At 40.0% G+C, this 288358-nt stretch overlaps 2 protein-coding genes across 4 annotated transcripts; both read left to right on the top strand.

Annotated features, from left to right (window-relative positions):
• The first annotated feature begins 40171 nt into the window (after positions 1 to 40171).
• On the top strand, positions 40172 to 103352 carry trim44 (tripartite motif containing 44). Of its 3 annotated transcripts, none has more exons than XM_072435481.1 (6): positions 40172 to 40403; positions 41900 to 42486; positions 43253 to 43330; positions 53305 to 53601; positions 61042 to 61064; positions 103224 to 103352. In XM_072435481.1, exons 2-6 carry the CDS (start codon positions 41917 to 41919, stop codon positions 103306 to 103308), a joined length of 1053 nt encoding a protein of 350 aa, XP_072291582.1. In that variant the 5' UTR covers positions 40172 to 40403; positions 41900 to 41916; the 3' UTR covers positions 103309 to 103352. The 3 variants fall into 3 exon arrangements, with proteins under 3 accessions (XP_072291582.1, XP_072291583.1, XP_072291584.1); XM_072435482.1 differs by having other exon boundaries at positions 53305 to 53611; positions 61055 to 61064; positions 103224 to 103347; XM_072435483.1 differs by lacking the exon at positions 61042 to 61064 and having other exon boundaries at positions 53305 to 53621; positions 103224 to 103347.
• A 48405-nt stretch (positions 103353 to 151757) lies between these two features.
• ldlrad3 (low density lipoprotein receptor class A domain containing 3) lies at positions 151758 to 267762 on the top strand. The gene is made up of 6 exons (XM_072435485.1): positions 151758 to 151850; positions 192304 to 192450; positions 206726 to 206851; positions 208562 to 208696; positions 264554 to 264920; positions 265938 to 267762. The coding sequence occupies exons 1-6, from the start codon at positions 151802 to 151804 to the stop codon at positions 266137 to 266139; spliced, it is 1026 nt and encodes a 341-aa protein (XP_072291586.1). The 5' UTR covers positions 151758 to 151801; the 3' UTR covers positions 266140 to 267762.
• Positions 267763 to 288358: the final 20596 nt, after the last annotated feature.

Raw genomic sequence — 288358 nt, 5'->3', positions numbered from 1 at the left:
ACCTACAGTCGGTTCAGTTCGACCTCGTTTAGCATTACAGAAAGCCACTCATAACAGAGCTGTACTTGATAATTAAAAAAATAATAATCTTCACGCAAGATGGTTTTGAGGGCTGTAAAACTGTTAAATTGTGACAGGTGAGTTTATATACAAAAGCCAATAAAAAAGTACTGATTAACCATCTTAAAGTGCACTTTGTAGATGAACAAAAGGTGGAGTGTTGCTAAATAATGTGATTGGATATAATGGAGGACAAAAAACAGGTAATTGCCTTATTAGAGAGCATCAATATGTACTAGGAGCTGTCTGGAGCGTTCTGATTTCATTGTCTCTGAGAATTACTGTGGCTCAGAGTCCCCCCTAGAGCTGTTCTGTCAGCCACAGGCAAACTCCAACAAGGCTTCCTAACAATCCCACTCAAATGATGAAGTTAAGGAGACACGCCGGATCATTTGTGTAAAAAGAGCTCTCACCGTTTGCTAACTACTATATCTAAGCTCCAGGAGACGGATGGAAACAAGGAGCTACAAAAACAAACCTATGGCCCAAACTGTTATTGGTTCAACGTGTCCGCGAAACCGCAATTAATGAACACTTTGGTCTCAGAAAAGGGAAGTTCACGTGTGGAGCGTGTAATAATATACCACAGTAGTGTGTAAGGTACATGTACAAGTAACAGCCGCTCGCTAGCGTCATTATTTTGACGAATATACCTTCACTTCAAAGCCTTTTAGACATACTTTTCTTATTAGTTCCACCGGGTGCCTCACTCCATCGCCGGGCAGATTTACAAGCACATCTGATGGACGTCAATGATAAAACACATTTTTTACAGGCATTTACCTCTTTCTTCATTCCAAACCGGACAATTTACAACTTCCAAGTCCAGACTAAGTTCTGTCTAGATCCAAATGTCAAGCACATTGTGTCCATAGTTCTATTAGTTTGCTCTTTCATTAAAACTGTTGTAGAAGTTAGACTTTTTTTCACAAATTTGCTAAGAAACCGACGAAACATTGGCAACAAAGATGGATAAAGAACATTCAGCAAGATGCAAAGATGTCCCATTGTAATAATTTTGGTTCCACACTATTTTCAATCACTCCTTAGGTAGATCAAGCCTCTCGAGTTCAACAGAGTGATTTTATTCTTGTAATAACTCTACAACCACTTCCCTTTTGATAGTGGTTGACAGCCATTGGTTATAAACAAACAACTCATAAAACTTTAAACTTCTACTTCAACATTTTCCAAAACCCACTGTATGTCTTTTAAATAACATGCACATTTTTTCAATAACAGACTTGACAAATATAACAGGAAACATTTATTATAAGTTTAGAAGTTTAGAGTCCCAGTAAATAATCTTGGTAAATAGTTTATTCTAGTCTCTGTATGTTTGCTCTTGTTTACTGTGCTAACATCACACATCTCTGCCATGCATTCTCGTTGAATTTAAAGGCTTTACCCAGCTAAGCGCCGACTGCAGCTGTAAAAGGGGCTTAGAGGATCAATATGCACATTGACATGTTATAGGGGGCGAGTGGGTATGCTAATGTGCTGGTTGGCGTGTGTGTTTTACCATGCTGGAGGGCAGTGCTGCAGCTGGCCACGGCGCTCCAGGCACGTCCCCGCACTGCAAAGGAGAGATTTACGACAGCAGGGATTAGACACAAAGCCAAAGTGTGGTCTGCATGTCTAAACCAGACTCTTCCTCCTCCGCTTCCAGGCCACGCACCATTTACTCACCCCCTATGTCTGCAGTTCACCCGCATGTGCAGCCTCAGACCCGGTCGGCCTACATTTGGCGGCAACTTCATTAAAGCAAGGTGAAAATGACATGAAAAAGCCATTTGAAGATCATAGATTGAAGATCCATGCTATAAAAATGACATATTCTTTTTCAGATTGTAAGAAGCTATCCGGCCACTCCCATATAGAAGAAGCAGATGGGAGCAACATCCTTTGTTGTTGTTGGCTGCTAATGGGGCCACAGGCATTTAACAACCAACAAGGCATCTCAAGCTTTAGGAACTGCTACCAGAGGGAGTTTGCACTCTATTTTTATGAAACGAACAGTAAAAATACTTTACCACAGCAAATACAAACAGTTCATTTGCTAAGGAAATCTGCTGATAAAAGATGAAATATATTCAGTTTGAACCTTGTTGTTTTTGGGGAAAGAGTGCACTTGTCCAGTGGTGGAAAGAGAATTGAAAATATGTACTCAAGTAAAAGCAGTTAATTGGCAACTCTAAATTGGCCCAATGGACAGGTGTTGAAAATTTGCATATTCTGCTACAACACTTAAAACATTGCATCTGGTTCGTCCATCTGGTTATACATGTCCTTATTTATTTAAGGACTTATAAATGCTATGTCCTTAAATAAATAAATAAATAAAATAAACATGGCTAATATACTAATCACTAGTTACGTTTTCAAGCAATTTTAGAAGCAATGTTCATCTCATTAAAACAAAACTTGATTAATTAAGCTGTTCAAAACACTGAATCAAGTTGTTTTAAATGGGTATTCCCCGGTACCTATGTTCCCCTTTTCTTTGAATCGGGGAACTACGGTACCTTGTTTAAAAAAAGGTCCCTGTATTCCCCGGTTCATCCATTCCGTGCATGTTGTTGAGTGTAGGTCCATTGTCTTTAATCTCCACACATTATAGAATAGGCTTCTGGTTCAACCACATACACAGTTCCACACCCCCAATAGTTGTGAGTAAATGAATGTTTTTTACAGCATAACGTGTAGCAGCATATCCAACCACGGTGCAGGTCCCGGGGAACAGGGTTGAACTAGTTTTGAATCAACAATCTGCTTATTCTCTGATCTAGGTGATCAGAGCAGGTGATGATTTGAGGGTTTGTCTGGAGCAGGAAAAAAATGAGCAGATAAGATAAGCCTTTATTTGTCACACAATGGGGAAATTCCATTGTTGCAACACAAGGTAGATACAGAAGTAAACAACAAAGAACAGATAACTTATAAAAAACTTTTAAAATCCCTCTTAAAAGAAAAGCTCTCATAAAAACTCTTATCATCAGTGAGATCACCATGAGTAGGGACGATTCGGTACTCAAAACTCATATGCTTTTTTTAAATGTAAGTTAAATTCAAATCAATAACTTTTTTTTTTTGTTACGCAGTTGCCTCGAGGGGCAACAGTGAAACATAGATTAACAATGTTTATAGGGACTTGGTAATGTCCCAGTATCCCGTGTCCTTAGACAAAATGTCCCAAGCTCCCCTGTCCTTAGATCCTCCTTCTCAGCCAGGAAAAACTCCAAAACCTCTTTGGGAAAAAGGAGTTCCTTAGTGAAGGAGAGATACGACTCCCTCAGACGGACAGGCGGACATGAGATAAGACAGTGGAGCTGGAGCCACTCAGGAGGAGAAACAGTTCTTTGAGGCAGATGAAGAACTGTCCATATGGAGTAGAGACCGTTTCTCCTGGGAGTTGAGGAGCATCAGGGTCCACAAGTCATCGATGTGCCTGTCCCACTCGGAAAAGGAGAAGAAAAGGCAATGAACAGATTGCAAGTGAAATTAAATATTAAATATTGTTTGATAGAAAAGTAGTCAGAAGCAGAGGATAGTGCTCATGCTGCCATACTTCTCCCAGCATAGTTGCTCCTAGGGCAGTCTAACTGAGAAACTGTAGGTTTTTATTTCTGGCCTGACCATAAGTTATTGCAGTTAGCCAGAATTAAAGTCAATTACCAGTACAAGCACTGGTTTGGTTACTTTTCACCCTGTCACAGTATCAGGCTGGAAGCATCAATCTCACCACAACTAAAGGGCGTCATTATTAGAATAAGTGTATGTGAACAAAAATATGGATTTGCAATAATTTCCTATAAAACAAAACAGTAACAGATGTTGGATTTTGGGAGATCAGACGCATAAACCCCCATCCATTATGTCTATATAAATCCTCTGAAATCAATTTTTCCAACATCATACAGCTCCTCCACAATTTCGCCCCCGCGTTCTTCGACGTGAACAAACACGACATGTACTACATCTGTGGCCTGTGAGCAGCTGAACATCCGTCTTCTGCCCACCTCCTGCGGTGCCATTTGTTAATTAAATCCAAAATTAAACACTCATTCGGCTAATTAGTTGTTTTTGTGGAAACCCAAACATTTTAGCAGGAAGCGGTAATCACTCTAATGGAGGATATCAAAGGTTGAATCACTCTTTTAACCATTCACATGTGTTTCTTCTTCCTGCCTCACCCCCACCCGCTCGTTTCGCACCCACCGGCTACAAAAATCTCCAACACTTCTGACACGCTCTAATGATTGCGACTTGTACAATCCCCAGGCGCCGGTGTCACATTATTTTGTAATTCTCTTCTCACATAGAAATACCGGTGTTCCTTTCCCAAATGCAGTTGCTGTTTTCTTGTCCGATTCGTTTCCCAGCCGGAGGGGGCCGGAGCGGGTTCGAGCGCACACCCCAGGTACCCCGTGCTCGCTCCGTTCACGCGGGATTGCAAACATTCCGCAGGCAAAAGGGAGGCTCATCTCCATGGACACCAACTGCACTTTCCGAGTTGAGGAATCTCACAAGCGGACGAGACGCCAGCTGTGTACATAAAACCGCTGTCAGAGGGTTGAACTTGAGGCCCTGTTATAATTAAGGACATGTCCGGGCAGAAGACAAAGAATGAGATTTTGTCAAGAGAAGTTTCATTAGACGGATGGCTCGGAGGAACAGTGTTGAGTTTTTGAATGCGATATTTATTTACTTGCGCTAAACAACAATTATAGCAAAAGTGATCTGTTTGAGTTTGTGTGTTAGCGTCCATAATTTATTTCAATAGTTTTTTATTCTACTATTATTATTCATATTGCCAAAGCAAATGGGAAGCAGTTGTCTAACCCAACCGTGTCTCAGCTAACTTTTAGTAAAATGTAAAATAACATAAATAACCAATACGGTAAAGACTGTAAAGACATATAATTATTTTTATGGGAAGATGATTAAATAAAATAAAAAGCCTGCCTGCCTTATGTTATTATAATTTATATATTTTATTGCTATTATTACTCATTGTTTTATGTTGCATCATATTTCTGAAGCAAGTTCTAGTTTGTGAATTCTGACAAACACATGTTTTTCTGATTCTGAATTAGACAGGAAGTACTGAGGATAACTCTGAGCTAGCCAGGTGCTATTTCACCCTGGAGAGACACAGACACAGAAAACGGGAAAGATTGTTTGGCAAACTTTATTGTGAAGGTTATTTGGCGCTCAGACCCCGGAAGGTAGAAAGGATGATTAGGATGAGGGGAATGCAGAGGAGGAGGAGCGGGGGAGGTGGTGGGTCGCAGTACAGTTTGAAGCGGCCGAGCCATCTGCCTGAGGGCTTAAATGCGACCGCCTGGGCGCTGATTGGGAGCGGGGAGGAGGATGCGGACGTGCCCTGTCCTTACACCCTCCATCTTGGCCAGGAAAAACTACAAAAATCTCCATGGGAAAATTCAGAAACCTGGAGGAGTCCATTGTGAAGGAGGGATCTGACTCTCACAGACGGACAGGCCGACGCCCGCTTGAGTGCGATGATGGAGCTGGGGAGAGGGGTCCTGGCGTGATGGCCGACGCAGATTAAGTTAGGTCTTCCAGGTGAACTTGCGCAGGCTTCATTTGTTCACTGACAATGGCATGACAACTTTTACTGGTTCTGATGGATGAATTGGATGTTTCAGGTGGAAAAAGGACACTGTATCTCTTCCTGTTCAAGCATATCATTTTGCCACTGACCCACTGAAAAAAGCTGCTGAAGGCTTTACTTATGTTTTATGTTGTGGAAAAGTCGCAACATTACATTTTCTTAATGTATTCTATATGGAGAGAGGAAAGTAGAAGGCCATTACGCTTTTTAAATAATTATGCATGTTTTTTGGATGGTGGGAGAATACTTTACCAAGTATCCACTGAAGTAGTTGCACTGTTTCTAATCAAAATGTCAGTGACCTAATTAACATCATGGTTCAAACTTTGGCAAAACTCCCGTCCGTCTCACATGAACAAATTACTCCACTCTCCATTTGACAGCACTTGTTTGGATGATTGAAAGCAGATCTAGTCATTGTTTAGTCATTTGTATATTTGACCAGACAAGCTCGATGAGGCTCATGAATCAAACGTGTAAACAGGTTACGTGCTTGCGCTGCACTTTCACTTGAAGATAATGGCAAAACAGTCATGCAATGTTTACAGCAGACGCATGTTAGACCAAACCAGATCTGTGTGGAGTTCAGGGGCCGCCTCATAAGATCAGTTTCACAACCCTGAGCAGATTAGCTCCCACCGGGATCCTTGTAAGTCAACAGGTTTTATCCACGCAATGATGCAAAAGAAAAATGACAGAGAAAGTTGAAACAAACACTTTTAGAGTGCACTGACTCTGAAAATGTCTCTTCTGTTGATAACGTAGCGTTTTTTCTGTTTTAGCCCATCTTTATTAATAATAACATCTAACTGCATGCACGGTGTCAAATAATAACTCTTAGCGCAAAGATGAGGCGGCTAACCAGGGCGGTAAAATAAGAATTAAGAGAGGCTGTGTCAAAAAGGCAGATTATTTGTTGTTGTGATTAAAAGCTATAGCCTAAAATATACTGATCCTATGGAAGCATGTTTAATTCTCTTGAGATGTGATTTTATTTAATTCTTTCCTTCAGAGGCTTCTATTTTTCATTGTTTGTTTTCATTTGTTGTGCTATTTTCTTTTTTTTTTATAAGAACACAAAACCCCTATAACTGATGAAAATAGAGTGTTTTTTTTACCATTATTATTTGTAATATCTTGTCTTACGCTAGCTGTTTTTAATTTTATTTTTATCATTATTTATTTTTCCCCTCCATCCCATGTTGGGAAATGAGAGGTTTTGTCTATAGGAGTTTTTGTTTATAAGAGTTTTTGTTTATAAGAGTTGTTGATAAGAGTTCTTCTATTAAGAGTGTTTTTTAAACTTCCTATAAGTTATCTGTCCTTTTCCTCTGTATCTACCTGCGTTGCAAGAATGACATTTCCCCATGTGTGGACAACAAAGGATTATCTTATCTTATCTTAAAACAACAGAAACAGGAAGAACATGAGGTAAGTATAGAGAATAAAAGTCACACATAAGGGATTATAAGACTGAAGGAGTGGCATTAAAAAAATAAAATAAAACAGGAAAAATGTGAAAATATTGATTTTAGAATAATTGTCCCATTTTGTCCATTGCTTTTTAAATGGGTCTATTTTCAAGTGGAGTCCTGAGGTTATGTTTTCCATTGCATATGTCTGTTATGATATTAGTCCAGTCTTATTTTTATGGAAGTTTCTGTTTATATAATAAAAAAAAGATGATTAGATGTCAGAAAAGCCATTATCTAAAAGTGCATGCAACTGATAATAATAACTTTAAAACGACTATAGCAAAGTGCGCAATTCTATCGTTGCAACAATAAATCTTCCCCTCCTGTCAACAGGTCTCACGAGTTCGGTTCTGCAGACACCAGCTGACGCGCCCGAGTGCTTCTCTCCCGGCGAGCACTTCCACGTGGAAACGGTCAGACATAACTGACATTCTTGCGCTCTTTCAAAGTGCTGGGGAACTTCCTGCGCATGAACGAAAGATTTCATTATGAAACACGGCACATACTATGGCCAGAGTCATTTAGCCGCAGTTGAGTGGACACGGGCCACAGAGGACGCTTTACATCGGAGGGGCCGTGGCCATGCGCAGGCAGGACGTCCCGGCTTATGGTGCACCCACACAGAGCGCCCACAATGACTGCCTTTGTCCCCAAACGCAATGGTGGGGCAGGCAGGTCAGGGCCTTTGGGTGTCAATTTTCCTCCTTCCTGTAGATAAGTAGAAGGTAATGAGTTACAGAGACAAAAGGGACAAGACAGTGCATTCCACAGCTAATAAGAGGGGGAAGCAGTGACAGCTGGAGTTGGATTTGCAGGTCTCATGTAACCATCAGATGTTGAGAAAAAGGAGCGATGAAATGATTTTGCACCTTCTTACACATCTTTTAACGAGACACTTTACTGATAAAGTGGCCGGAATTTGTCAAATATCTCAGGACACTTTGAAGAAGCGTATGATTTATTACCAACAATACAGCCTGATAAGATCTGCAAACCATTTGATTTTGATTAAAGTGCAGGGAGCAGGGGCAAAGCAGCTGACTGTGATCATGTCTACCACGAGATCCAACCAAAAGACACTCTACTTAACCTCATTATTTTATAGCCTGAAATAGCCTGCTTCCAACTCTAACTTCGTTTTAGTGAAAATAATTAATACTGAGAAGTGCTATTTTTGTGATTGTTTGGAAATTGTGTCTAGCATTTCCAAAGAAACAAGACTTTGTAAAAGGTCAAAGCGGTAAATCACGTAGATAGTAACTGTACCCAGCTTTCTTTCAACAAATAAGTAAAACGGTTGTAACAAATGTTTCATCTAAGCTCCAAAGTAAGCGCCTCCATCTGATTATTGCAAATCCCTTACTAATGCGATTGACTCATGGTGACATTGTGGCGGCTCAGAATTGCATTACTTTATTATTCAAACAATATATTTCAAATGTCGTTTTTATGGTATGCACATTCAAATCAGCCGTAAATACTGCTTCTATTTCTTCTTCTTTACACCCTGTCATTGCTCCTGTCTGCTTCTCCAAACTAAGACGGGACCTCATTTTAATACCTGGGAGTTCACAAATAAATCCAGTACAGCAGTGGCCTTTGGAGCAAGAGATTTCCCTGGACGGGCGGCTGGTGTGTTTAAGCCTGCGATACGGACAGTGCAATTGGTAAATCATACACTCTCACAAACTGTAATAAGAACGTCACTGCTGTCCATTCTGTAAGCCTACGCGCACATTATTTCTGTTTTATATTTGCCACTTTATATACACAACCCCAGACAAATCAAATCTCCTAATATACAGTAGCATTGTCCCACTACGCAGTTACGCTTTTTCACATTTGGAGATTTGCACATCGAATCTAAATTTAATCCATTAAGCCATTTTTTTGTAACAAGAAGTGTTTAGCTTCAATTTAGATTGCTTGTATTTTTCCAACTAATATGATTTGCGTCATGGCAGTCAACGTGCATGAAAATAAATCCTGATTAACTTCAACACTTAATGCCATCCTATTTGTTATGCTTCATCCCTCAAGCCCTGTCTGCAAAATGTCAACGCAAAAGAAGGCAATCCATTATTTACACACTTACCTACTGTATAAAGTGTATTTTGGCTCATAGCTAAATATTATACGTACAAAAAGGCTGCAGACTTATGGTGTAATATGAAAAACAATTAAAAGTGCTCTGGGCTAAATGTCCCATGATGCCACTCTCAAAATGTGTATCGGCAAATTCTGTTTGCTTGACATCATCAGAGACTACTTATGCTCTAATAGTCGCCTACCTTGTTGCTGTGTCATGCGTTTCCTCCTGACATTACAAGCCTTGGTCCGTTGGGTAGCGTCCATGCAAAAATACTTATTGGATGTTGTATAGCACAATGTACATAGTAATTTGTAGAGCTAGGAACCTGCTAGCATATTAGCGGTTTTATCTTTGTAGTGAGGGAATTACATCTGTGATAATGGACATCTGTAACCTCACAGGCAATATGGGTCAAGACATGAGAATGAAATACTACTACTACAACAACTACTGCAAGTATATTGGCAAAAAATAATATTATTCTTGTGATTATTGACACATTTACTTGTAAACTCACATACAATGGAATTAGGTTAGTGAAAATCTATGCTCCAAAGACTCCATAGACTTTTTGTGACAGTACTGTCCACTTTGGTAGACCTTGCTGAATATCAAATCATTTTAGCAAGAAATTTAAATCCAATATGAGGTCATTTTTTAGACAGAACTGGAATCACAGAGAGCAAAAACCAATAATTATCTGCAGAAATGTAAAATAAAAGTGGCACATTAATTGGATCTGACAGACGTCTGGTAATCTATCCATGATGAATCCCACTGCAAATGATTTTGTTTTAGTTTTTTCTCTGGAAAACAATTTAAAGAGTATTTAAAACTATCAGTAACGCAAGTATGATCCTTTCCCATTGTCGGATCATACAGCTGTGCTCTGCTCCCATGTGCTTCCAGCTGGTAAACCAAGAGCAGCACGTTGGCGCTTTAAATGGAGTTGGAGATGTTAATCGCTAACTGAGGTTCAGGAGCGGGACCACGCCTCAACCTCCACTCCACTAGTAAACACGCCCCACTCTCTAACCACGCCTCTAATTACCCAGAAGCCCTTTTTATAAGGCATATTCACAGCATATCTTGTCGTCTCTGCTCTCCTGACCCCGCCCTCCCACCCTATGTCTCTATCATCTTCACCTTAACATATCACCATCTACGAAGGGGGGGTTCTGAATCGGCTGGGCTGATTACCCGAGACAGAGCCCCCATCCTGAGTCTCTACCCAGCCAACTCTCGTGTTCGATCGTCGCTACATCATCGATCTCCATCGCCGAGCTCCATCGTCGATCTCCATCGCCGAGCTCCATCGTCGTTCTTATCAATAAATATTCTTTCATACTCCATTGTGGTGTGGTCCCTGCTAGTGAATACAACTTTACTATCAAATGAAGTTATACAAGAACTTAGGGATGAGCTTAAATGGTTTATTATAGATACATATCAACCAGTGCTATGGGATGCAATAAAAGAATGCACAAGAAACACAGAAAAACGTAAAAATAGATATAGCTTCATTAGAGAACGATATGACTCAAGCATCACTTGTTCATGCACGCAGGTCGACTTCAAGCTCATATCTTGAGTCAACTTCCAAGTGTCAATAGAGAGGACAAAGCGAGAACAAAGCCAAACAATATTCTGAATGGCTCAAATGATTTAATCGCACATTACACTTTCACAAGACAATGAGAGTTACTGACTGTTGTAGATGTTGACTCAGAATCTAGCCTAGCATCGTCCTCTCATTTAGCATGTATAATTGAATTACCAGCCCACGACTGCTGTTTCAGAGGTGCTTTGTCCTCTCCTTTCTTGCCTGAAGTGCAGAGGAATCGATACGCAGAAGGGCAAGAGGACATGCGATACTTGATGACAAAATACCCCCATCTTGCTGAAGCAGCACATTCCGGCAGCCGCTGACCAGCGTTCAGTGCCCGTTAGTGTTGGCTGGAGGCTGGAGGCAGGAGCCTGCAGCAGAAACCAGCGCACGGTTAGTCGCTGCATAGCCCCTTTGAATTATAGCATCCATCCACAGTGCCAGCGAACTGTAATTTGGCCATTTCTATGTAAATTGCCCTTTGTGCCACCATAGTAGGCCATTGTATCTCACAAATGTTCTGACTTGCTTCCATCTATAATGGTACACTCTTACATGACGATGATTAAAGCCAATAGTGGGCGTCAGAGGAGTCCATCAGTCAGGTTCTCAGGTCAGATGAACAACAGACAAAGCATGAGCACCTGTCATTGTCTGATTTGGGACTTAATTTTCTAATATGTTCAGTCCACTATAGTGTAGTAGTGCTCAGTTTACATGTAGTTATATCTAAGTTAGACTTTTTCACATTATTCTTAGAAAGAGAAGCAAAAATAATAGTTTTTCCTCATTATCATCCAAGACAGCCATTTTGCATCTGGCTTCAGTCAAATCTACTTCATTTTCTCACCTTTATTGAACTTATAGGTAACATTTAACAGAATTTATGCATTTTCTTTTCAGTAAAATTCCAAAAGCATTCCAAAAGAATGGTTACTATAGCAACTTCAGCAAGTACCTTGTGCAGTTTGAAAAACTGTGCCAAATCGGGCCGGGTTCCAAATCAGGCAATCACAGCACCATCCCAAGAACGTTTCAGGGAAGGAAAAGAAAGAAAGATGGTATCGAGTAATATAAATGATGAGGTGCTGCTGGTATGAAGTCCTCTAGTGTCGGATTTTCAGAATTTATGGCAAGAACATCCAGTAGGACAGAAAGGCAAAGGGGAGCACATTTACATTGCCCATTTGTTTTTATCACTGAAAATACGTGCCCTGCTTTTTCTCTGTCTGTTATCTGCCAGATTATCACTATAGTTTAGTTGAATTTGTAGAAGTGCACAAGCAGCTGTAGTTTTTGGGGTATAGACTGTATTTGAAAGGATAGGATAGAGCTTGCTAAGCATAAATAGACTGTCCTTATTACATTTGATTCCTGAAGCAGAGGTGAAGTTGTCCTTGATTGGTGGTTCCAGTTGTTGTGCCTGAACTTCATCTGACCATAAAAAGACTGACCTGCTATTTATAATTATTTCTACATTAGATTGCTCATTTCATTTTCAGTCCGTTAAACAAATCAATCCATCAATTTGCAAAAGTTACATTAGCTTTTCATCTTGACATTCAATGGATAATTTAAGCAGAATGTTTAACTATTTAGAATGATGTAATATTTGAAGTGTTTTACTATTTTGGTATTTTGGTCCTTTGAGATGTGCTGTGTTGATGACTTAAGGCAGGCATGTCCAAGCAAAGGCCCGGGGGCCAAAAGCGGCCCTTTGCCCAATTTTTTTGGCCCTCTGGCTTCCTGCTAAGTTTGTCCAAACAGCAAAAAGTCGTACTTTTTACTGAAAAATTAAAGCATTTTGATGTTATACCAACCTAATATTAATGTTCTATGTAAAATTAAAGGTGTGGCGGCTCATGGAAACTATGTCTAATGTATTCAACAAATTCAACGTTGTTTTTTTCTGGCAATCAGCCCCCGTATAAGTTTATAAGTTTTGGTTGAAAATAAAATCACAAAAAATGACATGTAAAGTAAAAAAAAAAGACACATCCAAGCTGAAGGATGTTTGACTTATTTATCCATGGACAAATCCTAAAACCACTCACATGTCATATGGCACACGCACCAAGATAAACGTTGGCATGCATTCCAGATGTGACTCTCCGCAGGTTCAAAGTGAGATAGCTGAGGGGATACGCTCGTGTTGGGTTTCATGCAGGTGCTGGCCTCTTTAACGCGCCGCATAAGAAAGACAGAGGAGATCACTGGAGGCAAACAGTGGGAGCTTACCGGCTGACGCGGCAGTATCAGAGCCATTCCAACAGGATTTGACATGCTTTAGTGAAGGTAAAATAGAACTACGCCGAGCAGAACAGACGGGTGATTCAACACATAAAAATAACCTCAAAGACCTAATAAGTTTTGGAGAGGCAGAGAAAATAGCTTTGAATTTGGTAAAGAGTATTTTTTTTTGGGTCAGATGATATCAGAGCCACTGTTATACAAGTTTGGTCATCCATGCTAATAACCTATTTCTCTGGCTGCCCCTGGATCGATCTGAATTTGATTTCGACGAGCCAGATCAAATGAGCGCGGACAACTCGGGATTGGAATTGGATAGACATTTTTCACAGGTGGCATTATCAACAGATTAAGGACCTACATACTAGACCTGCAGTAAGTGAAGGTTTAAAAGGGTTTTTGCTCACGTTGTGCAGGTTGTGGTTTAACTAAGAAATACTGGTGTATTTTTGTTTGTAAAAAAAATTGTGATATATTGCAGATTATCATAAGCAATTCACCAATTATTGCATGTATCATCATATCATATTTCGATTTGATTTGGTCTTTCCAAAAAAAATGGCTTTTAGTCATGATTTAATGAACATAAACTATGCAGACTTTTATTCTGTGCCATAACATAAATAATATTCAAATATCAAATTGTTAGGGAGCATTCTAATTACACATACCTATTTTTGATACACATTAGATACTCATAAAAAGGCCAGAATAATGTGAGGCCATAATATTCTTGACCTTCAAACAGGCATGATGTTCAAAAATATGAAAAACAAATAAAAAACACAGAACAAGTTAATTTTAAACTGTTACTTTGCTGAAATCCAAAGATTATTCCTCACTTTCCCAATGCATTCCTGGCATAGTTATTCACCGCAATGAGTTAGTGCCTCACACAACTTTCCGAGACCAGCACCAGCTTTTCCTGGTTCACACAGGTCAACAATGCTTTATAATAAGATGCCGACAGCACACAACAGTCTAATTTTGACCATAAGAGCTGCTTTTAAAATACATATGTACTGAGACAAACTGATTTGTCTCAACTGCATAGACAAACTTTTCAGACTTTAAGCCACTTTAAGATTAGGTTTCACACATCTTTAACAACTGCAGCTGGGAACTACAGGTCTGTTTGTCAAAGTTACTGTACAATTACTTCAATGGCTCCATAACAAGATTATCTAATAACACGGCTTCATCCTAAAAAAAATATCATTTTTATTCTCTTCTCTTTGTTGTTTTATGGACAAAACTGTTGAAGGACAAACAGCACAATCAGAACAATATTTTAAAAGAATTGCTGCATTTCTATAAGTCTGGTAATATGATAAACCTGTTGCAAATCAAAAGGGGGATCTGAATGGACAAACCAGCACAAATGACTGAGGGCAATACAGATCAGTTTATCTGGATATAATGCCAGTGTTATGTCACACTGCCTCCATCCTGGACCCATTGTTCCAGTTTCCTTGTTTGTTATCTTCATTTCCCACCTTTACTGCCGCCTCCTCTCTCTGTACAAACCAAGAAGTCTCACATTACGCACCTAAAGCTAGACTAGAACAGCATGTCAATGCCTGGGACACAGTGTACACTTCAATTCAGAGGTCATGATGAGCCAAACAATGTCAAGTGATGGATTATTAAAACTAAATTATTATTATTATTATTATTATTATTATTATTATTATTATTATTATTATTATTATTATTATTATTATTATTATTATTTTTATTATTATTATTAGTAGTAGTAGTAGTAGTAGTAGTAGTAGTAGCAGTAGCAGTAGTAGTGGTAATACAAACAAACAAAATATTAAAACTTACTTTTGATTGGTCAAAAGAATCAACTTCTCAAGCTTCTTTGAGATGTGTTGCTCTCATCAGATGAGTTCTAACAATTAATAAAGGTTTATGCAGTGATAATGATTCCCATTCCACAGAAAGTAGAAACTGTATGTCACAACGGATGTTATTAGCGTACAATAGATTGGGTGAATGAGCCTATTATAGCAAATTTAGTGAAAACGATCGTCTCACACGAGGTGAGGACTTTAAAGCTCCTACACAGTCCCCTGATGTAATGTTTAAGATGCAAGGTTGATTAATCAGTCTAGTTTGGGGAATTTAGCTGCCGAGGCTTGGGGCAATGATCCATTTCTCTGGAGTCCAGTCCTTAATGGACTAAGTGAGGCGTTGATGGATGCTCAAGGATAAATCTACTGACTTTAGCCCTTATTTACACAGCCATTGAGTTTAGGCAACCATATTCGCAAAATCTGTGAGCAGAGAAACTCCTTGAGTTGCCAGTTGCCTTCATTAATATGGAGAGTGGTGGAAGTACTTATCAAAATCAAGTGGGCCATTAAAAAAGATCGATTCTGAAAATGAACAATATGTCTGGATGGATTTTTAACAGTCTTTGAATTAGTTGCTACAAGTTAGAATGAAGTTTTGAAAGGAAATTGAGAAACCCTGGGGGTACATGCAGCTTTATAAGTACCATACTTGCAAATGAAAATAGATCACCCTCTGGATAAAATGGACACTTGGGCAGAATAAAGGTGTATGATTTCTATACTTACAAAAACTAATTGCGTACGCCGTTGCCTTTTTTCCTATTGGCTTGTGATAAGTGATTTTTCCTCAATCTTGCTTACCTCCTGCTGTGTCTTCAATTGTAACAAAATCTCCTTCCATGTACCACTTCATTCCGGCTCACTGTCGGATAGTCATCCTCGTCCAGATTTAGTTTGATCCCTTTGTTGTACATTCTTGCTTCAGGTGAGCAAGATTTACTTTTATCCAACAAAACTCATATCCCAGTTTTTGAGCACAAGAGAGAGCAAAACAAAAAGTATTATTCTGCCCAAGTACAAATGGCAAGACAAAATTTACTGCCATACTGAAATCGTGAGTGGGGGAAATGGGAGTTCTTCAATGCTTCGGCTGTTAAAAACAACTGTCAGCTTTATGAGTGCCAGTGAAAACCATCAGGAAGTTCAGCCGTGTGCAGATCCTTTTTGTTGGTAGGTATTTTTGCGGCACATTAAAAACGGTGTGTAGTAATTGTTGGCCTCACACACACATTTTATGTAATTTTAGGTAAATTAGGTAGAGATTTACTTCGAATCATCGCTTTGATGATATAGATAGGGAGTTAATGTACTAAAGGTGAATTCTTTGGTCAATAGTGGCTCTTTGGATGTAGTGGTCAGCAAGGAAATTTGGCTTTTGGGCAGTGCATTAAAATACCATTCATCTACACTTGCAGGGCCGTTATAGTCAGGCCAGTTTACATTGGCAAGAGTGGCGACAGTGGCACTGCAAAAGTCCTCATCAGACAAATATAATAATACAATATCATTATAGTCCTTTGTTCCTGCCAACAATGCCTTTGTTGCACGTAGCAGTGGGACGTACGATCTGAAGGGAGGTGGGTGACGTAGGTGTGCCCGAAGTTGGATCAGCGGGCCAAACTTGGCTCGTCAACGGGTCTGATGGAGCCCACAGTGAAGAGCTGAGATTTATAAGTTTTATAAGTCATTTTTATCAAATTATGCACTGAATAGACTGTCAAATGTTGGAAGAGATATATCAATTTAATCATACATTTCCGCAGATTGACTTTCTGCTATTGCGTGCCAATTTTGGGCCAGCAAAAGACAAGAATTTGAGCAGCACACAGTTAGGGTAGATGTATTGGGGCATAGACATGGAAGGGACATAGTAGGGGCAATAGTAGTTGAGAAGAAGGGGAGGTGGAGAGGCTGATGGTTCTTGCTGCTGCGGTGGAGAACAGTTGCAAGACAAGGCTAGAACTCCAGAAAGACAGAGGATGTGAAAGATTTGAGCAGCAACAACAGTGATTGGATGTGGTGATGATGAAATAAATACTTTGATCCTGCTTGAGTATGTTTTTATTAGTACAGCACATATACATACTTCTGCAACTTTTTTTTTTCTTGTACTAATTCTTTTCCACAGTTCAAATTGCCGTGAAACTTAAACAAAGAGGGAAAGTAGGTGCCGTATTTTCCGCACTGGAGTATAAGTCGCACCAGCCAAAAAATGTACAGCCATATATGCGTTGCACTGGAGTATGAAATAAGGTTGCAAGTGTGAAAATAACAAATTATATCACATATAAGTCGCACCCCGGCCAAAACTATGAAAAAAGGTGCAACTTATAGTCCGGACAATACGGTATTCTCTTTCTTGCAACGGCTCACATCATAGTTTAGCTGTTATGGTCAAGTCAAGGCCACATGCAATAGCACAATGTTGCTTCAGTACTTTTATTCCACAACAGTATACACAAGAATATCCAAAATGTTGATGGAAAATGACCAAAATTGCCATATCCATTTTCAATCTTCTCATAAACCATTATAAAAACTATTAGCAAGCAGTGATCAGCGCCTTTCAAGCTGTAATCAAAAGCATCTCAGTTGATACTCACGCTTCGAAATAGCAAACTACATCACCATATACGTACGTTTAAATGCTGAAATATAATTGCGTTTTCCCCCTGTACAGTCAAAAGATATCGCCTGCTCCAAAGACATTCTTTTTCTTTCAAACCTGTAACCTGAGTTATATGAAATAACAAGTTAGAGACAGCCAAGCCTCCCACGCCAGCAGCTACAAGCAATTATCTTCTCACACAACTTCAGGGTGTGGCTTGATGTCTCACACTCCACAGCACCCTTCTATTACCTCCTGTCTACTTAGGAGACAAAGCAGGGTGTAGTGGATCACTTCCTCCCATCCTAAGAGCCTTTTTGGAGCTGTGCGTTACGCCTGCTTGTGTCATTTCTGACATAATTGAAAGGAAATAAGAAATACGGAAACACTTGACTTATGTTTTCTAATAGAACTCTGTGGTATAAAGTAATGTGTTTAGAGATATGAGTCAGGTGTTGTCAAGAGCACAGTGTGTTCAAAATATAAGTGGGTGGTGCATATAATATAATGCGCTGCTTGACTACTGACAAACGTAAAAGAAGAAAAACTGAAATAAAAATGAGCAAATATTTGTAAAAGATAAAGAAAGCAATACAATATCAATGTAATGTCTGTATTGTCTTATTTGTTTGTTATATGCATCTTTTTTGGGGACAATTAGTTCAACCGTAATACATCAAAGGCATAATCAGAGTAACTTGATTTATTTCTTCATTGATTTCATTCCTATACACCATAACATATGTACCATTCTGAGGAAAAAGGGGCTTAAGTTGCTCTACAACCACTACAGAGCGCAATATCACTTTGAGGATCACACAAAACAAAAACTTTAATATAAAATTGTTTTGCTGCTTCTCAAGGTTCTCCATTTATCTGTCTCAACCTTTGTATTAAATCGCATCCACTCGCTTTCTCTTTGCCACTATTTGTTCAGTGCGAATGCTTCCAAGGTGAAAACCAATAAGAATTTGCTGATTGCGTGTGGGACCAATCAGTTGCATAGAAATATGTATCTTTCATAAAATCAATGCCACTGAAAGAGAAACTTCTTTGGGAATTCAACAACACTTCTTAAAACAGAACTGAATTGAAGAGAATAGCAAATATGTTTTTCTCTTTTTGAGCTCTTTTTTCCCTCTAACCACTTTTTCAAACACTTTAACGTCTTTTTAGTGGACAGTTGACAATGAGAATAGATCACTGGGATGAGCTACTGACAGTTCCATGGCAAAAATAAAAAGCCTGTAAGATGGCAGCTAATGAGACAAGCTTTTAGACGCACTTTTTCAGTCATTAAGAGTGTCAAGGCATCATTTTCATCTGGTTTAATGGCCAACTTATTGTCATGATGTCATTTGGATGGTTTGGTCTGATTCACTGCACCACAAACAAGGTCACGCATACAGCCGGTTAACGGATTAATACATTGTTATTATTTTTTAGGGCTTTTAGTCGAGGCGGCGTGGTGGTGGACTTTGCATGTTTTCCCCCTGAGGCCTGGACTAACCTGAAAAAGTGGTACTTTCTTGGTTAAATAATGGTGAAAAATCAGTTGATGGCATTTTTTTGGGACCAAAATTTGTATTGATGTAAGCACTATCCATGTGAAACAACAGCAAACGTTTACTGATTTCTTTTGCAGATAAATGCACTGCTTCTTAGTGTTTTTCTGTATGAATACTGCGGTGGTAGACTTGTGAGTGCAGTCTGGGTCAGATAATGCTGACCATTATCATTGAAATGTTGAAACCTTTTGAGAGCTTTTGAGAGCTTTTTCATGCAGATTTCATGTGTCCCGTTCAGTAAATTAGCCCCAATGATTTATTATTTATTTATTAATTGTGTATTTACTGCAGAAAGTTCTTCAAAATAATGATCACCCCGGCCATAGGTACACCTGTATATTGCGTAACCATACTTTTTTAATGTGCTTTTTCTCAGTGTTCTCCCAGGTAAACTGAAGGTCAAAGAAGTATTTTATTTTAAATATACACACTGTTTAATTAAAGAACATATAGCTGCATATTTGAAGCTGTATCATTTGTAACATTGTGCAAGATTACAGGAAGACAACCAACCAGTGAAAATATGTTTGTAACACTAAACTTTTAATAGCCTTAACATGAACAAATAGTTAATGATGAGAAATAGTTTATTCAATTCAATTAATACACTAACCATAACCTTTTCAATACATAGTTAGTATCTGAAGTCTGAATAAAGAGAGTGTTCATTAGCGATGTATAAATCTAACACTGATAGACAGACCAAACATTCGTTATAAATACATCTTACAAAGCCTGTCCAGAAAAAATACAGCTGGTTCTGGATAATCGCTGCATAGGTGATGATCTTTCAGCTGCAACACTGTATTTAAACCCAACTGATGCAGTGTGCGGCTTCTCATTTCTGAAACAACCATGCGGAAAGACAAATCCTGTGGTCATGGAAAAGATAAGGGTCAAATCATAGACATCGAGCAGAGAAAACATCTGAAGAGAAGCAGAAACAAATCTACTACAGATCTGAACCCCAGTGAGAGTGTTTGGGACGAGCTGGAGAAGGCTTTGTGCAGTGGTCACTCTCTCCGAACATCAATAAGATAAGATAATCCTTTATTGTCCACACAAGGGGAAATTTCATTGTTGCAACGCAGGTAGACACAGAGGAAAAGGACAGATAACTTATAGAACTCTTATAAACAAAACTCTTATAAACAAAAACTCCGATAGACAGAACCTCTAATTTCTTAATAAGGAATGAAGGGGAAAAATAAAGATGAAGATAAAATAAAATAAAAACAGCTAGCGCAAGACAAAATAATACTAACAATAATGGTCAAATTATAAATATATAAAAATTATAAATATATAAAATAAAAAAATAATGGTAAAAATGGCAAAATACAAGATTAGTTGGTGAAAAATAATGCAACACTGAATGTAAATAAATCTTTTAATATTGCAGAAGCTTGTTGAAACTATGCCACAGCCAATGTCTGCTGTAATCAAAGCTAAATGCGGTTCTACAAAATGTTATTGAGTGCGTGGCTCTTTTTTTCTGTGGCGACTTGTTTTTGTATTAAAGCTTAATTTTAGTGGCAACCTGTTGGATTGTGCTGAACTGTTGTAACACAAACTGCTGGAGAGCCCAGTGGGGACTGGACTCGCCGACACAGGAGAGCAGCTGGGTGCCTTTCTTCATTGGGACTTCAAGAATGTGCGCTGGCTGTGCAAGAACAACAGGCCAGGTCAGGGCGCGACCCCGGCCATGTTCTGTTTTCGTAACCATCCGTCTGTAAAAAACAAGCCCTCCACCCACAACCGTATCCCCCGTCATTCGATTCCGTCTTTTGAAGCTATGGGCCGACAAAACCTGGACTGCACGGTCACGTTACCAGCTGGTTTAACAATAGCAGCGTGCGTGCGTCTATGCGGCCATCAAGGTTCCTATTTTATGCCTATTTGCTATTTCAAAGGCATATTACGCAAGACAGTTGACCAGAACAAATCCATCAGTGGTATTGGCTGTCAACATGCTGCCCTTCATACAGTAGGTAGAAGGCTAACCCCCTCCCACTCCCAGGTGCTCCCATAATTCACCGGGCCTCAAACTCCACGCTTGGATTCCTTTAAGTTCAGAGGCACGGCAGCAGATGAGAGGCTGATTTATGGTGTGCTGATGGGCAGTGGAGGGGGGCAGAGCTGAGGGTGGGAGGTGTGGGGTCCACTTCAAAGCGCGTTTGTTGTTGTTCCTGGTTACTCCCTGGTCCACGCACACACACATACAGAGGCTTTTCACAAACTCTAACAGCCGGGGAGTTCACAAAATGTCTTTGTAATTCACACGACAAGCTGATCATTTTAATAAGTCATGAGGCTATTTGGTGCAATTGAAAGATTGATTCCTTGCCATAGATTTACTGCCTTGCACAGGAAATAAAGCACTTAATTTAAGGCTTTAAAGTCATACATAAAGTGGATTAGGATTGCCTTCAAGCTTAGTTTTTTTTTTTTTTTTATGCTGGGCCTGGCATCTGAAGGCTTGGACAGTTTATTTATTTTCTGCCAGTTGGAGAGTACAGGGCATCAGCAGTTTAATATATTGCTGCTTTTGGCTTTAAATGTAATGTACAACCATTTAAGATTGCTCTGCCAATTTATATTTTTAGATATGAATTCAGTTGCTTAGGTGTTGTATCACATTTTTATTGTCTTGTGGAAAAATGGGGCTATGGTAGTTCTATTTAAAAAGTTTGCAGCGGTCCAGATGTATTCCTCACTTTCTTCACGCAGTCCTAGAAAAACTTTTGCGATCACCATAATGCTAATAACAGCTAACATGCTAACACTGCACCAATATTACTTCATGGTGAAGAATAAAGCTTTGATTAGATAAATACAGCACACAACTGTCTCATTTAACCCTAAGCATATTTTTATTATTTATTTGTAGTGGGGAAAAAAATACTTTTACTTTACTTTACATTACCATTATGTAAAATCCAGTGTTCGCCATATCATCTAAAACATTTAAAAACAGCTTGCATTATGAAGAAGAAAACATAACACAGCAACTATAACTATATCTTAGCTTGCTATGGGGGCTATTTTTCAAACAAACATGGAAGTAAAATTGTAACTTGACATATAAAGGACATTTATTTTAATAATCACATAAAAGATTGATGATTCACTTCTCTGTATAAAATATTTCTCTTTCAACTAAAGAAATGTGGCTTACTGCTTTGTATACTTGTATGACCTTGTGTATTTAATGTTGTATTGAAAATATCTACATGTCAAGAGTTTGATGGATGTGTGGAGTATTGTTGATTCTCAGAGACGGATGTGTAATGAGCCCTGCTTTGCCTCTGTAAAGTAGATTATAAAAAAGACCATTAAACACATTGGGAGAGTCACCTGAAAATTATAGTATGTATTACAGCTTCATGGGTAGCTTTATTGATCTTTTTCATGACTTTGTTTTTATCCAAAAGCAAAGAGTTACCATAGAAATCCAAGTACAGCCGGCTGCAGTGTCGTGAGCTCAAACCCCGACTGTGACGATTTACTGCATGTCCTCCCTTCTCTTCATTCCCTCTTTCACCCTTTCCTCTCCTGTCTAATAAAGCCTACGGGCCATAAAATCTTTAAAAGAAAGAAATGTAATATGGTACTAGAAGTGAAAATCACAGGGGAAACATAAAAGCTGATGTTTGTCTGAATTGTAGATCATAAACTGCACTATTTTATCTTTCTGTAATTCACAAACTCCAAAAAAATCATACTTTTTAATCAAATTAGTCCAATTTTATGCAGTAAATATACTTTATTAAAAAAGTAACAATTTATTTCTGCCTTTGTAAATTCAATCCAATCCAACTTTATTTGTAGAGCACATTTTACCAAGACAAAGTCTCCAAAGTGCTGCACTGAGTACAAAACAAGCACAAGCAAAATAAAACTAAGAACTAAAAACTAATTAAAACAAATAGAAAATATTTAAAATAATGAAAGACAGTCAGAGGACCACACCATTCTCATGCCAGGTTAAATATCAGTGAATAAAGTGCTTAAAAGTATCAACTGAAGGTGCAGTCTTTTTGTGGGAGGAAGAGCGTTCCAAAGTTTGAGGTCGACTACAGAAAAGGCCCGGTCGCCCCGTTTTTTGGGACACAAAGTTGGAACTGGCCCTCAGACCTCAGCGAGCGCGTAGGAGTGTAGGGAACAATGAGGAAATGTACGGCGGGCCAGTCGGTGAAGCGCTTTAAAAAACTGACAATAACATTTTAAAATTAACTCTAAAATGAATGAAGAGCCAGTGCAAAGAGGATAAAAAAGGTGTAATATGTTCTCTACGACGTGTGCCAGTTAAAAGATGTGCTGCGTAATTTTGAACTAACTGTAAGTGTGACAGGTTAGCTTGGCTGATCCCAGTGTACAGTGCATTACATTACATTACATTACATTAGAAGTCAAAACGTGTAGAGATAAAAGCTGGGATGGCCTGCTCAGGGCTAAAAGATAAAACCCATTTGAGTCTAGATAAAAGCCCGAAAAGATTTAACCACTGCATTTATTTGCTTATCAAACTTCAAATCTACATCAATGATGACGCTAAGGTTGGTGGCTGTAGACTTGATGTAGGGTTGGAGAGACAACAGCTTTGTTAGGCTTAAAAACAACAATTTCCGTTGTTAAAGCATGAACAAGTGCCCAAATAGTTTCTTTGCTAATTCATGCTAATTAGCCATTGCTAATGAACAGAATTTACAATCATAGGAACTTGCTTTGGTGATTCGGTGCAACATAAAACAATGAACAAGGATAAAACAACCAATATAAAATCAAATCAAAAAGAAAACAATATAAATCTGCTCTAGGATAAAGAATAAAAAAGGCTTATTATATTCACAAAATGTAATCACTTAATTAATACTCCAACCCTAGTTCCTAGCTCTAACCATAACCCTAACCTGAAACATACTTAATAAACTATATGTTAAGTCTTTGTTAATGCTTTGTAAAGGCAAATTAAAGTGTAATTATTATAAAGTGGTACCAAAAAATTCAATGGCCTTGGACTGAAGAAGCATAGTCCACATCATTTTAATAAATCTTGGTGCCATTTAAAGTTTGACTGCTTTGCACTGGAAATAAAACACTTCATTTTAAGTTTTTGAGTGCAGTAGGACAACGTGTCTCAGCATTTTTCTTATCACCAAGCCTACAAAACCATGCATTTCCACATAAAAGTGATTTGAACTTTTACCATCTCATTTCCTTTGCCTTTTTGTGTGCTTTTTTACTCACCCTTTCCCCCTTTAAGTCCTCCTCCTCCTCTTTTCATTTGAAAGGTGCAAAGCTGATGTAACGTATGCTTGTTTTGCCTTGTATCCAGGGAGATGGGAGGGCCCCAGTCCTCCCGCTGGTGCTTAATCAGACCTCTGCCTGTTCCTTTCCCTTTTCCCATGGCATGCCCTGCCAACAACAGCCACATTAGAGCAAGATTAGTAGAAGTGCAATGCTCTTTTTAGCTAATATTATGCATTAGCTATTCATATAATTGTATACGGATGTATGAATAATATGTTCATTAAAAAAATGCAAACAAATACAAATGCATTATTTATAAGGACTCACTCTCAAAGGGCATTGTGTACATACAACAGGCAAAACAAAGCCAGTTAACTTCATGTTTAACTTGGAACAAATAGTTATGAAGGTCAGGTCTATGTGTTGCAATCACTTGTGCATGTTTAGCTAATTTAGGTTTATTTGATAGAGAAAAGTATGTTTAATGAGCTTATTCTCTAATTCTCAATGTCCGTCCCTAGACCCAATCCATTCCAAAAACCTGAAGGCCAAAATACAATAATCCAAAGTTTAAGAAACCTAATGACCATTTGTGCAATTACCAATTCCATTAATAAAGTATAATGTAAAGTAATTAAATATTTCTTCATGTTTGAATGAACTTAATTAAACTGCTGAAGGGGACGAATTAGGTCCATCATGCAGGTACAATGTCCAATACGCTCAAATACTCTCAAATATTCTCAAATACACTATCACCACCACACTAACACTACCACACACACACACACACACACACGCACGCACGCACGCACGCACACACACACACACACACACACACACACACACACGCACGCACGCACGCACGCACGCACGCACGCACGCACACACACACACACACACACACACACACACACACACACACAAAATGAAAAAAAACAAGTCCAGATGACTACACTACTACTAACCAACAGTGTTTTGTATGAGTGAATTCATATTTGTGACTTTCAAACACAGATAACCCTTCCGTTGTTTTTTTACAATATTGCAATTATATTAAATGTTAAAATAATATAATGGTATCAACCCAAAACATGCACGTCAGGTTAAATCCTCCAGCTACAGTCCTGGCCAAGCCGAGCTCAAGATCTGTAGATGTGCCCCTGACAGTTTGCCCCCTGCAGCCTTTAAATATGGCAGAGAACTAATTGATAAATAGCTAATCTTGACATTAAGTAATATGCAGACAATGAACATAATAAATGGATCACAACGGATAAACATGATTGGCCTTAAATGTGGGTAAAGTGGGACATGGCACTATATTTGTACTCCACAGATGAACCAATTACATGTATTAAAGACGTGCTACATCCAGAGAACAGAGGACGTGTAATGCTGTTGGATGTACCCTCATCCACTGTTGTTGCGCTGATGTAGGAGTCAGAGCGTTTGCGAGCTGTAGACACTGAAGACAGTGGCTCTGGGTATAAATAGAGCAGACCCACACATCAGCATGCCAGACAGAATGTGGCATCTGCTGCTCTGGGAGTGCAAAGTGTTGGAGAGCCTAATTTCTTCTGCTCAGTTCACCAATGCCGTCAGAGCCATTTACAGTAATGTGTCAAACTGAGCATCTTTGCAATTATACCAAAAGGAGATATCCATGTTGCAAGGAATACATTGCCCAGTGTCAGAATTTATATGTAAAGTCTAATTTTAAAAATAAAATAAATTCAATGTTTATTTATTTTATTTATTTTATTTATTTTATTTATTTTATTTATTTTATTTATTTTATTTATTTTATTTATTTTATCTATTTATTTTGTTTAAATAAAATAAATGAAAAATAAATGAAATAAAAATAAAATAAAGATAAATAAATTGAATTAAATACATACAAACTAATTAACTAAAGAAAAAATAAAGAAAAAAAACTTGCTTGAGGTTCAAAGTTACTGTAACTATGAGATGGAATATGTGGAGGAAATAATTTATAGAATCAAAAGACCAAATAGTTTATCAACATATTACAATTTTAGCAGTGTATAAGGGGGATAGGAGTGGTGTAGTGGGTCGAGGATTTGTCAATAACGGCAGGGTCACGGGGTACATAGTGTGGTTATGTCCTCGGGTAAAACACTTCACTTTCATTACCAACTCCAGTCATTGTAATGAGAGCGGTATCGACACGAAGAGCATGCTAAAAAGTGTTTGCCAAATGAAAATGTGACAAATTCACTGTGGCAATCCCTGAGGAAAAAGGGGGGCAGCTGAATAGGAAATAATAAAATAACTACCCATCATGCTGGCTCAAGAACTAGCCTTTCGCCTCACGGCTCGTCCTCACTTCCTTTACCTTGTCATCTGCTTCTCCATCTGCCACTATGTCCTTTCGGATCTCACTTTTCCAGCGGCCTGCCCCCCGCTCCTTACCCACTGCCACACATCTGCTGCCATGTGCTGAGAGGAGCGAAAGGAGTCCCAGTTTCAATTTAGGCTATAAGATCCTATTTCTAAACACTCAGAGGAAAGCGGATTGGGGAGATGGGGAGTTCTAAAGTAAAAAGGACGACGAGAGGCAGTTGGTTTACCTCGAGGCGGTTAATATCAAAGTCTGAATTTTACATTATTTTGCATTAAAAGAATCCCAATGCAGAGCCAGATTTGATGTTTAGAGGAGAAGAATAGATCTAAGCAGCTCCCACAGTCTCAAAATGAATAAAATAAATAATAGTAAAATTGTACAACCTGCAGTAGCGTTTGAGACTGTTTGAATATATGTAAATAGAACCGCAGTATATAAAACATTGTATTGGAATATTGCACAGTACAAAACAATTAATCTGCCAAAGATTCACTATGAGATACAACATTCAAGCAATCACATGCACCCAAACAAAAGTACAATATGACAATAACAAAAAAGGCATTTATTTAAAATTCCACCAATTTCTGATACGGTTTGGCTTTTGAAAAAGGGCTGCGAGATTCCTCTAATTTTATAGAGATTGAGATTCAGTCATTTCTAATTATAAATTATACGCTTGGGTCTTTTTTAATTGAGGTCATAAATTAATCTGAGCCGTCTTTGGAGGAAGAACGTGACTATTTTAGCAGTGTATGGCACATAAAGCTCTGCATGTTCAGAAAACTATTCCAAATTTTTAATAACACAAAATAAAAAGGAATTGAAAGAAGAGATTGATCAATATGAGGAAAATAAAATTAATATATTTGCTGTCCAGCCAGCACTACTATTGAATTTAACATGATAAAATTCAACGGTAAAAGAAAAAGGAGAAGTAAACAAAGCAGCACAACATATATATTTCACAAAAAACTACCAAGTACCAAAGTACTATCTGTTTACAGTATCGCTCTCCAACATAGACCGTGTTATAATTCACAGTCACAAAAGCGCAAAGGGCTGTGAATGTGGGGAAACTCGACAGCGTTCTTATGTGCAATGAAAAACAATTTAATCCCATGGAATTACATCCTGTTCTGCCAAAGCATTGTGAACGAGGACTTGGCGAGCTCCAGATAAAAGCAGAGTCATTGTCATTCTGAGCAGGTCTCTCCCCACCCAGAGCCGATTATCAGACTTACTGATTTAGAGATTCATTTACATGCGCTCTGGTCGCCACCATAGTAACCCTCAGCCTTGTGTCACATACAGTAATACAATACCGCCTCAAAAAAATAATAAAAACAATATCCTGCTTTGAATATGTCCAGATTTAAAGGTTTCATTAAAGATGACTTAATCTTGAGTTATTTTAGAGCCATCTGGTGGTTAAAGTGTGGCTGTCGACTGAAAGCTTTATTTATTTTATTTGTTTGTTTTAGTTGTAGCCCTTTGAGGGACGTGCCTTTGAACGTGGGTGTCATTTTTCAGTGTGTTTCCATTCTTTAGTTAAATATCATACAATACAATTTTATTTTGCTACCATTTAAATAAAATAATGAATCGACATTTAAATCTACCTCCTTGTAACATGTGTGGCTGTGTATTTGATATTCCACCTTATTTCATTCCCTTTCCTGCAGCCTAATCTCATAATCTGCTTTTGCTGTGACTATGTTCTATTCTCTCCGAGTCAAACCTCGCTCAGACATCGGACGAATTATTAAGCAGCTTAGCAGTCGTTAGCTTCCTCTCCCCTTTCTCCCATGCTCGGTGACAGGCAGCCATGTCTATTTGCTTGCTGACTCAGAGCAACGTGTCCACCCCTCTGGCAGGGTAATAATTGTTTTCAGGAGTTGATATTGGACCCTGGCAGGGGGAAGTCTTGTCATGATAAGGTTGTTTTTTTTTTGTTTTTTGCTGTCACAGTAGACGAGCAGCTGTCCAAGCGTCAGTCAAGGACCAAGCAGCGGGTCATCGTTTCATCCTTTTTTTCTTTCTTGTTGCTCCGTGGCAGTGCTCTCTCATCTGTGAAGACGAAATTCAATCTGTGTCCTTTCACTCGATGTTTTTTTTTTCACATTACGCAGCCCTCTTGCCCCTACTATTCTCTCCTATTCTCCCTATTTCGCACCCGTCTTCACTGCTCCGTCAGTCACACACACACAAAAAGATCCTTCCATTTCTAACTGGCCTGCGGCGTAATTGTTAGAGCAAACGTCGCGCGAGTTTTTCTCACCTTGAAATGGGTAATCACCTCACAGAGATTGTAGTGAATGCAGGCTCATTTCTTAGACTTTTTCTTCCTAGTCTCATTGAGGCCAGGGGAAAAGTATAACACGGTTTATGTTTCCACTTTATGACTGGCAGGTGCGCCGTTTCTGCCTTGATCTGAGCAAAGAAAATATATGATTCAGAGGGTCAGCTTACAGGGAAAATCTAATAAGGCGATGTGGTGAGATGGGTTTTGGATTAGAGTCTGTTTTTTCGAGGTTTCCTAATGGGTTTCTTATCCATTTTCCAAAACGACAAGTGTGTGGAAAGCTTTGAATCATCGTTGGGCCATTCCTACCCCTTTTGGCAAGAACAGCTGTACCTTACTTAGCCCATCAGTCTATCACGCCGCCTGCAACATTTAAGAAACTAAAATATGTACACACAAGACAAAGACAGCAATAATGTATTAAGTGCTTTCGATTAACAAAGCAAGAGATGTGGCACAACTTGAAATGTTGCTATTAAAGTGTCACTGCTTATCAGAGAAGAAGATATGCTTTACTAACAGTTTGTGATTATGCAATTCTCTGTGAGGTCAACGAAAAAAGGGTTTAGTTTGAATATTCATAACTCAAATCAAAGCTTTTTATGTTTAAGAAACTTTAAAATGACAGTTATGATTGCAGCATGCCCATGTGTATGGTTTAGTTGTGCTTTTGTATCCCCATGTACCTCCCTTTTGACAATTCGCATTAGGATTTGTTGTATCAAACTTAACTTCTGCCCAACAGCCTATTCCAGGGGTGTCAAACTCATTTAGAGCCGCGGGTCAAATTTCGACGCTCAGGCAGGGACGCCGGCCCGAACTAACGTAAAAAATAAAACAATAAAAACTATATGAAGCTTTATATAGCCTAGTAAAAGTTATATGTGGACACTGTTGCACAAATCTGCAGCAGGTGAAAGACTGAGTCCATATTCATGCAGCAGCAGCACTTGACTTGGGTTTTGACAATTCTCTTTTAAAAGCTGGAGGTAAATTCACTAAAGCATAAAGCAAAAATGTCCAGGCAAAATCCATATAAATGTCCTATTAAATTGTCATTTTATTTCAGGGTGATTTTTTACTTGTGGGTTTGGAGTACAAACTGACACTGATGCTGCCCAGAATTATTGATTTGACTGGAAATAAGAGGGTCACAGCTTTATCATTATGCACAACATTTTAAGCAGCTTGAGAGTTCCCTTTTATGAAATAGTGGACAGGAATAGATAAAGAAAAAGTTCAACGTCCCACGCATGCAACCCCTAAGCGTTATGTTCTGAGGGATAGATTAACACGTCTGGGGGCCCGGATGCATGTTTGACACCCCTGTCCTATTCTATCACAGATGGGGTGCATTCACACTCTGCGTTATTTGGTCCTAAACTGAGAGCATTTTTGTCCTGATGTGTCAGGTTGATAGGGCTTATTCCAGGTTTAGGTCCACATTTGAGGTGGTTAACTTACAATGTACCCTTAATGTCCCCTTCACATCTACAAATTTATCTTTTATACAGTGTTTACACTCAAAATGGAGGTGCTGTGCCCACATCTAATTGTATATGTAATTAATTAATTTAATTTTCTACCACTGCCTATCAACCTAAGGCGCCTAAGGTCAGTGGACAGGGGTCGGATCATTGCCCGTTTAACACAGAGACAGAGACACACAGACAGCCATTCATTCTCACATTCACCCTATTCACCATGGTCAATTTACTGTTGCCAATTTTACCTAAAACACGTATGTCTTTGGAGGAAACCGTAATACCCAAAGAGGACCCACGGTAACACAGGAAAGACATGCAGACTCATGTGATGTCTTTACCAGGTTGAAGCTTAAGTGATAAACTGATGTTAAGTCCCACTGAGATGTAGCATCTCCATTTCAGGGGAGGAGCCTATTGTACATTATCTTTAGTGGTGGAGAGAACATGCAAACTTTAGGCAGAATTGCAACGAGCCCATTCATTTCTTCTACCTTTATTCCAACAAATAAAAGTGTGGTCCTTTGAAAAAAATAACTTTACCAACTGTAGAGCACTGCTGAAACCAAAGGGGACTGATCTGTGCTGTAATGCTCCATTGAAAACAGGGCCCAATTCACCTCAGCGTTCAGCACCTTTCAGTATTTTCCGTTCAGACAGCCAAGGAACGAGTCCCAGAAGATGCCAGCCAGGCTTTGGGAGGGTTGAAGGCTTTTGGCACAGGTAGGCTATTCCTCTACACAACTTCACTACATTAGTGCCAGCTCGGGGGCAACACGTCATGGTGCACAAAAACACATTGTGACCCTGCGTGCCCACATTTCGGGAACTTCTCGTATGGTCCACCCAGAAAAACACAGAATGTCATTGTTATTAAGTTCCAATTGGCTGCTTGATTGGCAAAGCACAGCCACAATATGATGTCATGGCAGTTAGCGGTCCAGCTGTGGCCAAGCACGCATGACTGTTGGGAACCGTTTTAGTAGCAACACTGCAATACATTGGACTGTGCATGTTAATTCTTTACTTCTGCCATCCACCTCTTATAGATTTAGAGCATGGATGGCGTTGTTTTAAAAGTGTCATGCCTTGGACAGCTTGACATATTGCTAAGAGATTACGGCCAAAGCAGAAAACGTAAAAATTGTATGCTCAGACTTTCAGCCATTCATGACACAAGTGGGCTATTGTATCGACAACGGACAAAGAGTGTCACTCAGTTCATATCCTCAACAAGATGGACAGCTTCCAGCATGTCCAGAAGCAATAAAAAGCTTGGCTAATTGTTAAGCTGCAGTGGCATGTGAAGATTTTTGCCCTTTAGGTTGGGATTTTTGTTTGCAACCGATTCTGCTTGAGAATGAAACCCAAATCCAGCCACAGACTTCCAGAAAAAACAAAGAGAGAGTTGTATCATTACCATTGCAAAGAAACTTCTACATCTGCTAGTTTTAGCCATTTAAGTGACTCCAAGGAAGATTTATGGGAGTAAAGCAAGTTTTAGAAAGCATTTTTTGTCACTGTCCAGTAGGTCTACGTATAATGAACTGCTTGGTTGTGTCTTTATTAGCACACGCTGCATTGTGAAATATTGCTAGAGTTGCAGTTTAGTTCAAACCAATTATGTCCCCAAAGACCTCACCTTCTCTGTATATATTTGGCTTCCTGAAAGTTTATTTTATTTCAGAGTTGTATATTCACATTTGGTGTTACTTGAGAGGAACTCTTTTCCATTACACGCCAAATTCTCTGTCTTCTCAGGCCATTAATGAAATCCTTCTGGTTGGACAGAAGCCATCAGCAAATCCAAGGACGACTACATTTAGAGATAAAAGCTACTGTTCATAGTGAAGTACAGTGAACACAAAATTGAGGGAGAATAAATGTCTACCGGCCACAATTTTGCGAGTACAGCAAAACTACAAAGCACAGGATGCATTATGTTAAAACTAGGATAAATAGACAACACAAAACTACAAAAACACATCCTGCGATGTGTATTTTGAAAGTGGAAAAACTGAGATATGGTGAACCACATATCCCTTTAGCACAAAAACAAAAGTGCATGGCATCATAATAATATACAGTACATAGAATAACATTTGCACCAATTTAGAAATATGTGACTTTTTACAGACTCATTATGCTAAATATAAGATATAACCAAACAGTCTCTAAATTGTCAAAAATAAACCTGTAGAAAAAGTACAGACAAAATATTATGTATTAGCAGTGTTCTAGTTTAAAAGCCTATGTAGCCTTTGTAGTGAAAGTGGTTTTGCTCCAGGCTTTGAGCTCTTATCATATCTGAACAGGAATATTTTGTATTTTCAGTTATTTCACTTTGCTTTAGATGTGCTTTTTGTTGGACCCTTTGAAGTTTAAAAGTTTAAACGAATCAACTAATGGGCTCTCTAATGTTGCCGTGTTTGTGAGCAGTACCGGTACATCAATTGTGTAAACTAAACTTTATCCATTATTAAAAAAGAGGAACAATGGATGTTTACCACAGAAGTGCCCTCAGCACGAGAATAAATTGCTCGATTTGCAGTTTCCAAAAACATTAGAGATTATGATTAACTCTTTTAAATTGCTTGAATCTATGTCCGTCCACTTTCATTTGCCTGGGTATTTTTGTGCTCTGTTGTTGAAGATCAATTTTCCCAAAACATAAAGTAATGCACCTCTGCTACTTAAAATTCTCTCCCAAGTGTAACCACAAAAAAAATGGTTGTGACAATTTGCTCCGGGAATACAAGCCTATACTTAATTGCTTTTACATTCAGTGGATGTAGCGGAGGCTCAGAGTCATCATATTAGCTGTACAAGATGAACAAGACTATTACTGCTGCCCCTGACACTTCATTTTGCAGCGTTGAACAAAAGTGGACAATGGGACCCAAAGGAAACTAGCTGTTACACATGAGTTCCTTCCAAACACAGTGAGAATAGAGGCGTGAGATGGTGATTGACAGAGCGAAGGGGTGACAATAAACTGCCACCTGCCAAGCTGCAACCAGCAAACCCAATCATACCATGAATGCCGTAAATTGGGTCTAATTCTAACTAAATAATGCAGTAGTTTTATAGTTTACTACATTTGAATAGGCTTACGGTAGATAACGGTACACAACAATGCACTGCAGGAAATTAACATAAAAGGAATGCAACCATAAGGAATAGTATTTCTTTCTTAACAAAATACATTTTAAAGAAATCCCATTTATGACAATTGAAAGCCTATTGGTCTAATAAGTCTATTGGTGCATAAAAATGACTTATATTCTTGTTGAGTGAATTTTCCCTTTTCACTGACCTAAAAACCTAGTTGTGACCTTAAGTGTGGAACTAATTCTGAGCTGGATTTAAGTGTAAAAAGATTATTTCCACCATTACAGTTTTTTTTCCCTTCAAGAAGATATAATCCAAGAGGGTGCATGACCAGAATAGAGGAACATTAGAAATGGAAGTAAGTAATTTCAGAGTGTTTTGATCAAAAAAATGAAATGTAATACAACTGAAATGTATGAATATTACTTTATTTAGTTGAGGATGTTTGTTTCATCCATCCACACTGACAATGTCTTTGCTCTCCTAAGACAAATTCAGGGTTTAAAACATTCTATAATGAAAGGACCACATATTACTGGCTAACTACAAGTAAAAGGAATAATTCATGCTTTCTTTAGTCTGAGTTAGTATATATTGAAGTACTTATTCATAATTTTTTTATTGATATATGGTCATATTTGACAAATAATCAGCCATTGACACTTTTCATTAGTATTCTTAGCAAGAGATAACGTTGTCTGTACACTATAGAGCTGAAAAAACATTAACTAGCATACTAATTACCACTTAGTAAGCAATTTATGTGCCGTCTCTAAACCAAAATTAGACTACCACAAATATTAAACCAAATTACCTTAGTTTATTCCTGAGTCAATGCTTTTTTGTTGTGTTTTTTTGTTAAAACATTACCCAGCCCGATGCAAATGTCTCTTTGCAATAATAATTCTTACTTTATATTTATGCATCACATACCATATCTTACAAATTGATCCATTATAATTAGCTCAGCAGATGCGAGGTCATATGCTTTCTAGCCCTAGAGCGAAAAGATGATGAGATTGACTTATTACTCACTCGGTACATGTTGCTGTTATTAGTCCTTCAATTAAAGAGTATAGAAGGAAAAGACCTTCGGGTAAAGTCGTAACTATTTTATTTGAATAGTCATATGAAAAATCTTAGACTACTGGGTTATGGAAATGTAAAGGCCACCCATGCACTGAACAGCTGTTGATTAATAGTTTGCTCTTTGTGTGTGTGGTGACCCGGGGTGCACGAATGAGACATGACGATTCCACACAAACAGAAGTCAGTAGCTGGAGGACGGAGGCCATAAACTACCCTGGTGCATTCACATTTTAAATTACTCTATTCAGTGTCGGACCCCATCATTGGCAGCCTGAGGATAAAAGAGCCTTTCCCAGCTGCTTGGACAGACACAATACAATAATGGCCAGTCCAGAACAGTAAACCATTCAAACATTTCTGGACAAGGCCAAAAACTCAGGGTAGGTAGTTTCACACAGTTTCACCGAGATTTGAAGCATTGTGAGGAACGCTTTATATTCAAATTTGTACTACATTGGAAAAAATCTTAGAATATTTCTATACATATTTAATGCTAACCCCGGGTAAGAAGCAAGCTCTCAACTTGGTGCTCAGTAATAAACATAAAGGGCCATATTTTGCCCCAGATCTTGAAAGTAACTGGGCGGCTCCCGGTCGCTTCTGCTACATTCACGTTGTTAACGCTGGCGTAAAGAGGCTGGACTTGACCGCTGGAGGCTGGAGTGCGATGGTGCAAGTGCATAATGGTGATAGTGTTTGATCCGATGACTGATAACTGTGGTATTCAAATGTACCACCTGTGTGAGTGATGTTTGTCAGGGCCTCATATCCAGACAAAGTGAGCGGTTCAAAGCGGAGGATAACAACAAGTGAAACAGGGACAGAGAACATTAATCTGTGAATGATTCTTCAATAGATTTGTTTTTTCAAAATAAAAAACAAAAAAAAATAAAATGAAAAATTACGATAAAATGATGAAGATCGTACCTCTTGTTCAGAGTTCCACGCCCTACATTCTCAGCAGCTGTGCCGACACAAGAAGCTCCCATTACCGCTAAGCTTGGGGACAAAATATGGCCCTAAGTTTGATAGTAATATTTTTTGGCTTTTAAGTGATAAAATGGCAAACCAACTATAATCTGACTTTTAAAAAAAACTAAATATGTTTATTTTTCCATTGCATTGTGGCCTGAAGAATATGCTCATGGTCTATTTATTTCCACTGACCTGTTTTACTGGGCAATGCACTGCTGTCCTTTTCCCGCTCTAAAGAGACACCCGGGGAAACAGGACAAACACATTGATTAAGTGCTGTCCTTTGGACACGGCTCACTGTAATACCCAGTATTTTGATGTAGTTCTGAGACATGAAGTCAAAGAGATGCAGGGAGGGGGCAGACACTAAAGAAAGTCATAATAAAATACAGAGGCATGTGTTTACTCACTCAAATAAACTTGTACCATCGGTCTGAAGGGCGCTCCATCCACAACAGCTGACCTCATCCCAATAAAACAACACGATGAGTAATTTTGTCTCTGTCTCTGATTCGCAGACGTGGTTGTGTTCCAGCACGCTGCAGTGATGCTGATGGCTGGAAGCGAAATGTTTCATAGTCAGAGATACAAATGCATAAAAGAGCTTTCATTTTGGCAGCTGTTTGACTACTTAATCTAGCTTTGGCTACAGATGAAGAACATAAGAATTACAACCCGCAACAACATATGCACAGAACTATTTGGCCTGGACATAATTTGAGACATCAGTCACACAATTATAAACCAAGATATGCAAACACTGGTGGTGGTGAGGCAGTTAAAGGTGCCCTATGTAACTTTGCAGGAATGTTCCACATTATAGCATTAAACATAGCCATCTTGTAGTTTGTTATAGCTCAGACAGACTCAGATTGCTTCTCCATAAACCTAACCTGTGGAGTCACTTGCTTGTCTTAATGTATAGAATCAGAATCAGATATATAATGATATATAATTCATAGGAACATTTTAGGCCAAGCAAAGAGATCTCCATAGAGACAAGCATGACCCTCCATAAGAAAGGTTACACATTGTACCTTTAAAGAATAGTATGCTAGTATGTCAGGTATTGAAAATTAATATTAAATTATTAGAATAATTCAAAAGATACATAAAATAACATTGTGTTGGAAACGTGGTGTCTAAGTGGGAGTATATCCGTGTCATGCAGGGCAGGGGATTCATATGTGTTCAGCTAATCAAATAAACCACAATTGTAACAGTCAGAATGGTTTCTTGAGCTCAGTTTTCAGTTGTCGTGTTATGTGTCTGAGGCAAAAGCAAAAACAATTACAGATTCAATTAGGAACAACAAATTGTATTTGTATTGAGTGCTTTTTTCACAAATTGCAACTCAATGATGCTCCTAATTGTTTTCAGTTGTGGTTATTGTGCAAGATGATACGCTGTCCTACTGTTTATTTGAATAAATCATTTGCTGTAAAAAGAATCGTAAGTATTCACTCGCATTATGTACACAAGAAATTATGTTCACCCGAGTATTGTTTTATCACACATACGTTGCAGAAAAAAGAACTCTGCAAGATAAGTTTTTGATTTGCTGAATCAGGCTTGCATTTATCAGTCTGTTTATAGCTTGTAAAAAAATCTCCACCGGTGCCAGTGCTCTTTTATAGCAACCCACTTCATACTGGTGAAAACTTTGGCAAATAAAGCACCATCATCTGAATGCGCCTGATGCTTATTTATAGTTTGTCACTCAAATCAGAGCAACAGTGGTCAGCAGCCTGCCAAATAGGGATTGTGTATATTCCAGCTCAATAGCTTCTTTAGATCTGTGAGTGCAGAACAGCTTGTTTATGCTCATCCCTCTGCTGCTCTTCAGACCTCTGATCTGAATCTTCATTGTGCCTGGAAAAAGAAGTGAACAGAAGGGAAAAGCAGAAGTTATAATTAGCAACACCATTTGGAAGGGACTACTCTATTACATTTTTTAGTCTGTAAGCAAAATCTTTATTTGCTTACTAAACTGAGACTCGCCTAGGGCACAACACAGAAAAATAAGAGAAAGATTAATAGTTCGAACCGTCCAAACTTGGCTTATAGTGCATCCTTACAAGCCTGGTCTTTCATCATAGAGAGCCTATATTTTATTAAGTGGAATATTACAGAAAATAGTTTTGTACCAATGAACAAGGGAATATAATGTGGTTTACTCCTATAGGAAACTGCCAATGGCTAATGAAACAAACATACTCAAGTTGCACAGAACCTTTAAAAGTGTGTAAACAAATACATTATAAATTGTGGAGGCAAAGGTTAAGTTGAACATAATAGGAACATTATAAACATAAGGAAATCACATAAAGAAATATAGAATTAAGGAATATAAAAATTTTGGATCACTTGCAAATGAAAACCCCTCAGATACATACATGTTCTCATAGCATGGTTTAAAGAAATGTAAATTGTATTTTAAGTTATTTGTTAATTTAATAGGAGATTATGATTATGACATGGTGTTTTTGATGAAGGTAAAATCCAAGGTTAGGTTTTACTGGACAAATACAACAAAGTTAACTCCACAATAAGCCGTTTTCAGGTAATTCTGGTTGCTGTAAACGTCCATTCATTCTCTATGTGGAATGTGTATGGGGCATGGTATGGAGCATGGTATGGGGCATGGTATGGAGCATGGTATGGGGCATGGTATGGAGCATGGTATGGGGCATGGTATGGGGGCATGGTATGGGGCATGGTATGGGGGCATGGTATGGGGCATGGTATGGGGACATGGTATGGGGGCATGGTATGGGGCATGGTATGGGGGCATGGTATGGGGGCATGGTATGGGGCATGGTATGGGGGCATGGTATGGAGCATGGTATGGAGCATGATATGGAGCATGGTATGGAGCATGGTATGGGGCATGGTATGGGGCATGGTATGGGGCATGGTATGGAGCATGGTGTGGGGCATGGTATGGGGCATGGTATGGGGCATGGTATGGGGCATGGTATGGAGCATGGTATGGGGGTATGGTATGGGGGTATGGTATGGGGCATGGTATGGGGGCATGGTATGGGGCATTGTATGGGGCATGGTATGGGGGCATGGTATGGGGCATTGTATGGGGAATGGTATGGGGGCATGGTATGGGGGCATGGTATGGGGCATGGTATGGGGCATTGTATGGGGCGTGGTATGGGGGCATGGTATGGGGGAATGGTATGGGGCATTGTATGGGGCATGGTATGGGGGCATGGTATGGGGCATGGTATGGGGCATGGTATGGGGGCATGGTATGGGGGCATGGTATGGGGCATTGTATGGGGCATGGTATGGGGGCATGGTATGGGGGCATGGTATGGGGCGTCTAGCTAAGATAAATTAATACTTAATGAACACAAAGCAGAGAGCAAGTTACAGATCACAAGCAGTATGTTGAGATCTTTACATACCATGTAAATACCTCACCTGGAATTATGTTAATAAACGTTTTGTCTCCAAGCTAAAACTAACCTAGTTTAAATGTAATCAAAAATGTTAAAATAACACCACAAACTGAATTAACACTTGACTTTGCATTCTATTTACTTTTATCAAGTGTGTCAGTTTCATATCGAAGTTCAAGTCCATGGGCCTTTAGCTTTGAGACAAAAACACTTACTTTTATTAACAAGTAGAGTAGGTTTCTTCTGGTGACATATTTGCATAGTGGGTAATCTTTATATGCTGCCAGGGATTATCCATCTATAACTCGCTCTTTTGTGAAATATGTTTTTTATTTTGATTTATTTGAGCAAGACTCAACTAATTATTACCACAGAGAATGAATGGAAGTGAAGATCTGCCCTTTTAGAGCTACTGGAACTAGTCGGGGCATATCTGAATAGGGCCAATAGTTTTTAATTGTACCTGCTAATATATTATATATTCTCCTTTACTACAACATATTCTTTTGTGAAGCACAAAGTAAAATTTTGAGGCAACAAAATATATGAAGAATATTTCTTTACCCAGAAAATTCTAATTGTTTCTTGTTTTTTGTTATAAAATCATGAAAATCATTAGCATTTAAATTGGACATCAGTCATCTACTTTTTAACTTCTGCCTCCAGTCACCTCTTTTTGAAACGTCTGATGAAAACATAGCACATTTTAAGATGTATTTATTTCTGTTTTGTCTACATCCATCTTACCTATTGTTTGCCTAAATTATTACTAACAATTATTTGATTTAGTTTAAACTGTACATTCACCATCAGCTTCAGTAATTACCCCATATGTAGAAAACCAACTGTTTGCAGGAAGAAAGTTACCACCGTCCAACTCGTTCACACTTGCATCATGTCATTATTAGCATTATATCCTGGCTCTGTTTTCCCCTCCCCGGCCTCTGCGTGTCTCTGCACCGCCCATACGCACGCGCCGTCCCTCGAAGCCGGAAGTATCCATGTACGTACTGCGCAGCCGACCAAAACACGGAAGTAAACGCTGCTGTCCCTCCGAGTCCGTAGTTGCAAATTACCTTGCTTTTACCTTTAAAGTCAATCATGACAGCAGTCTGAGGCACAATATTTCGACAAACGACAGTGCAAGCAGGGATTTGACAAAAAGCTAACGTATGCTACACTGTGGGATAGCATTAGCATACAAAGCGTGCTAGAAAAACCAAAACAAACAAGGAAAACGCAGGTGAGTGAGTGCATTTGGCTGAGTAGCTCGGACTCTATTGGGTCTGTATTTTGTGTGAGACTAGAACGTAGCTGTGGAATAGAAAAGGTCACGTTTTTGTCAGCAATACAGCATTTTTTTTTCTACCCGGGGTAATGTATGTGTCAGCAGGGAGCGAAAAAAGTACACAAGTAGCCCAGGAGAGAAGAATAGCAGAGGGAGGAAGGCTTCAAGGAGAGAGAAAAAGTGCGTGTTTAGGATGTGTACACAAGGGAACCAGGAGGACCCTCTCTCCTCATCTTTCATGTTCACTCCTGCAGTGAGAGAACTGTAGAGGGCAAGGGGAGTGAAGACAGGGATATGAGCCAAACAAGAAAAGGTCAAGGCCTGGTGAAATATGGGGAGAGGAGGGAGCAGAGAAAGAAAGGTGGTTGGGCATGTGAAGGGTACGAGCATACAAACTCAGCATTTTGTATTTGGAAGTCAATTAACAATGCCGTGTAGCGTCCTTTCAAAACACTGTACTGATAGTAGGTATTCCAAGTACCGTAGGCTGGATGACAATATATTACTTTACAGGTGACAGGCTTAAACACCTTGCAGTGTTTCCCAAATGTTTAGGCACAAGCAATCCATACTTGAATTATTTTTGTTCATTACAATTCATAGACTATAGATGTTACTTATTACAGATTAAATATTCTCACCTCTATATGTTTATGACAATACTACAAGCATACACATATTGTTTTTTTTCAGCTTGCTTTTAGACTCTCTCTTCTATTAATAGCAAACACTTGTATATCTGAGTTGTCGAGAATGTACTAAACTTCTCCGGTCCATTTTGCTGGTAAGGCCAACTTAACGTCCACTGAGACATTTTAATGTTAAGCGTTTAGTTAAATACCTATGATGAAGATCCCCTGGTATTTTTTTTCATATCGTCAGTGTAAACCCTTATTCATCCAGGATTGGTTCATTGTAGAAAATGTTTCGAAAGTAGTAAACTGGACACTGTTTTTTGACTACCCACCAGAAGTAATTTTCAATCTGAAGGCTCTAGTCTGAGAAGCTAGAATTCAAACTGCTCTGAGCTAGAATAGCCCTGCTTTCAAGGAGAAGTTCTGGCCTAAAACCATGCTGTCTTTGTTCCCAAATTGCCCAGTTTCACGTTGTGTCCAGATAACTACCTTTGAAAAAAACATTTTTTATTTATAAAATAGTATCATTATTACATCATTTTTAAAGGGAATAGGTGGTAGTACATGTATCTACACTGTACAGTACTCTCTGGGCCCTTTGTCTCAGTGGATGTTAAGTTGTCAAAGTAGTATTCCGTCCTATTAGGATGCAGCTGTACCCCATTAAACCTCATCTGTTGCTGTAACATTAGCAGGGATTAGTCCTTAGCATCTTGGACTTTCCACAGTGAAAATATGAGAACCGTTTGCCGAAGGTCAATGCTATTAATAAACTTTACTCTTGTCTGTCTCCCTTCCTCTTCTCTGATCCTCCAGATTTGTTTTGTGGCACCATGGACAACCAAGGGGAACCCCAGCCAGGTGCCAATGGGCTTCCAACAGAAGAACTGCCACAGATGGACGGCTCATGTGACGCATGTGAGCCGGACGAGCCCCAGCCGGCCACACAAGTCTGCCGCACATGTAGCTTTGCCTTTTGCCCACTCCACGCCGACAAACACGCCAGTAGCACAAATCACCCTCTAATGCCCTATTGCCAGGCGGAGGCACTGGCTCATGGACTCGGCATGGGCAGAAGCTTTGCAAATGACGCGGTCGAAGAGCGAGCTGTCAATGAGGGCATGGCGGCAGTCGGGGCGGTAAATGGGGCAGACGTGGGGGGGGCGGCGGTGTGCGAAGTGCCACTGGCCGACGGAGCAGAAGGTGGTGGGGAAGAAGCAGCTGCAGATCCAGGGAAAAGGGACACTGTGACGGTGGAGAGGCTGCGATGTAAGGAGCACGGCCAGGAGGGGTCGCTGTACTGTAAAACCGACGAGCAGATCGTGTGCGTGGTGTGTGCCGTGCAGGGCGAGCACAAAGGGCACGAGATCATCACTCTGTATGAGGCCTACGTTTGGCAAAAGGTGAGACAGTCTCAGCTCATGGACTTTTAGTGATGAATGAACCTCTGGAGAAAAAAAGAAGCTTGTGGGATACAGAGCGGTGTTGTAGCTCTACAGAGATCAATTCAACTATGGTACATTAGCTATTTAAACATAACAATAACTAGAAAACAATACATCAGTAAATTCAAATGTGTGGATCTTGAATTGGCCTACTTATGCTATTTTTGTATTAAAAATGTCAGTCAATAATACTACATATACCGGTGTGTGTATGTATATATTTTTTTAAGAAGTATTCATTGTAAACAGACTGGTTGAACCTCTCCACCCAGCATTCAGAAGCTTTCTAAAGTAAAATGTTTGCTGCTATAGCCACAAAACATCAAGTGAAATGTATCCACAACAAATAGATTTTGTATAGAATAACTCTTAATGCAACATTTACTTTGTTTTATTAACACCTAATCGGCAGAAATATGGGGAATATTCTATAGGAGTACATTTCAGTGGTTTGGCTTACTCTGTCGCCGGTAGCCTTCATGTGTATTGACAAACTGCAGAGGTCACCGACACATATAGCCCACTGCCTGCGGTGACACTATTTGCTCAGATTAGTTGGTTTCCATTCTACTGTGTGCCAGGAGATGTCAATGCTGTGACAGAAAGTGGGGCATATGATGAATTGGATAAGATGTGATTAAATTTGCTCGTTGAATCAAAGTGAAATTGCATTGTGGTAAACGGCTAAACGCTGTACTAATACTTTTCTTTTTCCACCTTTTAGAGCAGACAAGGGTATGACCTTCTGGCTTACACGAAGCAGATGGGCGAGAAGATTCAGGAGAAGTGGACAAACCCAGAGGTACCTGTGCTGTTATTTACAAAGCAGAGGTCAAAGGGTGAACAACCAGGGACGGTTTCACAGACAGTTTATCAAAGATTGGTAGTTGAACGAACACCAAATGAATTACAAGAAAGGTTACGGTACACTAAAAGACCTGCAATTCCCGTGCCGATATATTGAGCTTGTTCAACTGACAAACCAACCACAGCTATGGTCTCTTTTCTTTATTTTCGCTCAGTGTAATGTGTTAATGGATAGTATTTGTTGCAAAATGGTATATAGTTGAAAGCTTAACTTGCTCAATTGTACTTGTCACTGAGCCCAATCATCATTTAAATTTGGTGAGGAAAGGATAATGGGTAAATTGGGCTTTTTGTTGTCCTAATACCAAAAGACAATACACCTTCTCAACATTTTAATTGATAACAAGTTGTATGGAGTTAAAAATAGCTTTATTCTCTCTTCTTTGTTTTAGTATCAAGCAATAAAGACCCTTTGTCCAAGAGCTGCAGAGGGATAAAAAAAGGTTTATTTTACTACCATAGATTTTATTTGCAACATTAAGACTTTGATTATGTTTAGTGAAAAAATTAAATCAAAATGAGGATTAGCGTTATTTCAATTGCACCATTTCTCATTTGACTGCAGTGTTGGGAAACGACAGTCTTGAATGAGATAAAGATGGATTAGAGAGTTTAAGTCATAAAGGCAGTGGGTAGTAAACATGAGGGCCAATTATTCCAATCAATACATTTATCATTCTGCTCCATTCACACATCACAGACTATTGAGTTTCTGTAGCATTTTGTAGCTGCAAGTGTGGAGATAATGACTGCTGAGAGTTGCTATTTTAGGGTTTCACTTTTCTGTCTCATTTAGAACAAATGTTGATGTGACTCTTATCATTGAGAAAGAAAATATACTACTTGTGCCAAGAGGTGAATGTTGTTGTGAAGATATACATTATAAAAAATTTGAAAAAAGGTATGTTACAAATGTTCAAATAAGGGCATAAGATGATATTTCTGCACTTTTGCGATTCATTTAACAGACGTTTCACAGTTGTCCTCAAATTATTTAAATTAATAAAACAAATGCTTCAATACCAACCAGTAAAAAGTATCTGAAATAAATATTGCTCAATAAATATTTTTCATGATTATTACGTTAAAAAAAGTTTTTAAAAATCTATGGTTTGGTATAATAAGAATAATAAGAATATTATTATGTATATAAACTTCTGATTTGATCACTAATAGGCATTGGGAAAAAAATTGGGTTTCTACTTCACTCCATCACACCTTTATTTTTTGTAATTTTTTAATGTAAATTCTGTATTTATTAAGTGATGATAAATCAATAAAAATACATTTAAAGACGACATGCTTTAACACATTTCCGCTGATTTAAATACTATTGTCTTGACTATTAGTATATTGGCTTACTCCAAAAAACATATTTTTTTAGATATTAATTTTGGTCAATATTGCCCAACGCTAACTCTGTTACAACCTGGTATAATGCATCTATCCTCTTATGTTAATGTATTGTACACTGTCCCTGTGTCATAAACAGCAACATTATTTTGATGGAATAATCAGTCAAATATTGAAGTAGTCAGTCAGTAGTGCGCATAATGTCGGGCTGATCTCAATATATCGATATTGTGATGAACTTCTCAATACCTGCATCAATATAGAGATACTTTTAAACACAAAGTCATTAGAAAGAGTTCTATACTTCTGAACCTACAGACTGCTGCATCAAGCTGAGGAGCTCAACATGTGACTTCATCATGGGACAGTTGTCGAGGACAGTGAACATGACATTCTAATGCTTTTTGTTACTCTACTTCATCAGAAACTTTTAGTAAACTTTTAGCATAATGCTCCTGAACCTACAACAAACCAACTGCAGCTCCAAACTTTTACCAATTTGGCAATCTGAAGTGCAGTCCGTCATCGTGTCCTTGAGCAAGAGACTCGCCTGGAGTGTCACGTTATGTTGATGTGTGTTTGTCAGTGGCAGACGGCTTCTATTATTTTCTTTCACACATTGTTCAAGGTTGATTGAATGTTAGAGTTTTGTCAGTGAATAAAATGCCAAAAAAAAACAGGTGTTTGGCTTTTTAGATGGCGGCTCACTGAAGGTTAAACCAAAAATTAAACCATATTTTGTCACTTGAACAGCCGCCTTTCTCGCCTTAAGAGAACAACACAGCAGTGCAGGAAGGCGATAGTGCCAAGATGTGTCTCTGGGATGAATAGTAATGGCTGATTGTCATGCATTGTTAAATAATACACTCCAGCCCACGTTTATTGGTAATGGGTATAAAATGAATGTCAAGTAGGGCTAATAATATTAAATAGGTTTTATACATTTAGGCCGTTCATGCACATACACACATGCGCCCCACTGTGCTCGGAGCATTACATGGGAGAGAATAGTGATTGTGACAAAACTGAATATTCAGATAACAATAGTCAAACCGATATTATGTCAATCCATCAGAAATGTGTTAAAACATGTCTTAAAATGTATTAGTTGGGATTTGATTATCAGACAAATGTGAAATGTTTGTTAAATGAATCACAAAAGTCAGAAATATCATTGTATACCCTTATTTTACAACATAACCTTTTGTATATTACAACATCACATTTTTGTGTATTTGTAATCAGCTCTTTCTGTTGCACGTTTCTCTCTAAACCATATACTCAATATATTTTTAGAAACAACATTCACAATATTATCTGCAGTTTGATATATTGGCCACACCTACTAGATCAGTGGTTTTCAGTCGCAACCACCACAATAACAAACTTTGGCCTTGGCGACCCCCGACATGAAGAGCAGGTTACCCCCAAAGAAGCCGCTTTTCTAATGATTTTATTTTGAAGATTTAAACCTAGATAAATGACAAGACATTTCGACTTTCGTCCAAAAGTCATCAATCTCAATCTGCAGCTCTAGAGTAGGATAAATATCTGAGGACATTTGAAACTAAAACCCCCAAAAAACAGTGTCCAGATGACTAAAACTGAATCTTTTTTTCCACAGCCTTTTAACATATAATTTTATTTGATATACTTTTTTTCGTGACCTGGTACAACTCTCTCATGCCTTTTCTGTGCAGCGTATCACAGACCGAAGAGTGAGTCACATCACGACAATGTTATTTCTCCTCAAACTCCAACTTTAATACAACATACCCGATAAAAAAGTTGAATATTAAAAATGATTTGGTGATGAGTAAGTTCTGTAGCAGTGAGATGCAGCAGCTTTGCTCGATAACTGCCGAGCTGTGACCTGACCTTGGGGCCTTAATGCAGGAGGTTAATTTGAGTTGCCTGTGAGCGCAAGCACTTTTAACTGCCCACCTTACTCCCCTGCAGAGTTATTGCCCATTATCATACTGAAATATCACAACTGCCGTAAAGATTTCACAGACTTTTACTGCTATTTCACCTTAAAGTAAGTCTGAAAGTGACTCGAGTGCCGTCACCAGCACAAAGGGACTGTTTTCTAATAATGTGTGTGTCCTTTTTTCGCACATCCAAATGTCATTGTTCTTATAATGTTTGACAGGATTCTATCAAATACGAGTTGATTGTACCAAGCTGTGGTGAAGTACAGTATGTGGGAGGAAAAAAGGTGGTGAGGGCTGCAGGGAAAGATTTAACCCTTTGCTGGTGATTTTATTAAACTGGGTGCTTAATTATGCATTTAGCCTCAGGCGTGTGGATTTAATCACTCCGCTCATATCTGCTCTCTCCAAATATAATGCAAAAACTGAGAGGAGCACACTGTTTGTCTGAAAAGGAAAAAGTGAAATACTGGTAGTTGTTGCAGTAAAATAATCCATTTGTAGAAATACAGAGATTTGTCCATCACTACTGGATGATGTGCAGTGGTTTGGTTGTTTTTTGCTTAATAATGCATACTATTTATATAGCACTTTTATGGACACTCAAAGACACTCTACACTTTGCGGTAGTAACGCCGCGGTTATTTTATTACTTGGTTTACGGATCCGCCGCACTTAGATGATTGATTTCTACAATATAAATAAAATAAATTATTATATATATATTTTTTATAAAGTACTGCCGACAACGCAAAATAGCATTAAAGGAAATATAAAAAGCGGTGTTAAGTCAAAAGATAAGAGCGCGTGAAGCAATTTTTCCTGCGGGAGTCTGTGACGGAGCCGCTCCCGTTTCCCTGTCTGCTGCGCTCCTTTATATCGCAAATATACATTTTAAACCTGTTCACCACATTTTCTCCAGCGCGTTTTGCCGTGACTAAGGGTGCACACTTAGAAGCGTCAGTTTACCAATACAAAACACACTAAATCTACTGTTACACTCACCGGCGTGTCGCGTCCCCCCCCCTCTTCTCCCGTGGTGCGTTTTTGGTAAACCCGGAAGAAAAAAACTTTTGAAATAATATTCATATTTCCTCCGCCTGCTCAACATATTTAATTTAACAATCCGTAAACCAAGTAATACAATAACTGCGGCTTAAGCTATATTCGTAACCACAGATGCCCTGGGGCGGAATATGTGGCATCATAATTGTTTTTAAATCTTCCAAACTCCATTTTCCCTTAAAACAGCATTACATTGTGTACCTTAATGCACCAGGGAGTCTTGCTCATACTAGATTATACAGAATTTATCCACAGGGTAATGTTGAAATAGCAGTTTACTGGACACTGACCACTGTGTCACAGTGTGTAACGGGCCCACACCACCATGAATACTACAATAATATGTGAAAACGGATGCAGCTTAACAACATTTTGGTTTCTATAAGAACTTTTGAGATGCACTTTTCTTTCTTCGAACTTGTTGAAAGATATATTCTTAGCAGCACTCCAGCCCCCTCTTGTCAGCAGCACATCCTGTCCTCGCATACTTCTCTCCACTATACCAGGTATAATCATCATATTTACCCATTTGCCGCCACAGTCCAAGGCACAAGCACAAGCTGTCTGTGAAGTGTCTTATTGCTGCACCAAAAGCGCGGCTCACAACATAATCTTACTGGGCTTTGTGACTGTACCCTGCACTAGCTCCATCCGTTCTCCCTGCCTCATAAAATCTACAAGAACAGGCAACACATTAGGCTGTCTTAGGCTGAGCAGAAAGCAGGCATGAAAAGGACTCTACTGGCGTGGATCCGTTTATTTGTCTTTTTTTTTTTTTCATATCGTCCTCCTCCTTCTGCTCCTCAGCTCCACATTGCTCTTGAAGTCTGTCGTTCCCGTTCTATATCTGCTCACAGCATTTTAATTGAATTACTCCCTATCAGTCTCGCAGAAAGTTACTTGGCTAACTTTGCTTTGGTTCAAAACCAATAAAAAGGTGGTAGATTTTGAAAGTCGTTACCAAAAAGCTGCCGTCGGTGCATTTTACTTGAACTTTGAGATTTTTTTGCAGGATTTGGAAATATGTTTTGTTTTATTTTGGAGGGTTTTCAGATTCAGAGTTTTATGAAAGGCAGTGTGAGGATGTTGACTTGGATCGAAGCCGAAGTGCCAAGGACCAGAACAGGTCAAATCCATTTAATCCCAATCTTTTATTAATGCCTTTTTGGGCGTTTTTCAGAAAAGCTACAGCCAGGGAATGCACCAAGTTTAACATTAGACTGAACATTTTTGTCAAAAAAGGCATTAGCTTGAAATGCATTTTATATTTGATGATGATGTATTAGGCCTAGGTTCAGCAAGTATTTCTTGTTCTCTGTCAATCACTCAAACAGTATAATTCTAGTGGCTGCAGTTACATCCACACTCAAAATCAGATTATTATCAGATTTTAAGAGTTAAAAGATGATTAAAATGATATGTGAACTGCAGGAGTCTTCATCTGATTTCTTACTCCGATTTTGCAGTTTTCATGTCATTTAAATACAAAAATCTTTTTTTGCATTTTCTTTCTTTTGCTCTGGCTATTACTACACTTAAACTATGTAGTTTAAAAAAAATGCCATTTCTTAATATTACATGTTTTGCAATAGAACTCATTTGATATGGACTAACTTCTCACACAGTGATGCTGTTTACAAAAAGGCTTTGCAAAACGCAGTGGCCTCTTTGATACTCGTTCATAGCCGTGTTCTATTTGCGTCCACAGTTGTTATTTGGGTTTGGATGTTTAATGTGATTTTACTGATGTTGTCTCATTCCCAGGAGTCTTCATCTGCTTTTTTTTCATCAGCGTTAATGAGGTGCACGGCCCTCTTTGTATCCGGTCACAAAGTTTTCTATGATGTGACGATAATTCTGTTTGAATGTCCTGCCACTCTGTAATCAAGTGGAGTGTTTGGACAGATGCTATTTTTTTTGTTTTACCTCAAACAAACATCCAACTTTGACTATTTAGAATGCATTCAGCGGGACGCTGCCATTTAATTTGTGTATGCCATGAAAAGTGTAGCTTTAGTAGAACAATGACTTAAGTGCAAGTGTCCTCTGCCCTTTTGTATTTTTACTCCTTGCATTACCTTAAATCTTCAGCTGCACAAAAGAAAATAAAAACTCCACAGAACAAAGCAAAGCAGATTGCACACTGTGTCACAAAGAAAAGATGCTCTGTGGGGTCAGCAGATATGGAAAGCAAAACATTTTCTATTTCTATTTACTTTCTATTTATAAAGCTTTTATTCCATAGGACCAAAAGAGTAATTATAATATATGGGTCAAAAAGGGCCGTCCACCCATGATTACAACGCTGCTCTCTTTTTTAAGATTCTCTAATGCAAGGTCATGCAAGGTCATTGTGGTCGTTGTGTTGTACATCCGTATAATTGATTGCTTTATATTTAGAAGATGAGACTTCTCCGCAGCATTTCATAAATGTGTTCGAAATGTAGATGAACATATTATATAAATCATATACTTTTGAACACTTGTGATGGTTTGTGGTCATTTTGTGTCGCATAATCATACATCCTTTGAACTGAATTTGATTTGAATGTGTTTGCTTTGAGAGTGCTGTATGTTTCCAGTGTAATATGTCACCATTACTAATTCTGATTCTAATTTCTATGATTCCAATCGTATATTTCTTTTAAATGCCCTGGAAAACCTGACCTGACTTGAGACATTTACATCTCCTGTTTAGACAAGTAGCATTTAGATCCTGTGTAAGATACAAATACCTCCTCATACTGTCCTGTGGAGTCAGTGCCCTTGTAGCTGTGCAGGGCTGTCTCTCCTGAGGCCTCATTCAGATGCCCCAGCTCTCAGCAATGCAAATGAAGATTAGCACGCATCACTGCTCTCTCCTTGCAGCCAGAGAAGTCCTGTCAAAGTCCTGTCCAGGGCCAGGGGGCTCCTATACACCATGAACACACACACACTAAATAATCTATAGGATCATGGCTGACAACTTCTGCAAAGTGAGAGGAGGTATATTGAGGGCAAGGGACAGAAAAGTCTTGTATTTCTGTTAGAATGTATATACTATCGATATGTTTTTTGTGTAGTGCAACTTGACTTCAGTCTGTTGATCAGAGCAGTGCTTCTCAGCGGGGTACTTGTAACATTATAAAGTAGCCGTAGATCTAATGTTTATTTTTCTTTCAGGTCTGCCCTAGATAAATTACTTTTGTTGGCCAACACAAAATATACATTTACCACTGCATTTGAAGGGTCCTAAGCTTTGACTAAGATTATTAAAGTCCATATGTCATCTGATGACCACCTAAAAGGATTTTGTGTCCAAGGTTGCAAAGTGGATTATAGAACAGAATAACATTATTAAACTTTATTAAATCGATGTGCAATTTCTCACAAAACCTGCATTAAATTTGTCATCTTTATTCAACTGATTTGTGGACTAATTTGTCATTGAAAACTATTGTAGAACATTTCACACAAACGGCTTTTGAATAAAATGATGACATTGAGTTATCTTGATTTATACTATCAACGTCCTTCATACAGCTAAACCAGAAGGTTTAGCTGTATGAAGGCATTTAGATGTGTTTGTTTGTTTGTCTGTTTTTCTGTTTGTCAGTTAGTTAATTAGTTAGTTAGTTAGCTTCTAACTCCTAGTGAGAGCTAGGACAAACCCTTTGATACACTGTTAATATCCACAAGTGCAGGTTCAGCTTTAGAACAGCTTTTTCAGGCAGAAGTGAAACCTGTGCTGACCGCCCCAAACACAGCCAATCAGAGCGCTGCTTTCAGCTCTTCCTTCCAGGTTGATGAGTGCTGCTTTTACAATATACGCTTTGATTTATAAAAAAAAATCCCCCAAAAAATCATATCAATAATTTGATAAATTGGGAGCAGCTGTCTTATTTCTTTAATTTGGATGGAATACAGAACTTTATTAATCCAACAAATATTGTGTTGTATTCTATTCTATTTTATTTTATTTAAAGATGTGCATTCAGTTTAACTCCACCAATAGAACACAGACATAGTCAATGTTCTCTTTGTTCCAAATTTGTTCAGTTCTCGATGGATTCCTAAACTTAAATTTTATTTTCAGTGTTCTTTTTTAGCGTACAAACAGACGTTATAACACACTCAGTCTGTTAAACACTTTACAACTCGGCACAAAAGAGAAGATGCCATGTGCAGTCCAGACAATTGCAGACTTTACATGTATTGTTTTCTTCAGCAGGTGCAGTCTTCTCTTCTCTGTTCATCACAAACACATTCAGACAATTTAATTTACTTAAACAACAAGAGAAACGCCTCCACATTCCAACTGCATGTTAAATAACCATTCCTGTCTTATTTGAATTGAATGACGTTCATGCTGTCTGCACTCATACAAAGAAAGTGAATTAAAAAGTATGTCACTTCCTGGCTCTGTTTGATGGGCAATTTGAAGAATCTGATTGCACGAAAAGAAATGGGAAACGCACAATAGAACTGGAGGGGCCCCGGGGTAGAGATGCATGATTCTCTGCTTCACCGGATGAAAGCAGGCAGCGTAACAAGAGCAAATTGATGGTGAGTAAAGGGAAGGAATCCAGTGCTTTTTGTGATATGTTGTCAAAAAGATAAGATATTCCTTTATTGTCCCACATGGGGAAATTTCATTGGTGCAACGCAGGTAGATACAAAGGTAGATACAGAAGAACAAGAAGATGTAATGTTTCGTAACTCTTGGGGTGTTTTTTAATCTGAACATTTTACGACATGGAAAAAAGTAAGACTTACATCGACGGCAGTATGAAAATCAGTTTCTTAATTTGCATTTTTCCGGGTTGAAACTGGCACCATCTCTGGATATGGCACCGAACGTGTTATCTATTTACTGTATGTATTTTAGCAGAGTGCAGTGGGGAAGAGGGAATGGATTATAAGGTACATAGCGTACATGTCTGTAGATGGGATGGATGCTGCCCGATGCCGTTAGTCAGCTCTTGCCTGAATCTATTAAGTTTGTTCAGCATGATGTGAACACTAAACAAAAGTAGCGTCTGTAGTAATGCTATTTCAATGCTTTACTTCTGCATGTAAACAACTCGAGAAGTTCTTTCAGATTAATTGAGAATGACGTATCTTTCATTCCAAAAATATATATCTTTTTTTCTACTTCAAAAAATGCCCAAAACACTATTGCACACATTCACATCCATAAAAAACACACTGTAACTTAGCCCTGTGTCATTGCCTGCTTGTCTCCATGGCAATTAATATCTTTTATGCCATAGTAACAGACAAAGCAATAACATGTCCATGGATACATGTAGGTGGCAGACCCCCATACAAAAAAGTTTCATAGATTTAATTGAACAAATGAATAAATAAGTACAAGCCCAGGTACTGATACTGAAGGAACACTGATTAATATGCATTTATTTAAATTATTTCAAACATTTTAGGATTTTTACAGTGCCTAGTGACAGTGAACAATGTAATTTGCATACCATGTTAAAACATACACACAAAATAAAACAAAAAATACATGGATGACAATGGCGCAGATACAAGTGTACATTAATTTGTCTGTCTTCTTTAGATGACCACAGAGCAGCTGGAGGACTTTGTGAACGGTAAGTTTGACGAGCTGCGGCGTTTGGTGCGTCTGGAGGAGCGGCGGACCCTGCATCTGGTGGACCTGAAAGAGGCCTTTCTCACTGCCACGGCGGCGGAGAAGATCGCAGAGATCCACGTCCAGACAGAGCGGCTGCAGGAAGAGATGGATAGTATCACCCAGCAGCTGTTTCTCCTGGACCAGGCCGACAAGGACTCCCTCGCCCCTGCTTTGATGAGACAGGCCGCCCTGGCAGATGCCCGGGCGGTGCACCGAGTCCAGGTAAGAGCAGGTGTCGCTATGTGTTGAATAACGACTCTGAAAAGATTAATTTGAGACACGCTGTAACTTGACCAGCGAGATAAATTCACCAGTCTTTGAGAATCCATCTTGCCCCCTGTATTAATCGGGCCAATCACAGCGGCCATTGTGGTTTGAGCGGAAACTAGAGGTGAAGCCTTAAACCAGGGGTGTCCAAACAACTTGACAATGTTGAATTTGTTGAATGACAAAGTGAATAATTTTGAAATTTTGCATTTGATGTAATTGCGATGAGCCTCCACCTTTAATTATACCTAGAACATTAATAATAGGTTGATATAACATCAATATGCCTGAATTTTCCCAATTTCACAGTAAAAAGTACTACTTTTTGGTGTTTGGGCCAACATAGCAGGAAACCAGAGGGCCAACAAAAATTGGTCTTAGGTCCGCATTTGGCCCCGGGCCCTAGATTGGACATGCCTGCCTTAAACGAACCCAAATGAACCAAAACAAACGGCAGACTTCCTTCAGACGATATTTGCCAAATACAGAATATTTCGTTTTAAATAAAGCAAGCAGAGGGGAGCACTTTGCATTTGTGTTTTTGGGAATGATGTCTGTGTTTTTCTCTCACCTGGATTCAGGGTTAAGATTTCTCTTCTTGTTCTTGTGATGTTTAGGCTCGAGTTTTCAGAAAGTTCCTGTTTTCACACATGTAGAGTTAAAAAATGTCTCCCAATGTGGAGCCTTGGCATGGAAACACAACATCTGTCTAGGAGACCAAAGCCAGTCAAAAAGTTGCTTTTGAAGATGCACGGCCTCATCGTTTTAGATCAATAGTGCAGTTAACGATAAACAACATGTAAAACGTTTAACCTAGATATTTTATAGTTTGGTTATAAATTTCATTAAAAAACACAATATATCTTTAAGTGTTTTAGATTATGGAATTCAATATCATCTCAAATGCTGCTGATATTTTAATGCTTTCATAATCCTTTGCATTGTTGAACACCTGAATCATGATTTGAAGATTAAGTGGCCCACACATATCTGACTCATGCTGTTTCATGAAACAATAAATCAAATCAAATCAATTTATTTTTGTAAGGCCCAAAATCACAACAACAGTTGCCTCTGAGGGCCACAGGGAGAAATAAATCAACAATGTCTGTGGTGGCGATGAAGTCAGACAATGTCTGTGGTGGCAATAATAAAAGCCAGTGTACCAGCCTTAAACAGCATGTTGCAATGGCATTTGAATAACATTTTGATGTTTTCTTTCTTCAAAGTCGTTTTCTTTTAATGTGAAAAAGCTACAAAAACAACCCTGAGACCAAATAATCTTCAGATTTGTGTTTTTAAATGTTTTCCAATTTCCACATTATTTGAAATATGAAAAAAATGGGGAAAAACAAATCTTAATTGAAAATCCAAGCTTTTACTTCAGCATTTATCTCGCACCAAACATGGAAAATTTGCCTTTTATGCGCGATTGTCACCAGCACTAGAATATCAACACATTCAGGTCTCAAAATAAAGCACAATTAAATATAAACTGCAATTAGATGTTTTATTTTTTCATGCAGGCTGTGCACGTTTTGGCAAAATGACAATTGTGCAGTGATAGTCTTGGGTAAAGATTTCGCATTCAACATACAATGCACAAACTAAATTACAGTACACAGAAAGACTAAACTGACAGACTTCACATTCAAGTAAGAAAAATATGAGCTGTTTAATCTAGAAGACAATACCAATGTTTTCATTTCAGACGCTCATCCTTTATCTAATCTTTCCTGCACTATTTAATATAAAAGTCATCCGTAAAAGCCCAACTCTGCACAAGGCTGACACACTAAATTATACCGCCACATAACATTGTTAGCTTTGTTAACAGCTCTACAAAGAAAAAAACAAACTTCACTATCAGGGTCAATTGCTAATTAATCCAAACATTAAGCTAAGAGCCAGGGTCTGCATTGAAAAAAGCAAGGGCTATTGCTTTTCATCAATAAACAATTAAATGGTACAATTGGCCGGCTGGAACAGGGCTAATCGCTGTGTGCAATGTTGTGCCAGCCTGTTATAGTTACTTTGATAACCTCTGCGTTGTCTGAGAGCGCTATAAACTGGCTGTTTGCGGACTTCAGTGGAAAAAGAACGTTTAAACACGTGGACCCCCTCTTCAGGATTTCTCCTCGCGTACGACAGTAACGGTTGTATGAAAATAATAATAATAATTCAACTGCATTTCACCTGAATTATGGAAATGACTGCTACAGACCTCCAGCTTTGCTTTGAGAGGAGAACCACAGTTGAAACATTTGCTTTTTTTATCCTGAAAAATCATGTAACTTTGATGCTTTTAGTCTCACTTACTTCTCGGTACAAAAGTTCAGCAGAAAGTCTCTCCAAAGGCCCCTATGCGCAGATGTATTTTATAACTGACAAATAAATCCACTGTGACCCAGGTTCCATTAAAGTCGATGGAGACTCCGCTCTTTTTTTCTTCCCACGTTTTACTTATTGGCGGTGTAACCAACACTGTAGCTGACAGGATTATTTGTCGAAATGCTGTTAGGGTTGAAATCCGTCCTAGCTGTAAAGAACCGACTTGTCGAGCAATACGCCTTTCCATTAACCACTGCAGTGAATCCCAGGGGCACTCACAACACCTCACTGTCTATCTTAACTCAACATTTCTGGGATTTTTTTTGTCCAAGAGCCCCCAGCACCTCTTGGCTCTTAAGAATGAGTGACTTGGGATTAATTCTTCCCCTGTGTGCTTGCTTTCTTTCTGCAGATAGCACATTGAGCTGCACTCACTGTCTCACCACTTTGCTGTTGAACTGTAAAGTGCTCATTCTTGATGAATAGCTTTGTTTTAAATGTCAGAATGACTAATATCTCTTATAAACGTCAAATATGGTATGTTTGATTCAAGCAGAAAGGACAGTAAGTCCTCTAAAGTACTTGGGCTTGTTAAAAGTTCTACATATGAAAAGTGAACCATGATGAATACAGAGTGGATACAATAGTTACAATATTCCTATTATTGTTTTGGGAAAGGTATACTTTTTATACAGTGGCACAGTAAGGTCGCAATCAAGTGTTTCTTAGAACGCAATCATTCCAGTTCCTTGTATTGAATGGCAATTAATTGTACCTTTTTTATAAATTAAATAAAAACATTTTGAAGATCTAAACTATGTACAGTAATGTGGCTTATGGTGGTTACTTTTTTTGTGTCAGTTAAGACACTGTGACTCAGTCTTGTTCGCAGCTCTCACAAACCCTTACGCAGAGAGAAATCCAACCTTTTTTTGTACAAGACCAAACGAGGTCAAGCATTTTTTCCTTGTAAATCCTCATAAACATCCACCCATCCCATTCATGCCATTTACACACACTCATACAATATAGTAGATAACAAAACTAACAAAACAAGAAAAATGACAGAGTTCAAGACTCCATAACTTGCCATTCCCCGTCGCAATTATTCTCTCCAAAATATACTGATAATGAATTGAGATATTAAAACGTTGCAGCTATAAATGTTATCTTGTCTTACCTCTAAAAATATATTTTTAAAAAAGGTATAACATTTCCCTCAAACGCAATATATTTCTATGAATAATATAAAAATAAATACTATTGACTCTAACTAAGACTCTTCACAAACCCAAAACATAAGCCACAAAAATGCAACAGGTCTTCTTCCTCTTCACAGAATCTGCAGTGAGGATAATTGCAGTCAAGGTGTTTTTTGTTGCATTTTAAGAGTCATAAGAGTCTATTTTTTAAAATAAATAGTTACAGAGTAATGTCTCCATGGAATTGGAACATTCATTTCATCCTCTCAAAACAGGTAGATTCTATGTGGGACACACACGTTTCTAAATGATTTTAATTGTGTTGGTTTCATTTAGCCAAACTAATTGCTGATCTTTCTCTCCTGTTTGCAATTTGTGTTTCCAAATTCTAGGAAATGCTGAAAGCAACTGACAGACTGTCAACCCACAGCAGTGCTTTGGTTCCGATAACAATATTTGAATGCATCCAAAGCACCTGCGTCAGGATTCCTTGAGTCATGTCTGGGGGTTGAATTATTTTCTCTAAATGTGTTTTCTTTTACCGTAATTAAAAAAAGGAAATACATTATTTGAGAAGAAGGAAAATGTTGAGTACAAATGTTGGCTGGAAAAAGCCATCGTTCATTTTGATACAACTTAACAACCCATTAAAAGTAATGAAATGGACAGAAATAGACTGTAGAACTGTACAATCAGTGAGCAGGTATTCCACTCAAGGAAACATTTATGTACTCATTGAACGCATTTACAAGTTAATGTCATGAACATCATCATTGCACTATTTGTATAATCAATGACATCAGTAATCTTAATTGTAAATGATTACAATTATGTATTGCCCTGCCTTTAACATGATGGGCTGTAAAAAGATTTTGTGAAAGCACAACATGATCAGACTTCCCAGCACTCTGCTCTAGAGCTCCTGGACCTTGTCAAGGACATATGCTTCAATCACCGGGGAAACCGGGACTGGGCTCACAACGGGGCAAGTGCTGCACGGTTACGCACAAGAAGCTGCACACACATCTCTGCCTGTAAACTCTCCACGCTGGGTGACGACCATCACCGAGGGCTCAGAGGCCTGGCACTGGGACTAATGCAGGTCATCGCAGCAATCTGGGGTGTGCTCTTAGGCATCATCCTCTCCTGTGGCTCTGCTGCTGTCTGCCCTCGTTTATGGATCACAAGTCTAGTTTATAAGTAAAGATGTGTGCGCGGATGTGCTATATTCTGTGCTCAGCGCCTCCAGGTTCTAGACCTGGTTTAGTCTTGGTTTAGTTTTGGTTTGGTCTTGGTTTGGTCTTGGTTTGGTCTTGGTTTAGTCTTGGTTTAGTCTTGGTTTAGTCTTGGTTTAGTCTTGGTTTGGTCTTGGTTTGGTCTTGGTTTGGTCTTGGTTTGGTCTTGGTTTAGTCTTGGTTTAGTCTTGGTTTGGTCTTGGTTTAGTCTTGGTTTAGTCTTGGTTTAGTCTTGGTTTAGTCTTGGTTTAGTCTTGGTTTGGTCTTGGTTTGGTCTTGGTTTAGTCTTGGTTTAGTCTTGGTTTGGTCTTGGTTTGGTCTTGGTTTAGTCTTGGTTTAGTCTTGGTTTAGTCTTGGTTTGGTCTTGGTTTGGTCTTGGTTTGGTCCGGGCAGACCGGGGATTAAGGCAAACTTTGCGCGTTGCACAAAAACAAACAAAGGTGAATTAAATAAATACACTTATTTATTTTCATGTTTTTCAATTTTTGGAACAAATTGAAAAACGGAAAATCAAACAATGTTATTGCAAAATAAGGCCTATTATGTCTGATACTGGTATTTGTACTTTGCAGTCACCGTTTCAGCATTGAATCAGTGCAACTCCAGCTGAACTGCCCTGTGGCACTCCAGTCCTCTGATCCTTGTCCTGCTGTCGGCTGGTAGCATAGAATTGATCCACAGTTTGCATTGTGTCACCAAAAATTGAATTTCCACACCAAGCATGACATAGATCGCCTTAAGAGGCCTGTGAGATGTATTTGATGCATTTTCTGCTGCTGTCTTTTTCAAATGATTTTTTTCTCACAGAAGATCTTTATTGTTTATCGACTGGATCCAGCTCAACCTGGTCTAATGTAAATTGGTTCTTGTGCACTTGTGGTATTAAGTTACTTCTGGTCAATATTTGTTCCATGTGCACCAGCCATAGCCTATCTGCTGCAAATTATACAGACTCAATGGTCTTTTGGAGAAATACAGTAGTCGAAAACACAATTTTGTGTTGTTTGTTTAAAGTTTATTTTAATGTAAATGTTCTTTCAAAAGCTGAAATTTGTCTCTCAATACATCAGTTTTTTTCCTCCAGCTTCAATTAGAATTGGTATTTCAAGGTGAAAACTCTGTGTATACAGCAACTGATTCATCTATATATAGTTTCACTTTATACACTTTTAAACTGTACTGAAAGACAGTAATATCCGCATTGGATCATTAATATAGTTCTCACCCCTCAGGATTGGGTTTTATTCCTGCAGTGCGCTTGTGGTGATTGCAATTAGAGCATTATATATTCTGCAGTTCAGCACCTTTATCTATATAAGCTGTTTATGTTAGATTCGAGGCTGGGGCAGCTGTAAAAGTCTATTCCTGTAATTCAATTAAATCGCAGTGCAATAAAAATGTTTTACAATGAACTGGACACTCTTATACAGCAAAAAAGAAAAAAAGATGGCTAAATAGTTTTCAAATATCTAAATAGCCAATTTTATTATGTTGCAATCATAGCTCAATGGTAATGACACAAGTATGGAGCGTGCATTTACAAGAACAGTAAAAACAGACTCAATCAAGTAAAATCTCCCCTGTTTTCAATTTTTTCCAAATGAGCATTTGTCATGATGTGCAGCTAATTAAATTCTGAGACAAATCCACAACGTTGGTACTTATGCTCTTTGCTTTGTGCTGTCTTCAGTGTGCTTCTACTTTCAATGTGAAAATCCCTTGCTAAACTGCTACAGGCAAAGTCCACCGCCTCAGCACAATCAGTGGAGAAAGAATGCTTTATACACAGTGTACACACAGCTATATTTTACTTCAACTAAAAAGAGGAACTTTTATATATATCATCACAACATTTACATATTCTCGATCAGTATCAGTGTTAAAACGAAATAAAAACTGAATAAAAATCATAATAACAAAAACTGTGACCATTTTTTAAAATCAACTAAAACTCTGTTAATGATATTTTTGAACTCGAACATACATTTTTAATTTAATCCCAGAGCCTCAAACCAGAGCATAAAGTGACTCGACATGTCTTTAAATGTCTCATGAAGCAATGACATTCAGGTTAAAACTAATCAATTATTGTGTATGCCAAGGCTCCAAGTGCAGCCGGCCACAATGTCGTGACTCCGATCATTTACTGCATGTCCTCCCTTCTCTCCCATCCCCCATTTCACGCTTACCTTTCCTTTTAAAGAATTTAGTTGACCAAATGCTTTTTAACAAACTCTTTATTTGCGAAAAAACCCAAAAAAAAACAAAACAAAAAACGTGGGGCTGTTTTATACACATTACAGCTGTGGTCCCAAAAATAAAGTCCATTTTTTTGCTCATAAAACTAATTTACATCCCGGTCCCTTCGTATTAAAGTGCGCTACTCCCACATGTGACTAATGTTTGCAGCCCTCTGCTCTGGCCCCAAATGCTCCTTTTAAAAGCTCATGAATAAACATGAGCACAACTGCTGGATGAAAGTGAGAATTAATTGGTCTGATTTGGAGCCACACCAGCTGTGGACTGGGGCTGATATAAATTATGTTGTTTACCTTTTATTTGTCATCCTCAGCACCTGTTTGCCCATTCTAAATATGCTTTTTCTCTCTTTCTCTGGTTGTTTTCAGCTCGACGCAGAAGCCAGGCCAAGGTAAGAAAAATTCTCCTTTTTGGGGGGGGTAATGAATGTATTATTGTGTTGTGTTGTGAAAGTTGTCTGAATATGCTGCGGCTGAGGATCAATTATGGATGTTTAAGCAAGAATTTAGCATGGTGATTATTGTAATATTACACATTTATAAATTTTTAAAAATGACATGCTGCCTAATAGAAAACCGTTTCTATGTTACATGACCATTAAGAATACTTTTTCTTGCTGCTTTGTCACCGTGACATAAAGACCTTTTGATATATAGGTTTAATATTCTTGGATTAGGCTATATTTGTGAAAATACTGAAGTTAAAGTATTTTTTCTGCTGGTTTCCGAAGAAATGTTATTGGAATATTGTATTCTTGCACTTATCCAACTGCAGATGTTTGTATCGCTAAAACATAACACAAAACATTCATCCCTCTCCTTAATCTGACCTGTAAATGAACCCTTTTCGCTCCATGAAGAAACGTTTAAAGTGAGAGGTGGTATTCCTTTCCCACAATAAACGTCTGTATCTCTCTGACAGACAAATCATTACTCTTTTGAAAGTACAAATTAAGACAAATTAAGTTAACGTTAAACAAGTCCACATTCTAAGTCCAGATACAGTGTACCAAACGGATTTACACGCAAGGCCTGCGCTAAAGATTGTGCCTCATCTTAAAGGAGCCATGTTTTTATTACCAAATTGTCAATGCCCGATTGGATGGGAGACCACTGTAATACCAGGTGCCACAGGGGGGTGGTTTGCACACTGTTGTTGCGTCCTTGGGCAAGACACTTCACCCACCTTGCCTCTCGTGTCCATGTCAGCTGGTGTATGAATGAGCATGTTGTGAGAGTGAACGCAGGACAATGACACTACACTGCTTTGTACTTCAGATTATTATACTGCTGCAGTTTGTTGTAATGTCAGCGGATTTGTCATTTTAAGATCAATATTGCAATGTAAAATGTCCAATATATTAAAGATGTCATAGATTATAACTATGTATCAGAGAAAAGCATAATTACTGCCTCGAGTCTGCAGACATGACCCTCATCCTCTCCCTGAGTTCCACTTTTAGCGAGTTCTACATCTCAACAGTGCGAGAGTCACCTGCCTCCGGTGCCTCTAAACTAACACAATCCCATTCAAGTCACGTCTGTGCCAAAGCCAGGCAATTAGTAGCGCTCATCTGTGCGCCCTCTAGAATCAAAGGAGGTGAGTGTGCGGGCTAATGTAAGGAAGCCCACAGATGTATGTTCCATGAGCCAGTTTATCATAACAGGTTTGTCTACTTTGTATATTCACTGGCATCTCATATCTCTAAAAACTGTAAAATATGATAAATTATATGACATACTGCTATTATTTTTCATCTGCTATTCGTGCAGTTTCAGTTGACATTTAGTTTGATCACAGATGTACCGCAGCAGAAGTGATTTTAGACGTTTTAGCATTTTATTATGTCAAAAGATGCTGCTGACATGAAACGGCCTTATTAATCCACACTTGCAAAGACATCAAGTCTTTGTTCAATTAGGGCTGCACAATATTGAAAATTATTGCATTAGTTGTCATGTCTTTTAAGTATTGCAATATTTATGTTATTGCCGTATCTTTATACACCATCAATTCAGTTACAATAAAGCACATGTTCATGCCTTGATGTATTAGTCAAGTAAAAAACAAAACCAAGTCTAATTTAGACTGAAAAGGGAAAATCATCCAAAAATAACTATTTTTAGGCCCGAGCCCCAGCAGGGCGGAGGGCCTATTGCTCCCGCAACGCTGCCGAAGGCAGCGTTGCAACTGTCTGACCAAACATGCGGGCGCAGTATCTGCTCAAATCAATGGAAGTCTATGGGGAGTGGGCGGGGCATCCCGACGGAATGGGGAGTGACGAGCGCGTAAGCGCTCGTAATGATGATTCCACCCCATGGCGGCATGGGGAAGGCTTAGAGCTTTCAAACGATGTATAATTTGTTAGTGGAAACGGCTATATTGTTTTTGCTAAAAATATTATTATTTTTATTTTTATTATTTTTATTGTTCTTCTGCTTTTTGAGCTCTAATTTGACCCCCTGAACATGCTCAAAAACTCACCAAACTTTGCCCAAAATTCAGAATCGGCGAAAATTTTTGTTTTTTCTGGGCCATTTTTTTTTTTCGTTAAAAAATGGCGCGACAGCGCCACAGACAAAAGTCAAAATACATTGCGCCTATGGGAGACGCCCCGAGGTCAACTTTGGCGTAAAGCTACAAAATTCGGGACACGCATTCCTCTCGTGAGGACAAAAATAAATAAATATTGTGGCCACGCCCCCAGACTTACCCTATGCCCGCCATCTTCCTTTGAAAATGAAAACACGCTGTGTTAGCCATTTTGTTCACGTCAAACTTTGACGAACTCCTCCTAGGGCGTTTTGCCCACCGACTTCAAAATCGGCGGACGTCCTCTGGACAAGTGGGGCATCTAAAGTTATCAAATTTTTTGAGATACCTTTTACGGTCTGTGTGCAGCGCAGCCGCAAAGTTGGACAACTTATTTTGGGATATTGCAGATCTAAAAATTGTTCCCATTTGATCAAAACAAGTCCGATTAGGACCAAATTTGAATCAGTTGTTCAACTTTCTAGTTTGGACCAGTTTATGATGACAAAATTGAAATGGGTGCGATAGCGCCCCCTACAGAGTGACCTTTAAATTAACATTGAAGGTCAAAAATTAGTTTTACCAAAATTTTCTAAACTTTACCCAAAATTCTATTTTGGCGTCGCGATCAAAAAAGCCAATCAGACAAATGCCTTAATTTTTACGGCGTAGTCGTAGCGATGACATAAACCTCCCATGTTATCCCTATGGGAAAACCGCTAAATCTCTCCAATATCCACATTTTTCTGTTTTACACTTTAACGAAGTCCTCCTAGTGCGTTTTGCCCACCGACCTCAAAATCGGTGTACGTCCTCTAGACAAGTGGGGCATCTAAAGTTATCCAAATTTTAAGGATAGCTTTTATGGTCTCTGTGCGACGGAGCCGCAAACGTTTCCCAGAATTCTGACTATTTGGCCTTCAGAGTGGCCTATAAACAATAGAGTTTTTCCAAATGACATGATATTTTGAACAAAATTCTAATTTGCCATCCTGATCACAAAAGTATGAGAGCCAAAGTCATATTTTGTACGGCGTAACCGTAGCGATGACAGAAACATCCCATGTTATCGTTATGGGAAAATCATAGAATTGCTCAAATCACCACATTTTTACGCTTCACACTTTAACGAACTCCTCCTAGGGCGATTGTCCGATCAAGTTCATATTTGGAGAATATCATCTACACAAGCGGGGCATCAAAACTTATCCATATTTTGATTCTAAGTGCTACGGTCTCTGTGTGGCGGACCCGCAAAAATATGTCAGAAATGGGAAAACAGCGAAATCTCTGAAATGTTCACATTTACGCTTCACACTTTAATGAACTCCTCTGTGGGCAATAGCTCGATCAAGCTCATATTTGGGGAAAATCATCTACACAAGCGGGGCATCAAAAGTTATCCATATTTTTATTCCAAGTGCTACGGTCTCTGTGCGGCGGCGCAGCAAATTTGACTGACACTTGTGTTCATTTGCACTGGATTGGCCATGTCCAATGTGTCGCCGTCTGTCAAGTTCTTTTTTTATTCAACACACAATAAGGGCGCCATCTTTATCAAGTCGAAAGCGCAGAGTCGGAAGGCCGGCGGCCCGCGAGGGCCGTTGGATGCCGCTTGCGGCTTTAATTTTTCATGTTTTCATTCAGTAAATTTCTCTCAGATTAAAGGACTCTTGTATTATTGTGGTATTTAGTTTGTTGCGATACCGAATAGTGTGCCATTGTTGCAATATTGATACTTTGCGATATTCTGCAGCCCTTTATGATGAAATATGAGATCATGTACAACACACATAATTGATAGAAAAAGAAAGATAGTGGAGGAACAGTATACATTTGTGGCTGTGTGTTTGTGAACAGCGCCACGCCGTTATGTTCCCTGCACCAAACTTTGGGGATTATAGGGATGATGTTAATGGGGTAATGTGCAGTACTCTGACCTCCCAACAAGTTTAATTCTGGCCTCATTTGATCATACAATTTTCTTCCATTTAAAAAAATCTTCCACTTTCATATTCAATATCCGCAATTTAGTCCCGTGTTTGCTAGGAATGTGGATATATCGTGATGCTAAAGTTGGTGATACAATATCGATATTGTGTGCTGCTGTATCGATATATCGCCATGAGTATTCTTTGGTGCATTCTATGACAGGACTACAATTCTGTTTAGAGAAAAGGAAACTTGTTTATGAAATACATTGGGCATTTTAACCATTGTGATGACTAAAATATTTTATTTCATTATTTTTATGCATAAATACTGTTATTAAAATGATTTTGGTTGTTACAAGCTATTGCTATATCGCATAGTATCGAAGAGAACCAATGGAGACAAGATACATTTTTTACCAGCCATTATATTCCCTATATTCTTACCAAGTGAAGCATTATTCTTTTATTCTTACATATATGACACACGATAACAATGTTGTTCTACGATGCACCCGTTCATCATAACGGGGGTCGAGCCTTCTTTGACAGCACCGTGGTAAATTCACTGCTATCTGATATTGAATGTGGTATGAGAAACTAGATAAGACGCTAGTATTATTTTTCATCTGCCATTCCTGTTGTTTTCGTAACCTCTCCTCCCTTTATCACGCTCGCAGACGATCTGGAATAAATAGTCCTTTTCCAGCCCCACACTTATTGATCTGTTGACATATGAATGCCTCCTTCACCTGGAGCTAACACACTCATCGAACCGCCCGCTGTCTTCCCCCGCCTGTAACTGTCTCTCCGGGCTTTTCATCTCTCAAGTGCCGCCCTCACCTCTACACTCCTCTGAGAAAACATTTTGGGTTTTCTCTAACTCAAAATTAAGTCTTAGTACGAAAATAGCCCGGGTCGCCTCCGCATACACAGTTTCATAGACGACTAAATTGTTTCGCTATTACCAAAAAGTCCCCTTCAAGTCCTGCGTATTGACTTTTAGGCTTTGACGTGTGCTTGTTGAAAAAGAAACACATTTCTTTTGGAATACAAAAACCGATAAACTAAGTCATGACCAAGGCGAGCTGAGATGTAATATGATATTGATCTGTTGGCTTGTATTTTGACCTCATCTGCCTGCGGAACCGATGGCAACATGCTGGGATCCAAGGTGATGCTGAGCTAAGACTTTGCCCTTTCGTCAAGGTTAACGCTACAAACGTATAATACTCTTCAGGTTTAGTGCGCTGTCTTAAAAAACGAGATGTATTATAACAGATGAGAGATGTCATTGTTTAACGAGTATTGTTTAAATGCCGTTGGATATTGCATCAATCTCAAAATCATTTATTTTTGTATCCCGCCATTATCATTTGAGGTTGGCTCAGTGAACAAGCATACTTTACAATGTTCGTCCTTCCTTTAGTAACTAGAAACAGTCTAAACAAGAAAAGTCAGAGTTCCAACTGCTTGTAAATTCCCCGTCACTCCTAACCTCTGACTCTTTCGAACATATTTGTAAAAACATTTAACAAGTTCCTTTCCCTTTCCTGTTGGGTCCCCTGTGAAGGATAACTGGGTCACAAGGCCTGAATATTACTGCATTTGTAAGGAAAGGGAACTGGATATAGCAAGTACATAGCTACAATATCACTATAACCCCAGCTTACTCTATATTTATGAAATGGCTTTTCCAACATTGGAGAATGCTTTATTTTGATGGTGGCACAACAGTGAAAAGACTGATAAGGTGAAGAAAGCCTAAGCCCTCGGAACACGATTTCCCCTGATCAAGCCACAGTACAAGTGGATGCAGTGGGATCCAGACAGCAAATTGATTGTGAAGCAGAAGCACTAATCCGCTGTCTAAACCGTGATGCGCAGGCGTAGACAGAGCGCTCCCTCGGGAACCCTCATCCCGCACTTGCATCTTTTTCGGTCCTTCTCATCAATGCCGCTCCCTGCCTCTTCCCGGGATTCTCAACATACTTTGCTCCATGACTGCCAAGAACGGTCTGTCCTTCTCTGACAACAAATCTCCTTTTACTTAGTCCCAGCAGCACTCGATTTCCACTAATGTGATGCATAGCAAATTTTACTTTAGATCTCTGGATTTTGAACCCCACGCTTTGTACTCCTGCTTGTTGACGTGCATCTGTTTTTGCAGTTGGAGTGCTCACTTTTTATTTTTAGTTAAATGTATGTAATTTGTGGTTATGCTTTTCCTTTTTTTTGGGGCGGGGGATAACGTAATTTGTAAGTCTGTATACTGCCCTTGCATTCACCACTGTACCTCTGATGTCTGTTCGCTAATCAATTACAACCTTAACCATAACCAATGACAATGTAATGAGGAAGTAGTTATTGGTCTACATTACACTAAAGTTTTGATACCCTTTTCAGATATTTTCTTTCATCAGTTTAACATCCCATCTGGAGCAATTGGAAAAATGTGTTTGCTAATTTTCAAATTGACAGCAAGCAGTTTTGTGCATCAGTTTTAAATCAGCGGAGTATAAATGTTCTCTTTGCCATTCAGATGGGTACAATAACCTTAAATAATGCTGCTGGAACGTCCTTTTATCCAAAATGAGTCTTGGCTCCGAGCACAAATTTAGTCATAACCGCTTCATCATCACTTTGTCATTTCTGAAGAAAAACCTTCTAAATCAAAGAAAGGCTTTTGTGGCAAGTTTGTTTAAGATGAGCGATGGAGCGCTTTTAAGGGATAAATCATGCATCGTGTTGTCACCAAAAACAAAAATAGTGCCGCGGATCACTTGCACCCATCACTCACACCTCCTGCTGTGACTCTCCTCCTCTGCCTTCTTCATGTACGCACGGCCGAAAACTCACAGAGAATTGGAAAATGAATGGAAAAGATACTTATTACACTGTTTATGTGCTGTAAGATGTCTGCATTCGGCTAAATGAGACCAGTAGACTAAGATTTGTGCACCGATAGCAGCAGAAAACGTTTATGCCACCATGTTTTAGTTTGTATATCTGGATTAAATTCACTTTGTTCGAATCCTGACTCCGACAATGTGCTGCATGCCCCCCCTTCTCTCTCATCCCCCATTTCACGCTTTGTTTTCTTATCTAATAAAGCTTTCAAGCCAAAAAAATATTAGAAAAGGAAAGGAAAGGTGCGTTTGATTAAGGTCTGATGCCGTCGGAACAAAAACTCTGGCTCTGACGGCATCAGCCTGAAGAAGCGTTGGATTCGCTCGGTCTTGAAGGAGATCACAGATTAAGGCTGAGTAAAACGTTGGCCGCAAAGACACCTCGCTTGAGTTTAAGTGTTGCATTTTTTATTTATTTTTTTCAAGTTAAATCATGTCCAAAGACGGGTACAGATTTATGGAAGGGATAGACTTCTTCTTTGGTTGTCTCACAAGTTCTTTATTTCAACAGATGGGATAAGGTCAGTGGGCAATGCCCTTTGTGTATATATGTCTTTCAGTGTCTCTCGCTCCTCTCTTTTCCTTTGCGGTTTGGACGAAACTGGAAACTCCCACTGCTTCTGATGCGCTCTGACTGGTTTGGGGGTTGACTTGTCTTGTGTTTTAAGCCAGCGCCTGGAGTTTGGCGCCAGTGTCCAACCAATCAGGAAAACATGCAAGTGTGAGGAGTCAGGAGGACTGAGGAGGACTGAGTGATTCATTGTCCATTTTAGGCAATTACCACATTGCACAGACAAATAGGCATTCACAAGACATTGAAATTACAATGCAGGTAATATCACAATTTACAATTCAAAATTAATCCCATGGAGTTTTTAATTAGTTGAGATTGTTCAATCAACAGTACAGTCTCCAACTGTATATTGGCCTTCATCCCGGGGGAATGTCCACTTCTGAAAACAGCACTATCTCTGTCTGTTTAGGAGACAATTAGAGCATGGAAGACATAAAGTTCAGAAAAACCTTTTGGACTGTGGAACTCACCTCTATGGGCGGCAGTAGCTCCGTGGTAGAGTGCTCGTCTTCTGATCCAAAGGTTCGACTCCCCGCTCGGACAGAGCGGTCAGATCCACTGGCCCGCAGGTTGTCTGTTGCCAACAGCTGCCTCATGTGAATACTGCCGTTGTGTCCTTGGGCAAGACACCAACTCGCCCCCCAGTGTCTGCGTACATCTGGGGTGTGAATGTGTGAGTGAATGGGTGACTGGTTCCTTGATGTAAAGCACTTTGAGTACCTTGATGGTAGAAAAGCGCTATATAAATGTGACCATTTACCTCCTGCTGACATAAAACTGCAGAACATCTAGCAAATGTCTGAAACTGTCAGAAACTGAATTGCACACATGTTAATTAATTTTGTTATTATACTTTTTATTATACTATTGTATACTTACTGTACCTTTGCTAATTTATAATTAACAATAATAATAATTTTATTGAATTGTTATAAAAGCGCCCTATGGAGAGGTGTAGAAAATTAGCATTTTTGCTCACACTTGAAACATGCATCTAGTTCATCCAATGCTATGTCCATATCAAATAAATAAATCAAATATCCAAATCGGTTGAACCTCACCGCTTTAGTTAAATTTCTGAGGTCAGATGCAGGTCGCCTACAGTAGAGATGCCTCGGACCCTTCTTGTAGACACCATGTTCTTTCCCCAGTCCAGTTATTGTTCGAATACTCCCTCACATACTTGTACTCCTCCACCACGTTCACACTAACCCCCTGAAACACCAAGTGGTTGATTCTACTGCCCAAAAGTTGAACGTTCATTAGGTTGAGCAAGCTTGAAAATAGAAAATCAGTTTGGAGTCTGTGTGAGTTGGGAGCTTCACTAAACAGAGCTGTAACTACTTTTATTTTAGCCTTGTAATCAATTTTGTGGAACACCAAGAAGCATCCGGGGAAAAAAAGGCAAGTAGTGATTGAATTTCTGTCTCTCATTCTGTTTATGCCTCATAGCTTTCTTTGTAACCCAAATATGCCTAAACAAGACTTTTCCTTTCCACTTTCTTAAACTCTCTATCCGTTCTTGCAACCAGCAATTCATTACTCACTACCTGACCCAACATATCATTTAAATTGTATAATAACTTCCTGTGGGCATTTTACAGACCAATAACTAAATTAAAAGTCTGCTCTTAGAGGGATGTCCTTCACTGGGAGAGGGAGATGACCTGACTGAAGTGAGTAGAGGTGTGGGGGGGGACGTGGCCAGAGGGCACGACAGGCCAGACCACAGAAGTGAATTTCCTCTAATACAAAATTTACACTGCCTCCCGCCACCTGAAGACTGCAGGCCCATGCTCCTCTGCGTGCACTCACATGTGTATTCCAACCTGGCCTCGCTAAATAATTCAAAATATTTCCACCTATTTTCTTCATCAGTTTCCCTGTGTGTATTTGTACAAAGTCGCTGACTCTTTGGTCTTTGGTCCGTCTTCTGTGACTCCTCGGCCGCCACCGTCCCAGAGCCAGAATTGAGTTCCCAAATGATTACGCCGCACACTAACACACCCCACTGACAAATAGAGAGACATGCATTTAGATGATAAGAGACTGGGAGCATGCATAATTCATTCCACATGAACAATGTTCCTTCAATTTTTAAGATGACATTCGTTTGTGTGTGCGCACTTTCCTACGCCCGTCCTTTGACTAATGGCAGTTATTTGTTTTTATTGTGCGTTCTCCAGCATCCAAATGAGGTGATTTGTTCATCAAAAAAAGGCTGACCTTTATTTAGCATTAATTATATTTTCAAATTACTCCGAAAGGTGAAAGTAGGAAATGAAAGCTGCATGTCCGATCATTGCTCACTTTAGATTAAGTTATATTGAATTGCTTTCTTTTTAAATGTTACATCTATAAAATGATTGCGAGGGTTTGTATAGTACCAACAATATTTAAAACAAATGTTTTGGTGAGTGTTTTTCCCCACATAATATACTGTACACATACCTTTTACTTAAGCAAATTATGTTCAGAAAGTCTTTGGACAGTTGATGGATACGATGGAAAGGAACAACATTTAATTTACTACCGTGTAAAAAAAAAAGAGAAATCCATTATTTTGTATAGCGTTTGGTACTTTTTGAAATTGAGAATTGAAAGCAACACACTCTCCTTGTGGCCCTCAGAGGCAACTGTTGTTGTGATTTTGGGCCTTACAAAAATAAATTGATTTGATTTGATTTGATAAATCAGGAAATGCGTACATGTACTGCTTGGCGCACAGCGACTTAGACGGGCAGAAGTGTATTTTGAGCTTAGACGAGATATGTATGAATGTATTTTTCAAGCAATTTCTTTTTCTGATATTGGATTTGACTGCTCCCAGGGATTGGATTTTTGTATGAAATGAATGAGGGATTCAATGAATGGTGTACTCTCCTACAGGCTTGCATAACCGTCTTTACGGCTTTGACTGTTTATTTTAATATTGATTTAGATCGATTAAAGACAAGAGTGCAGTGTGTAGACGTCGGCAAGAGGAAAGAGTCGGGTGTTAAGTGTCTGCAATGTATCCGGCTCTATATAAGCATCGGGTTACTGCTGTTGTGTTGATGCCCTGAGCCCTGAGCAGTGCATGAATAATGGATTGTTAATCCATGTGTGTAAAATACATTTCTCCACTGTACAGGGTAGACCTCTCCAAGCATTTCCCCTGCTGCTTTTCTTCTGAGTGTGCCAAGGTGTTTGTGTGTGCTCGGCTGGCATGTTCATTGTACTGCTGGCCTATGCTAAAGCGCCTTTTTCTACTAGAGATCAGTGTCAGAAGGGACGTTCTTTCCAAGAATGACTGTCCCTCAATGCAGCTGATGTTGGAAAGCTGGTAAGAAAGAGAGATTTAACAATTCAACAAGGAGCACCATGGGGCCTGGTTAAAGATTCATATTTGTTAAACTTTGCTTTTAAGATTGAAGAAGGCAGTTGAAACAGCAATTTCAGAAATTTAAGCATATACTTGAGGGGTGTTGGAATCCATATCAATCTTTTACACATGACCCAGATCTAATTTACACCTTCCAAGCTTTTTTAGTTCAGCCGACGGCACTTCCAGTAAACATCACAAACTCCAGTAAACTAGAGAGCTTATGGCTCTAATTTTCCAGTGGCTTGGGGGCGGCAGTAGCTCAGTGGTAGAGTGCTCGTCTTCTGATCCAAAGGTCAGCGGTTCGACTCCCCGCTCAGTCAGAGCGGTCAGATCCACTGGCCTGCAGGTTGGCGGTGCGATCGCAGCTGCCTCATGTGAATACTGCCGTTGTGTCCTTGGGCAAGACACTTAACCCAACTCGCCCCCCAGTGTCTGCGTACATCTGGGGTGTGAATGTGTGTGTGAATGGGTGACTGGTTCCTTGATGTAAAGCGCTTTGAGTACCTTGACGGTAGAAAAGCGCTATATAAATGTGACCATTTAATACCTTATTACCTCTGTCCTAATTTCTGCTAATATCTTGTATTGTCTCACCTTGATGCCACTTCCTCCTGTTTTGACGACTTCACACCTTCACATCCTGTGCCGCTGCACAGGAAAATGTGAGATGTTCAAATGACAAAACTATTTAGGGACAAAAAGCCTTAAGGCATGTGAACCCAATACAAACATTGCTGGGATGTTGGAGTGTAATAAAAGTGAAGCCATTCAAGGTAGATTTCTACAGAAGTAAAAGTCACCAGTGGTATTAACAGAACAGAGAACAGCGTGAAAAATGGGAGAAAATGCAGCAAATCATAATTCAAAAAAACATCCGCATACACAATACCCAGAGATGTATTGCAGCTGTACAAATAACCTTCTAGATAACCTTGTGCTATCTTAGACATACAGCATTACACCTTGTATTCTGTCATTCAGGAAACCGCCCTCACCATAGCATCCTTTTATTGTGCCAGTAAATTGAGGTAGAACATGTCAGATTTATGGGGCTTCGTAAAATGCGTTGATGTGTTATGATCAAGTTTACTGTGAATACCAAACAGGATCCCATTTACAGTCTTTTACCCCTCAGTTGTCTTGTTAATTTCTTCCCTGCAAATTATTTCTACATTTCTAGCAGCCATATCATGTAATCACCTCGGCAGTGATATCTCTGCGGAATGGGCGAAGAAATAAGAATAACATGGATTCAGATGTGTTAATTACAAGCTTCCATCAGGGCAAAAAAAAGTATATTCACAGTGTCAGCGCGGGATTTGTAGCGTGTGAGCGTGTGATTATTCCAGGAGGGAAACGGTACATCAAAGTAAATGCTAGTAAAAGAAACCAGTGGAGTATGCAAGTAATGTTTCATGTGAGATGTATTTCCTAGAGTTATTTTATGAACGCATTACTTTTCAGTCCATTGAAGTTGGATTTTGGGGATGGATTACCGTTACTATTCTCTCAACAGCAATCTCTTTGTGTGGACTTCCTATTGTTGCTTGGATGCTTTTATTCCCCAATGTTAAGATGGAAAATAGAAGTAAGATTAAAAAAATCAGTTTGCAGTTTGGTCACGAACTTAAGAGATCACTATAACTTATATAAAACAGCGTAGACATTTGTAGCACAGTGTTTCTTTGGAAGACTTCACAAATGTTCAGGATAACACATCACATGTCCAGTCAAGGTAATGTTTTGTTATTTAAATTTTTTTTATTCATTGTTCCGTAAAACTAAACATTAAGGCTGCAAGGTTAATCATTTCCTCCACATAATAACTGCTAACCCTGTAGTGTTTAGATCCGTACAAACACGTTCTTAAATACTAGCGCTTTGTTTATTAATGTGCCAGTCCACAGGCCTATTTCAGTTTTCTGTCGATTCTCCTGGATGCGTTTAAAATGTGAACTTCGAACGGAAGCATTTTAGATTTTGTGAACAGAAATCGCAAATCTAATCACAATTGCAATACTGGTCAGAAAGAGGTTTCCCAAACCGTGCTAAACATACCTTCAAAACATACCCTCAACATTAAAATTCACATCACAGTTGCAGATTCGTGACTTTCTTATCTCTGTGGATTTATTTCCGCTTGATTTGAAGCGGAAATAACATGACATTCGAACGCAATAATTACAAGCTTCCACTTTCTTGGTTTGGAATCCTGAAGGTGTGCATGCGATTATTCCAGAAGGGTAACAGGACATTAAAGTGAGAGCTAACGGGAAAGACGGGAACCGGATTATCGCATGGTAGGTGCAAGTGTGCTGTCATTGCCATAGAATATCAAAGCACATCTGTCGGGATACAGCTCTGCTGCTGCAGCGCTGATGAAATGACCTTCCACATCCGGTTGGGATATAAATCACACTGGAATATTTTATGGCGCCTCACTCATAGCTGTAAAGTACCCTCCATGTATAGTGGCATATTCAGGACATATTGGATGTAAAAGGCTCCAATGCAATATCAATATTAATAAATGAAATGGTAATAGTAAAAGTGTTAGTGGGGCATGAAAGGTGTGGATGTTTTTCATTCAAGCTGGGTGATTTAACCGTTTCCACTGCCAAGATGTATGATATTATTATACTTTTCTTCCTTCCAAAAGTTTAATCCTGTACATTGTTGCACTTACGAATATTAAAAAATGCCTTAGAATTCAGCACAGTTCTCGTACTCCAAGACAAAATGTGGTGTTTGGGTGTGTTTTAAATGCCAGTGATTTACATCGAGCTCGTATCTGGGTTTTGCAGAAATGTCAGGGAGTTTGTGAGAGATTGGGTTGGGTGCACAGTGTTTGTTGTCAGTTTGATTAAGATGTTTGGAAAATTTGTTTGCCACTTTCGGTCTGCGCTGCTCTTCGTGACTCAATGGAAACATTAACAATGACAATGTAATTATGTGAAAATGTCAAGGCAGCTAACGCATGCTGTGTGAATCTGAACAGTCATGTAGCCTGTGTTGACATGTTGTAGGCAGAATGGGTTCATTGTTTGCCTATCTTCTATGGACGGAGTGAATAATGTCTGGACAAGGCAATTACAGCTCTGACTACTTGTGTCATGTTTTCTGTCTGAAACATCAAGCTATTTATAATATTTCTTATTTATATTCACAGAGAAAAGCGTGTTTATTTTCACACTAAAGTTGGGAGTTTGAGCGAGGAACTGTCTCACACAAACTTGAAGCACAGCCACACCATACACTTGCCGATTTTGGAAAATAGTTGTCATAAGTGGACAGGGCAAGTGTCAGAGCATTGTAGCGACCTGCAGATGACCTCTAGATGTTGCCATGGTGACAAGAATGTGGGCTAAGGTGGTACCAGGTACAACCCCCACATGGAGATTCATGGTCAATGCAGGAGCAGAGACACTTTGAATGTTGGAAAGAACTTTTTCTGTCGAATGACTGCTTTTGGATTAAAATTAAAAGTAATTTTCTCTCTCTCAAAACAAAAGCTAAAACTCTAAAAAGACTATGCGGTTTTAGTAAACAATCATCTGATTGCAGACAATAGCTGCATTACTCCAAATCTTCTTCTTTGATCATGCTCTGACTCAGCGTGGGTGCTGATTGGTTGAACAAAACCCAACCCCAACAGAGGTAAGTCGAAGAGAGAAAGAACTAAGACATTCCAGAGACTCGCCCGCGGAAGCTAACTTTTCTCTCCCATAAATAAGAATTCTGTGCCCATTTTTAGACGTGATTAAGACTGCATCATGCAAAATTAAGCAAAGAACCTTTTTGCAACTTTTCAAGTCCAGGACCGTCTTTTCAGACCAGCTTCACCGGTGAATCAGTGAATCTGAGGAACGCCTCAGAGCCAAGGAGAACGCAGAGCACTGAACCTGATTCAGTGCTTCTTTGGCCTGACACCATCAGAGCCTTGAGCTCCAGAGCAGCCGTGCTCTCCCCAGCGTGTGGACCAAGCTGCAGCGTGACCCCTGAGTGACCCCTGAAGGAGACACGGACACACAGGCTCTCGGACTACACACTTTACAGCTTCTGGTTCCGTTCATATAACGCACTTCACAGACTGGCTGATAATATCATCTTAGAATTAACTCTTATCACACAACTAGATAGATCTAGAACAATCATCTCTAGCGTCTCCATCTGTTATCGACTCATTTGCAAATTCCAAATGCATAGATTCATCACAGATTCATTCATCTGTTTAATGATTTGGTCAATAAATCTTCATAAACCACATTTGAAGTGTGGTTTATCAAGTGTTCATTAATTTCCAGGAAAGGGTCAATGTCACGGTTACATTCTCACAAACCAATTCGGATCAACGAGCAAATTCATTTTCAATAAATTAATTAATTTAGATATTTGATTATAGAGTTGTTAAATTCCTAATCTATGGTTGGTGCCCCAAAATACTCTTAAAATATAATAACAAACATACCCACACTTATGCAGTGTGTCACGTTTGAAATCTTCAACAATCGATATCAACCTTGAATGTCACCTTCTTACGTAAGTGGGAGGACATGAATAACCTTACAGTACTTGTACAAGTAAGAATCTCCTACAGAATACATAATAGTATACTACATAGTCTTCATCTCCAATCCACTGTGCGGATTGTTTCTCCTCCTTCTCTTACCTAAATGTTGGAGTACCATAGTGTCTGACAAAGCATTCAAATAATTTTATAGAACCCAACTAGACTCTTATTAGCCCCTAGACAAAAGGGCATTTTATTCACATCACTGCTTTCTCCCCTTTGTGTCCCCGTTAGCGTAGCATGCTCACTTTTATGTGCACATCCTGGTGTGTTAGCCGCGAGGTGGAATTACAGGTTTGATTTCAGCTCATGGGAGATGCAGGAGAGCGATTGTGGCAACTTGATCCAAGGGGCAATGAATCAGTGCCTTATCAAACCTACGGCCCGAGGTATGAAATGTCAACATACAAACACCACACACCAGAGGAATATGCTATGGCAGGGGACGTGCATAGCCAGGCACGGGAGCATTAAGTCACAACATGGAGGTAGAGAGCAAGAAAACTATTCACTGAACTAAGCCTTTTCCAACTGTAGTCTGAGTACAGACATGCTTTTGCTCAAATGCCATAGTCATAGAGTATACCAGGTTTATTGTGATTGTAGCCTTTAAGAAGAGGGCCCTTTAGGATTGATAGCCCAGTTTTAATCCTGATATTCTTCTTGTGTTTGGGGAAGTGTGGTTTAGGCTGTGCTGCTCGCAAACAATTCTTTGTCATGGCACTGCTCATGTTTGTGGTGTCACTGAACAACTGAAGCTCCACAACCTATAATTGTAAGTATCCAACATATTTGATATACTGTTGGCAATAGCCAATCAAAGCAGCCAGACTGCAGTATGTCAGGCTTGCCAACGGCAACGACCACCAACACGGAAGTATGTGCCACGTTTTCATTAATCATTATCACAAGAACCTCCTGTGACCTCCTTACAACCAGGATTTCATCCCCATAGATTTATTTATTTGACTGTATTTACCTTTTGGCTGTAAAGGCTCATGCAAAGCCAGTCAGTTGGCCTATTTTTTTTATTGTGAAGATTTTATAATCCTCTAGTGTTTTGCTGGTTTACGCATTACTTGTCTCCCAGACAAACAATTACTTTTGTGCCTCTCATATGAGTACACAACCTTTTGCAAAGAGCTGGACTGATCAAAAGCCAGGAGTAAAAAAAAAAAACGTCTATTTAGTCATTTTTAATTGTGCTCCATTTCTTGTTCTCCTCAGTTTCTTCAGGCTGGACTAAACCAAAAGTGGCTGGAGTTTAAATACTTTGCCCAAGCCTAACCAAAAATTCAAACCAGTGATGTTAGACGACACGTTCACTGCATGTTGACCAGAGAAATATCTTATTTTTTTATGTCCCACGTGTATAAAGTCGAATCAAGAAATTCAGTTTGATGGATTAATCACTCTTTACCGCACTGTCCAACTAATCTCTGCATCCTCGGAGTTCTCCCTGGGACAGGTTTTACAGCCCTAATCGTCATTCCCCTGATGAAAGCAGAAAAGGTTGGCATGGTTTTTTTTTTTCAGCATTACCACTACACATCCTGTCACAGCCGAGATTTATATATTGGCCAGTGACGAACGAATAGGTGCTGCTCGGGAATTAACTATCGCCGGGATGCTAATGGAAGATTTAGTATGCACTTTACCAAATCACCTTAATCCAGCACAGGGAGCAATGGGAACAAAAACCCTATTACTTCTCTGACAGCAGGGCATATCTGTTTTTTTGGGAGATTTTTTGAATCACATTTCCCCAAAAGCATTGTCATATTTAAATTCCTGTTCATCCCTGAATCTTAGCTTGAATAAATAATATAAAGAAGATGGGATGAAGAAAGATCCCATACAGGCACATGTCACCTTCAGGTAATGGCAGCGTTTATGACGGATGCTTTACTGGATGCATTAGTAAGCATAAAAGTTTATTAGCCAGGAAGTGCTATGGGAACCACACAGGGCCGTATTTCTTTGTTTGGCAGAGACAAAGCTAGCCATGGTTACGATTATCCACTTCAGGCTATATCTTAACAAGATTTTTTTTTCCAAGCATCAAATACTTGTCAAAGTCTTGTCGACTTTATAATTGTTTTTATGGATTTGCTAAAATGTGCATGAATAGTTTGCTGTTTTTTTCCCTTTTACATGAAATTCATAATGTAAATGTCAATAGGGCAGCCCCCTTAAGATTAGACTGTATGTTCAAAGAAAGACAGTGGTCGGAAAAGAATGGACAATGTGCTGTCATATAGTGGAGGCAGTAATTTTTCAAGATTTTGAATTTTTGGAACATTTACCATAATCATAATGCTCCGTGGTTATTTTTTGCAGTGGATTTGAATATACCTGTCGGGTTCTAATGTGATGTTGTCTTACTGCCAAATTTTCTATTTTACAAAAAAACTCCACATGATTATTCTTGTTCCAGAAGGATTGTTCATTCATTGTGCTCCTCATTCCTGTTGTATTATTTTACATAGGGTGCCGATCTCACAGCAAAAATGATCTACACAGAATACAAAGCAATTCTCAAGCTGCCCAGCGAAACTGCATTATTGACTTGGCAACACTTTTCCCTTATTCTCCACTTAAGTGAACGGAATATCTGCTCAACCGAAAATGCCAAATCAACAGAAGTGAAAGTGGAGGTTGAATAAGGTGAATAGACTTTTAGCAGTGGTTCCCATCCTTTTCACTATAGAAATACACTACAAAGCATATATTTTCAAATACTATTCCATGCCACCTTTCTGATCCGATCTGAAGTTATTCCAAGTACCCCCTTATCCTCATACCCCTGGTTGAGAAGCACTGAACTATAAAATGATGTCACCATGTTCTCACATTGTACCTCTTGTGACAAAAAGAACTGCTTAATATGAATGAAAAAAATAGTTTCCAGCAGGAGATAAGTTGTAGGCTTTCTTAATATTGAACATCCCTAATAGAGGCTTGTGAAATTGGATTATGTATGTTATGTGGTTCAGTATTCTGTTCCTGCTTCCAGCTCTCCCAGGCTGTCAGCGCCGCAGGTTTACTTGGGGAAGACGTTGGCAGATATTTTTGTGTGTTTGCTGCAGAGGGAGATGTTTGCGCACAGCCCTGAGGGGAGCCCTTTATTCCTGTGTGTTTAACATTCTGCTGAGTGAGAAGGCGGGCGATGGCGGAGGCGTGGGAGACTTTTATCTGCCCCAATGAGCGCTGGGACAGTCTGGAGCCCAGCTTTTGTGGCCTGTCCGGGTGTCCTTCAACTCACGACTTGGATGACAGGGATTGGATATTGGGATGGGGGAGTCCTCATATGTTAGAAGCCTTTGCCCAATGGCCCTTCTTTTCCCAGACGGGGTCAATTTTAGTCTTCTGCCTTTTCATATTTCCCCTGTTTCAGGCTTTGTCCTCTTGTTCATCCTTGACTATACAAGTTATTCAGTCCTTACTGATAAATAATAACCTGGCTCACGTCAGATTGATATGTGTCTCCAGATTGATTCATGTAAAGAAGTCAATTCAGAGTGAAAGTCTCTTGCCGAAAGCCGTTGGGATGTTAAAAAAAAAACGTCAAAGTGTCACAGCAGCGGAAGAAGCAGAATTGTCAAGTCCAGTGTTCAGAAAAACTCAGTCCTCGTTCTCAAGTGCTATTGTGTGCACATTTTTGAAACTCAAAATGGTCCATATTTTTCCTAAAATAGGCTGAAGTACAGCCACCAGCGCTACTATGTTTGAGTTTTTTGGACTTTTGCCCACACCACAATGCTACTCTGTGATTGGTTGTAGTCTGGGCTGCAGGCCTTAAATGCCCTTTGATTGGCCCATTAAATCGCCATTGCAGACTACAAACAAATCGGTGGGAACAAGATGGATTTTCAAGAGTTTGTGAACTCACAAAAATATGTTTGGCTCTCCATCCATCCATCCATTTTCGACCGTTTTACCCGGGGCCGGGTCGCAGGGGCAGCAGTCTAATCAGCGACTCCCAGACTTCCTTCTCCCCAGACACTTCATCTAACTCCTCCGGGGGGATCCCGAGGCGTTCCCGGGCCAGCCGAGAGACATAGTCTCTCTAGCGTGTCCTGGGTCTTCCCCGGGGCCTCTTCCCGGATGTTTTGCTCTCGTCTTTTTTCATTTAAGGTTGACCTCAATCCTCAGCAGTCAATGTGTGACAATCAGGTTTCAAATACCCATGGCCCTTTTAATATACCAGTAAGGATCACCAAGAGATCAGGACGCCAACCTGTCCATAAAGCTATTGCCCTGTATAAAATTTTGATATTTTGCAATAGCTTTTTGGACAGGTTGGCGTCCAATGGGACAGGAATCAGCTGATCAAGCCTCACAATTGTGTAGTGAATAATAAATGGCACCAGCAAAATTTACCTACTAAAAGCCCGTCCGTGGCAACTACTAGTACTCAATCAGATAATGTTCACAACATTGATTTAAATATATCAACGTTTGAATAAAAACGGTCTTCGAGTTATTCACACGAATGTGCAAAATATTCAATAAAAAATATATCTTATCAGTGTGGGCAAAACGAGCAAATATATTAGTATTTTCTGAAGGAAGTGTGTACAGAGCTTCGGCACGCGGCCGAAACTGCCATGTTATTTTGTGCCGCGGCTTCTGAAACTATTTGACCGCGCCGTTTTAGACCGCGCCGAGTTAAGGTTAGGGTTAAGGTTGAGGTTGAGGTTGAGGTTGAGGTTAGGGTTAGGGTTAGGGTTAGGGTTAGGGTTAGCCATGAGGCTATATGGCAGTGCCGCAGTTCCTGAAACTGCTGGGCCATTTGACCGCGCCGCGGCTCTGCAGCCACGGCCTTTTCTAAAATACTATTGGACATTATCTTGAGCAAGCCACAGAACTACCAATTTAACAGTGTCTTTCCCCTTGATTTTCGTAGACATCTGCCCTATTGAATGTGTATGGAACACAAAATGTATTAAATCCAAATCAAGTATAACTGTTAAAAGATCCTATAAGCATTTTAATGAGTGAGCATTTCTGTCTGATCTGTACTTTAGTGACATTGGTTTTACCACTAGTATTCCAGAACCCAACACAGCACTGGACTTTTTCATTAAAACATTTAATGATATGACGTCAAGGGTCGTCGGGGTCAAACATTTTAATAATCCTTGGTTCTGTCCAGACATCGCAGCATTATCTCAAGAGCGTGACAAAGCCAGGGCAGAAGCCAAGACAACCGAATCAGCTGCAGATTGGCAGCAGTTTTGTGATAACAAATCTGTAAAGCCAAAGCTTCTTACTACGTCAATACTTTCACTAAATCACAGGGCAATTCTTCTCAATTTTGGCAGACAGTTATATCCTTATCGCAAAATTCTGTTCCCTTTTTAACAAATTAATTAATTAAAGATCAAATTAGTTTACCAATGAAAACATATATTTGTGATGCATTTAACCAGTACTTTGCTGACTCTGGACATATCTTGATGATGATACTCCATCTTTGGTTGTTACATGAGACTAGGGCTCATGTAATCAGGTGTTTCCCTTAAGACCTTTACACAGTATGCGGTTTTAAATGTTGATTTTTATAGATTTTTTTTTTTTTTTTTAAAGTCCACTGCAGCTGAAACCCTCAAACCAAGGGTGCAGTTGTTATCTGCTCCACTAATATTAACTTGATTAACTGATATTTTTAATCTCACAGTTCAAACTTAAAGTATCCTCTTACTATAAAAACTGCTTTTGTTCTCCCATAATGAAGGGCAGAAAAATAATTTCAATAATTTACGTCCCAATCTCAAAACTATCCTGTAGAGCAAAACTCCTGCAGAAGTTCATAAGTAACCAGGTGTGTGCTTTCTTGAACACATATTGACTTTTAAATAGCTGCCAATCCATTTTTAGACCAGGGTATAGCACTATCACAGCTGCTACCAAAGTTATAAATTATATTACTATTGCATGTAATGTGCACCTGTAGATCCTTGTACTCTTTTGGCTCGTCTGGATGTCAGGTTTGATACAAATTCCAAAAAGTTGTTTGCAGATTACCTCACAAATAGAGCTCAAGCTGTTTCTGCAGATGGCTTTCAATCTGAATGATCTCGTCTTAACAAAGGTGTTCCTCAAGGATCTATCCTTGGATCATTTCTATTTACAATTTGCATAAAAAAGTCAATTGGTCATAATTAAAACATTGTAGTGTTCACTTGCATGCAGATGGTGCGATTATATGCCAGGGAGCCTTTTGTGGCACAGGTGATTCAAAGTATTCAAATGGTATTCAAAACTCTGTTAATTTAAAACTGTTATTGAATTCCATCAGCTGTGCATCAGTTGTTTAAATACTGTGTTGCTGCTAAATTATCTTTTCTAATGCATCAACCTCATACCTACTGTATTTTCTTAGTTGAATCCAAGTGGCAACTTTTTATTGGACAGGCAGTGTACAATATACTTGTCATTTTAGTGATATTATGAAATCATTTACTCCCAGAGATGGTAAACCAATCTTTATGCTGTGTTATTTTGATTGTGTTTTTATTGTTGAATGGGTGATCAATAAGCGCAAAATTCCATCTATCCTTCTAAAGCCAACTGCACAGAGGATTTTGAAGTTTTCAGTGATTAGAAGATGCGAGTGCGCAGACCACAATCATGAGGATATTTTGCAATGATTGTTTGTCTCTCACTCGCATAAAAGGCCACAACACCACACACTTTAATTTGCTAAAAGCGGAGGAGTATGAAAGTATCAAACAAATACATGAGGATATGAGGAGACATCAGCTTCTTTTCCATGTACTCTTATTTACAGTGAAAATGAAATGAAAATAAGAAATTTGTGTGGATGAAATACTGCTTGTAGAAGCCTAGAGGAGAGCGGCAAATTCACTGGAGGCCTGTTTCAGTCATTTTAGTTGTGATGAAAAATGAAAAAGTTTGTGCAATCTCTGGGTTGCCGTCCTCCGTAATTTCTACCATTCAGGAGCCGACACAAGTCAGTGGGTGCCTGGTGCAGTCTGGCTGTTCTGACTCTAAAGTTCATTACAAGCGACAATTGTAACATGTTGTAACCTTAGAATTTCAGGTACTGCACTGACCCCACTGACAAGAGGAGTGCTACATCAAATAATCACGATGAGCGCTTCTTGGGTCAGGCCTCCCCGAACTCCCCGAGAGGAAAATCAAGCTTAAAATCTGGCTCACAATTATTTAACTGAACTACAAAAAATGAAAATGGTATCGAAATGTGAGTATTATTACCTACAAAGTGTCACAAAAATTGTAATTACCGGTAGCATGTCTACTCTTACCAAAGAAGCTGAGATTCTTGCTGTGCGTGTTGAGATGGACACCTGGCTGGTTGACTGATTATGGTGGCGCCAGTGTTCTGCTGCTACAGAGGGGCAGTTTGAATGAGGCAGCGGGGGGTCGGCTGCCTGCCTGCCAAGTGTGTGGGCATAGCTCTGATCAGTCAGACTGCAGAATGCTGTTCTGTTCGTGGGCGTGAGGCAGTCAGCAGGTTGTATGACTGCACATCAAACTCCAAGGTCTCCCTCCAGTAAGCTTGGATCGATGAGGCTCATGGGGACGACAAAGGGAATGAGAGGCAGAGGGGGGAGAGAATTCTACATACAGTGCCATCAAAAAGTCAGACTGGGGCAGCAACGCCAGCATTCTTTTCTAATAATTTTACTGTTAAGCCCATTATTGTTGTAGGATCGCATAAATAACTTTCTAAATAGCTTTCAAAGGCAAGCTTAATCTTGAACTTCATGTCCTCTACCTCCTCTTAACACACGTAGTCTATTTACGTGTGTTCTCTATAAGCTCTTCTTTGCTAATGTGGTGTTGGTGTTTTGAAAATTGTGAGATTTTGCTGTATAAAGTTGCAATAGAATGTGCCCCATGCTAAAAATAGAGAATCATCTTGGGGATTGCAGGGAAATGGCTGAAAGGACAGTTGAGGTCAACGAGAAAGAGGAGCCGGTATTAGACTGACAGGGTAAAACAGCCCGAGTCCCAAAAGTTGTGCTTCCAAATGGAAGCCGAAGTGAAATGAGGACAGCAGAGGTCCTCACTATTCACCACCTGTTTAAGCTACGCTGTGTGCTTTCCAAAGGACAGATAATAAACTTTATCTCTCTGGACTGTTTTTCCTCACACACTGGTGGGACTTAAGATTCAAACTTCAAAGCGGTGTCATATATTAAAACTTCAATTCAACTAGAAGGAGTTTTGCTTTGGTTCTAAATTTGAATTAATTTTGACCAATAATGTTCTATATGTTGCAAGTCCAGTATGCAATGCAAACAATTCCATGATCTGTGTAGGAAAAAACTCCTATTAGGGACTCAACAATCAAAACGTACGCTGCATCTTCTACATAACAACGCTATCGTATTCATAAATGTTGTATTAACCCGTTAGGGGTGACTGGAGCCTACCTCAGTGACTTTGGGCCTTGGGGAGGTTATACCCTGGGCATTTTGTCGCAGGGTTAATTGTTGTGTATTGTTCTACTCAAGTCACATTGATGTTGCTTATCTAAAATTAGTGAAATAAAAGGTGTGTATGAAATTATATTGTCAGGAACATGACTACAAACATTAAGACATGAATCCGCTTGAGAATAAAAATAAGGAAAAATAAGTAAATATACAAAATACCATGCACATAGCTTTGGTACAAAAGGAACAAATGGTACAAGTTTGTAGCTAAGCCTTTTATTTCCACACCAAGAAACATATTTGTTACATGAATAAAACATAACTTTGCTATTCTTGGGGCCGCACCACTCCAGGGCGAATATGTAAAAGTTGGTGGGAGAAAATGAGGAAAGAACAGAATTCTGGAGAGGTTAAACCCTGAAAATGTGTCTTTGTTATACAGAAGGGACCATTTCAAAGTGATTTCCAGCTTACACCCAATGCCTCTGCGGGACTTTCCCAACACCACTCATTGCCATTGAGGAGGAGTTTAATGGCTACATATAAAAACTTTTAAGGCACACTCCTCTCCTAATCACAGCTCTGCGGCTTTTTATGAAAACAAGATTTATTTGGCCCATATAACACTACACACATGCACTCTGTACTTCCCAGCCACCTTCATGTGCAGGTCAGTGTCAGATTTATAACGCGATAAATGAGATTTTTATGTTGCATGTTTTTTTTTTTTGGGGGAGTGCTCCAGTTCTCCGCAATTAATTCCTCAATTGCCTCTGCAGTCGGAGAAATCGCTAAATGAACCAAGTCGTATCTCAGCATTCATTACTGCGTATGATAAATGACAGGATCCTTTGTGGGGATGAAGGTAAAAATTTGTTCACACGGAGAAAGTTCTATCGGATTCCACCTGATGCAGGGCCAAGCGACCCGTGTGATTGTTCGGATTGGCTGAGCATCAACAAGCCGTTTTATGCCTGCTTCAGTGGCCTTTTCGCATCACTGTCCACGGATCGTATCTGGTGGGAGAAGGTCTCGGGATGATACATGCATCAAATGGTGGGTTGAATGCGTGTATTGTTGGCTGGAGAAACTGGCTTTTTTCTTATTTGAATTAACGTACAATACACAACGGATTAGAATGATGTAAATGTGTCTTTCAGGACAGATATTACTCAATAAATTAGTACTATGCCAAATCTAGAGTTTTGGTTTGGTCTGGGTAAAGCATGCATGTACATTGTAGTTGTCCATTAGATAGCTACAAGAAAATAGTTTGAAAATGAGTGGGTAGAAGATCAACCGTATGAAGACCCGCCCTCTTTCAGTACAGTGTTTACATCGGTAATGATGATTGGTACTTGATAATAAGCAGCAATTACAACTCAGAAATGCAAATACGTTCACCTTTCAATGAACTATACAATACTATTATTCAACACCACGTTATTCCAATGGTTTATTTATATTTTAAAACCCTCCTCAGCCCTGTACCTTGCAAGAACATCATTTTTTATAAATTGCGTGAACTGTTGTACAGTGCTTAAGATTCTCTTTCAGATTATTCCACAATCTCACCTTGCTGACAGAAAAATCTTAGGACATTAGTCGGTACAATATTTGTTTTAATTTTGAACATTAGTATCAGAATATTGTATGAATCAAATAATCAAAGTAAAGGTTGCCTGCTTTTATTCAAGTCATTGAAATTATCATGCTGTGGGAAATAAGATACATTTCACAAGGGCTGTAGTCCTTTAAGACCAAATACTCGCCTTAACGACTAATTGACCATGATTTATTCATTTATTGGTATTATATTTTTCATGAATACCCTTAAGCTTGTGGATACTTTAAAGTTTTAAGAGCTTTTCCAGTGCCACAGCGCTTTTAATCGACTAATCAATGCACTGCGTATGTTTTTAGTTGACCAAGAAGTTCTTTAGCATTACTAAGTTCACTCAACATTTCTTGAGGAAGGTCTGAAGGTTCCGCTAAATGCCATTATAGTCCATGGACACAAGTCGGATCTGTGGAAAGAGGACCACACTTACAGTAAGAATAGATGGTAAAACATAATCTATATTTGCCACGTCATGGTCCATCCTCACAACAACATTTCCAAAACAACAAAAGTGAATGTTTTTGATCGTGGGAGGAATTCAAAGTGAAGAGTGAGCCCTTTGTAACATGGAAATGCCTTGCAAACTCTTAACATTAAATATGCATCAGATATCCACTGAATACGTGTATTGTTGACGGGGGTACACAAGGACTTGCTGTTGAAAATAACGGCATACATGAACATGAGTTTGAATGTGGTCTTCTGGGGGCGATTCATCTGGCACTTGATAAGATGTAGCTTCTTCCCCGTCTCGCTCTGATGAATAAGCGCCCACACAGGGTCATAACACACACACCCCTTCCCAGCCCTCTCACTGTCCCCGTACCATGATGCATTGCCTGTAGTAGCGCCCCGTCTCTTCACTTCCCTCACCGACTGATTAAGTCGGCGGAGCAGCATGGAGCCACCACAGGGTGTTGTATTGTTTTTCAGTCCCAGTGAGCATTATGAATAGAGCAGTGACTCTGAAAGATCCAGACTGTCTCTCTTTGGTGCAATTATTCCATCATTTTTGAACATGTTTTGTAGTCCAAGCCTTTGTTTTGCTTTTCCATTTCTTGAGTTCAGCGTTTGTGTTCGTTTCATAAAGTAGGACTTTTTTTTTTTTTTTATATCTTGGACCATTGTATTCGCACAAAGCAAAATAATTCCGATTTAATGGACAAAATGTTCAAAACTAATGATTATGTTTTCCTGAAAGGGTTATCGTTTGCTGTATTCAAACGTAGATAAAGTATTTGAAGGTACAATATTTGAAGTACAATATTTCTCAAGAGTGTTTTCAAAAGTTACTTCTAAAATGTACTGGTACACAACACAGCCATTTACAATATTGACCAAGCATGTAATATCATGAATATGCTTTGTGTGTGGAATTGAACTAACTCTGTTTAATTGTAACCTCATTACAGTGTTTTTAATTCTATGTATCTTTAGTTATACGCATGTTATCAAAAGACGGTATAATTTATATACATACATTAACTTACTTACTTTCATAAGACAAAACGACATAACAACACTGATTTAACCCTGATAAACTCCCTGAAGAACTCCATTAGGTTTTATTTAAAGCAACACCATTTACATATTATAATTGTCATCACACTGAAAAATATAACTCTTTACACCTTTGAAACGCCAACCAAAGAATTACTTGAGCTTTCAGTTAATTATTAGTTGTAAAAATCCACTAAACACTTTTGAATAACAGATTAAATGTTTTAAATGGGCATATTTATAACTATTGCTTCAAATCACTCATTGAAAATCAGCATTTCCTTCCACGATTGTAACAAAACAAGACGCACCGGTGCCAGCCTCAAATCCTTCTTGACACCCCAAAGTAACAAATAGCTCAAAGTCGGAGAGGCTGTTATTTTTCAGTGCATAGTTTGCCCCGGTCACTTTCTATCAGTAACTCGGACAGCTGTATATCAACAGAATGAATCATAGAAAGAGCAAATGTGCGGCGGCGGCGGCGGCAGCTCAGCAGGTATTGCAGCACAGTTCCAGGCAGAATAGAAATGGACTGGATATTTCACCACACTGCCCAGGGAACGTCAACATTATTCTCATCTCATAGTGTTCTTTTCATATCCTATAGGTTCTCAATGTCCACACACACACACCGACATATCTCGTTTTTACATGACGTGTTTGTTTGTAGCTTGTATATCCTCTCTGTTCAAATCGAAAGGATCTAACGGCCTGAAGACTTAATGAATTCTGAGCGGTGAGTCATCCTCTTCGTCCTCCTCATCCTCCACATCCTCCACCACCTGTCCAGCAGCACCTGTGCCCACACACCGGCCTGCCACACAGGAATTCTAATGCCGTCCTCCGTCCTCACACTCTGATGCGCCTGCTGTTCGGAATGGAAGGACACAGTGGCCCGACAAAACAAGTCAACTTCAAATACTGTTACTGCGTGTAGTGAAATTGACAATTGCAAGCTTAAACTGGAACCAAATGTGGTGTTTGGTGCTTTATTGCTCTGGAATCTTTTATCAGGTGCATGAATAAAACTTCGGTCGACACAAATGATTGCTAAAAGAGTAAGTTGGGAGAACTCACAGAAATGCTGCTGCTTTAGAATATATTACACTCATAATGCAATATGTAGCGGTGTAAATTCCTCAAACAAACTGATTTTAGAAGATACTATAAATAACCACTTTGATTGTAGACAAACAGATAAAAGATGAGGCATATGATTATACAAAGAGGCAGCTCACTGACCCTTTCTGTGTAACCCAGTTGTCATTATTCCTTGCTCTTAGAACTGAAAATCTTTTATGCAGACGCAATGATATAAAAGGCACAGTAATCAAAAGCTGTAGGAGGAGTGAGTCATAGCAAGTGACTTTGAAAGTAAATGTTAAATAAAATATGCAAGCCTCAAAATAATAAGACATTGGTGAAGTGGTATAGAACAGAAGGTCAAAGTACTTAAGTCTGAGGACCAGAAGATTTGTGCTGATATGTTTAGAATGTGTGGTTTTTAGTTACATAATGTTGTTAGAGTGTTAGAGTGAAGGTAAGAGCTGAGTAGAGCTAGAGCTGGGTTTCGATTCAAATTCAAGAATCGATTCCGATTTTTACGTTTCAAAATCGTTTTTTTCCGATTTCTCAGATTCCATCCGATTCGCTCCGATTTCGATCTGATTTCCGATTCGATTTCGATTCGATCCGGGGGTTAATGTTATTAAAAATGAAAAATGTATTTGAACCGTTTCCTTTACTTCATGACTGTGTAGAGTAGCAACATATTAAAACTAGTATTATATCAATATTAAACAGCAAATCTTACAAGTATTGGTAGTTACTGATGGCTGGAAGACTGATGAAAAGGTTAAGGGTCAATCTACCTTCAAGAAAGATAATCCAGGAGTCCTGAATTATCTTTCTTGAAGGTAGATTGAAGTTCACTGAGGGAAATGTAGAAATAATTTTAATTAAAAAAAAAAGAAAAAATAAATCGATCTTTGGACGTACGAATCGATAAACGGGCATTAATATGCGAATCGATTAAAAATCGGAAAAAAATTGATTATTTCAACCCAGCTCTAGAGCTGAGGTCCGTCTTGTTTGGTGTGCTAAGATTCTGAACATTCAAATTCCAAAAGAGCTAAATGTATTTGATGATGAGACATAATTAACAAGCGCTTTACTTCACATGAATTATACAAAAAACACGCTTCCCCGGTGTTGGGGCACTAGATGAGAACCATCACATGACAGAGGTTATTGTGGAGAGCTACTAAATATTTGTTGTTTTGCGATGATTGCGTATCCTTACATTCTCAGTGCTAATGAAGTTTCTTGATTAAATCATACCCCTATATCTCTGCAGGTAGCAAATGTGTAACCTAAGTGGCCTTACTCTTACTTTATTGTATTAATGTTTTAAGAAATTTCTATTTTTAATAATTACATGTATTTAAGACTACATTAGCACTTCTATAAGGCTTATTTTATTAGTCTTTATTCATATTTAAATATAGAGGCTGGACAAAAAAAAAGGACAAAAACACTTTTTTGGCATATGGAAAGCATCAATACAAGTACATAGCTGTCTGTTACTTCACTGTTGCGGCCATGTCCTAAATTATTTATGGCCTCGTCTGGAGACCTTAGCCATTATTGTCACTCTTATTCTCTTGTTTTCACCTCTGTGCCCTATGATTCCCCCTTTTCCCTCATTAAAAGACACACATATCTCACATTGTCAGTGGCAGGATCTTGGCTTTGCAGAGGCCATCCAGTGTGTGTAATGACATGTGATTGCAGGTGCTATTCCAGGCACACTCGTCCCTGGACATGTCATCAGATGAGAAGGGAGGTCATAAATCTGTGCAGCCAGAGGAGAGTGCACGCTGGCAGACAGGAAAGACCATGTACAGCCCTCAGGAACAATGGCCCATTAGAACAAGGAAGGGGCTATAGGCCCAATAATGGACTTACCTTTTTTGACCAATTAGGGGGGATAGTTTATTTGTGATAGTAGTATTTATGACATTTGCTACAAGATTTTTCCTTCATAATATATTGCATCAAGAGAGAAAATGTATCGTATTTTCCGGACTATAAGTCGCACCTTTTTTTCATAGTTTGGCCGGGGTGCGACTTGTACTTATATTTATACTCCGGAGCGACTTATATGTGATATTATTTGTTATTTTCACACTTGCAACTGCATTTCATACTCCGGTGCAACTTGTGTATGTTTTTTCCCCCTTCTCTTTTATGCATTTTTGGGCCGGTGCGACTTATACTCCGGTGCGACTTATTGTCCAGAAAATACGATAGTTGTTTGATCCATCGTTGTTACAATACTAAAATGTCAAACTCAAAAGGCTAAAATTTTCTCAACAATTTTGATACCAGGGTGATGATTAAAAAAACAGTAGAGAACAGTAGTTGTCAACTCAAAATAATAGTGGTTTATTTTATATTATTTTGTGATTTTATGCTAGTTCTGCTTTAGATCAATACCATTCTAAACTATTCAGGAAAGATCAAATGTTGTCTTACTTATGTATTATTATTGCCTTTTTTTTGTATAGTTTAAAAGAAAGTTGTTGAATGTCCCTATGGTCCCTAAAGTATGATGGAATTAAGTATTCGCATAGTCTCTTGATGCACGAGTGTCATGAAGCTGACAGAATGGTCTTTTTTGCAATAGTAGCAGTAAAATGTCCGAATTAACCCGACAGTCCTGAGATGACCGCTATGGTCTGACCCCACTTATGTCAATAATACACCGTATTTGAACATCTCTCCTCACTGTTCCGTCAAATGAAACTTTACTTAGGCTTTCAGTTTTGACATAAAGGGGATATCTTTTTGTCTTCAGGCCTCTGCCAATTCCCTCACGACAACCAAACTTTTAATAACCTCTCAATAGTTTATGGAAATGCTCTCATTTGCATTTTCAATTATACTTCTGAACTTGCTTTACACTTATGGAAACCCAAGTGTAGCCTCCTCTCTCCCCACACCATTATACCCTTCCCCCCCACTGTCTTTCCACAGCTTTTCGTCAATCTGATTTTCCATATCGCAGTCATCTCCCGTCACAAGCTGTTTGTAGTGTTAAATCATCCCGCGGAATCGACAAGTTTTACTTCATTAAGTAGTGCCGAGACGAGCGCCACGGCACCACTGGAGACTTAGGGCTAAGAGTCTGTCCTCGTGGGCTCTATCAATAACCATTAAGAATCCTCTCTCATTAGACCAAATCTGCCGGGCCCCCCAGGCTTGAGAAATGGCCCGTGCCGTCTTATGTGATGGAGTGCGTTTAGATGGCATCACCGCTGTTTGGAAATGCAAATGGCAATATTTATTTCCTCCTGTCTGCGATTTGCAGCCGGGCCAGTGTACACACAGCCTTATTCTCATTTGTGCTCTTTGCTTAATCAAGAAGAACCTGAACGTCCTATCAGCAGCCTCCAGGTCGCTCCCTGCTCCTCTCTTTCACAGTGCTCAATATTTCCTCACACAAGCACAAACCTTAAACCCGTCCAGAGAAGACCCGAGCCACTGCAGTATATGATTATCTGTGTAATATTTATGCTTTAACGGACTACGGCTGTTAAGTTATTGGAATTAATTGAAGTCATCTAACTCGTTGGATTAATTGTATGTTGCAATAATTAATGATGAATTGACTAACTTGTATCTGGACGTTATAATATAATGATATATAGAGTGTACCGTGTTTTATAAGTCGCACCAGCCGAAAAATGCATTATAGAGAAGACAAAAACATATATAAGTTTCACTGGAGTATGAAATGCGGTTGCAAGTGTGAAAATAACAACATCACATACAAGTCGCTCCAGAGTATAAGTATATAAGTATAAATATTAAACTTATATTTATACTTATATACTTATACTCTGGAGCGACTTGTATGTGATGTTGTTATTTTCACACTGTTATTTTCACACCCCGGCCAAAACTATGAAAAAAATACGGTATAAATGTGAAATATGGTTCTGAAATTAATCAAAAAAGGGCAGAAGAAGAATAGTCATTTTGTGATTTCTGGTTTAAAAGACCATCTCTATTTGTAAATATTTTCTATCCCAGCATATTTTGAATTGCCTGGAAAGTCCAGTATGATATCTCTGCGTTGTTTGTACAGATCGATCTGGTCTGGTCACTGTTTCGTCTGAGCGCGTTCAGACGGGCGCGATTGATTAGCACGTCAGGGACACGCATCAAACCAAACATGGAAATGCAATGAGCGACGCATAAAACTGTTAATGCGTGGCAAGAAAAGTTTGATTATTTTTGTTCTAAATGATGAAGACCACTGATCTCGTTTGTTTCATTCATCATTGAAATAACAACTCTGATTGCACGATTCTGTCTGAGTTTGGCTTGAGGCTCAAAAGAGGGAGTGGTGACGACGCCCATCTTTGTAAGGCATTGCAGAAGTGTGTAGTTTGGATCACAGGCAATATTTTTCACTTAAATCTGGTAAATAATTGTTACTAGTTGAATCATTAGTTGCAACTTGCTGCACTAACGAAGTCCAAAGCCCGGGAAATGTTTTGTTTGGAAGGGCAACTAAAATGATAACTTAACTTCATCCTTAGCCTTAGCCAAGTTCAAGCTTACAACGATAATAAATCCCACTGCAATGATTCAACTCATTATTGTGGTCCATTTTTCCTCAATTCTTTTGTTTTTTGACATGAAGACTATGCAGCTGTGTGAGCTCCGCAGGATTTCAAAGTAAATCAGAGCAAAGATCTGTGTGTCCCATGGAGAGAGGCTAAAACGGGAACAGTCTGACAGAGACAGAAGTCAGGGAGCATCTAACATCACGCTCGGCCCCTCGGCTCTCCTCCTTCGGGGCATTCAGCACTTTTTGGTCAAGACAGATGGCACTGTTGCAGGACAACTTTTTCTGTTCCAGGACAGAGGGGACATTAGTAAGATGAGCCCTGTCCTTTTCAATCAGTCTTATCGGAGCGCTTATCTCAACTTCTTTTAAAGTACGCTCGCCCCACCTTTCCACTGTGTTGCTGTTGTCCATCCATCAGCCGGGACAGAGACAAGCAGAGGTACTAGTGCAGGCCTTCTGGGAAACTGACCCGTTTAGGTCAATTCAGTCATCTTCTTTTTTCTCTTTTTTTTTTTTTTTTTGCGATATTTTTTTTTTTAATGGACACATATTGCAGCTTGAGGTTTTAATCATGTTAGAACATTTGTTCCTCGTCATAAACATACCTGGAGCTACATTTAGCTTCATTTATGCTTCTTTAAGGAATCCTGTTTGGAAACTTCTCTCCCCTCTGAGCATCAAAAACACTCAAGTCTGAATTTCCTTGAGCTGTGATCTTCTGAGCTGATTTTAAGTATAAATCATCACCAGACTGAGCATTTATGCCATCAAATTGGGTTTATTACAGCGCCCTGTCTGCGTTAGCATTTTGAGGTAAAGCTAGCTTTGTTTAAATCCTGTGTAATTCCCTCTTCAGCCAGTAGATGAAGCTCTAATTTAATTCCTGACATGAGAAATGCCTAGAAGCCGACATTACTTCATATTAATCACATGATTTTAAGTTCTGAAGTATCATATGCCAAGGTAAAGCGTGTTTAAATGACAATAACAAAACAAATACTAATGCATAATAATCGTTATTTAGTCATTCTGCAGAAACCCTAACCCTTTCTAGTTTTAGACAACATGTTATATAACCTTTGAAAGTCATGAATAATATCAAATCAAAAACTAAGACAAGATTAGCCATACACTTAGTTTAAATGCCTCTTTTTCTAGCATGGACTCCCCCTGCGGGTGCTCTGAAGGGTGAGGCAGTGGCAAATGTGCTTACAAATAAAAACATCAGTGCTGTTAGCTGTGCCATTTGAGCAATAACTCCACATTAGAACAAAAGCGATACAGAAGAAGAATGTATCACCGGGTGTGTCCGGTAGCATTGAAAAATAATTTGGAAAGAATTCTAAACTGGACTTAAAGCTTCAAGATAAATGAAGTTGAGGCTTGGCTGTGGAGTTTTTCTGAAAGGACAGAAGACCATGTCGCATGTCAGTGTATAATGATGATGCAGGGATGGACTTCAGGTTCTGAATGCAGGTGGTTAAGCACTTCCAAAGGCATATTATGTTGTTAGACTTGAGTGTTTCCAAACCTATTTTACTTCCCTATCTGTTCTTGTATTTGAGCAATGTTGTTGAATTAGTGCGATTCACTTCAGCACTATTTTTCTCTGCACTGTGATTCTGTCCACACTGTATATTTGTTGTATCTATATTCAGTCGATGTTATTGACACTTTATTTTATGCATGCCTTTTATTTTATCATTGTTTATACTCTTCTATTATTATTCATAGTTTTATGTCGCACCATATCTCCGAAGCACATTCCTGACACTGAAGAAAGTAGCGTTGTAAACCCAGTGCCATTGTCTTATCAAGTCAAACACGCAGCATCATTTTAATCAAACTGAACATTATTAAACCCTTTTGCACTCTCTCCACCCACAACCGCACACTCAATCGCAGACATACCGTATTTTCCGGACTATAAGTCGCACCAGCCAAAAAATGCATAAAAGAAGAAAGAAGGAAAAAAAACATAAGTTGCACTGGAGTATAAATGCAGTTGCAAGTGTGAAACTAACAAATAACATCACATATAAGTCACTCCGGAGTATAAGTATAAGTCGCACCCGGCCAAAACTATGAAAAAAGGTGCGACTTATAGTCCACAAAATACAGTATGTGTCCAGACAAAGAAGGTGAAGTGTATCTGACGCAGGAATTGAATTGGCAACCGCTAACATCATTTAAAAATAGTTTGAACGATAGTTACGTAACCTGACATGCTTGTACGTTTGTTTTTATTTGCTCAGGACAACTTTTTGCATGTTCTCCCCGTGTTACCGTGGGTTCTCTCCGGGTTCTCCGGCTTCCTCCCACCGTCCAAAGACATGCATGTGTTAGGCAAAATTGGTGACTCTAAATTGGCCCTAGTGAATGAATGTGAGAGTGAACTGTCTGTAATGTCTATGTCTCTGTGTTGGCCCTGCGACAAGTTGGCCACTGTCCAGGGTGTACCCCGCCTAAGGCCCGAAGTTACTGGGATAGGCTCCAGTCACCCGCGACCCCGAAAGGGAACAAGCGGTAGAAAGGATGGATGGAACTTTTTGCATTTCGTATTTTGCATCTAGCACAATTGAATTTCACGTTCCATAACCAACTGTCGAGCACCTGATCTTTTATAAGTGCCAGTTGTGGCATCAATCATAGTGGACAGTCCCAGAGCCGAACATGTCTCTCTCCACAGGGCCCAGCAGTGCGTCCACAGAAAGGGGCGGGAGCAATGATCGTCCATCATCAATAATACATCCACTGCATTAAAACCTATGAATAAGTAATGTGCGGGAAAGAAAAAAAAGCCTCCAAGAATGAGACCGCTGTTCACGCGCAGACATGACGCTGTGATCTTTTACTCCAGCTAAGAGCGACTGAAAGGATGGAAAATAAAGAACTTCTCCGGACTCTGATCTACTGTCTGTACGGCGCTTTCATCCCATTTTATTCTGAAGTAATGGTTTTTCCATCGGGCAGAATAAATAAGTTATTACTGCCATGCGTCCAAAGCCTTTGGAAAGAGTCTGAATATAAATAGTTAATTTGCCTCCCATGGTGGAAGCTTCACTTTGTGTCATGTCAATATGTTTGTAATTACATTTTTATACATATAAGCTGGAAGAATAGACGGAGGGATTGTTCCGGTTGAGTGCGTAGTGAAATTGGCTTTGCCCCCGATTGTAAATGTGTCAGGATGTAAGGGAAAGTGTGAATTCGGGAATTTGTAGTTTCGAGACAACAATGAGATTCGAACCGTGGCTGTGATTGATGGCTGAGCGTGTCAAAGATGGCGGACAGCGGAACGGGCTCTCGCTTCACAGCAAAGAGGTCTGTGGGGAGTTTGCATGTTCTCCCCGTGTCTGCGTGGGTTTGATCGGGGTGCTCCTGTTTCAGTTTGCAATTGCACAATAGGCTGAAAAAGAGGTGGGACTGTTAAAATACTTTTGACATATTGAAAAAATATATTGCAGAACATTTTGCCAACTGTTCAACTCTTAAACTCGATTTTGATATCAAGAAAAAGACTTGATACTGGGTCGATACTTAGAAAAATGTATCTTAATATTTTTTGGAGTAAGATGATATTACAGTATTTCAATCAGAAATGTGTCAAAACTTGTCAAATAACCGACAAATGTGAAATGTCTCTCAAATGACCGTATTTTCCGGACTATATGTTGCACCGGAGTATAAGTCGCACCACCCAAAAAATGCATAATAGAGAATACAAAAAGTATATATAAGTCGCACTGGAGTATAAAATGCGGTTGCAAGTGTGAAAATAACAAATAATATCACTTATAAGTTGCTCCAGAGTATAAGTATAAGAATATAAGTATAAGTCGCACCCCGGCCAAAACTATGAAAAAAGGTGCAACTTATAGTCCAGAAAAGACGGGAATCACAACACTGCAAAAATATAATTGTATTCGCTTATTTGAAAGTTTACAAAATGATTATTATTATCATTTATTTATCCATTTTTAACCCTAACCCTAACCCCATTTTTTTTTACTTGTCTATATTTTGGTGCATTGCAAACCTCTACTCGATACTTGATCAGTACCGATTGCGATAACCCTGTGAATACAAAAACACATTCATTCACACAATAGAATGTATGTTTAACACGTAATAATAGTAGTTCCTCTAATATTTCCATGTGGTGGAGATATATCGGTTGGCAGCAGACTCGTGTCCAGCTGGGCAGTTGTCAATGGTCAGGTGAAGGATGAGCTCGAATACCAGTCTGCTCGCTACAGCGCTTTAGAGGAAATCCATTTCCCTGCCCAGCAACAGAGAAGCAGGTAAATGTAGTGTTGAGTAAGCTACATGTGAGTCCAAACCAGTGGAGTGGAAAGAAACTTTATCAATTATGCAAAGGCGCTGTGCAAGTAGAAGACTGGCCAAGATTGCCAAGTTCGGGTTTAATGTAAAAATGGCTTAGAAAAAATGCCCTTGAACTAATTTGAAGGTCAGTACTTCAGATGGAAAACTGCTGCTGCTGAAAAAGAGCTGGAAAGAAGCGTGTGTCAAAACTGATAATGTTATATTCAAGTTTTGGACCTGCTATTTGCACTGTGTTAGCTTTACTTTAACTTTCTCATATCTGTGCGACGTTTGTGCTACTATTTGGCCATTCTGTCAAAAGTAATAAGAGTTGGATTAACCACAATGTCTGTTACTTTTAACTTTTGCCTTCCTGTACATGTCATATCTTTTATTGAATAATATCATAAACAAATTAAATGTGTTATTATTACCATTGTCAATTCACAAACATAGGAACTTTCGGTGCAACATAAAACAATGAACAATGATAAAACAACCTATATAAGTGAAAAAGAAAAACAATTAAAATCTGCTATAGGATAAAAAATAAAGATAGGCTTACTATGTACACAAAATGCACTTTACGCTTTACTTTTTTGTTTGTTGAATAAAACTAAAAATAATAAATGCTTCTGACAAGGTTGCGATTCAAGATTATTCAATTATTATCGGTAATTGGATTATTTAGGTCACACAATATAATCGTAATTCATAATTGTGACATTTTAGAAACAACATTTTGTGGTTTAATTCAATTTATAGTAAAAAAAAAATAAAACAAATGCATCTATACAACGATAAAGTCCTTTTTCCATCTGACCGTTTTTGTCACATTCACTTTATTTTGTAATTCACACAGTTCAGTTTCGTAAAGCTGGTCACACACTCGAGAAGAGACTAGATTTCACAGTAATAATCGCTGGGTGTTGGTGTGTGGGGTGGGTGTGGGTGTGTGGGGTGGGTGTGTGGGTGGGTGTGGGTGGGTAAAGCAGGGGGCTCTGACTGATTGCATTAGGGAGGAAGGAGAGTGGGAACAGGTGGAGCTGATTTCTAAAATGAGAAGCGCAGGCCGAGGGGAGGAGACCGGGACGACAGGTAATGTTTAGAACCAAAATAGATTACAGGGACGGATCAGTGCAGCGCTGCTTAGTGGATGTAAAATACATAAAGCACCTTTGCCGGGATGTTTAGTCGTGAATTATTAATATCTGGGTCGGTGTAACTCTATTGCACTGTAAGTAAACTCTGTGCAATATCATCTTCTCTTTTGGAGCCGGGTGCTTGAGCGTGTGGATGAGTGCATTTTTTAAGACTGAATTAATTTAAAAATCAACGGTAAAAGACGTAGGTCAGTCATTTATAACGAAGCTTTTCTCATTTCGTTATTGTAGACGGGTGGTTTCTGTGCCAAGACCTCACAGAAGTGAAAAGAGTTGACTGATAACCGTAACGTCCGACAACATTATGTAAAAGAGGAATGAGCCGCCACTAGATTCTTGTAGCACTTCTATAATAAGGTGTGTTTTGTCATTTTTTTTGACATTGTGGATCATTTTTCAGGCTTGTTTTGCGCGGACACTTGAAGCACACCGGCATTTCTAACCAGATTCACTTTCACATTTAATTTCGACTGCAATCTTGCGTCACTAAATTGTGTTTGCATTTGCATAATGGCCAATTATGACTGATTAGTTTTCTGAATACACCAATTACCTCGTCATTTCGTCTGGAGTGGATCTTAAACCTCCGCTCTCATGTATGTAATAAATAACTACGGTGATTATCCGGGGCTCCCTTTGACATTGGATTCTGACGTAGAAGAACCATAAGACTGAAAACTGCTTGAACTAAAGCCTCTCTAAATTGCCGTTAATATTAATATGCATCCTCCCACTAGTTTGGTCGATGCGTAGAGCACAAAAAAAAGAGTCCAAAGTGCTTTCCGCGCTCATTATATAAACAACATTCAGGAATCCCGGCGTCCATTTAGGTCCAGGGCTCGGTGCCACTTTACCAGTGCGTCGACGCCGCAGAGCCAGGAACTGGGAGTGAATGAACGCGGCTTCCTCTGAGAGATGGTTGTAAACGCCAGACTATAAATCACCGCCGTCTCACTTCAAGGTCAAAGGAAATGGAAGCTTTGATGGAAACGTTTAAGTTCCCAAATTAAATGCCATAACTGTAAAGAGCCGGGGTTCTGATTAAATTTAACTGCAGCCCAAGTCGACCCCTCATAGTCTAACATGCTGGCATTGCACTTTTAGATGGATAAATCTTAACGTCCACTCTATTAAGATGAATTGGCCGTATGTGATTTATTGCTTTCCGTTATTTATTTATTTTTTTATCTTCCCGTAAATATATTTTATTCACTTTTCCTTTACTTTTTGGAGTTAGATCTCTACGCTTTGAAGGATCCAGCTGCACATTTTTATCTCGCTGCTTATGTGAAAATATCATTCGTTTTTCATTTGTAATAAGTGTGATTTCATAAAGCTAGAAAGAAAGCAAATGAAGGATTGCACTTGTGAATAATACACTAAAATAATTGTAACACTAACAAATGTATATTGTGACATCCTTAATACCTAAGAAGTACTTGTCCATATATTTTTAATTCATCCCCCTCTGTTAATTGTTAAAAGTGGTTTTGAGGATGGTTAATTGAACATTCACCGTGTTCTACTCTCCCAGCAGAGGTCACCTAGAGTTCTCTATAATGTCAAAGAACTTTTTTTCATGCATACACGTCCATTTAAAGCTGGAGCTCTGGATTTTCACGCCACAAAACCAGAAATAGATATTTAAATCAGTCCAACTCGTCCCTGGCTCTAAAAAAACCCTTTGGCACATCGGAAAATATGCACAAGCATGAATTTTCGGGCACGTGCACTGCTTTTAGAACAGCTTTTTTCAGAGTAAAAAACCGTGTGGACCACCAAAGCCCAGCCAATCGGAGCGCTGCTTTCTGCTGATGTCGGCGGCTAATAACCCCGTTATTATACTTCATTATAAATCATTATGTCACAAAGTGCTGCTTTTACACTGTACCCTTTGAGGTGAAAACGCAGTGATTTACCTCAGATTTATGTTATGAAATGTGACTCATAATGCGAGTGCACAAACTCCTTACAAAAGCACTTGCAACACGAGGTCATTGAAAGTTACAGTGAGTGAAGTTGTGTGGGGGAGTAGCAGCCCCCCCCATCACCCTGGTGACTAAGTCCAATTAGACTGTATGATGAGTGTGGTCCGTCTACTTGTGAAATTGAATCCATGAGGCGCACTTCTGATTGCTACAGGTCCCTGCAATTTAGCTTCCACTCTGTCTTTGTCATCGCGGCGCGCGCTAATACGTGCGCGACAGAATGGATGATTTCTGCTTAAGGCCGCCTTTTGATTGATGCTGATTACGTCTTAGCTTTATTATACTCCCATATAACGAGTATGCATGTGTGGGCCGCGAGGTGCTTTCAGAGCTTTTCTGTGGGGAAGAAAATCTATCATTCAGAAATACTTGGCGGTGCTTTATCGCCAACATTCTTGCCGTAAATCCGTCTTCCACTTTCGGCACGGCACCAGCAACGTAGCGGAGCGTTTTGGAGGGTAAATTCGGGTCTTGTAGCGTTTCATTTGATTGTGGTCAGCGGGCGATTAGAAGTGAAGGCTCGACTCGTGTGGCATCAGACCGCACGCAGCAGATTGCCAGATGATGTCATTAAAGGAGCACCAATCAAACGCCGGCTGGAGTCCGGGGTGACGCACGGCCGCGCCCTGAGTGCTCGTTAAACATCCTGAACAATTTACGAGATGTACGTCCCATAATGTCCCACAATGCTTTAGGGCCAATCACGTCATGTGGTTTTTGCCTGTAGTTTGGCGTAGCGTTTCTTAGACAACGCTTCATTCAGGTTCTCAACTGTTTGTTTCTATTTTTATTTAGATGATCAGTGAGGTGAAGCTGTTTGTATCATTTTTGCTTCAGAAATGAGTTGAATATGGTTGTGTTTACTTATTTATTCTATACTAACACACATATGTCTTGATTTTTCTATATTTTCAGTAATGCATGTGTGTATTTAAATCCTGTGTGTTATATCTCTGTCATCTGAAATTGTGTTTGTATCAGTGATGTTACTAAAGACAGTAAAAATAATGTAACTACAACTACTTAATTTGTTTAAATTAAAAAGCATGAACAAAGACTTGGTTCATTGTGATCAATTAGTTTATTCAGAATAATTTAGGCTTTGTAATTACTTAAAGGGTTAGAATATTACTAAGCCTTAATCATTCTTGATGAAATATTTGTTCATCAAGTATTTGCTTTATCAAGGCTAATAAAAGTGTAGTTATAAAGTGTTAACTATTAAAGTCTATATGACACGTTCCTGTTTTGCTTATTATGACTTGGTTTGCTAGGATTGCACATGCGGTAAATATTTATCATAGTTTTATTTCTGTTAAGTTTGTGAAGACATTTTGAAAAATGAGTTAACCCTCTGTGATGTCATCAAAAGGCGACGTGCCATTGAAAACACAGTGAGAATTTACACTTTTCTGACAGTTGAAACAATCGTTTAACAAAATATTATTATACGTGTATATATATATATATATATATATATATATATGGTATTATTGTTTGTCAAACCAATGCTATAGTGTAATTTATATGGATTTTGGCCCTTGTTTACATTATGGTTGCTAGGTAATAGTTGTGAAATGACCTCTACTTATGTTATATTTGCTGCCCATGTCCAACCAGGTACAAGTACAATCATAAACTTTTGCAAAAATGGTCAAACTGGAGAAATTGGCAAAATGTTTCGTCAAATTTGAAATATGATGGTTTTAGTTTTACGTTTTAGTGAAATATGTAGTCAAACCTGTCATATAGACTGTAATGTCACTGGATGTGTGAATGGATCTTTGTGAAAAGTATTCCAGGTCATAAAATGGATGTGTAACTGAAAAGGTATTTGCCTATTGTTAACATCGCTCTTTCCTCAACATTATCAAGTGGAAAAGAAAGAGTCTGAAAAGTGTTGCAGGCTCAGGGTATCGATTCAAACTCCTGTGAAACTCCTCCTTTGATAAGACGGACACGCTCCCCTTTTGAACGTCTGCTCTGTTTGTTTCAGGCTGCCCGAGCCGAGAGCCAACCCAGCGGACCCTCGCAATCTGGACGACAACGATTCCGGAAGGTCCATGGATCATGCCCCTTGATTTCAACCCTCACGCACAACCCCCGCCCCCTTTCTCTTTCCCTAATCCCGTGTCCTTCAACTTCTTGCTTGTTTCGACATGACCTCTATTTCGACATGGCCTCTGCATCTTCACAAACACAACTTCTCTGGCAATGTGCTTTCACTTCCTTTCCCTGGCTCCACTCCCACAGCCGGAGCGCTGGTTTGTCGGGTTGGAGTCGGTTCACTTACAAACAAGAATTGGGAGATGGCGACGGAGCGGAGCAGCTTGTGAATCCAACCAACGTCAAAATATGATGGAAAATTCGGTGCACCTCTCTCTTCATCTGTTCGCAATATTTGTCTGGCTCGGAGCGATGCTGGATACACTGTTGGAATGAGATATTTTAAATGCCTTAAGAATTTATCGTAAACGCGTACAAGATTCTGTTTGTTTTGTTTTTTTGTTGGAAAATATGCATATTCCATATCTGTTTGACAGTTGTAGTATTTTGGGGGTGTTCTGCTTCCATTTGCAGTGTGGCACATTACTGGGACTGCAGTGTCTCCAATGCAGTTGAAATGATTTGCCCAGAGACTCAACATATGCAATTGTGAGAGTTTATTCAGTCAGTGGGCGAACCATATTTTATTCCAAATACTTTCGATATTATTTTGTCCTGTAATGACTTGTAGCAACTTTTATATCGTTATGTTTGTGCCGCAGATCAGATGTTAGGACGCCTTTGTGAAAGAAATGCTCCGATCTATTTTTATGCTTGATTTTACACAAAAATGACGTATAAAAATGACAATAATTCCATCATAAATGCATCGCTTTACACTTCGCACAGCGCTGTAACCCTTTTTGAAATGGGGTTTTGGATGTAAACGCTAAATACTATGCTGTAAATAAGCTATATTTGTGATTTATCCGTCACGTTTCAGGCTTTAAATCCCGCTGTTTTCTAACCCGCCTCGTTTTTATGCCCGTCGATTTGTGTGCACTTCCTCTTTTGACGCCGCCGCTGTCAGATCCATTATCAGGAGCGGGGGACGTTTTGACACGTATCGATCAGGAGAATGTTGCGGAGTCTTTGTTAGCTGAAAATCGAAGTGCAATTTGACTGTGCAAAACAGAGCCCGCGCCGTATCAACTGAATGTAATGCAAAGGCTCATTACTCTCGTGTCCGAGGCCCCTGGACGTATGACGGATTACCACGCGGGACCACGACGCGCTCCTTCTACCTTGACCCACTCGGCCGGTCAGGATGTCCCGCGCACGTCTGTATCAGCAGTTGTTTTAATGTGATTGATTCTGTTGCCTTAAATTGTATGCTGTCGGACTCATAAAACGTAGTGTGACAACTTGGCTGCACTGTACTATGTAAGCGCAGCGCTTTATGGTGTAGCACAAGGGAATGTAATCAAAGTTTTTAAAAGAAAATCATCAGATATCTATGTTTTTATATATGTTTTATGATGGGGGGTGTGACTTCCTGGTTTGTTCTATTTTTCAATGTCTTATCTCTTAATAAACCAATAAATTAAATTCATCTTGACGCGTTCTTTAAGATTGTGGTATGTGTATATTTTCTGTACATTCACATTTAGCTCTTCTTTTAGTAGTTGCATAGTTAAAACTACTGTGGCAACGGTGTGTTCCTACCTAAGACATGGTTTAATCCTAATTTAGACCTTTGTTATAGTCCCGATTTAAAACTGGAGGCACTCTCAAGGCCAATCATTTTCTTTTAGTTCTTAGTTGCTGCTAAGTTCTAACGGCAGCTGCCGTTAGAACTCATTTCCACATCCAAGTGTAATGAGTTTGCATTATTCTTTAATGACAAAGTTCAGGGCATTAAAAATGCTATAAATCCCACAATGCAAAAAATTACCCTAAAACCACCAAGACACTTAGAGCTAACTCACTTTGCACCAGTAACTGACAAAACTGTCCATGAGATCATCACCTGTCTGGGTTCATCTACATGCTGCCTTGATGTGTTACCCACCAGATTTCTAAAGTCTGTGCTGAACAGTTTGTTAGCACCATTCACTCACATAGTTAACATGTCGCTTCAATCTGGAACATTCCCAATGTCTTTGAAAACTGCGGTCATAAAGCCTCTCCTAAAGAAGAGCAGTCTTGATGCCGCAGTACTGAGTCATTACCGGCCCATCTCTAATCTGCCATTTTGGGGCAAAGTCCTTGAAAAGGTTGTTTACCAACAGCTCACAGATTTCCTCTTAATAAACAACTCATTTGATGTTTTTCAGTCAGGTTTTAGACCTCATCACAGCACTGAGACTGCTCTTGTCAAGGTGACAAATGTCATCCTCCTGAACACTGACACGGGCAAAGCCTTAGTCTTAATTCTGTTAGATCTGAGTGCTGCTTTTGACACTGTCGATCATGGGATCCTCTTACAGAGACTAGAGGGCTGGGTGGGCATCACTGGCACTGCCCTAAACTGGTTAAGGTCCTATCTGGAAGACAGGAAGTACTTTGTTGAAATTGGTAGCTGTGTCTCAGACCACATGACCCTGACCTGTGGAGTGCCCCAAGGGTCAGTCCTGGGTCCCCTTCTGTTCAACCGCTACATGCTGCCGTTAGGTCAGTTGATACGCAGTGAAAATGTGTCCTATCACAATTATGCAGACGACACTCAGATCTATGTTTCACTGTCGGCAGGTGACTATGGACCAGTAGATTCACTCTGTCACTGCATCCAACAGATCAGTGTGTGGATGCAAAACAACTTTCTCCAGCTGAACTCAGACAAGACTGAAATAATCGTTTTTGGCCCACAGAAACAAAGAGAAAGTGTTAGCGGCCACCTCCAGAGTCTCACTCTAAAACCTACAAACCAAGTTAGAAATCTGGGGGTAATAATGGACTCAGACTTGAACTTTAATAGCCACGTCAAATCAATAACATCAGCAGCTTTTTACCATCTAAAAAACATTGCCAAAATCAAAAATACAGTGTCAAAACCAGATTTAGAGAGACTTATCCATGCGTTTGTCTCCAGTAGATTAGACTCCTGTAAAGGCCTGCTCACTGGCCTCTCCAAACAAGCTGTAAAACAGCTGCAGTACATCCAGAACGCTGCTGCTCGGGTCCTGACTAGAACCAGGAAGTACCATCACATTAGTCCTGTTCTCAGGTCTCTGCACTGGCTCCTGTGGCTCAGAGAATAGACTTTAAAGCAGGTCTGCTTGTGTACAAGTCTCTCCATGGCCTAGCACCAAAGTATATCTTGGATATGTTAGTGCCATATGAACCATCTCGGACTCTGAGGACCTCAGGGACCGGCCTCCTGCTGGTGCCTGAGTCAGGACTAAACATGGGGAATCTGCGTTTCAGTTTTATGCAGCTAAAACCTGGAACAGTCTTCCTGAAGATGTGAGACAGGCTTCTACTCTAACAATGTTCAAATCTAAGCTAAAAACAGTTTTGTTTAGCTGCGCATATGACTGAAAGGATTTTTTCTTTGCACTCTTCTCTTTTGTTTGTGATTTTATTAGTTTAGACAATCAGTTGGATTGATAATTTTTTTAATTTTATTGTATTTCTGTTTCTGTAATTTCTGTGTGATTTGAATGCATTTTTCCTGCTGTGTGAAGCACTTTGAATTGCCTTGTGTATGAAATGTGCTCTACAAATAAACTTGCCTTGCCTTGCCTGAGTTTCTTTTAGTTTGAAAACCCAGTACCGTATTTTCCGGAGTATAAGTTGCACCAAAAAAACATATACAAGTTGCACTGCAGTATGAAATGCAGTTGTAAGTGTGAAAATAACAAATAATATCATATATAAGTCGCTCCGGAGTATAAGTATACATATGTCGTGACTCCAAAACTATGAAAAAAGGTGCGACTTATAGTCCGGAAAATACGGTACTGTTTTTAAATCTTTGTGTCTTGTGCCATAACAATGTGCATGAACAGGAGACAATTAAGCAGAGATTTTTTTTCCACATTTCTGTTTTTTCGTCAAACTTCCTGGATCAGTTCTAGAAGTCACACCGCTGATTGATATTGTTATGCGTAGCTTTAATGTTACGACAGGAACAATTGTTATCTTGATTTCACGCATCCACAAGCTACGTTTGAGTATTCTTTTCCACATTCATGGCTCACACCCAGCACTCACCCAGATTCAAGAACAAACTGATTCTCAAATAACGCCCCTTCTGGCTGGTTTCACAATATTAGACAAATCGCACAAATTTCACCCAAATGCATCTCTTCAATCTTATTTCAAAGCAGCCGCCGGTGACGTAGCCGCGCGGGATTGGTTAACCAGGACACTGACTGATCCTGACAGTCCCGCTCTTCTACAGGTGTTTCTTAAAACTAAAAAACGTGACCGGAGTCTACTCCACGCAGCGTCTCCACAAGAGTGAGAATCATTTTGAGCATTAAGATATTGATCTGAGACATTCACTTGGCCCACTCATTGCTGTGTGGCTAATAACGCAATGGCTTTTCCTAGTTCCACGCTGAAAATCCGCTTTGGCAGAAATAATGAGCCTAATAATTTGCTGCATGGGGCATTGATTTTGGGAATTTGCCAACTGAAACTCCAGCGGGTTGTTTTCAGGTGTGCAGCTGTGCGTAAAGCAAAGCCACATCGAAACTTCTGAGGTCGTGCTTGTTTGTTTCTTAAGTGAATTTTGAAAAAAGACGGGGAAAAAAGAGCTGTTTTTCTCGTATATACTTGAAATTCACAAATGTTTTGCTGTGCGGATAAACATCACCTGAAAAAACATCCTGACATGTAAAGCCAGTGTTTGTTTTCACCCGGCAGCACACCTGCGTTTGTTGCTATTGGCAACTGCAATATTTGACACTTGGAGATTCATAAATACGCCAATAATATAATTGATATCATTTTCTCATTTCTCTTGCTATAAAAGACCTTTCAAGCAATTTTAGCATGGCCACGTAGAAAATATTTTTAAATAACACATGTGTAAGGACAAGGGCAGTTTTTAACAAATTAAATATTTAAGCAGCTTTTAGAGTTTGGGGTCAAAAAATCTGAATCAGACAGACTTTTATTTATCCTCAAAGTCAACATATTTTGCTTATAGACTTGCAACTGACCAGAGGCAGAAGAAAGTTATAAAAAATAGGATTAAACTATCCAACGAACTAAGTAAAACTATCATAAGAGAAATAATAGTAGTAATAATCATAATAGAAATAGAAATAGTACAATACATCTGTTCCTTATCAACTGAACTCTCAATATTAACTAAATGAAATGCACTATTTAACTAAACTTAATATACCCTGACAACATTAAATATTTATATTATACTATTTTACAAGTGATCGGACCATGACACAATAACTAGAGGATTTTACAGCAGAGTTCAAAATGATTCCTCTGTCTCCGTGTGGCAGTAACAGTCTGTGGCTCATAACAGTCTGTGGCAGTAACAGTCTGTGGCTCATAACAGTCTGTGGCTCATAACAGTCTGTGGCAGTAACAGTCTGTGGCTCATAACAGTCTGTGGCTCATAACAGTCTGTGGCTCATAACAGTCTGTGGCTCATAACAGTCTGTGGCTCATAACAGTCTGTGGCTCATAACAGTCTGTGGCTCATAACAGTCTGTGGCTCATAACAGTCTGTGGCAGTAACAGTCTGTGGCAGTAACAGTCTGTGGCTCATAACAGTCTGTGGCTCATAACAGTCTGTGGCTCATAACAGTCTGTGGCTCATAACAGTCTGTGGCTCATAACAGTCTGTGGCTCATAACAGTCTGTGGCAGTAACAGTCTGTGGCAGTAACAGTCTGTGGCTCATAACAGTCTGTGGCTCATAACAGTCTGTGGCTCATAACAGTCTGTGGCTCATAACAGTCTGTGGCAGTAACAGTCTGTGGCAGTAACAGTCTGTGGCTCATAACAGTCTGTGGCTCATAACAGTCTGTGGCTCATAACAGTCTGTGGCTCATAACAGTCTGTGGCTCATAACAGTCTGTGGCAGTAACAGTCTGTGGCTCATAACAGTCTGTGGCTCATAACAGTCTGTGGCTCATAACAGTCTGTGGCTCATAACAGTCTGTGGCAGTAACAGTCTGTGGCTCATAACAGTCTGTGGCAGTAACAGTCTGTGGCTCATAACAGTCTGTGGCTCATAACAGTCTGTGGCTCATAACAGTCTGTGGCTCATAACAGTCTGTGGCAGTAACAGTCTGTGGCAGTAACAGTCTGTGGCTCATAACAGTCTGTGGCTCATAACAGTCTGTGGCTCATAACAGTCTGTGGCTCATAACAGTCTGTGGCTCATAACAGTCTGTGGCAGTAACAGTCTGTGGCAGTAACAGTCTGTGGCTCATAACAGTCTGTGGCTCATAACAGTCTGTGGCTCATAACAGTCTGTGGCTCATAACAGTCTGTGGCAGTAACAGTCTGTGGCTCATAACAGTCTGTGGCTCATAACAGTCTGTGGCTCATAACAGTCTGTGGCTCATAACAGTCTGTGGCAGTAACAGTCTGTGGCTCATAACAGTCTGTGGCTCATAACAGTCTGTGGCTCATAACAGTCTGTGGCTCATAACAGTCTGTGGCTCATAACAGTCTGTGGCTCATAACAGTCTGTGGCAGTAACAGTCTGTGGCAGTAACAGTCTGTGGCTCATAACAGTCTGTGGCAGTAACAGTCTGTGGCAGTAACAGTCTGTGGCTCATAACAGTCTGTGGCTCATAACAGTCTGTGGCAGTAACAGTCTGTGGCAGTAACAGTCTGTGGCTCATAACAGTCTGTGGCTCATAACAGTCTGTGGCAGTAACAGTCTGTGGCTCATAACAGTCTGTGGCTCATAACAGTCTGTGGCAGTAACAGTCTGTGGCTCATAACAGTCTGTGGCTCATAACAGTCTGTGGCTCATAACAGTCTGTGGCTCATAACAGTCTGTGGCTCATAACAGTCTGTGGCTCATAACAGTCTGTGGCAGTAACAGTCTGTGGCTCATAACAGTCTGTGGCAGTAACAGTCTGTGGCTCATAACAGTCTGTGGCTCATAACAGTCTGTGGCTCATAACAGTCTGTGGCTCATAACAGTCTGTGGCTCATAACAGTCTGTGGCAGTAACAGTCTGTGGCTCATAACAGTCTGTGGCTCATAACAGTCTGTGGCTCATAACAGTCTGTGGCAGTAACAGTCTGTGGCTCATAACAGTCTGTGGCAGTAACAGTCTGTGGCTCATAACAGTCTGTGGCTCATAACAGTCTGTGGCTCATAACAGTCTGTGGCTCATAACAGTCTGTGGCAGTAACAGTCTGTGGCTCATAACAGTCTGTGGCTCATAACAGTCTGTGGCTCATAACAGTCTGTGGCTCATAACAGTCTGTGGCTCATAACAGTCTGTGGCAGTAACAGTCTGTGGCTCATAACAGTCTGTGGCTCATAACAGTCTGTGGCAGTAACAGTCTGTGGCTCATAACAGTCTGTGGCTCATAACAGTCTGTGGCTCATAACAGTCTGTGGCTCATAACAGTCTGTGGCTCATAACAGTCTGTGGCTCATTGTGGAGCAGGTGAAGGAAAGTCCAGAACGGTCTTGATTTTGAACAACTACGACAGCCATTTCTCAAAATTCACTGGGAAAGAGCAAGAAACACAAAAAGGTTTCACTCCATTCGACTTTTAAAACGATAATCAAACACAAATGTTGTCGTTGCCACGCCCAGCTCTGTCAATGCAGTTTAAAAACGCTGATTTGATTGTAATTTCCACGGGCCTGTTGTCTGTCGGAGGAAATGGAGAGTGTCTGCTCTCATTTGGCCCGGCTGCTCGTGGGTTCCCGTCTCTCTCCACACCCAATTACACCTGCTCTTCCACGATCATCGGCGCCGTGACACAACGCAACGCACAATAAACACAAAGCTGTCACCACAAGACCCAAGGCTTCCTATCAGTCCACGGAGGGCATTTGTGTGTCTGTACTGACGGGAATTAATTGCTTCATGGCTTGTGAGATTAAATTAGCTACGTGACATGCTTGCTAGCGGTGATGCGCCTTTGATTGCTCCGTCTTTTATTAGAGGCAATTTCTTTTGCCGTCGTTTAGGGAAGAAACCCAGGGAAGAGTGCGTTTGTGTCTAAAGAGGAAGCCGCCCACCAGCTCCCCACGACATGCCTTTAATGATCCTGCCTGTTAGCATAAGAGCGCTGCCATCCAAGCACAGGATGTCTTTAAGTATCGTGAGATAGAACCTGTTATACTTTGTCAACTGTGTTTTTTGTTTGTTTGTTTGTTTGTTTACCTGGGTTACTTTGTTAACTGTGTTTTACTTTACTATGTAACTTTTTTTGTTTGCGTCAGTTTCACTGTGTGGCATTAAGCTGATCTACAGTATCTTCATGGAGACAAGCAGGTGACTCCACACGCGAAGTTACAAGTCAGATCCATGGAGAGGTGACCCTGCACACAATAAGAATGCATGTTTTATTAGCAATAAAAACAGCTGTAATCAAATAAATGCAACATAAGTTAAATCATACATAGTTCACCTTTAGGTATTAAAGTGTAGGCTTCAGTTTTATTTCTAGAATCAATTCTTTCACTTGAGTATTTTGTTTTATAGTTTGAATTCACAGCATGGTTTTATTCCCAGACGGAAAAGAGGATTCACAAATCAAACAGTTACTTTAGATACAGGACGTAGGACAAGAAGAAAAGAGAAGACAAATCTTCCTTGGCTCATAGAAATTAGTCGATAATATCCAGGAAATAGTTATTATTCCAACCAGATGTCTCGATATCCTGATTTGTTTCCCTAAAAGGAAAGGTAAATACTGTGCACAACGTGTGTCTCCTGTCCACGCTCTGTGCAGTTTGTCACTAAACTGACAGAATGACAGTGTCTGGCTCGTGGAGAAGCTGCAGCTTTACCTTCTGAGGAGGCAGCGCTGTGACAGTTCAAAGAGTTGGTAATGGGGAATTAATGACAGATCATTAGCACATTTCCACTTTGTTATCTCACTGCAAAACACACATGCCCAAGGGAGCATTATTCCTGATTTCTTTGCATTAGATCTTCTGTTTAGTGGACCATAATAGACTAACAGCCATTAGAATTACACTATGAAAGCTTATCGTGGCTAAAAGACTTGTTTTTGTGTGCCTTGTTATAAATGTCAAAAGCATTTATACAATTGCATCACCTGAAATTAGTGGCTTTGGCTAAGTGTCCTCTTGGGTGACATTTCACGGTTGCTATGTTACATGGACACCAAAATCTGATGATGATCTATTTTTTAAAATGATTTACAAGAAATGCACACTGCAAAATCAAACGAGCCATGATCGGAAAGAAATCTGATGTTTTTGTTATTTACATGTCAAACAAGTAAAGTTTACAGGAACTTAATTGGCAAATCATGTCCTTTTTTTCCCATCAGTCCTCAATACTAAAACAACAAAAGAATTACGATACCAAGATAAATACTGTAAATTATACAACAGATACTCTTTCAAAAAAGTTCAAAAGGATTAAACTGGATTAAAAAAAATGATAATATTATTAAAAGCATATTTCATTATGTGGATAAAAACAGGGAAAGTGTTAGAATATGCTGTGCCACTGCTCTTGGCCACTACATTTTGAAAGTTTTATTGTTTTTGGTCCGACTGCCACGCCCCACATTCAACACAAACGCCTCAATGGGAGTTTCATCTTCCTCCTGATTGAATCTTGCGGTCTTCCTCATTCTGGATCTGTGTGATGCAGATTATGGCTGGGCCCGCTCTGACTGGCAGGGGGCATCTGTCAGCGGTGGCAGGTACAGACAGCTGTCAGGGGCCGAGCCTTTTGAACAATGACTTTGTGGAGAAGACAGAGCCGGGGAATCCATCTCTGCTCCGGACAGCCGCCATTATTCATAGCTGCAGTCCGCTAATGCACTGAACACACACCTATGAGCTCCTGTTCTAATGCCTCTGCTCTAGAACTGGAACTTTAAATATTGTATGTATGAGAACAACAAGAACAAGCATTTTAATTGTGGCTAAAATGTTATCTTGAGTTGAAGTTGCTAGCTACGGATTTAATGAGTCTGGAGATGAAGAAAGACCAAGAACTTTTGTTACTGTATGAAATCATGAGGTGGAAATGTTTTGAACTTTTAGCAGTGTCACTTTATGTGCATATGACAGGTCAGAATACACATTTTACTAAAAATTAATAAACATGATTATATAAGATTTTATTATATTTTAATTTTTATTTATTTTTATTATTTATTTATTTATTTTACATAAATAAGAATATTTTTTTTCCTAGTTTGACAATCCTGGTGACATTTGTAATTGTACTTCCTGGTTGGACATGACAGCAACAAGTTGTTGTGGGTCCTGTTGCTGTGGCAATTGTGCTATTTTTTTCTGTTAAAAAAAACGCAGGAGTAGATTCAATCATTCAATATCCAACTTGTGGACAGACACAAACAGGGAAGCAGAGATCTTAAAGCTGTGAGCGCTTTGTGGGTAAATACTGCAGCTACTCAATATTAACAAGACTATTGATCACGAAAGTCCTTACAAAATGGCAAAAAGAAAGAGAAAGAACTAGGAAAGAGCAAATGCAAGGCTGTGATACCAAACATCCCAACAGCATTTCAAGGCTCCTAAAGAGGTTCATTGACCTGAAATGGGATTTATCCCCGGGAAAGTGGGAACTTTGGTCAAGATCGTCTCATGTCCTTTTCTTATTTATGTCGCAGGCATGTATCTTGTATGTATCATGTAGCATATTTATCATATTGGACCCTATAACTGGTCACTGTGTACTTTCTCATTATCTGTATACTCACCGTCTGAATGTCTGATGATGGTGCATCGCGTCCAGTAACGGATCAGCTCAGAATTGTGTGTGAGAATAAAGACACTGCGCTGAGAAACGAGAGAGGAGGAATTTCCTGTTTATCTCTGACAGACCCACTACAATTGTGACTGGATCAACAAAAAGATGTCTTCTCCAAAGTGAATAACAATATCCAAAGACCTGGATCCTGCACATGATGAAGAGAGCGAGCAGACTGAGGCACCAGGTCGAGGTCACAGCTATGGAGCCCCCCACCTCTGGCCAACAGAGAATCGCAGTGCGCCTCCTCTGAAACGGAACATAATATGCACATGTGACAAAGGAGCTGAAGAAAGTCATGACAGAAGCTGAAACGGGAAAAGAAAAAACCTGATTCCTACACTTGTACTGCAGCCGTTCCTCCCCCGCAGTATACGCATCCACGGATTCATCTAAGACAGCCGACACATGCAGACACTTTGACTATGATCTTGTAAGAGCCCACTCCAGAACATAGACATTGATTTAAAGTAACAGACACAGATGAAGAACGGAGACTACAGCTACAACAACCACTGGGATAACGAGAATGAGAAGTGGCTGCTTATCTACACTGCAAAAGAAGCAAGAAAACGAGGAAACATGAACAAACCTTGACAAATATGTAGAGTCCATACAGACGGACCTCATCCAAAACAGCAAGACACACTTGTTTCAACACTGCTAAAGTTGGAATGTAGGAAATGACAAATAATGATTCCTCCCCAGGACAGGACCACAAAGCATGAGTCCATGTGACATTTCACAGGTGCTATGTTACATGGACACCAAAATCTGATTATCATCTATTTTTTAAGATGATTTACAAGAAATGCACATTGCAAAATCAGACGAACCATGATCGGAAAGAAATCTCATGTTTTTGTTGTTTACATGTCAAACAAGTAAAGTTTACAGGAACTTAATATGAAAATCATGTCCTTTTTTTCCCATCAGTCCTCAATACTAAAACAACAAAAGAATTACGATACCAAGATAAATACTGTAAATTATACAACAGATACTCTTTCAAAAAAATTCAAAAGGATTAAACTGGATTAAAAAAATGATAATATTATTAAAAGCATATTTCATTATGTGGATAAAAACAGGGAAAGTGTTAGAATATGCTGTGCCACTGCTCTTGGCCACTACATTTTGAAAGTTTTATTGTTTTTGGTCCGACTGCCACGCCCCACATTCAACACAAACGCCTCAATGGGAGTTTCATCTTCCTCCTGATTGAATCTTGCGGTCTTCCTCATTCTGGATCTGTGTGATGCAGATTATGGCTGGGCCAGTTCCTGATGATCAAGTCTGTAATCAGGCGCCTCCAGCAATCCAGCGACCAACACCAGAGCCTGAGCAAACGTCAGTGTGAAAAACAAGAAAATACTTTGGTTTTGAGATGCCGGTTGATAAGCCTGAATTTAAAATCACTTTTGGAGAAGGTGACAGGTCGCTTTTCGAGACTTTTTGAACATTTATCAAGACACTGAAGCACATTGCTACCAAGTCAAAAGGTCGTTTGTGCTTGGAGATCCCATGTGAAGAACAAGCATTTGTAATCTGCTTTTGATGTCGATAGATCCCTCTTCAAGCCTTTAGTTCAATAGATTGTTTTTGTTTTGAGATGCCGTGTAACAAACCAGAATTTAAAATATGTTTTGGCGAGGTGGAGAACACTCGTCAAGCTTTCTTTGAACAACTCTTCAGGGGGGAAATCTATTAGTGGTACAAGCCTTACTAAAGATGCTGCTGAGGCTACATTTCCCCAAAAATCACATATTTCCTCTTCAGCCGTCTCCAGGAACCCAGGCACCAACATATCCATAAAACTCCCAAAAAGAAGAGACGTACGAGGAGGAAAAGACCAGATGTAAAAGAGCAAGCGCCATGTATCCAACCGTAGTCACAGAGCAACGAAACAAATGTGGTCAAAAATGATGCAACTCTGGAGGAGGCAGCAGTCATCACACGACCAACCGCTCATTCTGGGAGTTCAAATTGTCCTCGAGTAACTCCAACATCCAACCGTGAGTCAAGTGTCCCTCCATAACTGGATTGAAACAAAATGAACCACACAGCAACAAAAGCTGGAGATCGCTTTTACGTTCGAGGCGCCAACTCACCTAGCATGTGACAGGACGCTGGAGGCCCCACCCCCTAAAGGATAAAAGGTCAACAACACCCGCCTCTCACAATGGCTTTGTTGTTTTCACATGCAACATTAAAAAATAAGTACACAGTGCACTGTTAATCTATAACACGTTTTACACATCAGACGTTTTAGATGTTTTCAGCTCAGATAAACGTTGCTTTTCTTCATCAGACAATGAAACCATCAGCAAAATACTGAACCAGTAATTAGGCAGTAGTTGACCTCACATTGTTGCACCGGACCTGAACCACAGTAAAGCAGTTTTGGACTGACTGGCATATGTAAATGAGGCTGCAGTCTCTTCGACCGCCTCCAATCACTCACACAAATATTCACGCATCGTCAGAAAGTTGAAAAAAGTAGGCTTTATTAGACAGGAAAGAACAGTGTGAAATGGGGTTGAGAGAGAAGGGAGGACATACAGTAAACTTAATTTTTTTTTCAAACGGTTGCCTCTTAGGGCCACAGTGAAAAACAAATTAAGCAATGTCTATGGTGGCGGAAGACGATGTTCCAGAGAGAAGGAGGTTCTGTCCTTAGAACCTCCTGCTCGGCCAGGAAAAACTACAAAAAACCTCCTTGGGAAAAAGTAGAAACCTGGAGGAGTTCCACAGTGAAGGAGAGATCTAACTCTCACAGACGAACAGACGGACGTGAGGGAGACTGTGGAGCTGGAGCCACTCAGGAGGAGAACCAGTTCATCAGGAGGAGAACCAGTTCATCAGGAGGAGAACCAGTTCATCAGGAGGAGAGCCAGTTCATCAGGAGGAGAGCCAGATCTTCCAGGCAGATGAAGGACCATCCATACAGGGTAGAGACCGCTTCACCAGGAGAGGAGCATCTGGGTCCACAGGTCCTCGGAGTGAGAAAAAGAAAAAGAAACAAAAACAGTTTGCAAGTGGAATTAAATATTAAATATCGTTTGATAGAATAAGTAGTCAGAAGAAGAGGATAGTGCTAAACCTGTCAAAGTGGGGATTCGAACACATGACACTGTGGCCCTGGACCCTGTGTCTTAACCACTTGACCACAAGGCAGCAATGATCCTTATTTTCATGCAGTAAAATCACATCCAACTAAAATAAGTAAATAGACTTCATCAGCATACGGGGGATAGCACAGTATTGTTTTTCACCCAAACACATAGTTCACTCTTCAACAGCACAGGAACAACATCAACATCAAACATCTGATTTATGCAGACAAAGTTAATATTGTTCTAACTTAACTAAGCAGCTTTTGAGAAAACAGCCTGAATCCCTGGTCCTCTGTGTAAGTGCTCTTGGTTTCTCACATCCCCCGCTGCAGATAACGCCCTGAACATCCGTGGCTATGGCAGATATCACCTCTAGTCTCCGATGCTTCTGGGAGCTGTAACACATTGCTCTCCTCCTGTCACTGCTGCGATGAATCATCCCCCAACAAGGATGAATGTGCAACTAGCGGAGTGAGAGTCCAAATATCCTAACGCTTTCTGAATCCTCGGCCCAGAAGGAGGAAAATGGAGCCAAACAATGCACCCCAAACAAAAGGAAATAATATTTGACAAGACGACATTTAATTTTGCATGTTATGTCTGGTGTCCGCCCACGCTAGCAAGTCACCCAAACCTCATTTTGTTTTCCTCTGTCATTGTGGTGATATTCATACATATTTGCCACTGATAACTAAGTAGTGTGTGTTGCAGTCATGGGTAGAAGAGCCAAAATGTTTTGTCAAAGGGATTGCATTTTTTTGGGGGGGAGGACAAGGTTGCTATGCTGCTGCTAGCTTGTTAATTATGTATGCTTCTTGTTGTTGGTTGCTTGCAGAGGTAGAAAGTAACTCACACTTAAAAACATAACAGCACTGCATCGCCTGCTCTGATTGGACAATTGGACGGAGCTCAGATCATTTTATGCGAATGACGGTTTAAAACTATTTAATTTCTCACATTTTGCATAAAACATTGATCCAAAATGCTACCAAAATTGCATAAAACCGTTTTTTTTTATGTGCACGTTTTACTTTTCCTTGATTTTGGCAGCAGTGCTAGTGCTTTGATTTGCAGTAGTTAAGTTGGTTTATTGTATGTATATTGTGCACAGAGACAGTGCACAATATACATGCGTTCGCACATCCGGGAACTTGTGCAGTGGCAACCGAGTCCGCCATTTTGAAAGGGGCACAACAGCACGTCTACTACAGACGAAATCCAGGAAATATGAGGCCAAAATGCCAAAAACCTGCGTTCTGTCAGGACATCGCTCTGTTGACTGACATTATAGCTTTGTCGTGTACCTTAGTTTGCCGTTATCGTCTAAAGAATCAAAGTATTCATAGCTCATAATGCTGTAGAAAAGGATGCAGTCGTGTTGGTTTTTATATATCGCGTGCCCCTTTTAAAATGGCCGCTATGGAGGAGAAATGCCTTAGCTTAAGTGCTAATTTCCTGCTAACACTGGAGGAAACCTACACGGGAGAGAACATGCAAACTCCACACACACAGAAAGACCCCACCCGGAATCAAACCCAGGACCTTCTTGCAGTGGAGCGAGTACTCTTTGGTACTACAGTAATAGTTGGATGGCATGAATGGCATTACAAGTTTATTTAAGGACAACCTCTTCCATCACACATCAAACTGACTGAAATACTAATGTGACCTTTGGATGCCACGACAGTTTATTTGACACTTTTCAAATGAACACGACGAGATCAAATGCCAGCGTTTAACATAATTGGAAATATGGTGACAGTCTTAAGCACACGCTGCTGTACAAAGAGACACTGCTCTGTTGGTAGATTTGAGTCTGCACAAACAGCACCATCAGGCTTTAAAGTACAAAATTAAGTACCGTATTTTCCGGACTATAAGTTGCACCGGAGTATAAGTCGCACCGGTCAAAAAATGCATAATAGAGAAGAAAAAAACATATATAGGTCGCACTGGAGTATGAAATGCGGTTGCAAGTGTGAAAATAACAAATAATATCACATATAAGTCGCTCCGGAGTATAAGTATATAAGTATAAAGATAAGTCGCACCCCAGCCAAAACTATGAAAAAAGGTGCGACTTATAGTCCAGAAAATACGGTATGTGGGAAGGTTATCTAGCTGACTCATCTACAACGTTATAACCCATGTATATACTACATTCCCCCTGCAAATTTTAACTTTACGGTGATAAAATACTGCTATATTGAATGAATCCTGTGGGAAATATTTGTCCCGTTACGCTCAGGAGCAGTGGCTGATCGCAGAACATCTCAGCAGTTTGAGCTACAAGGTGCGGAGGGGCTCGCGGGAGGATCATAAGCTCTGACTGTATTAGATTCTGATATGAATACGTCTTGTTGTGCGATGTGCAGGCGGTGTGTTCTTTTAACAGCTGGCTACAGTCAGAAGAGCAGCTTGAACATTTGCATACCCTCACTCAGAAGCTCTCCAGCAGCCACCCAGAGAGCTCCAAGTACTGTACCAAACACACCAGAGACTAGTCTTTGTAAATTGTAATTTCAAGTGTATATTAAAGTTGAATGTATTATCGCGTTAACTGTTGAGGTGTTTTCTTTTTGGCAGATGCGAGATGCTACGTTCATGTCACGATCTGGAATGTCTAAACGTTCCATCATCTTAATGGCAGGAGTGTTAAAGTCTAGATGAGAAGTTCTTCTGTTTTTCTAATCATGACTTCGTTTGGTGGGATAGCACCCGCAGTATGTATTTATCATAGTTTTTAAGTTGAAATTTGTCATGAAAATTTTAAAAATAAAAGGTTAAATAAAATTACAGGAAGTAGAACTGGAATCCTTCTGTGATGTCATCAATATGCGACGTGCCATTAAAAACAGACAGTTTACACTTAATTGACACATTTTTCTGACAGTTAAAACAATCATTTAACAAAATAAATGTGTTATATTGTATTATTGTTTGTCAAATCATAATTGATATGAATTTTGGCCCTTGTTTGCATTATGGTTGCTAGGTAACTGTGGTGGAATTACCTCTACTTATGTCATGTTTGCTGCCCATGTCCAACCAAGAAGTACAATTATAAACTGGTCAAATGGTCAAACTGGAGACAAATAGGCAAAATGTTTAAGTAATATCTGAAATATAATTGAGTTCACTATGTTTTAGTGAAATGTGTAGTCAAACCTGTCATATAGACTGAGAAAGACACGACGGACAGTGTTCCTTGACGGTGTAGTGGTTGTTGTTATTTACCACATGGGTGTCTGACATGGACCGGTTAGCTCGCCGAATGTCTCTACCTTCTTTCCAACCATTTAATGTTTTTTTTTTTCAGTTATTTGATTGTTCGTGCATTTTGTGTCATCCATGTTTCCGTTATAGCCCTCTTTCCTATTGCCAAAAGTATTCTCCAAAGGTATCCATTTATTGTGTCCATGTCAGGAGTATTGAGGCCAACATACCAGTAGTTCTGAAGTCATATGGAATGCAGTACTTTGTTAATCTCAGCCCAATATTTATGAGCAATAAGTCCAAATCTAATGAAAATGCTGAGCCAGTCGCAGTCAGAAAACCTCTCCAAAACAACGAAAAAAGATGTGACAATCTACGTAAAATACATGTAAAAAAAGCTATCTTTCTGTCACTCATTCGTCAATATTTTTTGTTTCCAAGACAATACGATTTCTAGTTATTTTGGGTGTTACTGGTTTAAAAACGGTATATACTGTATTTCATTATGAATCTACTTGACTACTGTTTCAAGAAAAAGAAAAAAAAACATAAAAGGTTTTGTCAGCCCTGCACAGAAGACTCCCAGATGCGAGCCTGGATAAGGTGCCAGCCCCAGTCACACTCATAGCCTAATATGATGCTGATCAAGACGTTACTTACACATGCTTTTCCTTCAGGTTTCCCCTCAAAAACGTATCTCCCTGGCACCGCTTCACGTCTCGCATTAGCAGCTCTCCCATCAGCAGTGTAAAAGCAGAAAATAAACAGCTCTATTCTTTTTTTCACTCCAAGGTCTTTTTTATGCTGACATCTCGTCTATCACTTTCTCCAGTGCATTTTTCAGAAGGAGGAAGACGTGATAAAGATGTCCTTTCTGTACAAACAGCATAAGATACACTTTAGAAATGCTGTACATTCCCGGACTGATTTGGCACTGCAGATAAATGTATTTGAATATACATTTGTAACACGTAAACAAGAAAGTGGTGAGACGTGACAGAATTATGAACTTTTTGTTTGGAAGTAATTAATTTGTACAGAAATAGACGCAGCGATTCGTTTTGGGGTGACATTCCTTCCAAAAACATGTGTCATGCCATATGAGTCATATAAAATGATAAGCAGCGATTTACATTTCATTGTAATGTGCTCAACTCAGAAATACATGAATAAAATGTGTGTTTTTTTACAACAAATGTGGAGGAAAATTGTTATCTGACAAAAAAATCTAGATCAACATGCTCAAAAACAAAAATATTCACAACATTTGAATATATTATGTCCTTTTTTCTCCAGGTTAAGTGTTGTTTTTGTGCCAATAGAGACTCCAGCAACTTGTGAGAATTATTTATACTTTTCTTAGCAGAGCTGGTTTTTGTGCTTGATGTTTAGCATGGAGGACAAGACGTGCCCATGAGAGAATGCATAAGTTCCTCTGAAATTGATTGCTGAACAATAGGAAGTAAGGCCTTCAAGGCTGAGGAGGAGAATCTGCAGCAGAATTTAAATGACCTTAATGCTCTCAAAAGCACAAAAGGATTGAACAGGTTTGCTTTTTCTCTCCTCCATGCGTATCCACCCACATCAATGGGAGTCTACATATTCTGTCCATCTTTCATTGTTTTGTTTCTCACCAAAACAGGCTAGCATCCATTAGCAGTGGCAGGCTGGGGATTGAGATGAATGGGTTCCAATTTTAGCCAGTCCTTCCGAGTGGCCTGAGGTCCCTGAGTGTTCTGGACAGATGTGAAGTGGAGCAGGAGATGTCCCATGATACAACGGACCAAAGCAGCATTGTGACTTTGGAATGCTGAACAGAACTGGAATTGTGGCATTTTCAAAAAACGTTTTTTTTTTAATAAAAGATTTAGACTAAAATCTTTATTGATGTATTAGTGACTATTTCATTTTTTATGTTAAAGGTGCACTATGTAACTTTTCTGGTGGACCTGTAACCTGGCGACATTCTAGGCAATTATTTTCCTCCGAGGGCCATATTTAAATCCGGGCAAGTAGCGGAGGGCCGGAACGCAATCATTGACGTGAATAAAAAGAAATAAAAATTAAATATCAAATAAAATATAACTTTTCGGTCAAATATTGGCTATTGAATCTATTATTTAATTCATTTCATGTCATCTTTATTAAGGACAAGTGCAGACAATTGTTACAGACGGTTTAAAAATATAAACTAAAATCTTTCTAGGGGCCGGATTAAAACATGCCGAGGGCCACATCTTGCCCCTGGGGCCACAAATGCCCAGGTCTGTTCTAGACAAAGCTCATGGGACAAACAGGTGATGGACCCTCAACCGGAAAAGTGACATAGTACATCTTTAAACCATGCTGGATATACATTCCCCCATTGCAGCGGCTCTTTTCTCATCACCACCAGACTCCACTTTTCCCATGCCCCTGACCATTAGGGTAATGATAATAAAATGTCAGCTGATTAAAGGTGCACCCATTCATGTTAATTGCTCAATGAGAAAAGGTCACTCTCAGCATGTTCTCCAGCCCAGCACTGGCACAAACCCACTTTAATGTGATTCTCGCAATAAAACTATCCAGGGGGGAACAAAGACAGTGGACGGCTGACATTTAGAAGACATGCTTGGGTTGTATCCCTGGGCCAGTTTTGTAACAGAACACACTTTGTAAACCAGTGAAATGTGATGAGAAGGCCTGTTCTTCACGCTGAATATAAACACCAAGCACATAAATTATGCCTTTAAGTATGAGCAGTAAAACTACTGAATGTTTTACAACTTTTCTAATAAGATTCATAATAGGGCAGTTATCATCAGGTAACATTTTCCAATATTTGGCCCCGCTGAAACATGTATAAAAGTGGCTTATTTCATCTTTATTTCCCCCTCCATTCCTTATTAGGAAATGAGAGGTTTTGTCTATAGTTTTTGTTTATAAGAGTTTTGTTTCTAAGAGTTCTTCTATTAAGAGTGTTTTTTTTAATTTCCTATAAGTTATCTGTCCTTTTCCCCTGTATCTTTATTGTCCACCATGTGTGGACAATAAAGGATTATCTTATCTTATCTTTTAATTAAAGTGAAGAACCGCGAACAATTTTAGACCAGCAGGTTAAAGGTGATCACCAATTGAGATACTTTTACTATTGTAGTTAGTAACATCTTTTAGCATACATCTAACAACCAAATACAAAATATCATATGCATTCTCTGGTGCTGAATTGTGTACATTTCTTCTCTTGACTTCTCTCTTCTGCCCTCTGCTGCTCTTCTGCTGCACAGAGACTAGTTTCTGGAGTCTAGCCGTAATCTCAGTCTTGGTCTGTGATTTTGCCACCGCCAGCCCCCCCTGTGCATTAAATCTGATCAAAGCCACACAGCAGCAGGCGGGAAAGCCCCTGGGCTCCTGTCTGGGTGAGCAGCGGAGTGAGCTTCAGGCATGTTGGAGAGGACAGAGCACAGCACAGCCAAAAACTGCTAACAAACTTTGTGAGAGCGCATCATTTCATTCCCCATGGTACTTTTGTGTGTTTGTGACCAATGCTTATATGGAATATTGCTTACTCTCACTGAACGGATATAAACACTTGTTGTGGCTCCTAACTGTGTCATCTCCACTTCAAAAGATGTCCCTTCTCTGAACTTTTTGTTGTTATTGTGATGGTGGGTGATTTTAGGGCGGATTACACTAAACATAGTCATTTCTCTCATGGTTATTAAAAATTAAACGTAAATATTTATGTTGCTATTATTGGCCCACAGGTCATATTAGACTCAGCAAACTGCTTTAGAAGTTACCCTTGTAGTATTACAGTGTATCTATCGAATGACAAATGCACCGGCAAGGAAGCAAACAGGAAGAATATACAAGTTTAATGAATTTACCTTCAGCTTTTGAAAGAGAATCGTCAAAACCCAAGTCATAAGGGCAATTAAGGCCATATTCATGTACTGTAAATGTAAATAAGAATGTTTTGTTTACTTACCATTAGTATTAGTATTATTTAGTCTTATGCTAGCTATTTTTATTTTATTTTTATCTTTCACTTTAATTTAATTTAGGCTAGGCTATGTAAAGCTATTTATTTCTTACAGTTTTTTTTGTTTTTATTTGTTACATTATGTTCGGCCCGAGACTCTGAACGTGAATTACAGCCCGCGGCCCAACATGAGTTTGACAGCCCTGCTCTAGACCACGCTCAACCCTTGTTACATGACTTCATGACTTGCACATAAGTGACATCCGCGGGTGGCAGAATGATGGAGTGCACAGCTACAACAATGTCCGCTCGGCTGCTGCTTGTCTGCCCCGTCTGCCCCTGTGAAGTGTGACTGTTGATAGAAGAGAACAAACATACGGCTCATTGTTGCCTATTTTTCATTGGTTAAACAGCGTCATGTGATCACTTGCCGACCAAAACGGTGGATTGTGGCGCTAGGCTAGCTGTGATGCTAACTCACCCGAGAATCTCTAAAATAGACCTTAAAAGTGGCGACAGAGCTGAAGTTGGACACACTTTCCATGAATTTATCAGAGTAAAACCTGTGTTATTATTATTTTATTATTAGGAGCTGTGTCCAAATGTGCAAAAGCAGTTTGTGTATGCATTTTTCACATCCTACATTTGGTGTTGAGGCAGAAATACCCACTATGTACCTCACTGTTGCAATTGTTTGTGCATTTCTTTCTTCTAAATGGATGAAAATAGAACATTTTGGCCCATTTTCAGTACCCGCTGCAGTCCGTGTTTGCTTCAGTAAACAGTCTGCTTACCGGAGCACACCAAAATCATCTTTATTACATGTTCAAATTCCTTTTACTGGGCTCATGTGTTTCCGCGGTGCACACTTTGAAATTCAGATGCAAGTCCAGTCTACAGCTCCACACTATGACAACAAGAGATGAAAATCATGAAAAATAGGGCGTCCTCAGCTCTAAAAAAAAAACAAAAAACAGCTGTTTAATTGATAGCTTTTTGCCACCCAGAAGCAAAAGAATGTGATGTCGCTGAGAATGATCTATGAGAACAAGAAAGAAAGAAAAAAACAAAACGCTTTCACTTACTCCCTCTATTTGCTCAGTGGTCGTATGCCAGTGTATAACAGTTAAACAGTTGGTTGCTCTAATGAGATTTTCCCCAAGGCAGGGCATCTGAACAAAGCGATTGTTTTTGTCTGCCAATGCTAAGATACAGTATTTGTTTCAACTTGTGCCAGTGTAGGCTTGTAAATCTGGCTCGGAACATTCGCTGTGTTTGTGTGGGGCAGGGGGTTTAGCAGACATGGCGGCAGCGTGTCATTTGTTCACCCCAAAGTACGCTCCCTTACGCCGTTTTGTGCCACTCCCACTGCACAATCACAGCCCTGAGCACAAACCCTGGCGTGAGTTATGGCAAGAGGGCAAAGGTGTTTATTGGCTGGGACATCTTGTTTCTCCCACCCGGCTCGTAACCCCTGACTGTGCGCCCTTTTTTGGCCTAAGTTGAAACGTTGCTTTTCTCGCTTGCCAAAAACTCCTTTGAGTCATGCCCTTGACAAAATAGCACTCAATGTCCATAATTCTCATTTTGTCTGGTTATTTTCCATGCTCCATTTTGTGCATTGCTATACATTAAGATAAGATAAGATATTCCTTTATTGTCCACACATGGGGAAATTTCATTGTTGCAACGCAAGTAGATACAGAGGAAAAGGACAGATGGGAAGTTTAAAAAACACTCTCAATAGAAGAACTCTTATAAACAAAACTCTTATAAACAAAACTCTTATAAACAAAAACTCCAATAGACAAAACCTCCCATTTCCCAACAAGGGATGGAGGGGAAAAATAAATAAAGATAAAAAATAAATTATAAAATAAATTAAATCAAATTGAATTGAATTAAAAATAAATAAATAAATAAATTAAATTAATAATATATAAAATTAAATAAAAAAAACAGCTAGCGTAAGACAAGATAATACTAAAAATGGAAAAAATAAACACTATTATGCTCTTGTGTCAATTGTTTTTAATTCTAAAGAGCCTACTGCCCACCTATTAGGATTTATATTCTTCAGTGGCTTCAGTTGAAGATTAATTAGTCTTGTATTTTGTTGTTGTGTCCTTGGGCAAGACACTTTATCCCCTCTTAACGAATGTGTTCCTGTGGTTCATGGAAAAGGTGTCACTGTTTTTGAAATCCGACATTGATTTCTAAAACGGTGTCCAGATGATTATCCTTGGAACCTTTTCAACCGTGGACCACGTCTGGATGAAGGAGGGATGACACCGACTGTAGGTTGCCATAGTGACTAGTCCATCAGTCTGTCCCAAAGTATCTGGAGACTTCTGTCACTTGCCATCACCAAAGGTTTCCGTAGAGACTATAAATAATACACCAAACTACAAAACATACAAAGCAATACACACCACTATACATATATAACTACAATATCCTCATAGAAATAACACTTAACAAGGTAATTACAATTGTTTATTTTTGAGTTTCAGTGTAAAAGACTTATGTATACTGCTTTAATTTGTCCTCACATTTTAGGATATTGGGTATTTCATCAACCTTGTAACTTTCCCAGGTCCGTCCCTGTTGAATAAACCTGTACCATCAATGCCACACACCTTCAAGCATCCTGCATGTTGCTAACACACCAGTATTATATTCTCAATGTTACTTTTACTGTACCACCCACAACTCTCAAATACAGCCTGCAGATATAAGCATGAGAGTGAGAAGGGGCCGGGTTGTGGTCAGAGGCAAAAAAAGCCACATTTTGTCCCATAAAGACACCTGTGACAGTCGGTGGTCCACTAAATGAAGACAGCCTGTTGGCATAAGCAATCTGGAGCAGAAATAAAGGCCATTACGAAGGGGAAGCTTGCTGAGAACACTGCCTCGCCCTTTTTTTCATCCTGTTCCACCACGTGACCCTCTGGCCTTGGTGCACTGTGTGTCCTTCTCCTCCTCTGTTTTGCTTGTGTTGCCTTGACTTCTCATTCCACTCCAGACTTTGAAATTGTATTAGATTGTATCCGGTTGTGAACAATGGAAAGTGCAAGAAAATGACATTAGTGCAGCTGTTAAGTGTCCTGTTGCTATGATGAGTGAAATAACATCATCAACTCTACGCTGTCAGACTTTATTTTCAATGTCCGGTGGATGGATGCCAAACTGCTTTATTTTCTTTTTTTATGTCTGTATTTCTTTATTTATGCAATTGAGAGAATCGTGTCGTCTCACAATCTAGTTTGTTTACTGCTAATGCGAGAGTTTGGTATGAATTTGAGCTCGCTGGCTTCTTCTAAATGTTTCTTGGCCACTGCTGCTCTTCCTCAGTGGGAAATCATGTACATTTGGTCTGTGGCACGATATCATCCACTGTTGCTGTTGCTAATTGGAAGTTTAGTTGACAGAAGAAACTCTATCTATATGACTTTCTTCCACTTTGACACATGACCAGCGCCTTGGACCATGCCCATTTGTGTTGCTAGGATACATGTACTAATTGCTTCATGTCTGAACAGATGAATAATCTGATATCTTGACACCTGTAGGTTAACCATGCCCGCTATGTCTCTTCTGAGCCTTTTGAATCTTAATTTACAGCCACTACATCGTCGCGAGTTGCCTGTGTATATATTTCTGCTTTGGGTATTGACAAAGTTCCCCGGTGACATAAAAAGATGTGGTAAAGAGGACCTAAGCGTAAACTCCATTTTGTGCCGCGCCCCACCTTTTCTTCATCTCCCCTTCAGCCTCTCATCCTCATGTGGTCCCCTCTTTCCTCCTCTGCATCATCCTCTAGTGTCCAGGCCCCAGGGGAAAGACTCTCCTCATCTGCTAATGCCCTATGAGTCTGAGTGCTAAAGATACTACCGTATTTTCCGGACTGTAAGTCGCACTGGAGTATAAGTCGCACCAGCCAAAAAAGGCATAATAGAGAAGAAAAAAACATATTGCTCTGGAGTATGAAATGCGATTGCAAGCGTGAAAATAATATCACATACAAGTCGCTCCCGAGTATAAGTATATAAGATAAGATAAAATAAGATAATCCTTTATTGTCCACACATGGGGAAATTTCATTGTTGCAACGCAGGTAGATACAGAGGAAAAGGACAGATAACTTATAGGAAGTTTAAAAAACACTCTTAATAGAAGAACTCTTATAAACAAAACTCTTATAAACAAAAACTCAGACAGAACCTCTCATTTCTTAATAAGGAATAAAGGGGTGGAAAAATAATGATAAAATAAAATAAAATAAAAACAGCTAGCATAAGATAATACTAATAATAATGGTGAAATAAACACTCTATTTTCATCAGTTATATGCACATGAACGTGACATTATTGCGTGTATATAAGTATAAGATAAGATAAGATATTCCTTTATTGTCCCACATGGGGAAATTTCATTGGTGCAACGCAGGTAGATACAGAGGTAGATACAGAAGAACAGATCACTTATAGGAAGTCTGAAAAACACTTTCAGTAGAAGATCTCCTATAAATAAATAAAAACTCCCATAGACAAATAAATAAATAAATACATAAATACCATTGCATGTGATCACGACAGTAATTGCACATGAATATGTGTCACGACAGCACATAGATTGCACATGAATTTCACATGAATTGCACATGAATTCCAACAGCAATTGCACATATGACAGAGTAAATATAAGTATAAGTCGCACCCCGGCCAAAACTCTGAAAAAAACTGCGGCTTATAATCCGAAAGATACGGTATACTGTTTATTAGAGCTCTTTTTATAATGTTAGATATATTTCTGTTTACTTCTTTCCAGGGTGAAATGTACTTGTAATTGTGGGAACATAAAAGCAAGACGACGTGGTCATTTTCTAACCGTCCTATCACACACAGCCAAGCCATCGCATTCTACAGATTAGTCTCCTCATTCCCCTTTCCTCTTGTCTTTTATTACCCACACGATTTCATCAAATGAGAACACTCAAAGGTGAATGGAAGTGCTAAGATGGAATGGCACTCTTGGCTGGCTTCTCCTTTATTCCGCTCCAAACATTGAAGAGCGAAGTCTGAAGAGCGACGAACAATACCTCGTGCACTTGGATGCCAACTGCCATAAAAAACAACAACGACAACAGTTTGGATATTACGGCAACATAGAGGAACGCCTCGGTCCGTATGACGGGGAAGAAGAAGAGGAAGCGTGACCTGGTCGGTGACGATATGAACAGCGGGGAGGACTCCCCTGGAGCCACTGATCCTGTGCAGCGTAGGGCGTCTTCTTGCTCGTCTATGGAGGGCTCTCTCAGTGAGGAGCAGGGCGGGGGGGTTGCAGATGTCGGGGATGTGAGTTCAGAGTGTAAGGTGTTCATAAAGCTCGCGCAGGATAATGCGTCCTTTAAGGGGTGGGATCCGATGGCGTTGACAAGGAGCCTGACTGTAGCTGTGGGAGTGGTCAAGCATGCGAGTGTCCTTAGGGATGGCTCACTGCTGGTCGTGTGCAAGGACGTGGCTCAGCAAAGGAAGGCGATTGAAGCCAAGTGTCTGGGGGGGAAGGACATTCTTGTGTCTGATGCTGTAAGAGGCACGGTCAGGGGAGTTATAGTAGGCGTCCCTACGACGACATCTGTGGATGACATAAAGGAGAATTTGACTGGAGCTAAGGTGGTGGATGCTAGGCGGTTGAAGATGACCCGGGATGGGGTAAGGTGTGACAGCCTGTCGATAATGATTAGATTTGAAGGTGGGATCCTGCCTCGTGTGGTGTGCGTTGGGTACATGCGCTATGGCGTACGCCCATATGTTCTGCCGCCCCTGCGTTGCTTCAAGTGCCAGCGCTTTGGGCATATTGCAGCGGTCTGTAGAGGGAAGCAGAAGTGTGGTAAATGTGCAGGAGACCACGAGTATGGGAAGTGTGACGACGGAGCAAAACTCAAGTGCTGTAACTGTGGGGGAGAGCATAGCTCTGCCTACGGGGGATGCGTGTTCAGCAAGAGGGCTGCTGAGGTGCAAAAAGTTAGAGCCTCTCAAGGCATATCCTACGCGGATGCGGTCAAGAAGGTGTCTGGTAGTCAGGTGACGATGGATGCAGTGGGGGCTGCCAGTGCTGCTGGTGTCCTAGGCGACAGGGGAGGGGGCAGCGTTGCCCGCGGCCAGGGGGAGGTCCCCACTGGGATGCCTGTGAGTGTGGCTTCCACGGGCAGAGGCCCTGTGGGTGCGGAGGATGTACTGGTTGTGAAGAGGAAAGATTTCTTCCTCTTTATAGTGGAAGTGATTAACTGTACTGGGCAAACCAAGAAGAGATCCGAAAAGACTAAGATCATCGCTAAGGCTGCAGGGAAGTACTTTGGAGCTGGGGGCCCCGAGTGGACGGAGATAGAGGATGCATTCTGGCAGTGGGAGTGGGGGGGCTCCCGATGCGCCGTCAGGTTCCGGGGGCTCATAATGGCGGTGGTTGTCTTGCAATGGAATGCGCGTAGTCTTCGTGCTAATGGCCAGGAATTTAAGCATTTTGTCTCTACCTTGTTGAACAAGCCTCACGTTATGTGCGTGCAGGAGACTTGGTTACGACCTAGATGGGGTTTTGGGATACAAGGGTATGTGTGTGTTAGGAATGATAGGGAGCAGGGTAGAGGCGGAGGTGTGGCTGTGTTTGTCCGAGATGACCTAAATTACGTTGTTGTCAGTGTGAGTAAAGCGCCGGAGGCCCTGGCGGTGAGGGTCTGGCTGGGTGGTGAAGCTGTTACTGTGGTTAACCTTTATAATCCGTGTGGTGAGTTAACGTTAGAGTCCTTACATAGTATCGGTAAGGATGTTCGGGGAAAGGCCGTGTGGTGTGGGGATTTTAATGCGCATAGCGCTTTGTGGGGCGGTAGTGGTACCGATAGGTATGGGCAGGTGGTAGAGGGTTTTATCAATCAAAGGGAGTTGGTTTGTCTGAATGATGGGGGTGGGACCCGTTATGATATGGGGACCGGTGCGGAAAGTGCAATAGATCTTACACTTGTGTCCAAGGAGTTAGCTGGTGTTTGTAGTTGGGAGGTTCTTGGTAATCTTTCTTTTGGTAGCGATCACTATCTAGTCCGCACCGTGATTGGCTTTGGGAGCTGTGTGGTCAGGGGGACGAGGATCCAGAGGTGGCAGTTGGCAAGGGCGAACTGGGGGGCTTTCCTGAGGAAAGCTGATGATGGTTCTAGGGTTCTGCAGGAAGGAGGATTGACTCAGGTGGATGATCTCAATAGTGCAATTGTCTCGCTCATCACGCAGTCAGCGGTAGGCACGATTCCTAAGAGTGGTGGTAGTGGACATAGGAAGCGGGTGCCGTGGTGGACTGAAGCATGTGGTCATGCTGTTAGGGCGAGAAATGCGGCGTTTCGCCGGCTAAGGGTTGCCCACACTGAGGGTGCCCTCATTGACTACAAGAGGGCCCGCGCTGTTGTGCGGAAAACTGTGAGAACGGCCAAGAGTGCCTATTGGAGGCGGTATTGTTCCAAAATTGGGAGAGAAACGCGTCTCGGGGATGTTTGGGGGATGATTAAGCGGATGCATGGGGTTGAGCGCCGTCATGGGACCCCGGTCCTAATACTGAATGGTGTTGAAGCAGTCAGCGACGTTGACAAAGCTGAACTGTTGGCCAGCGCCTTTGTGTCGGTGCACAGCTCTGACAATCTCTCACCTGCGGAAAGGCACTACAGGGAGAGTACTTTGGCCCAGAATTCTGAGCTGATTGGGCACCAGCCTTCGACTCAAGATGACCTTGACCTTCCGTTTAGTTTGTTTGAGCTAAGGAGAGCACTTTCTAAGGCGAAACAGACAGCCCCGGGTAAAGATGAGGTGTGCTATGACATGCTCTCTCATTTGACTGATGACACGCTTGGGCTAGTCCTGGGTCTTTTCAACCGTGTTTGGGATTCAGGTTGTGTTCCATCTGCGTGGAAACAGTCTACGGTGGTGCCGGTTCTGAAGCCGGGTAGGCCAGCGTCTGACCCTTCAAGTTATAGGCCGATTGCCTTGACGTCGCAGCTCGGGAAAACGATGGAGCGCATGGTTACTGAGCGGTTGGATTACTTCTTGGAGAGTCAGGGTTTGCTTCCCGCGCACCAGAGTGGTTTCCGTAGGGGCAGGAACACCATGGATTCCGTGTTGTGTTTGGAATCTGATATCCAGCTGGCCAGGGCTCAGAAAGAAAAGGTTATTGCGGTGCTCTTTGATGTGGAGAAGGCGTACGATATGGTTTGGAAGGATGGGCTCCTCATTAAGCTGCGGAAGTGTGGTGTGAAGGGTAAACTGTTTAACTGGGTCCGGAGCTTTCTGTCTGGCCGGCGTATCCAAACCAGAGTGGGCGCTGCTTACTCTGGGGTCTATGGGGTGGAGAATGGGATCCCGCAGGGGAGTGTGTGTAGCCCTATCTTGTTCAATGTTATGATTAAGGACATCTTTGACGACGTGGATGGGTCTGTTGGGAGGAGCCTTTATGCTGACGATGGCGCTCTATGGGTGAGAGGGAGGAATCTCCGGTTTTACGAGGCGAAACTGCAAAGGGCAGTTTCGCCGGACAGGATTTTCCGGTGACGTCATTTCCGGTGAGTGTGTCGCGTTTTCAGAGCTGTTCGTTCTTAGAGCCTTTTACCGATTAATCCACGAATTATACACACTATTTACGCATCATATACACGAAAGTGAACGTTTGATTTCTCCGCAAACAATCCGGAGCCTCAAGCCGCTCGCTTTTCAGTATTTCGTGGATTAAAAAGCCCTCCTCACTCTCTAGCTCCAGCCTGAACTAGCCTAGCGTAGCCTAGCCGCTAGCGTCATGGCTGGATCTACCTTTACCTGTTTGAGCTGTCATATGTCGAGTCAGAACCCTGGCTCCTTCTCTGATGATAGGTGCGTGAAGTGCAGTGTAGTGGTAGTTTTGGAGGCCAGGGTTACGGAGTTAGAAGCGCGGATCCGCTGTTTAGAGGAGCTTAAGTCCAGTTATAGTTCGGTTTTAGCGCGAGGGCTACCGGACCGCGCTGCAGGGCGTAGCATTAGCATTAGCAGTAGCAGTAAGGCCGAGCTCAGCCCCTCAGCGTCTCCCGTGCAGCCGGGACTAGACCAGGAACAGAATAGGGACCATTTTGTGACAGTTCGGAGGGGACAAGGCGCTAAACGCCGAACCTCAGAGCGCCGTGAGCTTCACGTCTATAATAGGTTTTCTCCCCTCAGCGATCACACGCCCGCTGAACACACGAGAGAAACTCTTGTAATCGGGAGTTCTATTGTTAGAGACGTGAAGCTGCCAGCTGCTAGCGTTAGGTGTTACCAGGGGGCCAGAATGGGTGACATCGAAGGAAACCTTAGGATCTTAAAGCAGAGTAGGACCCGTTTCCGGCGAGTCGTGGTTCACGCAGGCGGTAACGACGCCCGGCGGAGACAATCAGAGGTGCTCAAAGTTCAAGTAGCCGCGGTGTGTGACCTAGCGAAGTCGATGTCGGACACTGTAATATTTTCTGGTCCCCTGCCCAATCGGATCAATGCTGAATTGTACAGCCGTCTCTCAGCATTCAACAACTGGTTATCCAGATGGTGCCCTCAAAACAACGTTGTCTTTATTGATAACTGGAGTGCGTTTTGGGGAAAGCCCGGGCTCATACGCAGGGATGGCATCCATCCGACTTCGGAGGGTACATCCCTATTAGTTCGGAATTTGACCGATAGTCTTAGTCGTGTTAAGTGACCATCTAGGGATGAGCCCCAGGTGCAGAGCAGCAGTTCAAGACGCTCCTCTGTCGCTGAACTCTCGCCCGTTCTGTTACATGTGAAGTGTTCAGATTCAAGACAGATAGAGACTGTGTGTGTCCCTTGTGTCCCTCGTGTCCCTCGTACAAATAATGCCAAAAAGTCACATCTCAGAAAAAATATTTCAGGCGTCAGACCAAATAACTTAAGGAAAATAACAATCACAAATGACACAAATACACAAATGAATAAACACGTAAAATGTGGACTGCTAAACATTAGAGCAATTTCCTCCAAATCGCTCTTAGTTAATGAATTAATTAGTGACTATAACATAGATCTTCTAGCTCTAACTGAAACGTGGCTTCAACAAGACGACTACGTCAGACTAAATGAGTCCACCCCACCCAGCCATGTTAACTTTCAGACCGCCAGGAGCACAGGCCGAGGTGGTGGTGTGGCAGTGATCTCCCACTCAAGCCTACTCATGAGCCCTAAAACTAACAATGCATTTCACTCATTTGAAAGCCTTATGCTGTCAATCACATGTCCAAATATGAAAAACCAAAAAGGAGTTTTGTTCATAGTTATCTACCGACCTCCTGGTCCCTACTCAGAGTTTTTAACAGAGTTTTCTGACTTTATATCAAACTTAGTGTTAGCCTGGGATAAAATAGTTATAGTTGGAGACTTTAATATCCACGTGAACATGAGTGATGACGCTCTCAGTAATGCCTTCAGCGCCTTGTTAGACAGCATTGGTTTCACTCAGAATGTAAATAAACCGACTCACACTCACAAGAACACTCTGGATCTTGTCCTAACGTATGGAACAGAGATTAGTGACCTCATTGTCCTCCCTCAAAACCCTATATTGTCAGATCATTTCCTAATTACCTTTCAGTTTATTCTTAAAGATCATCCAGTCCCACAAAATAAAGTTATAATGAAAAGGACAATATCTGAAAAATCTATCTCAAAATTCAAAGAAATAATAGAGCCAATATTCAGTGACATGTCATGTGATCCTGCTGAGAACAGTTTTAGTCCCAGTTTAAGTGATCAATGTGTCGACTTGACCATGAATTCTCTGAAGTCTGCTCTTGACGTTGTCGCGCCGTTAAAACAGAAGGTCATTAGGCCAAAGCGCGCCTCCCCATGGTACAACCAAGAACTGCGTTCACATAAACAAAAAGTTAGAAAGTTAGAGGGATTATTTTGTCGCTCTCACACCGAAGAATCCCTAAAAGCATGGAAAAGTTGCCTGCTGTCCTATAAGCAGGCTCTGCGTAAGGCCCAAACCAGATATTATTCAAATCTAATAGAAGTCAACAAAAGTAACACTAAATTCCTTTTCAGCACTGTAGCTAGGCTAACAAACTGTCACAGTGCAGTAGAGCCCTCAATCCCAGCTACACTTAGCTCTGATGATTTCCTCCTATTTTTAATAATAAAATAAAAACAATCAGAGATAAATTAGATGAAATTACCCCCGCTATTAGCCCTGAACTAGCCCAAGCTGTAAATCTAACGTCCCATATAAATCCACCTGTAAACCTAGAAAGGTTCACAGCTGTTGATCAAGCAGAGATAACTTCAGCCATTATGTCCTCTAAAAGCTCAACTTGTGTCCTAGACCCCATTCCAAGCAGACTCCTCAAAGACATTCTTCCCCTAATTATAGACCCTATTCTTAATATAATAAATACTTCACTCGAAAGTGGCTATGTTCCACAGTCCTTCAAACATGCAGTCATTAAACCTCTTCTGAAAAAGCCTAATCTAGATCCCGACCTATTGGTAAACTACAGACCTATTTCAAATCTTCCCTTCGTCTCTAAAATCCTTGAAAAAGTTGTAGTAAAACAGCTTTGTCGCCACCTGCAGGACAATAACTTATTTGAAGTTTTCCAGTCAGGGTTCAGAGCCCACCACAGCACTGAAACTGCACTAGTTAAAGTCACAAATGATTTGTTATTAGCCACTGACGATGGACTGGTCTCAATCCTGGTTCTGTTGGACCTCAGCGCAGCGTTTGACACCATCGACCACAACATTCTACTGCAGAGGTTAGAATGTGATGTAGGTGTTGGAGGAACAGCCCTCAGCTGGTTTAAATCCTATCTATCTGATAGGTTCCAATTTGTTAATGTAAACCAGAGCTCCTCACCAAGCTCTAAAGTAATTTACGGTGTGCCACAGGGTTCGGTACTCGGTCCAATTCTGTTTACTCTTTATATGCTACCATTAGGCAACATTATCAGAAAGCATGGCATTAACTTCCACTGCTATGCAGACGACACTCAGCTGTATTTATCAATGAAACCTGATCAGAGCGATCAAGTAGACAGACTTAGTACTTGTGTGAAGGAGATAAAAACCTGGATGACACTAAACTACCTGCTTCTTAACCCTGAAAAAACCGAGGTCATTGTGCTTGGCCCTAAGCATCTACGAGACGCTCTATCTGAGCAGATAGTCACACTGGACAATGTCAGTGTAGCCTCCAGTTCTACTGTAAGAAACCTTGGAGTCTTATTTGACCAGGAGCTCTCATTTAAAGCTCATATAAATCAAGCTTGTAAAACAGCCTATTTCCATTTGCGCAACATCGCCAAAATCAGAAGAATCCTGCCTAAAAGTGATGCCGAAAAACTTATCCATGCATTTGTAACGACTAGATTAGACTACTGTAACTCCCTGCTTGCAGCGTGTCCTAAAAGCTCCATAAAAAGCTTTCAACTGGTTCAAAATGCAGCAGCAAGATTACTAACAGGAACAAAAAGAAGAGAGCACATTACGCCAGTGCTGAAGTCTCTTCACTGGCTCCCCGTCGAGTCTAGAATCAAATTCAAAATTCTACTCTTGACCTACAAAGCCATAAATGACATGGCCCCATCCTACCTCAAAAATGCTACAGAACCATATCATCCAAACAGAGCTCTTCGCTCTCAGAATGCTGGCCTTCTGGTGGTGCCAAGAGTCTCTAAAAGTACTGTAGGAGGTAGAGCGTTTAGCTACCAAGCTCCTGTGTTATGGAATCAGCTCCCGACCCATGTTAAATATGCTGACACAGTCTCTTCATTTAAGTCCAGGCTTAAAACGTTCCTCTTCGAAATCGCTTATGGTCAGAGTAGTTAGGAACAGAAAGATAAACCCACAGCTTCAGCTACGCTGCCCTAGGAGTAACTATGCTGGGGGAAGTATGCCAGCTTGAGCACTATCCTCTTCTTCTTCTGACTACTTATGCTATCAAACAATATTTATTTTTTGATTCCACTTGCAAACTGTTCACCGCCTTCTTTTCTTTCTCTCACTCCTGAGGACCTGTGGACCCAGATGCCCCTCCCCTGGTGAAGTGGTCCCTGCCCTGTGTGGACGATCCCTCATCTGCCTGAAGAGTGGCTCCAGTTCGCCTCAGTCGGTCCCTCATCTGCCTGAAGAGTGGGTCCAGCTCGCCTCCGACGGTCCCTCATCTGCCTGAAGAGTGGGTCCAGCTCGCCTCCGACGGTCCCTCTTCTGCCTGAAGAGTGGGTCCAGCTCGACTCAGACGGTCCCTCTTCTGCCTGAAGAGTGGGTCCAGCTCGACTCAGACGGTCCCTCTTCTGCCTGAAGAGTGGGTCCAGCTCGACTCAGACGGTCCCTCATCTGCCTGAAGAGTGGGTCCAGCTCGACTCAGACGGTCCCTCTTCTGCCTGAAGAGTGGGTCCAGCTCCAGTCTCCTTGTGTCCGTCTGTCCGTCTGTGAGAGTCGGATCTCTCCTTCACTGGAACTCCTCCAGGTTTCTACGCTTTTTTCCCAAAGAGGTTTTTTTTGTAGTTTTTCCTGGCCGAGAAGGAGAGTCTAAGGACAGAGGACCCTGGGACATCGTCCCTCGCCACCACAGACATTGTCTGACTTCATCGCCACCACAGACATTGTTGATTCATTTCTCCCTGTGGCCCTCAGAGGCAACTGTTGTTGTGATTTTGGGCCTTACAAAAATAAATTGATTTGATTTGATTTGATTTGACAGCAGGTGGAGCAGTGGACCCTGAAGTGGGAGTTTAAACTGTCCGTACGGAAGTCTCAAGTGATCTGTTTCTTCAATGGGCATAGGGACGTCTCCCTTCGACTGCATGGGCAGGTACTCGAACAGGTCAGGGAGGTGAGGTTCTTGGGGGTCACCTTTGACGAGAGGCTTAGTTGGCGTCGGCACATTGATGAGGTCAGTGGTAAATGCAAAAGGGTGAATAACTTGCTTCGTTGTCTATCCGGCCAGGACTGGGGGGCCAGCAGAAGGTCGCTCCTGGGTATTTATCGGGCCGTCATGAGGGCGGCTATTGATTATGGCTGTATAGCCTACATGTCTGCGGCTGAGACTAACTTAAAGAAGCTTGATGTGGAGAAAGCCCAGGCCTTGCGCATCTGCTGTAGGGCTTTTAGGACCTCCTCTGTCTCGGCGCTGCAGGTTGAGTTGGGGGAATTGCCGTTACGGCTCCGGAGGCTAGAACTTCTGTTGGCTTACTGGGTGAATGTGCAAGGTCATACGAACTCTCACCCGGTGAGGGACTTTCTCAGGGTTGATGGGGGGCAGACTGAGGCTGGCGGTATGGTTTTCAGCCAGGTAGGAAATGCGAAGGCGCGGCTTGCGGGGGTTGGTGATCTGCGTGTGAGCCCGTCGGTGGCTTTGTCTGCTATAGCTCCGTGGAAGTTTGTCCCGGCTCCTGTTGATGTTAGCTTGCATGGCAAGCTTAGAGGAGTCGCTGGGAGGGCACCGCAGTTTGCCGTTCAAGCGCTCATCGATAAGCACTCAGGTGATGTGTTTATTTATACCGACGGGTCTAGGGATCCTGAGAGTGGGCGTACTGGCGCCGCTTATTTTGTGCCTGACCTGGGGCTAGCGGTCAAGAAGAGGTTGACAGATCGCCTTTCTGTTTTCACGTCGGAACTCATAGCGATACGGTTGGCATTGGAATGGGCGGAATCTGCTTTGCAGTGTTGCGGCATTGTGGTGGCCTCTGACAGCCTTTCTGCATTGCAAAGCATTAAATCTGGGAAATCGGATTGCAGACAGGATGTGTTGAATGGCATCTTCTGTCTGATGCTCTCCCTGTCCAGGAAGGATGTGAGGGTTTCCTTCATTTGGGTCCCTGCGCATGTGGGGGTGGATGGTAACGAAATGGCTGATGCACTGGCTAAACGTTCCCTTCGGCGGCCATCAATTGATGTGGCGGTTGAGTTGGGCAAGTCTGAAATCAAGCCCGTTATCAAGAGTCATGTGGTCGGCCTTTGGCAGGAATTTTGGAGCCACTGTGTTACTGGACGGCATCTCTATCACATACAGGGTAGTGTGGGTACTTGCGGATCTATGGGCAGGAACGCGTGGGAGGAAAGGGCCTTCGCCCGCATGAGGATTGGCCATACTGGACTCAATTGGTCACTGAGTAGGATAGGCAAACATCCGACCGGTCTGTGTGGTCACTGTCGGGTGCCAGAGACTGTCGAGCATGTGCTGATTTGCTGTGAGGCTTATGATAGGGAAAGGGCCGGGTTGGCCTTGTGGTTTCGGAATAATGGGCGGGAGTTCAATCTGCGGAACGTTCTGGCGATCCAGTCACAGGGTTTGTGTCAGGCTGTGGTTGCTTACTTATGTAGCACAGGGCTGGGTAAACGTGTATAGAGGTGGGGGGTGTTGGAGACTGAGCCGAGGATGAGGAGCAAGAGGATGTTCTAACGCGCTTGGACTTCATGGGCCTAGAAACGCCAAAGTGATGGAAGAAGGACTTCTAAAGGATAAAACGACAAAGATGTCCCATGACCTCATGGGCTTTGTAAAACAACAAAGACGTCCCATGATCTCATGGGCTTTGTACTTCCAAAGCACCGAACGTCAAAGAGGGCGAGGAAGGTGAAGAAGAGTCTCCCTGGAATAAAGCCGGTTGGTCTCTGACACAACAACTATTCTAGCCACAAAAACACATCATGACCTCATGGGCTTTGTAACGCCAAAGCAATGGGAGGAGTACTTTTACGGACTACGACAGAGTCTGAGGACTACGAAACGTCTGAGGAACAAAGTCTGGCGGTAATGCAACACTCGGATGCCAACCGCCATAAAACAACAACAACAACAACAACTATTCTAGTCACAAAGACATATCATGACCTCATGGGCTTTGTAACACCAAAGCAATGGAAGGAGTACTTTTACGGACTACGACAGTCTGAGGACTACGAAAAGTCTGAGGAATAAAGTCTGGCGGTAATGCAACAATTGGATGCCAACCGCCATAAAACAACAACAACAACAACAACATTGATATTACAACTTTTGAATAATCCCCTTGTAGAATTTTGAATGCATGCAGTGTCCCAAGGCTGTCTGTGTCTATCTTTTCCCTTTCCCGTTCAGCTAAAACATAATTTTCTAGTGTCTCCAAAATATCCCTCCAGTTAGAGGAAGGATTGGCACGGTGCCGTTTTGGTGGTCTTATCAATCCATCAGTTCAATTCAATTTGACGGTGACTCAAAGTGGTCGTGACAATCATATGGCTATTGCAAAATTGTGTGGATGTGCCATGTGACCCATATTGACCCAAGCTATTCTTATTTGGCGCCTGTCATCATCTTGAAATGTTGACCTGGCGTTGTTTTTATTTTGTAATACTAAAACGTCCCTGTACATCATGCCAAAAAAAAACTCTTATCAACAATACTCCTCTCATATCTTAATAGGGAATGGAGGAAAAAAATACAAAAATAAAAAATAAAAATACAAAATAAAATAATAATATTACTTAATTAATTAAAGGCGGTATGGACGATTTTTCGGCGATTTGAGAACGCAGGCAGAAGTGTGCATGCGCACTCCCCCGTGCGGACTGATACAACACACACGTGCGTTTGTTTATTAGCGCAACGGAGCGCATCGCATCTCTCGTCTCCCGTAGATTTCTGTCCACTTCTGCGTCAGCTCGAACTGTTTTTCTCCGTCTTCATTTTGCCCCTTACACTGAGGGAACTATATTATGATAGATTCATGCGCTTAGGCATGCGGAAACGTGGGGAAGAGCCAGACGCGGCTGCAGGTGAGCGATAGGTGCGTTTTATGATCGATACGTGGCAGGACTAATGATTTATCCACGCCACGAGGAAATATGATAAAAAATTTGCTGAAAAAAATCGTCCATTCCACCTTTAATAATGGATTCATAATTATCTTGCCAATAATGTTCCCCAGTATGTCATTAAGTTACAGGATAAATGAATAAAAAACATCAAATATACATTGCTTGTTTGTTTTTTTGCAAATAAATCCCAAATAATTGAGATATTTTCTAGAAATTAGGATTCATAAATTGAAAATATTCCTGCCATACTTGAACATTGTGAATCTTATTACGGGACATATTACGAGTAAGAAGGTGTGCGGGAATATTCTCTATTTCTAAACTTTGTGTTTCTCCTTCTCCTCCAACACAATAAATGAATGTTCAACGTTCTCTTTCACCTGAAAATTACGATTTGATTATTTATTTGGAATACAAATATGTTCTAAATTCTAAAAAGTTAAATACCAATGTATGTAAGATGGCTAAAATGATAAAAAAAAAAAAAAGGCTAGAATAATGTATAAGGTCTCCTTTAATTCTGCCAGAGTTCAAACTTGATTGTGGATTTTTTGATCTAAATTCCACAAATCTCCCAGAAGCCTTGGCTGCACTAATCTGAGTTTAAAGGCATAAGTGGAGGGTCACAGTGGGCAGTCTCTTTGAGCAGAGTCCTCCCCTGGTGTGCTCCTCTCTCATCATCTGCCATCCAAACTCAATTGACAATAATTTCATCATTTACCCGGCGCCTCCATCAGCAGTGCACATCTATTTAGGTTCTCCTCCCCTGGAGAAAGACAAAAATCTGAGGGTTAAAATGCTTGATGAGAATCCCCGTAGCAGTAAATCTACTAATTATGTCTAAGTGAAAGACGATTGCAGTTTAGTTGGAGAGACTTGACCCTGCTTAAACAGCTATTTGGGAATGCTAGAAGCACTGTTGTTTGGAGAGAAGAAGTGATAAATGAATGCTGCGGCGGCTCGCGTTGTTTTTTTCAACTTGAAGATTTTGGAGCAGAATATCATTAAAAGGTTTGAATGTTTTTAGATATTTGTTTTGTGCTGAAAGAATTTGCATCTTCCATCAAAGCTCCCAATGACATTTTTGTTTACCATGCCATAAGAATTATTTTCAATTCCAAAATTCCTGGTATTTTTCATGCCTGATACAACACTCAAAGCAATAAGTGCATTCAAAGTCAATTTACAAACACTTTATTCCTTGACTCTGCAGTCGGAGCAGGTAACGGAAATGGTTGTCATTCCCTGTTAACCACCACTATCAAGCACACAGACACATTTAAATTAAAGGTCCCATAACATGCAAAATCGACTTTTCAGAGCTTTTAACCTTCTTACATTGCTATTTGTGCTTCATATATGTACCCAGAGTGTTTTTCTGATTGATTCCCGCAGTGTTTAGCTCTATTACAGACTACCTCCTTTCCTCGAATCTCCAAACTGACGGGGGTGTTCACAGGACCGCGTCATAATCACAGGCACGCGTCATCATCCCCCCTCCCCCCTCTCCACCCCCCTCCCATCTGTTTTGGGCATATTGCAGCGGTCTGTAGAGGGAGGCAAAGATGTGGTAAATGTGCAGGAGATCACGAGTATGGGAAGTGTGACGTGGGAGCAAAACTGAAGTGCTGTAACTGTGGGGAAGAACATAGCTCTGCCTATGGGGGATGCAGGTTTAGCAAAAGAGCTGCTGAGGTGCAGGAAATAAAGGTCTCTCAAGGTATATCTTATGCAGATGCAGTCATGAAAGTTTCAAGTAACGAGTTTAGAGTAAATACAGAGAGAGGAGCCAGCGCTGCTCCCAGCCAGGGCGAAATGAGAAAGGCCAGCGTGGCTCCCAAGAAGTGTGAAGGTTTCAAGAGTGGAGGTCCCAAGTGTGCAGGTTCCAGAATGAATGAGAATACCCTGGTTGTGGATAGAGAGGATTTTGTACTCTTTATGGTGGATGTTGTAAACTGTGCTGCTCAGACTCAAAGCAGAACTGAAAGGATCAGGATCATTGCTAAAGCTGCAGGGAGATTCCTTGGAACAAAGGAGCTTGATTGGTCAGATATAGAAAACAGGCTAAAGGCGCTAAATGGGAGTCGGAGTGATGGGGGTCTGCTTTTGGGGAGTCAGAGTGATCAGAGTGACGAGATGGGGGTGGGGGTGGTCTCCTGTCCTCGTCCAGTCTCGTAGACGCACGGCTACCAAGCAGCGACGTCAGTGGAAATATTAAAGCCTATAGAATGAAGCCTAAAGAATAAAGCTGTACGGTGGAAGCACCGAACGTCAAAGAAGGAGAGGAAGATGAAGAAGAATCTCCCTGGAATAAAGCAGGTTGTTGTTGTTGTTGTTGTTGTTGTTGTTTGGTCTCTGAAACAACAACAACTATTCTAGTCACAAAGACATATCATGACCTCATGGGCTTTGTAACACCAAAGCAATGGAAGGAGTTCTTTTACGGACTACGACAGTCTGAGGACTACGAAAAGTCTGAGGAATAAAGTCTGGCGGTAATGCAACAATTGGATGCCAACCGCCATAAAACAACAACAACAACAACAACAACAACAACAACAACAACAACAACAACAACAACAACATCTGCTTTACGACGAAACACGGTTCAAAGAGGCCCAAAACTTCATATCACACTCTTTACTGTTATCACAATGGTGAAGGTTGATGTGGCAGCTGATGCAGCAACCGGGACAATAAACGGAGAGAAGTTCTATCCGATACCGAAAAACCCGGAAATAAGAGCGCGATGGACATAAGACTTTTATATATATTTATAGATCTATAGATATATCTGTTCTGCGCACGCTGTAGAATAAACACCAGATTTATTTAGGCTCAAAGTAGTGTTGATCTGAAGTTCTATCGTTTCTCACTCAGTCGCGCGGAGCGGCACATCGCGGAGCAGACAGCTGTGGGGGACACACTACGTCACGGGTGGGCGGGGCACACACGTGCTCTGAGACTACGTCACCCGTTGGGCGGGGGAGCCAGATCGCTCTTCGCAAGGGTGGGGGCGAATGTCAAACCAAGCCGTTTGCATTTCCGGGTTGGTGAGGGGGTCCAAGGTCTGGGTGATATTTCTTAACTATTATGTTAAGGGTGTTGCACAACCCTTATTATTATCAATTATACACTTAGGATAGACTACGAAACGTGAAAAAAAGCATGTTATGGCACCTTTAAGTGATGATAGCCTGGCCAGCAAAAGGTGTGGTCTTTTTTTTTCATCAACTCATTTGTTTGTGTGACTGAAATAAACGTGTTACTCTGATTGAGTTTGGCCTCATGTGACATGCAGGATGAAATGGTGACCACAGAATGTATAGCTCCAGAGTCCAGTCTGGCTTAGTCAGGCCAAAGTCTTGTGAAATAGGCTTCTGTTTATGACTCTCTACATAAACTTGCTGTTGCTGTTTCACTGTTTTTGGACTATAATTCAACTCGCTGAATATGAACATTGTAATTTGCCCATAGACTCCCTCAAGTTCTGTGAAAGTCGTAATTGTTTAATCAATATATTAAAGCGATCAGTGCCTTGACATTAGTTTGTAAAAGCAGTGTTTTGCCTGAGGTGTGCCGGGACGTGGGAAAGCATTAACAGAGTGATTCACAGTGAAATGAAAGTGTGTGTGTGTGTGTGTGTGTGTGTGTGTGTGTGTGTGTGTGTGTGCGTGCGTGTGTGTGTGTGTGTGTGTGTGTTTGTGTGCACCGGGGTAAGGTTGTCAATTAGACCCAGACAGAGCAGGCTGAGATATCGATTGGGGATTTTAGATAGTGGCCAATAACCACTTAAGTGAGAGATGCCTTGAGCATAAACAATTACACCCTTAATTAATCCAGTTGGAAAGTGGTGCAAGTCATGTTTAATTTAAAAATAATAAATGACAACAAATAACAAATGTGAGCCCACAATCAAACTTTAAATTTTAGTATTATCACTGTTCATTGGGTTAATATATAGTCTTTGTCAAAAATAAATACAAATAAATAAAAGACTCGATTTAAGAACGTTTTGGCAATGAGACAGTATAGAAATGCTGTATTAATGTAGGAGCTGCAAAAGAACATTACATTGAAAACACTGTTACAGGACGTTCCCACAGATTGTGTGTGATTTACACTCAATTCGAGGAGGGTTGAGCGTGTGTTTTGACTATTTTACTTGCAGTCACACCAACTACAGCGTATCTGACCAACGCACTGCAGGTTTACATGGCAGAGAATGACCTGAAAACCACTCCCCTCTGCGTGTCGGACAGGTAACACATGTCAAGCTCTCAAGAAACTATTAAGCAAACCCCATATTGAATCACAGTATTCACAGTATGAGACATCATTTGAGATAGACATTTATTCACATTAGCAAAATACACTTCCTGTGATTTCTCTGACTATTTTCTGATAATCCCTGCCTGTACCTTTCCAGACTAAATGTAGCTGTGCATAAAAGATTTCATGCATATTATTTTAGGCTGCCAGTCACAGCCAAACAAACAAGAACACATTGTCTGGTTTTGATTTACTGTACAAAATATCTTCTTGGACTGTAGGAAATGTGGGTGAAACAGTCTGAAAACAGGACAAGTTACTGACTGTGGCTTTAATAGTGAGTCTTCAAACTGATAATCCTTCTTCAGCCTCATCAACGCTGTGTCCCACAGAACCACCGGGACTGTATTCATTAACACATTTGTCCCTGGAGTTTCTGCTCTTTCTATTTTGGACTGACATGCTCAAAGGCTAGTGGACGTGTCCTTCACATTCAGGCTTATTAAATGTACGCTGGACGCCAAGAAACTCACACATGAGAGACAAACTACCATCAGCAGTCCTCTGGGCCTTGGCATTTCAGACGTACCTCAACAGCAGTCTAACGTGACAAGGACATGTCATCCCCGAGCTGTTGGTGTGGATTACACCGCTCCCCCATTACATGCCTCTCTGAGTGGGGTCAGGATGATTGTATACTTAGGTCCATCATTTGAATTATAGGTCTCTAGAAAGTCTTCACCCTAAAATACTCTACACCTTACCAAAGATACAAAGATGTATTCATTTTTAACGAACTAAAGTGACTTACTTCTGAATTGGGAAATTTACAAGGGATGTGACAAAATATTGAAGATTAATGTTTTGGTAACATTAATATTTATTTTCTTGTAGGTAGACTCAGTATTGTTTAGTGAATTTTGATACTGTATTTTGTTTTACAATATGTCAATATCACAAACTGCTTAAACTATATTATTATTATTTTATTTTATTTTATATTATTATAGTATATCATATTGTCATCTTTAAAAATGGACCTAAATCATTTTGCTGTTCCTTTTGTGATAGTGTTGTAAAGCCTTCATGACTGCAAGATTAATTAATCACCAACTATGAAAAACCCAACGTAACCATCACATGCCGTTTGAAACAGACTTTGGACTTAATGGTCAATGTGTTTTCGGGACAATATTTGCCTTGATTTTAAGTTAAAGTGGTTGGCTCATTGAACTAAAACGCAGTTAAGATAACTATATTTATATATACTGATTTTTGCTAAAAAGTATAAAAAATGTTATCACAGAATATATATATATATATATATATATATATATATATATATATATATATATATATATATATATATGTATATATACACGTGCACACACACACACACACATACACACACACACACACACACACACACACACACACACACACACACACACACACATACATACATACATACATACATACATACATACATACACACATACACACATACATACATACATACATACATACATACACACACACATAGATACATACATACATACATACATACATACATACACACACACATAGATACATACATACATACATACATACATACATACATGCACTTTTCAATGTAAAGTAGATATCTGAAGTTCTCACTGTCCAACACCAGAATAGCCCGTGGCAAAGTCACCCCAGGTTTGCCTTGGCCCTCCCTTTCCCTCCTCCAATCAAATATCAGCTCTGCCTTTCTACCTCTGAGTCATTTTCCAAAATGGGCCACTAATTGGGTTTCTCCTGTGATTAAGTCAATAACAACCTTCATATTAGAGTTTAATGTCCTCTAATGAGTCCATTTGTGGGCCAATGGCTAATTACGTCAATGCTTGTTTAAAGATAGCTTAGTTTAATTGATGGGCATTACCATACCACTTTCTTAAATCATGAGGAACAGGTACTTTTAGGCTTTTTCAGACAAGCTAAAACAGACCCAGCAGAATCATGCATCTTGCTGTGAAATTTGTAAAAATGTTAACGATAGCTCTGCAGAGGCAGAGAAACCCATTTAACACTGACTGACAAATGTGCTTACTCCTCAGCAGGCGCGTTCTGTTTTATTACTGTTGATTGTATTCAGGCTTTATAGGGCGATGTCTGTCATTTCAAAGGCTATTAAGCACTCCAAGAACAAAACGCACCATTTAACATCACGAGTCATATTGTCTGACAGAAAGAATACAAAAAGTAGAAAATAAGAAATAGAGGGGGGATTTGAGTACAAGTCTTCAAGTCTACAAACACCATGACCTTTGCCCCCAGAGGATGTGTGCGTGGGACTTTTGGGTTCAATAAGGCGATGTACACAAAGTCATCTGGAAGAGAATGGCGGCACAGGCGCCTTCAGGTTCGTGGTGCTATCTGAACGAAAGGTTGTTTAAAGCGAGTTTGTCTGTTTGTGCACAGCTGCAGCCCCGTGATAAAGTAAAGAGCGGCTTGACAGGTGAGACCCTGTGTCAGTCCACATGCTGCTTTGCTTTCGGCTTAAATGTGGAAAAAACAAACAAGTGTGAAAATATAGTTCCCTTTTCCCCCCAACTAAATATGGACACCGCTATTATTGTTGAAAGAAAAGTCCTTCTGAATACGGATATTACACTTTTTCTATCGTCTGCATCATGTCGTACTCCTCCTGATGCTAGTAATGTGTAGATATAGGCTACATTTGTACAAGTGAAAAGTCATATAACAATGTTCTCTCTTTGTGGGCATTAGAATGAACAATAACATTCTTTGAGTATTCCAATCATTAGCAAAATGGGTGCCAAACCAGGCAAAATGGTGAGCAAATTCAAACAGTATTCAGTAAGTCTAAACAAGATGGATTCCACTGTCTGTGCCTGCATTTCACTTTTAATGGAATTTCTACTAATTACATCTTCAACTCTCATCAAAGTAAACCATCTGCTAAGAGATAACTCTAAATCTTTCCCCCATGTGCCATCTGCTCTCCCAGCATAGGTTCTTGTGTTATGCGTTTCTCTCCCAAAACACACAAGAGGATGGCAGACATCTTTTCCCTGCACAACAAATGCACAATTGTATTAATATTGATGACAGAAGTTTTTCACTGCTAAAGTCAAATGGATTGTGTTCTTTTCACGCACCATCTGCGTGAACGGCAGGAGGTCCCATACCTAACAATGTGCTGCTACTGCTAATTACCCTGCTAATGGTAAACACACTGATAGCATCTAATAGATAGATTACCATAACAAAGCAGAGCAAAAGAAAAGAACAAAATATAGTTAATGCAGATAAAAGGTTTCAGTTAGGTATTAGGTTAAACGCCTGATTGATTCCAACCATTTCAACCAAAAACACATTATCATATCTCTAATAAATAAATAATAAAGTATAATTACAGATTAATTCTGATTAATTCTTCTGACTGACTGGATCACGAGACTTTAAGTAGGTTGTGCTGGAGCTAGACATCTCTATGACTACCACTTAGGGGCGCGTAATATTGACAAAAATATCCCCATAATGGTATCCAGACAATATTATGTCAATCCATCAGAAATGTATTCAAATGTGTCTAAAACATTCACACAAACATGGTCAGTGCAATATGAACCATCTCAGACTCTGAGGACCTCAGGGACCGGCCTCCTGCTGGTGCCCAGAGTCAGGACAAAACATGGACCGGCCTCCTGCTGGTGCCAGAGTCAGGACTAAACATGGACCGGCCTCCTGCTGGTGCCAGAGTCAGGACTAAACATGGACCGGCCTCCTGCTGGTGCCAGAGTCAGGACTAAACATGGACCGGCCTCCTGCTGGTGCCGGAGTCAGGACTAAACATGGACCGGCCTCCTGCTGGTGCCAGAGTCAGGACTAAACATGGACCGGCCTCCTGCTGGTGCCAGAGTCAGGACTAAACATGGACAGGCCTCCTGCTGGTGCCAGAGTCAGGACTAAACATGGACCGGCCTCCTGCTGGTGCCAGAGTCAGGACTAAACATAGAACGGCCTCCTGCTGGTGCCAGAGTCAGGACTAAACATGGACTGGCCTCCTGCTGGTGCCAGAGTCAGGACTAAACATGGACCGGCCTCCTGCTGGTGCCAGAGTCAGGACTAAACATGGACCGGCCTCCTGCTGGTGCCAGAGTCAGGACTAAACATAGAACGGCCTCCTGCTGGTGCCAGAGTCAGGACTAAACATGGACCGGCCTCCTGCTGGTGCCAGAGTCAGGACTAAACATGGACCGGCCTCCTGCTGGTGCCAGAGTCAGGACTAAACATGGACCGGCCTCCTGCTGGTGCCAGAGTCAGGACTAAACATGGACCGGCCTCCTGCTGGTGCCAGAGTCAGGACTAAACATGGACCGGCCTCCTGCTGGTGCCAGAGTCAGGACTAAACATGGACCGGCCTCCTGCTGGTGCCAGAGTCAGGACTAAACATGGACAGGCCTCCTGCTGGTGCCAGAGTCAGGACTAAACATGGACCGGCCTCCTGCTGGTGCCAGAGTCAGGACTAAACATAGAACGGCCTCCTGCTGGTGCCAGAGTCAGGACTAAACATGGACCGGCCTCCTGCTGGTGCCAGAGTCAGGACTAAACATGGACCGGCCTCCTGCTGGTGCCAGAGTCAGGACTAAACATGGACCGGCCTCCTGCTGGTGCCAGAGTCAGGACTAAACATAGAACGGCCTCCTGCTGGTGCCAGAGTCAGGACTAAACATGGACCGGCCTCCTGCTGGTGCCAGAGTCAGGACTAAACATGGACCGGCCTCCTGCTGGTGCCAGAGTCAGGACTAAACATGGACCGGCCTCCTGCTGGTGCCAGAGTCAGGACTAAACATGGACCGGCCTCCTGCTGGTGCCAGAGTCAGGACTAAACATGGACCGGCCTCCTGCTGGTGCCAGAGTCAGGACTAAACATGGACCGGCCTCCTGCTGGTGCCAGAGTCAGGACTAAACATGGACCGGCCTCCTGCTGGTGCCAGAGTCAGGACTAAACATGGACCGGCCTCCTGCTGGTGCCAGAGTCAGGACTAAACATGGACCGGCCTCCTGCTGGTGCCAGAGTCAGGACTAAACATGGACCGGCCTCCTGCTGGTGCCAGAGTCAGGACTAAACATGGGGAATTCAGTTTCATGCTGCTGAAGTCTTCCTGAAGATGTGAGACAGGCTTCTACTCTGACAATGTTCAAATCTAGACTAAAGACCGTTCTTTTTGGCTGTGCATTTGACTAAATATATTTGCACTGTTCACATCATCAGTATTTTTTATAATGATTGTTTATATTTTTATCTGTTTTGTGATTTGAATGCGTCTTTTCCTCTAATGTAAAGCACTTTGAATTACTTTATGTACAAATAGTGCGCTACAAATAAACTTGACAACATGGACACATTATCATAAATGAATCACAAGTGCATAAACATCACTTTAAAATGTATGTATGCTTTCCCCAAATAGAGTTTGAATCAGCTTTTTGTAGATTTTCCTTTTTACTATGTAACACTGTATATATATTTTGCATATCTTTAAAATAACCTTCACAATATACTGTACTATATCTGCGAGCACTTTTGTGTATTTGGGTTCCATTAAGAGACCGGGGGGGAAGACAAAGACACATTTGTTGTCCCCCCCAAAAAAGACAAATGAAAAAAACCTGGAGATCAAGCTTGTTCTACATTGACCAGTCGTCTTTTTTTTTTTTTTTTAACAATTTTTTAACAATTTCACCAACTCTAAACTACATTAATCCCCCATGTGCGGTGCGTAGTCCATCCAGTAAAAACATAAGACCGCGACCACGGCTCTGTAGCGGTTCCCCTGCCGCGGGAGCGCTTCTTGTCCCGGGACAGTCCGACCTCTCCCGCTCCCCGACTCCGCCTCTCCCGGAGCTCCAGAGCGCAGCAGCCGCAGCAGCAGCAGCAGCAGCCGCAGCCTGCCCCCGCCCGAAGCCCCTTGCGCTCCTACCCCTGTCCCGCGCCGGAACCGGACCGCAAACTGGACTTTACGAATGCCTGCCTCGTTCCCCCTGACCTCGCGGGGATCTGCTACTCGGACACCAACTTCTAAAGCGCGTAACAAGATCGGATAAGTTTCTTTTGACTTGTACGTAGTTTTTTTGTGTGTGTGTGTGTGTTTTTTTTGTGTTGCCCCGCGGCGGGTGCGCAGACGGGGCAGGCCGGCCGGGGAGGAACGAGACACGGGACGTATGATGTGGATTTGGTATCTTCTGCTTGGTTCGAGCTCGAGAAGCGCGGGTAAGTTTTGCGTTAACGGCCACGCACACAATGTAATGGTGTTGTCACGGCGCGGACACGCTCGAGTGGTGCGTTCCAGATGGGCTCCAGGAGGGAGGGGGCCCCACGGAACGCGTTTGAAGTGTCTGTAAAGGCAACTTTTGTGTGTTTTTTTTTTATTTTTTTTGAGTTTGCGCAATGCTATTCGGCTGTAATGTCACGGGAAAGACGCCTGTTGTCCAGCCTGGGTCAGTGAACGTGGGTTTGATCTATTGCAGGCGTCATTATCTTTGGAACAGAAGCGCAAACACAGTCTCTGCGCTTTATCCATCCCGCGTGTGAGCGTTTTAGGGCCAGTCGAGATCGGGTTATGGTCTCCTCCAGGCTGAGCTATTACCAAGGGCTTGTTGACAGGCCAATGTTGACAAGTCAATCTTTTTCTTTTTCTTTTTTGCGCCCGTCTCTCTCTCTCTGGTTGTGGCCCCGCTGTGGCAGCTGCTACTCGGGGCCCCTTGGAGGAGGATAGTGTTTGCACAGGGCAGGGAATTGGTAGGACTTTTTTGTTTGAGTAAGCTATGATTTGTTGTAGTCTAATGTTATTTGCTAGTTACTTAAGGCTAAGTTAAGCATTAGGACGTTATGTTTATTTGCCTACAAGAGCAATCCCAGGAAGACATTTTTGAGAATTTGAATAATAGAAAAGAGTGTTGTTTTCGTGATCCAAGGTGATTTTGGCAAGAATATTGAATGGTAATGTGATGGTAAGGAAAGAACTGTTTATATGCACATATTAAGTGATTCAATTAAATATATCATTATGTATTTAAAGTGGCATAATTAGATTTGTAGACTTTTATAGACAGTTTATTGACTGTGCTTGTAAATAAATATTACTTGAGTTGGCACATAGTTGTCCTAGTTCAAGGTCTGACGGGGTCAACACAAAACAGCCACGTTTGTGAACCAGCTCACATCCAAAGACCGCCAACGATGGAGGATAAAAGCACCAAACGTCAACGTCATCTGTCCACGGACTCATGGTCAGGTCATAAGAGTGAAAAATCAATACGCTTTCAGTATTAGGTAACAATTGTTCACATTTTCATCTTAAATTGTACATAAATATTTTGAACAAACATGGATATTACTCGAGCATTTTGGTTCAGTGACTATATGATGTTTTATCTTAAAGTATTAATCTTATTTAGTCTCTGCCTGGAACCTTCTTGTGTAGAATAGCTTATTTCATGAAAGATGCACTTATATCATCCTGTTTTCAAATGTCCTTCAAACCTGTAATTTACTGTTGCAGTCCGGAGATAAAACATGCTTAATTGTTTGTTGCCGCCTCTAACTTTACACAACAGAGCCTCCTTTTGGTCTCTATGGTGTTCTTTAGCATGCACCATCTGCTGCTGTCAGTGCTCTGTAAATACAGTATGTGAAGCGATTGAGACATTACATACTTATAGTGTTTCTCTCATGTAACTTCTACTGCTAACGAGCCTCGTGTATAGACTCTGCAGCATCTGTAGGATTAGTATTCCTGTGCACATACATAAAGGACACGACTAACACCTGGTCTGGTTTGGATTTCAATTTGACATTTTAGTACTTAAATTAATAAATGCCTCATGCATTTATCGACTTAAACCCCCAGCTATTATATGATTATCTCAATGTTGACATTTGAAGAATGTCAGAGACCATATTCGGTACAATGTGACATGGGTGAGACGAGATACATGGTTTACATATTATAAGGCCCACAGCATATCGAAATGTGTTTTCTACATCTAACTCATGCTTCAAAGCCACTGGGGCAATCTGAGCTGAGGTCCATTGTGGAGAATCTTGAGATATTTTCAATAAACTTGCAGAGATATTGACATCACCCACACCACAGGCTAGAATGATTATTAGTCAATTTTTGTACATTCAAAACACCAAACTACATCCCATCCATAAATATGAATGATAAAGCTCAATAAATTATGCTCCCAATTTATGGACCACTATAATAACATAACATATTTAATTCGTTTTACACATTTGAAATGTTTTGTGCAGTATGTTATTGTGTGCACTTGTGAGTCTAATATTGTGCATGAGATTTTAAATATGAATAAAGAAGAGAGTGCAACACCTCAAGGACCAGGAAAACATATTTTGTCATGTCCGTGCTTCCTATGGCTGTGTGGGATTGCCCACAAGGACAAACATTGTAAAAGTGACATATGAAATCAATTGAAAACCACTTGTATGTAGAATACAGACTATTTAATCAAACAGGTCGGCCTTGCAGCCCTGGAGCGCTGTGTTCGCCCACAATGCTACATAAGAGATTGTTGTGTAATGTGAGATTTACCCACACTATCTGCTGACAATGGATCGTTGCGGTACGGCCATTACATTCTTCTCTGCTGCCTGAAGATATATATTGTTGCTGTTTAGCCAGTCTACTCAGCTAGCAGCCTCTGGGAATTTATTGATATTAATAAATTGAAGAAAAATGTCAGAAAGATGAATTGACTATGGATTGGTTGCTTCTCCCTTTTGCTGGGGAGGATGATTGCTTGTTAAGAACGAAAACAATGATAAATGCCAACTCTATTTGACTATATTGGGACCAAATGAATGTATGTCTATTGGAATAACTGGAAGAGTCTCTTTCCGGCTAAAATAATAAGCTGTTTCCAGGCAAGCTTTTGAAATTGTGTGAAAAGGAAAATGCAAAGTAGGGATTTCAACCACAACAAGAAAAACATGACACAAAATATACATTTTAACGTTTTATATGGAAGTAGCTTCTTTTTTTTATTTTTATTGCAGAGTTGAGAAAAATACTCTTGTGCGATAGTGAGATCAAAATGCTGCCTGACTCACAATCTCAGGATTTGGGTCTCGCTGCACCCTGAGTTGTGGTATTTATAAGCATTATTTCATTATTATATATATTGTTTATCACTTTCTTTTTGCAAAACTAAATCAGTAATAATTAAATCTGAATAAACACAGTGAGAAATCCCCATTCTTTCCATCCTATGGCCATGTTTAATCATTCGCCCTCTGCTTCTGTCAGAGTGCAATGTAAATATCATTACAGTATAAAGTGGATGGATCATTCCTCCTGTATATACATCTCTCCCATGCAATAGAACCTTATGCAATGCTCACACGCTAAATGTGGCCGTTAGTATGTTGAGTGGTGGTGAAGCTGGCCATAGTTGAAAATGCATATAACATTGTGAGTAGTGGGTAGTCTTGAACAATATATTCAAATTTATTGTGATGTATTTTAATTTAAAAAAAACAATCTCCAGGCTTTCCATCCATCCATTTTCTTCCGCTTATCCGGGGCCTGGTCGCGGGGGCAGCAGTCTAAGCAGGGACTCCCAGACTTCCCTCTCCCTAGACACGTCCTCCAACTCCTCTGGGTAGATCCCAGGCCAGCCGAGAGACACTAACCCTACAGCGTGTCCTGGGTCTTTCCCCAAACACCTCCCCAGGGAGGCGCCCAGGAGCCATCCGGAACAGATGCCCGAGCCACCTCAGCTGGCTCAACATGGAGGAGCAGCGGCTCTACACCGAGCTCCTCCCGTGTGACTAAGCTCCTCACCCTATCTCTCAGGGAGCACCCAGTCCCCCCTGCGGAGGAAACTCATTTTGAGCGCTTGTATCCGCGATCCTGTCCTTTCGGTCGTTACCCAAAGCTCATGACCATAGGTGAGGGCAGGAACGTAGATTGACCGGTAAATCGAGCTTTGTCTTTCGACTCATCCTCTTCTTCTTCACCGCAACAGATCCGCCTGTTAATCTCTCCATCCTTCCCTCACTCGTGAAGGAATCTTTGAATCTTCTATTTCATAATGGAATTCCGTTTTTGATTGGCTAGTTTATATTAATGCATTTTACTTCTGACAAATCCATTTTTCTGTGTGATATTGGTTTGTTGGATTGTTATAGTGAGTTACTGACTACTACGTTGCAAGACTTTATGGTTAAATGGAAAGATATTTTACCAATATAAAACTGGTGTGAGGCTATCTGTCATGATAGCAAATGTTGTGCGATAAACAATTATGCTGAATTAATTTTATTTCATAGACACAATGACTCTTAGTTATACATTTATTCCTTGTCAATGCTTTTATAATTGTACAATTTTGTTGAAAACCTGAGCTGTTAGAAACATCTGAGGTAATTATTATTTGTAAAGAGCCATCTAAGTTACTTATTCAACCCTCTAAAGGGACACACAATGAGTATTGAGCTAAAAATGTTGTTTCATCTTTCATTTTATTGAACAATAAATCAATATAGTAATTACAATAACCGGCCCATGGGCTACTAATGCAAAATACAGAAAAATGCCACTATCCAGACAATTTGGATGCATTTATTATTTCTAAACGTTGTGTTTTTCTTGACTTTAAAGACCCAAGTTAAAACCAGAAGAATGAAGCTGTATTGTGATATTACATGACTTCATTGACCAAAACGGACACACTAAAACCCAGCGTTTTTGTTGCTAGAGGCCATAGACCACACATGTTGCCAGACAATGGGATTGGTCAGTTATTTTGGGCATTCTTTCCAGTAACAATGACAATGGCTGCTATTTTGCAATGTATTTGTCGGTTGTCTATTCTCTGGCTCAGTGTAGCTCAGTGCGGTCTGTGTTTATCACATCTACAATGAAAGTGTGATCACGAAAGAGGGATAGGCATGATCCTTTGGTTTGGGCGACATAGTTGACATGCTTCTAGGACTGAGCTGTACTTAGAGAGAGGCGTGGGGATGGAGGGGCCAAAGTTGAGTTCCCAGAGTTGTTAAACAAAGCCACATGACTGGAGTCACGTTTCAGGCCGGCAATGCTGCAGCTTGAACTACTCTATCCCAGCACAAGGCAAGGTTTCAGTTTCAGCCATTCATCATTGAAGCAAAACACTACCCCAAGCACAAATCAACAACTTAACCGTATTCGTATAGTTCCATAAGCTAAACAGAATACACAATAGGGGAGAAGTACTCATCTGGATTTGGTTAAGTGAAAAACATGCAGTGCATCACTTTTATAACAGTGTGAGACCACCTGATGGTGTATTGTAAAATGGTTAATGATTTTAAACAACAGGAAGGGGCCCCGAGGAAACCCAGGACACGCTGGAGGGACTATGTCTCTCGGCTGGCCTGGGAACGCCTCGAGAACCCCCTGGTAGAGCTGGAAGAAGTGTCTGGGATGTGGTAAAGCGATCCGAAGAAGATGGATGGATTTTAAAGCAAATATTCATCACTTTTTTTTTTGCCTGGATAAACTTTTGTCCGTTTGTTGTTTACCTCAGTTGCATTGGTTCATGTTGTATACAATGTTGGGAAAAAGCATATTTCATTTTTTTATTTTGTGGTATAAAAAGGTACTACTAGACCAGTGGTTCTCCAAAAAGCTTTTCTGGTGACCCACTTTTTCGAATTGGTACATCTCACGACCCAAGAGCTCATGCTGCAGAGGTGTCTCAGAAGTTATATAAGTATGTATTGTTTTACTTCATTCACTCTACCACAAACTTTGCTGTGAATGACCCACAGCCCCAAAAACACGCTGCACTGATGCCATATTTAACAATTCTGTATGGAAATGAAGCAATGTCAATGCATTACTCTATATTAGGATAATCCCATAATGCTTTTTTTTTCAGCAGAGGGGAAATTTCACTGGAGAGGCAAGTTTCCCCTCATCTGCACAGCTCTCTCCCTTCGAAAGTGCAGGGAACAGTGGCTCATCTCATCACTAAAAAAATCATTTCTGCATCAGAATAAGTAGATGTTTCACTGGACTTCACTGGACTTCGGCAGCAGGATATATATATATATATGATTGGGTTTTCAGTCCATCTACAAAAGCCAGCCCGCAACAATAGACTGTTGCGCTCTGAGGAAGATTGTGTGCAACCCCTAAATATTTTCAATCATTTTTTCTTTGTGTGTCGGTGGAAGCCCTGCTACGTCTGCTTTTGTTGGTTGTAGTCTTTCAGTTACTTTTCACTGAACCTGTGTGATCTTTTACTCATGAAGCTGAATGATTCACGAAGCCCAGGCTACATCGACAGCGAGAAAGACAAATTGGGAGGATTATGCTGCACTGAAAAAGTTCGAAGATTGCTCATTCGTATTGATTTTAACTTGATCATGCTAATTTCCCATGTAGCGTTGCAGAGGATTTGTTAATCCCTGCTGGTTGCTTTCTATTGATTTAGCATGTCCTTGGCTGCTAGGATCAGACTTTAGCCTTGCATGATTCATTTTATCCACAGAGGAGGGTGGTATTGTGAGTAACAGTTTACTTGCAAATGTGGTTGTGCAATTAATCAAAACAACAATTGCGATTTTCAATTATTACTCTATTTAATCATAAACATTTTGTCAAGATCAAAAAAACAATGAATTACCTTCTGTTCACAATGACATACGGGATTGTTCTGTCCCTGAAAACCTGGAGCACTTTTTAAACAAAGTGTTACAAAACATTACTACATTATTATATATATATTTTTACAGGTTATATTGGACAGCATATTTGCTAGATTATGAGATCATTATTATTATATTAGACTATAATTTCTGCCGTTATCAAACAACCTTACTTACAAAGATACTAAGTTTGTGTTGCAAATATCTCTTTTTGCATTGGTTGTCAATACTAAAGCTAAATAAATGCTTGTTTAGGCCACACAGCAGTCAAAGGTCAACTCAAGCAAAATTCAGTCGGAGAAGCAAACTGAATTATTACTTGATGCAGAGAAACATTTCAGATTTTGACCATAAATACTCTTTAAAACCTTCTACATTCTCAGTTGGCTGATATGAGGAATATTACACATTTTATTTTATTTAGTTCTGATATAAAGTCAACTTTCTTTCAAAGTTTGAAGTTGCAGTGGACCATTTTCTTTTGGTTATTTGGTATATTCAGGATACACAATTTCAGCCTGCACTTCCACACCCCAGCAGCAGTCTCTTTGGGACCCACAAACAGCTGTCCCCTGTGCTCTCCTCCTGCAGCGCTCACTTTTGACAGCTGTAGAATTAGAGACCAAAAAGTAATAAAAGTGCGCCTAGAAATGACCAGAATAGATTTCTTGTTAACCTTACATTTCTAACTGTGCTCTTGCCACAAAAAGCATAAAACACAATCTTTATTAAGGACAAAAAAACAACAAACATGTGAAAAAGTGGGTGGATTTCTCTGTGGTTTGTTCCTTCTTATCCACTGTTAGCAGATACTGTTTCTTCGCAGATGTCTATCGTTGGTAATTGGCACAATAACAGAGTCACGCAGTAACTTGCATGACTGATTCCATTAATTGATTTAAATAATCAGCCCTAAACACTCCACGTCATGCCACCGCCTCGAGTTTTCTTCCCAGTGGTGTTCGACGGGCCATAAGGATACTAATGCATATAATAATAGCATGCCAGTCAAATAAAAAAGGCAAATGGACACCTTGAATGTTAATTGCGTAGTTGTTGTTGACTGTATAGGAGCCTCAGGTTGCTGCAGAGAAAGAAGGATTAATAGAAAATGTTATCAATCAATTTGTCAGGCAATAGCGGTCCAAGTCTTCATCGTTTAAGATGTTTGAACTCTGAGATGGACTTGCAATCATAGAGACAACACAGTAATATACAGGATAGATGCACATTTGTCGTTCTTAGGTTGTACTTTCTACGTATCGTGTGCGATTCACAGCTCGGTTTGATGTTGTTTTAGCATTTCCACTTTTGCGCAAAAGGGAAATCACAAGCCAGTACAAAAGGTGCTTGTTAGTGACTTTCTGGTAATCCCCATGAGCAAAAGTAACAGGCACAACGTGTACATGCATGCAGGGAAAACAGAATGACCGACTTACAATTCCGATTTGAACTGAAATAAGCACAAAAACACTCGACTCCAATTCTGCGATTCGTCTTCAGAATTTCTCTGACTTTTACAGCTGCAGGCATTCAGCGTACAACACCAGCAAATGTATGAAACTGCACTGGAGATGAAAGCTTGGAAAATCTCACAAAATGAAATGTTTATGTTACGATTATTATAAGAAGAAACGTCTCAATTTTCCGATTATTCACGATTGCACACAGCTTTGAAATCCTTTATTCGCTTTCTTACACAAATCTAATGCATTACAAACTTTCTGTATCAAAAATCAATGCTATTGTTATATAAACATGTGTCAGATTACATGTAGTTTGACTTTTCTGGACTATGGATTGAACTGAAATCAAATTCTCACGATATTGTGCAATTGTCTTGACATGCCTAATGCGTACTCGCTCATTTTAGACCAGGTATTACACAAATTATGGGCGGGACGCTATCATCCTAATTTGTACCGACTGCATTTCTGTTCCAGCTGAAGTGAACTGTAATGTTGCCTCAAATTTCCCTCTGCCTGAGCATGTATTCTCACAGGTGCTCCCTCACTAAGAGAAGCAATTAGACGCTACTATTTATAGATTTTAGAGCCTCTGTAAACCCCCCAAAAACAGACCGTTGATCCGTGAAGGGCGTACTGTTATAGATTACCGAACAAAGCACTTTCTTTTTCTTGTGTCCAGTCACCTTGGGCCTGCAGGCCTGTCCACGCTGCCTCCTCTTGAGAGTGCACTGATCCCCCGTGAGGCGGTCTGCTGTCAGGAGTGGAAACGGGCTCTGGCACACTGACAGTTGGCTGCGCGACATTCGCCCGTTAGCCCTAGTCGTTTGCTGTACGGTGACTTCCAGCCACTGTCCCGGCCCGTGTGGACAGCGACAGACATTCCCTCTGCTACCTGCTGTCAAAACTTCGATATCTCCAATTTGACATGTAATCCAGTTCCAAGTCTCTCGTATCTTGGATTGGGGTTAAATGTTTTCAGAGGGCATGGAAAAGGCAAAGAAAGTAGTGGTTTAATTGTAGTGGGGCTTTTGAATTAATCTAGATTCAGTTCTAATTGTCAATCATCAGCGTGTGTCTTTTCAATTTGTTCACAGCTAATTTGTTATTAAGCATGTGCTGACTTTAGGGGAAATAAATACAGAATGTCAGGGGTGTCCACACTTTTTTCACAGAGGGCCGCATTTTGAAACTTACACAGAGCAGGGGGCCACCAAACAACCCAACTTTGTCAAATTTGTTGAAGGACAAAGTGAATCAATGGAAATTTTGCATTTGACATAGTTTCAATGCGCCTCCACAACTTTTAATAAGACTCGGAACATGAATATTAGGTTGGTATAACATCAAAATGCAAACATCAAGAATTTTTTCCCCAATTTTACAGTAAAAAGTACTGTTTGGACCAACTTAGCAGGAAGCCGGAGGGCCAATAAAAATGTCTGAGGGCCGCATTTGGCCCCCGGGCCGTAGTTTGGACATGCATGCAGTATGTCAATATAATAATAATAATAATAACTTTTATTTATATAGCGCTTTTCAGTGACCCAAAGATGCTGAACATAATAAAAAAGGGGGGGGTATTTACAGACAGGGGGGGACAACAAGTACAATACACATTAATATACAGATAAAATGAACAAGACAGAAGAAGTAGAGAGAAAAAGATGGGGATGTAACAGGGGGTAGAAGAGTAGGCAATGAGGTAGAGGAGGCTAGGGGTAGGGGAGGTCATAGGCTTGGGTGAAGAGGTATGTTTTTAGGCGGGATTTGAATGTTGTGAGTGAGGGAGAGTGGCGGACAGGTTGGGGGAGGGAGTTCCAGAGTCGGGGTGCTGTTCGGGAGAACGCTCTGTCGCCAAAAGTTTTGAGTCGGGATGTTGGTGCAGTCAGGGTGAGAGAGGAGGAGGATCGGAGAGCTCGGGAGGAGCGGTGGGGGATGAGGAGGTCAGACAGGTAGGGGGGGGCAAGGTGGTGAAGAGCTTTGAAGGTGAGGAGGAGTATTTTAAAGTTTATGCGCTGCTTGATGGGGAGCCAATGGAGAGAGCGGAGAACGGGAGTGATGTGATCACGGGACCGGGTGTGGGTGAGGAGGCGGGCAGCGGAGTTTTGGACCATTTGGAGTCTGTGGAGGGAATGGGAGGAGATGCCAGTGAGGAGGGAGTTGCAGTAGTCAAGGCGGGAGGAGATGAAGGCATGGATGAGGGATTCAGCAGCGGGGAGGGTGAGGCAGTGTCGGATTTTGGCGATGCGGCGGAGGTGGAAGTATGAGGTCTTGACGATGTGGCTGACATGGGGAGTGAAGGAGAGGGTGGGGTCCATGATGACACCGAGATTGCGTACCAGGGTAGAGGGGGTGATGGTCGAGGTGTCGATGCTGAGTGTGTAATATTGTGTGTAAAACAGGGGATGATTAAAATGTTGTCTTTATGTTTAAAATAAGATCAAATACAACATTCAATTTGTATGAGGCGGAACAATGGTGATAAAAAATACAATTAAAACAGTTTTCAGAGGGATTAGCAGGTATGGGTGTTGTGTCGTGGGTTCGATTGGCAATTTCCGATTTGAATTTCTCTCCCCCCTCTCTCCCCAATTCGTATGACAAGATAACTTAAATATAGATAAATTAAAGCATAAGACAGTGTAGTTGGCACTTTAATGGACACCTTTGTCTGCCATCATGAATAAACAGTGTTACTTTGACCCATGACTGCTCAGGATGTGTCGCTGGTACAACAGGAGGGCATCCAAAATAACCTTTCAAATGATGAAAAATGCTGGGGGAATCTAGATAAATTATCAGTTACCCAAGTATTCTGCCCATGATGCCATAGCAGCTGGTCTGTCTCCCTTTTTTCTAATCATTGGTAATTGTACAGAACCAGCAGTTCTCCTTCCATTGAATCGACTGTATTGTTCCTCTGGCTATGGCAGTTATAATTTGAAGTGTTTTTCCAAACATCTAATCATAACTGTAATGGCGGCTTTGAATAGATGTGGTTTTGATTGCAATCACTCCCACAGTTATTGTGCTTTTATTTGAGCTGGGATTAGATTCACTTTATGGAAATGATGAATATGGAAGTCGTTCTTATATCATTTGAAGCAGAACTTGTTTTCCATTGTCCCTTATTATATTTATCCTGGGATTAAAATGAAGACAATTAATGGACAACTAAACAACAATTTAGCTTTACTAATTTGGATCGACATAAACATTACGGATAACTAAATTATTCCAGTCAATAATCTATGACATTGGTCTATCATGGTCCACATTTAGAAGTTATATTTTACTGTTCTCTAGAATTATAGCAAAAGTTATGATCTGTTATTTTACCAGCCTTTTGTGACTAGTTAGAATAGCATCAGGTATTTGTCACAATATAGAAGGGAAAAATAGAACAGTCTCCAAGATAGATTAAGTATTATGCTACACACATTATATCGAAGTATGTACAGTGGCAGAGCGGTCCAAGAAGGAGATTGTGGGTTCGATTCCCCGGCCAGACCAATGTCACGCACAAAGTTCTCTCTTGTGTTAGGCAAATTTGGCAAAATTCTGAATGAATGTGAGAGTGAATGTTTGTCTGTGAGGTTCTGTCTCTGTTAACCCTGCGGCGAGCTGGCCACTGTCCAGGGAGTGCCCTGCCTAAGGCCCAAAGTCACTGGGTTAGGCACTCTATGTAGACTCTGCTGTATAGACTTCTGCTATTGTCCAACTGGCACTGAGCCCACAATACCAGTCACCTGTCATAACCTGTCATAACCTGTCATCACCTGTCATAACCTGTCATAACCTGCTATATATATATATATATATATATATATATATATATATTAAGGTAAAACATGAAAAATAAACGGTATGTACACATATATTTACACAAAAATGTACAGATGGTCAGAAATATTGCAGAAAGTGAACAGTGCGTAATTGTATGGGTTGGATGATTGTTAAAGTGGCAGGTGTGGCAAGTGTTCATGAGTCGAACGGCAGAGGGAAAGAAATGGTTCTTGTGTCGGGAGGTTCTGGTTCTGAGGGGAGTGGCTCAAAAAGTCTGTGTCCAAGATGAGAAGCGTTAGCTGTGATTGTCACCTTCTCAGCAGAGCGCACAATGTGCTGTAGTCTCTGTTTGTCCCTGGCTGTGGCTCAAGCGTACCACACGGTGATGGAGGAGGTCAGGATGGACTCGATGATGGCCGTGTAGAACTGCACCATCATCTGCTCTGTCAGATTGGCTTTCCTCAGCTGCCACAGGAAGTACATCCTCTGCTGGGCCTTCTTGATGGCGGAGCTGATGGTGGACTCCCACTTGAGGTCCTGGTGATGGTGGTGCCGAGGTAGCGGAACGATTCCACGATGGTGATGGGGGAGTCAAGGTGTGATAATTGATTGGTGGCTGGAGGTGAAGCTGTTTGTGTGCAAGGAGAAGAGCAGAGGAGAAAGTACTTGTGCTGATAGTCTGTGTGTCTGAAACATTCTTCCCCAGCCGCAGGCACTGCGGCTGATCCGTCAGGAAGTCAGTGATCCACCTGCAGGTGGAGTCAGACACATCGAGCTGGGAGAGCTTGTCCTGGAGCAGAGCAGGGAGGATGCGGAGCTGAAGTCCACAAACAGGATTTTGACGTTGGTTCCCGGGGAATCCAGATGCTGCAAGATGAAGTGGAGTGCCAGGTTGATTGCGTCGTTTACAGACCTTTTTGCTCTGCAGGGGGTCCATCAGGGAGGAGGTGAAGGACTGAGGTGGGGCAAGATCAGGTGCTCAAATCACTTCATGACTACAGACGTCAGTGCCACATGCCTGTAGTCATTAAGTCCATTTGATTTATAAACCTCTCTTGAAATTTCTATCAGAGAAATTGTTTGCAATTATACACTCAATGCTTCTCCCTCACACAAATAGAACCAGTCTATGTTTGGTCGATATGAAATAATTGCCTATTTGTCACAATTAATCTAAAAGCATTGACTTCCGATCTATTTATAGCGAGTCCCCCATTATGACACCTGAAATGCACCTCATTAAAGTCAGGTAAATCTAAAGGATTAGCTTGTGTTCAGCAGCTGTTAAAAGGGTCAAGATGGTGGCCGTGAATATCTCAGGCTGTTTTAAGGGAAATGGAGGCTATGGGACCCTAGTTGCAACGTAATTTGCCAAGCCATTGGATGCTGGGGCATTCATGCTCTAGGTGTAATATTCAACACCATTTTCATGCCATCATGTACACTTAGAAAATAGGATAGGGCCTTGTTTTTTGTTGTTGTCACTCATTTAAATCATTACCAATGTCAAACTTTAGCTTTTTTTTTCACTCTGGGACTGGCCACTGTTATACGGAATATTTTGATGTATTTATGACACATTTTGGCTACACGTATTGCACCATGGCCTATGAGAAATAGAAAGCTACACACCATTGCCACTTCATATGCAGGTAAATACAACAACGTCCTTTAGACAAATCTGTTCAATTCTCCACCGCAAAAGAAGTTCAAGTGAGTGCGCAGGGCTTTACTCTTCACAATCGGTAGAATACGTCCCGACTCAAACTCCCTATTGCGCCATTATTTCCATGCATGTTAGTATGCCATGTGTTTGTGCGCCGTATACTCTCCATTTTTAATCCTCTCTTGGCAAGGTGCTCGTCTTCACAGGAACTAATCGCCTGCTGCTTCCTGCTGTTTCAAAAGGCAGTTCAAACCAACCCAAATCAAGCGTATAAAAGCCCTGTTAATTACATTACTGCTGCTTTTTCGGCTAAACTCGCTTCAACCTCAACCAAGTCACACCAGAAAGTGATCTTTACAATGAAAAAAAGCAATATATGAAGCATAGATTTTAAGCCTCTCATTGTTGTAACACCAGAGTGCAAATGGCAGTGTAAATCAGCCCATTGGGGAGAGTGTGAAAGGGCAGGAAATTCAGATCTCGCCCGGGTCATTATAGGCCAGAACCATTAGTCTCGCTTGGGCCTAGAGTGTCAGAGATGGTAATTGAGTCCGTCTCTGTGTGGCCCACTCTAATGAGAAGCTGCAGGGCCAGATTTTAGTATTTTCTTCTATGCCTTGAGCGATATGTCAGCGTGGCCGTTGTGGACCCTTAATAACTCCAAATACTTAATAAAGGATTGCTGGGATTTCCTATGAATGCCCCTCAAAAGGCTGTGCACTCCAGAGAGCCGTATAATGACAGAGGCTTTTTGATGTCCCGACAGAGCGTTACTGTGCTTCTGATCAAAGAGCGTTTCATATTTATTTGATGGCAGTTGAATATATGCTATTGACTCGGAAAATGTTTCAGAGTGGTGATACTTTTAGCCGTTTTGGTTGGTAATTGGCGAACTCATGCTTTTCAGTGGCCTTCTTAGCATTTTTCCAAGTCTCTGAATACTACGAGAAACATGTTCACCTTTTCAAAAACTCCTTAGAGTCATGTATTGATGATACACACTCTTCAAACTGACCTACAGTACTCTGAAGATTGTCATGTGCAAATCTCTCAAACCAAAAATAGTCCATTGCGTTGTAGCCTGGACCAGATCTTAGTTAAGTCTCTGCAGATTTGATATTTTGGAGGCAGGATCAATACGAAATTTGCAGAAATAAGTAACTCCCCCTGCAGCTGCCTTGTGGAAATACATTGTCAGAAAATAGACACTTATACATATATTTTATTTATTTAAAAAAAGAAAAGAGCCAGGGTTTCTCAGCCGAGTTGTCTTCGGGTCAATGTCAGGCTGGTTTTCCGCCCAGAAACAGCAGGGGGTGACAACGGACACTTCAAACACCCCAAAAAGACATATTCAACCATCACAAGGACTTACAAAGACATTTAATAAGATGTAAATGTCATTTAGTTCTGCTTTAAAGTAACCAAGTATGGAAGGACAGTAATTACTCTGCTAATGCGCTTCATTTTCTTTTAATTGTTTGTGGCTAAGAACTACATTACAGGATGTGTTCTGTTCTCAAGCGTCATCACAAGCTACATAAACTCCAAATGCACTATCAATATTTGTAGGTTATTCTTACATTACATGCGTAGCTGAACAAATGCCTTCACTTCTATCAAAAAGAGTTGCTTGAGCATTAGTCAGATGGATTTTTTCTGATCTTGTTTTTTTTAGACATTTTAATCAAAAGTTTCCCTTGAATAACTTTTTCCTTAGTTGCTGATCCATCTCCCTCCAGCGATAGAGTTAAAAGGTATGAGAGAGAAGTCATTGAAGCTAGTAAACATCACATTTTACCCTGCTCTGATTCTCATCTCCAGTGTTCGCTATGGGTCAGGAGCTCATCTGTCCTGAAGGAACAGCGGCGCTCGTGATTATGATGAATTATAATGGTTTCCTCCTTGACCGACCTCCTCTTTAAACATTAATTCATTCTTCACTGCAGTTAGACACCTTGATGGAGGAATTCAGCACAATGCAAGCGCGTGTAAACAAACTCATAAATGTTGGCAAAATGATGACTACACCTGTTCAGGTAGAAAGGAAATGACATGGAGCGATACAAGACATATGTGCCAGGGTATACACCACCTGGCACGCAGTCATTCAGAGGATATTTATTGCAAATTGCCAGAAGAAGCAGAGTTGTAGGATATTTAAGATTCTAAGGGAATGCTGGGATAGTTTTTTACACTTTGCATACGTAGGGCTTGGTTTAAAGTAGAAAAAAAAAAAAAGTGAAACTTAATAATCCAGAAAAATATTCACATTGTTTACAATTATAATGCCCATCATCTGTTCTCAAATGTTGAAAACAATCAAATTGTGACCTCATTCCTGTGACGATCTGCTATTTTGCATGAATCTCCATATCATGATTCTCTATTTCTCTGTTTCGTGCTGCTCTGTGCTCAAACATTTCTAACTTATGGCACTGTACATGAATAAAAAAGAAAAATTGTGACCTGACTGCAAGAAAATCAGAATATACATTGTTTTGTCTATCTCAAAGTATTGTAATACAGTAGTTGCATCTCATCAGCAACTACTATATCAGTATCTAGACAGTTCTATGTGGTCATGCGGCCGTCTAACATGTCTGTCTGCTTCATTTTTATTTTGAAAAACACTTTTAGGTCTGAATATTTAGTATATTCAGTCATGGGAATACTTGTTATGTTGTTATGGTCAGTTAATTTCACCCACCATCGCTAATAAATCAAGTCATGTCAGATCGCTTCACTATAATCTTATTTAAAGTATTGTTTTTCCGAGTTAATGAACTTGCTTGCATTCTCCACAGGGAACATTGTGGAGTTGTGTGGCGTCGACTCTTTCATAGGTCAGCCCTTATCAGTAGCTCTAAGCATCCTGAACCAAACCCAATTAAGTCGCCACAACCTCACATGAAAGCAAATATAAAGCTGCTGTGAGAAGGAAAGAAAACTTGGAAAAAGCAGGGCAAAGTGGGCGCTCCGTCACTGCGGGCCATTTGTTCTCATTTGGGTTGGTGTCTTTACTGGTGCCGCGCGTTGCACTCGGAGCACTGTGTCTCTGTCAGACGAGCCGCCCCCTGCCTCCACCCACCATCGCCCTGTCTACTGTTACAACCTATATTACTCCTGCTTCAGAAGTGAGGAGAAATGAGCTAGATGGTGCTAATCATCGGTGCAGAATGAGAATGTTCAGTCATCCAACCACCAAAGAGCAAAAGAATATAGCATTTATATTCACTAGGAGGCTTACAATATGGCTTTTCTCACCCATCGCCATGACAATGTGGTTTAAGGCTTTTTAAAGAGGCCTGTAAGTGAACCAGAATCGCCATTAAAGAGCATCTTGAAAGATTATTAGCATGAAAGCAGTGACCCATCACTGCTACAATCTTTAGAGTAGACTCCAGGCTTATGGAGTCTGTGTGTGTTTGCTTGTAAGTCACCGACAAATTGTAAAATTATAACTAAAATCTGAACGCATATGGTGTCTGATTTAGGGCTTTCACAATAGGAATTTTTTGTTATATAATAATTATTCACATAACAATTCAAATGTGAAACCCTTTATTTTATTTCATTCTAACGCCTTACTGTTCCAATTGTATGTGACCAGTTTTATGAAATCAAACTTTCTGAATGCACATAAAACGCCACATAAAAAGCACGGTACGATTAGATGTACTTTTTTGGAGTGAGGATTTAATTGGTTGTGTGTGCTGGTCTCACTGAGCAGTTTTCGCTGTGCTTTTAATTTAGTTTTAATTTGTTTCTTAAATGTCCAAATGTTTTTATGATTTGTAAGCTGCTATTTTTTCCCCTTAGGTCATCCTTGAAAAAGAGGTTCTCAATGGGCTTTACCTGGTTAATTAAAGATTATACTATAAAAATAATTAATATTATCAGTCTAATATATTAAATGTTGTTCTTAATCTTATCAAATTGGGTCAATAATGATAAATTAGCGTTTAATTTGGGGATAAACCATTTGCATAGCTCCGTCCTAGCGTCAACAAATGCATCCATCACTCCCATCACTCTTTAATTCATTACCTTGTAGATTGTCCTGTCTTTTAGTGATCACTTGTCCAAATAAACTCTTCTCCTCATCTCGTGCCCTTTCTCATCATCACTTGCCTCCTCCTGTCACGTCTCGGCTGGCCTTTCCGACACTGCGCTGTCTGGAATCTTATTGGGATGACCTTTACTTACAACACCGGTCACCACTTTGACAACTCTTCACACTTCGGTTGCCTATTTAGAAAAAAAAGCAAGACCCATAGGTGCTCATTTCCTTGCACTTGTGTAGATAGATATTATATTCTACAACGAGACGTAAAAGCATAAAGGCCATTGGCAGTCTTTTGCTCATTTGTAGTCTATCAGTATAAAAAAGCACGTCATAAGTGCATAATAGAGAAGGAAAAACAAAATATGAGTCGCATTTTTTGGAGGAAATGTATTTGATATAATCTAAGACCAAGAACAGACATTTAATCTTGAAATGCACTTTAAAATAATAACAGATTAGAGAACATGGTGAATAGGTGTACGTATGCTAACGCTAACACCTTAAGCTACATGACGCACAGACAACGAACTGTGGTAAGTGTCTGGTATGTTAACGTAACATATGAACAGTTATTCAGATAACTATAGCATAAAGAACATGCTAACAAGTTTACCAAAGCATCAGTTTTACCCCAAATCACTAAATCCATTGAATTCTTCTTCCTCGGTGTCACTTCTAAACAACTCTGCAAACTCCAGAGGAAGAGGAAGTGTCACTCAGAGCCTAGAGCGCCCTCTTGTGGTTGCCAGGGTGAAAATAACAAATAATATCACACCCCGGCCAAAACTATGAAAACTATGCCTCTTATAGTCCTGAAAAAACAGCTTTTGTAATTATTTTTTGGCTCACTTTGCTCTTGTGTTATTCTACCGCTTTTCAACCTCAATGATCTCAGTTCTGCAATTAAGAGCTCGTTACTTGCTGATTCACAGACTTGAAGGCCTACCAAGTCTCCTTTTTGTGGTACGTTTCCATCACCAGTCATTTATCCCTGGCTCTTGCTCCCTGTGGGCACTTTTTAAGGGTGCCGTTTCTCTCCGCTTCCTCATCTGTCTCCCACAATCTTTTCTTCCCAGCTGCATAATGAGGCTGCTGAGCTTAGAATAATTAATAATCCATTTCCACCTTTCAAGTATTGTTTTCATTCCCCGTATTGTTAGTCGTTTTAACAACATCGTCCAGCCATTTATGTTTTCCGTGTCCGGTTAAATCTAGAAACTCACTTTACCATAAACTTAAAAGACTTTTGCCGTGCTTTTTCACGCATGTTGCCGCTCAAAATGGTCTGACTTCCGAGGCAGGCGGAACGTAAGGTCAACCTTTGCATATCCTTCCTCCAGCAGTATTTCTCCCAATCTGGATGCTTCGGTGGAAATGCCAATTTACACAGCGAAGGTTCTGGCTGAGTTGCGCTTGCGGGTGAGGGGCGGGTGCTGTTTACCGGCGTGTTGTGCGACAGCCAGTGATGAAAGAGGCGCCGGGGAGTGTTGACATTTCGTTTGGTGCCGTGATGGGCCAACGTGCGGACTGGGGCATTAATGAGATATCTGTTTGCCTGACAGCAGAGGCGTCTATGCAAGATGATTCGGCAGGGATCAGTGCTTACACCTACGTACCTATCCATCCCACTGTCTATTTATTTGTCTCCCCCGGATTTATTGGCTCTCTCATTTCATCCAAGGTCTCATTTGAGTTACCGGTAAGTTTTGTAATGCTTGGTAAGCATTGGGTGTTCGAACTTGTATATCCACGTGCATAAGGAAGCTCTGCCACTCGTTTGCATTTTCTGTCTCACACAACTTACGCTTTAGTTTCAATAAACGACTATAATCACACTGGACTTGACTTGTCCCCGTCTACATCCATTTCTACTGTCTTTGAGCCAGACACTAAATTAATTCTTATCTTCTTTGCATGTGGTACTCATTAATGATTTCATCCAACTGTGAGCATGAATGTGAAATGAAATGGAAATGAGAAACCCGGATAGTTCTTTATGGAATAAGGGTTTCGGTGTTAAAACTCTGAGCATTGGTCTCTCCTCTGCTCTGCATGTGCACAGCGCGCCACAGCAGAAGGAGCAGAGCTGCTGTGCTTTTGGTCAATGTGCAGGGCAGAGGATGAAGCAGAGACACGGCTTGATTCCAGACACACAGAGTTACTTCGTCTCAATCTGTTCAGAGATTGTTTGAATACAGGATTGAAGCTGCAACGCGTTTCTGTCGTTAAATACAGAGGATTAATTTGCCGTGAGTCTAATTAGCGATCGATTACGCCAGCGTGCAGACTTTACAGACTTGTTGATATATGACTATATCAGGCCTATATTTATATCAGAACTTTAGTGTTGGTTATTAGAATGAGGAGGAAAATTGGACAGAACAGCAGCAGAAGAAAAGGAAGACATGCTTTAGATTGTGATCAATGAAATGAATACATTTTGCTTTCAAAAGTTATGAAAGAAACATTCAGCTGTAATTGACTGGAGCATCAGCAGTACCTATTATATTTTATCATGGAAGGTTCTTATTTTAAAGGTGCCTCCTCAGAGCTGATCCTGGAATGTTCTGTATGGCATATGATATCTCCATGGAGACAAGCAGCTAGTGGACCCCCACCAGAAAAGTTGCATTGTGCAAGTGAGCAGTGTTCTTTATTTAATTGAAATATTGCCATTTTACAAATTAGGCTGAGGTGCATAGGTTAAATAGACTAGGCCATTGTTGTGGACCTGAGGTTTAGTGCAAAATACTACCGCCAAAAGCCATAATTTTCATCTTCATCCAGCTACAGAAAACATGTTAAAAATGCCCCAAAAAGCAGGAAACATGACTTGTTTTTGCATGTTTGGAGAACCCCCAGACCCCCTGGTTGTTAATCAATATTATATTATATCTTATTTGTTGTGGCTATTGATGTTTTCAGGCTTTGTACTTTACTGATGTGCTTTCTGATGTGGGTGATACATTTAGTGCAGTGGATTACATGTCATGTTGTGGCATGTGAATCATCAATAGTTGAGCCCGGGTGGTAATAATAAAGCCTTTAGCTTAGGGGACCCTGATGGTGCTGGCAGCTCCTTCCTCTCCACCTCCTGTTCTTGACCCCTCCAGCTCCTCTTCTATCTCTGAAGGTAATCCCAAGGTGATGTTAATAGCCTGGGAGGCTGTCAAAAACGACACTGTCAACTCAGAGAGGATTAGTCGAACAATTGAAAACCAAGCTGTGCTTAAGATAGCTCCAAAATAAGTTAATTTTCTGCTGGAGTGTATCCGATTATGGTTACGGAAATGGTGAAGGTGAAGGAGAAAGTGGTGCCCGTGGTCATCGGAGCACGGCAGTGACCACCAAAACATCAGACATCCGAGTCCAGAAAAGTGCAGTATATATATATATATATATATATATATATATATATATATATATATATATATATATATATAGGGATGTCCATCTCTATGAATATAATGGCTATCATATAACTTCTAGCATATCAGATTCTGTAACATTGGTTATTGTTATACCAAAAATACAACTTATCTTCTCCATGTTAAAAATTTAATTACTATCGTGAACTTTTTCTTTCTTTTTTGGCATGTACAGCCAAATTATTCAACATAATATAAACTCTCCATAAGCTTTAACTGGTGGTTTATCGTCCTTTGACCACCCACTGTTTCAATGAAACCCAATCAGTGCAGTACAACGAAGCTCCTAAATGAAAAGTGCAGTATGGCAGCGGCTAATGAAACAATCAGTTCTGCACTTACGAGCTGCGTGTTTGTGTCATTCTTTATACAGTATTTTCATTCAATATTTGTATATGTTGCAACCAGAAAGAGCACCTCTAAAGCTCTACCTCACACACTGTTTACCACCCGTTTCTGCTGCTGGTATTCATTTATATTTCATGTCACCTTCCAAAAGTCCCCAAATGAATATGTGTGAATTATTTGTGTTTTACAACTAAACTGAAAGCTACGTTCCCAAGGAGGAAGGACATTATTTTACTCGAGTTAGAGTTATTTACTTTTGACAAAAGACCATGTCCAATAACTACTTTCAATACCATGTCCAGAAACCTATGTGAAAGATACAGCAGTAATACAACTAAAATGGAGCAGGCGTAGTAGAAGTATTAAAAAAGGATGGCAGTGCTCTTTTCTTACAGCAAAAATATCCATGGGTCCAATTTCTGGACTCAATGGGGTTTTAGTGGGGATGGGGTGCATGTACCATGTTTAGTTGTATAATAACAAATGACCGTCCAAAGACATGCACGTGTTAGGGAAAACTGGCCACTCTAAATTGGCCCTAGAGAGTGAATGTGAGAGTGAATGATCTGTGTGTGTCTCTGTCTCTGTGTGACGAGCTGGCCTCTGTCCAGGGTGTGCCCCGCCTTAGGCCCAAAGTCACTGGGACAGCCTCCAGTCACCTGCGACCCCAAACAGAAACAAGCGGTAGAAAATGAATGAATGAATGACAAATAAAGTATTTTGTCTTGATATTAATTGTAGTAGTAGAGGCCCAGTTTAAATAAAAGCATTTTTTGTTGTTCTTGTGGGGAAACGTAAATCACATGCAATAACAAACCCAAAATGTAGACAATATTGTGAATGCTGTTTAGAAAATTTGCAAACTTTGAATATCAATTGTAGTTAAATATGCTACAAAAAGAGTTAATTAAGGATAAAAAGGAGGTTGATATTTTAGCATTTTTTCTGATACATTTTACTTATTATTTGTCTCATAATTAAACCTTAATCAATACGTTTAAAGACATGTTTTGACCATTTTGTGTTGGAGTGACATAATTGTTATCGGAATACTCATTGGGATTTTTGTCAATATCTCCCAGCCTACCTTCTCTGCCCTTTAACCTTGATAGCCCTCTAGATCCAAAAACACAGTATTAAAACCATAAAACTTCACTACAAAGCTGTTGTTCTTTAACAATATACACAATGTTAACAGTGCTTACAGTGTTTACAGTTTACAGCGGTATAAGGTGCCCTAAAGAAACCATAGAAGTGAAACATAAAGGGCAGTTTGTAGCTGCTGTTATCCTGCATTATTATATATTAACAAAAAATAAATACATTTTAGGAATATAACAATATGAAATTCCAATTTTGCATAATCTTCAAAACAACATTCACAATATTATTGATAATGAGCTGTATTGCCCATATTAAGATAAGATAAGATAAGATATGCCTTTATTGTCCACACATGGGGAAATGTTGGTGTTACAAGGCAGTAGATACGGGAGGAAAGGACAGATAACTTATAGGAAGTTTAAAAAAAAACACTCTTAATAGAATAATTCTTATGAACAAAAACAAAAACTCTTATTAACAAAACTCCTGTAAACAGGACCTCTCACAGGGAATGGAGGGAAGAAAATAAAAATACAGATAAAATAAAATAAAATAATAATAATAAAAATAGCTGGCATAAGACAAATACTACTAATAATAATGGTAAAGTAAACACTCTTATTTACATCAGTTATATGACATGTAAAAGATGTATGCTTCCTCAAAAGTGTCGTGGTCGTTACCAGTAAATGAGAAAAAAGTCCCTTTGAGTAGACGACTATACATCCCCAGAAAGCCGGTGATCTATCAGTGCTTTCTGGAGCAAGTATTAATAACTGCAATTCTCTTGTGTCCCTTCCACTTCTATACATCAATAATACAGCACATCCATTTAAAAGACTCAATGGAGAAAGGCATGAAAACAAATGAACTCTCCATTAAAACCCCTTTCATATTTATTATTCATATCAGTATTGGTTGTTTTGTGAACTTTTCCAAAGCTGAGAAGTACTTTCTGTTGCAGTTATGCCAGTGCGTATGGCCGTGGGGGGAAGTAAAGCTCACAGGAGCCAAAGTGAGAAGCAAATGAAAGTGCGAATACAGTGAATTCCAGCAGTTTGTTTGTATTTTCTATACAACTCCGGGTCCCAGGCGGCTTCATGCTGCACTTTTCACTTCTCCACCACAAAGCCAATGCAGTGCGCCATTCTTCATTCTCTCTGTCTTTGTGCATGCCCGGATTATTTAAAGGTCTCGGGGAAATACATCGCTTGTTTTGGGAATGGAAAATCACAGCATTCCCTCACTGTCAGAAATAATGCCGGAAGCTAAAGGCGCCATAAAAAACTAAAGTTCATGCACACTGACAGGCAAAATAAATGATTAAATGACAGTTTAAATAAAAAAAAATACAAATTTGCATGATACTGCATTGTTTTTCTGAATAGCATCAGCAGAATTTAGCATTTTTTTAATTTGTTTGTGACCAGGTACCAGGTAAATAATTTTTAAAAAAGACTCAAATAACAAAGGGGTTTGTAATACTTTTCTGAAATGGGAATCAGAAGTGGTTGTGCTGTGAAAGGGCAACGCTTTTTACTAAAATTGTTTCAAATTACCAATAATCTTTGGTCCTTTTTATCAAGAGGTCAAGCCTAAAAGCAGTTCAAACTTTGGAGGACACAATTGGTTTAAAATCTCTTTTTATGTGCTCACACTCAATATTGCAAGACATTGTTATTTGTATTTTAAAAAGAAGATAATACAAATGAATAAAGACATAAAAAATAAATTGGGATAGTTCGTGCATGAATTAATGTATGGCTGTGTTCCTAGTATGGTAATAAATGGATTAGGATAGGTATTATAGTTTTATTGTGTTCTATTCTTACTGTGATACTAATATTTCATTTAGGTTTTCTTAACTTGGGGATGAATAAAAGTTACTCTGATTCTAATATGGATAAAAGAGTTTTTTAGTTTTTACTGTTGCTGAGGTGAGGATGTGGTGAATTCTGTACTGATATTTTTAAAGACTTGTGGATAAAGATAAAGATTGTGCCATATATTTTCCCTTTCAAGACAAATTCTCCTCTCCTCTTTCTCTTTCTTCAGCCTTAAGCTTTCCTGGAGATTTCGCTTGGGTGGTTCCTAATCCCTCTGTATTCTTTTGTCTCCTGTTCCCACGGCGCACACAGTCGGACCTACAGTCAGAGTGTCCTTTTGCAGCTTTTGTTTAGAGAATGTTATTGTGCCAACATCACTTCAACTTGTTGTTCTTGGGCAAAACTGATTTTTAAATGTTGAGCTAAAAGTTTTTTATTAGTATATTTTGTTGTTGTTGTTGTTGTTGTTGATGTTGATGTTGATGCTGAAGTGCAGTGAATAGCTAATATATATATATATATATGAATTCACAAAGGCAAATGAAGAAATGGCTGATATTAAGTGCATTTTGTGTCAATGTAGCCTGGATCTGAACCTTGAAAAGCAACTTCACCAAGCTTAACTTACTAAGTAAACGTGTATGTGCTATGTATCAGTGATGTGCGGTCAGGGCAATCAAGGCAAGCAGTGATTGACCAATAAAATATAAAATTACCGTGTGTCACAACTTTATTTAAATTGGTCCAAAATATTCTGCTGCTTAAGCTTGGCTGGAAGTTACAGTGTTTTAGTGGCCTCTACAGGCCGCTGGGAAATACTGCACGGGAATCATGATTTTTAGTTCCCCACAACTGCTCAGACTGTGGCCGTGTTCAGAGGCACGTTCATGTTCTGCTCTCTAACATGAGCTTTTAGAACCAGAGCGGACAGAAGCTTCTTTTAGACGTCTGCACTTGCTCTGAGGACAACACAGCCTCAAACACATGGATCTGAGCTCAAACCTGTGTGGCTTGGATGTGGCGGTTGTGCCCCAAACTGAGCATGTGCAGAGGAGAAGTGACTCAACAGCAGCAGAAAGTTTCAACAAAAACTATAATTTAGAGACAAGTCTGTTTGCTGTCTTTGTTCACGTTTTCAATGATTACATGTTAGTTAAAAATACAGGCAGTAATTTCAATTTTTCAATTCAATTTATTTTTGTAACGCCCAAAATCACAACAGCAGTGGAAAAACAGACATTTAACAATGTAGAATGCTAATGTGTAATGAAGTTAACCTATTTTGTACATTCAGCATCATTTCCTAGTATGGGAGTGTACCTCAGTGAGATTGGTGTCGGTCGTCACGTAGGATAAATCTTGCTTTATTTTCACTTTTGGGTGCAAAATTTATCTACCAAATATTGATGACCAACCTGAGCATATACCAAAATAAATAAACAAAAAAGAATTAAACCAAAAAAGAAAAAAGTGCCCTTTATATTAAAGTCTAGACAATATGTACTATGTAAAGGAACTTTATATAACGGGAGATGCAAAGTGCTTTATAATGACTACAAAATCTTAATAAAAACAATTCAGAGTTGAGATCCTCCTAAAGAGTTTTGATGAGTTGTGATGCCAAAGAAATTGATTCTAACGGTGCATACTTTCATTAAGTTTTCATTCACACTGTATTGATTTCTTATTAGGACTGGAGTGCGCCGCCTCCACCATTTTCTTTGTTCTATTTAGAGAACGCAACACGGTGAGTCTGTAACAGTCAGAGTATTGGATCAGTCTGAAGCCAGGGAGAAGGTTTTCTGGCATTTGTTTAACTTTGCCCCAAACGCCTTTCTCCTCTCTGTTCATACCGCTGTGTGACTGTGTGCATATGCATTGTGCTTCGGCGGAACAAAAATGCATGAGGGGTAACTCGCATTTCCATTTCAAAGGCTCGCCATGCCGCTGTATCAGACAAAAGAGAGGAAAATCTAAGCGCGGTGAATCTGGTACAGTGGCATCAGCAGCAGCAGGGAGCAATCGCACATACTAAAATGTGATGTGTATCAGTAGCTCTAGCCCGCATAACTTTAACACCACACCTGAGGATTCACTGTTTTGGAAAAGGTATACTACTCATAACATCGCATCAGATAATTCGAGGAGAGGGAATACAATAGTATTTTGTTGTAGTTTTAAAATATTTCCACTCGAGAAAACAGCACACTGGTTGACTTCTTCCTGTGAGGCAAAGTTTGTTGTTTTAACTTTAGTTGATAATATATTTGAATTTGAATCATGTTGACATTTCTAATATGAATTCAAATTGAATTAAAATGAATAATTGTATTTGACGCAATCTCTGGCAAACAATGAATACTATTCACTGGTAAAGCATTAACTTCACCAGCCTCGTCTTCATGTCTGTGTACTACAGTGTTGGGAAAGTTCACTTTCTACATGAACTAGTTCAGTTCATAGTTCACACATTTTAAAATGAACTAGTTCAGTTCATAGTTCATAGCTCCAAAAAATGAACTAGTTCAGTTATTTCAATATCAAGCAATAATTGTTTGAAATTATTTCCACAGCCCAAATACAACCACAGGCAGCAATTATTTTATTGCTGAAAATATGTGTCAGATTTCATCTTCATATCCAATTTTGAATCCTTCCCCAGGATTCACATTCACACTGAAGGGACAGACTTGCCTCATGTGTTGCTGTCCATTCAGCTCACACTAGCAGCAGTTGCAGCTTTCAGGCCCACAGTATATTCTCAAAAACATGAAGGAAAACTTGCTGGGCAAAGTTTGCACATAAATGTTGGATTGTTGGATGTTCCCATCCTCACCGACCTTATCATAAAACTCACGTAACTGGTCGTAGGGCGACTCCTGCTGCTCTGTTGCTGTCACGTCAATGCTGCTTTTTGTTTTGATGCGCATGCGCAGTGCGGTGCGACCAGGGCCGGCCCAAGCCTTCAGGGGGCCCTAAGCGAAAACATTTTTGGGGGCCCCTCACCACGTCATCAGAATCAGTTTTATTGCCATTGTCAGTAAACAATTCACATATGGGAACTTTCTTCAACGCAAACAAAGCGCACCAAAACTCCAGGGCATCTGTTTGCCAGTTAGTTTATTCTCAGCACCTCACAAGCTCAAATATTGATAACTTAAATCCCACAATGCAACTTGGTATTCCGCTGACATCACCTCTACTCCCTGTACAAATAACACACGTCCCAGATATATTTTTGGGTGTATTTGTGGGCGTTAAGGGTCTACAGCCACATTAGCACATTAGTTTAAATTAATCAACAGGGGGGAGATTTTCAGACCTTTTTGGATCTTCTGGTGCATTTTAATGTGGTCCAGCCGGCTAAAGTAAGTTTCTTTACATCGTCAAGAAGTTTCTTCTTTTGTTTTTCGGCATCGGGGGGATATATTCCTCTGGACATGAGGACCACGCCGGGACCACGTTGTGTTGTGTTTATGTTTAGCTCTCGTTCTGCTCGCGCAAGTTGCCCAATCAGCGCAGGTTTGGTGTCTTGGTTGCCAGATTGTCATTACAAATAAACGCGGTTTGTGCGTTAAATGTTACCGCTGTGTGCGCTGCCGCGCCAGCAGCGCTACTACACTAGTGGCGCACGCTGCGCTTGCACTTCACATAAAACGGGTTGCCAGATTGGGGGCCCTATTAACGCCTCGGGGCCCTATGCGGCTGCTTAGTTCGCTTATAGGCTGGGCCGGCCCTGGGTGCGACACGTGAAATCTGTCTGCACTATCGGCCTCTACAACTTCAGAGCGCTCACACGTGCCAGACAGAGGCTCTTTTTGGGCAACATAACGGTGTTTTTCGCCTGGAAGTCTCTAGAAATCTGACACTTTATTGAACGAAAATAAAAAGAACGAACGTGCCGTTCACAGACACCAGAATGTTCAGGCACAACACTGGTGTACAATGTATGGATGAGTAAGTAGAGGTGGAAAGTAACAAAGTACAAAAGTAAAAGTACAGTAAACATTTTAGCCATCTGTACTTTATTTGAGTAATTTTGACAGTGAAATCTTACTTATTTTTAACTTTTACTTCACTACATTTCAGAGCGAGCATCTATACGCTCTACACTACATTTTTTGAGCTACACTGAAAAGTAGAAAGTATACTATATATATTTGGTTTGAGGGCATTGTTCATTGTGATATTCTGCCAAAAGGTTGAGTTGAGTTCAAGTCCCAACAACGAGCAAACTAAAATCTATTTACAAATTTCCCTAGAAACATTTGCAAATTTAATTAAAAGGACCAAAAATCTGCAGAATTCTTTACCAAAATCACCACATTTAACGCTTTAATTGCTCCAAAAAATCTGTGTGAATTAATTAATTTGACTCTAAAAGTAAATATTCAAACAGGAACTTCAAAACTTATACCTGTACTTGTACTTTTACTTGCTGTATTTGTACTTTTATTTGCTGTATTTGTACTTTTACTTGTACTGTATTTTTCCCACCATTGTGAGTAAGTGTGAATGAAAGACCGTGTCCAAAAGGATAGCGGATGAAAGAATAGTAGTTAATAGTAAAACTACTTATGTTAGCACAGTATTGTCATTAAAACAACGAACAAATATTGATCCAAATATAAAAGAGATAATCAATACTGATGAAAATAGAGTGTTTATTTTACCATTATTATTATTAGTATTATCTTGTCTAGCTGTTTTTATTTTATTTTATTGTGTTTTATTTTATTTTCTATCTGTATTTATTAGGAAATGAGAGGTTTTGTCTATAGGAGTTTTTGTTGATAAGAGTTCTTCTATTAAGAGTGTTTTTTAAACTTCCTAGAAGTTATCTGTCCTTTTCCTCTGTATCTACCTGCGTTGCAACAATGACATTTCCCCATGTGTGGACAATAAAGGAATATCTTATCTTATCTTATTAGTATTTGTGTGATTGTATTTAAATAGAAACTGGTACATGAATTGCTTGTATCCAAACACTATAATGATCTGTAAATCTCACATTATGCAACTGACGTGTCACGTTAAAGCCGTTTTATACTAAGACTTTCTTTATTGTAGCGTCATTCCTGCCACTCGCCTCCTTTGTATTTGTTCTGTGCTTTTAGAGGAAGATTGACGCACATCAGTCCCACGGCTCTTTACCCTTCGGAGTAGCTTTATTTTAGGAATGCACAGCAGCACTAAAAAAAAAAACGACCTACATATAAATTCCCCTCACACAACAACTCGCAGCGAAATAAATTCAACTTTTGGAACTGAGCAAATATTGTCTGCACTCCGAAACGTTCTCTGCTGTGGCGTCTCATTATCAAGACGCACGCACAATTGCCGTCTAGCGTGTCGACCTTTTGCCGGCAAATAGCGTAGATGTGGCCATTAGAGAGCGCGGGAATGCTCACCTGTGAATGTAGTCTTAAATGTGGCTAGTGTCACAGTATTCGAGCCAAGCTGTCTCCTTCTATGCATGAGTGCCCTTCGCTGTATCGCTGCCCATTAGGGGCCTTCTTGCTCGGCTGGTCTGTATATTCTGCCCCTGCCTGCGTGTCGTCTTGATACTCTTATAGCTGCGTGTCGTTTTATCCCTCCAGTATGTGCTTATGTACACCGAGAAGCTGGCAACCAGGAGCATCAGGGATTAAAAATGGTGTGAATGAGGAAGCCAAATCACCCTTGCACCCCGCTGAGCCCCAGAACACGCTTTTAGAGCATTAAGAGTAGTGTGTAATTGAAATATTTGTGTTTGTAGCAGATGAAAAGTGGTTTAGCTGCGCGAGGCTGCCATATTGATTCTCGCCTCTCCCCCTCCAACCCAAACGCTTCCTTGTGTTTACATTGGCAGGAATGTAAGTCTGCATTTTATCACCGACTAACACGGTTTCATTTTTAATTAATAGGAGGCAGTTTAGCTGAATGGCGTCGTGAAGGCTCTGAAGTCATGTTGAATGCTTTGCTCTGGCAGGAAAAAGCTTTGGACCTGGGCCTAATTAAGAATTTTTTCTGCTGTTGGACAGATTGGTGTGGCCCAGTTTAGTTCAGATTTGTTCCTCATATTCATGACCAATACATCTGATTTTGTACTTTCACGGACTGTTTCACCAGTTTGTTCATCAGTGCTGTTGAGCTAACAGGGGCGGTGAGAGAGTGTCATAGGTCATCATGGACAGGAGCTTTAGGACAACAACAAAATCACAATTCACCCGATGTGGAACATTCCGTGCTTTTTTAAATTTTCATCTGTGATAATTATAACGTTTAATAGTAAATTGTAAAACAAATAAAGTATAATAGTTTTTACCTAATCTTGACACAGTTTCACTAACATATACTGTATTCAATAAAAATAATGAATTAAATTAAATATAGTGGTCATCTTCCAAGTAATCTAGCGAGCCCCTGGGGGTCCCGACCCTCACTTTTGGAACTACTTCTTTAGGGGAAACCTAGGTTGTGTGGGACATGGGATGATTGCAAGAAAACCAAATTCAGGTTGCCCCAGCAGCATTGAATTGTGGGTCAAATGCAAAGAATGACTTTCCCTTACGAGGGATTGATAAAGTATTCCTTAACCAAACCTTGGATTAAGTGGTTGATGGTGTCTTAGATTTTGTACTAGTCAACTAATTATTTTATACAGAAAGACAAGGGCATGGAGTGAATTTGAGTCATTCATTTGTTCAAACAAATCTAGTCAATAATTAACACCTGGAAGTAAATATTGTATGAGTGTATTTCATCACACTGAGAATGCTACAGAATGTGAGCCTCTCCTGGCTCCTCACGGCTTTACACTGACATGAATTCAGATGCCCAATGGGACACGGCATCAAACATGGATCACGTCTGCCTCTTAAATAATGCTCAATGCAGGACCATATTTTATTGATAGGTGTTTCAGGATCTCAAGCCTCCTCTCTACGAAAACCACTTAAAATGTTGTTATATAGACTATTGCCAACATACCAAAATTCATTTCTTAAAGATTTTGACACTATTCTTTATTTACTATTTTGATACCACAAAGACAATTACAAATATGATTTTAAAACTGTTCGGGAAAGGTCACATTTTTCTTGTTTTACTATCGATTATTATCTGACTTTTTATACTTTTGACAACCCGAACAAAGCCCAAATAAAGTACCTTTACCATAGCCTATATATGTACTTTTATTTACTTTTTGTGTACAAACTGTGAAAACACAAGTAATATTGTTTTAATTAGATCAACGTTCTAACGTGGCTGGGGTTTGTGTCTTAAATATCCCATCAAATATCCTTTTGCTCTTTTATTGACCATTTACCAGTTCATGTGTTTTAAATGGGCCCATGTTACCAGTGTTGTCACGTTCTCACCATGTTTTATCATGTGTTGACATTCTAAATGGTTAATAATTCAAGATGACATGCACGACACAACACTTTAATTGAATATTGTGCTGTATTCCTAAAGGCTTTTGATTCATTTCTCCGTAATCACTGTGATATGAAAACAAAATGTGCCCCTCAAAATATTGACCCATTCCTTCCATTGTAATGTTTTTTCTCCCAAGAAGGTTAATATATATCTATTTTTTCTTTTGCTGGAATCAATTTTTGCCATCTCTTTTTTATCTTACCTCTCTTTCCCTCGATATTTGCTCCACTTCCTCAGCTCTCAAAGTGTGTCCCAAAGTCCCATCCATTTCCCAGGGCCTCCTCCGTCCACATCTCCACCTCTCACCCAGGGTTAATCAATGTGAGTCAGGTATTTAAGGCTGTTGAAATAGAGCGGTGTTGAGGCAGGAATAGCCGAGCCAGTAGTCATCGCACACAGTTCTCGCTCTGACCTTTCTTAGCTCATATGAACAGAACTTAGAGGGCAGAGGAATCTCACAGCAAAAAGTTTCTGTCAAGCTTTTTTTTTGTGTTTCTTTTCTGAAGCTCTTAAAGGTCCTCTGTTGTATTCAAGGCAGTTTGAGCACTGAATTCACAAGATTTAAAGGGAAAAGAACAGAATTTCAAAATGGCAAAGACTTGAAATACCATCATTTCAACAACTATTCTTATTAGTCTTATTACTAGTCTTATTAGTCTTATTATTACTAGTCTTATTAGTCTTATTACTAGTCTTATTAGTCTTATTATTACTAGTCTTATTAGTCTTATTACTAGTCTTATTAGTCTTATTATTACTAGTCTTATTAGTCTTATTACTAGTCTTATTACTAGTCTTGTTACTAGTCGTATTAGTCTTATTATTACTAGTCTTATTAGTCTTATTACTAGTCTTATTAGTCTTATTATTACTAGTCTTATTAGTCTTATTACTAGTCTTATTACTAGTCTTATTACTTATTAGTCTTATTACTAGTCATATTAGTCTTATTATTACTAGTCTTATTAGTCTTATTACTAGTCTTATTAGTCTTATTATTACTAGTCTTATTAGTCTTATTACTAGTCTTATTACTAGTCTTATTACTTATTAGTCTTATTACTAGTCGTATTAGTCTTATTATTACTAGTCTTATTAGTCTTATTACTAGTCTCATTAGTCTTATTATTACTAGTCTTATTAGTCTTATTATTACTAGTCTTTTTAGTCTCATTACTAGTCTTATTACTAGTCTTATTACTTATTAGTCGTATTACTAGTCGTATTAGTCTTATTATTACTAGTCTTATTAGTCTTATTACTAGTCTCATTAGTCTTATTATTACTAGTCTTATTAGTCTTATTACTAGTCTTATTAGTCTTATTATTACTAGTCTTATTAGTCTTATTACTAGTCTTATTAGTCTTATTATTACTAGTCTTATTAGTCTTATTACTAGTCTTATTACTAGTCTTATTACTAGTCGTATTACTAGTCTTATAACTAGTCTTATTACTAGTCTTATTAGTCTTATTATTACTAGTCGTATTAGTCTTATTACTAGTCGTATTAGTCTTATTATTACTAGTCGTATTAGTCTTATTACTAGTCTTATTAGTCTTATTATTACTAGTCTTATTAGTCTTATTACTAGTCTTATTACTAGTCTTATAACTAGTCTTATTACTAGTCTTATTAGTCTTATTATTACTAGTCGTATTAGTCTTATTACTAGTCTTATTAGTCTTATTATTACTAGTCTTATTAGTCTTATTACTAGTCTTATTACTAGTCTTATTACTAGTCTTATAACTAGTCTTATTACTAGTCTTATTAGTCTTATTATTACTAGTCGTATTAGTCTTATTACTAGTCTTATTAGTCTTATTATTACTAGTCTTATTAGTCTTATTACTAGTCTTATTAGTCTTATTATTACTAGTCTTATTAGTCTCATTACTAGTCTTATTACTTATTAGTCTTATTACTAGTCTTATTAGTCTTATTATTACTAGTCTTATTAGTCTTATTACTAGTCTTATTAGTCTTATTATTACTAGTCTTATTAGTCTTATTACTAGTCTTATTACTAGTCTTATTACTAGTCGTATTACTAGTCTTATAACTAGTCTTATTACTAGTCTTATTAGTCTTATTATTACTAGTCGTATTAGTCTTATTACTAGTCTTATTAGTCTTATTATTACTAGTCTTATTAGTCTTATTACTAGTCTTATTAGTCTTATTATTACTAGTATTATTAGTCTTATTACTAGTCTTATTACTAGTCTTATTACTAGTCTTATTACTAGTCTTATAACTAGTCTTATTACTAGTCTTATTAGTCTTATTATTACTAGTCGTATTAGTCTTATTACTAGTCTTATTAGTCTTATTATTACTAGTCTTATTAGTCTTATTACTAGTCTTATTACTAGTCTTATTACTAGTCTTATAACTAGTCTTATTACTAGTCTTATTAGTCTTATTATTACTAGTCGTATTAGTCTTATTACTAGTCTTATTAGTCTTATTATTACTAGTCTTATTAGTCTTATTACTAGTCTTATTACTAGTCTTATTACTAGTCTTATAACTAGTCTTATTACTAGTCTTATTAGTCTTATTATTACTAGTCGTATTAGTCTTATTACTAGTCTTATTAGTCTTATTATTACTAGTCTTATTAGTCTTATTACTAGTCTTATTAGTCTTATTATTACTAGTCTTATTAGTCTCATTACTAGTCTTATTACTTATTAGTCTTATTACTAGTCTTATTCTGCATAGAAAATTGATAATCTGGTCAAATAGTAATAATAATACAGATAAGGATAATAATGACAACAACAACACTATTTTTTTGCTCCTGTTTTTCCTTTTTTTACTATTTTATTTTTCATCAGAACATAAAACATACACAAACTCAACAACACTTATTACACCAGAAGAGGGGCGGGGGGAAACAACAACAACAAAAACAACAACAAACAAAAACAAATAATAAATAAAATAAAATAAAATAAGCTCCTGTTTTCCAATGTGGTTTTGAAAATACAAATAGTAAATTTATACAAAAGTATATACTAACTAACCTTATGTGAACGCAAACTTTGAACAGAATCCAATAACTGAAACATTAATGGCAGATCTAATCATAATGCTTTTCATTTACACTGGCCTATACTTTATATCTTATTTAGAAGATTACTGTGGTGGCATCGATTTCTCCCAGCTGCTGTTATGAAATGTTTATGCATGGGGTATACACATAACTAATGAATACCGGAGATGCATCACCCATTTCTTCCCTCTTATTGACGGCAGAAATCATACAATATTGGCACAAAAAATGAATAAATTTAGCGGTATTCGTTACAACGTGCCTGTAAAATAGCCTCTTAAATAATATATTAGTAAATATATTAGTCTATATCAGTGTCTTTTTATAAATAGAAAGACACTGAGAGAGCACAGGCTGATTATGCCTGGAGAAAGTATTGCACACCACACATTTACACAATTAAATTCCTTAGTATTATTCAAAACCGCTGGGAAATTAGGCTTGTGATTATGCTGGGAGTTATTTTTTTATTTTTTGAAATTCTAATTAAGGTAGGGGAAGAGCCTCCTATATTCTCACTGTAGCTACTTAAACATGTGCGTAATAAAAGTAAGTCTACATCTTGCATGGTAATGGCACTATTAAAATGAATGGCTTAAGGCAATTGAAACTGAATGGATTAAAACATGCATTACTTTTCAATTGACCAATATGTTCCAGTTTACCAAGTTCACCAAGCACAATCTCAAGAGTACAAAGCTTACATCTTGTACTAAATCAAATCCAATCTGAGTTCAAGTTTAAACTTATTTATAAATCAGAAGTTACAAAAAAGAGAAAGGGGAACGCATTCTCCCAAATCAAATAAAAATGTTCAATTAGTTTAAACTTCAATTCATATATTGTGACCCCTCCTTGTTGTAGATTTTATTTTGTATTAGAAACCTTTAGCAACATGTAAGGCTCCCCCAAATAAATTGTCTGTTTGCTGTAACCCAAGTCAACATTTTTCAAGTGGGTCGGACGGTGGACAAATTCTTATTTTTTTTACTTTGAAGGCAAAAAAAGATCAAAATTTTGAAATTTTTAGACTCGGAGTGACCGCCATTATTCAGGTCACAATTTAATCGTTATTGTCAGAATGAAAATAATAATAATTGTGTTAACAGTCTGCAGCAATTAGTAATTTCAGTTCCATCAGTAAAATATCATAAATTTTTTGTTCTGAAAATTAGCTTTCCTAGCGCTAGTGAGTAATGTATTCCTGTAGATGTTGTTTGGTCAAAGTGCAAACAGTCGCCAATAATTGTAAAATCGATAATGATAATAATAGATATCATTCTTGACGCAGTTTTAAACCTGCATCCAGCTTGACATACCCAAACAAGTTTCCCTGTCAAATTAACCTTCTCTGACCATTCATGTACCGGTAATCCCAATTTAGACCCTGCATAATTCAAGAGCTACAGTGGACACAAGGTAAAGACAGGGGATTGTATTGGACCAGACACACAAGGACGCCCGAGTCAATATTTACCCGCAGTAATTGCCCCTCTCCCTCCTCCCAGTGAGCCATGCAGGCGTCCAGAGTCGTCCTGCTTATCTCCTGCCGCCTCCACCACGGCCGTTGTTCTGTCCTCTGCGTCCAAACCCGATGAATGGACGAGCGCGGATACCGTCATCTTCATTAAAGTACTCGGGGTCACCTTGGGAGTGGCGCGATGCCCAACGAGCTCTGCGCCGGAGGTATTATTGAGTTAACAAGCTCACAATGCAGCCGGTAATAAGCGGCGAAGCTGCATCTACTCGGGTAATGAAGTGGGCCCGGTCGTTAGGTATCGGAGCCCCGCGACTGCACTGCGGAGCCTCTCTCACTCACAGACTTGTTGAGAGGGAAGATTTGCGGTTGGCAGTGTCAAAAACTCACGGGAGAAGATGAGAGCTCGGTCAGCCATTTTGCGTGTGTCTCTTTGGCCGTCTGTCAAACGCACACACACACAAAACCAGTAATCTCGGTTCTCAAAGCAACTCTGCAATTAACCTGATGCCTCCACCAGCGTCTTAAAGTCATTTCTGACGGAGCGCTTTCTCCGCTGAAGCAAAGGCGATGTAACTTTATGTCAGAAGCTATGGCCGCTCTAAAGGAGCAGAGCAATACATAGTAGTCAATGAGGTTTGCTAAATGAGGAGTGGTGTACAAGCAAAGAAATATGATAATTGCTTTTGAAGAGGTGAAAATTTCAGCTTTTTATGAATGGATTTTATGAATTAAAATGTATTGCTGTATTTTGGATACATTTTCACGATGTCAAGATGCAAAGTTGGACAGTTGCACATGATGTATTGATGTGCAATTATTGAACGTCTTAATTTGTGACATCTTAAGACTTAAGATGTCACAAATTAAGATGTTTAATAATAATAAACACAAAAACCACAAATAACAAAGCCATTTACTTCAGACTTAAGTAAATGGCTTTGTTTTTTGTGTTTTTTGTGTTGCTACGTTTCACAATTTCCCAGCTACTGGAATTATCTTACTTAATTATTTTAGAGGCAGCCGTGGCTTACATTTCCACTATTGAGTGTGAATACTTTCATTAAGCAGGAGACACATTCATCCACTTTTAATGAACCGTATAAATGTCCACTAACCTGTGAGTCAGGTCTGGTCAAGAAAGTCTCATTTCACCGCAGCAGGTTCTAAACCACAGACCGGAATATCACATGTCTTCTATTCTGCCTCGTCCACATTCACTTCCTCATTAAAGTCATTTATCTGTGAATATGAGTCCGATTGTAATAAAACACACTGCGTTTTGAAGCTTAAACTTTAGAAAACATGTATCACTTGAACAGTAATACTATAATTTAGACGCAACCGTTATAATGACCGGAGGGTTCAAAACGTGGGGAAAAAAGTACTTACTTTTCGGAAAAGTACGGTATATATCTGCTGCCAGCTCTGTTTGCCCTTGTGTACTGTGTGAACGTGGTGTTTGAGAGGTTTCTTTGTCAGAATGCACAAACAAGACGAGGACGAGGAAGGCCAGAGCAGTGGGAGGAGTGTGAGCGTGGCTTAAGCCTGTTTGTTCCTCAAACATCAAATGCTGTTTTTGTATCAAGAGGCTTTGACCATAAATTTCCATGGGTGCTAAAGGCGACTGCAAGGCTTTTTTTGTTATTTTGATCTTTGAGCCTTGAACCCTCACACCAAAATATTCGTTGCTTTGTTTTCTCCATAAATTACTAGAAGCATTCCACAGTGCAAAACACAAAAGAGGCTTGCACCAGGCTTGAGAATAAAAGCTTGTGACGTTCACTAAAGAGAACTTCAACAAGGTGTGTTCACCTCGCCACAGTGGAAAGGCAGCGTGATGTAAGAACAGGCGATATCTGTGTCAGGTGCACCGCTCTGCTCTTGTACATATTAAAATCCTGCTCAAAAAAAGGTAAGAGTGCAATTATGTGCCGTGGCGGGAGAAGAGGTGAGAAGATGATCCATTGCTGAAAAATAATTGTGAAAAGTAAAGCATTTTTTCCCCTTTTCTTCTTCTTCTTCCTCTGTTCTCATGTCACATATAAAACCAGATGCAGTAACTACTTGACGTGTTTAACATAAGAGTAAAATGCAAACTATTGTTGCCTGATGCTGAATATGGTGTGACAGTGGCTCAGCACAAACTGATGCATGAGAGCTTTCACCAGCCTGTGTCGCAGAGTGAATGAGAGATTGGTGGTGGCCAAAATTGTAAACGATGCATCAGGAATTTGCCCAAATGTGCCTGTAAATGTGTGGGTTGAGGTTCAAGTGTCGCACACAATCATACATTTTACCACAACTGTCAGAAAATATCACGTTTCATACAACACTAAATGTTTCTGTTAATTTTTTTTTTTCAATCATTTTTTCAGTCATTTTAAATAGTTTTGATTATAAACAATCTTCTAATTTCACTTTATTCCCTAGAACAATTGCAATATTATACATGTTTTGATACATCTCCCACCTCTAATGTAAAGCCACTTTTATCATATATAAAAGCAGTATAAAAACATATAAAAGTGAATTATTCTTGTTCTTTTTTATGTCTTTAAATCCTAGTATGCTAACCTTGTATACATGTCTTTTTAACAGCAGTTCTCTTTTCCTGACATATTGATGTTGTTATTCAGTCTGTTATTGTGGCAGCTTCACCTCCACCACTTTTAACTCGACCGTGGAGTCTTTACCTTGAGTCGCTCTCTGGATACTCTTCTGCCAGCACAGTGTTCCACCACCTGCCTTTTCCTTATTGCCCTCTAGTGTTCTCTTTACAATAAAAACTTCTCACTGCACCGTGTCAAACCTCAGCTCCTGGTCCATGCTTCACATTCTGACCCATTACCCAGGCTATTCCAGGCCTCATGCATTGTACAAATACCTGCGAATCAAGACATAAATACCGAATAGTCCATTTTTGGGCGGGTTTGTGAGTTTATATGGCGGTTGTACCCTTATCTTCTGTTGTAGTGCAATATCAGACTTAACTTGACACTAGTGCCCGCAGTACAGTTAACGCTCAATGAACCTCTTTGTATCTGTATTCGTGCCCGCGCGCTGTTTATTTGCCGAGAATGATACAGGCTTCAGCACCTCTGATATTTCTGTATTTAGGGGGAAAGAGATAGCGCTGCACGTAGCCTGGCCAGATAACATCGAGAAGTCTGGAATTAGTCTGGTTTCTATAGGAGGCAGAAAAGTGTATGCACGTTAGATACTAGAGAGGAAGATTCTTGCTGTTGGTGTTGTATTTTTGTTAGGAAAGAAAAGTGTTATGTACAGTATATGTAATGATGTCTTTGTTTAACTGATGGTTCAATCTATATGGACCTGTATGAACCTGCTTTTGTGACCCTTTGTCATCGGGCAAGACACTTTCACCAGTTTGCATCCGTGGCACAGGTGTAAAATGTGTGTTAGTGTGATGTTAGAGAAGTGTCTGAACCAGGAGCTTCTAATTGTTGCATGATGATGTAAAACAATTATATATAAAATAAAACATGAATATTTTATACGAAAATATATATTGATGGAGTATTATTAGTGAAAACAGAAATCCAGAGTGTGATGGCTGGTACCTTGACCATTACGCGAGGTTAAAGCCTTGTTATAAGTAATTGTTTCATGTGGAAACCTTTTGGCATTTTATTTCAGTTGATAATCAGCGTGTAAATCTGGCATCTGAGCTAAAGGTTAACTAACTTTAATATGATTTCTGAACTTCTGCGCTTCTAGTAAGAATCCAGTGAGCACAAAGCATCCTCTTTTATATTTTACTGGTGAAGAGACCAGATGAATTACATAAATACCATAAACTGTGATATACTTTAAAATGCGGATTGGCTTCACCATTCATTTGTGAAGAAACATTTGATTGAGTTTATGAATGTCTATGCCTGAATCTTACGTGGTGGGGCATTAATATACTATACCTGATCCACGTTTTTCCTGTTTAAATGTATTAAAAGTGTAATTACCGTATTTTCCGGACTATTTTCCATAGTTTGGGCCGGGGTGCGACTTATACTTATATTTATACTTATACTCCGGAGCGACTTATATGTGATATTATTTGTTATTTTCACATTTGCAACCTTGTTTCATACTCCAGTGCAACTTATATATGTTTTTTTCTTCTCTATTATGCATTTTTTTGCTGGTGCGACTTATACTCCAGTGCGACTTATATATGTTTTTTTCTTCTCTATTATGCATTTTTTTGCTGATACGATTTATACTCCAGTGCGACTTATACTCCGAAAAACATGGGTATTTTACTCTAACGTATTTTGCCTCTACCTCACTTAAATCACATTCTCTCCTCCATCCCACAGAGGCCCAGCTGCTCCCGGGGAACAACTTCACCACCGAGTGCAACATCCCTGGGAACTTCATGTGCGGCGATGGCAAGTGCGTCCCCGGAGGCTGGCAGTGCGACGGACTTCCCGACTGCTTCGACAAGAGCGACGAGAAAGGCTGTCGTGAGTTAACCGTTTTCATTCCGGCTTATCGCATCCTTTTTAGAATCCAATCTCTGCTGTTAATTTCCTAGACCCCCGGGCACACTTTAGCACCAGGGTCGAGCTTAATACCATCAAAGGAAGCGTCCCATTACTTGTGGACACAGTACTAGAAGCCTATTTGTAATTCTACTGCGAGGCTAGGGAAATAGTGGAGACTTGATCCACGGTTTAAGCCACTTTGATCTTTTCGGACTGCTGCTCCTCCCGCTCCCCAGCCGCTTCCTCCACCTCGCCTCCACATGAGGATGGTGTTGCTAATGCAGATGGACTTGGTGGGACTGGATGAAAATATCAAAAGCTGATAAATCGGTCTGATGTTCATAACGTTCTATCCTCTCTCTGTTCCCTGATGATCTTTGGGCTCGGGTTTCTTATTTGCTTCATGGAAGATTGTTTTTAATTATGACAGCGCTGCCCCAGGATTGAAAGGGTTTCATTTTTCCCTAAGATAAGTCTCAGCCAATATCCCCGCCCATTTTCTTCCCTGCTTTTTTTGGCAAGGAAAAACTATTTGACAAATACTCTATTGATAATTTGCAAGAAAACGAGAATGTGCAACGTGAAGCTGCTGTTTAGTAAATGATCCACGTTCTGTAGATTATATAGAACACTTGTGACCATATGGCTGTAGTCATAGCCATATAGTCATGTCACGTTTGATCATAAATCATCTGTTCTCCACGCCTACACTCGACTGGAAGTCATAATCAATAAAACAAATAAAACAGTTTACAGTGACTTTTGAGACCATCTAACAAAAGCAAACACCCATTAAAATCATATATCTTGTGAAATGATTTTGCTGCCGCGTTGCCCATTCCATTTCATCTGCCCTAATTTTACAAACCTGAAGTAACCAGAATTAATCGTTATCACCTTAGCTGTAGGACACACTACTAGAACTATTAATCATAGTTATTTTATGGTACTTTGACATGCACATTTTTCTATTTATTTATGACTAGGCCACAGAGAAGTTCATCCTCCTGCATTTGTTATTCAGCTTTCCTCCTGTGACATGCACAACAACAACAACAACAACAACAACATACAAGATAGCCAATAAAATCACAAGTTACAAGTTCCATTTTGTCCAAAGTCTCAAAAAGGTTCATCTTCATTAAGTCTGAATGTCATTTTTTCCATATTTCTAACATCTGTTACTATATCAGTCCAGTCTCGAATTATTGGGTCAGTTTGTGTCATCTACTTTGCTGTGATGACCCATCTCCCTGCTGCCAGAAGGATGCTCTAAAGGTATCCAATTATTGTGTCCATGGCAGGAGTTTTGAGGCCCAGATAGTTCTGAATTCCAGTGCAAATGCTTCCGGAATGAGGGAAACGGGATATGATTGCTTGGAGGGCTAGTCTATTGAGATGATGACAGTGTGTGAGTGGATGCTTTATGGTGGTCAGAGAGACCGTGGGCACAGCTTTGCTTGCACGTCTCTGTCAGTAAGCCCCATGGCAGCTATGCCTCCTTTGAGCGTGAGGAGTGAGGGGAAAATGTTATGTAAAAGCAAATGAAAGACCTCTACAAGACCAACACAATAGTGCCTATTTCTTGCCCCCACCCGTTTTGCCCTGGAGCAATGCATAATTCAACATCACATTCGCTGGTTAAAAAATGAGGGGACATTGCATGGTTATTGCATCATCGCCGTCTTCTTTAGAGCTAACCAAGCTTTTCGCCTGTCAGTACAACGACACGTCAGCGTCAAGGAGATACCTGTTTTTCAAAATGGGGGCTATATATCCGCAGTGGCATATGCAATCTTACTGTCAAAAGGCTTTTCGTGTATATTGTCAACATGTACTCTGCTGTAAGTGGGTCTTATTATTGCAGTAATAGGGGGTTAGTCGTGAGTCGATATCACTTCACAGAGCCCCTGTCGACTGTCTGGCTTCATTATGGCCGCCACGGGGACAGACAGACTAGGAACAATGCATTCTGGGAAAAGGAAGGCACCGCTCTCATTAGCCACTCGTCTATTGTCGACAAAAACGACGCTTCTGAAATTGTACAGTTGAGTAGTATAATTAAAAAGTTATTCTATTTATTGTGGCGTAGGTTGCGGTAAATTGGGTGGTAATGATGGTTTTGCATGCTGCCCCGGTGAGTGTGTGAACAGGACTGGGAATGAAATAAGGGGTTTGTTTTGTGAAGGTTGAAGGTATTTCAGTGACTTATTGTTTTATTCATTGTGTATTCAAATAAACATTAAGCAAGGGAATATCCGCACTAGTCATAGACATATTTTTTTTACTAAGGGCTTGGATTTTATAAAAGTTACATGCCGGAATTGAAACAAGAGCTCATTATCAGCATTGCTGCACTGCTGTCAAAAAAGAAGGGCATAAGGGTTTAAGTACAAAAACATTTTATATATGTTGAGGCAATATTACGAAAAATAAGATCTCACGATTTTGTATTTGATTTTGTCTTAAAAAAAAAAAAAAAAAAATGGCCTTCAATATTAATTGCATGCGTTAATAACATGAATAATACAGAGTTGTCTATAGCATTTAACACAAAAAAAGCTAAAGGTTTTGTCTCCAAAGTCTGAACTCTGCTCCAAAACAGATCCTTTTAGTCGTAGTCGATGTTCTAATTTTGCATACCTCCAAAGCAACAATTCCATAATAATCCATATTTTTTTATATATTCCAACAGCATGTATTTATTTCAGAGGTTCTCGTAGTTAAATTGAGCTCCTTCCCTATTTTTTAACTGTGGTCTATTGGCTATTTTTCACTTTGTAGAATCCGTGCTGTGAGCATTAGGTTAAAGTTAATTCTGTGGCCAGTGCAGAGCCAGCGTAGGCACTGAAATTGTATGCACAGCCTGAGGTAAAGGTCGTATGTGCTGATAACTCCCCCACGTTCATGTAATGAGATTTTTCTTTTACGAAGTGGGTTTCTGAGGCCCCAAACAAAAGATAACAAATTCACAGAAGCTTAGATGTGTTTTTTAATCCTTGTATATGATTTATATTTGCGTCTAGTTCAATTTACTCAAGCTTAAGCCTACAAACAATTTTACCTTGCTGACTTTTAATTTCACTCTATCACCCTGCGACGAGCTAGTCCAGGTTGTACCCCGCCTAAGGCCCAAAGTCACTGGGATAGGTTCCAGTCACCCACGACCCCTAACGGGATCGAGCAGTAGAAAAATGAATGAATGAAAACCTCATTTGTTGCTTTTTAAGTTTATCTTCTGTGACTAAATCTCTTGGTCTCAGATGGTTAAGTCTATTCACCTCACAATGACAGGTTTCCCTCTTTCTCTCCCTGCTGTTTGTTTGTTTGTTTATTTGTTTGTTTGCGCTCCCCTGCAGCACAGAGTTGACCTGAACTGTCGTGTGATGAAGAAACACAGTTTATGATGCTGGCACCCACTGGGCCTGTGAGCAAACCTGTTAATATGTTGCAATTACAGCTTCCTTACCTGATGTAACCTCCCATTACTAGATATTGCATCTGTACTTGTTACACAGATTTTACTTTATGACATTGGCTACAAAATTTGGGTTTAATGGCTTATACAAAGCTAGGTATGTATATGTATAGATATATGAGAATGTGTTATTATACAAAAAACATTTAAAATCACTTCTCATCCTCTGCGGGTGGTCTCGTATATGTATATATATGTCTACAATATGAATGAAGCCTCCTTGTATCCAACCTTGGCTTATCCCTTGTACAGGAAGTTTCAGGAGATTGGAATCCTGCGTGGAGACCAACGTGTCAGAGGTCAGGCTGAGTTTATATAAAGTCTGTTCATATATTGCAGCCTAAGCTGGAAATGCCTGGTAATATCTCCACTGTGGTTATTATTGCATTACAGATATAGACTTTATAGTGTTAGTGTCCAGCTGTGAGAGGCCAGACTACTGTTTATTAAATCATCTCTCTGTATTAGATAAGATTTGTTTTTGTCTGTGGTATCGTGGGTGAGGTCCTCATATGAAGAGGTCAGACGGCATTATGGTCAGCAATTTTATAGAAACGAGGGCCAATAGTGATGTAAGAAGACCTTACCTTTTTGGATTTCTAAATGTACAATACTTAAAGGACAATCACTTTTTGGAGCTTTTAACCATGTTCACAACATCATTCCCTCATCAAAAACAAACCTGGAGTAGCATTTAGCTTCATTTACACTAGTTTGATGAATCATGGTCATAAAGTCCACTCCCCTCCGGGTTTTTTAAGTCCATAAATCATTGCCAGACTAGTTCTGTGAATTTCTCCTGTCTAACTACGATCAGTACAACTGTGTGCTTTTTAGAGTCACAGGGAATGCATCGCGTTAATTTTGTAGACCTATGTAATCTATTATTAGTTATTTTTTCATATCAGTAACACATTAGTATTGTTTAGGTCTCATCTCCGCACCACAGTCCCAGAGCCAGGTTTGTTTCCCAGCCACAGAGCAGAGAGAGAGCCGCGGCTGCAAACACTTTCAGCGTGTTGTGAGCATGCGCATCACTAGTGACTGGAGTCCTGTCCTCAAACCAAAATGAATCTGTATTTATTTGGTCGGAGCAGTGCACACATGATATGAACACACCGGATTAAGTGTGTGCTAATTTTCATCCGTCTCTCACAACACACTCTCATTCATACACATGTTTTAAGTGGTCCCGGAAGAAACCTACACAGACACGGGGAGAAGAAGAAGAGAAATAAACTTTCAGTTAACGTTTTGAAAAAGTCCTTCTCTTTTGTTATAACCACTATTTTGTAGCTGATGAGTAAATGTGGGGTGACAGTGATGTGGGGAGTTTGATTTAGATAAACTGCAGCGCTAAAACAAGCGTGTTCTCTTGCTAATCCACTCGTTTTGTTTTAGCAATGTTTTTCATTGATTGAGGACCGGCCTACACGTGCTTATTATGGCATTGTAAGCTCTCAACATAAAAGATAATAAAGCTCAGTCAAACAAATGTACTTTGCTTGTTTATTTGATATTTTAATTATTATGTTACTGTGTTCAGCAAAAGGGATTGTGGGCCAACTATATAGGTTATACAATATTTTTTTGGTAATGCAATAGTACTCTAATGCGTTTACTTTTTTAAACTTTCGTACAGTAACTTAACTCATTAGTTTTCCAGGGAAGTAACGAGGTAATTTAACGAGTTTCTTTTAAAAGTAATGCTTCCCAACACTGGTGCTGAGACCCAGAAGTGAGAAGCCATGAGTGAGAAGCTGTGTACTTCCCTCTGAAGCCGGTGGATGAAGCCAAAACTCAGTCAGTCCAGGGGGAGCAGCAGAGCTCAAAGTGAAATCTTGTTTTGTTATAAAAAAAATGTTTTCTTCAACATGAAATGCCAAACTAATGGTACTCAAGAGCATGTTTAAAGGCTAATAACTATATGAATACATAATTTTTATCCTTAAAGTCCAGTTTTCATCAGACAGACTGTCAGTTACAATAGTGTTTCTGTTGGTTTAAGTCACTATTTTGCTATTGTTGGTTTTTTATACTATATTTCCTGTACTGGAATTTGCGATTCCCTGTCACAGACTTGGGCCACCGACTTCATCCTGAGTGATCTTTTTTGTGTCATAATTAGTGGTCGATAACCTAAGAAGAGAAGGTAAACATCACTGGTCAGCTATAGTAAAGCAGCTTCCCACCAGTGAGTGTGTCTGAGGTGACTGAATGTCTACAGTAGGTTTTTTCTCTACTGTAATCCTTATAAACATTTGAGTTTTCAGAAGCATTCTAAGTGGTCCGTCTAATTCTAGCGGTCAGTGTTTGTTTGTGGCAGAGGAGAAAGCAGAGAGAGTGTGTGGGCCTCAGAGCCAGGATTAGCCTCTGTGACCTCTCCAGGGCAGGCCACTGCTCTGCACTACAGAGAGAGTGAAGGAGCAGAGCCAGTGTGCAGCCCTAACAACAACACAACAGCAAATACAATGAGACATATTTATCCTGCTATGATGACGTGGGTTTCATACGCAAGTCCCTTCACTTACAAACAATAGATATTTAAATCTGATTTGAATGATGTGACTCATTAACAGAATTAAACACTCTGAGGCAGTGGTCACACAAAGAGCTACAGTGTATTTACTATTTAGCAATCACACATATTTTCTGTTTTCTTCTAACAAGCAGTCCAATGTCCAGAACCCTGTGTTTACAGTTGTTTCTCTGTTGAGCCATTTGATGCCTTCTTTACACAAATAGAATGAATTTGTGAAAATGTTTTGAATTGTTATTTCCTCAGAGTTAGTGTGTGTTTGGTGACAATCACAATTTTAAGTCTAGATTTATTTTATTTCACGGCAACAGACAGGGGCCGAAAACCCCCTGAGTCCGACTAGTTGTTGATTTACAGTATAAACCAGGACACAGCTTCACTTTTTAACAACCGTCCACCTCAGGGGCTTAGACTGAGCTCTGTGTACCCATGTGAGCGGAGTAGAGACCAGTTATCTGACCACAAGAGCATATGCAGCAGAGCGATGAACCCAGGGGCGTGCACACACTTTTTTCACTTAAATTTCATATATCTGGTGTGAATAAAGAATGATAAACTATGTCTATTTTCATAACGGGGACAATAAAGTGCACCTGACTGTAACGTGGAGATCTTCTAGACATCTTTACCAGTAATAAACCAAAAGCAGGACAGATAGACGCTGATCATTTGTATAAGCTTTCAATTATTTATTTTGCATTTTCATAATATTCTTGTGGTGTAAAACATGGGGATTAGAGATCGGCTGGCATTCAGAAGTGTTTTCTGATGTCTGATTACCAAATACATGCCCTTGCGATGTGTATAATTAATGAATCAAAGCTGCTGCAAAATGTATCTTTTGTTCCAGATCTTCCTCTCCTACAGATATGTTGCTAGTCACCCCTCTAGTGAAAGATTAAGTCTCAAATTATAGCTACAAAATATTCTGTGCCAAGACATTCTGTTTTGTCACTTTATGATGGTACTTTGGGGTCACTGCCAGTTCAAATATGGCTTCTTTTTTCTTTGCAGTGCATTGCCTTTTTGGGATGAATATTGCTGTGGGGGTAATTGTACGACACATTATGGCTCTTTTTCGGCACATTCCTTATTTTATTGGGAAGTCAGAAGATAATTCTGAAACAAAGCATGGCAGTACATGAGGGGTACACTGACTTTTCAAAGTAAAATCATTTGGACATTTTTGAAAAAAGACATTTGCCCACCACTGCCCAGTATGTGTGACAGACATTGGATACTGTGGTTGTGTTTTTGTGTAAGGCACACCATCCATCCTGTATGAGTGTGGTTGTGTAATTGATTGTGGTTGGTTTGGAAGGCTGTTTATCCATGGGTTTAAGTTATATGTAGAATAGGTGCCATTTTAAGAACGTTTCATCAGTCAAATTGTTTGTTGAATTGTTATTTGCTCACTTTTACTCACAGACCCATGGATCAAAACCACTTAAAGAAGAACTCAGTAACATTTGACCTTATGTGTGAGTCATTGTGATGGCTGAATATGATTTTTTAGGGTGTTTCAAGTGTCTCTCCCTGATGTTTCTAGGCAGAAAATCAGCCCTGCAACACTGTCGACCCAAAAACAACTCTCATGGGAAATCCGAGCTCTTTTCTTAATGATATATTTGGCAATGTTAATATTTCTGCATGTGATTATACTGACTTATTTCAAGAAAAAGAAAAAGAAAAAAGATACGCTTTTGGGACAGTGTATTTCCACAATGAAGCTGCAGGGGGAGCTCTATCGCTAAAGTGCTTTGAAGTGCAGATGACTTTTGATTTTATTGAAATATCTTTAGTTATCTCTAGTTTGGGGGAAGTTTATAATTTCCTGTTGCCCAAGTCCTCGATTGATGTAAATTGTGCCTGAATTTTGTATGGAATTTTGTGTATTGATGAAATAGAAAGAGATTCCTTTTCAAAAAGTGCTAGTTAGTTCCTATTATTTTCTAAGGTTGGATCTAAATTTTTTCGCAAACTGGAACTTGACTGATGTAAAAATACAATAAACATTTACCACACGTGTTATCCCAACAAACAAAGTAATTAGAAAGACCTGTCAACCGAACTCTAAGGTCAAACCTCCAGACGTCATGGCTGAAAAACTAGTTTAAAACAGCTTCATTCTGAACCGTAAAAGATCCTTTCAAGGTGTCACACAGAGATGGCCTCCTCTCCTAGTCCGCCCTCCTCTCTGAAAGTACCCTTGCCCTTGTTGCTTACACTACAACTCCATTATCTATTGATTTCCTCCTGTCAGGGCCGCTCAGCAAGGTCGAAGGAACCTTTGAAGTCCTCAGTCGTCTGGACCCTTTTTCTCCCTCTCTCCTCTTTGGCCTCTATTCTTGTTCCAAGGTACTCTGCCCTTGTTTTCCTCCTTGTTAGTCGTCTTCTCTACCTTCAATAGTCCTTGTCTGGCTCCTCTGTCCTGTCAATCATGCATGCACATCACGAGCCAGCGCTTCCTACTGAACAAGTTATTCTGCTCTCCGGGGGAAGTGCGAAGGAGGAGAAAAGGGGGTAGAAGTGATGAGAAGGGCAATAGAGTACAGTACATTTACAAGAGGAGTGCTGGTGGAGTGAGCCTGACATGAATTCTGAAGAAACACAAAAGAGGAGGAAGAGCAGAAATGCATTGTGTGCATTGAATCATCTAAAAGTGAGATGCGGGTGCTGTACTTCGGATCCTAAATTTGGCATTATGTAACTTTTCTGGTGACTTGTCTGCCACCTGCTTGTCTCCATGGAGATGTCGTTGCAATGCATAGACTACTCCACCGGATGGGATTAAACTTATTTATCTTACTTTTTTTTTAATTACATGTTTTTTTTTTTTTGCTAAAACATGCATTCTAGTGCTGCCGGGGGTTGTGGATATTGATCAAATTATTGTCAAGTCTGTGTCCTATTTATCATGAGTCAAGACGATCTTGCTGCATATGGGTCACAATGAACTATTCTGTGTATTTTAACTATTCTGTGTATTTTCTAATCATCTGTGGACTAGTCTAAACAATCTTAAAGCGGACGTCATAGCGAAGGTCAGGCCATGTTTATCAGACCCAAGCAACAGCGATATAAAAACACAGCTAAATCTTGTGGGGAGTCGAATCTCAGCTGCAAGACGAAAAACACGCTACTGTTTTGCCTGTTTTTCCATGTTTCCATCAAATAAAGAACTTGAGAACGATCTTCGCCTCCCGCAGTCTGTATAGACTAAACTTCGACAGGGTCTAGTGGTTAAGGTGGCAGCACATTATGCCAGGCTCAACAGTTTACTGTATGTCCTCCCTTCTCTCTCATCCTCATTCCACGCTCAGCAGTCCTGTCCAATAAAGCAAAAATATATATTATAAAACATTTTAAAAACATGCATTTTTCTGCTAGCGGTGTCGCCTCTCCACAGAGCTGACCTGTATCACTTGCTTGTCTTCAGGGAGATAGATACGGTTAATGCCATAGTATAGAGTTAGGTTCTTTGTAGGAGATAATCTGACACTGAGAAATGTTTGCTTTGTTAATTTTGATGATTTTAAAACAACATTAGATTAACCTTTTCAAATTTATTTTACTTAGTTTTGGTGTGGATCTTGTAATCTCTCATTGCATTGAAGAAAAAAAAAAACAACAACCATCAAACAAACAACAAAAAACTTTAATAGAGAACAGACAAAGAAACAAAAACACATTTAAATAATCAAATTCGTGTCACTTTTTGTAAAAACTTGTAAAAAAGCCGCTATCTGCTAAGATGAGCTCACTGTGAAGAGTTTTTCCTCTGCTTTGCTTTAATGATTATTGCAAAAGTATTAAATCCTCATGAAAGACAATGGTCCAGCTTGTGTGAATGTATTAAGCTTGTGGCAACATATTGCTATTCATGCCATTTTATTACCATTTGGACCCATGAGGTAGTTAAAAAGTCAAACCAATATCACATCTTAAAACTCTTCCTCTATGATCTGACCTGGTACATTTTAATGTTTCTATTTTTGTCCTCGCTGGAGATGGCGTTACCTGCAAAAATCAGCATTTACACCGACATTTACTTTCATCTGTTTGCCGTTTGCACCTCACAGCTGAACTCGACCTCATCCTGCCTTGATGTTTGTTTTTTTGGTAAACAAGTTCTACAGAGACTGAATGAAAAAAAAACAAAGAACATTTTGCAAACGCCTCAAACTCTGTGGCAACTGACGCTGCAGAAATGGAAGGAATGACTAAGAGTTACTTCAGTTTACAAGGCCCCCGACGTCCGTCCTAAGTCATATTTTGTCTTCGTATTGCGGGAAGTGCAACTGGGGCTATAAACATGCATCCTCGAGTACTTCTCCCACCTCCCTTTGTGAGCCTGTCCTTCATGTGACTTCTGAGCTCATTTTGAACACAAACACAGTGCTACACAAATCCTGCCGGCGGTAAGTGGTAATGAGCTGGAGACTGGAGTCAGAGTGATAGCGGCTCTGTTTGTGTCCCCAAAATGAAGACGGGCATTTAGGGTCAACTTTCATGAAGAAGTGGAGGAGAGGGAAACGACTTCTTTGTAAAAACGCTTCTCTGATATTTGTTTTAGGGGTCACCAAGACAATTTGTAAGATTGAGGTAAATGTTTGTATGGGGAGTTCTAAAACAAGTGTAAATATATTGTGGAATTTGAGTTAATTGATTGAGAGCTCGGGTCTCGCAAGAAGATGGAATATTGTGGTTTGCCAAACACAAGAACGCAATGGTTTTTATTTATCGTTTCAATTGCTTCAGATAAGCCAATAAAGACTCATATGACTTCAATATTTTAGAGTTTCATTGTGTCAAGAAGATTTATGTATAAAATGCTTCTCCCACCAATGTATTTTTACGTCTCTTTTTTTCTTAGTCTTCCTCTTTTAAAATTTGTAGAAAGATGTTTGTTGGTTGTTCTGTTTTTGCCTAAAACATCACTATTGACTTCATGCTGGGAAGAAAATCCGAACGCTAACTTCCAGCAATGTTGCAACAGTCAGGCAATTCCGAGCTTTGCATCATAAAATCCTTTGTTTGGTTTGTCTTTACCCCACACAATCTTCCTTTGAAGCATTGCTGAGGCTTTGAGCTACACTCCCTGGACTGTAATAAATGAGATAGTTCCACGCAAAATGAGCTTTGGACAGTCAGAAGGCTCTGCTGTCCAGGTAAACAAAGGCTCTCGTTGGCTGCAGACATCACAGATCGGGTACTAGCCCCAGCTTCCTCCCGGATTACATTACATCTTGTCTCGTGGTTTTGTTGTGCTGAGCCCTCCCCACTTGCAACATATAATCGCAGCGGCTTGAAAGAACTCATAAATCAGTCTACCACAATATATTGTAGAAAAGAGAAAGCACGCCCCTGGCATTTGAGATGGCACTGTGCCATTTCTCTCTTTGTTTGGTGGATTGTTTAGAGACGTCTTGGATATATTTTTGCATGAGTGGCTTCCAGCTATTTATTTTCCTTTTGTTTTTTGCCCCTAACCTTAAAACCGTAAGACCTTCTGAACCAGTACAGTATAGTGTAAATAATTAGGAAAAGTAGACACCAAGCTCCACACGTTCTAATGCAAATTAATTTCAAGATAAGAATGTGTGGATAATTATACAATACATAGTGTAGATGCTTAGCATTTCAAGTTCCCGTGGTAAATTTCAATCTTCATTTCAGAGGCATTTAACATTCTGTGTCGAAGCACGTTGTTTGAAAGACGTGTGAGTTTTTTCTAGTAAGTGCTATGACGCTTTTCTCACTCAAGTGTGTTGGCGACTCGACGTGTGCGTTGTTGTTGAGTGGGTGTGATCAGAAGCGAAGGTTTTGCCAGTTTCATTGTCCTGAATGTGGATGCACTGTAACAATACTGTAGTTTTCATCACTTGAACCCTTTAGCTGGTGTATCTTTCCATGCCTCACTTAACCCTTAAAAGACCTGAACCATGACATATTAGGCAGACATTTTTTCATTTTTGTAATTTCTATGAGGTCCTTAGAATAAAAAGAAACCAAAATAATTGGCATATATGTATTATTTGTTTGTGAAATTCAGTGATCTCTGGTCTGGATTGACCTTTGGTTTGACCTTTGAACAGTTTGGAACAGCAGCCATTTTCTGAACCATTTATTTTTTAAACAATTTGAGTTTAGACAGGTGATGGCTAGGTTTGGGCTGGTTCTGTGAGGTCTGGACTTGGTTTGGGCTGGTTCTGTGAGGTCTGGTCTTGGTTTGGGCTGGTTCTGTGAGGTCTGGACTTGGTTTGGGCTGGTTCTGTGAGGTCTGGACTAGGTTTGGGCTGGTTCTGTGAGGTCTGGACTAGGTTTGGGCTGGTTCTGTGAGGTCTGGTCTTGGTTTGAGCTGGTTCTGTGAGGTCTGGACTAGGTTTGGGCTGGTTCTGTGAGGTCTGGACTTGGTTTGGGCTGGTTCTGTGAGGTCTGGACTAGGTTTGGGCTGGTTCTGTGAGGTCTGGACTAGGTTTGGGCTGGTTCTGTGAGGTCTGGACTTGGTTTAGACTGGTTCTGTGAGGTCTGGACTAGGTTTGGGCTGGTTCTGTGAGGTCTGGACTTGGTTTAGACTGGTTCTGTGAGGTCTGGACTTGGTTTAGACTGGTTCTGTGAGGTCTGGACTTGGTTTGGGCTGGTTCTGTGAGGTCTGGACTTGGTTTGGGCTGGTTCTTTGAGGTCTGGTCTTGGTTTGGACTGGTTCTGTGAAGTCTGGACTAGGTTTGGGCTGGTTCTGTGAGGTCCAGACTAGGTTTGGACTGGTTCTGTGAGGTCTGGACTAGGTTTGGGCTGGTTTTGACTGGTCCAGAGTGGTGTGTACTGAGTCTGGAGAGGTCCAGTCTGGGTTTGATCTGACCCAGGCTTTTGATAAGGTACTTTGCTTGAATCATTTAATATTGACAGCCTTACCAGCCAAAATAAGACCCTTGTGCTGTGTTTGTACTTAATATTTTTCATCCAAACTTTATAATCCGATACTGAACAAAAAACATTACGTCCATTTGTAGCTGTAATAACACAAATACAACCAATGTACTATATTATTCATAATCCCATCACCTCAACAGCTAGAAATAGACTTGGTTTCTGCAGAAGCTTTTGAATGTCTTTCCAACAGGCTTTGTAACTTCACAGCAGAGAGGTAAACCTAGGACATCCTTGCATCCTGCATGTACCTGTAATCTTGTTTTTCTGTGCCGGTCAGAGACGATCAATGTAGCCAGGTTCAAACCAGGGCTTATTTTGATCAGAAAGGGCTTGAGCATCGGCACTGGACAGCCTTCGTCACTCCTTCTGGGGCCTGTTCTGTCAGATAAGACCTCGCAAACCTACCTCAGTCTGATCAATTGTTCCATACATACAATTCACAGTCTTTGTCTTTGTCGTTGCCTGTTCTCTTTCCTATCAGCAGCTGGGAGTCTGGGATCTTATTTGCTTCATGTAGTAGTTGAGATAAGGCCAGGAGAACACCAGGGGTTGAATAATTAAATGTTTTGCAGAATACATTGGTGATTTCACTGTTTAGACACGCACCACTGGGTGAGGAGTGCTTTCATCTACAGGCTGCTTTGTTCCGAAAACACAGACGTTACACGTAACAGATTTTGGCCAAATTGGATCCAAGATAAAAGAGGACCTCAAAGACCACCATTCACAAAGTGTTATGGTTATTCCTTAGTCTGTGCTAATAGATGTGCTGCATAACCACATCATTTATACAAGTTCAATACAACAAATTGTATAAAACCAACATTTTCAAAAGAAATATTCGTCACATATATTTTATTTATTTTCTGACCATAAGGAGAACATATTGTACACTTATTTTCCCTATTTTGTGTGTTGGTTTTTTTAAATACACAAATCAGCCATAAATTTGGATTTAGATGTATTAAAGATTGACTTACATGCAAATCCTGAATTGCACCAATCACTTCAGAAAATATATCCATCCACATAAAAGTTATACTTATATATAGGCTTTAACAAAATTGAGACACTGAGAATAAAACCATTAAAGTTTGAGGTATAAAATACATTTAATATTTTCTAGTCTTGCTCTTGTTTATAAAAGCTGTGACTTTGTACTTATTGACAAAGAATCCCTGCCTTTGATGCCTCTCAAGGACAATTCTATCATATACCGGGACATACTGCAATGAAAAAGTGCTGGTTGGCATAGTCTCTGGTCCAACTTATTAAACTTGTTTTCCTTTCTCATATTTCCACAGCCAAGGTCAAGTCGAAATGCGCCCCCACTTTCTTCGCCTGCTCCACGGGCGGACACTGCATCATCGGGCGTTTCCGCTGTAACGGCTTCAGTGACTGTCCGGACGGCAGCGATGAGGAGAACTGCAGTAAGTCTCGAGCAGGACGTCCCATATCAGTCTGCTGCCCGGTCACAAGAGGGCAGGGGCTGCTCTGTAATGTACTGTCCCGCTGGGGTAAACGCTTACACTGCAGCCATTCATCTCATACTCATACCCACGTGGATTAGTCCAAGTGTCACCCATAATTTAGTATTAAATGTTGGCTATTTGCGGGATGAAAACAAAACAGATTGCCCTTGTGCTAATATTGTCTGTAAGTAACTATGCACAACACATATCTAGTATTTTTGTTAAGCAAGATTAGATTAAAAAGATTGGGGTAGCTGGGGCGCTGTGTGTTAAACTTTCACTATAATCTTTACACAGCTATATTTACATGACTGTATTTGTTTTATTTTTTTGCAGATGATATTATATTAAGCCAAAAGAGATTAAATTAAAATGAAAATGCTTTTGAATGTGCAATGTCTGTAAACGTGCAGAAATATCACCATATACCCTTATATGAAATTATACATAATACATTGTTCATTTACATATTTAACCAGCTCTTTTTGTAGCATTTTAACACAATTTGATATATTGCCCACCTCTAATTCCAACAGTGTAGTCTAGTGTAAAAAGCCTGGCATGGCATAGTGTGGTAAAAATAATAATATGGCCAAAGTGTTCAGTAATATCTAAAAGTGTCGATTGTTATTATTAATGTCTACTATGTAAAGATGCTTGCTCTCAATGTTGAATAAATGGAGCTAGATGTTCGTATCAATAATGATTTGATCTTTACACAAAAAGTAGTGTGTTGTAATGTTTGGGAGTACAGCTCAAGACGTTTAAGGAAAGTAATCCAAATATGTGAAGCCTGCCCCTTGAAATGATTAGGTCAGTGTGATAGCTTGTTGTGCCTTTCCGTGCCATTTACTGATCACTTTGCTATTTGTAAATGGACTGACTGTAGGCTTGCTTCATAATCTGTGTTAGCTTGTCCTGGCGTCACCTTGTCCTTGTTCAGCCTCAGGTCTGAGCAAATCACTTTCCCTGTCAAACACTCTGGCCCTCCCCTGCAGGGCCTTGTGTTCACAAATCTAATCTGGACATTTATAAGGAGGCTTTACCGCATATTCATATCACTGTGTATATAGAATCGTCCAGATTGTCTCTCGAGGTACTTTCAATGCTCAAACAAATACAAAGAAGAGTCTCAGCTGGGCTAACTTATAATATTTTTTTTCTTTTTCACGAAGCTCCTTTGCAACAATCTGCTTTGAAATTAAATTTGCATTTGAAAAACAAAAAAAAAGGTTTAACCGAGTAATTTCAGAAGGTATAATAAGCAATAACTTTGGTTGTTGTAAATTACATTTTCTTAATCTTGTAAAAACAGCATTTACACCTTGTCTTGGCTAATTATGAAGTATTTTATTTCAAGTAAAGCTGGAAGTGAGAGCCAAAAGCAGTGCTCTGATTGGCTTCTCTTTGCCTTTTGAAAAACTTAAAAAATAAACACAACAATGGTTTGTGAGGGATATGAAGTAGACAGATTTGAACACCGACTTCTGGTTTTATAGTGTAATATATGGTATTGAATATCTACACTTAACAAATCCTTCAGTTATTGGTTATGAACAGACTATAAAATAATAGTTTGATAGTTCGTATTTTATCAGAATATAGTAGAATAAACCATCAAGCAGGACTTATTGGCTGAACTCTCTTTCTTGTGCTGCCGCCCCACAGCAGGAAACCCTCTGGTCTGCACGGACGCCCGCTTCAAATGCCGAAATGGGCGCTGTGTGGACCGCAGCTTCCTGTGTAACGGCCAGGACAACTGTCAGGACAACAGCGACGAGGAGTTCTGCCTCACTACTGCAGGTGAGACACCATCCCACTCAAGTGGCACAAAGTATCGAAAATCAGATACTAATCGATACCAAGTAGTATGGTTGTGTAGACTAGTGTTGGTATTTTGTGTTAAAATGTCTACTGTTTAAAACATTGTGCCAAAACAACCCACTATACAACTACAGTATGAATGTGATTGGTTGTGCTCAGATTAGGCTGTTGGAAGCTTTATTGAGGAATGAATGAGCACTGCAGGACATAGGAAAGGGCAATGTACATCTAAAAGTAAATGTAACTAAAAAATACCCATATTGAAATATAGCTGTTTAATTGTGGTAAGGTTACGTGAGTACACAATTGTTTGTTTGCTTATTCTCTTAGTCTATGTGTATCACTTCCAGGTCCAGCCCCTTTCATTATATATGGTGATATTAACTACTGCTCCAGGGCTTTGAATAAAACTGTTAAAACTACACAAAATGATCTGTGAAGTTTGGCGTTCTTCTAGAGATACATTTTAGGTATTTGTATATACAGTATATTTTTAGCAACTTTTTTTTTAGCAACAAAAAATGCTCAAAATAGTTACACACACATATTATTTAGTAAGCAGTTTACAATTTATCCCCTGCTTTGTCTTAAATTCCTCCAATCATCACCAATTCTGTTGATTTGGACCTGTAAAGTTACACCTAACAGTCCCATTGCTATGCAGAAATAGTCTTAGCTCGCTCTCTTGCAGAATTGAGACCAACGTAATATAAAATGTAAAATAAAAAAGTTGTTTTGAACACGAAGCTCAGTAACCAAATCTAAATAATATCTTTGTTTACTGCAAGCCCTATGCCAGAGAAGCCATCCAATACCCACCACGCTAATCTAATGTCTTTCACTATTTCACTTTGATACTACCCCCCCGGCCCCATCTCTGACTATACATTTCCAGGGACATTTTATTTAAAAGTGCACAATACTTAGTCTAAATGCCCCGGAGAGGTAATTTAGGCAGAGAAAGTGCTGACTCGGAATACATCCATCCATGACAAGATAAATGAGTTAATCTGGAATTGTTCGGTAACACATACACACATATTTAAAAGAGGACAAAATGTGCCGTCCTGTTTCCGCAAGGCTCTGTGTCAGTGCCCAGTGCTTCAGAGGAAATTCTCCAAATGCTTGGTATTTGATGAAATATCTTGATACTTCAACCCTTTGCCAAAGATAATATTAAAAGACAGAATTCATCAGATCTTTATTAACTCGAGTGATGAATTATGTGTTAGCTGGGACAGTGGAGAGCTACTCCTTGAGAACATGGCTCCGGTGTAATGTCCCTCAATAGTTTGTCCATGTTTGTGTGCGTGTGTGTGTGCGTGTGTGTTTGAGTGTGTGTGTGTGTGTGTGCGTGTGTGAGTGTGTGTGTGCGTGTGTGTGTGTGTGCGTGTGTGTTTGAGTGTGTGTGTGTGTGTGTGCGTGTGTGTGTGCGTGTGTGTGTGTGTGTGCGCGTGTGTGTTTGAGTGTGTGTGTGTGTGTTTGCGTGTGTGAGTGTGTGTGTGCGCGTGTGTGAGTGTGTGTGTGCGCGTGTGTGTGTGTGCGCGTGTGTGTTTGAGTGTGAGTGTGTGTGTGAGTGTGTGTGTGTGTGTGTGCGTGCGTGTGTGAGTGTGAGTGTGTGTGCGTGTATGTGTGTGTTTGTCTCCTCTTGTTCTGTCATATGAACCTCTCCTTCTCCTGTGGGCGTGTGTTTGTTGTTTGTTTGTGTGTGTGTGTGTCTGTGTGTGTGTCTGTGTGTCTGTGTGTGTGTGTGTGTGTGTGTGTGTGTGTGTGCGTGCGTGTGTTACAGAACCATCTGCTCCACGGTTGTTCTGTGCTTCTCGCGTGTGGCTTTGTGATGTGAAAGAAAGTTTGACAGTCGCTGCTTGACTTCATTTTGACATCATGGTTTGTTTTTACGCTGACCGATCTTCTGTGCTTATTAAAGGGGTCGTTCTGTGAGTCAGACGAATGCAACATGGAAGCTTAGTCACTCTAAACTCCACTGTGACTTTATGATTGACAGTTCTTTCTGGAGACAAGAAACGGAATAGACAAAAAAATGAAATGACTGCAGTTTACTTCTACACTTCTACATCAAAGATAAAAACGTTGTGTGGCATAAAGTTATATTTAATTTGATTCATTCATTGTTATTATAGACATGCTAAAGGGTAGATGTCTCATTGCTAAATCAAATTCCTTGGTGGAGGGCTATGCATTTGGAACGATGGCTCTTCTCAGAAATGAAACCTTTACACAATTGCAAACAAATTGTGGCTTCTGCTGCGATAGTGGCTCCTAGAATATCAGATGAGCGCTGTATACCGTTCTCGTTCCTCTCCTCTGTGGACCACCTCCTCGGGCTATGCTTCCTGTCAACACACGGCTGTCTTCAGACTAGAGAACTGACAAGACACCTGCCAGCATCCTCCCTGACGCACACATCACCGCAGCCCCTCACACAAGCTCTGTGGCTGTGCTCTCGTCCCTCTCTGTCAAAAAGAGAAGTGCAGACAAAAAACTCCCCAAACAAATCAAAAAGTGGACAAAACTAAATGTCATGCACAGAGTAGTGGAGGTAGGCAATGTCAGATGTTTTATTATCAATATTAACTTGGACTTGCGTTCATACATTCAAGGTAAGGCCGCAGTTATTTTATTACTTGGTTTACGGATTTTTAGATGAAATATATTGCACAGGCGGACGGAATATAAATGTAATTTCAATTTCAAAAGATGTTTTCTTCCGAGTTTGCCCAAAACGCACCACGGGAGGAGGGGGGGGAGACGCGGCGTGCAGGTGAGTGTAACTGTAGATTTAGTGTGTTTTAGACAGACAGAACTGACGCTTAAGTGTGCACCCTCCCCCACCCACCCAGTCACGGCAAAACGCGCAGAAGAAAATGTGGTAAACTGGTTTAAAATGTGTATTTGCGATATAAAAGCGCGCAGCAGACAGAGAGACGGGCGCGCGCGCTCTCCCCGGGGCCGCGCCCAGGGACAGACCCGCTCCGTCACAGACCGCTTTTTACATTTAATCTAATGCTATTTTGCTTTGTCGGCGGTACTTTATAAAAAAAAAAATATAATAATTTATTTTATTTATATTGTATAAATCAATAATCTAAGTGCGGCGGATCCTTAAACCAAGTAATAAAGCAACTAAGGCCTAAGCTACTATAAGTGCATTGTGGTGTTGTTGTTACACCCTTTTTTGAACAACATATTGTCACTTTCCTCAGCATAGGCCTACAGTATTATCCTTGGCATGTCTTCCATACTGAATAACAAGGAGAACAAGTCCAGAAGGAAAAGCCTTGTTAGCTAAGACGAATCCCTCCACAAATATCCGCAGTGTATCATAAAAGCAGATATGAAATAAATGAGAATGATATGGCTTTTATGTATTGAGAAAGGCATTTTCTTGAAAGAGAATTGTATAAAAGTGACAACCCAGGTCCCAAGTTGTTTTCCTGGTTAAATAAAGGTTAATAAAAAAAATACATTACTTTTTTTTACTTATCTGGATGATTCCTCTAATACGTTTCTAAATCTGAGTGAAAAACAAGGAATTTACTTTAAATGTTTGAAATAAATTTGAGCTTTACTTTTCCCATAATTCGACTGGTCTCGTCAAAGTAACAAAGGTTTTAAAAAAAAGTAATCTGGACGTGTCACGACTGAGACCAAATGTAAACTGAACAGATAAAAAACTATAGAGGGGGAAAAGGGAGATTAAATCCCATATTTTCACAGCTGCTATCACCTAAGCCAACTGGCAACCATAAAGCTTAAACTTGGAAAGAAAATAAAGCTTTGATTAATAGAAACAAAGTGCAAAAAGAAAATTGGAATCTCAACCAAAGCACAATTTGTTTTAGAGTTAGTAATTAACAGTGATGCCAAATGATAAAATAGTTTGTGGGGCTAAACATGATGAAATTATTGTGAACTCACTCTGACCTTTTCTTAATTAAGACTATTTCAAGATCATTCGACCCTATGTAATTACTGGAAGCGGTTATTGAACTGCCAACCTTTGGGTCACTGGTCAAACTGAGATACTGCGGCTTTCTTATTTATTTTTATTTGCCTGACAATTGGGTACAAATTGTGTAGAAAGAGTGTAGAAAAGCACTATTTACAAAAGATTTTGCTTGCTCAGTACATTTTTGTGATTGAAAGTCATTAAGAGATTATGGAAGTTTGTTTTTCTTTCAAAATATGTTGATTTAACTCTTAAACTGCGGAATACTGTTTGAGCAATACAATACGTTGATTGATAGCTGTGCCAAATACTTCCTGCATCTATTGTCACCAGAAACAGCAGAGAATCTTCATGGAGGCTGCATCTTTCTAATGGCGTTGGGAAACTCTTTGCCTTGTTTACTGACTCTTCAAGTGATTCATCTTCTTTCAAACTATAAATGGGCCTTGTTACAGCAGATAAAAAAGGCTCATCGTTGTTTTGTTTTTTGTTTGGGGGGGGATTTGTTTTTAGTATCAACTGAGTGAGCACGTCTCAGCGGTTTGGCGTTTGTTCTTTTCCACACTGGAGATGCGCTCTGAGTGTAATAAACCCAGACCTGCGCTGACAGATAAGACACACAATATCCGCCCCGCGGTCACCTGAGCGCCTCTGGCCTCTCTTCCCTCACCCCTCCCTGTGGTTTGGTCCCTTGGTTTATGCAGTTTTGTCCCACCTGAGCACTTTTATACAAGGTCAAAATTTGATTGCACAAGGTTTGATTGCACAATACATAATTCTGCTACGAGAGGGAAAGGGATATTATATGTATCCATCTACATGCTATTAAGAGTCAACAATAGGCTTAGGAGTCAGAGTTAAGGACGTATGTTGTCTCAAAATAATTTTACTCAAGCAGTGAAAAATGTGTGGAAGAAAGGAATATGAATCATTTCAAATAGGGCTGTAACTATTATTATAGTGGTTGACTAATCAGATATTACTTTTTGATTAATCGACTAGTCAAACATTTATTTCTACTGAACATTGAGAGTTTTTTTCATACATTATTAACCAAAATATGAATTTGAAATATGGCGACTGAAGGCATCTAGCAAGAGGATATTTACAGTTTTGTTTTTTTTTGTTTTTTGACATTTGACACTTTTTGCTTGTGTTTTACAGTCTGTATCTTGTTGCATCCTTTATTGCTAAGTTAGAATAAAGAGTCTGCAAGTGAATATAATCAAACAAAAACTGTCACTGTTGTCACTGTAGACTTGCTCATAGCTAAATAAGTTACCATCAAATATACTTTTTAGCAACTTTTTAAGAGTATTGCTGCTCCAAAATTGTATTACTCATAAGTCAGAAGTAAAGGCGACTGTGAATATTACTGCTTCCTGTGTTCACAGTTCATAACTAGAACCATTACCAGTAACTTTGGTTTGTTCAAATGTTCGATTATCACAAAACGGCAATGTATACGTGTCCCTTCGTTCTTATTTGCTTTTTTTCTATTTGACAAACTGCGAAGAATTGATGCATTTTTACCCGTAACTGTTTATATTTCACGCCACAGTCTCTCATCATTTTATACAAATTGCACTTCTATTTATTGCCACAGAATCTTTAAACAATACAACAAGGACGAACACAGAAGAGCCACATTTTCTGCACATCTTTTTAGGTGAGATGGCCAACCCGGTAACAGCCGTTCAATCTTCTATAAACGCACGGGCGCAATCATCGCACCGTGAGATAGAAGTATGGGAGCTGCAACACGGCAATGGATCAGAGAGATAAGGAAATGGAAAGCGGACTGCATAAACATAATATTGTGAATGAGAAGAGGATCACGAGTGGCAGTGGAAGAAGGAGATTGAAATTGAGCAGGAGACGGACGCAAGTGCATGTTGCATTGGGGGCGAGAAAGATTTGGATATGTGCCGAGTGTTGGTGATGAGGGCCATTGTGTCTGATGTGGAAGAAGTCGAGGGGGAAATGACATATAAAACCTCCGCAAAGCGATCTTTTTTGTCCAATTGCGTGAGAACAGAGGGTTCTCCTGGACACGTTCGCTCTTCGACTCTGACACACGCGGCCATCATAGAGATTTGTGAGCGCTGAGGAGCGATCGTAAACTCAGATGACAGCCGCTCTCATTCTGTCACAAAATAAGTTCTTCATTTCTAACAAAAGGAAGGAGAGTAGGGGGTTTCTGCACTGTATTTCTAGTCCCTAGTTGATTCACGGCGTAGGAACTAGGGACTGGGCCCACACTTTGGGGACTTTTTGCTCAGGGGAAGCTGGTACGGCCCAGGATCCTTTTTGATGAGTTAATGTTGTAGCTGTACCTTTATTGGGAAATATGTTTAATTCATTTTCAGACGTTTTAGAGCCACAAAAGAAATAACCTGGACACAGTAGTTCAAAAAATACAGTCTTTAATTAGTAAGTAGTCATTAAACTGTGATTATGTGTATGTTAAATTGTCAGTTGAATTGCTTATTAGATCTTTTTGTGCGTCACAGTTTTAGTGAGTGGTGCACAGTTTATAGTCATTGTTGCAGTGTGAATGTGAGAAAGGGGGAAAGGGGGGCTGAGTGCTTCCTCTGATTTGATAGAGACTTGGGGTTTATAGGGACTTAATACGGTTATGTGCAAAAACGTCTAGTATGATGAAAATTACTTCAAAATACGTCATAATACAAAAAAAAATACAAGTTCCCAAATGGTTCTCAAACTTTTCACACCAAGTACCCCTAATATTTGACCTTCTGACTACAGTTTATTCTAGGTCTAAACCAGGTCTAAAATAGGTCCACACAAATAGTGTAGTAGTTTTGAACAAGGACAACATTTGAATTAAATTGACTAAAAGCTCTGAGTTTGAGAAACTCTTCTACACGGTCAGCCTGAAGCATAATGCAAAACTAAAACAAACACCAACTGAAGTAACCAACTATTTTTAATTATGGCTGCATCGCAAAAGTGATATTGGGATATTAGCTAATGCAATAATTGATAACACAACAAAACAAGTATATTGCAATAACACCAGGTTCTCCATCTGCAAAGCACTGTGTTTTAAATGAAAATGATAGAAAAGGGCTGATTCAATTTAAAATTTGGTGCTACATTTTGAAGCCTTGCAGGGCCCTTTACCAGTGATCTGACCCGACCCTCTCGCACTCTTTGGATCAGGAACTGCTGATGGGTCACTCGGTTCCGGACCAGAGGAGACCGATCCTTCGAGAACTCTGGGAACAATCTTCCACTCTCCCTGAGTTCACTAGACTCTGTTGATACTTTAAAAAGCCAAATCAAAACCTTTCTATTTGGTCAAGCATTTTAATTATAGCAGTTTTATTGCTATTGTGGGTTTTTTCTGGATTAATTTTTTTGCTGTGAAGCTCTTTCTGACATCCTTGTCTGTGAAAGGGGCTAAAAAATACAATTGCAGGTTTCATCTATGAGTTTTCTCTTGATTATCTTTCATTAAGTCAAGTTTTTGTCTTGACACAGTTTGACTTGCAAATAAGGCATGTCATTTTTTCTTTTAATACAACTGAAAAAAGGATTAACATCCATATTAAGATAATAGTAATATAGTTGCATAATCTCCTATAGGTGAACTAGACATAAGTCATTACTACTAGTCATTAACTATGTAATGCTTTCAAATAAATAATCTTGTGAATTCAACTTAATAAAACTGTGTGTTTTTTGTGTGGATTTATATTCCACAGTTTTGTTCTTAACTCCTGAAAATGACTTGGCGTTTCACTCAGTTTAATCTTATAGCATATTGTTTTCTATGTGCTCATGAAACCAGACATTTTCTTCATGATGTAATGCAGTTGTTTACGTGTTATCTTCCAATTATTGCCCTGATATTAAAATAAATGGACTATTCGGCAGTGGCCATAAGGGGACATAAATCTTTAGAATACTCCAGGCTTCAGTGCAAACTCACACAACTATAAAGTAAAGAATATAAAGGATTTATGTTTGGCTGTTACATTAGCACAATTTAATGCACAATACTAAAAGAACGTCTTTGATTCTTGAAACCATTCATAGTTCACCTTATCATAAATGCAACACAAAGCTAACTGAGGCAGTTTGAAGCATTCATTGCACACGCTTCGGCCCATTCGACCTTCACATCGCATCATCGTGTCAGTCTTTTATGCTTACTCTTTCATAGCTTCAATTACAACACATTCCGGCGTGAACCTTGTTTTGAACACTGATAATATGTGAAAAATATTTCCTGGTGTTGTCTGACGCTATGCATATGAAGTTAATTTTGTAGAATTTTAATTATGCAAGTCTGCTGTTCTAATAAGCAAATATAAATGAGTAGAATGCTATTGTGTTTTATGAGCTGAAATAGCACCATCCATATGTTTACGAGATCCTCCAACATCTGGTCTGGTCTACCCTGCGGCAAGGTTACAAATATTAGTTAGCCCAGGCAATATTTTTGTATCGGTCTTTGCTAATTTCATTGCATTCATTCCTTCTGGGCATTTTTACCCCCCTCCGCCCCTGGAAGTTCACCGCTTTTCATCGCATTTGTCCCCCCCTGGGCAATTTATCACATTTCATCACACTCCTCCCCTCTGGGAATTTCATTGCATTTGTCCCCTTGGGTATTTCATTGAAATTGTCCCACCTGGGCTTTTCATCCCATTCGTCCCCCCTGGGCATTGCATTGCACGTTCATCTCCTCTGGGGCATTACATTGCATTCGGTCTAATAAGGTATTTCATTGCATTCTTCCCCTCTGGGCATTTAGTTGCATCCTTCCCCTCTAGGCATTTCATTGCAATTGTCACCTAAGGCATTTCATTGCATTTGTCACCTCTGGGCATTTCATCACATTCATCCCCCTTGGGCATTTCATCACATTTGTCCCCCCCTGGGCATTTCATCACATTTGTCCCCCCCTGGGCATTTCATCGCATTCTTCCTCCCTGGGAAGTTCATAGCATTTTTCCTTCCTGTGAAATTCATCGCATTTCATCGCATTTGTCCCCCCCTTGGGCATTTCATCACATTTGTCCCCCCCTTGGGCATTTCATCACATTTGTCCCCCCCCTGGGCATTTCATCGCATTCTTCCTCCCTGGGAAGTTCATAGCATTTTTCCTTCCTGTGAAATTCATCGCATTTCATCGCATTTGTCCCCCCCTTGGGCATTTCATCACATTTGTCCCCCCCTTGGGCATTTCATCACATTTGTCCCCCCCCTTGGGCATTTCATCACATTTGTCCCCCCTGGGCTTTTCATCGCATTCATCCCTCCTGGGTAATTCATGGCATCTGTCCCCCATTTTCAAGGTGGTCTGAGGAAGACAATATACAATGAAATGTCCCCCCCTGGGAATTTCATGTTTTTTTTTTTTTTTTTTTTTTTATGGCATTTCATCCCCACTGGGCATTGTACATCCTGGGCATTTCATCGCATTTGTCCCCTCTGGGCATAACATTGCATCCATCATCCCTGGGCATTTCATCACATTATCCCCACTGGGCATGTCACAGAATTCCTCCTCCCCGGGAAATTTATTGCAATTCATTGCATTAATTTCCCCTGCGCAATTCATCGCATTCCACTACGTTCTTCCACATCTTGGATTTGTACCCTCTGGGAATTTAATTGCATCTGTTCCCCCAGGGCATGTTCTCTCCGGGCATTTGGTGGTATCTAATGGCATTCATCCTCCCGTGGACATTTAATCAGTTTCGTACCCCTTAGAAATTTACTCTCATCTGTTCCCCCATTGTCCCAATAGGCAATTAATCGCATTTGTCCCCCTTAACTAAGTCTGAATCATTATTAGGCTGTTAAAAAATTGTGTTTGTTTGTAAAATTGTAGCTTTAGCCCGTTAGCTTCATACAGCCTGAAGACTTCCCAGACTGCACAAACGGTCATTGTAAAAATGTGAGTGCAGTTTCTGATCACTGCTGACAATGCACACCACATTAGACAAACAAACACTTGTCTAAAAGTCGCATCAAGTGGTCTATTTGCGCTAACGTTAGCAGCGTGGCTAATGTTGGCCTCTGGCTAATGCTAACACAAGCTTTGACGGTTACATCCCCAGGAGCAGTATATATCCCGCTTTGATTCATAAATCAAAAACAACAAAACGTTCTATGTTCAAAGTTAAAGACAAAACTTATTGGCGCAGAACCCACCCAGGCATTGACTGACAGTGTGAGCAGCCAATCAGCTTTCAGAAGACAACTCTTCAAGCCTCCTGATTGCTTCTTATACATTTTACATGAAATAGTTTTCTAAAACGTTTATCGAAGACGAAATACATTTCTATACATTTATGTAATTTCATTTCTGTAAATAGCATTTAAGTTGTATGTATTTTTATCAGGCTTGGGAAGACAACAACAAATTGAGGTCACAATACAGCTGTAGAAAAGGGCACATCATTTTGCTTATTGGTGATATTAGTTGCATCCATGTTCTACAACTTGATGATGTCCCTAATATCAGAACACTGGGGGAGATTTCCTGTTTTTGAAAAAAATATCATTCAATCCCTGAACCTTCTCATTATTTGTTTAGGGTTGGCTTTATGCACTCTTGTTTTATTAAGATCATATTTTGAAGTAATTTTAACTGACAACAAATCGCATCTTTTGGGTTGAATAATGGCACTTGTTTCTGAGGCTATTGTGAACAAATTATTTATCTTTTATGTTGACAGAGAAATGTGTGCCAGTTTTTGTTTATTGTATGTAGGCACAGTAATTACAGAGATATGAACCATAAACCACATCAACACATCAGCAATTTGACAGTTAAACAGCAAATTCTATCACAGATTTTTGACTTGTCTCCAGCCTGTAAAACATTTTGAAGTCACGTGAACGCAGCCTATTATGACAATAGCTGAATTCTCACTTGCGTTTTAGTCCGGGGCCGCCCCTGATCAGTTTGCTCCAACTTGTTCCCACAAGTGAAATTGCCGGATTAGAGCCGCTCCACTCGCCCCGGCCGAGAAGTGAGATCGCCCCCGGTTTCGCTCCGGAGCGAGTGGGACCAGCCAGGAGCGAGACCGGTAATAGAATGTCCGTGTTGAGTCTACTGCTGCGAGTTGCTCTGCATGTGCACGGGAACTCTCACCCGTGCCTCCTGCTTGTGTAGACGTCTTTACAGAATACTACAAGTAATCCACAGTTAGCAATACAGACAGGAGACATGAGTGTCTTTCAAAGTTCAGTAGCCATGCTGTTCAGCCGCTCTGTTTCAGAGAGAGAAGAGTAACAGGAGGCTCGGCCTTTATTATTCAAACAGCACGTAACATTACGCACAACAATATAGTGCCAACATATGTAGTGGTAAACATCGCTCTCTAACAGTCCGAGTGAAATTGCCGAATCGGCCCCAGCCTCGCTCCTGAGTGTGAACGCACAGTCAATTGATCCGGTCTAAAGATGGCCGCCGACTGAGCCGGATCAGTTTAGTCCGGACTAAACTGGTCAAGTGGGCAGGGCCGGCCCAAGCCTTCAGGGGGCCCTAAGCGAAAACATTTTTGGGGGCCCCTCACCACGTCATCAGAATCAGTTTTATTGCCATTGTCAGTGAACAATTCACATATGTGAACTTTCTTCAACGCTAACAAAGCGCACCAAAACTCCAGGGCATCCGTTTGCCAGTTAGTTTATTCTCAGCACCTCACAAGCTCAAATATTGATAACTTAAATCCCACAATGCAACTTGGTATTCCGCTGACATCACCTCTACTCCCTGAACAAATAACACACATGCCAGATATGTTTTTGGACGTATTTGTGGGCGTTAAGGGTCTACAGCCACATTAGCAGTTTAAATTAATGAACAGGGGGGGTCTGGGGGCCCTCCCCCAGAGATTTTCAGACCTTTTTTGGGTCTTCTGGTGCATTTTAATGTGGTCCAGCCGGCTAAAGTAAGAGTAAATGTTGAGGTTGTAATGCTGTAAAATGATGATGTGATGAAACTGTGCCAGGAGAAAATGACTAAAGCCAGTTATTAATACATTAGTGTACTTAATTACTCAATACAATATTGGCTATGAAAAATAATTATGATCAAATTGATTCATTTTAACTGAAAATGTAAAAGTAATAGTTATCCTTACTAATTTATCTTTTACAGCTCCCAACTGTTCCTTCTTGCTAAAGTGACAAAACAAGTTATATTAAATTAAACAAATAGCATAAGCATTGCTTGATTAACAATTAACACTGATAAAACAGTGCAAACATATTATTCCCAGAGAATGAACAGAACGAGAAGTGAAGGTCCAAACCTAGTTATAGTGAAGAGACTGCGTTTCTGCAGCTTTGCCACTTTTGTATGAAAATATATAGTGTTATTCTATAACAGACGTAATCATAATATGTCTGGTTATTTTTCACTATCAATTTATTATAATTTATAACAAATAGTTTAATGATGCTTTTTAAATAAATTGAAATGTTTTATTGCTCTATTAAAAGTGAATTAGAATATAAATGTTTGTTCTGATCCGAACATCACACACTGGACATGAAACAATGCTGCGATGTGATTGGCTGATGGACCTTACGTGCATAAACCTTTACGTTCCTCTTATTGCACGTTAAGAAGTCAAAGTAAAACAGACATCACGAGTCACGATTGATCTCACACATGGTGATGTGAGAGAGAGGGACGCAAACTCAAACCAGCTCATCTCTGACTGAGGCTGCTCAGGGGCCCGGGACAGGGGCCCGGGACAGGGGCCGCACACTGTTCACTCCAAAGTCTCACGTCAGAGGTTCTGGACGAGACGGCGCTCGTCCGGACCGGATCCCCGCCTCTTAGTGACCCGGGCCATAGAGGCCCCTCCCCGGCCTCACCTGCAGCTCACACTCCCGGGCTGGTGTAAATGTTAAGCTTATTATCTTTCATTCAGACACATATTATTGTGCGCGGAGCAGAGCTCTCGTCGCCTCCAGCCTGAGCGAACTAACGTGACAGAATCGTGTTGTTTCAAACAGCAGCATTAACCGTCTCTTTGTAAGAGAAGTTCAATACCTGGAGAGTGTTGTTGAGTTTGCAGTTTCTTTACATCGTCAAGAAGTTTCTTCTTTCGTTTTTCGGCGTGGGGGGATATATTCCTCTGGACATGAGGACCACGCAGGGACCACGTTATGTTGTGTTTATGTTTTGCTCTCGTTCTGCTCGCGCACAATGAAGTTGACCAATCAGCGCAGGTTTGGTGTCTTGGTTGCCAGATTGTCATTACAAATAAATGCGGTTTGTGTGTTATGTTACCGCTGTGTGCGCTGCCGCGCCAGCAGCGCTACTACACTAGTGGCGCACGCTGCGCTTGCACTTCTCATAAGACGGGTTGCCAGTTTGGGGGCCCTATTAACGCCTCGGGGCCCTACGCGGTTGCATAGTTCGCTTATAGGCTGGGCCGGCCCTGCAAGTGGGAACACAACTAATGAAACCAGCATCGTGGTAAATGTCATATTGTTTGTTGAATATTAATATTGTACAAATAATGTTTTATTTGTCTGACAAAAAAGTGTAAAATCCAAAGAAAAGCCAGTGAAATTGAATTCCAAACTCTGAATAGCTCCCTCTGCCCTAAGCGCAGCTAGAGAAGTGTCATCATTCTTCAATTCAAGCACAGACTGTGAAGGACTTGTTTGAACAAAATCATTTTTAGTTTGAAAATAAAAACGCTAAATCTATTTCTACATGAATTTCCATCTGTGACAACAAAATAGTCCTACATGGTATAATAGTTTTGTAAATAAAATAAGATTAGTGAGGGTTGAACTGCTCTATGCATTCTCTTTGTATTTTGCCACTATTCAGATAAAAATAGACAATATAGACCAAGTCGTGTTTGATTTATTGTTTGTGTTTCAGCATGTACACACCTACAGTGGATTTAGCTTCAGTATGTCAGAGAGTGCTGATGCAAATGTGTAGCTTGTGTAGCCCACAGGCAAAAACTGTCATCTCTGTGATTTATTTACTGAATCCTCCCTCAAATGTTTCAGTACACATTTAGAACGTCTTTACAATATTCATAATAGCGGTTGTTTAATTCAAATGTATTCACTGCACACCATTATTTATAGATATACTTTATCATTCCTTTTTAGACATCGCTTTTTTCCTGAGTATGCCTTTGTTTACATCCAGTCTCTAGGTATTTTCAATAGGCAGCGCGCACGTTTTCTAGTTTGCACATTTTCACCAAGGCAGCCAGGAACCCCCTCCGACGCGCTAATGGTGAGATCCCCACGCTGCACTGCCAAAACATTCATCTTGTTTTTTTTCTGAATGACCTCCTCGCTGCAATCACTGGTTCTACAAGCCCTCAGAGAAATGTCAATCACAGAAAGACAGAGGAGTGAGCTGACAATTAACATTAGAGCGCTACATGAGCTAACTGTCAGCACTGGCAGCGATCGGCAGCCCTCAACTGGATTGGTCTGATGAAAGCAAGGCAGCCCGCGAGGCATGCTGCAAGTTCTGCAAACATGGAACATGAAGTCAATTTGAAGAAAATGTACCAAATATATAAGTGTGTTGGATTTGAGTCGATGCCTTAAGTGAAATAAGGAAACCAAAAAATCATTGTATAGGCCTATATTATGCTAAATTGACTTTTTGGAGCATTGTCTTCATCAAATACATGCCTGGATTTGTGGGTTGCTTCATTTGTTTCAGTATTTCGAACGCCGTTTCTATTCATATCCCTCTTCAGAGTGGAAAATATAGATATACCTGCAAGTAAACTTTTCTTTGCTGAAATGGTAACTTGGGAGTTGAGCAACTTTGACTCCAGATTCCTTTGTTTTAGCTTGATGTAAACTGCTTTATTCTTCTTTTTGTATACATCTACTAAAGTCCTGTTTCTCCAAGCCAAAGGATTCCTTCAACGAGTCAAAGCTTTTCATTTGGCTTTCTTTTACAATCTAGTTAAACACTTTTTACCTTTTGATATCCAGACCATTAATCTTAGGTCGATGCTGTTAAACTTAAACTGGTTGGCTTATGATAAACGTTTTGTACCTAACATCTTTGTTTGGTCTGTATCTTTTGATTAGCTCTTTCCAGGTCGTAAGAACAGATTTTACCAAGGATTTTAAAATTCTTCCATATGATTAGGTTGATGCTGTTAGGTACAAAACGTTTATCATAAGCCAACCAGTTTAAGTTTGACATCTTTGTTTGGTCTGTATCTTTTGTTTTGCTCTTTCCAGGTCGTAAGCACAGATTTTCCAAGGATTTTCAAATTCTTCCATATGACCCAGCCGTCTTCTGTCAGGAAAACCTGTACAGGAACCTCCACACCACCACCACCACATTACAACTCAATTTTTTTTTTCCATTAAGCTTCATACTCTGGGTTACATCAACCTTTCAGTTTCAACTCCTGAATTTGTGTAGCGGGGAATATCCTCTCTTAAATCGCTTACATCTTATAAACTCCTGGGATGTCCTCCTCCCACCACGAGTAATCTTCTTCTTTATGTTTCTTATGTCTTCTCTAAGGCTCTGTAGGAACGCTCTTCTCCGTACTTGCTGTTTGGCATAAGCACATTTATTCAGGAGCCCGTCGCCAGGCACAGAGCTAATAAACCAGTCTAATTCAGAGAGCGGCCTATTGGTAGTGACACCGAATAGTAACTCCTTCCTCTCCATTAGCTCTGCCAGGAAACAAGACAGTAATGCCCTTTGTCACCAAGAAATATACAGACAGAACAAAGAACCATTCACTGTCGCTATCCTTTCAGCCGGCTAATGGATTTTTACATTGCGCGCATTGATTGTTGCCAGACTTGGGGGGTCCATATATATAATAATGAAGGAGATATAGATTGAGGCAAAACACCACCGTTTATTTTATGCATAGCTTTCAAATTAAATGTGTCGTCACTAAATAGGGAATGGATTGAGATTTTTAGGACACTCAAAAACCAACAGTAAATTATACAGGAAAGCAAGGCAAGGCAAGGCAAGGCAAGTTTATTTGTAGAGCACATTTCATACACAAGGCAATTCAAAGTGCTTCACAGCAGGAAAAATGCATTCAAATCACAAAGAAATTACAGAAATACAATAAAATTAACTAAATTAAAAATTATCAATCCAACTGATTTTCTAAACTAATAAAATCACAAACAAAAGAGAAGAGTGCAAAGAAAAAATCCTTTTAGTCATATGCTCAGCTAAACAAAACAGTTTTTAGCTTAGATTTGAACATTGTCAGAGTAGAAGCCTGTCTCACATCTTCAGGAAGACTGTTCCAGATTTTAGCTGCATAAAACTGAAACGCAGATTCCCCATGTTTTGTCCTGACTCTGGGCACCAGCAGGAGGCCGGTCCCTGAGGTCCTCAGAGTCCGAGATGGTTCATATGGCACTAACATATCCAAGATGTACTTTGGTGCTAGGCCATGTAGAGACTTGTACACAAGCAGAGCTGCTTTAAAGTCTATTCTCTGAGCCACAGGGAGCCAGTGCAGAGACCTGAGAACAGGACTAATGTGATCATACTTCCTGGTTCTAGTCAGGACCCGAGCAGCAGCGTTCTGGATGTACTGCAGCTGTTTTACAGCTCGTTTGGAGAGACCAGTGAGCAGGCCGTTACAGTAGTCTAATCTACTGGAGACAAACGCGTGGATAAGTCTCTCTAAATCTGGTTTTGACACTATATTTTTGATTTTGGCAATGTTTTTTAGATGGTAAAAAGCTGCTGATGTTATTGATTTGACGTGGCTATTAAAGTTCAAGTCTGAGTCCATTATTACCCCCAGATTTCTAATTTGGTTTGTAGGTTTTAGAGCGAGACTCTGGAGGTGACCGCTAACACTTTCTCTTTGTTTCTGTGGGCCAAAAACGATTATTTCAGTCTTGTCTGAGTTCAGCTGGAGAAAGTTGTTTTGCATCCACAAACTGATCTGTTGGATGCAGTGACAGAGTGAATCTACTGGTCCATAGTCACCTGCCGATAGTGAAACATAGATCTGAGTGTCGTCTGCATAATTGTGATAGGACACATTTTCACTGCGTATCAACTGACCCAACGGCAGCATGTAGAGGTTGAACAGAAGGGGACCCAGGACTGACCCTTGGGGCACTCCACAGGTCAGGGTCATGTGGTCTGAGACACAGCTACCAATTTCAACAAAGTACTTCCTGTCTTCCAGATAGGACCTTAACCAGTTTAGGGCAGTGCCAGTGATGCCCACCCAGTCCTCTAGTCTCTGTAAGAGGATCCCATGATCGACAGTGTCAAAAGCAGCACTCAGATCTAACAGAATTAAGACTGAGGCTTTGCCAGTGTCAGTGTTCAGGCGGATGTCATTTGTCACCTTGACAAGAGCAGTCTCAGTGCTGTGATGAGGTCTAAAACCTGACTGAAAAACATCAAATGAGTTGTTTATTAAGAGGAAATCTGTGAGCTGTTGGTAAACAACCTTTTCAAGGACTTTGCCCCAAAATGGCAGATTAGAGATGGGCCGGTAATGACTCAGTACTGCGGCATCAAGACTGCTCTTCTTTAGGAGAGGCTTTATGACCGCAGTTTTCAAAGACATTGGGAATGTTCCAGATTGAAGCGACATGTTAACTATGTGAGTGAGTGGTGCTAACAAACTGTTCAGCACAGACTTTAGAAATTTGGTGGGTAACACATCAAGGCAGCATGTAGATGAACTCAGACTGGTGATGATCTCATGGACAGTTTTGTCAGTTACTGGTGCAAAGTGAGTCAGCTCTAAGTGTCTTGGTGGTTTTAGGGTAATTTTTTGCATTGTGGGATTTATAGCATTTGTAATGCCCTGAACTTTGTCATTAAAGAATAATGCAAACTCATTACACTTGGATGTGGAAATGAGTTCTAACGGCAGCTGAGCTGGAGGGTTTGTTAATCTGTTTACTGTGGCAAACAGGACACGCGAGTTGTTACTGCAGCTTCCAATTATTTCAGAAAAATATCTTTCCCTAGTTCTACATAAGATTAGGTTGTACATATTCAGCTTTTCTTTGTAAATCTCTTTTTGAACCTGGAGCTTTGACTTGCGCCATTTCCGTTCGGCCCTGCGGCACTCCCTTTTCTGTGCCCTGACCGAATCATCATTTCTCCACGGCGCCTTCTGCTTATTTTTAACCATTTTAGCCTTTATAGGGGCGATGGTGTCCAGAACATTCAAAACACTAGATGTAACAGAGTTCAACAAATCATTTACATTAGAACATGAGACATTTTCAAAGTTTATCATTTCCATAAACAGTGCACCTGTGCCATCACTTATGTGTCTCCTCTGAACAACTGCAGGACCAACCGGAGGTTTGGGAGAAACAGACAGGTCAAAGAAGACACAGAAATGATCAGACAGAGCAACATCGATCACATTAACATTTGAAATATTTACCCCCTTTGTAATTATGAGATCTAGAGTGTGTCCTTTGCTGTGGGTGGGGCCTCTCACATGCTGAGTAAGACTGAAGGTTTCAAGGACAGCATCAAGCTCTTTAGCGTTTCTGTCACAAATATTAGCAGAGCAAAACAACCTAAATTCAGATTTTTCTGCACTATATTATATTATCATGAAACATTTTGTTCAAACAACAATAGAAGAATGATGAATATCCATGTCGCTGTTTAGATTTGTTTTTGTTAATTATTAACAATTAATCATTATTCAGGTCAAAATATTAGTTTAGAACTAAATACTAGTAATTTTTCCTATTTAATTACAAAATCAAGTCATTTCAAATTAGTCTTTACTCCAAAGAAGACGTTTAAATTTAACATTGAATATAAATTCCTTTTAATGTGGTTGTTTTTATCTCCCAAACTACTCTAATACACTACACTAATTTACTAATTTTCACGGGAGAAAAAAAAAACTTTTTTTTTTTCTTTCTTTTTTCCCCTAAATGATCACGTTCCCACAAGATAATCATCCTTATCTCGTGGGGACGTGATCATTTAAAATGAAATAGTAAATGTAATAAAATGTGATAATTAAAAAAATATATATATTATGTGTAATATTTTATTATTTTATTTTTTTAATCACGTGATCATTTATGTATGGCAGGTGACTTCTTGGTGGCGCTCTTTAATAGTATATACAGGAAGTGTGTGAAAAAGCATAAAAGATACCAGAATGCAGAATGCTGATGAGCTACGATCGTCGTAGCTCATCAGCATAAAATAATGTTTGATTTTGGCCACACTTGCTTTGGATGGTAATATTTTGAGCAAAAGACATTTGATGAGAATATTAAGATAAGATAAGATAATCCTTTATTGTTCCACATGGGGAAATTTCATTGATGCAACGCAGGTAGATACATAGGTAGATACAGAGGAAAAGAACAGATCACTTATAGGAAGTCTGAAAAACACTCTCAATAGAAGATCTTTTATAAACAAAAACTCCTATAGACAAAAACGATCTCCGGGTAAGACGACGGTTCTTCGCAGTTTCATGAGGTAGGGCGCCGGCCGGGGGGCGCGGGGCGGCCGGGGGTGCTCGGAGCCAGGGCACATCGCGACGACACGACGAAAACACTCAATAATCCAGCCGAACAAAGTCAAAACAAGTTAAATTAAAGCGATTCCAGCGTGTGTCCCTATCGTACAAGTAAAGTAGAAAAAATATTTACCAAATACAAAAGATAAAGCACAACAAGTGTGAAAAAAGTGTGAGAAAAGAGCGGAGCGTTACACCAGGCTGCCAGCTGTACCGGCGCCTTTGTGACGAATTATTATTATTATTACAAACGCATGGACTCTTATCGTCGTCAGTATGCCAACTTCGAGCTTGTTGTTATCCCTTTTTTTAATTATCACGTTCCCACGAGATAATTATCACATTCCCGAATGTGATAATTTCGAAGTCACTTGCAGGGCTCCGTACAGATCATAAGTAAAATAAAATAGAATAAAAAGCTGCATTCAGAAAGTTGGATTTCATCAAGCTGGTCACATATTTGACCAGTAGAATGGAATAAAATCTGACACATACAGTTTTGTATGTGTCAGATATTGTGAATAATTACAATTTGTATTACTGTATATTGTGATCTTTCTTTTCACATTAATCGTAACACTAAAATTCATATGGTCATCCTATAGTGACCTATTGTGTTGTAGAAGGACAGTGTGGGAGATACTGGTGCCCTTCGTTGAGACTTTTCAAAGCAGCAGACTGGCAGGGAGAACCAGAGTGGGCGACGGCGTGAAATGGCGTGGGCGGGTGTAACGGCAGCAGACTGAAGTGTAGGAGGTCGGCGTAATGGTGCCAGTTTATCAGGGCCAACGCACACTTGACAGGCTGCAAGGGGGAAAGTTCAGCATGTCAGCTCCAGAGGATTCAAACTCGTGAAGAAAAGTTTGAGTTTGCCTGAAGATAGTTTATTGCAGAAAATATCACTGGATTCATTTTTATTTTCAATCCAACGATTGTCAGTCACAATTTTGTTTTACCCTTGTCCTTTTATCTATTGCAAAAATTCAAGAATTGTCACCATTACCGATATCAATAATTGGTTACTAGGTTTATTGATAATTCTGATTATCCGGGTTACAATTTAACTGCAAGAGCTGCAAGACATTTTTTGATGGTAAATCACATATTGTTTTAATAAATCCATAATCCAAAAATAGTCCAAAAATGTATTTTAATCATTAATTGTGAATAATTGTTAAATTGTGATATTTTTTCTCACAATTGCAATATTCAAAAATTAATACAAGTTTGGTTCTTTTTGTTTTTTTTAAAGGATTTTTTGGCCAGCAGGCTTTATTTGACAGGAGAGTGCAGCATGAAATGGGAATGAGACTGGGGAATGACATATTGCACATTGTCGAGAGCCGGACTCATTTTGCAGCGGCCTGCTCCACATGGCAGGCATAATGTGCATAAATATGTGTTATATGTATATCCAATCAACCATGAACTAAACACGCAAGTTTGGTTCTTGTAATGATAATGTAAAGTTGACATTGTTTAAATCACATTGCACAACTTACAGGGCCCACCTCTAGATGCAGTCCAATACAATATGTGGTAACACTGGTATAGCTGTCTTTTTGAAATGTATTTACTCTATTTTTAAAAATGGACTTTGAGCCTGGAATAAAAGTTGAATAAATTAATTAAATTAAAAGTGTTCCTATGATTAATGAGAGCAGTTCCAGGGATAAACAATTTGCAAAACATATGGTTCAACAGACTGCAGATTAACTAGAAATGTAGGTCCAAAACTTGCTAAAGTTTGGCATAGTTTTATTACAGCAGTAAATAAAGAGAATAAATTACCTAATGACTGTCCTTTCCGAGACAAATCCTTTTTTCCAAGTGCTTTAACCCTTATCACTGCTGCCATTCCCTTAGCTAGCTAGCTTGAGTTATATCCTTTCTAACTTGGGACAAGGCCTAAATTAAAGAGACAACCTTCAGATGTTCCCTGTCTGGTTGGCATGGTGATGGCAGCATTGTGCCGACCTGCACCCACAACTTTGTTCACTAACATCACAGGAACAAAAGTGGCCACTCATTTGGGGTCCGGGGGTCTGTATTTGCATGTGAACGTGGGCAGATGGAACTGTTTGTCTTCTCTCGTCCTACATTTAAAGAAGTAGTTTTAGCATACAGCATCAGGTGCAATTCTCTGATGAAAGCATGAGAACACAGCTCAAATTGAGTTATAGCAAAGCCGGCTTAAACTTTCCCAGGCTGTCAGAAGCTTATTGAGTGTACTATCAGTGCAGTCAAATGTATTTATTTGATTATACAGGTGGAGATAAACAAAAGAAATATGTACAGCATCATAAGCCCCATTCACACATGCTTGACCTGGGAATGTACTTCTTATTTTACCAGAACAGGGACATGAGTGAGTAGATCTGGCACTTTCCTATTAAAATACCTGATAAAGTTGCTAGGACTAATGCATATCATGTGTGAATGAAGCCAAATATTGCCAGTACCATTGTTTCTTTGGTATGAGTATTTCAATTCATCGCCTTTAAATTCTGCAGGAAAAGTTATAGTGTTGTAGAATTATTTAGAGGCAAATGCCAGGTTATGAGTAAACAGAGCAGCAATGTTCTGGGACTGAAAGTGCAGTGTAAATAGGGCTCATTGCTCTTTACATCCGGCAATTTTCTGAGAACTGCATGTGAATGGGGCCGAAAAAAACATGTTTGTTCTGTAACATCTTTTGAATGTTACAGAACAAATATTAATGAGTATTTGGAAGCTTTGAAGTATGATGTCTGAACGTAAAACACTTGGTAGAATTTAGTTTGTACCATTTTGCACATGGTAGAATTCAAGTTGAAGTCGTCGGTTGCTTCGGGTCAATACATTGTTCCAAAGACGTGATCAAAAATTCCACGCTTCAAATTGGAAACAAGCTCATTAGGTCACTCAGTTGAGCCTGAGATTTGCCGCCGAGTGTTGGAAAATGCCCTGAATAGCAACATTTCCTTGCTCCAGTGACTCTTACTGCAGACATGAGTGCCTCTCTGCTCTGAGTGCTCCCTCTTTGGTTTGCAGACTGCACAGAAGAGGCGCGATCCCAACGTAAAGTGTTCTTCAGAGAGACCCTTTTCTTCTATCTCTGCATTTAAACCTATTTTTCTCTTAACGCTGCCCCTCAAACCACACAGCAGTTTTTTTGACAGCAGCCCACATTGCACACAAACATAGAAGAGGCTCAATTCGCTGTTACCAGAGGAATTTCACAGTAACAATAGACTGGATAGGTGCTCCAAGGAGATATAAATGTATAATTAGTCAATTTGCTCGAACACAAGTGGAGCTAGGCATTGCTTCTTCTTGTCTACATTTGAAACCATGTTGCCTGTACATTTTGTTGTTTTAGTTTATATTCAGGAGCGCTCTATAGCCCAAAAATGATGGTATACGTGGTGCATTTAAACCTCACATAAAGGGGCCGTTAGCTCAAAGAAACACACTTTGTGACGCCGCACTCCTGTTAATACGTTTTAGTGAATGATGCTGCCCCTGTCTGTCTGACGGATACACTTCTCCTACTTGATTATCTCTCTGACTTCGAAGGTGACCAGGAAAGACGTTTAAAAGTGTCAGAGGTCACTGCAGCTCAATACTTGAATGCTTTTCCGTTAATGACGCATCGAGTAGTGCGTAACTCCAGTCCTGCCATTGACTGAGGTAGTGTGAGCCCTACATAGAGTGCACTCACCAGGACTACGCCATGCATCCCCTTGTGTGATGCATTAGCTGTCAGTAAGCGCTCACTATAATGGACCACGGGCTATTTTCTGCAAATGCCTTTTCTCCCAACATATACCGTCTGTGTTATCGAAGGTGTTACTGGAAAGTCTTTCAAATCCTGATGAACTCAATGCAGAAATCGCTGTGGAGAATGGGTACCAATCCCTTCATACATACTGCGATTTTGGTGATATAGCGTCTAGCAGGACAAAAGAACTATGGATTACAGCTGTGAAGGAGAGTGCCCTGGAGAGAGGAAAGAGCGATTGCTTGTCAGAGGAAGAAGCGCACGCAGTAAGGCGCAAGGCATTGGAAATATGGGGAAAAAAAGGAGACAAAACAAAGGCGGGGATGGAAGGGAAAATGAAAGGATTGGTGGAAGAGATGGCAAACGGATGGAGACAGGGGATTAGGGAAAATGCTAAAGCTATTGGGAAAAGAAGATGTGTGGAGGTTTAGTGTGGAGAGACGAGGATCCGCAGGGAGTTCTAGCAGGAGAAGAGAGGCTCTGGATGGGGTCAGGAGTGCAGGGGGAGATGGGGGAGGAAGCGGGAAGAGAGTATGAAAAGTGTGCGTGTGCAGTCGACTTTATCAAATGGATGAAGAGGTGTGTGATGTCACTGGACACGTAGTGTCCAGTGACAAGTGAGTGCTGCAACTAACAATGAACTTGTTGTTGGTTAGTTTATTTCACATGTTTAGATTAGTTTAAACGCATTATCAACCAAGCACATTTGTTATAAATTCTGACGAGGCTTCTAGATACGTAGGTGTTACGATTAGTGGATTAGTTGTTGCAGCCTTAGTTAGGGGTAAAGAAAAAACAATTGCATCAATAAGAATTCAAGAATAATATAATGTCAAATAAATTACATCATGGCTTAACAACTCAGTGGTTTACAGAACTTTTTGTCAACATTTTGTCTTTTGACCCTTATAACTTTAGATTAAAAAAATAAATTGTTCATCGTCAACATAGGTTTAACATGTATTGGGCAGGACAGAGTGGGGAGAAACATTCAGCAAACTGTTGGAGCTGGGAAGAAATCATGAAACTGTGACCAGCTGGAATATGTGATGCAGCCTAAACTCCAAGTACAGAATGCTTTAACATTTTCCAGGTATCAGCTGTTGCAACCAGGTAATTTTTTTCCATTGTATTTGGTTGATATGGTGATTGAGTAAAACCCTACGTTATAAGCAAGAATCCAGTCCCGAATCTGAAGCTCAGGCATCTGTAAGTCCAGTATTCTGTCAATGCTGTCTTAGGACGGACCCCAGATAATAGACTGGTGTCTGGGCTCACTGCTGTCCACTGGCTGTCAGAGGAATTGCGTAACATTTTAAGTGAGACGTGGATGACCATACATCTCATATACAATAAAACATGTTACCCCATTTCCCTGTGGGGACGCAGATAAGGCTTTATCTGAGGATCAAATCTGCTGAACCTGAACGCACCATAAACCCCGTCCGTCACGTGATGCATCATCAACTTGTCCAGGCCATTCTCATCTGTAAAAATGAGGATTTTAAGTGCCCTTTGTTGTGTTGGGTACATAGCCCATTACGGCTGTAGACTAAATGCATTGTGGGACGAATAAGACTAAAGAGACGAGGCGTAGCACAAGAAGAGCCCTCAAATCTTTCACCCGAACTGCAAGGCCACACACTGGAATTTAACATTATTAGAATAAACTAAGAAGTCACTCCAAAAACTCCTGCTACCTCAGTCCATGCCTTCTCCTTTCTGCTGTGGTCATAGCAACCAAAGGCAAGACACTGTCCATTTTTAAAATATTTTTTTAATTTACCATTCACGCTGATGGGCTCCCTCAGAATGTGTTTTTTGGCAAAGACATTCATAGCTTTTGTGAAGGCAGAGTCCACAAAGTAACGTCCAGGTTCTGCAATGATTCTGACTCCACTGTCAGCGGGGAAGAACTCATCCAGTGCCTCATTTATTACTTTTGACATCTAGAAGGTTTTAACTGTGCACATTAGAGTCTGCCTCTGTAGTTATTCATGATTAACCTGCATCAGTGACCCAAATGTTTCGTACCGTTTGAAATTCTTCACGTCCATGGAATCCTCCATCAACGTCCAGAAGATTCATCTGAAATCCACATTAATTCTGAAAAGATTAAGTAAACTGTATTTTCCTTTTGTTAACATAACACATTAAAATGGTTAACACAAATATGAGATACAAATATGGATTGAGGGGATTTACTGCTTGATCTGTTGCACCGAATAAACAAAGAAAGTTCCTATGTGTGAATTATGTTCATTGACACTGAATTTTAATCACCCACTGCATTACGCACGACTAGTCTAGAGGGAAAATAATAAACAAAATAAAATAATGAATTATTTTATTGTAGACTGTTCTCAAGAAGAGGAGAAAATAAAACAAATAGCAAATACTTGTTATTTTGAATGCACAGATCTGATGTGGGATTGAAGTTTTGTTGTATTTGCGCAAATGATTCTGTCTGGTGTCACTCCATGAGACAAGACCATCTCTATCTCCGTCCGTCACAGCTCACGTGTGTTCTACGTACAGTAAGCAACAGCAAGCAACAGTAAGCAAACAGTCAGGAATTGTGCTCTTTGATTTGAACTGACTTCGCTGGCACAGTCGAACCCTGTTCCCAGTTCACTGAGCATCAGGAGAACGGTGTGTTGTTTCACTTCGCTGCATAGAAAGGGCTCACTCTGGGCCAAAGAGTTTGCCTCCTGTGGTGCTTTTCAAATAAAAGTTTCAACGTCTTTGCTGTTATCCAAGATCCCAATGCCAGAGAGTTCCATAGACTGCAGAATGCTTTCCTTTTTTCCTTTTATTTAGAAAAGAGGCAGTGTACATTCATGAACATATGAACCATGGACATGATGATGGTACATTCAAAGTCACACAAAACACAACAAGACTACAGCAAATGTCACAATAGGAACATAGGCCATGACTTTACACAGAATCACAAATTAACAACAACCAACAACAGACTGAGCATGTATAGGGAAGGGCAGGAGTGATTCGTTAGCACAAAGTCACACATTAGTTTGCAATATATAATTCATTAATTTCAGTATAAATTATAAACATTTGTCAATTGTCACAGTATGTTATTTTTCCTTAAACTAATTTACAAAGTGCCACATGGAAGCTGTTACATTACATTATACCCGAGTATGTGATACCAATATCCTAAAGTGTTGTATGTATTGCATTTCACATTCATTTCAATGGGGCAAAAAATGAAGAAAGGAATTTTGTTTGTTATATTTGCCAACAGATATTAACAGTCAATATTTAACTTCCAGCTCCACTGTGTAAAGTGTATGTATAAAGTATGTATAATGTAAGCAGGATTTGTGGTCCATGTTGAAATTGAACAAATAATCTATTGTATATAGGTTTGTAGTTAAACCTTTCCATTTCACACCATTGCTGGTGCGATTAGTTTCATAATAAGGTTAGAGTAGAGTAGTTTTTAGATTTTATGTTAATTTGAGTGGTAATTGCTACATAAATACATCAGGGAAAACACTTCTACACGTTTTCCTTTAAGAATGTGATGTAACTCACATGTGGTCGACTGGTTTTCAGCCGCTAAAGACATAAAACTGCCCTGATTTTTCAGTCTGTAATGTTGGGAGGCTTTATGCTACAGAACAAATAATAAACTGTATATCTGTGATAATACTGTATACAAAAACGAAAAACAGAATACAACAATAACCTCAACTATAAAATAGGTCAAAAACATCATAGCCTCGTGGTTTCTCACCGGTTTGACAAAAGAAAGATTTTTTCCCCAAGTTCAGCTGTGCACCTGCTCTAACAGCTCCAACTGTCTCCTGGTTCAAGTTGGAGGAAATTGGAGATGGGAATTGAGGCTATCGGTGCTGAATAGAATGCCAAAGGACGCTGGGGAAAACCGAACAACAAAGACAGGCATGAGCGGATTGAAGTGCAGCCAGAGCAGGAAGGTGGAAACAAGGAGACAAAGGAGGAAAGGAAGGATGAGAGCAATTAACAAGGACAGAAGCAGTTTGGTAATGACTTCGAGGTAGGGCATGAAAGTAGGACCCAGATTAGAGCTTGTAATTCTACTCCAGGGTTGAACAAGTTTATACTGATTACAATATTTTGCTGACAAATTGGACAATTACGTTTGCAATTTATGAAATACATTTACAATTTTGGTGGCCTGTGTATCTTTTCTGGTGATGTTATTGTATCTCGAGGGATGTTCAACAGTATAAGATGTTCCTTTATTGTCCACACATGGGGAAATTTCATGTATGGCAGTAAACATAGCATTTACTGTTGATTTTGTTGTTTAAAAAATGAAATATGCATTCTAATAAGCTCCATAAATGACAGCGACCAGCGAAAAAACATACGCTTAACAAACATAAGTCGTATCTTTGCCCTTTAGGGGGAAAATATCTTTAACTTTGGAATTGGTCTACATTTGTGTGCTTCTCCACAGTCGCTGAATTTCTTGTTTTTGCCTCTGTTCACAGCCTTCGCTTTTCCTCTCCCCTTTCAATCTTGTCACTTTGTGCTGAGAACAGAGGCTCTAAATATTCCAAACCTTTCTCACGATGGGACGCATTTTGTAACATGGACATTCTGGAAGTTTGTTTGCTATGAACCATTCAGATGGATGGATGTAACAGACCTTAATTTAGGCTTTTACTGACATTTTTGTAATTGAGCTTTTACTGGAAGAGGATATTTAAAATGTCTGTAAAAATCACTACTTATGGTCATTTGGCCCAATTCACCAAGAGGTCTGACAACTGACAACAACAACAATTTGTCTGAGATCCGCATTTGGCACCCGGGCCATAGTTTGGATACCCTGCTCTAAACCAATCACAGGTTGTGACCTCTTTTGGCAGGATTTGCCATTGTTTTTCTTTCCCATTAGCCTTTAGACAGCAGAACATTTTGAAGAATGACAATATCAAAGGTAGTGTGCACACTGGTCGCATACATAGTCTCAGTGAGTATGAGGCGGATTGCTGTTAAATAAAATGTGTGGTGTCATATGTGTGTGTTTTACTGGTGTCTGTTGCTTTTAGATGCATCTCGATCGGCCCAAATAGATCCAATGCCTATAAAAACTACTACATGCATCCCAGCTGCTAATGTGCTAAACAACAGGCCGACAGCTGCACAACATCCATTCAATCAATGCCACAAGGACCAAATGCCATTGCCTATGTTTATACTGCTCCACGCATCATGCAGCAATGTCATGTCTCACACTCCAGATTTCTTCTCTCCTGCTCAGATCAGATGGACAGGGCTCAAAAACAAACAGTGTGGGCTGATGTGATATACAAACATGGGCTTAAGGCTAAACTTTTTAAACATTTGGGACTGTAGTCATGTAGATGCAGCCCGGCCGCAGGAATGTCAGGTGCCACAGGGGGCAGTAGTGCACACTGTCTTTGTGTTCTTGGGCAAGACAAGTCACCCACCTTACCTTCAGTATCCGTGTATGCTGGTGTATGAAAGATTCTGTTTATGAGAGCCAATGTGGGACAAATTAAATCATCATGTTCATAACCTTGCACTGTCCCGGTCAAATAAACTAACAATAATAATAATTAATCGCATGCTTGAGTTAAATTAAACTTACATCGTGTTTTTTTTAAATATACCCGAATGCATTCAAATCTGCACTATACAAGGTAGCAGGGTTTATGGATTCTACAACACCAATACAGAGATATTTTCTGTATACGTCATTGTATCACCGGCATTGGACAAACCACTTGAATAAGTAGGATAACACTGACCCAAAATCCCCAAATCCAAATAAAATCGACTAAAAAAGATTGCGTACATTACATTATACATTTCAATTGACCATAAAGTAAATGTATTGTGTTATTCTAAGTATTGAATTCTAAGTATTCCATGATTTTCTGCCTCGTGTAACATTAACCCGATCATGACCCTCTCATGTCAGCTCTCTTTACCGCTTCACCCTCTCGCGCTGGCTTGTCTCTCCGCTCTCATCACTTCCTCACTGCTGTCTTTTGGCAACTTTCTGGCAGCTTCTGGTCATCTCTAATTTGCAATACAGGATTATGTTCAGAAGTTGAGGGGATAATATTGAGGTGATGATATTGTGGCAAATGTTTGGTTGATTGTCGTACAGAAAGCATTGTATTTGTTGTTTTCCCTTTCAGGTCTTATATTATCCATAATGTCTTTTCCAACATGTTTCATCGGTATAATAATAATAATCATCATCATAACAATATGTGCAAATGAGGCTAAAATAGTGGCTGCTTCAAAGACTGAATCATTGAATTGCTTTGTTGATGGTATGGGCTAGAAATGCGACCACCAGATGATGTCATGCAGTGGAACCTATACCTCAGGGTAAAGGCATGATTAAAACATGTTCAGAAAATAAAGTTTGATAATGAAACATATTACAGGTTTTCTTTTTATGCAACAATCAAGGAGGTGTGATTATCTTTTGATGTCATATTCTATCTCATTATGCCAAAGAAATGAATTAATGATTAAACAATATCTTCCTTTGAGATAAACAATGCATCCACTGAACCTAGAGCCAAAAGTGTGAAAGAAAAACTGTGTAATGAGGTTGACATGTGTGCAGCAATGTTATTTTCAGCAATCTATTTAATTTCAAGATAAATTGAACCAATATATTTCCACTGATAACTGTCTGTTGATGGAAAATGTAAATGTATATATGAAGGCAAAAGTGATGCCCATCTCCAGCAGATCCGGTCCAGACATCTCAGTCCATATATACAGTATACATATTAACGCAGATTAATTGTGAAATTTCTGGTACGCAGAGAAAGTCTTCACCAGAGAAAGTGTAGAAATCCATAACGCATGTTTATTTACTGTTAAAAATGTGTATTTGCATAATCCTTTGCTTTGTATGCGCCGGGCTGTGTACATATATGAGGCAGAAAACACTATTATCCCCGTAGACTCTCACACGTGTTTAAATTCACACTGAGATGCTTTAGCTAAAGTTCCTGAAAGCCCTTTGTTCTGCTCATGAGGAAACTGCTCACAAATACCAAACACTCAAGGATAGTTTTATGAAATATTGTATATTTACCAAAATAGTAGCACACTTAAACATTTATGGTTAAAATACATTATCTAGCGATGCTTTTCACAGAGTTAACGTACTACGCAGAAGGTCAAGATGTCTCCAGAACACCATGACACACAGTAGTTCAGGAATACATACTTTTTAACCATTTAAATCTCCATTAAAAACTGTTTTGTTCAAATTCTGACACCTTGTGGTTAGAGTTTGTATAATTGTATCATGTGACGGTCAATTACTTGATCTGTATTACTTTTCTCCTAAATGTAATCAAGCTTTGATGTGTGTCAACCTATTTTTCAAAAGCTGTAGAGAACACTGATTCTTGTAATTGGTAATTATAGCTCCCACAAGCCCACTGCAAAACATCAATCAATGAATTTTCATCGTCTGCTCGGGAATTAAAGCAATTACTGGCGCTTAAGAAATTATGACTGAAAAATATTATGGCTGAAACTCATTTACCAAAATGAATGTGTTGTGGGTTTGTTCCTGCAATCTGAGACAATAATCACAAAGGGCCGCTAGACCGTGGGTATAAAGGCGTAATAACTCATATACAGTCATACTATGATCCATCATCTAATTGCTTAACCCACAATGTGTCCATCAATCAATTTGTACAAATGTAGTTCTATGATCAATCAGTACATTCACAAACAAGCTCTGTTTTGTTTCATGAGAAAATGTTCACCAGTTTATATGATTCTGCCCGGGCCAATGTTTATTAGGAACATTTGAGATTCACTAAGATTATGGTGGTACAGGCGTGTTAAAAATGTGGAGTTAAATGTAATTTTCATGTTATTTTTAATGTTTACGATCATGTAATTTAAAAAAGTTCTACAAAAGAATTAAGTTCAGATTGTTTTTAGACTACGAGGATGAGAATTGGTAAAGTTACAAACATGAAAATATTTCTGACCTCACAAAACATAAATATTTAAATTTACAATCCCTTCACGCTTTTTTGATGAATCCTGTTTGTAAGTCCTCTCCCTCTGAGCCTCACAAAACACCTCCAGTCACCTTCAATATAACAGCATGCTTAGATTAGTATGTTGGGGACAAGCTAGCTTTTGTTAGACTTCTAACACAAATCCTGATGAAAATTAAAATGACAATAACATTACAAAGAATATACCGGTACATTTATGTTTTTCTCTTTAAGGTATAATAATTGAATCCCGGTAACAACTTCCATCCCTTAGACTCTGATCAAACCGACAATAGAGATAATCAAAAGCTGATCCGTAACCACGGCACATTCTAACTGCAGACACATTCCCTCTGGATTCCTGCAACACAATACTCCCTCCCTGGTGCCATTTCGGATCACTCCCCTGGGCTGCGATGATGCTCGGCCTGGCTGCTGCATTATTAATTAGACTTGTATACCGTAAAGTCGCCCCCCCCCGCCCGTGCCTTGACTCCATGTGCGGTCCGTCTCCTATGTTACCCAATACATGAGAAAGCCTGCCCACCACCGTCAATAAAGGTGCCATTAAATACATATGACTGGGATCAATTGCGTTATAAATAATTCAGTTGTACGTGCGCATATACATAGGGCATTGATTTGAAAGGGGTCATTACAGGGCCGGCCGTCTAAACTATTAAAAAGAGGCTGGGAAAAAGGCAACTGAAGATCAACAGGCGGGAAGCCAGATTGTCTGATAAAAGAGGCGACACGCAGGTGCCAGGCGGGAAGAAGTAAACAGGATATCCGGAAGCTTTTAGGATGAAATAGAAGATGGGGAAATATTTGGCAGGGCGTATAGTGACAAGAGCAAATAGAGTTCGCTGAAAGATAATAGACTAGCTAAAGATGGATTTTACTGTCAAGCCTATATCATCGATGAGCACGGATGACGTTTAATAATTATGGTGTGATTGAGGTTTCTCTGTTATTGATCCTTTTGCATAGAGTTATCACGTTGTCTTAGCAAAATTCCTCTCGTCTTAAAGTTGTTCCCAAACTCGGGTTCACTCCAGGGGTGAGTCCAGAGTCTCAGTGGTTTAAAGGTATTAGACTGGAATATACGTTAAATATTTGTACCTGATTTTTATTGCCTTATGAAGATGGAAAACAGACCTTTGTGTAAAAGTCTTTGCAGCAGTCACATGTATTACTTTTCACAACTCCCTGAGGCCAGAGCGAGTTTTGCCATCACAGTAAAGCTAACGACAACTAGCATGGTAACAGCATACTTCCATCTATGCAGAGAATAAATTACTCTATAATTAGACGCAGAGAGCGCGCAACATATTCATTTTCACCCCAATATATGCTTTTACCATATGTCTGTACTGAGGCCAAACAGATTTTACTTTTACTGCAGTAGATACAGAAGGGAAGGACAGATAAGTTATAGGAAGTTTAAAAAAAACACTCTTAATAGAAGAACTCTTATAAACAAAACCAAAAAACTTAATAGGGAATGGAGGAAAATAAATAAATAAAATAAAATAAAAAGATAAAAATAAAAATAATAATAAAATAGAGCAAAGTAAAAATAGCTAGCATAAGACTAAATAATACTAACACTAATGGTAAACAAAACACTCTTATTTACATCAGTTATATGCACATGAATATGGCCTTAATTGCTTGTGAGTATAACAGTAATTGCACATGAATATGACGGTATTGTACATGGTTGAGTCAGTATTGCACATGAATATGACAGTATTGCACATGGTTAAGTCAGTATTGCACATGAATATGACGGTATTGCACATGGTTAATTCAGTATTGCACATGAATATGACAGTATTGCACATGGTTAAGTCAGTATTGCACATGAAAATAACGGTATTGCACATGGTTAAGTCAGTATTACACATGAATATGACGGTATTGCACATGATTAAGTCAGTCAAGTATTGCACGTGTTCAGGGCTTGCAGTGTTTGTTATACAATATTTACAGAATTTAGTACAGCAACTTTAAGGTCTTTAAAAAAAAGAAACAAAGAAACATAGTAGTACACACAATTCATTTCACGAATCAGCATGTTAACATAATTGGTTTCACACAAAATAGCTGCCAGCTTGAAGACATTTTGAGATAATAATGAGAGGGAAATTGTGAGTCTGTTGTATGTTTGACATCGCAGTGTCATGTCAGCCTAACCTACACCAGTTTTCTTCTCAGTCAGGTTGCTGCCCTCCTGTGTACTGTGCTGTATATAGTAAATACAGGACATGGGAAATTAATGTTCTGATCCTAATTGGCTGCGTTGTTTGGTAGCCTTTGCCCTCGGGAGCAGGGGAGCTATAATGAGGCATGCAGCGTTAAAAGCCATGGGAGAAGTCCAGCTAATGGGGACGGGTGCTCACCGCATCTCAACTTGGTCTTTTGGTGGACTACAACAGAGCTTTGATGCAACAGTTCGCTTGGCCTATACAGTCTTATGCATAAATAGCATGTGCCTAAAGCAAAATGTTAGTTTGCCAAGGCCGATTTCTTTGCTACTATACGTTTCCGTTGGCTCCAGTAAATTCACCCATCCACGCTCGCTCATTGTTTGGTTCCTTCAAAATGATGAAAATCAATAAATGATTTACTTTTTGATGGACCCAATGTGTGAATCGATCACATTGAAGACAAGGTGAAGATGAGGTCAACTTTTTTCACCACTACTTGTTAGACCATCATCCTGACCCTAAAACACGGACAAATAGTTCTGTGTTAAAGGACAAATAATATTACACTAATGTTGTTATTTGTACACCTTTAAACATGCTTTTGAGTACTAGATAGCCGTGTCAATGAGCCAACACAACACAAACAACAAACAGCACGACAACACGACTGCGCCATGAACAAACAGTGCATTTTAACTTTAGTTATGACTTCACCATTGTCCTCGTGCTTGGTCCAGGAGTGTACTCTCACAGTAAATGTGGTGTGGGTAAAGATGTGACCAGGGTCCCGGTGAAGTTGCCGTCAGGTAAACACGTTATTAAAGCGTAAATGTGAATTAAAAGCATGCGCTGTGCCTTACGTGGAAAGCAAAAGTGAATCTTAAACGAATGGTACACATGAGCTGCGTAAATCTGCTGTGTGGCTCTCATTCACTTGTTTTGCACAGTGGTTTTGAGTTATAACTGGACAGGCTTCATACAAGTATTGATCAATATAAGCTTCAATAAAGTTATGCATGATTAAATGCTGGGAAAACAGTTTTTGCACAAATTTGGCCATTCATTTACACTCTAAAAAAGTGAAAAGCAGGTACCGTTAAAATCAAATGGTACCCAGCCCTGTCAGTAAACACAAGTAATCAGTAGCAAATAGTTACATTTAATTGAATACATTCTCTCCATACATTCTCTCCATACTCCATTCTGTTTTTCATCCAGATCCTATTTCTGGCTTGCCTTCTCAACAAACTGTTTTGTCCCAAAGTGCCTTCTTAAAATGTAAAAGGTCAGGCTTTATCTCCACAGCTGTTTGTGTCCTGGTTTTTCCATTACCCTCAGATACAAGGCGCCTCCTCTGACACCGCTCAATGCGTCTGAACCTTTGTGCTTTCCCAGTTGCCCCTGGCTGACAATCACAGTACATTTACCATTGATTCTGCTGCAAATGTCCAGGGAGTAGAACGCTAAGCAGCCCCACTGTGGTGATAAAAGTCAAAGGAGATGGGTACATTTCAAGGCAATTACATTTTGACATGGGCAGTTTGGGGTTTGTTTCCAAGGAGCGTGAAAGAGCAGATTCCACACGGTGTTACAAAGAAATAAGGGATGTCTGTAATTTCTGTCTGAACTTTGTTCTGCTGAAGCAGTGGTGGTTTGCAACATTTTCTTGAAATGGCCTCATGAAGGACGGTAGAGAAACAACATTTATTTTATGTAATTGGTTGAGAAACAGAGGCAGGTAACTGAAGGTAATTGGACTTGGGGTGACGAGAGATTGAAAGAAAGTTCATTCATTCACTGGAAGGCCCCATGGTTTTCTGTAGTCGTTGGGTTGCTAGAGTAAGTAGAGTAGACTGTGGTTGGATAAAATATCCGTGAATTGAAATGCAGTGAAAAGGAACAAAAATAACAAACACAAATTTCTTTTGTCGACTACAGCCCTAATGTTCATTGCTTTGCCTGAAATGTTCCACTGTATGATACAGTATTAACATTATTTAGCATTTATTCAATTGCCGCTGTTTTTCAATTATAAAAATTATTTTTCTCCATGGAGATAGAAAAGTCAAATTCCATACTGCATTCACTGCAATAACTCCAGAGAGACCAAGCAGGTGGCGGACCCTCCACCTGAAAAATGACATGCGCCTTGCATGTTAATAATTCAGGTAGAAGACATCATAGAGATTGTACTATTTGTGACGGTTAAATTATGAAAACACTATTTCCATTATTTTATAATAAAGCAGAGTTGATGCCTCATTCAGCCATTTTAGCTTACATATTATTTATTGTTTTAAACATTGCTCAGTAACGGTCAGATAGGATCATCATTTATCACTGTGGTCTTTATGAATTTCAGACTGTACACGCACACATCCACATCATCTACGAGTCGATAAAACAAGATGGCCGCCTCAATCTGCTTGGCTTGCCTGTATCTGCTCCACACATCTGACAGGCTGCTGGGGCCGGGCGGGGACTGAGTGGAGAGAGATGGGGGCGATGAGTGGCAGGGGAATGATTGATGCTTTCACTCAAACTGATGCGATCGATACGACTGACAGACACAGGCAGGAGGTTTTAATAAACTCAAGAACAGGCCATTTCAGGGGAGTTTAATAATAACGGCTGCTTTAAAGACAAAGATGGGAATGTAATCAATAGTGGTTGTCCAAGTGAGATATTATGGGAATCAATTCAAACCTTGTGGTCAGATCTTATCGCTTTATAATGTGAAAAGAGTAAGTAAATTGGTTCTTTATAAAATGTCTGTTAAAAGTGCAGGTTTGTTTGGCATAATTGCTTGACTATTTTTTAGTCAGTGTGTTGTCTGTAAACAAACAAGATTGTGCTTCTTCACCTGCTCTGGATATGTGATTAGAACAAACCCCTTTGTGTGCCTTTAGTACTTCTGACATGTTATTATATTATTTAGATTATTTTAAGGATTTATGGGGCATCAAAAATAAATGGCACAAGTTAAGTGAAGATTTGGAACTTTAATCTTTAATCTTTTTATAGTACATGTCTGTATAAATAGTTGTTCTCTTTGAGTACAGTTTGGGTCAGATATGAAGAGGTACTTCATAGTTTTGAGCGCTTTTGCCACACCCCTTTTTAGTTGAGCAGGGCAGGTCTCTGAAGGTCTTCCAAATCAAATGACCTGAGCAGATTTCTCTTTTGCATGTAAATACACACCAAAAATCTGAAATAATTATGATCTGATTATTCTAGTTATTTGATTTTTTTTTTCTGCATGTGTAAATGTACCCAGTGATTTGCTTTGGATGAATTATTTGATTCCACTAGACAGAAAGACTATTTATGTTCATAAAATATATATTGAAGGGCATTTTTAATACAATTTTATATTACATAGAATGCAAGCAAAAAAAAAACTAGCCCCATTAGACGGTCTATGGATTTACATTTTAGAAGAAAACATCAACATTTGCTTTAAACCAATGTGTTGATTTTGTCACTGTCGCTTCACAAGATGAAGTGTTTTAATAAATCCTCACGGAGACGGGATGCAAATGAGAATTGGAATTTACTGTTTGTCACTAAACACCAGGTGTGCTAGGCATGATTCCCCCTCCTGCATAATGTGTGGATTATAGCTATTATACATTGTCATGAATCACTTTGTTGCTTTAGAAAATAATTTAGCGCTGCACAAAATTAGGGTGATGATTAGGCTATTAACATTGTCTAATTTTGCCCATTGATTCTTTGTGTTTCAGACAAAATATTTTCTTGCATGTGTGTCGAAAATGTTGAAAGTCAGCAGTATATTTCAGCTGGTAAACAGTTACATTTAATGTTTCCCTGTTAGAGTTGCTTGTCTGCCTTTTTTGATAACACTGCAGACGGTGGTTTATAAATGTCTTCAAGGAAACAGGTCTGTGAGCAGACACCTACACAGTCATCACTGAGCGGCTGATCTCAGTTTATTACATCAGCTCTGGGCACAGTCTACATGCCTGTGGAGCTGTCAGTTCACATCTACAAAATTACATGGGAAATGTAACAAATATATCCCATACCTGTCAACTACCTGTCAACCACCTGTCAAGACTCACGCATGTATGACCTGCCTCACGCTCTCACGCGCTAATGGCCTTTTCTCACGCTAAAAAATACATTTCAAAATAAATTTCAATTCGGTAAATTTTTTGAAAAAATGCTCTTCCCGATCGCGTCCAGCACTGTCACTATTGTCAGGAAATTTGAACGCTTCCAACTGGCCACCGTAGATCTACCTGCTGACATGAAACAAGGTCACAACAATCACAAGCCGTGTTTCAGCGAGTTATCAGCTGCAGCAGTGGCAGAGCAGGGAACCTGCTCCGCTTAAAAAGACTAAGTTTAATGGCGCGGCCAGGTAAGTCATGATTTAAAACAGAGTGGACACAGTCCTTGTATCATCGCAGAGAATGGAGATAAACATAGTTTTTGATGCACAGTTTGCACTCGGAGCGTCTGTTGCATCGACAGCAAAGGCCATAACGATTTTGAAAAACAAATCTCTTCAAACGTATCTTATCTATCCGTCAGTGGTTCAACTCAAAGGAGAAGCCTACGGGGCCATCAATTTAGTATGTACGCATCTAGGGGAGGAGAGGGGGTCAATTCTTCCTATGTACACAGTGCTTAAAAATGCGTAAGGTGTCTTAATCTCACGCATAGCCTCCTTGATAAGTTGACAGCTATGATATCCTTAAACATCTCGGGGTCTTTTGTCAGGATATGCAAATGATGGCTTCAACTCTGCTGTGCCATGGGTGAAAAGGATGCTTGTAAATATGAATGGTGCCATGACCATAATCCTTTGCACCATTTCAGTACAGACTACATGAAGGCATTTTTTTGCACTTTTATATAGCGAAAGTCTTTGGAATATGACATTATTATTTTTACCAAAGGCCTTTTATAAAGATCAAGTAGCAATTCTGTTTGCTTCTTCAAAATATTGCAATAAACATCATACCGTAAGATGTTGTATTATTATCATCATCATATTATTATCTTATCCAAAATATTTGATCATGCTGCCAACGGTATTCAGTATGGAGTACTTAATGCTTTAGGACTACTCTGAATCTCGGTGTAATATAATGTTTAATTTACCAGCTTTGGGCACAGTTTTTGTCTGTCTGTAGAAAATGAACATTCTCTTTGGTGCATCTCCAAGGATAGCCCCTAGCCCATCTCTAACTCAACTTTGAACCCAAAGGGAGCAGTTGCCATGGTGACCAAACCTCCACCAGTCATTGTTCTTCTGGGAAGCATCTTCACCAAACTACAGCCACATCTGCCCTTTACCTGCTTTCTTCAGGGGAGAAAATGGCCTTACATCTCTTAACCGTGGTGCAGTAGAGAAAATGCTTACAAAATAGTTGAAATTTGATGCGTGAAAGACATTTAGAGGGGAGCAATGAGTGATATATCTTTGTTGCTCTGACTCCTACTGAGCGTGCCTTTCTGGGGTGCATGTGAAAGATATTCATAGCCTCTGTACCATCTTCCATCTATGGTCCTTTAGTCATGAACACACCAGCCAACTGTGCCGCAGCGGCTAATCTTTGGTCCCACACACAAACGTTAGAGGCTATGTTCTGTATTTTGATGTGTATTTTCACTTTGCTTGGCAGATAGAAGATTGCTTAAACTTGCCAGATAATATATTATAGAGAGATTATAATAAAAACAGCCAAAAGAGCTACAGACATTAATATATTTTCAGTAACCAAGTTAAAAATGAGCAATATATTACTTGTTACAATCTCAGTAACACAGGCATTTGTTATGGTCCGTGCTGCTTTTTTACTTGGGCTTCTCAAGGTCCATGCGCTCTGTGACTTTGGCTTGTGTCATTAGAGAGCTCCTCGTGGCACCCTGAACGTGCACATTTTCTGCACATCTCAGCCGCCCGCTCAGTTACCAGTAAGAATGAGAAAAGCAAACAACAAAGAATATCTGATCCAAACTAACTCCACAGTGTCATTGCAGAGGCTCAAGATGTTTCCCATGTTGTAGTTTTTTCCATAAAGTGCACTCAGCAGCTCAAGGCCTATTTTTCATGAGGAGCTGCATGTTCGAGCAGCATTTAAGTATGTATCTATCCTGGTAGGTCTATACCATGTGACTCCTGCTCTATGAAGGTTACTACGGATGATGGTTGTACTGGCGCTAAAATCATTCAAATCCTATTATGTGTTAAGAGCAAGTGAATGTCGGTTTGGTGGAGAGGTACTCTGTGGGTGTATTAAAATTGGTGAATTGTCAAGAAAATAAAAATGTACATACTCTGTGAAACTACATATCCAGCAATACAATCAAGGCCGTCTTATAGAAGTAGGCTATATAATGTAGGCTGCAGCCTCGGGCCTAGGGCCTTGGCCAGCACGGGGCCTCAAGAAGTGCCGGGCTGATTTACGTGGCTACAGTCCCAAATGTTTAAAAGTTTAACCATAAGTCAGTGTTTGTATATCACATCAGCCCACACTTGTTTTTTTTTTTTTTTACTCTTGGAGTGAGTTTGGAGCCCTGGCTGTCTGTTCTGAGATGGAGAGAAACTGGGAAATCTACAGAAGCATCTGTTCATGAATGAGAGACATGACATATGTCACATGACACATCACACATGAGAGCAGTATAAATGGCTATTGCATTTGGCTCTTGTGGCATTAATTGAAGGACAATTTTGTGCAGCAGTAGCAGCTTAGCACATTTGTTGTTTTTTTTGGTTGCTATTAGGCCTAATTGGGGCTAAAATCTTGCCCATATCTCTGTCTCGCTCTACAGCAGGACACAGCATGATCTGAGGAATAATCCCAAATTTTATATTTTAAATATTCACAATGTTGTTCTACTGCCCAAATTTGACAACAATCCGCCTCATATTCACTGAGCCTGTATCCGACCAGTGTGCACACCGTTGTCTTTGTCATTCTTCAAAATGTTCTGCTGTCTAAAGGCTAATGGGAAAGAAAAACAATGGCAAATCCTGCCAAAAGAGGTCGCAACCTGTGATTGGTTTAGAGCAGGGGTATCCAAACTATGGCCCGGGGGCCAAATGTGGATCTCAGACCAATTGTTGTTGGCTCTTATGCCTCTCAGTGAATTGGCCCAAATTACCAAAAGTAGTGACTTTTTGACTGACTTTTAAAATATCCTCTTCCAATATAAGCTCAATAACTAACATTTCTGTAAAAAAAAAAACAAATGTTACAGTTAAAAGCCTAAATCTAAATCCAGTCAAACCTGTAATATGTAGCCATCTGAATGGGTAACTACTATGTCCATCTGTGGCCCTCCAGAATGTCTATGCTGGAAATGCAGCCCACCACTATTACCAAGTTAAAGATGTAAAATATCATTGCCCTAAATGCCACCACAATGCGAGAAATAACTTTCCTTGTTCCTAGTTTTTTTATTAGAATATTTTTTGATTGTAATTTATCAACCCAGCCCCCAGATGGGATCCTCAGTGCCTCTTAGCCTGTGCTTAATCTGGCCCTGAATACAATGTACTTTTTTTTTTTTCCCGGGAAGCTAACCAGATTTTCCAATCATCAATTAATTCCATTTCTTGTCTCCGCGGGTCATTTTGGCTGGCCACAGCAAGCTGCCTCTCAGTTTTTGGTGAGGTCTGATAGCAGCGTGCAATGGAGCGAACAAGTTATTACAGGACAGTCAAATAGGGAGCCGATGAAGCATGAAAACTTTCTTCTCCCTAAGCGGTTTTCTCCTCTCGCGGCGCACACTGCCATAAAAACATAGTCAAAGTCAATGTACAAGTTTGTAAAAGGAAAAAGATAGGCTTTGCTCATACACAGGCTGCAGATTAATTCCGTCCATCCCTGTGCATACTAACTAGAACAGACATTTATTACATGACAGGGCAAAGCATTGGGGACAGGGCGACAGAAGGGGACATGAATATTAATATGAGTGTGCCTCGGGGATCAAAATAAAAATAAATAAATAAGGCCATCGAGCGCTCTTTGCTTTCCAGTGCGGCTTGGCAGGGCAGCTTTCAATCAATCAGTGTTTAATGTGCCACCGAGGGAGCGGCAGGGGAGCCTTTGAAAACAATAACTCACAGCAGAGGACAACAGCGGGGTCGCCAGCTAAAGGAGCGGTGGAAATCCACATCCGACGCAGTGACGCAAGACTTCACTTTGAAAGGTGTCACTTTCCCCTACATCAGAAAAAGTTAATTTAGTTTAGCTCAAATTGTGTTGTATAGTTTTTGCAAAGTTACATGTTCTTGGTCACAAATGTTCGTATGACGTGTCTGGCAGCAGCTCCAGCCTTTTTTCTAACGCTGATGCAGTTATCACATGTAACCACCTGCTGTGGTTTACACTATGAAAGGTGAAATACAATGTGGAAAGACAAATACAAGTACATTTTATAAGAACTAGAAGATACATGTTTCTTCTTCTGACACTTATTCCCAATAAAATAAATCTATGATCAAGTCAATTGGTCACAAGAAGCAACTGCATCAATTCTTGGTCTGCAATTAGACAGGTAATAATTTACTATAGGTTTTGGATCATTTTTGGATCAGGTTTTGGATTTTTTTCAATTTCATTTGCAGACATGATACACTGCAAAAAATAATCTTGTTTTGAGTTGATGGCTTTCAAATAATAAAATAAATAATGATCTTTTTACAGTTAAAATAAGAAAAATAGCTATTATTTGCATTTAAAATAAAAATATGTCACTTATGTCACTTCAATTAAGAAAGAAAAATGCTATTCCATTGGTAAATGATTTGAGTTGACCAGTCTACTCCAAATTTGATCTATTCTTGAAATAGTTTTAACTTACCTAGATAATAGAAAGTTGCAGTGCTAATACATACAATCACAAAAGACAAATAAATATACTTGTATGCATATAAAACAACCAAGTCCATTTAGCACCTACAATTCCATTTACATTCTGTTCTTTGTAGTTCAAGGCTGTAAGCTTAAAACACATGGCGACTGTAGCTGCAATAAAACAGGCTATTTCCACAGTAACAGCTGTAATCTCTTTGCCTCATGCGGCAACAACATCGAGCGTTCCACTTCGTTGTTAGATAAAGCCCGCTGCGACGCTCAGAGCGCAGCCTATATCCTTCTTTATTTATTAGCATGGCTGGACATGTTTCACTATAAGGTCCAGTGCAACTAGCGTGGCCTATACATCGCACTGGGTGAAGGGTAGAGAGAGAGAGCAGACCCATAGATTTCATTTACACACAGGATTAGGGGACTGATAGTTATCGGCTGTTTTATCTTGATGGAGGGGAGGCTATGGTAATGGAAAGTGCACGAAGAGCATGTGACCAGAACGTGCAAAGCTCCTCCAGCGTTGGACTTGCTCGCAGTTTGTATGAGATAGTATCTGCAGGTGGTGTACAAATAAAATTGCAAAAGTACCCTGGTTGGGTTTGATAATGTAATTTAGAGATTCAAGCTTTGTGTGTGTGTGTGTGTGTGTGTATGTGTGTATGAAATATATATAAGGCTGAGCAAAATAATATGTCTGTTTGCCGTAACCCGACAGACCCGGTATGAAACTATCCGAATGGAAAAAAAAATCAGCAATTTTGTTGAAAAAACGTCAAAATCTTTTAATTTTCAATTATTTCGCCAACTCACCGACCTGTCTTTCCTAAACCGCCGCTTTTATCACGTTTGCAAACCTATCTTTCGTCCCAAAGGACTGTTAACGCACCGCCCTGCGCATGTGCGACTTCATTTTCAGCCCTTCACACACTTTTGTAACAAATCAGAATGAGCATAGATTACTTTATATTGTCTTGTACAAGTTGGTTTGCCTCTGTCGGCACCACTGACATGTCCATAGTAATCTCACACTCTATCAGGGTGTGAAATTTGACTTACGCAATGCTTTCTGGGATTGAAACACGCCCAGCAGCGTCATCACAACAAACATGGCGGCGCCCGTGTCCCCCGCATGTTCCCCCCGTTCGCCTTCGCTACCAAAATAAAGGATAGCGGCGTACAAAAGGTCGATTGAAATATCTTAGAATCGTGAGATTTAGTCTCCCGATCGGGTTGATCGAGACGTTTTCCGTCATTGACCATTGAAGCCTGACCCCTGGACTGTTGAAGCCTGACCCCTGGACTGTTGAAGCCTGACCCCTGGACTGTTGAAGCCTGACCCCTGGACTGTTGAAGCCTGACCCCTGGACTGTTGAAGCCTGACCCCTGGACTGTTGAAGCGTCTGACCCCTGGACTATTGAAGCCTGACCCCTGGACTGTTGAAGCATCTGACCCCTGGACTATTGAAGCCTGACCCCTGGACTGTTGGAGCCTGACCCCTGGACTGTTGGAGCCTGACCCCTGGACTATTGAAGCCTGACCCCTGGACTGTTGAAGCGTCTGACCCCTGGACTATTGAAGCCTGACCCCTGGACTGTTGAAGCCTGACCCCTGGACTGTTGAAGCCTGACCCCTGGACTGTTGAAGCCTGACCCCTGGACTGTTGAAGCCTGACCACTGGACTATTGAAGCCTGACCCGTGGACTGTTGAAGCCTGACCCCTGGACTGTTGAAGCGTCTGACCCCTGGCAAAATGGCAAAATTTTGATCTTTTTTTTTTTGCCTTCGAAGTAAAAAAAATGAGAATTTGCCTACCGTCCGACCCACTTGAAAAATGTTGGCTCGGGTTACAGCAAATAGACAATTTATTTGGGGGAGCCTAAGAAGGAAATTGATGAGTCTCAATACTCTCAATAACAGGCTCTTTTTCAACACGATATAATAGTGTGGTGTGTGGTGGTGTAACTTTCACACCAGAGCTCCCCCTGCAGGTCCCCAGGAGATGACAGACACTTCAAACACCCATTTAACCATCACAAGGACGTGCAGGATGTTTAATAAGGTCAACATTTCACTCTCTTCTCTTCTTTTTTTCCCACTATCAATACTTATAACAAACCTCGCGCAGTTGTTGTTTCCAATGTTTCACTGAATCAATTTGACCCATTTTACCGTGGGTTGCTCTAGGTTCTCCGGCTCCCTCCCACTGTCCAAATACTTGCATGTGTGAGGTCTATTGGCAACTGTAAATTGGCCCAAGTGAATGAATGTGAGACTCTGTCCAAAGATTCAGGGTTTTACTGTATCTGTGAAGTTCTCTCCACTTTCACTGCTCGTTGTATTCTCTTCTCTGTTCTAACTTTAAGCTGTGAAATCAATTTTGTTTTGTAACTTTTGCACATACTACTAATTTCAGCTTTCTTACAGTTATCTACATGGGCCAACATCATTTTCTATTAAGTTTAACTCTAGCATCTGCTTTTAGAACCAGTTTAATCTCTCGTTCGTTCTGCTTCTTGAAATCAAACTTCAATAGCTTGTGTAATCTAGAAAAGGATCGCTTCTTTTGCAGTTTACATTTCAAACTTGGAATCTGACCACAATCCAATCAGATTTTTTTGCTTCGTTCTTCTTGAACACAATCACAGACTTTTCAACCAAACATCTCCACTCAACATCAGCCTAGTTTTATAAGCGTTGCTGATTTCTTGCGCACTCCCCATGTGGTAGCGTTTTCATCACGACCGCTTTGGAAAATGATGAAAGAATCTTGTGTTTTTTATTTGGACGTGAAGAGTAGTCTGTTTGAACACGCGCACGCTGGTTTTTCTTTCAACTTGTGTGTGATCCCAGGGCGTTAAGAGCAAGCGGTTGTCCTGAGTGTGGCTCCGTGTTAATGGCATGTAGGAGAGGCCAGATGGTCCGTCTCATCCAACACGCCGCTAATGCATCCCCTCCTTTTCTCAGGACAGTCTGCCAACTCTAATGACAACTCTAGTGTGTGTGTGTGTGTGTGTGTGTGTGTGTGTGTGTGTGTGTGTGTGTGTGTCAGACAGGATGAGGGAAACATGTGAGATGTCTGCCCCCTTGTGGTTCGGTCTCAATCCAAACACTATAAAATGTGTGTGTGCAAATCTAAGTTAGAGTAAATGCTTGTTTGCCTATTTGTGGGATGTATCGGCAAATGTGCAGCATGGACTATTTGTGTTTAATGAATGAGTGAACAAAAATAAACAGCTTGTTCATTATGTATTTCCATCTTTGTTGAACTGGGTGTAAAAAGCGCTCTAATACTGTTCGACTGGCATGAAAACAAGAGAAGAATTGCAACGTAATGCTTGCTTACTTGTGAGGGGAAAAGTGTGAGTTTAAACGTTTACAGTCACACTGCAGACTGTTCTTGAGATTTGACTTGATTTTAGAGATATGTACTTGGGCCTCAAGACTCAAGACACAATAAATGGATACCTTTGGAACTTAATTTTGGCGGCAGGCAAAAAGGCAATCACAAGGAAATGGATGACACAAACCTCTTTGACAATCATGGACTGGACTGGCATTGTATTGAACATCAGACAAATGGAACTTTGACTAAATGGGACTTGACTTGAATTTTATTTATGTTCGTCATATTGTACCATCATTATTTGTTGTCATTATTTCAATTTTGTTTTTATTATTTTTATTATTTATTATTTATTTATTTATTTTTATTATTATTATTATTATTATTAATTATTTGCTGTCCTGTTTTCTGGTGTTTCTTGTTTTTATTTATTATTCATACAAAAATTGAGAAGAAAATAAAATGTAAAAAGAAAGAAAATCTTACAGTCTCGCTTAATTCAGTTGCTCGAGATGTGAAGAGTCTTTCTCTGTAAATAAGTTATTGTTTATTAATATTAAACATGCATATTCAATTAAACAAAAAAGTTACTTCCCCTCTGTCTTAAAGGTTTTAGTCACAAAAGAAAAACTAAAAAATATTTAAAAGCATCTGAATAAACAAGAAATGCCGTTACAACTTTTGAATAATCCGGTCATTTACTATTCACTCTTGGGGTTTACGGCACGACATAAAACTCCAGTGTCTGCTCCGTTCCCACCGCCTCAGCAGTGAATCAAAAACTTCTCGCTAGATAAAAAATACTGCTCTGGAAATGGCGGCTCCGCGGGATGATTAGCTTTTTCCCCGGTTCCATTTTGGACTCTTAAAGATGGCACTTTGTGAATGTTGAATGAACCTTCATAGAGCACATCTGCACTCGTCATATCTTCCCCCCGAGGAGAGCGCTGCAGGGGAAGGCCAATATCTCCGTCCCTTTTATGCCCATTCCCTTTAAGAGCGGCAATTAAGATACGTGGGGGGCTTTTATTAGCAGGATTTCTTTGCCTATTCATCTTTGCGCTTTTGTGACAGTTGCTATTTTGCATTTTCCGTTGCCAGTAAAAAGTTTGAGGGGGGAAAAAAAGGCTTGTATCTCGGCAACTAGGTACTGTTGATTAAAATCGGACAAAGAAGCGCTTGTGCTTGTTTTAATTACCGCTCTCTGGTCTATTGTGCGCACACAGTAGCCCCTCCGATCTGCTTCAGTGGCAGATTTTTTTTTCGATGCGATGGGGGCGTGCGAGGCTACGCTAATATTCTGTCTCATCTTGTTCTAACCGATCCCTCCACGCAGTTCCCTTTCATATCGAATGGGAAATATTTTCATTCGAACGCACTCTGTATGAGGACATTTCGGTGTACGGTCTAGACAAATCCCGGGTAATATATCTTGGGAGAAGTCAAAGAAATTAGAAAGGATGTGGAAGATAATCTAACTGGATGTCTAAAGCTACACATGCAAAAGTGGAATTAAATTGCCTCCCAGTTGTATGTTTATGAAATAGTGTAACTTTCCTGGTCAGAATTTGAATGGTTTTATTTCAGTTGATAGTGAACAGAATTACAAAACGAGGAACTTGCTTTGGCGTTAAGGTGCAACATAAAACAATCGAAAATAATAATAGTTAAAATATATAGACTATGCTTGAAATAAAAAAAACTATGCAAAATGAAGTATGTGTAAGATTTTTTAAAAAGTGATTTGATTAAGTACAGTATTTATAGAGCAGGATCAGATTTACGCTCACACACGATAAATGCACAAAAACAGACAAAGAGGTTCAGGGTCATGTGTGTGGGACCTCCTGCTTGTTGTCATCGCTTCCTCTATGTTCCAGAATGGCATTAAACGTATCTATCTGCCTGGAGACAAGTATGCCACCAGACCAAAGAGACAAATAAAACACTTGCAATTCAATAAATGAGATATATAGTTTTAAATTCATACGGTTGAATATTCCAGTCGAAAGCAAGAGCCAATCCAATACAAACCAGGGCTGTGAAATGAATAACATTTTAGAGATTGAGAGTCAGTCATTTCTAGTAATTGTAGATATTGCTGTTTTCTCATCAATTGTATTTGTACAACGACAATAAATCTAATCCATCTCTATGATCAACAGAGTTCAGACCTTTGAGAAATACGTTGTACTGTTTTTTGTACTAAATTGCAATTGCAAAAAGTCTGTTTTATTTGAGGTTCAGCAAAGTGGTATTCAAAGCATTTTTTTTTAATAAGACCAAATTAAATCTAATTGAAAATTGAGATTGATTAATATGAGGTTAACCAAATCTACATGGTGTCTAATGTCTGTCCATTTAAAACATAAAAATTGGGCAAAATTATTTTAATAAATTGGTTTTGTCCTCAAGCAAGTTTTCAAACGTTACCATAAATTCTAATATGGCCTTCAGGGTTGCACCACGTTTAAGAAGTTGGATTTTGAAACAGAACATACATACTTCATGTGTAATTCTGTTCTTCTCTGCCTAGTTTAGCTAATATTCTACCCACTTGTGAAAAAATATGAAACACAAAATTGGCGCGCTCAAAAATGAAATCTAACCAACTTTAAGGCAGAAGATATTTTTTCAATACAATGTTTTTTCCTCTTTGCTAATGGAGCCTCTAATCCTGGGAGTGCCTTTATAGATCATAAAAGGATGCGACATGACATCTCCATGACAGAAAATTACCAACAAGGGGATAGCTGTACACAATGAGGCATGAAGACAGGAAAGAGCGCTCCATGCTGAAGGGGGAGGGAGACAGATCCAGCACTGGGAGAATAAACAAGTGGCCCAACAAAAGCCTAGAGGAACACAGAGAAGGCACTTGGCTGTAATTAAAGTGCAAGTTGAAATGCTGGGGCCTATTTCCAATCTGGGGCATGCGGACACTTTATGGATGGAGCATGGAGAGTATGGAAGAGGTGTCAGCGGGTGCAACTCTGCGCTAAACATGTTAGCCAGAAACCCCGCCGCACCGCCTGGAGGAGAACGTACAGAGCCAGTTCTGCATTTGCCAGAGAGAAAGTGTAATATCGCCAGCTTTGTTTTCATTTTGGGACACATTGGGAACGAGTGGCCAGCGTGTACAACAATGGCAGGCAATTCCCCGGGACCATCATGTGGAATGGTCATTTTGCTTTCGGCTAGTGTAGACGATTCTAATAAGGTCTGCTCGAAATCTTTGATATTGAAGAGATGTTAAAATTATGATTGAGGGGAACTCTTGTAATTAATTTGCAATATGTGATATATATATATATATATTGGTTTGATCAACAGGGGCGGTGCGGTCAATGCATTGTTCTGAATTTTTTGAGGTACAATATATGGCAACAGAAAATAAGATGATAAATGATAATATTGAAACTACTTTATGCTACTGAAACCTTAATGCAGAATAAAACCCCTAAAGCCTTTTTCAAAATGTATAATACAGTTGAAAAATCGACACGATTCATACACGTCAACCTTCCACAGCTCATATATTATATTACAAAAGATGACAATGTTTTCCTCGCGTTTGCAAAGAGAATATTGTCACATCTTTCATGTATTATTAACTTGATTTAGACACGGCAGGTCTATTACCACTGGCTGACACCAATGAGTTCCTTGGATTTCCCTCTCTGGAGTTTGAGCTGGATCAAATATGCAAGGTTACTGAAACGTGGATGGTATATTTTTGATGAGGACAAAAGTCTTAACACTGTTAAAAGCTCAATTTTACATAAAGTAAGACCTGTAACATTTCCTCATTCATATTCACCATTACTTCATCACTACCTGGAAGAAGGAACCAAACGCTCTTTACTATTCCCTGAAGACTGCAATAATTGGACAGAGTTAAACCAAAAGCTTCCTCCTCACTTTGAACTTTGCCCTTGCGAGGTCAGCCATGTCAGACCAGCTCCCCAGTAAAAACACAAGTCTTTCATGTTAGGCTCAGCGGACAGAAGGGCCCCAGTGATCTTTGATGCTTATCTTTGATCGGAACATCAAATGACTCGAGACCAAAAGTGTTGGAGGACATGCGCTATTTTGGAGTTGCATTGCACCATCATGTGCGTTCAGACCCGTGCAAACTGATGCTCGCAAGCTTTGTGCTGTTTCAGGTCAACGGCATTTTGATTTACCGGCTAAAATAGTTTTAAGATAAGATAAAATAAGCCTTTATTGTCCACACATGGGGAAATTTCTGTGTTACAACGCAGTAGATACGATACAGGAGGAAGGACAGATAACTTATAGGAAAGTTTCAAAAAACACTCTTAATAGAAGAACTCTTATGAACAAAACAAAAAACTCGTATTAACAAAACTCCTCTCATGTTTTAATAGGGAATGGAGGGGGGGGGAAAATAAAAAAAATTGATAAAATAAAATAAAAAGATAAAGATAAAAAATAAAAAATAAATAATAGTCAAATAAAATAATAATAATAATAAAGCAAAGTAAAAATAGCTAGCATAAGACTAAATAATACTAATACTAATGGTAAGTAAGTAAGCAAAACAAAACACTCTTATTTAAATCAGTTGTATGCACATGAATATGGCCTTAATTGCTTGTGAGTATGATATTTTTATAGTGCTATCTAGTAGAGATGTAAAGTCTTTAGTCGTTTTGTGGATGATTTGGTCAATTATTTCTTAGTCGACCAAAATTTGAATTAGTGAATTTGTATTTTATTGGGATTAAAACGATTTTGGAGTAATTTTTTGTGTGTATTCTATCAATCGAATGTATCGAACAATCGTAACATATTGGGCTTGTTTTTACTTTCTGTCTTTAGTCGACGTACAGCCCTACTCTAAACTCGATGCTCTACATTTTTTACACACATTGAGTTAGCGACTGCCTCTCATCTTCCATGTGGAACGATCCCCTTCCGTTCATCTCAGCGTGTCGTCCCTTCTCATCCGTCATCATTTCTGGATTGCTTGACACTTTTCCACAAGCTTTACCTCTATTGTCAAAACAACAGTGAGGTGCATGATCACACCTAACTTTGTGCTCCTCCATCTGACTACAGGGAACGGGCTTACATAGCAAACGCGGGGCTCAATCACCAACGCAGCAGGCGCACCAACGCCCAACTGAGCAATTGACTTAAATATGGTTTCCTATTGAATTTCATCCTCTGTTTCAAAACATTCCTTTCAGCCCACTATCGCTAATAAATAGGCACTTTTGCTAAGGCTTTTGCGGTTTCTTTATTCCCAAAAGTGATAGTCGGTGACAAAAGGTGGCGTTGTATCTTTATTCGTGCCTCTTATTACTTGGTAATTATGCTAAATAATTCTTCTTTGTTTTTGGCTACTCTCTACAGCGCGTCCAGTTCATAATTAATTGGCAGCGTGAAGGACTTGGCCAATTTAAAATCCACAGGGGAGGGGTTACGGGGGCTTGTTTTATTGGCTGGTGGCAGGTCCGGGGCAGTAGCAGAGAGGAGCATCTGAATTAGATTAGATTTAATTAAGGCGCAGGCCCCCTCCCGGACGACGCACTACTGTTACATATGAATGGGCTGTGTGCCAGGACGCCTCTTGTTGTGGATTCAAAGTGTGCGCTGCTAAATATTCCCCCAGGCCTTGAAGGTCAGGGACTCAAAGAGGAACATGGGGCGTTGTGTCTCAAGAAATAATACAGCTGGGAAAGAGAAGCAAAAAAGCTCTAATAGATAAAGTAATTGTCTAGCCTGCAGGGAGTCTCACTTAGGACACATTTATGCACATTATTATGCAAAATGTACTTTATTCATCTTTTAACCATGTTTAACATTATCCCCTCATCAAAAACATACTGTACCTGCAGTTGTATTTAACTTCATGTATGTTTGATCAATCCTGGTTGGAAAGTCCTCTTCACTAAAAAACACTACATTCTGGATTTCCCTGATCTGTGATGTCATAGGTCAAGCTCTCAGATCTTCTGCGCTGTTTTTAAGTCTGTAGGTGTTGAAGATCATGTGTAAAGGCCATCAATAATACAAATAATGCATAGTATATGTGCTATGTAACTTTTCTGGTAGAGAGCGCGAGAGCACGTATCTGGAAATGATTCACTCTTTACCCATCTTGTTATGTTACAGCCTTATTCCAAAACAAATTCAATGAATAATTAGCCTGAAAAGTCTTCAAACAATACCACCATAATGACAACGTGAATAAGGCCGTAACATAACATGACCTGCACTGTATCTATCACCATGAGGAAAAGTTGGTGACGCCACAGGTCAGATATGGAGGAAAATACCTTGTTTTTTCAAGGTATTTTGAGGAATACAAATTTTGAATATTCAAGGCAATGCATTAACATCACTATGAGGATAAGTAGGTTCACCCTCCACCAGAAACATTACATAGTGCACATTACACACTGGTGTTCTTCTTGTGTCCATGTTGGTCATCACAGATAGATCTAAAACGTGGAGGCTAAAGGAGGACACAGGTACTTTTCTGCTCTCATTCAAAACCAAGTGCAACAATTCTAGACTCCATTCTGTGATTATTTTAAATTCAAACTTGTGATTATTTTAGTGGCGTAAAGTGTCATTTGACTGTTTTTTTGTTTTGTTTATCAAATTAAAAATACATAAACTACAGTGTATTTTTTATTTTAAAATCAACATCTTGCAAGTCTTTATACGACACCCAGCTCATGCCTCCTGAGGGGTACCAACCCCCACTTTGGGAACCACTGTTGTAGTAAACACAAGAAATAGTTGCTTTATGTTTGTATAGTTTGAAATCCATGCCATATTGTTTGCACACAGATCAAAACCATAACTTTTACTTTGCTCTAAGCTTTCAAGGTCCTGGTTGGTTTGTATAGTGTTTACTAATCCCCCCATCGGGCTAAACCTGATATACCCCCTAAGCTGACTCTCCGAATACCTCAAAAATGTCTCAAATGCTGAGCGGCGCTGCTTTTGGGGGAAAACTCTTACAGATACCAGTATAGAGACTATTGATTGAACTCTGTGATAGCACTGAGATGGAGGTTTTCTGGCAGGCCTTTTTTCTGAGCAGAATCCTCAAAAGTTACTGTATTTCCTACTGAAGCTGGTCTGTATAATGCTTTAGATAACGTAAAGTTTTCTTTTCACCTGCTCTCCATGGAGATGTTGCCTGCAATGTTATTCAACTTTCCCTCTTGCATTGATTCATTTACAGGCATTTCTTTCCCCCAAAAGCCTTGAAAACAACAAAAGCTTTGAACAAACATACAGTAGACTTGCATTGTTTTACGTATGTATAATCCTACATTCTCTGAGAGGTTCTGACAGTCAAATCTATGAAGCACTAACCAAACAACTTACTTTTTGGTCAGATATATATACTTTCAAATGTACCCCCTTTCAGCAGAAGCACATGAAACCAAAAAAAAAGGAAATACAGAGCGCATCCAGAGCATTTTGAACTTTCATGAGGCACGCAGTGATTTGATGTTTACAGGCCCCTGAAGCACTGCTGTAATTTGAGTTGAACTTTTATGTTGCTTCGTTCCTCATTAGCGCAGACTCACTGCAGCTTTTTAAAAAACAGCAGCTTCCCGCTTTGTTACTGCACCGCCTCCTTAACCCTTACACTGCCAGACAGGGTTGAAACGATAGCAGTGAATTTACAGTGTCAGTTCTAGTATTGCAGTAAGTAATGCATTATATACTTTGGTCATATTGTGTTCTTATGAAGGATACTGAGAAATAACGATCACTGCCTGAATGAACAAATCTTCACCTATTAAGGCTGCAAGAGTAATTGTAATCAAGTTGAATGGAGGCAAGTAGCAAATAGCAAAGGCTGCAAATATCTGAAGAACCATCATTTCATCAACAAACAACTAAATATCCTTATTCTAATTCAGCATAATAAAAACGATTTCCCCCTGAATTGTGCAGCCATTAAACCACATTATAAAGTGGTTAAAATATCAAAATAGTGCAGTAATGTACGGACAATAGGACCAAATTATTTGTTTTTTCCTTATTTGATTGTTTGTGTTTTTCTATTTCAGTTTTATTTTTGTCTCATTGAAACCATATAAAATATATTTCAGTATTCATTTCTTGAACATAAATAAATACAGAATTTTAAGTTTGAACACTTTTTTTCTCCAAAGAAAACTAATACAAATCACTCAATTTCGAACTCAATTAAAACGTGATTAATTCCACAACCCTGACATGTAAACTCTTGAGTACCGTATTTTCTGGACTATAAGTCGCACTGGAATATAAGTCTCACCAGCCAAAACATCCATAATAGAGAAGACAAAAACATACATAAGTTGCACTGGAGTATGAAGTGTGAAAATAACAAATAATATCACATATAAGTCACTCCGGAGTATAAATATATAAGTATAGATATAAGTATAAGTCGCACCCCGGCCAAAACTATGAGTGTTGTCACCGGAAATGAATCTCCACAGCACGTTCTGACTGTTCCTGTGGTAAACAACTGAAACACATTTACATGTTGTGTATCGGTTTTCCCCTGATTGAAATTCTCCCACTGTGCATTACAGTCAGCACAAATGTTTAAGTGCTCTCCCCGCGCTCCCATCTGGAATAATACGCTCTCTCCCTGGCATCTCAGTGGGCTCGTCTCTCCCCTTAGCTCACACATCCACATCGAGTTTTTATGGCTTGGACCGCAGCTTTCTTTCATCATGGCTGTCCCTGGGCCCTTCCTGTGACAAACATGGTAATCTAACCCAGTCCCTGGTCGCCACTCCGCATCCTCTCATCTCCCAACCAAACGGCACTTGTCGCTGTTTATCTCAATCGGCTGTAAGCTGTTGTGGCCTCATACGGAATTATTTAGCCTCCACTGTCTCTATCGCTTTGTTTCTTTTGTATTAAAAGTGGAAGGCCTTGTGAAAACGCAGAGGTCCCACAAGTAACCTCTGCTCCGTGAAGCCTTGCAGTTGTTCAAGTGAAACCTACTCCCGCGCTCTCATCTCGGAGCAGCTGCTTGTGTTAAATCAGAGCGCACTTCACCTAAATGAACCTGAAAAACTATCTATTCTGGAATATTTATGCCTTTCACTATCTCCCCCATCTTCGTTCCAATCTCATTCCAGTAGCACAACTCATCCTCCAATCTTCCCTGTGCTGCAGTTCTCTCTAAATTACGATGGCTTCGTGTGTGAAAGGCCCCGGACACGATTTTGAACCATGAGCGAGGAACGCAGTTGAGCTTACTCCACATGTTTTGTCTTTTCTCTCACTTTAATGTGGCACCATGAAGGAGAAAATGTCTGTTACGTTCCCGAGTAATGCTAGAATTGTAAATAGTAATAACACAATGATTAAAAATGGCAAAGATGACTGAAATATGTGCATTTAAGCAATAATTAAAAGGTTGGCTCAATCTTTCCCGATAAAAAGTGTGACTAATTGAAAAGTTAAATTGTAGAAAAGTATTTATTACCGTATTTTCCGCACTATAAGGCGCACTTAAAAGCCTTTCATTTTCTCAAAAAACGTAATCCAATGCGCCTTATAGTCCGGTGCACCTTATATATGAAAAATGATCAAAAATAGACCATTCATTGACAGTGCGCCTTATAGTGCGGAAAATACGGTATCTGTAAAGAGCAAATGGCATTATAAATGAATACAACGGGCTCGTTTTGAAACTCACCAGAATATGTTTGCTCAACTGGCCAGAATGATGGCTCCACGGCTGTTTGAGTAATAACTGTCTGATCAAGGGGCAAATGGAGTCATCGACCCTTTTTAATTAAAATTACTAGACTTAAAATGACTTTGTTACACCTGCTTAATGAATCCATCGCCACTGGCCATTTGAATACACCTAAATGGTCAATATAATAGATAATGTTAGTACTTACAGCTGTGTTAATAGAACGTGTTAAATATGATTAATGTAAAGTAATAAACATTGGCTTTGGTGGCAGAGTAATCATCTCATAGCGGTTTGCTGCATCATCTGTCGTATAATGTCACTCTGTCCCTGGGCAAGACTATTGGTCACCCGATTGTGTTTGTCATGCAACATTATGCTCATATTCCCCTTCTGATTTTGCTTTCTTTCAGAGGCTCCGGGACAGGACATTGTGACTTTGGACTACCGCCTGCGCTACTACCCCAGCATCACGTACGCGGTCATTGGCAGTGCGGTTATCTTCGTCCTGGTCGTGGCATTACTAGCTCTGGTCCTCCATCATCAGAGAAAAAGGAGCGTCCTGCTTCCCAGAGGCGTGCGAGGCGGCTCCCATCACCACCAGCCCCTGCTCCTGTCCCGGCTGGTGATCTTAGACCGCATGTCACCCAGCGGCGGTGGAGCGGTGGGACAGTACAACTCCACGCCTCAGGCCCTGCAGCTGCTGTCCGGGACGCTTTATCCATCGGGAATCTCACTGGACTCTCCTCCGTCGTACTCACAAGCTGTTCTGGACGCCAGGTGACTGTCAAAACGCAATACTGCACGTTAAATTGTCAATTTGTGGAAATCTAGACCAGCTTTTCACATCAATAAGTATTTAGATTAGGAGCAAATAGCGCCGGAGCAGATTTACTGACAGCGAGTGAACAGTAGAGAAAGAATTTTCAATATTTAATCATCAGATATCAAGTTTTCACCAAACGCAGGGCACAACCATTTTAGATTGTCTTAGTCAGGTAAAGTCAGGGTTCTGAACTATTGTCGGAACTCTCAACAATCATTAATATTAACTCTTACACTAACCCTGGTAAATGATTATTAAACATGTGTTAATTATTTATGCTTGTCAATTATTAATAAACATGTATAAAGGCATTGTATATATGTGTTACTAAAAATGTAGCCAAAAATGAGCTGCAGTAGCTGTAAGAAAAATGCAACTAATACGATGTCATTATTTCTTAATGACTTATACCACAGTAATGACTCTGAAATCCAACCCAAAGTGCAAACTGTGCAATAACTCTGATGCACACCATTATGTGTCTTCTTCTATAGATTTGCTTTTGCCAGCCAGCAGTCAATAAGCCTTTTTAAACCCTTTACACAATGAAGCTATGAAAGTTGTCTTCATGTTCTTTATTATAGTTTCCTTTTCTTCTTTAGAACGAATTACATCATTTACACACAATAGAAAATGAAAAGTACCATACAAATACAAAGGCCCCAAAGTAAATATGACTTTGAAATCATGTTCAAGTTGGATTAAGTAAATGATGATACAACTACTTAAAGAATTACAAATGATTGAACAAAATACTCAAGTAAATCTGATCGATGTAAAGCGGTTCATAATCTGGACTATACAAGGTTGTGTACAACATCTAGACTAAAACACTTGATGGAAGAGATTGACTCAAATCAAATGTAATCTTCAATAAAGCAGGATTAAAACTGTATCTTGTTACTGAGAAGTATTTGCAGCGGAAGCACACACTATTCTATTATGTCTTGACTGTGTTCTCTTGTTCGTAGTCGCCCGCCGTGGTTCGACTTGCCTCCTCCTCCATACAACCCAGATGGAGACGTCCCATCAGAGAGTGAGCTTCCTCTATATGAAGCCACCCAGGATCCCACCCCATCGTCACAGTCCGTCCCGTGCACGTCCAGGACCGTCAACGTTCCCACGGACACAAGGACTGACTCCAGACTCGAGTCCCAGCAGGAAGAGACATGAAGAGGACATAAACAAACATGGGGTGGACAGAGGACCATAGACTGGGCATTGTGGGACTCAGAAGTGGACTTGTTGCTGTGAGAAGCACTGGACTGGCTCCACATGCTAATCTGCTGTGGTGTGATGGCGCCCCCTTCTGGATACAAGGCACCATTACAATGCTGTGGCAGGATGGTGTTTCCTATGCAATTCATTAGTGTTCCTTAAACATTTGAGTAAGTAGAAATGCTGACAGTTAAGAATTTAAGAATGCTTTAAAACATATATATGTAGTTTAAAATGTAAATATTTTAATATGAACCAGCATTCTTTTCTTTATTGAAGCTTCATGACCATGAGACTGAATCTATGTGTTCCATAGACATATAATTTATTTCATAAGTGTAATTTTTTCAAATATCTGACCATATCTTACATAGTTCATATACAGCAATACTTAAGTCAGTGTTTTTTCATGAATTCCTTATAAATCGATCAGCCTAAATGTAATGTTTAATTATGAGCTACTGTAAAACATCCATCCATTTTCTACCGCTTGTTCCCTTTCGGGGTCGCGGGTGACTGGAGCCTATCCCAGTGACTTCGGGCCTTAGGCGGGGTACACCCTGGACAGTGGCCAACTTGTCGCAGGGCCTACTGTAAAACATTGTATAACAAATAGTTAAAGTAATTAGAAGAAACCAATTTTTCTATAATGATATGTCAATTTCTCTGTGATTGATTTATACCTAACATCAAGTTTGTATATTATCCACATAGACAGTATGTGTAGTAAGTATTTGTAGTTGTGTAACGCATTTTTAGATACGAGAGCAGCTCATGTTGAAATGCAAATCACTTTATAGCACCAGGTACGGAACTACCAAAAAATCACTCATTTTGTTTGCACATATCAAAGCAGACCAATCTAAATGTGTCTTTACTCTTTAGAACGAGCCTATAACACGCATAACTTTACAAAGTTGCTTTACTGACCCCTTGTGGTAGTGGTTACATATATCATATGTTTGCCTTTAGGATTAGACTGTTTAAATGTGTGCATATTACCTGTAATCATTCCTATAGCCTGTATTGTATTGGCCACACGCATAATGCATTTTGTAGAAGACATTTGTATGTACTGCTTTATCCTCAAGTGCCTTCATTTTGATGAATAGTATTTGCAGGAAATTTGGTAAGTTCCACGTTGGTCTTTTTCGACCACAGATTTCTAGTGTCATTTCCCTTTATAGCCTTGATATTTGTAGACCATGACTGATGACTTTATTTGAAGGAATTGTTTCTGTGACTGTTCTTGTTCAACACTGTAAATAGAAGCTAGTGCGTGGGTAAAGAGATGTATTTAATAGAATGAATGTGTATCGATGTAAATATGATTTTATATAAGTGATAGCTGTTTCTGCTAAACAATCGCACCAAAGATAATCATGTCAGACCATTTCAAACCGCTGTGTCACGTTCACACAGACTCACAGTAACATCATCTCTTTAGCTGTATAACTGGAAAACATGGCTCAACATCAGGACCCGTTTTGACGTGTCATATGCAATAATTTCCTCAAACATATCCGTTCAATGATTGTGTGTTGTTCATTTGAAGTAATATAAAAATATATTCCTCTGCCATATGTCCATGTGTTTCATGTGTTGAAAGGACGTGTGTTGATCCAGTGCATTAGTATCATGTGCGATGTTGTATAAAATATCCAGAAAAATCCTAATAACCTAGATTAATACCTGTAATATCCCAAGATTCTCAAAGTGCTTTACATTGCATTATTCATTCACTCCATACTCTGTGATAGTGACCTCTGTAGCCACAGCTGCTCTGGGGCTGACCGGCAGAAATGTGGCTGATTTGACAACTATTAGGGTTCAGACTGACATTTGCAATTTCATCAGTTTTTCATTGTTTTGCTTCTTACAGTTTCAGAAGTTCAAATTCCATGGCTGCAGTTCCTATGTTCACCTACAGATGTCCCCATTCCCCTACTGAATGAAGTCCATCCCGTTTACTATTACTATTTCGATGTATTAAATCAGGTTTCCGTGTACTTCTTATTAGTTTTCTCCATATCTCCATAATAAATGCCCCCAAAGCACAATAACACAATAACCTTTCACCCTGCTCTTCCCACTCTAATATCCGCACGACATTATGATCCATCAGATACCGTTAGATACCATCTTAGTGGCCTTCTCCATCACTCTACCTGTCTGCTCTCCCCACCAAGGCATTATAGCATCCACCAGTCTTTTATGACACCCACCCTCACCCACTCTCTGTTGGTGGGTGCCCCTTGGTCCTCTCCTTCGGCTCCAGTTCTGATGCAGGGGCCCATGTTTGCTTAGCCCGGGCCCTTCACTATACAAGGTTTTAATTAAAAGGCTGCACCCTCCACACTTTGTCTCTCTCATGCCAGATGGTGGACTGATGACAATTTTGAAATTGGCGCATTATATAAAGCAATGACTGTATTATCCACATGATCTGTCCAATAATTGAATAAAGTGGTCGATAGTTGCTGCAATGGGCAATGTTTATAATCGTGAAATGTGTTGTTTGTGAATGATGTTTTCTATTCATATTATTTCAGATTGGCTAATGCTTATGGTAAGAAACAATTCCTCTGTACCTAAATGTTTATTTCTTGACTGTTTTCTTTTAACAGGTCTGCAGGTCTTGTGTTGTCACATGTTGTTTGCCCAGCGAGACTTCAAAACATTGTGGAATATGTCTCAGGTGTTACTAAGTTATCCATCCATCCATTTTCTACCGCTTGTTCCCTTTCGGGGTCGCGGGTGACTGGAGCCTATAGTGACTTTGGGCCTTAGGCTGGGTACACCCTGGACAGTGGCCAACTTGTCGCAGGGCCGACAGACATAGACATAGACACACAGATAACCATACACGTTCATGTTACTAAGTTATGACAGAGAAAATTAATTAATAAAATAAATACAGAGAGAGAGAGAGAGAGAGAGAGAGAGAGAGAGAGAGAGAGAGAGAGAGAGAGAGAGAGAGAGAGAGAGAGACATAGACATGGACATAGACATAGACATATATATATATAACTTCTCAGACTGCCCCAGGGCGGCTGTAGCCATTCAGTGCATTAAAGGATGATTTCATGATTACCTGTATGGACATTGTACATAGATTGCACCAGAGCATGCCCACAGGATGGACCAGGGGCCATAGACCATTTTGTGCAGGCCCTCGGGCTTGAATTGTCTCAAATTACCATGAGCAGTACTTTTTACTGCAAGCTTGTAATAACCTCCACCATCATAACCTTGATAATAAACATGTTGGTGTAAAACAGATGTCATGTTTAGGTTCTGAGCCTTTATGAAGGTGGTGGCTCAGTCGAATGCCCATATCTGAACAATTCAACAAGTCTGTGCTTCATGTATGTTCTGATATTTCGGCCATTAATAAAACAAATATTTGGACACACCTGAATTAGACTAAAAACTTTGACCCAAATAGCATTAGGAAAATCCCATTTGTACCCATATTGTACCCAAATCATGAGTTCTGATGAATGTGTGCAAGTCAAATGTGCCTGAATTGCAGAGAGTGAATTCTGATGTCGGTGGAGAATGAAACCAAACTGTTTTATAATGTCTGGTCCAAGAGCCACATCCTTTATAATTGAAATTAAAGGTGTTCATTAAACGTGTTCATGATATTGTATGTGACATTGCCGTGTATCCATCTAATTATAGATTCCATTTCAGTTGTTACTACCTATCAACCTGGGACTACACACTGTAATAAATGATAACGTAGTTCAACTCACAAACACACTTACAGCAGTGAGTTAAGTGCACTTTGTTATGATCACTCGGACGCATGAGGTGAGAGCCGTATGACTTGAAAATGTAATCTGAAAATCAATAACTTAAACTAAAGATTTGAGTTAGTATAACTTATAATGACTTTTTACAGTGTCTAACCTAATACAACAAATCTCTCCTTCTTGTCAGTGTTTATTGTACACTGTCTCTATAAATAAACATAGCGCATCATACAATACCATAATGCCCTTCTGTCTTTTCTACATTACTCATTTTGACATATTAAGTGTACATGGGTGTGTTTATTTAGTCACTGTCCTTCTCTCATTCCTAAAGATGTCCAGTATGTCCAAAAAATCTTTCTTGTCTTTCTTAACAAGCACTGCTATTTTGAAGTAGCAGCAAAACTGTTATATTTTTGTGCCCTTCACCACTTCTGCTTACACTTCATATTCTTTGGCCTGCAATCTCTGGAGTTAACACCCTCTCTCTTCGCACTTGTCCGCTCCTAACACCTCAATAAGTCTCTCTCAGTCCATCGCTCAGTGCAGCGCCAATAAGAACTGCTGTTTTCACATGTTAATGCCCTGGGCCCTGTGTGCTAGGAGGGGCGCATTGTTAGCCTCCTATCCGCTATGGAGGAGATCTGCCGAGTCTTTGGACCCCCCCCTTACGGCCTTATCAGATGAGGGGAGAGGAGATGATGGGCCGGGGCGGCAGAAAGGAACAGCTGTCCTGAGTCACGCGTGCAGGGCCCAAAACACACAGGGGCCAGACGCAGCGAGCACGGTGGGAATCTCCTCCTCCAAAAGAAATCCACAAACAGACAGAGGCCTCTAGTGTTTTATCAGCCAGCCACCAGGGTCTGAGCACATAATCACACATGCAGCAGAGGGAGAGAGGAGAGAAGAGAGGGAAACGGAGCCACAATCGAACACAAAATGTTATCTTTATGAGCGCAAGGTTGACAAATGCACATTTCCATACAGCCGTCTTTACACACCATTAGGCCCACAAGCAAAGAGGGATGGAGAGTGTGTGTTTGTCCAAAGTTTTAAAGAATGTGTTAACTATATGAATCAGCCAGACCTTGAAATGTATTATATTCTGAAATTTAAAAAAAGATTATGTTCTTTTTTTCTGTTCTCAGAGCCGTATAGGAAAACAATACAGCGTGTGATTTAGTTGTTAAGGTGGAAAGATGGGGAAAAAGAGTAAAGTTTACAAAAATGAAAGAACATTTTGTTATTTGACTTCTGAAATTGTCTTGAGTTTGAATGAACACGTTTTAAGTGGATGCTCACAAACCAAAGCAAATATTGTTGAATTTGAGTTACAATTACTATCAAACAGTCAACAGATGGCAAGTCATTAAAAGACAGATTTACAGGAAAAACGTGTGGTTCAGAGCATTTCCACAGTAAAACAAATCTCAAAAGATAAGATAAGATATTCCTTTATTGTCCACACATGGGGAAATTTTGGTGTTACAACGCAATAGATACAGCGGGAAGGACTCTTATAAACAAAATATAAAACTCTTATTAACAAAACTCCTCTCATATCTTAATAGGGAATTGAGGAAAATAAATAAATTCAATTAAATTAAAAGATAAAGAAAGATAAAAATAAAATAATAATAAAATAAAATAAAATAATAATACAATAAAGTAAAGTGAAGTAAAAAATAGCTAGCATAAGACTAAATAATACTAATAAAACAGGGGCTCATCAAGGATAAGGCTCAAAACAAACAGTGATGACTTGTAATATAACAACTTCCTTTGACAAAAGTATAAAAATCTGTTAAAATAAGGTCTGAGGCACTTTTTTTACTGATTAAAGTCCTTTATTTGTTACATGGGACAAGAAAACAACCGTTGCGTCTTCGTCGGGGCAGAATATGCTCTTTTCACTGTTTGTATGACATGTTTATTAGCCTCTGCGTTGTGTATTGTTTTATTTGATCATTAGAATATAAACTGAAGCTCTTGACCAAACTGAGCCCAAATGATCTGTTTTTTGTGTATTGAGGTTAATATTGTGCTTTGTCTCTACAAATACATATTGTTCTGTGAAGGCCATAAACAAACACGTTTTGTCATGCAGAGCCAGAGACAGGTCGGAATCAACACCAACCAAATACTACACTCAAAATGTTGTCGCTGTAGTATTTTTTCACTGTATTACCATGAGAACAGTTAACATACCAGCACACATGGATTCCTCTTTTTGTCATGCATGGATTTGCATCTGTCAAACTATGGTGTGTCCAAACCTCCTCTAACCAAACGCTGTGGTAGTGTTCAAATACCACAGTTACAGTGATAAATAAACTGATGCTGATCCACCCCTGAAATATTAGGTCATTCTTAACACTGAAAAAGCCCAAATGTTTCTGGAAGCTTCACTCAGCAGCAAGAGAAAGAGAAATGCAAGAGGAAAGAGTATGTTTATCTCATTGCAATATTAATTTGAGATCTCCCCAGTTAAACAAATGATTAAGCACTAAATAGTTTCATATGAGGGGCACGGACGAGTTCAGATCACTTCTATTCACCTGCGAAGTGAAGCGCTCCTTGGGTTATAGTGGTGTAATGTGAAGTTTGGCGTTTGGCAAGCACGTTGTCATGTAGATTTGCTGATGATGAACTCACAGTGGAATACACAAATGCAGCGCTTTATAACTTCCTTTTGAAACAACTTTGTGTAATCTCTCAGTCGTCCAGGTGTGGTCTGTGGTAGAAACGTTTTCAATGTTTTTTTTCTTTACATTTTAATGCCCTCATACATTTTTATGTCCTCATATATTAAATCAAAACATTTATTTATGGGCACTGAGATCAAGTGACTTTATTTAAACATTCCTCCCATCAGGTGAATTGTGGGCAGCAGCACATTCCAGATATGGATCCTATCAGGCTTATGATTATGTAAAAATCAACTTTTAAACATGTTATTCCAGTGTTCCCTAATCATTGATTTGTACAACAATGAGTTTTATTCATGACTCATGCAGGTTTGAGTAATTGTGCATCGCACAGAAAATGTCTGTTTTCACCTACCTCCACCCACTGCTCCGTTCTTGCTTACAATTTAAAAAATCTCACTCTGGATCCCTCATAACAACGAGAGATGCAGGATCAGATCTGCAGTATTAAACGCAAAGTCAATTAACCTGTTTCTATTATGAGACCGTTATGTCTATATTTATATAAATTAAATATTACATTTCACAATAAACATAAGGTAAAATAATGATCAATATATGCTATAGTTGAATTATTAAGATCCAAACAAAAGCATAATATGTCCTCTTAAAGTTGTCCTCTTAAAGTACTCTATAGAGAAATGGGAAGTGTAGATGTTGAATGATTGAGTTATTGATTGAGTGATTGTTTTATTACAACTTTTAACTTTGGTTTACAATAATGACATGTCTCCTGCAAGAAGGAATACAAGTATACCTTATTTATATACTATGAGAAAAAGAACACATATCATTCACATACACAAACATACGGATGCACACACATGTTCATACGTAACAATTACCCCAACATTTGAATGTCCATCGTGTATCCAAGATTATCAAGTTATACAAATAATAAACAGAGAGGGAAGCAGAAACTGTGAACTTAATATTTATGTTATGATATGATGTTGTGCTTTTGAAGGTACGATTGCAGCATTTGTATTCATCAGAACACATCATACATTGTTGCTCTGTGTGCGTCCACATACCAGTGGCCCCGGACAGACTCCTCATAGTTATGCATGTATGCTCTATATGCATAAGTCAGTGGCATTAGCAGCTGAAACACAAACACTTCCCTTTTTAAGAATAGCTCGGGCCACTGCCTCTTGTCCTGTCCCATTCAGACTAGCATTAAGCACACAAACTAGCATGCTAATGGCTAATCCCTGAGGAGCAAGCCACCTTTGTCCCGGGACGTCTCTCTCTCTCTCCCTCTCTCCCTCTCCCTGGTCTCTGGGTGACAGCTACCATGGACTGCCTGTGAGGATGCCAGATAGTGATCTTTCAGCCCTGCCTTTTTGGATAGCAGCAGGTTACCAGGGTCTGATAGGCATTTGATGAGCTTGAGATTGGCGTTTCTCCCCGCCAAGCTTTGTTTTTTGGGTCCTTTTCCCCTTTCTTTAGCTGTGATGCACTGCTGGAGGTATGCTATGTCCTTCTGCTTTGTGTGCGGGGAGCAAAAGTGTGTGTATTTGTCATGCAGCAGGTGGTCCGCATGGGTCAACAATGCCTTCTTATGGACTACAGGAGGAATGGCATGAGGTCGCTTCTGTCCCTGTCAGCCTTTTCAGAACCTCCCATTAACCGTCCTATGCATTTTGAATAAAAGACACAAATAATTGGCTTACATGAGTTAAAATTGTGTAGCCGGACACGAGTTAACCTAATCCATTTTGGAAATTACCAGTTAAAATGACATGAAATGGCCATTGAAATTACGTTGAATGGGAGTTTGATTTTCTCTCTTGGAAACGGAAGTCGCCAAGTGAGTTTCCCCCGTGGAGATAAGCATTTCGGGACATTCCGCAGCGCAAGGTGGGCCTGGGGGTGCAGAAGGCTAAGAGGACATTCCACAGTGCAAGGTGCAGTAAAGCGGCGACAGGCAAAGCAAATCCTTTGGGAATAAGAGTAATCCTCGCGATGGGATGGAATCAACAGAGAGGATGAAAGCGAGGTTAGAGAATTGATGGCGTCCCGGGCGTACCGTGCGTGTGGTATGTCTATGTTCACCGGCAAAGGCAGAGAATATGATGATTATTTTAAACAATTTGTCTAGCCCTGGTTCTATACTGTCCATGATGAAAGATGGTGGCCCTATCCCAAATGTGCGCTCTCATCTGTCTTGGCTTACCCCCAGAGAACTGAGCTCCACATTCGCCAGCAGCACCCAGAGTATGTGCACCAAGCCAGCACACACAGGATGCTAGGACTGGAGTAGAATAAAGTGAGAGGTGTAAAGTTATACATTTGAATAGATGTGCAATTGGTGAGCTATTTTTACAGTACGTTGGATGCCCTTTGCTCAAAATGGCATCCTTGATTTAATTGCAATGGAACTTTGTGTTGCGCAACCAACTTCAGTCGTTTTTGTAAGCTGTGATTGGAGAATTCTGGGCCTCTCGTCAGAGCCTCAGGAAAGACTGACAACCCAGTTCACAGTCAATTACTTGAGCAGTTGTGAACATGTCTTAATGTTGGAAAGGAATGTTTAGGTCTTATTTCTTGTCACTCAGGTTTGTGTCTGTCCTGCACCGCCCACTTAATAATAATAATAATAATTATTTGCTCATCTTATGCCCTTCACAGGCTCGTCGAAGCCTCTCAAAGCTCTACACTGCAGTCAATATTAATTCACTCCACACTCTGATGGTGAGCCACTTATGTAGCCACAGCTGCCCTGGCCCATTGGCTTAATGGAAACCGGATGCCGATCTGTGCCTCTGACCACCACCTATCACTCACGCACACACCATATTCGAGGGGGGTGAAGTATCTTGCACAATGAAAGAAATTGGCACTTTGGCAATTTGGGCTCAGATGGCTCATCTCAAGGGTTTCTCTACAAATACTTGTCCTCATTGTTATCATCCAACAATGTGTGTGATCACTTGAAATGTCCTTGGAGTTGCTTTCCTATATATGTGCAAAATGTATATGACATACTGTAGGTTTCATAGCATTTTCCTGAACTAACGGACTAGAAGAAAATGTGCACTATATAACGTTTCAGGAGGAGGGTTTGTCACCTGCTGGAATTCCCAGAGATATTGTTGCTTTGCCTGGATGATATACAGTATGGCATTAATTAAGCTATCTCCATGGAGACAATGTTCTTATGAACTATGACATCAGCCTGACCAGGGACTACAGGTGGAAATGACCACTTGAGCTACACCCTGATACAATGTATCTCGGTTATTGTATGTTGTTGTCCCTGTCTCATTGAATAAATAAACTAAACAAGCCGGTGACATCGTAATTACAAGTCAAATCTGTGGAGAGGCCACCTCGCTCACATTAAGGACAAAAGGTTTTTCAATCCATCTTCTTTTGCTTATCCGGGGCCAGGTCGCAGAATAAGCAGGGCTTCCCGAGGCTTCCCGCTCCCCAGACACTTCTTCCAACTCCTCTGGGGGATCCCGTGGCGTTCCCAGGCCAACTGAGAGACATAGTCCCTCCAGCGAGTCTTGGGTCTTCCCCTAGGCCTCTTCCCAGTGGGAAATGGCAGAAACACCTCAGCTGGCTCCTCTCCAGGTGGAGGAGCAGCGGCTCTACTCCAAGCTCCTCCCGTGTGACTGAGCTCCTCATCCTATCTCTAAGGGAGCGCTCAGCCACCCTGTGGAGGGAACTCATTTCGATCATCACCCAGTCCAATGCAGCAAACAAAAGTTTGTTTTCTAAGTTTCAAGTTTGCCTCTAATTGAATAAATAAAAGATGGATAAGTTGAATACCATACCATGGAACATTTCAGGCAACTTAATAACATCTCCATGGAGACAAAAATGATGACGAATCCATAGCTTTTTTTCAATATGGTAATTTATTTTCTTTTATTATTTCTTATCTGCAACGCATATCTATTTCCAAAGTTGGCACAGAAGCCAAACACAATGCCCCACCTCACATAGGTTTTCATAGCGTACCCCCTTGAACCCAAATTTCTATGCACACTTTGTCATGATCCACAGCTCCACGAGTGCACCCGCCCGCCCGCCTCCGCCACCCCTACGCCTCACGCCCGGGAGCACGACTCGGGGGGACCCTCCATGGACACCTCCCTTTGTGCTGACGACCCCCTGCTCCTGTCGGCTTCGGCGCGCCCCCTGGTTTCATCCATCATATCTGCCCCCCTCCAGGCATCATCAGATCTCTACAAAAGCATCCAAGAAAAAAAAATAAAGGAAAAAAAAAAGAATACGGCCGCTACCATGCAGAACAGTGTGGAGTCTTTTGTTCAGTGTTCTTCGTCTGGGCAAACACGCCCTCTGCACTGGGAGAGACTTGGGGGGTGGAGATGGGTGTGGTGCTATCTAAAGCGGGATAGTGTGGCCCCCTTGAAGGCCCCCTGGTCACCAGCAGAAACCATGTGTAGAGCTGTCATACGGGGCTGTCCCGGAACACCCCCTGTGCCCTTTGGTGCTCCTACTAGATGGTCGGGCCCAAACTCTAAAGGGGAAAGGCATACGGAGCTGTGAGGGCTCTTCCAGGTTGACCACTGATGCGTCATGGAGTGGAACAGTTGATAATAAAGTGCATGATATTTGGTGCTAAATGCTTATAATCCTGGAGTTGAGTTTTATTTCCTTTACATAGGTTTGAGCAATACTTTTTCTGCCACGTAGTTACAGAAGAATGCTTATCCCTGGAAGTAGAACAATCAACAAGTTCTCTCTCCAGTCCGATCTCAAATGAGACACAGAGCAGATGATGCACAATGTCAATCTGGATTTCATCAAGAAAGGAAGAAAACTACAGTCAGATTTTTTACAAAAATGTCTCAAGATATTGATGAAAATGTTAGTTCCTTTTTATTGTTTGTATGCATGTTTTCATCTTCTTTGCTGATGCTTCTGTTCTACACGACTCCCAGACAAATCTTCTGGATATTAAAAGAGTTGTACCTGATATTAAAATGTGAAAAGCAGAACTAACTAACAAACTAATTTCTCTCATTTTCACTCGAATAGATGCTTTTACGATACATCTGTAATGTGGTGGCAAAACTGATGCTTTACTTTATTACATGCAAAAACCTTTTTATTGTAACTTTGTATACTTTTGGGACAGATCTGTTTTTACTCCAGGAGAGTGTAATACGTTGAAATTCACTGCAACAAATATAACGTGTTTTCTGTCATAGACACATTGCGCAGTGAATGGACAATTTTATATCTGAAATAGGAAAGTGAAAGGGCAACATCCTTTGAAGCAAAACAAAAGCCACTGGCCTGCAGTTTGCGGGGTGTTCTGTGGCAGGACGTCCAGCCTTTTGTGGCCCGTAGGAGGAGTGGGAAGTCCACGCTTGGTCACGATCACACCCCCGGCTGATGGAGCACCCCTCAGCGGCCCGTCACGCTTATTAAGAGAGCTGCAGCTGCGTGGGCGCAAATGAAGAGGTGGACAAACACAGACACACAAGAAACTGTGTTCAAGAGAAGAAGTGATAGAGCCAAAATGGAGGTCAGAACAAAAGGAAGTGTAAAGATAAACCAGCGAAATAGAGATTTATGTGGAAAAGGTTTGCGTTATTAATGATGAGGTTGTTCCAGTCTGGATTTAGTTGGTTTGTTCTTTTCCAGTGTGCTATTTTATAAGGTCCCATAGAGCCTAGTGGGACAGGAGCAGGGCTTTGGGAGTGTGAGAAAAAATTACCTCTGTAATTTCCTGCAGTGAAAAAGTGATCATGGTATGGGATCTGAAGTGTCAAATACAGGTGTGTCTTCATCTGTCACATTTGACTCACCCTTTAATGACCCGGGACCTTGTCTGGAGAAGTTAGTGCAAAACCTGAGATACTGGGGGGACATAAAACATTTGTAAAGAAATGATCTGGACTTACTTCATCACACTGCTTTTATTTGCTTAACCTCTTTAAAGAGGTCAAACACATTTTTTATGGAATACTGCAATACTTTGGCAGTGACAATGAAAGTATGCTTGCTAAATGTAGGTTATAATACAAAAATGTCATGATGTTGGATGTGTAATTTTTGCTGCTTTGAAGAATACATTTGTTGAATGCAACAAGTGAGTAATAGTATTTGAAAATAGTCCAGGAAGAAAAAGAGAGGTTATAAAGCTTTAGCCCATGCTTAGAAACAGACTCATCAATAGCCCTCAAAAGGAAGCGTGACTGACCACGTTCCAGCGCCATTCACCATCGGGACAATAGTTTGCTGAGGCTGCAAAAAAAAAAAGCATTTCAATGTGTTGGGAGCGTGTGTGTGTGTGTGTGTGTGTGTGTGTGTTGTGTGTGTGTGTGTGTGTGTGTGTGTGTGTTGTGGGTATCTCTTTTGCGAGGAGGGGCAGTCTAAGAAGTCCCAGCCCTTCCACCACTGCTCCTCTCTCCAGTGCACCAGATTGTGAATTTCCCAGGTGAACCTCAGCATACGGCGCTGACTGTCTTCAGCTCTATCAAGAAGCCATTGAGGGGGTCCCATTAGAATGCATTGAGCATGGGTGTGTGGGGCTGGGGGGGGGCACATTCCCTCACACACTCGCCAGGATAGGGCACCGAGCCATGCCTCAAAGGCCCCAGGGTGGAGACCTCTGCTGAACAGGCCGAGGGAACGCAGCAGAAGGATGGGATGTAGCCTTGTATTCTGCGAGCGTTGGTTGTTGTATGGGGGTATAATGGGTAGCGGGGGTGCTTGTAACAGCTTGTCGAGTTCCCTTACTTGGGCGATTCATGAAAACTGTTGAATGGAGTAACAGTTGACAGCGTTCCAAGCGGGACATTGAAGTCCGTGGTTTAAAAGGTTTTGTGAGTAGATAGTTATAACATTGGAGCATTGAGGAGGGGTAAATGATTGCTCTTCAGGGGATAAAGCGTTATTATTCACATGGTGCATTTCAGTCTGATTTGACTTTATATGGACACGTGGCTATATAAATGTGTATTCACAAGCTGGGGTTTTATTTATCCTTTTTACACTACACCATTCATCACATTTAACTTTTTTGAGATTTTGTATGACTAGTGGGAAGAAGATTTCAAATATGATCTAAAATTGTCCATCTAAAACTGTATAAGGGAAACTGAGTATTTTCTGAGCAATGCTTGAATATAGGACAATGAGTAATACTCACATGCACAAATACTATGCTAATGTGCTAAATACAACTTTGAGCGGATTAATTATGAGGAGAACCATTGAACCAATTAAACTACTAACTAAACTAAAACTACCAATGTTTCAGCTTTTTCCCTTTCCAGGAATACCAGAACAAAACAGGTGGACAGTTATTTTGCAAGTTTTCATGGGGAATGCTGCCATGTGTGCACATACTGTGAAAGATAATGACTGTGAATGCTCTTGTCGTGTGAGAATCAGGCCCTCAACAGATCAACACCAATCTAATGAGAAGTTCATTCAAATGTTGGAGCAGACTTGAATATTTATCACTTAGACAATAAGACAGGATCAGACATTAGGTTTCTTCATGCGAGCAATGTCTTTATAAGGATTTCTGCAGTATGTACATGCATTTACATGAGAGTACACAAATCTGTTTTTATCAGTCCCCCTTGTGGCAAGGAGCCAGCCCCTCAGGCCTCAGTGACCACTGACCGGTGGCGTGCCTTTAAGAGTCTGCCGTTGCTATGGCGAGTGCAGCAGTCCATAATTCAGATGCATATGTGTGAGAGAGGGTCCTGATGGTTACAAATGGAAGGCTTGTCAGCACAAGAGGCCGGGCCATCTGTGATACTCCAACATAGACTCAGAGAGCACATGCAACGCACACACAGAAGTGACAGTATCTCCCCAGGGAAACAAAAACACAAGCTTTTACCACAGAGATTCACCCCAGAACAGTCTTTTTAGGTTCCGGAGAGAACAGCTTCGGAGACATCTAGTGGCAAAGCTGTAGACTGCAGCGATCGGATGAAACTAAGAAACTTCAAATACAAACCCTGGTGGTATTTATATAAAAAATATACATCTTCACTTAATTATGTAACAGTGGACTCTGCTCTGTTGTCCATGCTGCCTTTATTAATAACATTACCCTGATACCTCGAGTAATGTAGAGATGTAAATAGCGACACATACACAGTGGAAAACATATGATAAAGTTTGGTATTTGCCCTGTTATCTTTTATCCCAAATGTCCAAATGACCTGGATAATCTACATAGCTAAAATGAATTGTCCTCGTTGGGAAATTTGTCCTCTGGATTTGACTCTGCTGGTACCTGTAGGCAACCTGTCAAGAGCACTAGGTTACAGTGTTACCAAGGTGGTGGGGGTGCGAGTTCAGTAACAATTTGTTGGTTTTAGGAGGGGTGAAAACCGAAGCAGCTGTATTTTCATTACAAAATAGTGCTAAACAGGGACTAAGTAAATAGAATATTATGATGTGTACACCAAATTAAAAAAAGAACAAGCCCCAGTTATATGAAAAACTGTTTTAGGGTGTATTTGTCAGTACAGCACACAGCTTTACACAAACAATTGGGATATTTACAATGGTTTGTGCACATAAACATACACAGACAATTCAAGGATTGCATGAAGAAGCAGGGCACTCTGTGGAAAGGCAATGTTTCACAGCAAACAAGCTCAAATTTACTGCTGAATAAGTACTTCTGTAGGATATAGAGGAGAGGCCTAAACTTTTTTTCTAGGTCTCCCCAAAAAACATGATGTATGTTCTCTTTAAGTCGATTAATCAGTCCGTGTGCCACCCTGTTCCCCCCGGTAAGGATATAGACCCAACCTCTTCTAGTGAGGGAGCTACGAAGGAGAGTCAAAATATTTATAGATCCTCGCGCCGCCAACCATTTCTCTCCGGTGACATTCACTAACTCCTGCTTCAGCGAACACAGTTTTGTCAGCTATCGCCAGGTAGATAAATAACCCTGCGTCCAATCAGATTTTAATTTATTTTCCCTCCTTCCACAAGTCAAATATAAACATCAAGCGGCCCATTTTTGAAGGCCCAACCATGAATCATTCTAAGAAGGGGAGAACTTAAAAGTCACAGTGACCTTTTTGGGAGTCACCGGAGACTATAGAGGCTATTTCCTACAGTAGGGTTTGTGGTAGGCAGAGGAAGGGTATGTTGCTATGGAAACACACACAAGGGTATGTTTTGGTGAGAGACCCAGACAAATTAACACGAGACAAGATGGTCTTCCCCCACAGCTGTGACCTGTCATCTACCCCGGTGACGAGAGGGGACAGGGAGACACAGGACACAGGGGGACAGGGGAGATGGATGGAGCTGTATGAATGAGGAAGTAGAGGGAAGTTACAGGAAAGGTCAGTATTTTGCAAATGCAGTTTATTTACAGTCAATTTTTAACAACTTTGCTTCCAAAAAGCAGCCACTTTGCTATTTATAAACTATTTATTTTATCAAAATGTTATAGGCATATGGCTGAATGTATCACCATCAGAAATGGCTCATAATTTAGTATTTACAGGATTTTTACATAATATTCAAAATGTCATAATGTACACATGGCTGTGCTGGAAGGAGTATTTACTTTGTTACCTTAGTAAAATTACAGATATATAGGCCAAGAAATTACTCAAGTGTCAATTCCAGGTGCTACATTGGGGCAGTCACACTCACTGTCATTGTGTCCTTGGGCAAGACACTTTACCCACCTTGCCTCCAGTGGCCATATTTGTGTATGAAGGAGAGTGTAGTGTGAGAGTGAATGTGGGACAACGGATGCAAATTAGCTCATGGCTACAATCCGGCGTGTTTAAACTAAAAAGTCAAAGTAGCTGCACAAAGTCAGGATTTGAACTCAAAAACTTTACGCAGGATGTCACCCTGAACACATGAAAAAATACCTCCTCAAACCATACGATAAGTACTTTTTACTTCGAGTTGGAGTAGAAAATAAAAGTATTAGCTCTCAAATGTAGAGAAGTAAAAGTAAAAAGTATTCAATGTAAAAGCTACTCATGTGATGTATAGATACCTACAATTTTTAAGTACTTTCATACTTTTACTTTTCCACCACTGGTAGCTTGAAAACGTGTCAAAATGATACATGCAGAAAGAGGGACACAGTTAATGGTGTCGTCTGTGGCAACTTCAAGAATAAGGTGAATATGAACAAGTTAGAGTAAAAAGTCATATATTTATATCTAAAATAAGGCACCCTAGCTTTTTTAAGATAACTAAAGTAAGTAAAAGTACTACCGCTACAACCACTACAAATACTATGTCACAGTACTTATACTAGGCTATATACTATATACAACTGTTACTGCCGCTTTTTGATACTACTACAATGCACTATGTCACTGGGATGTCAAATGCAGTATAAAAGTTGGGTTACCTCACAAAAAAGCTGTATTTTACCATTCCGAAAATAAAAGTGCAAAAGTAACGAAGTTGGTCACCCCACCAACCCCATTGGTCCTGCCCACTTCAACTGGTACTCCTCCCACAACCAGGAAACAATGGGGTCATAAAGGGAAATGAAAGAGAGGGGTCAGGGTGGCAGAGGGCCGAACTCTTCACCTCTGAAGTGACCGAGCAGCCACAGATTTAAAACAATACGCTCATCTTCCACAGCCCAGTCACTTCTAAAGGGTAGAGACATCTAGTAGACAGAGGAGGGCAGAGGCGTGATCTATTTATGGTCGTAAAATGTTGAAACGTGAGTTGTTGTATCTCAGTGACATTGGTCATCACTCACCTTGGCTCTATGAATGTGTTATTATGACTGTGTGACTTATGGTAGTTTGAGAGACAGTTGTCAACTTCCCACATCTCCAACAAGTCACGGTTACACGCAACCACAACTCAGAGTGCGCTAAACAACCAAACTTAAAACGTCTTTGCCCCGAAACCCGTCTCACCACTCTTTAGCCAGTCTATGCAACTAAAATAAATGATTATAAAAACAGTTATCATACATAACCACACTTTTGGCAAACGTGACATCAACGTGAGTATTTAATGTTCAGACCTGCAGTTTGTACTTTCATTTTAACAGCAAATCAAAACAAAACTAGTCTGCGGTGGAGGGACATAGGTTTGTCATTTCCTCTGATCTGAAACAAGTGAGTACATGTCCAACCACAGGATATTTTCCTGACTGTCTCTTACCTCGTGCGGCTGAATGTCTCTCCTGGTCTGCATTGTTACAGTCACAGGTGAATATGCATTTAGAAACATCTCTTTCTAGCCTACATTTGGGGCAACAGTTAAAATGTTCACCCACCAACCAGCCGGCAGTTCAATCCCAGCTCTGAATATTGCATGCAGTCGTTCTATTCTTGCCTAAATCCACCCTGCATTTATAAATGTGGAGTGTGAGTGATGAGTGCTGTGCTGTCATTCTACCCCAAGGCAGCCGTGGCTACATAAGCGGTTTACCACCATCAAGTGTGGAGTGAGTTAATGCCTCTGGAAAACCTCTACATAACCAGTGGTGGAAGAATACATACAAGAAAAACAAAGAGTAGCACCTAAAACAAACAACTTAAGTAAAAGTTGTGACGTACCCGTTAAAAAAATGTACTTGTGTTAAATGTGTTAAAGTGCCAGTTTTGTGCCAGTTTTGGTCAGCATTAGCAATTTGAATCCATTTTTATTTGTCTAGTGAATTTCAAAATTTTCATCCCAATGAACATGCTATAAATAACATCGCAAACCATAGTAGAAGTTATTTTACATTTTCAGTCCAGTTCAAAAATGTAGTGGAATAGAAAGTGCAAATGCCTGCTCTGAAATGTGTAGAGTGAATTCAAATGAAAAAGTATCCATTGTAAAATAAAAGCAAAGTACAGATAATAACGGATTTTACTTGAGTGCCATACTTTTTAATTTCTACCACAGGTTATAACAAATTCAGTATTGTTATGATTTGGGAGGTTTGAGGCAATTAAAAAGAAAAAAAAGGCACCTCCCCCACATCTTCCTCTCCACCAGCCTCGACCGTCTTGCTATGGTGTCCCACAAAAGACACGTCCAGCCAGTCTCTTCAGAGGGGACAGGAGAGAGTGGGCTCATCCCTCTAATCCCGGTACGACAGGGCACCTCTTCACTGGAGAGGGCCAAATCCACTGATCCTCTCCTCCACAGAAGGAGTGCGGGGTGCTCTCTGGGACAGACGCAGCGGGACGTGGGGACACCAATCTGGGAGGCAGCGTTCTCCAGAACACCGCCCGGTTGTTTTACAAAGATAAAAACCGTTATGCAAATGTGTGTGGATTACATACATAACGTGGCAACAGATGCTATGTTTCAAGTGATAAGCAAAGCACTAATCTCCAAGAAATGTCATTACTGGTGTAATCCTGTGTATGTGATTGATAGAACTGTGATTTTATATTGTGAAATGATAATAATATGACATGAATTTTGGAGTGGCAAGATTAACAGCAGAAAGGGCAGAAAGGTCATGACTAAACAACTAAGTAACTATTATTCCAAAGGTATTTTGCATTATTTTCATTTCAGTTCCTCACAAAGATTTCTTAAATGGGGAACTAAAATTAAATAATGCTAAATGGGAATGCATGGGCTTTATTAATAGGTGATCTTTATTAAAGGACCTTGAGTTCTCTCAAAAGATGTGTTTATGATTTGGGTAACAGTTCTGAGTCATCACATTTGCATAAGGCTGTTGGCCTGCCCCTAACTGTACAAAAGCTTATTGTTGCCCAAGTATAACCTCACCAAACCAAACATTTCCTACTGTTGCGTCATTGGCTGTCACAAGTCGCCAGGGTGATAGCACAGGCAAATGATTGACAGACATATTAACCAATCAGAGAGAAAACGTTGTCTGTTCAAGTCAAAACTAACATGGCGGCTTATATGTGAAAAATATTTAAATAAATAAATCATGGATTTCTGCAGAAGTAACAAGCATAAATTCATTATTTTGTTCTGAATATCTGTATTTGGGAGTCAAAGCTAAATCTCTCCATACGGAGACAAATAATAAAGAAACCTGAAACTAAACCAGAGGCATTTGGATCACTTGTGGTCAGATAAATTAGCTTAAGAGAGTTTATATTTTCTTCCATTTATTGCTGTATGCGCTGAAAAAAGAGGCACATCCACCATGCCATTCACATCTGAGCACACTTTCTAATTAGGACCTGCAAAGCCGCCAGAGTTGCATTTACCTGCCTGCTTGGGTCATCTTCGTACCTCCACTGAATTTCTATTTTGCCCCCGCTTCTTGTGCACATTAATACAAAAATAACAAGTTTTTCTGGTAAGATTGTGATAATAAAAAAATAAGGACAAATATAAGGTGTTATTATTTTATTATTCATTGTTTTATGTTTTATGTTAACGCCGAGACAAGTTTCTATGTTTGTGAATTGTGTTCAATGACAATGGCAATAAAGATTCCATTGTTATTTACAGAGCATGCTATTACTATTGGTCCCACATTTTGATTGGCTCTTTCTCCAGACCGCCTTGCCAATACACCAAAACATCTCCTGATAAAAACAACCTACTTAGTCTTAAAAGCAAACAAACCAAAGTATGGAAAATAGCAATACATTTCCTAAATGCTATCACTAAAACAGAGCAACATTGCATACATTTGAGGAAAAGAAGTCCATAAGTGAGTTAAGAAGGTGCCAAAGTGCTAAGATCAAAGCAGGAGTGCCTAATGTATACCGTTTTGGTCCATCATTGTGCCATCATACTAAACCATACAGGAAAATTGCTCTCTGCCCTTGTCTTTATTGAGTTATTCTTTGGTAAATTCCTGTCCCTTGCTGTGCTCAGACGTATGCATATGAGCTACAAATTGCCTGGATCCTTCACCATGGTTATGTGGGGCGTGCGTGCGTGTGCATGCCAGTGTCCCGGTGCGGGCGTGCAAGGCGTGGAGTGTGCGCCTGTATTCAGCCTGTCCCAGCAGCTAATGAGCGGCACCCACCTCTCCTCTCCTCTCGGGTACCCCTGACACCTCTCCTCTGCGGGGCTGGAGGGGCTGCAGCGCTCCTGTTTTCTCATGCTAATCACCTTCTTTGTCCCGGGATGGATAATCCTGCACAGGCTTTGTGTGGGGGGCCCCCAAGGAGAGCCCCACTGGGTCGACCCCGCTTCACGCTACGAGCCACAAAGAAGACGGGACACCCCACTTTAGACTGCTGCAAGCATAGACAGAAAAATGAACACAAATATATACGAATCTGTCAAGTTTTGCTGAATGCTCCTTCAACTGACTGAACTGCAACTTGGAAGAAAATGAGTAGTAAATCTGCAGAAAAATAGACTTCATCCAGGCAGCTTTGAGTATAGTGGTAGTATAAAGAGTAGTAGTCATAGTAGTTTGGTAGTAGAAGAAATAGTAAATCTCCACAAATGTGTTATAGAAGCTGAAATTTGTATTAGCTATTTATAGTACTGTATATTGGCAGAGTATGTACTGTCACATTAATGAAGTAGAGTCTAAAAATGGTGCTCTCTACTTCTCCATAGCACTTGTTCAGCAAGTTTCTGCAAGTAAAATAAGCCACTTCATATCTGGGTCAGACAGTCTCAATATATAGCTACAATATGTTGTTATAAGAGCCATTGTGTGCAATGTTCTTCTCAAAACCCACTATTGTCTAAAGGTCAGAAAATGTGTTCTCTGAGTTTGATCATTAAGCAAAAGCAGCTTTTGGGTTGAGATCTTGGTCATGAGTACGAGGCTGGCGGCTCAGCTCTGTGCATGTGTGGCAGTAGAGCCTGCTGGCACTGTTTGGACACCTCTCATAGGCTGATCAATAAAGGCGTAGCTCTATAAATTGGCTTCGGGTGATGTCGTTCGCCCTCTGACCTCACACATTTCCTGGTTCCTGTGTTTTTACCCCACACTGCTCCTGTGTCCAGGTATTTTAGCTTTTGTACCGTCTGGATGAGACCATTGTGTATGAAATTAATTGCTGTTCAAATGTAGTTTGCCGCGGTGCGTGCGGAATGTGCGGAAACAGCTACAGAAAAAAAAATTGTTACCACGCCAATACGCTTTGCTACACATGGTATAGTAAACTTTATTGAGCATAGCATAGACATTTATGTTGATAAAATATATGAGAAGAGTAGTTGGTTTAATAATAATAATAATGAAAAACTTAATAAACCAACAAAACAACTGATGAAATCATGAGACAAAATGTGTCTGGGTGCTGATACATCAAATACACCTGTGTAGGGAGTAGAATGGTAACATCATAAATTAAGAACTGACTGACCCTTTTGGAAGGATCCCAACATTCCAATCCCTGAACCCAAGTGTTGAAGATGGCTGAGGGCAGAGCGTAGCATCAGGCCAAATCAGTTCAGCTGAATATCTGCAGGGCAAGTGAGGAGCTACAGACTGTAGAGGAGAGAGAGCAAACAGGCAGCCACAGGTTTCTCTGTTTAACACTCAAGAGAAATGCATGAATTAATAATGAGGCAGCCCTCTTTATGTACACTGTCTAAAACCTTTATGTCTAACGGTCAAAGGGGACAGAGCAACCTACTGTCTAGTGTACTCAATTACAAGTCATACAAACTTTGTGTGAGGGGATGCTTGAGGACTTTTCCTATCAAGAAAGGTGAAGCATCTCAAGAAAACAAACCAAGACACAAGCAGAACATGCAGAAACTAGCAATTAACACAGAGACTTTGTTCCTGTCATGCCATAATTATTTCCTCTGGGTCTTGGTATGAACTATGGA

This window comes from Eucyclogobius newberryi, unplaced genomic scaffold (assembly GCF_026437365.1).
Source record: "Eucyclogobius newberryi isolate DKJ021-1_F unplaced genomic scaffold, fEucNew1.0.hap1 SCAF_7, whole genome shotgun sequence".
NCBI classification, from domain to species: Eukaryota; Metazoa; Chordata; class Actinopteri; order Gobiiformes; family Gobiidae; genus Eucyclogobius; species Eucyclogobius newberryi.
Note: the sequence above shows the minus strand (reverse complement) of the source record. Positions and strands in the feature narration are given on the sequence as shown.

What these genes read in the sequence shown, in the direction of transcription:
- ldlrad3 (XM_072435485.1), top strand. Translation starts at nt 151,802, where the DNA reads ATGATGTGGATTTGGTATCTTCTGCTTGGTTCGAGCTCGAGAAGCGCG. An exon ending in GAGCGACGAGAAAGGCTGTC is followed by an intron (nt 192,451 to 206,725) that starts GTGAGTTAACCG and finishes ATATTTCCACAG; the next exon opens with CCAAGGTCAAGTCGAAATGC. An exon ending in CAAGCTGTTCTGGACGCCAG is followed by an intron (nt 264,921 to 265,937) that starts GTGACTGTCAAA and finishes TCTTGTTCGTAG; the next exon opens with TCGCCCGCCGTGGTTCGACT.
- trim44 (XM_072435481.1), top strand. Translation starts at nt 41,917, where the DNA reads ATGGACAACCAAGGGGAACCCCAGCCAGGTGCCAATGGGCTTCCAACA. An exon ending in AGAAGTGGACAAACCCAGAG is followed by an intron (nt 43,331 to 53,304) that starts GTACCTGTGCTG and finishes TGTCTTCTTTAG; the next exon opens with ATGACCACAGAGCAGCTGGA. An exon ending in GACGCAGAAGCCAGGCCAAG is followed by an intron (nt 61,065 to 103,223) that starts GTAAGAAAAATT and finishes TGTTTGTTTCAG; the next exon opens with GCTGCCCGAGCCGAGAGCCA.